General features: G+C 44.5%; 2 protein-coding genes across 3 annotated transcripts; both read left to right on the top strand.

Annotated features, from left to right (window-relative positions):
• The first annotated feature begins 33,849 nt into the window (after positions 1-33,849).
• COL15A1 (collagen type XV alpha 1 chain) lies at positions 33,850-154,685 on the top strand. Of its 2 annotated transcripts, XR_007518617.1 has the most exons (41): positions 33,850-34,303; positions 34,384-34,469; positions 79,803-80,350; positions 81,345-81,419; positions 82,972-83,052; positions 90,302-90,449; positions 94,641-94,753; positions 97,156-97,311; positions 98,816-98,974; positions 99,872-100,021; positions 100,626-100,766; positions 107,189-107,248; positions 108,440-108,538; positions 109,841-109,966; positions 110,722-110,784; positions 115,867-115,902; positions 116,306-116,446; positions 116,735-116,803; positions 117,135-117,170; positions 117,294-117,377; positions 119,476-119,541; positions 126,266-126,328; positions 128,976-129,044; positions 129,154-129,189; positions 129,999-130,052; positions 130,141-130,200; positions 131,686-131,754; positions 131,888-131,929; positions 134,361-134,406; positions 136,611-136,691; positions 137,362-137,411; positions 137,533-137,634; positions 139,546-139,690; positions 142,143-142,207; positions 143,799-143,927; positions 144,046-144,105; positions 144,809-144,874; positions 146,716-146,901; positions 148,341-148,456; positions 149,680-151,767; positions 153,284-154,682. XR_007518617.1 is itself a non-coding variant. In XM_049895496.1 (40 exons), the coding sequence occupies exons 1-40, from the start codon at positions 34,293-34,295 to the stop codon at positions 149,891-149,893; spliced, it is 4,101 nt and encodes a 1,366-aa protein (XP_049751453.1). In that variant the 5' UTR covers positions 33,850-34,292; the 3' UTR covers positions 149,894-154,685. The 2 variants fall into 2 exon arrangements, 1 of the variants encoding a protein (XP_049751453.1); XM_049895496.1 differs by having other exon boundaries at positions 149,680-154,685.
• Positions 154,686-181,738: 27,053 nt separating this feature from the next.
• On the top strand, positions 181,739-244,950 carry TGFBR1 (transforming growth factor beta receptor 1). Its single transcript, XM_049895556.1, has 9 exons — positions 181,739-181,911; positions 216,851-217,096; positions 222,616-222,846; positions 227,344-227,574; positions 231,840-232,007; positions 234,355-234,511; positions 236,035-236,159; positions 237,392-237,522; positions 240,414-244,950. Exons 1-9 carry the CDS (start codon positions 181,827-181,829, stop codon positions 240,537-240,539), a joined length of 1,500 nt encoding a protein of 499 aa, XP_049751513.1. The 5' UTR covers positions 181,739-181,826; the 3' UTR covers positions 240,540-244,950.
• The last annotated feature ends 37,921 nt before the right edge of the window (positions 244,951-282,871 follow it).

Below are 282,871 nucleotides of genomic sequence, written 5' to 3' on the forward strand. Positions count from 1 at the left end.
TTACCCAATGCAATGCTTCATTTGATTTCTTGACTGCTGCTTCCATGGCTGTTGATTGTGGATCCAAGCAAAATGAAACCCTTGACAACCTCAATCTTTTCTACATTTATTATGATGTTGCTTATTGGTCCAGTTGTGAGAATTTTTGTTTTCGTTATGTTGAGGTGCAATCCATACTGAAGACTGTGGTCTCTGATCTTCATTAGTAAGTGCTTCAAGTCATCTTCACTTTCAGCAAGGAAGGTTGTGTCATCTGCATAACGCAGGTTGTTAATGAGTCTTCCTCCAATCCTGATGCCCCGTTCTTCTTCATATAGTACAGGATCATATCATCTGCAAATAGAGATAGTTTTACTTTTCCTTACCAATTTTTATGCCCTTGTTTCCTTTTCTTGCCTTATTGCACTAGCTAGGACTTCAAGTACAATGTTGAATAAGAGTGGTAATAATAGGCATCCTTGTCTTATTCCCATAGTTAAGGGGAATGCTTTCAGTCTCTCTGCATTGAGAATAATTTGGCTGTTTGTTTTGTATAAATGCCCTTTATTATTTTGAGGAATTTCCCTTCTAATTCTATTTTACTGAGAGTTTTTATCAGGAATAAGGTTTGGATCCATAGGGTTTTCCTGGCTGTAATCTTTTTGGAAGGGGATTGTCAGGCTTTTTTGCCATGTCACCGTTGGATGGATTTGAATTGTCAACCTTTAGGTTAATAGTCTAACGCAGATTGTTTGTGCCACCAGGGACCTTTGTATGTAGGATGTACTCTATAAAACTATGTAAATGGCAATGAACATTCTTATTTTGTTAGGAACTCAATATCTTTGTGAGAATGATGATGGGAAATTCAATGGACAGAGTGATGTGGTTGAGTGACTAATTGGGTTTCTTGACCTGACATCTGTTCTGCATCAGAGACTACAAAAGTCATTCCTGGAAGATGTTTAGAGATTGCACAATTCATCCCCTAGCTTTACACAAGGAGAAACCAAGGCCTGCAATGGCCGCACACAGGCAGCATCAGGAGCCGAACTTCCCCCAAAGAGATGTGACACCTCCCCCATCTCAGCAGTCCCAGGCAGGTCGGGGCTCTTTCAGCTGGTTCTTGGTGTTGGCTTTTCTTCCCACAGTTTCCCTGCCCCCAAAGTCAATGGGGCTCTCACTAGCTCTGAGAACCTTCTCACTTGGTGAGAGTTCCCTGCCCTGATTGCCCTCTTCCCGTTTTCCCTCTGGCTTCCCTTCCAGAACCCTCCTTCCCTCAGCTTCCCCACAGAGGTCAGGAGCAGGTCAGGAGCATGCGCAGTCCTGCTACCTGCACTAAGGATTCTTCAGTGTTTGGCAAATGGTAGCATTCCCCTTCCCCCCAAAATCGACCTCACTCTCTCCCTCCCTCCCTCCCTCCCTCCCTCCGTCCCTTCCTCCCTTCCTTCTGTTTCTTCTCCTGCTTTTTAGATGAAACCTCAAAACTACACAGAGCTTGCTGTATTGAAATCCACCCCCCGCCCCCCAACACACACATGTACACTCATTCAACCTTAGTTGCACGGGCAGAATAGATAATGTGATGATTGCACAACATGGTGAATGTAATTAATGCCACAGAATTGTACATTTAAAACAGTAAAATTTGTGTTGTATATATTTTAGCATTAAAAAAAAATGGTTGCAAGAGAAAGCAAATACTGTGTGAAACACCAGGCCTGTTAAAAGCTCATTTGTACGGCACATGTTGGCCAACAAATCCAAGAATTAGAGGCCTGCAAAATGGACACAGGAAAATGCAGATTTGGGATTTACTTGTAGCTACTCAAGAGGAGAGGGGCCTCCAGCTCATGAAGCAGAGTCACATCGATTACTCCATCTGAACCTTACGACTGCCCTGGAGGTGGGTTGGGCCGAGTAACTTTCCCTACTTTTCTGATGAGGAAACTGAAGCTCAGAAAAGTGAAAAGAGTTGTTCAAGGTCACACACTCCTAAAGATCGGCAGATCCAAGGCTCAGTCAAGGGTTTCTGACTCCGCACCCTGGGCTCCCTCCTTTACTAGCTATTCTACACAAAGGAAATCCAGACCCTTTGACATAGGACAAGATTCTGCCTCGAATTTTTAATTTGGGAGTAAAACTAAGCGAGTCATAAGCCACAAGAGGGATGGATTACATACAGTAAAGCTACAAGTGACGATGAAATCAATGAAAAACTGACTCTCTCTGCTCATGTTTGACAATGTCTCCTTCCAAAGGCCTTCCCTGTCCCCTTCCCACTCACTGGGTGGAGAGGCTTACTTCTTCTCAGTAACAAGGTCTCCATGCTTTATGTGTCTCTATGGCAATTTTCACACTACATTGCCATTTACTCATTCACATAACTCTCTTGCCCTGTGTGCAGCAGGCTCTTCAAGGGTGGGGACCTGCCTGGCACAGTAGTCATAGTCATTGAAGTGATGAATGGGTACAGGCCAGCTACATGGCACAGCAGCGGGTCCAGAGACTGTGCTAGGCTTGAAAGTCCCGCTGGGTTCCAAAGCAGACAGAGCAGTGACCAGGAGCTGAGGACTGGGCACTGTGGAACACTCTGGGCTGGTGGTGGCTTCTGGGGAAGCCTGCGAGCCAGGGCTGTAACCACAGGCCTGAGGTTTGGGGTCAGGACTCAAGTCTTCGGGGCAGGGGTATAGGAGCTTACAATGGTCTTTGAGGAAACAGGCTACAAGGTCGGGACTGCTATCAGTAACGGGTCAGAAACTCTTCCCTGGAGGCCCAGCCACCAGGTCTTCCTGGGCTGAGTCCCCTGAAACCCCTGAGGGAGAGGTGGGGCAGCCTCAGCTGTGGGGAGGAGGGCTGGCAGCAGGGAGCCAGGTGGGTCATTGTAAGAATCCCCATTTCTCTCACTTCCAAAAGACAGAAGAACTGAGAAGTTAAAATACAAAGGGGGAAAAATGATTTCGGTGTATAAATTGCCATGACCCAGGTTTTTAGGTAAGGAGTGCCTGACTTTTGTACAGGACCTTCTGGGCTTGCTTTGGTAGAGGAGACAAGCTGCCCTGGCCCATCACCTTAGCCTCAAAGCCAGGCTGGCGTCCAGGATTGAGTAACGTCCAGAAGACAGTTGAGCACGTCTTGCCAAACCATTTGGATTTTACTCTCTGGGTAAGAAGTTACCAGTCCATGGCTGCCACAACTGCTCTGAAGACATGGGCCATTCTCAGTGCCTCTGTTCCCCAGCAGTGAGGAAACCCCAGCCCAGGAATCTGTTCCTCAGGCCCGGAGAGCTGAAGAGCCAATAGATTTATTATATATTTGAAGAAATAGAAGAAGGGAACAAATCATATTTATCGAGAACCTATGTGCAGATAAGGTCTTAGGCCTTGTCTTAGTTATCTAGTGCTGCTGTAACAGAAATGCCACTTAGAGAACAGAAATTTATTCTCTCACAGTTTAGGAGCCTAGAAGTCCAAATTCAGGGTGCCGACCCTAGAGGAAAGCCCTCTGTGCTTGGGGGAAAATCCTTGTCTCTTTAGCTTCTCTTTCTTGGTTCCTTTGTGATCTCCATGTGGCATTGGTCTTTCTCCATTTGTGCTTCCTTGCTTCTGTGCCTAATCTGCTTTTTTATATGTCAGAAATGATTAGGTTTAAGACACACCCTACACTGATATGACCTCATTAACATAACAAACAAAACCCCATTCCCAAATGGGATTACATCCACAGGTATAGGAGTTAGGATTCCAACACATGTTTTTTGGGGGGACACAATTCAATCACATAACAGGCCTTCTGAATACATTATTATGTTTGTATGTTTTCACTTGTATACTTGCAACAGCCCAGGGAGATAAAGTGTTACAATCCACTAATCCCAAAGACGCAAATGGAGGCTGGGGCTGTACAGCAGGCGTCGTGGAAGCTGGATCTGAACCCCATACTCAGTCCTCTTTGAGATCTTTACATCCTGCCTTTTCAGGTTAGGGACCTTCCTTCTGCTCAGGAAAGAGACCCAGGACAGGCTGGGCAAGCCTCTGAAGAGCTGGGATGCAAACACCAAAGATCCCTGGAGCCAGTCTGACCACTGGACCTTTCTGATCTCCCAGATGTCCCTCCTATACCCCATCTCTCTGGTTGGTGTCAGCTAGGACATTTGGGGGACCGGCCAGGTATCCAGAGGTGAGGGCCTGTCCTGGCTTCAGAGTTGCTTGTTGGTTACAGAAGAGCCGATGCTGCTGGTTCCCTGTGAGGGGATCTGTGGACCCAGCCAAGAAGACGCCTTTGTTGCACAGGTTTGCCTGCTAAGGGAGCCAGCACAGTTGGTTGTAGGGAATTTGAGGAAAACAGTCAGCTGAAACTTGTAAAAAACAAACAGACCACGGTCCAGAGGTTTGAATAACAGCCCCCTCAGCCAGATGGCCGCAGGAGCCTTGCCAGGGAGAGAAGATGATCACTTGCCCTGAATTTCCTCTTTGTTCTGGACCCTGCTCTCTTTGGAAGTCATCGACTCCCCACCCTCCTTAGTGACCAGCCACCCAGATAGGGTCTTGTGTTCAGGGAGCTTAAGGCAGCTTTCCCCAGATTAGGATTTGGGGACAGGGAATCCAGGCCAAGAAGCAGCTTTCTTGTCCCAGCATGAGTCACTGTAGGCTTGAAGAAGTGCACAGCTGTCTGCATCTGGGCCTGGAATGCTGCTTCCTCTTCACAGGACTCTCTCATGAAGCATGGGACCCTTGTGGGTGCAAAGCAGGAAGTCAGAAACAGGGCCGCCCTGTGTGGGGCAGGCCCTCTGGACACTGTGGTTCACAGCAGACCTTCATGTCAGAGCTATTGGGAACTGAATGCTGGCCTGTTGCCACATTAAATTGCAACCATGTTTGGACCCAATGGGTGTCAAGCTCATCCTGCCAAGCTCAGCCTCCCTGTGGCTTCACTGAGAGAATCCTTGTAAGAGCCAGGTCAAGATGGACGGGGATTCTCGCTCTGCCACTGTATGATCTCAAATGACTTATTTGACTTCTGCGAGCCTCAGTCTCTAATTCATTGAGTTTTAGTGAGAACAATAAGGAAACTATATTTTCAATGCATGTAGCATAGTACCTGGCACACAGCAGCCACTCAACAAACATTGGTTTCCTCGCTCCCAGCCCTCAGGCCCAGAGTCTCTTGGCCCTAAGAATTTCTTCTATTACCCGCTCATAAATGTTTTCACAGGTCCATGATTTGATATTTCATTCTTGACTTTTGGCAAGGGTTCCAGGTACAATTCTCTCCTGTTTTCCCTGAATGGATTCCCATCTCTTTTCCATCATTATTTTAGCCACTCTGTTTGCCAGTAGGTATTTTGACTTATTAAGCCACCGCAAATTCTGTTTGGAGTAGGCGAGGCAGGGTATAATTACAGCGAAGGTGCATCAGGCTCATTTAACTCACGAGCTTAGTTTAAAACATCACTCCTCCTATAAGAAGTAATACTACCATTTTTAATCCTCCTGACTAGCAAATCAATTAATATGTATTAAGATCAACACCGCCATCTCGACAGGTCAGAGCATTGTGCTCAATGGAAGCCCAGCTTCCACAGGGATCACTCCGGGTACACAACATTCCAGGGGCTGGGCAGCCAGGAATTCCTGTCAATCAGGCATTTATTCACGGAACAAACATTTCCCTAAAGAGCTTCCAGCAGCTGACCAAACTCATGGCCCTGCCCCGGTTTGGCCTCAGGTGGTGAGATGCCCGTTAGTCTTAGAGACCTGACAGCGTGAGGTGCGCATTCACACAGGAAATGTATGTGTGAGTATTGTGTATATATGTGTGTGGGGTCTAGGTTTGTATTAGCCTTTCTCTATATGCAGAGTCTCCAGATAAAATACAGGAAGCCCAGTTGAATTAGTCTGGATAGGCTGGGTTTTGCTGCAGTAATAAACCACCCCTAAAATCTGAATGGCTTAAGATAGCAAAGAGTCATTTCTTGCTCATGCTACACATCCACTATAGAATGCTGGGGTCTCTGCTCCACATTGGTCTCTCTGAGATACCCAGGCTCCAACATCTGGAATACTGTTGGTCACTGCAGCAGGAGACAGAGAAGATAAAGAATTGCTTAGCTGCACTTTAATGCTTCTGCCCAGTAGTCACGCACGTCACATTTCATTGACCAAAGCAAGTCACATGGCCATGTCTAAGGAACTAGGCACGTGCAATCCTACTGTGTGCATAGGTGGAAGATAACCAGAAACACTGATGAACAGCACTGATATTGACCATACAGAAAAAACCTGTTGCCATCGGGTCAGTTCCGACTCATGGTGACTCCTGTGTTACAGAGTAGAACTGAGCTCTATGGGGTTTTCTTGGCCGTAATCTTTACAGAAGCAGATCACCAGACCTTTCTTTCATGATGCCGCTGGACAAGTTTGAACTGTCAAATTTTTGGTTAATAGCTGAGAGCAAACCATTTGCACCAACCAGGGGGACTTGCTGACCACATAGAAGCTTAATATTTTAAAAAGAATGGAGGAAACCCTGCAGGCAAACAGAAACTCAGAAATTTTCCACCCCTGTCATTCACCACTAGGGATTTGCTAATCATTTTAAAAGCAGAATCTATCTAGACGTTTGCATAGAGAAGTTCTTTTTGTCTGCCCCTTTAAGTCTATCTAGTGGTCCTCAATGTCCAGTGTGATAAGAACTATTGTTTGGCATTGCACAACATGTTATACACAATCGTGAAGGATTTTCAAAGTGTTTTGAACATACACACTTTTCCTCTTATGTGCTGAATTTAGAACCTCACTCGCCTCGAATGTGGCCCTACAGTATTTAATTAATACTAATGTCTGACTTGGGGGCAGTGATGGTTCAGTGGTAGAATTCTTGCCTCCCAAGTGGGAGACCCAGGTTGGATTCCCGGCCAATGCACATCGTGTGCAGCCACCACCTGTCTGTCTGTAGGGGCTTGCGTGTTGCTATGATGCTGAACAGATTTCTGTGGCGCCTCCAGACTAAGGCAGACTAGGAAGAACGGCCTGGTTATCTACTTCCGAAAACCCTATGGATCACAGTGGTCTGATCCACAACAGATGATGGGGATGGTGCAGGACCAGGCAGGGTTTTGTTCAGGCTGTATATGGGATCGCCGTAAGTCGGGGGCTGATTCAAAGGCAGCTAACAACAATAAAAAAAGAAAAAACAACAATGCCTGATTTTAATTGTCCCAGCATTTTACCACCTTCTCCTCATCTGTGCTTCATTTATAACCTCAGTGGCCACGCCATCTCTGAATGTGATTGCACTGAACATTTGTTTGATTTTGTGTATGTACTAATAAGTATTAATACAATGATTATTGACAGTAGTAGTTTATGAAAACTTTTATCCTTAACTCTAGAAAGGCTTTCATATACATGATCTCATTTAGTAGTTCTCATCATATCCTTAAAGAGTTGGTTTATTAGCAGAACATTTCCGTTATGCTGATGAGCTAATGTAGGCTCAGAGAGGCTAAGTGACTCGCCCAGGGACACACAGTACAAATGTGTTGAAGTCGGGCTTTTAAACCTAGTTGTCTGGCTTCAAATTCTGTTTTTCCCATTCTCCCAGGCTGTCTTGCGATTTGGACAATGAGATCCTATTTGGAAGATGAATTTATAGGTACTGAACTCTGTTAGGAGCCCTGATGGTGCAGTGGTTAAGTGTTTGGCTGCTAACCGAAAGGTCAGCAGTTCAAGTCCACCAGCTGCTACTTGGAAACCCTATGGGGCAGTTCTATTCTGACTTAAAGTGTCTCTGTGAGTCAGAATCCACTCGATGACAATGGGTCTTGTTTTTTGGTTTGAACTCTGCTCTGGAAGTCTGTGGAAAGCACGAGAGGGAAAGAGAGTCTCAGGTCCCACAGGCCCCTCACCCCACTGCCGTCCCGACAGGTCAGAGCATTGTGCTCAATGGAAGCCCAGCTTCCACAGGGATCACTCTGGGTACACAACGCTTCAGGGGCTGGGCAGCCAGGAATTACTGTCAATCAGGCATTTATTCATGGAACAAACATTTCCCTGAAGAGCTCCCAGCAACTGACCAAAGTCACAGCCCTGCCCCGGTTTGGCCTCAGGTGGTGAGATGCCCATTAGTCTTGGAGACCTGACAGCGTGAGGTGCACATTCACACAGGAAATGTACGTGTGAGCATTGTGTATATATATGTGTGTGGGGTCTAGGTTTGTATTAGACCTTCTCTATATGTAGAGTCTCCAGATAAAGTACAGGACGCCCAGTTCAATTTGAAGTCCAGATGAACAATGAATAGTTTTAGTATAACTATATCCCATACAATATTTGGGACCTACTTATACTAAAAATTTTGTATTTATCTGAAATTTGAATTTAGCTGTGTTTTTATTTGCTAAATCTGTCAACCCTGTCCGTATGCATGTGTGGCAATAGAAGTGGGCTAGCTTATTACGTCTCTGGGTGTACCTGAGGGGATGTGTGTTTGTACCTGTATGTGTCTCTGTGTGTGTATGGGGGTCTGTGTGCATGTGCTTCCAATAAGGAGTCAGCCGGTGATTGGGAACCAATGGCTCCATCACACTCTGCTCATCTCCTGCCAGACCAGCCCTGCTGGAGCAAGAGAGAAGGTCAATATGGGCCTTTAATGGCAGGCCAGGGAACTTGGATCCTGAGGACAATGAGGGGCCATGGAAGGCTCTCAGTTGAGGAGGGGGCTTATTTCGATGTGTGGTAGAGAAGGCCCTCTGGTTGCATTGCAGAGAAAGACTTGGAGAGGGCAATACTGGGGCAGGCTGAAGAGGCTGCACAGCTACCCTGGTGAGCAAGGGTAAGGGTCTGAGCTCAGGTTTTAGTAGTGGAGTTGGAGGGAAATGGCCACATAGCATGAAGTGTTCAACGTTAACATGGGGCGAGGGAGGGAGAGCTGAAGATAGCGCTCAGGTCTCTGGGCTGATGTAACCCTGATGGACTATGAGTTCCTTGAGGGCTCATCTTGCTTCCTGCCTCATTCTCAGTGTCAGGAACAGTGCCTGGCATGTAGTAGATGCTCTGCGGGTATTTATGGCATGCATGCATGAACAAGAGAAATGGGGAACACAGGAGAATGAAGGAGAGCCCTAGGAGGGAGGCTGACCTGAGTTATTTGGGGTGGCAGTTGGTCTTTCTGGGGAGATGTCCAGCAGGCAGTTGGCCATCTGGCCAGGTCAGGAGAGAGGTTCAGGCTGGAGAGACAGATTTTAGGGGTGTGAGTGGGTAGAAAGGGTGAACACCCCAGGAGGGATAAGATCATGACAGGACACAGTGAAGGCAGTGGGCGAGGAAGGAAGTGTGGGGGCAGCAGCATTTAAGGGGCTAGAAGGAAGTGTCTGAGAGGGTCAAGGGTCCCTCCCTCACAGGACTTCTGGGGGCTAAGTGAGTTGTCCACTGGCTCGAGGGTTTCAAGAGGGCAGGCAGGGAGAATCTCCAGACATTTAACTTGCACTGGCCAATTGTGACTGGAGTGCCGGGGTGGTGCAAAAGGTCAATGCTCTTGGCTGCTAACTGCAAAGTTAGAGGTTCTAGTCCACCGAGGGGTACCTCAAAAGAAAGCCCCGGTGATCTACTTCTGAAAAATCAGCTATTGAAAACCCTGTGGAGCACAGTTCTAGTCTGACACACAATGACAGCTAGTTTGGCTTTTGCTTCGACCAACAGGAACAGACTAGGCCATGGTCTGGAGCTGGATCAATTCTTAAGCAGGGAAGGGAGGAAGGGTGGAATTGAAAGAGGGGCTGGGGCAGCTGGGCTGGGCAGGGGCACTTAGGAGACTCGGGGCAGCTGCCAGCTAGAACAGAAATGTGTAAGTATATTAACAAGTGGAACAGGTGCATAGGGACATCCTGGCTGTGTGTCAGCCCTGGGGACTGACAGTGTCTATGTCATTCCTGGCTATAGCCTCACATCTACCACAGCACCCAGCACTGAGTAAACTACAGTCCGTGTCAAGTCCAAGCACAATTCTCAGCATGTAAACCCAAAAACCACTGCCATCGAGTTGATTCTGACCCATAGTGACCCTATAGGACAGAGTAGAACTGCCTCATAGAGTTTCCAAGGAGCGCCTGGTGGATTTGAACTGCTGACCTCTTGGTTAGCAGCTGTAGCACTTAACCACTATACCACCAGGGTTTCCACTTGGCATGTAGTAGGTGCGTAATAAACGTGTACCCCAAACTTCTTTTCAGGGAATAAGGACACCTTCACAGTCCCAAAGAATTTCCTCTCCTGAGCAGTTTGTTTTATTTTTAGGAGTCAAAATTCCTTTTACTTGAGGAGGCCTGCCTTGTCTGGCATAGAATTCCTGGGAATTTCAAAGGCGCTGGGCCAGCAAGCTTGCTGAGGAGCATGGGAGAGTCAGAGCCCAAATGAACAATGGCGCTATCTCAGGGACGGCTCCAGTCAAGGTCACCCTTCTCATAGCCTCCCCTTCCTTCTGACAGAGCCTTGTCATCTGCCGGGAACCTGGGCTTCTCCTGGGCCTGGCACACGGTATGTGATGTGTCACTGTCTGCAGTGATTATTTTTCTTATTACTCTCCCTGAGCCTGATGTTTCCTCAAATTGAATCATTCCTGTGGCTCTCAAGTTTATTTTATTTTATTTTATCCAGGTCTCAGGCTGTCACCTCAGTGGCTTTGGATTCTCAAAGCAGGGTTGTCTTGCAAAGACTAATTCCAACACAATCTCTTTCCGGTGATTTTTAAACACTCACACCACAGAGGAAGGTAGGCTTCCTTTAAGAGCTCACTTAGTTCAGATAAATATTTGGCCTTATAGATATACAAACAGTCCTAAAATGTACCTTTTTTTTTTTGGTGTAGGGTCTCAATGTAGGTTTTCAGGGCTCAATGCATAAACAAATACTCTCATTGATTTGTTCACCTAACGGTTCCATTAGAACAAAAATAAGGGTAGCGCTTTTGCCTGTTTTGGTCGCTGTCAAATACCCTGTGGCTAGAACAGTGCTTGGCACATCATAGGTGTTCAATACTTGTTGAATGAATGAACGAGTATTTTCTCTAGGCCAGGGCGCCTTGCACCAGGGAGCCAAAGCTCTTGGACTCAATCCTTGCAATCAAAGAGCTTGTGGTCTTGTAGAAGAACTTCCCTGCCCCACATCTACCTGAGATACAAAGTAGATCAACACAGTTGCTCATGAGACCTGTAAGCATCCTGCAGTGTTCACAGGAGCCTGGCAGAAGGCGGGACACCTTCTGTTGGAATACCAGAGAAGGCTTCCCAGAAGTGGCATTTGAATTGAGTTTGGTTTCAACATGAGGAGCTAGGAGGAAAGGAAACAGCAGAGCCTGAGCTAAGGTCCAAAGGTGGGATACCTTGGTTTAGCAGAGGGAGTTCCCATAAGCCAGTTGAGTTGTGTGGGTCACTGGAATGTAAGCTTCAGGAGGGCAGGGGCTGTATCTGTCGTGTCCATCATTATATGGCACAGTGTCTGTTAGGGATTGAATTTTGTCCTCCTGAAACATATATTGAGGTCTTAGCCCATGTATCTGCGAATGTGACCCTGTTTGGAAACAGGGTATTTGAAAATGTTTTCAGGTTAACGTGAGGTCCTATTGGAGTAGGCTGGGACCTCATCCTATACTATTGGAGACCTTATAAAAGAAAGAAAAGACGCAGAGACAGAGAAACAGAGGAAGGAGGCCACGTGGGGCTGCAGCTGCAAGGCAAGGAATGCCTAGAGCTACCAGAAGCAGGAAGAGAGGCACAGAACAGATTCTCTCCCAAAGCCTCAGAAAGAATCAACATGGCCGACACCCTGATCTCAAACTCCCAGCCTCCAGAGCTGTTAGATGATAAATTTCTGTTCTTACAAGCCACCCACATGGTGGTATTTTGTTACAGTAGCTCTGGAAAACCAATATATTCTGGCACACAATAGCCTCTCCAATTGTGGATTGAGGGGATGAATAAATGAAATGAGAAAGGAAAGAAAAGATAGAGCCTACAAATGTTTTTGGAGGTTTGTTTAACAACTACAATGCATTTCATGGTCTCCTTTCAATCTGGAACTGTAGATACTCATGCCTGAAAGGGACCGTAGAGTTCAACCTCTGTCGCTTCTGCAACACCCCACTGAGTGATCATCTGGCTTGGGCTGGGAGGTTCCTCAGGATGGGTGCTCATGCCCTTCCATGCAGCTGGTTCCTTTTTTATACAGGTGTGACTGTTAGACTAGTAGTCATCCTTGTGCTGACCACGTAGAAGCAGACGGGTGGCAGAGAAAGAGCCCTAAACTTGAAGTCAGAAGACCCTGGCTTGGCTCCTGGTCCTGCTACTGACCTGCTGTGTATTCGCCAGGCAAGAGTCAGTGTAGCCAGTGATTGAAGGTATGGGCTCTGAAATCAGACAGAACTAAATTTACTTGACATCTCTGAGAATGAATTTTCTCATCTGTAAAAGGGGGAGAGTAATAGTACCTACTTCATGGGATTCTTGTGAGGATTAAATAGTATAATGCATGTGTAGTTCTTACTACCTTGCTTAGTGAACTGGCTCTCAGTTTCTCCCTCTGTATGATGGGAATAAGAATCCCTGCCTTGGATGTCTCTGGAGATTGATGTGAGAAGCCAGAGGGAGAACGGGTGTGAATGCATCCACAGAGGTGAGGGCTTCTGTGATCATTTCCATCAGAGGTGGCATTAGGAAGACCTCACTAGTATGGCTATTCCCATCATACCCAGCCCCTGAGCTTTCTCTCTGCCCCTCGTGGGTAGGTTTCTGCGTCTTGACCTCCTGTATCTTTCCTCTAAGATTATATTTAGAATGGTCTTGCAAAGAAAGGAAAGGGGAAATGAAGAAAAGGAAACAGGCAAAATCCTCTCTTTCAGCAGTTCCTTGGGGACCTCAAGACTCAGACACTCTGACCCCCTTTTCAAAGGGGGCTCGCCCAGTCTTTGAAATACCATTTCCTTCCCTCCTGGCCTTTTCAGATCAGAGAGGCGGGAGGCAGTGTGGAGACTTGGTTCCAAGATGCACTAAACCAGAGGCTGCAGCTTTCCTCTGATGTGTGGCTGTTCTTTGGGGGCCTGGCCCTGGGACATAGGACACAGGACGTGGCAGCTCCTCCTGAGGTCTACCTTGGCTCACCGCAGGTCCAGCTGCTGCTGACCACACCGCTGTCTTTTAAGAGGCTTGGCTGACCCTCAGCACAGCTGAGACATTGCAGAGCTAGAAGAAGCTTTGACAACCTTGAGACCGGTGGTTCCCAAGCTGGGGTTCCTGGACTCTGGAGGTTCTCGAACTATTTCCAGGACTTTCAAAAGCCTAAATGTGAGGCCTCGCAGGCTCTCTCAAACCCCAAAAGCTCACAAATCCTTGCAGCTGCCACTGCTTACGGCCCTTCCCCAGAGCTGGTCAATGAAGCAGGTGTCTCTGCTTTTCCCTGAAATCGATTCAGGGTGGTCCTTCTGTACCCTACTGTTGCTGGTGATGATAATAACAGCTTCCCATTGCATTTATCATTTGCCAGGAGCTGTGTTAAACCGTCTACACAGATCATCTTACTTAATCTCCAACCCTGGAAGGTGGGTACTTTTATGATCCTTATTTTGCAGATGAGGAAACTGAGGGCCAAAGGAGTAAAGCAACTTGCCCATAGCCACACATCCAGCCAGGAATCAAATCCAGGCCGTCTGATTCCTCAGCTCCAACCATCAACCATGAGGAAACAGTCTCCTGAAAGTCATTATTCAGGGAAGGGTATTTGGTAGGGAAGATTTTGGGATCCAAGTAGCGTAGGAGGAGTAATAGAGGGGTGGTGGAAGAGTGGAGAACCAGCACCTGGTTTTGTAGAACTAAGGCTCAGAGAAGCAAGGGTCTTGCCCAGGGTCAGCTTGTGAACTGGTAGCTGAAGCAAGAACTTGTTTCACTTCAAGGACTCCTTGGGCCTGAGTCCAGAGGGCCTTTGGCTGGCCATGAAGGAGGGCAGCAGTGGGTCGCCCCAAGATGATGGCATGTGTCTGTGGGCCTGCTTGGCAGGGTCTCTGACCTACCCCTGCCCCTGCAGGCTGCTCCCTTGCTAGGGTCAGACCACACATCCTAAGTTTCCACCAGTCCCCAACTCCCTCCCACCAGCTGCACACTGCCTTGGCCTTGCCAGACCACAGAGCCAGTCAGTGCTGGTGAGGGCCCGCAGTATTCCTTCAGCAAACTCTTCCTTTACCACCTCTGTGACTACCAACCCCGTATGTGTGCATGCCCTATACAGTTTGCCAAGTGCTTCCACATCTATTATTTCATTTGAGACCCAAGGCTGCTCTGGGAGGAGGCAATGCAGGGCCCATACTCCACTTTACAGAGGAGGGAAAGGAAATTCTGAGAGGTGAGGCCCCTTGTTCAAGGCGACACAGTCAGTTAGAAAGTGGTGAAGCCAGAGGCTGGAGCTAATTCGGCCTGTCCCACCTCATCACACAGCTTCTCCTCTTTTGGAAATGAGGAATTTCAGGGAGCCGTGATGTGTCAAGTGCTAAGCTGCATCCTGCAAAGGACTTTAAATATAACTAACAGCATCATCATCAACCACATCTTTCTTCTTGCAGTGAACAAATAAAAAACAAAAACCAACTAACATGGAGTCAATTCCGACTCCCAGTGACCCCATGGGTATCAGAGTAGAACTTCACTCCAAGGTTTTCAAGACTGTGACCTTTTTGAAGCAGATGGCCAGGCTTTTCTCCCAAGGTTCCTCTGGATGGGTTCACACCGCCAACCTTTCTGTCAGTAACTGAGCTTTTAACCATTTGTGCCGCCCGGGAATTCCTAGTTGACAAAATGCAGGTACCAAAATTAGAACCATTAAACTTGCATCCACTGAGATAGTGGGCCTGTACTCTAGAACTTAGGACGCGAGGGACATCAGACACAGATGTTCAAGCCAGAACATCATGGTCCAGCTCTATCATTTCCTCATGAGGATGCTGGAAAGAACCTTCTCCATCTGGGTCTCAGTGTCTCATGTGTACAACGAAGATGATGACAATACCTACCTTGCTGGTTATGGAAACTAATAGGGCCATAGTATACAAATTTCCTCGTAAAATTTTAACAACTGCTATACAACTATTATACACAAGAATGATGCCTCACAAATAGCTAAGGCAAGGGAAATTCACATGCATAAGCTAAATGATTCTAAGTACTTCCTCAGTAATTTACGTAGATCATTTCATTATTTCAAACTAGAGTCTGGTGAAGCTGGTACCATTGTCATCTCTATTTTATAGAGGAGGAGACTGATATCCTGATATTTTAAGTAATAGGTAGAAAACGACAGAAGCAGGCTATGAAATTTGGGTCATTCAGAACCAGCAATTAGGCTCTTGAGGAGCCCTGGTGATGCAATGGTTAAGCTCCTGGTGGCTAACCAGTCAGAATTTAGAACCCTCCAGCGGCTCCTGGAAAAGACCTGGCGATCTGCACCAGCGAAGATTACAGCCTAGGAAACCCGATGGGGCAGCTCAACAGCAAAGAACACAGTTAAGCTCTTTAACTGCCCAGGGACATAGGTATCATTTGGAGGGCTGGTTAAAACACAGATGCGGGGCCCCAGCCCGGAGTGTCTGACTTAATAGGTCTGGGGAGGGGCCCAAGAACTGGATTTCTAACAAGTTCCCAGGTGATGCCGCTGCTGCTGCCGAACCAGGGACCACACTGTAAGAACCGCTGGCTGGAGTAGAGCTTTTCCAGATACCACCAGCCCTACCAAGGACCAAAGGCAGGCCCACTGAAGCCATTTATGAGGGTTGACTGGGCATCCGTGTGTACCAGACTTTTCACTGATGATATGTAGATACGTGTTATGCTGATGGAGAAGGGTGGACGTGGGTGGTGAAGCTGAGGAGGCCCTTTGCCGTTCAAAAACGAAGAAAGAAAGTTACTTCTTGCATTTGCCGGAGCTTGAGAGCCTTACAGGTGCCCGGACCCTGGTGACTGCAGCTGCTCCAGCCTGTCCCCAGAGCTGGCCAAGGGGAAGGAGGGCCATTTGTCTTGGGGCGGGGGGGGGGGGGAGCGGCACAGAGAACAGATTCACAGGTCATCCGTCAATTTTGCCCTCCAATTTCCTCATGTTCTCAGATTTCAGGGACTAGTCTATGAATGGAGAGATAAGCCACAGCCTGCAAAAAGAGGAACACAGAGCCAGAAGATTTTCATTGAATTAATTAAATTTATGTTTTTGAAAAGAAAGAAAAAAAAAAGTTAGAAGGAACAGAAATGCATCAGAAAAAGGGGGTTGTTCCAAACTCAGTGGCTACAGGTAAGAGAAAGTAAAGCCTCAAGGGCCCATGAATATCCTAGTGTTCCAGCACTATTTGTTGAAAGGACTATCCTTTCTCCACTGAACTGCCTTCACCTCTTTTTCAAAAATCAGGTGTCCACACGTGTCTATTTCTGGACTCTCCATTCAGTTCCACTGATTCTTTGTTGATTTTGACACCAAATACCACACGGTGTTAATTACCATAGCTTTTTATAATAGGTCTTGAAATCAGGTAGTGTTAATCCTCCAACTTGGTTCTTTTTCGAACTTGTTTGGGCTATATTAAGCCTTTTGAAATTTTATGTGAATTTTAGAATCAGTTTGCCAATTTCTACAAAAAAAAAAAAAAACCCTATTGGGAATCTGATTGTGATTGAGTTGGATCTTTAGATCAATTTGGGAACGACTGTCATCTTACCAATATTGATTCTTCTGACCCATGGACACAGTATACCACTATATTTTTTAGGTTTTATTTATTTCTCTCAGCTGTGTTTTGTTGTTTTTAGGGTACAAGTCTTTCACATCTTTTGCCAAATTTATACCTAAGCCTTTTGTATTTTTTATGCTATTGAAAATGGCATTTTTTAAAATTTGGGTTTCCAATTGTTTGCTGCTTGTATGTGGAAACATAACTGATTTTTGTATATGTATTTTGTATCCTGCAGCCTTGCTAAACTCACTAGTTCTAGTAGTTTTAGTGTACAGTCCATGAGATTTTTTCCATAGATGATTATGCTGCCTATGAACAAGGATAGTTTTATTTCTTCTTTTCCAAAATGGATGTCTTTCATTTCTTTTTCTTGCCTTAATGAACCAACTAGAACCTCTGGTACAATGCTGAGTAGAAGTGTGAGAGTGGAAATTCTTATCTTGTTCCTGATCTCAGGCTTAAAGCATTTGGACTTTCACCATTAAGTATGATATTAGCTGATATTCTTTATCACATTGAGAAAGTCCTCTTCTCCTAGTTTGCTGAGTGTTTTTGTCAGGAATGAATGTTGATTTCTACTGACACAGAAATCATAGTGAGTACGGATGAGTCAAAACTCAAGAGCGTCCTCTGCTTTCTATCAAAAAGAAGGAAAGGGGCGGGGGGAACCACTCTTTCCAATGGAAGGAGCCTGTCTCAGAAGCTGAGCTTGCCCCAGCCTCTGTGCCTCTCTCCTTGGCTGGTATTCCTAGCATTTGAACCCTGGCCTGTGGACTCCAATGCCAATGCTTTTTCTTCTACACCAAACTGCCTGAAGACTTTGACTCCAGACCACTGCCTGGTCAAGGCTCTAACATGAATGAAATCTCAGAGCCATCAAAGGTATAAAGTAGTAGCTGTCATTTACTGAGTACTTTTGAAACAATGAGATCCAGAGCTGGGACCCGGGTGTGGTGAGTGAGGCATCTAGGATGCAAAATTTAAGGAGGTACTCGCATGACCCTCGGTGCCTCATTGACTTCACCTTGGTCCTGGCTTTGCAAAGTACTATGCTAAACACTTTACCTGCATTCCTTCCCTTAATCCTCAGAACAATGATATGGCAGTAGCTGCTATGATTATTCCTATTTTACATAAGAGGAAACAAAGGCTCAGAGAGGTGAAGTGACTTGCCCAAGGTCACAAAAGTGGTAGAGCTGGAATTTGAATCGAAGTCTGTTCATGTTTGGTTTATGCTCTTAACCTCTAAATCAGTGGTTCTCAACTCTATTGTGAATCAGAATAATCTCGAAGGCCGGTTAAAACTCAGATTGCTGGGCCACACCCCAGAGTTTCTGACCCAGTAGGTCTGTGGTGCATCTGATGCTGTGCTGTAAGTGATGTTGCTGCCACTGGTCAGGGGAACAAACTTTGAGAACCACTATACCATGCTATACTTCCTCTTCCACAGCCCGTATTCATCAGATCTTGGGAGCATGAAGATTCAAGACTCTGGTAGGCTAAATAATGGTCCCCCAAAGGGCACCCATGTCCTAAAACCTGAAACCTGTGAATGTTACCTTACATGACAAGAGGGACTTTGCAGATGTGATCAAGTTAAGGATCTTGAAATAAGATGATTATCCAGTGGGCCCTAAACACATTCGCATGTATCCTTATGAAAGGGAGGCAGAGAAAGATCTGACACACACAGTAGAAGACAATGTGACCATGAAGGCAAAGTCAGAGTGATACGGCCACAAGCCAAGGACTGCCAACAGCCACTACAGCCTGAAAAACACAAGGAACAGATATTTCCCTACCAGCTTCTGGAGGGAGCGAGACACTGCTAACACCTTGATTTTAGCCCAGTGAAATGGATTTTGAACTTCTGGCCTACAGAATTGTGAGAGAATAAATTTTCCGGAAGTCACCAAGTTTGTGGTTATTTGTTACAGCAGTCGTAGGAAACTAATACAGCAACTAAAGAGAGAATTGGAAGGCTCTGCCAGATCCCTCTGGCTTGTGAAGAGTGTGAAAGCTTCAATCTCCCAGGACCAGATGGAGAGTTTCCAGTGTCACCCCTGCAAATGTTTGCACCACAACCCAATTCTACAACAACTCACGCAGAAATCAATAAGCCCTTATGAGTCCAATTTGGGGATGAAGTGACCAGTGCTAAGCGGACCTCTGTGGGAACTTATTCATCTTAAAAGAATGCCTGACATTTATTCTGAAAGGCATCTTTCTATAGACCCTCGATTCTTGTAGTGCAAAATGGTATTTTTTCTATATATTTTTTATTATCTTTCAAATGTTTTCTAATTTATTCCTAGGCATTGGTATCAGAGGACATGGTACATCAAAATTTTAAAGCTTTTGAATAAAGGCCATTGCAAAATAACACAGAGGAAAGAAAAACCAACTTAGAGCTATTCAACATGGTATGAAAAGCAGACTTAAAGCAACTTAAAGTGTAAAAAAAAAAAAACAACTTAAAGTAGGTTTGGCAAAATCTCCAAGTGTGAAACATGTGGTAACATTTCAGAGTTGAACTCAGTGTCTGAGGGGTTAAATTTTTCTTTAATCTCCTAAATCTTTGGTCCCTGAGACCTCCCCCTCCCCCATTCGTCTGCACTTTGCCCTAAAGTACAAGAAGGAAAAGGCCAATTTAATTCATTCAATTGGTCTTTATCAGGAGGATCCCAAAGCCTCCAGGGCAGCTGTTCTCCGTCCTAGCTGCACACTGGGATTACCAGGCCACACTGAGGCCAGTCATACCAAAATCTCTGGGAGTGGCACCAGGCATCAGTGTTTTCGAAAGCCTCCCAGACAGGGGCAGATTAACCAGTAAACACAGTACGCAGCCGTTTACATCAAGCAAGTGATGCAGGGGCTGATTTGTGTTTATTTACTAATCTGTAGTGAATTTCACAGGGGTTTGGCCTCATCACCACATCTCCACCGCCTTCCAGGCCCTGATTCCCTGCTCTTTCTCCAGGGACTACACCTGAGAACAATGTTTCAGAATCCTGAATATTCCCTCCTGGAGTGAGCTGCTTCCTCAGAATACGGAGACAGCTGCTGCCCAGGCTCTGGTTCTGGCCTGAAGAGGGAGAGCACTCCTGTTTGTTGAAGGCCTTCTAGATGCTAGCCTAGTGTCATCCGTGGTAACCCCGAGACAGGCATCACTGTCTTTTTTGCAGAGGGCGCACTGACATTCAGAAGGGTGAAGTGGAGCGGGACTGTGGGACTCCCAAAGATGAATGATTTTATGAATTCTGCACAGATTGGCAAGATAATTTCTCAGTGTTGTACCAATTTACACGACCACCACCAATACACACACAAGCTCTTTCTTCTTGCCTTTGTCTGTATTGGGTCATGGTGTTCCCACCGCCCTGTATAATGTATATGAAATGGTGCTGTGGTAGATTAAAGATGACCACAGAACCTTTTGCTTCCTCTTTTATTGAGAACCCATTGCCTTGAGTCAATTCTGACTCAAAGCGACCCTATAGGATAGAGTAGAACTGCCTCATAGGGTTTCCAAGGAGTGACTGGTGGATTTCAACTGCCAATCTTTTGGTTAGCAGCCAAGCTCTTAACTACTGCGCCACCAGGGCTCCTGTCTATTGAGAGGTGGAGTCTAATTTCCGTCCTTTTGAATCTGGGCTGGGTAATTCAGTGATTTGCTTGACCAACAGTATGTGGCAGGAGTGATGATCTGGGACTTGGGAGGCTAAGTTGTAAAAACGTTGCAGTTTCTGCCTAAGTCCCTCCAGAACCATTGTTTTGGGGGATATCAGCTACCATGTGAGAAGTCTGACCACTCCAAGGAGACTACCATGCTGGGGAGGCCAGGTGGAAGAGGCCCGCCTGCCAGCCTCCCCACCTAGGTGCCAGACCTGTGGGTGAAGCTACCTTGGGTCCCCTTGGCCCATCTGGCAGCTGAGTACCACTGAGTGCCCTCAGATGCCACAAGGAATGAAGGAGTGACTCAGCCAAGCCCTGCCTAAACCGTGAAATACAGTAAAATGGTGGTTGTTTTCAGCCTCTAAGTTTTAGGATAGTTTGTTATGCAAGAACAGATAATTGGAACAGGTGCCTCTATGTTGCTTTGATTTGCATTTGCATTTTTCCAGGTATTTGGATTTGTGATTTTTTTTTTTTTCCAGTCAACAGCCTTTGCCAGTTGGCCTTCCTTTGTTCCTGGATGAGACTTTGCCTCTGCTTTCTCACCCTTACATAACTTGTCTGGGAGGCTGCAAAGCTAACTCCCACATTACAGGGGAAGGTGCTGGTGCCTAGGCAATTTCTACTTGAACAACGCCGGACTTTCCTTCCAGCTCTCAGAGTTCATGACTTCGATGTCCTGAATGATGGGGTGGGAAAAGGAGATTTGTCTTTTGAACACTACATCCATATCCAACTGATCATGGCTTATTGTTGTGTGCCATCGAGTCGATTCTGGCTCATAGCGACCCTATAGACAGAGTAGAACTGCGCCGTACAGGACAGAGTAGAACTGCCTCATAGGGTTTCCTAGGCTGTAATCTTTGCCAAGGAACCCTGGTGGCACAGTGGTTAAGCTCTCAGCTGTTAACCAAAAGGTCAGTGGCTTGAACCCACCAGCCGCTCCACAGGAGAAAGTTGTGGCAGTCTGCTTCTGTAAAGATTTATAGCCTTGGAAACCCTATAGGGTAGTTTTACCCTGTTCTGTAGGGTCTCTATAAGTCACAACTCACTTGATGGCAATGGGTTTTTGTTTTTTTTTTTTAATTTAATCTTTACTGGAGCAGATTGCCGGGTCTTTTCTCCCTCGGAGCCACTGGTGAGTTCAAATTGCCAACCTTTTGGTTAGCAGCCAAGGGCTTACCCGTTGCACCACCAGGGCTCCTCGATCATGGCTTACTGAGTGCTAAAATTAAAGACATGTAGAAAGCCAACTAAGCATCGTTTCAGTGCTCTTCCACGAGATGTGCCTTTTAAGTGGATCCATAGCAACCAGCGAACACAGAAATAAGAGAATCCTTAAGCCGTGAATGGTTTCTGCAGGGACATAATTTTTTGTCCCTTGAAGAAAAATACACTTTTGTATTTTCTTTTTGCGTGTGCTTTGTATTTGTTTCATAACACATGAAAGCACTCTAAAGACACTTAATAACTGATGGGCAGATTCTCATCTCAACTTACCTTCACCTCCACTAATGGTGTTTCTTCCTGCTAAAAGCATCTATGGTTATTTGTTTTGTTTTGGAGGGATTTGAACTTTTTTAAAAATGTAGAGATACAATAACATTAGAGAACTTAGAAAACAAGGAAAAAATCCACAAGCCTACCACTGTGAGATAGAGACAATACTTTTTATAGTCTCTTCATGTTTTTACAAATAATGTGTGTGCAAATATTCTCCTGAAACCTTTCACTTAATATTTCTATAATAAGCATTTGCCATGATCCTTCATAAACTTCATATCCATAATTTTAAATGACTACAGAATATTTCTTTAATGTCCGTACCGTAATTTACTTAACCACCCCACCCCCTTTTTGAATCTTTGAGCTATTTCCAGTTTTTCAATAAGCAACTCTTTGATGAATATTTTTCTGCATATGGTCTTTTCCATATTTCAGGGTATTTTCTTAGGCGAGTTTCCCAGAAGGGGATTACTGAGTCGAAGTGTATGAACATTTTTATGGCTTCAAAGTATCTTTTGAAGAAGGTAGGTGTTCCATTTCATGAGGTTCCCAAACATAAAAGGAAATTTGGCTTCAAAAAGTCCCTTGTAACACATGTATGTTAAAATTTGAGCAATGAGCCATTCCTATAATTTTCTTAAGTATTTAGAGCTTGCCCTTTTAAATTAAAACATTATAAAAAGTTGCTTATTTTATTTGGGTATTTAATGACAATCTTTAAAAAAATTTTTTTTTTTTACAATTTCTAACTTTTGTAAAAAGAATTCACAAAGCACAGTTAAGCTTGTCTCAATGACACACGTCATCAGGATAACCAGCAATCACTTCACTGTGCTCAGTACCCGCCTGCTTTCAGGAGTTTCTGTGGTGGGGGAGGCTACTGGCTTCCGCAGTAAATTGCCCAGAGTAGGTAAGATTCTAGCCTCTACTGCTTCAAGCAATGGACAATCGTTTGCCTCTCTTTGGGCAGCTGGTTTTGGGAGACAGAGCAGGAATAGTGTAACTTAACAGAAGTAATGAGGGCTTTCACTCTAGCACTGAGATTTTTAAATAAAGTAGTATGAGTGACAGCAGACAAGTGATTCTTACAGTAAGATGAATTTCATGTTTCCTTCCACTGAGGCTGATTCAAAGAGCTTTGAAATTGTCACATTCTAATATGGGGTGTTGTACTTCTTCAGCAACAACCAGAATGCTCCTTAGAAGCCAGGATGGCGAGAATGCGTCTTACATACTTTGGATATGTTGTCAGGAGGGATCAGTCCCTGGAGAAGGACATCATGCTTGGTACAGGAGAAGGTCAGTGAAAAAGATGAAGACCCTCAATGAGATGGATTGACACAGCGGCTGCAACAATGGGCTCAAGCATAACAACGATTACAAGGATGGCACAGGACTGGGCAGTGTTTCTTTCTGTTGTGCATGAGGTGGCTGAGTTGGAACTGACTCCAGGGCACGTAACAACAACAACAAATATGGGTTGTGGCCTATTTGTGGGTCATGAAATCTGTTTAATGGTTCTCCACCAGTATCTCTTTTAATAAATTGGAACGGAATAAAACAGAGTAGAAAATATCTGAATATGTTGCATGTAATATGGATAACATTGCGAAGAATGGGAATTCCAGAACACTTAACTGTGCTCAAGAGGAACCTTTACATAGATCAAGAGGCAGCTGTTCAGACAGAACAAGGGGACGCTGATTGGTTTAAAGTCAGGAAAGGTGTGGGTCAGGGTTGTGTTCTTTCACCATACCTATTTAATCTGTATGCTGAGCAAATAATCTGAGAAGCTGGACTATATGAAGAAGAACGGGGCATCAGGATTGGAGGAAGACTCATTAACAACCTGCGTTATGCAGATGACACAACCTTGCTTGCTGAAAGTGAAGAGGACTTGAAGCACTTACTAATGAAGATCAAAGATCACAGCCTTCAGTATGGATTGAACCTCAACATAAAGAAAACAAAAATCTTCACAAATGGACCAATGAGCAACATCATGATAAACGGAGAAAAGATTAAAGTTGCCAAGGATTTCATTTTACTTGGATCCGCAATCAACAGCCATGGAAGCAGCAGTCAGGAAATTAAAAGACGCATTGCATTGGGTAAATCTGCTGCAAAGGGCCTCTTTAAAGTGTTGAAGAGCAAAGACGTCACCTTGAAGACTAAGGTGTGCCTGACCCAAGCCATGGTATTTTCAATCGCATCATATGCATGTGAAAGCTGGACAATGAATAAGGAAGACTGAAGAAGAATTGATACCTTTGAATTGTGGTGTTGGCAAAGAATATTGAATATACTATGGACTGCCAAAAGAATGAACAAATCTGTCCTAGAAGAAGTACGGCCAGAATGCTCCTTAGAGGCAAGGATGGCGAGACTGCGTCTTACCTACTTTGGACACGTTTTCAGGAGGGATCAGTCTCTGGAGGAGGACATCACGCTTGGCAGAGTACAGGGCCAGTGGAAAAGAGGAAGACTCTCAGTGAGGTGGATTGACACAGTGGCTGCAACAATGAGCTCAAGCATAACAACCATTGTAAGGATGGCGCAGGACCAGGCAGTGTTTTGTTCTGTTGTGCATAGGGTCACTATGAGTCGGAACCGATTCTACGGCACCTAACAACAACAACATCACCATTGTTACATGAAATATTTATGTCAGATGTGTGCGTTCATGGGATTGTGAAACCGAAGGTCTTGGTCCAAAAAGTTTGAAAGCCACAGTCTGCCAGTATTTCTCAGGGGGGTACAATTGTCATTTTTGGCAGAATATTTCTTTGTTATGTAGAACTGCATTGCAGAATTTAGCATCCCTGGCCCCCGTGTGCCAAATGCCAGTAGTATTCCCATTCATTGTGATGAAAGAAACTCCTCACAGCATTTCCCAATGCACCCTAAGGGTGATATTGATCATTTGTGAACCATTGAACCGATTCTTATTCTGTGTCGTGGAGTCCGTTTCAACTCATAGTAACCCCATAGGACAATATAGGACTGCCCCATAGGCTGTGATCTTTACCAGAGAGATCTCTAGGTCTTTTCTGCCACGGAGCAGCTTTTGGGTTCCAGCCACCAACCTTTTGGTTAGCAGCCAAGCATTTAACTGTTGCCACCAGTTAACCTATAGGGCTGAAGAAAGAGGAAGCTACAACCTGTTGCTGGTCTAACCGACTATTCCTGCTGCTTGGTGATGATGTCCAGGATGTGTGGCTCCAGCAAAGCTGGTTTCCAAGAGACAGTGGGCAGGGGACAGTGTGGTAGATAGAAGGGGAGACAGAGGCTGTGCTTTTTGTTACATGGGCCATTCTCAGAGGCAAGGTATGGCCCTGGCCATTTGGGGACATCGGGCCTCAATCAGCGATAAAACTCCTATCACTTTGGCCAGATTTCACATCCTGTCCTCTTTGGCTTATTATCTCAAGGATACATTTATCAACTCTCACCCTCCTTGAGACAAAATAGGTGTTAAATTTAGTGCTTCCCTATTCTTCACACATATCGGGGAAGTGGCAGTGTCAGGCGTACTGATGAGGGGGCTGTGGGAGGATGGAAGGCAGGTGAGCCCACAAGTGTGGAGTTTTGCTCACATCCTCTTCCACAGGTCCCCTTCTCTAGTCAATGGTATCTAGAGGATTCTCAAGTTGTCTTTACCTCAGCAGGCTTCTCATTTTTTTAAACATGAGCAGAGCCTCTGACTGGATTGGGTTTGGGATCAGATGGAAGATTCCGTCTAGTTCTGGGCTGTGTTCACTCCAAAATCTTGAATTCTAGAGGCCTTAACTTAATAGAACACATTTTCTCTTGCTCTTTCAAGAGTGTGGTGAACAGGAAAATCCATCCGAGAGAAGTCTTGGCAGTCTGCCTGAGCTGGAAACTGCAAATATCATCGTAGGTGTTATATTTGAAACGTGAAAGTGTCATAATGCAAGAAATGCCAAGATAGTGTTTGAGAACCAGGTGCCATAGAAATACAGACGTGAAACTTCAGTGTTCAGAAGAAGGACCAGGGAGCTCCTTAAATTCCAATTCCCAGGACCTACCTGAAGAAATTTGGATTTAGTAGGTCTTGGGCAGAGACTGGGAATCTGCACTGTCATACTTTCCTCCCAAAGTGATTCTGATACAGGTTAAGAAACACTGGTCTGAACCATGATTGAACAATGCTATTTGGTAGAGTAACAGATTCTATGGAAGCACTTAGCAAAGCACGTGGAGATTTTGAGACATATTGCAAGAATAAGGCATTCATTTTCAGTTATCTTTCTGATTTATAATGGTCTTGACTCTGGATGTGTGGAACTGGGAGGAGGCAGAGGTTATATCCATTTCAATTCCAAAACACAAAGAGGGCCTCATCTAATGTCTGACATATGAGCAGTATAAAAAACCCCTTGCCGTCAGGTTGATTCCAACTCATAGCCACCCTATAGGACAGGGTAGAACTGCCCCCTAGAGTTTCCAAGGAGCACCTGGTGGATTCGAACTGCTGACCTTTTGGTTAGCAGCTGAACTCTTAACACTACACCACCAGAGTTTCCATGAGCAGTATAGGGTATCCAAAATCAGACTGTATAGGATTAAATCCAGGGCCTGCCCCTTACTGGCTGTGTGACCTTATGTAAATTACCTAATCTCTCTGTGTCTCAAGTTTCCCATGAACTGAAAAAGCAGTCATAATAATATAGAGGTGTTGAATGAATCAAATTATAGTGCAGGCACACAGCACTCACTAAGCATTTTTCTTTTGTGTCATTATTATTTAGCACCTCTGTCTGTGTAGAGGAGCCCTGGTGGCAGTGGGTAAGTGGTTGGCTGCTAACCAAAAGAAGCTGGTTCAAACCCACCAGCTGCTCCACAGGAGAAAGATGTGGCAGTCTGCTTCCATAAAGATTACAGTCTCAGAAACCCTATGGGGCACTTCTATTCCGTCCTGTAGGGTCATCATGAGTCGGAACTGACTCAATGGCGGCGGGTTTTTTTTTTTTTTGGTATCTGTATAACCAAATGAAGCCTGTTGCCGTTGAGTCGATTCCGACTCATAGCAACCCTATATTTATCTGTATAGTACAAACAAAAGGCACAGACTTACAATCATGAATGTCAGAACTAGAAGAGTACTCAGAGATGCTAGAGCCCAGCCTCCACTCTTGCCCAGAGGAAAAAAGGGCCCAGGACCACAGCTAATCTAGGGCAAAGCCAGAGCCAAGTGTCCTTATTCCTAGTCCAGTGCTCTTCTCTCTGCCTTTCGGGACTCCTGCCCAGCTCCTCTGCAAATCCACACTGAGGGGTCAGTGACGGTCTCTGCAGCTGCCATTCAGCAATGTCAGTAGCTAGATCTGCTGTGCAGGGACGGGGCCCATGCTGTTTGCTTAGCATTTATTGCTGCCATCATTGTCAGTCTGTTTAAGGCTGCAGCCTGTCAACCCTGAGGTTGCCAAGGAGAGGGTCTGGCTGACATTCACTCACTGTAAATGTCATCCTGTTCATCTGGTTGTTGAATGTCTTTTCTAGGGTGGAGAACATTGTGAGATATAAAGATCGACCCCTTCCCACAGGTCCATATACATAGCTCTTCCCTAGATCTCCTTGCCCCTGGCCATCCAATCTTATCTTTCAGTCCCTGGCCAACAGCCAAGACATTTGCCACTGCTCAGACATCTGTGTATATCTGTAACTCAGACCACTTCTCCCGCCTTCAACGTGATTGACCAAATATACTGCCCATAGTTCTACCCACTGGAAGGAATTTTCACCGTCGTCGTCCTTCAGAGCCAATCCTGGGCAACAGTCCATTTCCAACTAGCATCAACAGATCATGCTGACTCATCTGGGGAAAAGCCTGAGTTATTTTCTTTTCTGTTTGTTGGTTGTAGGAAACCACCCATGAGGCCATAAGTGTGAGGTAAGGGAGGGGTGTTTGTGCAAAGAGGTTGGTGACATGGGAACCTGGGCTACTTGTGCCTTCCAGACCTGCTTAGGTCTGATCTCAGATATATAATTGGGATGCACACACACACTATACACACATACTTAGCTTCTGTCATAATGCTTACATTAGCCACTTGACCTGAGGGGTCTGGTGGGAAAGGTCAAGTGGAAATCCTTAACACTACCTCTCCTTCCCCACATCAAGATAGCAGATAAGCAGCAATACCATTCCCCAGGAGATATTTCAGAGATTTGAGCCACTATCAAGATTTAGAGAGTATATGGGCGGTTTGCTCCATCATATTCCCATAAATTCGCCTGGATGGCCCCTGCAAGAGCCAAATGGATTGTGGTGGATGATAGTGGATTACCATTAATCTGACCAGATGGTAGCCTCAATTGCAGCTGCCATGCCAGATGTGTTATCTTTACTAGAATATAATCAACACAGCCTTTGGCACTTGGGGTGCAAGAGGATCTGGAAAATGCAATTTCAATCGCCATCAGTAAGGAAGATCAAAAGCAATTCATGTTCACATGGCAAAAACAGTAGTACATGTTTAGTATCTTGCTCCAGGGCTATGTTAACTCTCCTGTTCTCTGTTATAGTGTAGTCCACAGGGACCTCAATCATCCTGACATGACACAGACTATAACGCTTACCTCCACATTGGTGACATCATGCTAATTGGACCTGGTGAGGAAGTGACAAATACCCTAGGTACCCTGTTAAGAAAGGTAAGTGTCAGAACATGAGAGAAACTCCACCACTTGCCTAATCCTGGGTTGCTCAGAGAACAGTGTCTGAGGCAAAGTCTTACGGATCTATGTTTTATTAAGGAGTACAATCCTAGGGAGTGGAAGTGTGGAAATGAAGGAGGAAAAGCCAATAAGAGGCATTAAGCATTAAGCATAAGTGATTGCTCAGCCAGGTGAGACCGTCTTATGAGAGACCAGGACAATCCATCTGGGGGAGAAAGTTGAGAATGATTTCTTTTCTGTTTTTCATTGGTTAAAATTTTGTCCCAAAGTGGGATGCAGACCCCAAATTCTTGTAAAAGGACCAGGCTTAATGGTCCGACTGAGACTAGAAAGACCCCAGAAGTCATGGTCCCCAGACCTTCTGTTAGCCCAAGACAGGAACCATTCCCAAAGCCAACTCTTCAGACAGGGATTGGACTGGACTGTGGGATAGAAAATGATACTGGTGAGGAGTGAGCTTCTTGGATCAAGTAGACACAAGAGACTATGTGAGCAGCTCCTGTCTGGAGGGGAGATGAGAGGGCAGAGGGGGGCAGAAGCTGGCTGAGTAGACATGAAAATAGTGGAGGGAAGGAGTGTGCTGTCTCATTAGAAGGAGAGCAACGAGGAGTATATAGCAAGGCACATATAAGTTTTTGTGTAAGAAACTGACTTGGTTTGCAAACTTGCACTTAGAGTGCAATAAAAAAAAAATTGTCCCAAAGGATGTTATTCCCACTGTACTTCCAGGTTGCTCATGGATGGGTGCTGAGAGGATCACTTAGGGCACCATACCTGAGCATCAAAAGGGAGGCCCTGGGGCAGGAAGCAAGAGATGTTCAGAGAGGGTGTGAGGCAAGGCGCTATAAGCGCGCCTGTTTGAAGTTGGTGAAAGGCCAGGTAGAGTTGGTCATCACCAAGAGGCCTGGGGCTGGAACAAGTGGCCAAAGATGCTGGAGACAGGTGAAGCCAAAAGAATCTGAAGTGGTTATCTTAATTTGGATTCCTCTAGAAGTAGCCCCTGAGGCAAGTGTTCTGGCGCCAGCAGAAATGATAGAAGTGAGACAGAAGCTGGAAGGAAGCCATTAAAGGGTGAATGCACAACACCCTGTGGGCAACTGGATTATCCTGCTGGGGAGCTCTGGGTGCAAATATAGAACACGCTCCTGAGTGTTCCCACTAGATGGGTGAGGGAGCTGAGGTTCTTATCCACCAGCTCCTGTCAGTCAATTGTTGACAGCTCCTTGGGATTGTGGGAGGCAGTGACAGGATTAATTCCTTAGCATTTCTAGCCTGCAGGCTCCAGCAGCCAGAGAAAACCCTCAGATTTTCTCTGTTATATTAGAGTGAGAGCAGCTAGGAGTACATAGAAAGGTGGACATAAATTTTTGTAGGAGAGACTGACTTGATTTGTAAACTTTCATTTAAAGCACACACACACACAAAAAATCCCACCACCTGCCTGTCAGTTTGTCATACTGTGGTGGCTTGCATGTTGCTATGATGCTGGAAGCTATGCCACAGGTATTTCAAATACCAGCAGGGTGGACAGGTTTCAGCAGAGCTTCTACATTCAGACATTAGGAATAAAGACCTGGCGATCTACTTCTGATAACTAGCCAATGAAAACCCTATGGATAAAAGAATGTTGTCCAAGACTTTGACTTGCTTACTTTGGTTGTGTCGTTAGGAGAGACTGATCGCTGGGGAAAGACATCATGTTTGGCAAAGTCGGGGCCACCGAAGGCCAGGGAAACCCTTGATGAGATGGATTGATACGATGGCTACAGTGATGGACTCAAATACACCAATGGTCATGAAGACAGCACAGGGCCAGCCAAGGCTTCATTCTATTACGCATAAAGTCTCCATGAGTTAGAGATGGCTCCTTGACAACTAACACCAATAACTAATGAAGAAACTGAGGTCTGGAATGATATGCCCAATATGCTCGGTAACTTCTTCCCAAACCCAAACTTGGGATGCTTCTGGCCGATTTTTGTGCCCCTTCCAGCTGCTTGAGACAGTCTGGAAAGTTCTTTCGTATACTGAGTTTTCTGGGACACTTGGATGGATTATAGGAAAACGAAACAGCCTATGAATTTAGTCGAGTCCTGGAAGAGCTGAGACATGAGATCCCCCCATCTCCACACTTCCCGACTGTACTGAAGCTGTGGTAAACAATTTAGCCCAGCTTGGGTATGACATGAAGCTTCCTCTTGGCTATTTCTCCAACTTCACATTGAATGGAAGGAAATTGCTTGAGCCCTCAAAACACAGTCTGGCAGGAGGTGAAATGCCTTGCTTGGCTTCCTGCCTTCATCCTCCCACACTCATAGCTGGGACCGTTTGGTCCTGAGGCCTTCCCTGTCCTCTGTCAGTCTGAGTTTACAATTCCACCTCCGGGCCAAACTCCAAAATGAGAGCCCTTATTTCACCTGGTTTCCCAGGTGGAAAAGGTACAAATTTAACAATATTAATGAGCACCTATTTCCAATCATTTTAGGGGAGAAATGTGCTCTGGGGAATTACATCTTCACATTCCAGTGAATCATCAGATACTGATACAGAACCAGCAAAATAAGAACATTGCCACCACCAATAATAGAAGCTAACATTCGATGAGCATTTGCCCTGTACTATTATTGTTGTTGTTGGGTGCCATTGAGTTGATTTTTGACTCATAGTGACTCCATGTGACAGAATAGAACTGCCCTATCAGGTTTTCTTTTTTTTTTTTATCAGGTTTTCTAGGCTGTAATCTTTACAGGAACGGATCACCAGGTCTTTCTTCTGCGGAGAGGCAGGTGGGTTCAAACTGCCAACCTTTCTGTTAGCTGCTGAGCACTTAACCATTGTGCCACCAGGGCTCCTTTGTTCTGTACCAAGAGCTCTGATAAATGCTTTATATTTCAGTAATACCTTGAATCTTCCCAGCAATCCAGGAGGAAAGAGTCTTTGTCATCTCTGTTTTACAGATGAGGTTGAGTAAATTGCTGAAGTTTCATATAAAACCAAAGCCAAACCCAGTGCCGTCGAGTTGATTCCGACCTATAGCGACCCTATAGGACAGAGTAGAACTGCCCCATAGAGTTTCCAAGGAGCGCCTGGCGGATTCGAGCTGCCGACGATTTGGTTAGCAGCTATAGCGCTTAACCACTACACCACCAGGGTTTCCAAGTTTCATATCATTTATAAATAATAGAGCCAGGAGTTAACCCAGGCAGTGTGACCTTAGAGCCCGAACTTGTAATTCCTGCCTTCTCTGCTGCCTCTTATTGAGGTCAGGATCATTACTTTCATTATGTAGATGAAGAATTAAAAAAAAAAAAAAAAAAAGACAAGGGCATGATTTACCTTTGCAAATCACTTTGCAGTCAGGGCCAGAACTGGGACTAGAGCCCAGGCTCCTGATGTTCAGAGCCCCCACTGCCTGAACTGCACACTGTCTTTCATGACCGAGGGTTCAGTGTCTCCAGTGCAATTTTGGTCTTGGGAGTAGGGAGCAAGTCTAAGCCTTTTGTTGACAGACAGGCAGTATTGCTCAGTGGTGAGGAGCATGGGTGTTGGCACTCGTCATGTACTAGCCTGGGCACATTTTTAACCTCAGATTCTTCACCAGTAACATAGGGGTCATTAGTGTTCCAGCCTCACAGGGCTGTTGTGAGAGTAAGTGAGAAGATGAGTGAAGCATTTGGCACAGGGCCTGGGACCAACCAAGCACTCAATAAACGTTAGCTACTTTTTTTTTTTTTTTTTTACTGTATTAGTTTCCCATGGGTGCTATAACAAATTACCATGACTTGGTGGCTTAAAACAACACACATTTATTCTCTTGTAGTTCAGAAGACCAGAAGTCCAAAATCCATTTCATTGGGCTGAAATCAAGGTAGCAGCAGGGCCACACTTCCTCCAGGGGCTCTAGGGGAGAATCCATTCCTTGCCTCTTCCAGGTTCTGGTGGCTGCCAACAGTCCTTGGCGTATGGCTGCATCACTCCAATCTCTACCTCTGTGGTCACATTGCCTTGTTCTCCTGTGTGTGTCAAATCTCCATCTGCCTCCCACTTATAAGGGCCCACCCACCCTGATAATCCAGGATAGTCTCATTTTAAGATCTTTAATTTAATCACATCTGCAAAGTCCTTTTTTTTCTCTGTATAAAGTAACATTCACAGGTTCCAGGGATTGAGGGGTTATTATTCAGCCTGCTTTAGCTACCATCCCCATCCAATCCCATTCTCTCCTGCAGGGCTAACTCAAATTACCTTTTCACCGGCCTTGTGGTTACTTGACATCTAGAGATACTTAACAACAACCAGGAACTGACCAGGGAGCGACAGGCCTCTGCATCTACTTGGTGCCTCAGGAAAAGAGCCCCTGGAGTGGGCCTGGATTCGGAACTGTCCAAGTCTTTTCTGACTGTGGCAGTGTCTCCTCTCACTCAAACATCTTACCACGCTTATGCCTGGTACTAATGACAATGACAGAAAGCCACCATTTGAAGGCTCCCCAGGTGCCAGGCTCTATCCAGGTGGGATAGTCTGCTTATACCTCTCCCCTGCTCTGTAGGGTTTTGGGAGCTGAGACTGGTTCATCTCTCTCCACCCCTCATGGTGCCTGGCCATGTGTCTTACCCAAGAAAGACTGTGTTCTTTCATTCATCAAATATTTCTTCATGACCCTATAGGACAGAGTAGAACTGCCCCAGAGGGTTTCCAAAGCTGTAATCTTAAGGGAAGCAGACTGCCACATCCTTCTTCCCGGGAACAGCTGGTGGGTTTGATCCCGCCCACGTTTCAGCTAGCAGCCCAAGGCTTTAACCACTGCACCACCAGGCCTCTTTTTTCACCTCTTACTAAAAAAAAAAAACCAGGTTTTATTTTAGGCAGAGAACAAAACTCCTGCCCAAGTGGAGCTTACATTTTGGTGAGGTGGGCAGGTATAGGGAGGAGAGCCCTGGAATTAGATTTGTTAAAAAAAAATTTGGGGGGGCTGCATTTAGTTATATATCACTTATGCCCCCCAAAATGGGGCCACTCCTAGGCACTCAAGTGGGTTCGTGGGTCAGTCGTGCTAGGTGGGGCACTGCAGCCAAGAGCTGTCCAGCTGTGTGACCTTGGGACATGCACTGCACCTCTCTGAGCCTCACTTTCCTCATCCATCAAATAGCGGAATCACAGTGATTCCGGCCTCCCAGGGCTGAGAGGGTACGGTGGGACAGTGGGAGGGAGAGAGCTAGGTCCCCAGCAGGGACAGACGGGAGGGCGGAGGGAGCCCGGTGCCGCTAGCCCAAGGCGAGCGCGGGCACGGGGATTTCCTCGAAGGTTACATAAGGCCGCCTAGGGTGGAGGCAGCGGAGAGGGAGCGCGCGCCCATCGAGGGGGAAAGGGGCGTGGGGAGGCGGCCGGCACAGCCGGGATCCCCAGGGCGAGTGCGCTGCCGCTGCCCGACGTGGGGCGCAGCGCGCGGGAGCGCAGGGCGCGGCGGAGTCAGGTTTCAGAGCCCGGGTGACTCAGGGCGCGAGCCGGGAGCCGGCACCCTTCTCGCCGCCGCCGCGGAGTGCCGTCTTTGTTCCCTGCAGAAAGGGCGAGCGCGGCGGCCAGGCTCAGCGCCCCCTCATCCTTCACTGAGCTCGGCGCCTCAGCTGCCGCCTGGCTCCGCTCCCTGCGCGCCTTCAGGGACTCCGCAGACCTGCGAGATGGCGCCAAGGTAGGATCCGCTTCCCCGCACCCCGGGCCACTCCACTCTCCCGTCCGCCTCACCTTCTCTTCCTTGGCCACTTCTTGCAGGAAGAACGGGCAGTGCTGGCGCCTGCTCTTGCTGCTCTTGGTCTCCGCGCTTCTCTCCGCTATCACTCAGACCCGTGCCGCGACAGGTAAGCGACCCGGCTTAGGGGGGTGGCACCGGCTGCTTGTCCTCCCGGGGAAGTTCCTTTTAGCTGCGGGCGCGGCTGCGGTGCGCGCCTCATTCCTGGACATAAAAGGGAGTGCTTGCCACTCCGTGCGCACTGGCGGTTCTGCTGGCCACATCCCCGGGCCAGTACCGGCGTTTGAGCCACGAATGGGGGTCCCAGGGCTACCGGAGCGATGGAACGCTATCCGGGCACCCAGGGTCGGGGTGTCTGAGTTGGCGCGGCCCCGCCAGTCTTGGGCAGAAAGGGAGTTGAGAAGTGCAGTGACAGCGCCGGCTGCTCCGCAGAGACAGCTCCAGCCCACGCAGATTCTGCGCTCATATCGTACGCACTGGCTGGCAGGTTCGGGGTAACAGCAGATCTGCTGCATGTCCCATACACGGGTGCGGAAGCATGGCCACCAGTAGGGACACCTGGCCCCTTTGCCGGGCAAAAAATAACGGGACCGGATTACTCCGAAGCCTTACTTAGCGCAGTTACCTAGGGGATGACATCCGTCGTGAGTAGTGACACCATGGGTGATGGGAAGAGGTGTGGGCTGGGAGGCTGGGTATCCGGGTCCCTTCTGCTCCCCGGGCCTCAGTTTTCCCACCAGGTCCCAGAGGTGGTTGGATAAATAGTGGGGTCTGAGTTAAAATGGGTCTAGGTTAAGATGTAAGGCTGCCTGAGTTCGAATTGTGGGTAAGTTGGGTGACCTTCTCAAGGGATACCACCTCTCTGTGCCTCAGTTTCCTTATCTAAATAGGTGGAATGATCAGATTACACTACCCCCTAGGGGTGCTGTGAAGATTAAAGGAGAGATTAGAAATAAAGTGTTTTCCGTTCTCCTGGCACATGGCACAAAATAAGTGATAGAAATGGCAGCTTGATCCTTGCAACACCTGTGGGTTAGAAAGCAATGCAGGCATTTTTTACAGAAGAGAGCAGTGGCGTAGGAAGTGGCCATCCAAGAGCCAGAGCAGAACTCAGGTCTCTCTGCTCCAGTCCCTGCTTGGAGCCCTCCCCCATGCAGTTTTGCACACAATCCACACAATCACCTCTGACCCCCTTTTGGATTTAGGACATTAGTACACTGACTCAACAGAAGAAGGGTGTGGGGAGACCAGGAACCATGGCGTCTGGTCCCCCGAAGGAAACAGGATAGAGTGGGCAGCCTTGCTTAACTCTTTGTGGGCCTGAGGAAACCTGAACGCTCAGACCATTTTTTTCTCGGAAGAAAGACCAAAAAACGATGACAGCTTTTCCTGCCTGAGCGTGCAGCCTGGCATTTCTTGCAGATCAAAGGGCAGCTGAAATAGTTTTGGCTTCTTAGCACCATGGCCCACGTTGAACATGGCAATCTTGCATGTGATATCAGGCATCACCAACTCAGCGGCAGAGGGCAGCTTTGGGTGTCCCCTCCCTGAAGAGGACCAGGATTCTGGGGAATGAAACTTTGGTGTTTCTTCCCTGTCCCCCTGCTTTTGTGGGCTGGACCCCTCAATGTCAGGTCAGCACTGTTATTGCTAACACAGAGGATGCCCTGTTCTTCATCTATAAAGTAAAACGGGAGGACCAGGAAACCCTCAGGAGCTGAGGAGGGCCCACAGGAGGGCCGTTTGTATCTGACAGGTACTCAGTGCCCCACTGGGAATCTGAAGACAGCCTTCCTAGAAATACGAAATACCCTCCTACAACCCAGATTTTGCATGAGTTTAATGTGGCTAACACTTATCAAAAGCTTCACATGTGCCAGGCAGAGATCTGAACACATTCGGATTTCACTCATCCAGTCCTCACTGTAACCGAGGAACTGGGGTGTGGGGACCGTTATCTCTGTATTTTAGATGAGGAGACTGAGACCCAAATTCACACGCCTTGTAAGTGGCCAGGGTAGGATTTGAACCAGATAGTCTGACTCCGGAGTACTTGCTCTTAACAGTTGTATTACTCAGTTAGAGGAGCTTCACAGACAGAAGGCTTGAGAGAGGCTCAGGGGCCCCACATTCCCCAGTGAGCCGCATAATCGCAGTGTCACAATCATAACACAAGCCCTTTGCATCTGCATGGCATTGTACCGTCTACACAACACAGCACTTGCCCTCCACCCAGACACTGGATCCACCACCCAATAGCGCTGAGAAGTAAGTTGGGCTCCATCTTACAGAAGAGGCTCAGAGAGGGGATATGACTTGCTCGAGGCCACACAAACGTAACTGGGTAGATCCATGACAGCCATGCCCCATCAGCAGACGCTGACACTGGTGCTGTTTTCCCCACAGGGCCACTGCTTGACTGAGTATAAAAAATAATAATAATAGCTAAGACTTTTTGGCACTAATATGAGCCAACAGTGTTTTAAGTGCCCTCTGTTAATGAACTCACTCAGTCTTCACAACAGCCCCATTTATTATCCCTTCTTAGAGATGAGGAAACTGAGGCATAAAGAGGTGAAGTCATTTGCCCGTGAGCAGGCAGCCTTATGTGGCAGAAGCACAATTTGAACCCAGAGTGACTGACTCAGAATCTGTGCTCTCATGCACTGTGCTGTCTGCTCAAGCAGGCTGGCCTCTGAAAGCCTGTTTGTAAGTGGTTTGTTATGAGCTTAGAATGTGCTTTTCCAAAAGCTTGGCAGTTTCTTAAAAAGTTAAACATATGTTTATCCTGTGATCCAGCTATTCCACTCCTAGGTATCTAGTCAAGAGCTAGGAAAGCAAACATCCACACGTGAGTGTGTGTGTGTGTGTGTGTGTGTGAATGTTCGTTGCAGCAGCATTCACAATAGCCAAAAGGTCCATCGGCTGGTGGATGGATAAACAAAATGTGGTCTGTCCATACGATGGACTATTGCTCAGCAAGAAAGAGGAATGAGATACTGATACATGCTACAACATGGATGAATTTTTAAACCATTATGCTAAGAAGTAAAACACAAAAGACTATATATTGTAAGATTCCACTTACATAAAATTTCTGGAAAAGGAAAAACTGCAGAGAGAGAAAACAGATTAGTGGTTGCCTGGGCCAAGGGTAGAAGCCGGGGTTGACTGCACTAGGCAGGAAGGAACTTTTTGGGGAATATTCTAAAATTGGATTGTGGTGGTGGTTGTGTAACTATGTAAATTTACTGAAACTCATCTAACTATATGCTTAAAATGGGTGAATTTGGCGGAATGTAAACTATATCTCAATAATGCTATTAAAAAACAACAAAAGGCTGTGTTTGGCTAGAACATCAGCACTCCAGGTCGGGTGGGGCTCCCTGGTGGAGCCCTTGGCCAGCCTGGTACGGAGCTGGCACACAGTAGCAATGCTGCTCAGAAAGTGCCAGCCTCATAGTGCACTGTTCTGGGAAAACTGGTCTTGGGTTTCAGCTGGAAATGCCAGGCCCACCTCTTCCTCTAGGCCTCCGACCCTACACTTCCTATCACCAGGCTGCCGCTGTGGGCCAAGTGCCAGGATCCTCAGCTAGGGGTGGCACAAGATGTAGGGTAATTTGCTGATAATGGAATGAATCTGTTGAAAAGTGGATCTTTGCAAGCTATGTGGTATCCAAAAAATAGCAAAACCACAGGCATTGAGAGAGACCTGGGTTCCATCATTGACTTCCTCTGTGAACTTAGATGAACCACTTTTCCATTCTGAGCCTCAGTTTTTTGATCCATAAAATGGGGAGGCAAGATTCACTAATCTCAATAGTCCTTCTAGTTTAAAATACTAGAAAACAAAACAAAATAGCATCTATCTAGTTTGAGGTTTAATTAGTCTATATAATTTATTTCAACAAATTCATACCTAGCACTCGCTCCAAGTCAGCCCTTGTGTTGGCTGCTGGGGGTGCAGAGAGGATTGGGGCACATCTCTGCTCTGAGGGGCTCATAGTTCGGGGGCAGAAAGACAGGGTCACAGACAATGGTAATGCAAATTTTCTCGAACTCTTCCGATCTGATATCCAGCATGTCTTAATGTGCAGCCTACCCCACGTTCCCATACCACTCTGCTTGAAAAGACCCTTGACACTGGGGTGTCCCCCGCAAGGCCCCTCATGCCCCTAGTGGGTTGGGACTGAGCTGGATGACAGCATCGCCCCTTTCTTTCCCCGGTGAAGCTTCAGTATCATTGGAATACCTCCAACATATTTGGGTTACAAAGAGCCCACTTACCGCTGTCTGTTTTTTTACATCTTATAGTTAGTAATATATACTGCATGCAGTGTTGCAGTGTGTAGTTTGCTGATGTTATCCTTCTCAGATGCTCACTCGAAGATGTTCAAAGATTGGATTTATAAAGATACCGACGATAATAGGTAATAATAACGAAAACTTAAAAAAAAAAAAAGAGGTATTCAACTTATATCAGAACTGATTTACACCGGAAGTCAGAACAGAACCCTGTCGTAAATCGGAGACTACCTGTACTAAGTTTAATTTTACTTATTTTGAACTTCGTACATGTAGTATGTATTCTTTTGTATGACTTCTTTCTCCAAATGTTAAATTTTGGAGATTCATCCATGCTGTTGCATATGGCTGTCATTAGTTTGTTTTCATTGCTGTATAATGTTCCACTGTATGAACATACCATATGTCATTTATCCTTTTTTCCCTGACAGTGTTTGGGTTGTTTCCATTTTTGTCTAATAGAACAGTGTGGCTCTGAACCGTCTTGCCTGTGTCTCTCCATGCGCATGTGCACGCATTTCTGTAGGTTCTAGCAGTGGAGGGCTGGGCCATAGGGGATGCAGATCTTCCCAGTGAGTAGACAGTGCCAGCGTGTCTTCCACTGTGCCTGGACCAGTGTACCTAGCCTCCAGCCTGATAGGAGAGTCCCATTTCTTCACATGCTTGAAAGCACTGGTTTCGTCACTGGGATTAATTCCACCCTTTCTGATGGGTGCCTGCTTAGAATCTTACTGTTGCCTTCATTTGCATTTCATGATTATTAATTAAGTTGATCGCCTTTTCACGTTTATTGGCCATTCGGTTATCCTAATTTACTTTTTAAAAATATGAATCAAACTAGGAGTACATAGCAAGGTACATATAAATTTTTGTATGAGAGACTGACTTGATTTGTAAACTTTCACCTAAAAAAAAAAAAAATGAACCAAGTTCAGGCTTTCCCTCTAATAATGTCATTCTTGCTCGCTGGCAGTCTGATGTGCTCTCCTGAGCGAGGGAGGAGCAAGTAGAGTCACGTCTGAGATTTTGCATCACTGGCATCCTGCCTTACCTGCGCCCCTGCCTGTAATGAGCTACGGTTGCTCACATACCATTAGGGGCTGTGATGAACAAAAATGATGGTGGTGTTTGAATTCCTGGCTAATGTTTTGGTTTTATCGACAGTTGGGAATGCCTTGGGGCAGCATCATGTCACACTTGTGGGTTTCACAGCGTAGTGAAGGCTGAAGCCTCCTGCCACACTGAACCACTCACAGCTCTCCAAGTAGATTTAGAATTTTACAGCCTTGCACGTAGGTCCCTGGATGGTGAAATGATTTGTACTCATCTATTAGCCTAAAGGTTTGTGGTTTGAACCCACAGAGGCATCACAGAAGAAAGACCTGGCAATATGCTTCCATAAAGATTATGTCCAAGAAAACCCTATGGAGCAGTTCTACTCTGTAACACAAGGGGTTGCCATGAGTCAGAATCGAGTTGATGGCAGCAGGTTTTGGCTTTGCATAAAGTGTGCACTGGAAACTCTGGTGGCATAGTGGTTTAGAGCTATGTCTGCTAACTGAAAGGTTGGCAGTTTGAATCCACCAGGTGTTCCTTGGAAACCCTCTGAGGCAGTTCTACTCTGTCCTATAGGACTTGACAGCAATGGGTTTGGTTTCTGTTTATAAGGTGTGCACTAGTCCCCTGTATAAAGTTCCCTTTCTCATCCTTCCACCTTCTCTGAGCTTAAATGCCACCTCTCCCAGATCTCTCCAGCTGTGCTCTCTTGCTGCTAAACTTCCACAGCTCTTTATCTGTCTCTCCAGGCACCAGCCACTGTCCCCCCTGTACTGTCACTGTTTATGTCTCTGTTTCCCATGGGAGCACCTTGAGGAGGGTATGGTCATGCCTCATTTGTTTCCATCTCCCCCAGGGCAGTTGTCCAGAGCTGGCCACTTGGACTTTTACCATTTTGTTATGATTATAAACAACACTGTCGGGAACATCTTTAGACAAATATCCTCTGTTTTCCTTTTGAGTTACTTCCTTCGGCTATATTCGCCCAATGGATTCTCCCAGTCAAAGAACAGAATGAGTTGGATAACTCTTATCTGCCAACCAGAAGGTCAGCCGTTCAAATCACCAGCTTCTCCTTGGAAACCCTCTGAGGCAGCTCTACTCTGTCCTATAGGGTTGCTATGAGTCAGAATTGCATCGATGGCAACGGGTTTGGCTTTTTTTTTCTTTTTTTTTGGTTTGGTTTGGTTATACATTTAGATGTATCTTTCCTAGAAACAAATTCAATCATGCCACTGCCTAGTTTAATTGCCCTTCCATTGTGCCTGGGATGGAGTCATGCTCCTTGCTGTGGAAGGCACTCTGTGGTCTGACCTTCGCCAGCCTCCCGGCCTTCACTTACACTGAACCCCCTTGACCTGGGCTCACACTGAACCACTGGCAGTTTGCTAAATGAGACATGCAGTGTCACACATCTGTGTCTTTCACAGGTCAGTGCCTTTTTGAGAATGCCTTTCTCTTCACACCCTGGCAAACCCCCACTCATCCTTTAAGATTCCATTCTGGGAAACCCTCTCTGCTGGGCCAGGCACAGTAAAACCTTCAAAAGCTGGAACCTGTAAGGCTGGAACCTGTCAGAGAAGGAAAATTAAAATATTTCGACTAAAACGAGTGGTAGAAAAGTGGTAAGACCGGACCTGTCAAAGGCAGAAAACTTTTGAGACCCAGGAAAACAAGGCAGTCCTGTTGAATTCCGGCTCTTGCAGGTTTCACTGTACATTAGGTGTCTCTCCTCGGGGCCAACACTGTGCATCATCCATCAATCAGCCACAGGGCTCCTCAGCCTATACTACAATCATTGATTACTCATTTGCCACCTGCTTCACAGAAATGTCCACGAGACAGGGACTGGACCTTGTCCAACTTTGAATTCCAGAACCTGGGGCAAAGTGGGCACTCAGCAAACTTTTTCAATGACTCAAAGAAGGTGTGAATGGATAGGTCCAGTCTGTGGTCTCTAGAGAATGGCCAACCTACAAAGTCCTCGGTGGTATGTAGGTCATCCTGTTTCTTCCACAGCCTCGCCAACCTTGGGGATGACCAAGGCAGAGTAAGCAGGGTGCCTTTGGGGCTTTAATTTTCTTTCCTTTAGTAGCTACTTAGGTGGGAATTTACATTAATATTACTCTGCTCTTGTTTCGTTGCATCTAATTCTATAAATGATTTTTTAGCTTATCCCCACCCATCTTATTCCTGATAGCTGCCATTTTTTGTCCAGAGTTGTACATTGATCTTTTCTCTTCAATCTAAATATATGAGCTTATTTTCCAGTTTTCTTTTAATGTCTACAGCTCGATCTATTTAAAATGAACTATAGATTAGAGTATAATATGAAGTCAGTTCTTTTCCAAAGTGCTATCAGTATTCCCCAAAGTACTGATTAAAATGTGAGCTATTTTCCCATCATTGTGTTGCCCTGGTTATCATATAAAGTTTTTTTAATTTAATGATTTAAATTTATTTCTAGGATCTCCATTCTGTTGTGTATGTGTTTTTAAAAATAATGCCATATGATTTTGGTGATTGTAGCTTTGTAATACGTTTTTAAATCTGGTAGGGAATGTCACCCTTGCCTCTGTAGTTAGCCACAAATTCTTCAGTATGGGTTGATTTATCATGTAATTTCCTGGTACCCATGAGATGATTGGGTGCCAGGAGTGTCTGGTGGTGGTGAGTAGGTAGGGTTTATGAAAAGGGAGGCAGTCTTACAATAAGACTCCAAATCAGCAAATTAGGCTTCAAAGTCAGGTCAGCAGATGGAAGGGTCTGAGCTACTGCTCTGGACACAGAGACCAGAGGAGCAGAGATGGGCTGGAGGTGTTGGGAAGAGTCGGGTTTGTTGACTCATCATCTTCCTCTGCTCCTCCTTAACTTGAGAGAGAAAAAATCTAGGGTTGGGGCAGTGCCGGGGAGAAGGTCCAGACCTCTTCCTGAGCAAGATCTGATGAAGACAACATGGGGCCCATGTCACCTAATGTATGCAGCCTACCCTTCATCCACATCAGAACTAAATCAACTCACTCATCCCATCCCATCCCATCTATCCAATCTTGTTGCATGCTATGGGTGACTTAAAGAACTGGTGGGGACATTAAATTGTGCTGAGGCCCCTGGTATCACTCTAAAGTGACCACAGCCCTGATTTCAGGTGTTGGGAGCCTTTTCCTGGGTTTGGGGAGCTTGGCTACATCTGGCTGGCAGGGGGAAGCCCTGCCCAAGGTCTCTGCAGTACTCACTCTTCCCATCACTGAGGGACTCAAATGGGGCTCAGCTGAAAACCCCCCCTCCCACCAGGAGGTCTGTTGTGACCCAAACTGAAGTTTTGTTGAAGCCCTCAAAACTGCTCTGTTCTGTGTTGTGATTGCTTTTATAGATATCTATTTATCTATAAATAGATAGTGGTGTAGTGGTTAGAAGTTAGGCTGCTAACCAAAAGGTCAGCAGTTTGAATCCACCAGATGCTCCTTGGAAGCCCTGTGGGGCAGTTCTGCTCTGTCCATTAGGGTCACTAGGAGTCAGAATTGACTTGACAGCAACACGTTTGTTTGTTTTATGTCCCATATTTACCGGCTTTCTACTCTCTCTGAGACCCTTTGGAGTGGGTGGTGGGGAAGCTGAAGAGCTGCACTGGACTTGCAGCTCACCCTGGAGGAACTCACAGTCCAGTAGTAGAGACAGGTGTGAAGCAGCTGGCTCAAAGGCTAGGGGGCTTGTCCTGGGCATCCTAATACAGGTGCAAGTGAGCCTCTGTGCATACCAAGCGGGGGCACCCGCATCCACCTGGAGATGGGGGAAGTGGAGGCATGCAGCCAGCTTTGAAAGAGGAAATGTATTTTTTCAATGACATTGAAAGTTTGATAATAAAAGCAATACATGTTGTTGTTAAGTGCCATCGAGTATGTTCCAACTCATAACGACCCTGCGTACAACAGAACGAAACACTTCCCCATCCTGTGCCATCCTCACAGTCGTTGCTATGTTTGAGCCCATAATTACGGCCACTGTGTCAATCCACCTCATTAAGGGTCTTCTTTTTTGCTGACCCTTTGCTTTACCAAGCATGATGTCTTTCTCCCAGGACAGGTCCTTCCTGGTAACAAGATCAAAGTAAGTGAGACGAAGTCTCGCCATCCTTGCTTCTAAGGAGCATACTGGCTGTACTTCTTTCAGGACACACTTGTTCGTTCTTCTGGCAGTCCATGGTATATTCAATATTCTTAGCCAACACCACAATTCAAAGGCAACAATAATACACAGTCATTGTAAAAGTTGAGGAAAAAAAAGGAGTTTAAAAAGATCACGTATTAATGCTTCAAAGGTCAGCGGAGCAAGGGCGGGGATTTGGGGACTATGGCTTAAGGGGACTTCTAAGTCAATTGGCAAAATAATTCTGTTATGAAAACATTCTGCATCCCACTTTGAAATGTGGCATCTGGGGTCTTAAATGCTAACAAGCGGCCATCTAAGATGCATCAATTGGTCTCAACCCACCTGGATCAAAGGAGAATGAAGAACACCAAGGTCACACGATAACTATGAGCCCAAGAGACAGAAAAGGCCACATGAACCAGAGACTTACATCATCCTGAGACCACAAGAACTAGATGGTGCCCGGCCACAACCGATGACTGCCCTGACAGGGAGCACAACAGAGAACCCCTGAGGGAGCAGGAGATCAGTGGGATGCAGACCCCAAATTCTCATAAAAAGACCAGACTTAATGGTCTGACTGAGACTAGAGGAATCCCGGCGGTCATGGTCCCCAAACCTTCTGTTGGCCCAGGACAGGAATCATTCCCGAAGACAACTCATCAGACATGGATTGGACTGGACAATGGGTAGGAGAGAGATGATGATGAAGAGTGAGCTACTTGTATCAGGTGGACACTTGAGACTGTGTTGGCATCTCCTGTCTGGAGGGGAGATAGGAGGGTAGAGAGGGTTAGAAACTGGCAAAATTGTCATGAAAGGAGAGACTGGAAGGGCTGACTCATTAGGGGGAGAGTAAGTGGGAGTATGGAGTAAGGTGTATATAAACTTGTATGTGACAGACTGACTTGATTTGTAAAAGTTCACTTAAAGCTCAATAAAAATTATTAAAAAAAAAAAAAAAGATCACATATTATCTCAGGATCCAAAGATAAACCCCAATAACATTTGTCTGGCTATCTTTCAAGTTTATTTTTCCATGTCTAAATATGCAAACATGCATTGATGTCAAGTTGATTTCGACTCATAGCAACCCTAGAGGACAGAGTAGAACTGCCTCGTAGGGTTCCCAAGGCTGGAATCTTTACAGAAGCAGACTGCCACATTTTTTTCCCGTGGAGCAGCTGGTTCGTTCAAACCTCTAACCTTTGGGTTACAATCTGAGCACTTAACCACTGAGCAACCAGGGCAAATACGTTATAATATGAATAGATCATTCTGTACTTTGTATTTTGTTGACTGCTTTGTTCCCTGAACAATCACCTAGACACTTCGTCTGGAACACTGAATATTCTTCTCTAACACCCTTTGTCATTGAAATAGTATTTCATTGTGAGGGCGTCCCACAGTTATTTAACTCGTCCCCTTTTAGGCCTCTAGGCTGTTTCTGATTGTTCACTCTTATAAACACTACTGTGATGACCATATTCTTGTGTTTAACGATACCTGCTCTTATTTCTTAGGCACAGATTCCTAAGACTGAAATTCTGGGTCAAGTGCATGCTCATTTCTAAGGCTTTGATTGCATCCTTTAGAAAGGTAATAGCAATTTATGCTCCCAACAACAACGTATAAGAATGCTTAGCTCACCCTGCCTGTATCCACTTCTGCTATTTCTGTAATCAGGAAGGAGAACATGACAACAGCTAAGAGAACAGTGGAAACCCTGGTGGTGTAGTGGCTAAGAGCTATGGCTGCTAATCAAAAGGTTAGCAGTTTGAATCCACGAGCCGCTCCTTGGAAACCCTGTAGAGCAGTTCTACTCTGTCCTGTAGGGTCCCTATGACTTGGAATTGACTCAATGGCAAAGGGTTTGGTTTTTTGGTTAAGGGAACAGTACCAACTTTACTGCTCCAGGTGTGGCCTTCATCTAATAGAGCCTGGGATTCTTCCCTCTCCCTCTCCCTCCATTAATTCATCCATATGCATATGCCTTGTGGTAAGGGGTACAGGATTCTTCAGGAAATTAGAATGTGAGTCTCAGGTCACAAGGACCTTGGGCATAATGCACTTGGGTGGTTCTCAACCCTGGCTACGCCTTAGAATCACCTGGGGGATTGGAAGGCAACCTGATGCCCAGTCCTTCTGCTCTTCTGGGATTCTTTGTCAATTTGGGGCGAAGTCTAGCCACTGGTGGGTTTTAAAAGCACCTTCTGCAGCCAGGGTTGAAAACAACCAATCCAGTCCAATGGCTTCTTTTCAAGGTGGTGATCCTGAGTCCCAAAGAGGGAAAGTACCTATCCACGGTCACAAAACAGGCGAGTGTCAGAGCTGGCACTGAAACCCAGAGAACATCCCAGGGTGTAGCTCATGGCCGTGAGCTCTGGAACCCAGGATCCTGGATTCAAATCTCAGCTCTGCTACTTCCCGTTGGATGGCCTGAGGCCTTATCTTTTTTATGTATAAAATAGTACAATAATTCTTACTGTAAGAAGTTATGAGATAAGCATTGGGGCTGTGTGTTCCTTGGGGGCAAGAACCCAGCTTTATTTGTCCATGTTTCCCTAGCATCTGACATGGCACCAGAAGGATACAATGAGCGTTTGAATACGTTAATGAATGAATCATTGAAAGCCGAAGGCTGTGGAGATCTGAATGAAAACCCAGCATTATGAACCTGTAACCACAGCAAAGTCTATGTGTCCCTTCAGCCCTCCTGGAAGACCACCCTGCAGCCACCCACTGTCAATGGCTGGTGGAGGGATGGGAGTAGGGGTGAGAGCAGGGACTGGATGTGACAGATACATAGGGGATAGAACACATTTCCTGAGAGAAAAATTAAGGTATGCTTTCTGGTGCTGGAAAGTTATAACCTATTCCACGTAGTGGAGCAGAGGTGCAGAGAGTCTAAAAGCTGATAACAAACTGAACCTAAATTTCAAGAAAGTCACACAGAACTCCATCTGAAATTGGGTAAGCTGCTGTTTCTCCCTTTTTAGCCACACAGTCTTTGTGGCTGGCTAGCCCTATCTTTAATATGGAGCCAAGGGAGGGAAAGAGCCTAGCTCGAAGTCACACTGCAAGTTGGCAGCAGAGCTGGGCCTAGAACTGGGTATTCTGACTCTCGGGCCCGTGCTCTGGTGCTTAGAAAGCTTGACACAGACCGGAGAAAGTACCAAGATATGGTATATGTGCTAAAAATTATATAGTACTCTCTATGTACCAGACACTGTTTTAATTATCCAGGATATCTGTATCTATATCTGGCAGTCTCTGGGTGGTACAAAGAGTTAAGGCACTTGGGCTGCTAACTGAAAGTTTGGGAGGGTTGGGTCCACCTAGAGATGCCTGGAATCTACTTCTGAAAAATCAGCCATTGAAAACCCTATGGAACACAGTTCTACTCTGACACACGTGGGGTTGCCATGAGTTCGAGTCAACTCAGTGGCAACTGGTTATATCTATATTCACATCCACATTCGTATTTATTTCTATTATGTGTGTGTGTTTAGTATATTTAATTCTCACAACAGCCCTATGAAATAAATGAAGAGGCTCCATTACAGTTTGGCAACAGTATACAGATCTGTTTCCTGGCCTCCATTCTCTCCACTCTACAGCCCATCCCCACACTGCAGTCACAGGACTCTTCTAGCTTCTTGCTCCTCAGAGTGTGGTCTGTGGACCAGCCGCATCAGCATCACATGGGAGCTTGGTAGAAATACAGAATCTCTGGCCTCGCCCCAGACCCAATAAACCAGAATCTGCATTTTAACAAGATTAAAGCTAGAGCAGCACTCTCTGATGACATCATCCCCTGCTTGAAACCCACAATAAACACTCGAGTTAGACAGAGTAATTGACCCCCAAAGATGTCCACAACTTAATCCCTGGGACCTATGGGTATGTTATGGTACATGGCGATGGGGAATTAGGTTGCAGATGGAAATACGTTGATAATCAGATGGCCTTAATATAGAGAGATTATTCCGGGTTATCTAGGTGAACCCAATGTAATCACAAGGGTCCTTAAAAGTGGAAGAGGGAGGCAGAAGAGAAGGTTGAGAGATGTGATATGAGAAGAACTTGACCAGCCTTTGCTGGCTTTGAAGATGGAGGAAAGGGGCCCTAAGCCAAGGACTGCAGGCAGCCTCTAGAAACTGGAAAAGGGAAGGATGCATATTTTCCCTAGAGTCTTCAGAAAGGAGCACAGCCTGTTGACCTTGATTTTATCCCAGTAAGACCTGTGTTGGACTTATAACCTTTCTAACTATAAGATAATAGATTGTGTTGCTTTAAACCACTAAGTTTGTGGTAATTTGTTGCAGCAGCAATAGAAAACTAATACAACACCCTACTCCCCAGTGTGGCATTCAAGGCCCTCTGATATCCTACCAATGTGCTATTCTGGCCTTATCTCCCAGACTGTGCCTCCCCACATCCTGACCACAAAACACGCAGAGATTCCAGAGTGGCCGGAATGTGTGCTCCACACATTCCACTGAGGGCCAGGACTTGGACTGTTCCCGTTGGTACCCCCAGCATCTAGTACTGTGCCCGGCCCTTGGCAGGTACCCAGGCAATACTTGTTGAATGAATAACCCAGTGGAATCTGGCTATATTCAGACCGCACCAGCAACAGGGGGGCCTTGATGTGCTAGAGACAAATATGGCAAGAAGGAGGGACACGGTGGAGACTTAACCAGAGTCCCAGCTTTGCATTAACTTGCTCTTCTGCCTTGGGCAAGTTCCTGTCCCTCTCTGGGCCTCAGTTTCCCCATCTGGGAACTGAAGGGGTTGGAGCAGATGAATCCTAAAAGCATAGTTAGCTGAAGCATTCTGGAAGATCTGAGTTCAGTTTAACCAAACGTTGTGGCAGTTGGGGAAGTGATTCAACTCAGCAACGTTCAGCCCTGTTCATCTGAACGTTGAGCAAATCCTCCACTGACATCCCCGTTCCAGGAGACAGGATACAAAACCATGCGCAATGACTGTGTGTATTTGGTACAAAACAGAGACCACAGCTACCGTCTCCCTCTGTCTAGTTAAAATGCCACATTACTCACTCTCCCACAGAAAAGAAACCCGTTGAAAAAAACCTTTTCTCACTGCACAGTCTTTCCATGTGACACATTTTCTAATTTTATTTCAGGTTTAACTGTCTACAGTAGATGTCTCCATTTCAGGGTTCCCCCCACCTTACCCTCCCCTTTTTAGGGTATAAGCTTCCAGTTTAAGAAGCGGAATGGTTTTGTTTGCTTAATGTTTGCAAGTGTGGGCTGATATCACATTATGACTGAATGTCTTCATTTTCTTGGCTGGGGAAAGTTCTCTAGAATCCGCAGCACTGGCCTGGTGATTAGGCTCCTTGGTTCTAGGTCTGGCTGTGGGAGCATGGCCAAATCATTTCCACTCTCTGGGCTCATATGCTTCATCTGCCAAGTGAGGGAAAGGATGGTTTACAACGAAGACGGTGGGACTGGGTTGGAAGTAGTTGCAGGGGCCCCATTTCTAGCAGTAGTTCTGTTTAAGACTTTGTTGGCATTTTATGCATCTCAGTTTATACCTCCCATCAGCTTTTCTAATCTCTGTACTGCATGGAGTGGCTTAGACATTTTTAACACCAGGAAAGAGTACAGTAGCTTTGTTTTAAATAAATTCTCCTTATGTAGTGCTTGGGGCCTTAAATGTTTGTGAGCAGCCATCCAAAAAGCTTGCAAACAGCCATCCAAGTACGATAGTTTGTCTCTGTTTGCCTGGAGCAACAGAAGAAGAAGGAGAGTCACGAATAGGAGGAAGATATGGAACACGTGGCTAATTGCCTCCATGAACAACTCCTTTGCCATGAGACCAGAAGAACTGGATGGCGCCTGGCTACCATTACCAAACATTTTGGTCAAAGATTCTATTAAAAGGATTGGATTGGACAATGGGTTGGAGAGGGATGCTGGTGAGGAGTGAGCTTCTTGGAACAGGTAGACACTTGAGACTATGCTGGCATCTCCTGCCTGGAGGGGAGATGAGAGGGTAGAGGGGGATAGAAGCTGGCGAAATGGACACGAAAAGAGAGAGTGTAGGGAGAGAGTGGGCTGTCTCATTAGGGGGAGAGTAATTGGGAGTATGTAGCAAAGTGTACATAAGTTTTTATGTGAGAGACTGACTTGATTTGTGAACTTTCACTTAAAGCACACACAAAAAAAAAAAACAAAAAGATTCCATTAATGAATCCTGATCCAAGGGGGAAAAAGAAGAACAGAGTTTCAAATTCTCACGAAATCCAGACTTTCTGGAGCCACAGAACTTGGATGAACCCCTGAAACTATTGCCCTGAGTTAATCTTTAAACCTTAAACCAAAAATATCCCCTAAGTCTTCTTAAAACCGAATGATAGTTTAGCTTAACTAGCAAAGAATGTCTGCCTTGAGCATTGTGCTCTTTTAAGATCTATGTATATGGGATCAGAAGCCCTGGTGGCGCAGTGCTCAAGAGTTCAGCCGCTAACCAAAAGGTGAGCAGTTCGAATGCACCAGCCACTCCTTGGAAACTGCATGGGGCAGTTCTGCTCTGTCCTACAGTGTGTGTTATGGGTTGAAACTGAGCCTACAGCAACGGGTTTGGTTTTGTTTTGGGATCAAACTGAGAACAGCAACTTGAAAGATTAGATAGAAAATTTAGGGGGCAATGAATTTATGCTAATGGGGGAGGAACAATTAGGAAAAGGAGGGTGAGAATTGTTGCACACCTTGAAGAATGTAATCAATGTCACTGGATTGTACGTGTAGAAGTTGCTGAATTGGTGCATGTTCTGCTTTGTATATTCTCAACAACAAGAACGATAAAATAGTAAAAATTAATTCTGCCCCTGCAATGCCTGTTGCATCCACTGTCTCCCTCCCATCTCCTTGGCCCACTGAGTTCAGGCCAGCGCCACGTCTCTCCGGTGGATTGTCACCTAGCTCCCTTGCCGGAGGCCCTCCCCTCTGTCCCTGCTATAGCACTGCACTCAGAGTGAAAAAAGCTCTTCTAAAACACAGGTCCCGTCATGCCATGTCTGCACTTAGAACTCTTTGGTGCTTTCCATTGCAGCACAGTATACTCCATACTCCTTGGGCTGGAGCTCAAGGCCCCTTCTCCCGTTACAACCCTCCCTGCCCTGGCTTCAGCCACCCTGAGTTGCTTGCTGGTCTCTGAATTTACCAGGCATGTTCCCTTCTCTAAGCCTTTGCTCGTGCTTCCCCTCAGCCTGAATAGTTGCCCTTCCCTACTGAAATCCTTTCTGTATTTCTCCTTTATGGAGTTCCTGAGTCCCAAACAGTTCACACTTGGCTGCTAACCAAAAGGTTGGAGGTTCAAGTCTACCCATAGGTGCTTTGGAAGAAAGGCCTGGTGATCGTCTACTTTTGAAAAATCAGCCTTTGAAAATCCCATGGAGCACAGTTCTACTCTGATACATATAGAGTTGCCATGAGTCAGAGATGAATCGATGGCAAATGATTTTCTCCTTTGTAGACTTGCTACTGAAAGTGTGGTCCCTGGGCCAACAGCATCAGCATCACTTGGGAGCTTTGTGGAAGCGCAGACTCTCATGCCCACACCCAGACCTAATGAAATCAGAGTGTGCACTTGAACCAGGCCCCCACATAATGTGCGTGTGTACTGAAGAGTGAAAGGCAGTGCTTTGCTGCAGCATGATGGCTAAGTGCCGGGGCTGTGGAGTCACAGCTGACTTGATTTGCACATACTAGCTGGTGACCTTGGAGCCTTCTTCTTGAAGCCTTGGTTTCCTCATCTGTAAAGTGGGGATAACAATAGTACCCATCTCAGAGTTTTTGTGACGAGTAATGAAATAATGTCCCCCAAAGCTTAGCACAGTGCCTGGCACCTAGTAAAGGGTAATGGCCATGCTAACAAGATTCAACCTCGGTGTTGCCTGATGTCGTCCCTAAACCCTCCTGTGGCCTCTCTCAGCATTGCTCGTACCTGGTTCATTCCATCGGGGTAGGAGCCACTGGCAAGTCCATCTCCCCCAGCACAGGGAAGGCTGGGACAAGGCTATTCATCTTTGGAGCTTAGATTGTAACCTTCCAGTGGAGGGAGATGAACAATCCGATGTGGAAAGAGTGAAATATAGCAGACAAATGACTTTGCAAGTGTGGGTGGATGGCATAGAATTAACTCCAAAGTTTCTGGCCTCAGTGGAAATGACTGGTCTACCTGTCATATTCTGGTAGTTTTTTTATTCGTTCATTTGCTCACTCCCTTTTATTCAACAAATATTTGTTGCCTGCCCACTTTTGGAAATCCTGATGGCGTAGTGGTTAAGAGCTATGGCTGCTAACCAAAAGGTCTGCAGTTCGAATCCACCAGGTGCTGCTGTCACTGAGAGGCGACGAAGGACGAGTGAGAAGAGGGTTCTAAGAATGGCCCGGTATGTTTAGACACCAGTCAGACCTGGCTTTAGAAAGCTCCTTCCCATCTGAACAGTGGAGGGGTTAGGCCAGCTCTAAGGCTTATCCAGCTCTGACATTATCTCTTTTTTTATGTTTGTCTCTCTCTGGGTCTCTGTTCAGAACATGCATCCATAAACACAGTGCAGAATTCTCTCGCCAGGGAACAGAAAAAAGGCCTTAGGAGGAATAGATTGTCCTACTTAGGGAAGCAGTCCCTTTGGAAATGGTTGTACAAGTGGGACCAGCTGGATCCATCACCCACTCCTGTCCGAGCCATCCCTTAAACATCTGCTCCCCAAACTGGGGTGTGCTCACGGAACTTGGCCGCGTGACAACGGCACGCACAGCCACCTCGTTCATTTCCTGGGGCATCCACTTTTCATAGAGATTGTTAAGTTGGGGTGGGGAAGTGTGGAGTTCATTAACAACTGGGGAATAAGTCAGAGCGTTTTTATATTATTAAAAGAAATACACACACATGTTAGGTAGCACAGTGCAAAACTGACGTGCATTTAAAAAATAAAACAGGGGACAATAGCCGACATGTGGAAACAACTGAAATGTCCACCAACAGAAGAATGGATAAACAAAACATGGCGCACACACACGATGCAGTATACTCACCATAAAGGAAATGAAGCCCTAATGCCCGCCACAACGTGGACGAACCTTGCAAACGTGCTGTGCAGAATGTTAGTTGTACAAGGACAAATAGTGTACGGTCTCACTTGATATGAAATAAGCAAATGTATACAAACCAAAGATTATTAGCTGTGACCGGGGGTGGAGGGTGGCGGGGGGGAAGGAGGAATGTGTGCTTAGGGGGCATTGACTTTATGGTCATGGTGGTGGAATAATTTGGAAGAGGATAGCAAGAATGGCTGTACAACATGAAGAATGTAACCAATGTCACTGAATTATACATGTAGAAATTGTTGGGAAAAAAAGATAAAGCAGGAGATTTTACTACATGTCCAAGCTTCAGTGGACTCTACGGCTAGACCCAGACCCTCAGGTATAGGGTCCTAGCTCTCTGATGACAGGATGATTAAATGGAGATGATGTTATGTATAGACCTGAGGCCTCCAACTTGTGGGCAAGGCTCAGAGTTATTCGTATGGAAGGGGTTATTAGTGTTTTTTTAATATTGCCAAAGTGGAGATCACTGCTCTCAAATGCTCTGTGGACTCCACGAGGGAAGGAACTTGTCTATTTAAGTTGCTGCTGGATCCTCAGCACCTAGAACAGTGGCTGCATGCAACAAGTGCTCAATAAATGCTTGTTGCATGAATGGACGTGTGTGTGTTGATGGCTACAGAAGCTTTCATTTCCCAGCCTGCATTTACCTTTCCAGGAATCAGTGTGCAGGGCTTCTTTAGCATGGGGAGGTCCGGTGGAATGTGAAAAATCCTGCTCATGCATATTCATGCAGGAGACTGGCCAGTCCAGCTCAAAGTCAAGGTTTCTAAGAATTGCCCTTTGGAGGCAGCTTCCTACCCAGTGTGGTCCATGCTGCATAGTGGTTCCTTGTGGGAGAAGACACAGTTCACCATTTGTGTACCTCAGACATCTGGGGCCCCAGAGCCTCAGTTTTGACAGGGCTCCCAAGTTCCCCAAATGCCTCGTTTCCATCAAACCCACTGGTAATCTTGAAGACTTGGAAGATGCTGGACTTCCGGGGTCATTTATTCTGCTGTTAGCTGCCTGTGAGTTGATTCCGTCTCATGTCGACACCACGCGTGTCAGAGTAGAACTGTGCTCCATGGGGTTTTCGATGGCTGACTTTTTGGAAGTAGATCTCCAGGCCTTTCTTCTGAGGCTCCTCTAGGTAGAACCCCCAACCTCTGAGTTAGCAGCCAAGTGCATTAGCGATTTGTGCCACCCAGGGATGCCTCATCTATTCAGCTCTTCCAAATTACAGATGGGAAGGCAGAGGTTCAGAGAGAACCAGGGACTTACTGAGAGTCACTGTTCAAATGTAGAAGAACTGAGCCTAGAACCCAGGTCTTCTGATGTCCAAGTGGATGACGTTGCACCTTTTGAAATTCCTGAGTCCTTCTTGACCTGCAGCCCTGGTGGCACAGCGGTTAAGAGCTACTGTGAGCTATGGCTGCTGACCAAAAGGTCGGCAGTTCGAATCCACCAGCCTTTCCTTGGAAACCCTGTGGGGAAGTTCTACTCTGTCCTATAGGGTCACTATGAGTCAGAATTGACTCAGTGGCAATGGATTTTGGTTTTTCTTGACTTGGGATGCATCATTAGTCTATGTCACCCTCAGGGGTACGGAAGGAAGAAGAAAAAGAGGAGTTCACATTTGCTCTGGGTCTCTTATGGGCCTGGCCATGTATGGTAGAACTGGGCTTACGATTCATCAGACGGACTTCAAATCCGCCTCCAAAAAACCAAACCCATTGCTGTGGAGTCAATTCCTACTTATAGCGACCCTTTAGAACAGAGTAGAACTTCCCCATACAGTTTCCAAGGAGCACCTGGTGGATTGGAACTGCTGACCTTTTGGTTAGCAGCCGTAGCTCTTAACTACTACGCCACCAGGGTTTCCTCAAATCTGACTCGGGCAGATAGGAAAGAGTGTTGGTTTCATCATCTGGATAAGAGAGGGTAGAAGACATCAGCAGATAATGCCTCAAGACTGCTCAGAGTAGAGAGCGGGGGGTAGCACCTAGACCAGTGGACCTCAACGTGCTGCCCAACAGCACCACTGGGGAGCTTTTAAAAATACTGATGCCTGGGTCTCATCCTCAGATTGTGATTGGGCTGGGGACCAGGCATCAGTATGCTAAAGCTCCCATTGTGCAGTCAGGGTTGAGGAGCTCAGCACTAGACCACACACACCATGAATTAGGGGTCACGTTTGTCTTGGTCACTGCTAACTCTTCAGCACTAACGGTGCCAGATACTTGGTGATGTAAGCTTGGGAATCCTTTCTGAATGCATGAAAAATATGGGCACCTGACACTGATACAGTACCACCACCCTGAGAGCTAGGTATCGTCATCTCTATGTTGAGACTGACGTCTTTGAATTGTGGTATGGGTGAAAAATATTGAATATACCCTGGACTGACAGAAGAACAAGCAAATCTGTCTTGGAGGAAGTACAGTCAGAATGCTCCTTAGAAGCAAGAAAGGCAAGACTTCATTTCATGTACTTTGGACATCTTATCAGGAGAGACCAGTCCCTGGAGAAGGACATCGTGCTTATAAAGTAGAGGGCCGATGAAAAGGAGGAAGAGCCTCAAAGAGATGGTTTGACACAGTGGCTGCAACAATGGGCTCAAAGATAACAATGATTGTGAGGATGGCACAGGACTGGGCAGTATCTCGTTCTGTTGTACATAGGGTTGCTGCAGTCAGAATGCACTCAATTACACTTAACAATAACAAGAACAACAACATGTTGACATAAAAAGGAGCCCTGGTGGTGCAATTGTTAAGTGCTGGGCTGCCAGCTGAAAGGTCAGCAGTTCAAACTCACCAGCAGCTCTGTAAGAGAAATGACGTGGTGATTTGCTCTTGCAAAGATTACAGCCTAGGAAACCTTGTGAGGCAGTTCTACTCTGTCATATAGGGTCACCATGAGTTGGAATCAACTCAAGGGCACACAACAACAACATGTTTAGATAAGAAAGCTAAGGCTCAGAGCAGTTACAGAATTTGTTCAAGGTCACCTGGTTAGTAAGTGGTAGAGCAAGGACTTACACACAGGTCCCCCTGGTGCTGTATTCCCTGTCCTTCCCCTTGCACCATGCTGGGTGAGGCGCACCCTCCTCAGGATCCTTGTGGGTCGAGACTCCAGTCACCCCCACTCAGGTTCTGGTCTCTAGTTAGGAGGAGTCTCCTGGGCTCTCGTCTCGGAAGTCTGATTTGCGCTCACACTATTCCGGAGGTCCACAGGCTCTTCCTCCAGCAAACATTTGGAGACTGTCAAGCTGTACTTTCATCTAAATTAAACAAGAGTCGCCTGTTTCAAAATATGAGTTCAGGGTCACCATCTGTTCTGGGCTGTTCCCTTAAACTGAAATCCCATTTCAGAGCCAAATGGGCCCCAGCATCCTGCAGAGAGCATGTCTCTTTGCACGGTCGGGGAGGACAATCTGCTGAAAGATGCAGTGTCCTTGGGGGTGTGGAAGGAAGGAGGACAAGAGTTCATGTTTGCTCTGGGTCTCTTGTGTCCTCCTGATCACAGCCGTAGGACAAATTGCTTATGGTGTTTGTTTCCCCTACTCAATAGCATCCGAGTCATATATGTGAAATGCATTCATTCATCCATTGGGCACCTACTGTGTACCAAGCACTGTGTGAGACACATTCCCCCATCTAGCCTGACTTAGGTAGTGGCTAAGAGTGGCCTGGGTAGAATAGAGCTGTGGAAGCATGCTGGACTGGGAACATGACACATCTTGGACGCTTGGGCGAGACATATATCACCAGCCTGGTCCTCGGTTTCCCCATGTTGGGGACTCTCTGAGCCCTTTCCAGCTCTGTGGGTCTCCAATTCTCCAGCCTCTGCCCCAACTGTGGTCAGTGTGCGTGAGATTTCACAGTGCCTGCTGAAGCAGTGAGCTCATTCTGCCAGGGTTACAGGGCTGCCTTGCCTGAATCCACACAAGCTCGTCTATTGGGACGCCCCGGGCTGTTCCCAGGGCAGCTTGATTTTGCCCAGGGCATAACATGCCAAGTGTTGAGAGACTGCAGGAAAGTATGTCTACTGCTGGTGCCAAACTACCGCCTTCGCTCCGCATTCCAAATCACCCAATTCCACCCTCTTCCTGGCAAAGACAAGGAAAGGGGGCCCACTGCCAGGGCAGCAGCTCGAGGTGCAGCGAGGGTGATTCCTCCTAAAATGGTCAGTAGGAGCCTTCCTGTGAGACTTGCCGAGGTACCTCATTTCCTGTCAGGGAGATTTTCGTCTCCTGGCCTTGGCATTCAAGACTCTCCACAGTTAGGCTCTAGTCTTGCAAGTGAAAAAATGATTAAGAATAGAAAGAGCTGGGAAGGACCTCAGGCAACCAGCTTGTAATCAACCACCCCAGTCACCAGTTCTGTGACCTCGATCTCCTTCAGCCTCAGTCCCCTCATCTGTAAAATGGGATAGCAATAGTCCCCACTCATCAGATCGTGATGATCTTAAATGAGCTAATGCATGTAAGTGCTTAACTTGGAGTTTGGCCCATTGTTGGCTTCACATTTCTAAATCTGGGTCCATAATTCTCTTCTTCCTACTCTAACGCTGGAGATTCTCTAACGGTCCCATTTCTGCCATCCACTGGAATCTCTCACTTGCCCCCTACGTTTCCTAACTCTCTGAGTTTGCTTATACATTTCTCTCTCTGCCGTGTTTACCTGTGCAAAGCCTGCCAGGCCCATCTCAATTGCCCCCTCTTTCAGGTTACCCTCCCAGACACCCTTAAAAAAAGGGAGCTTTAAGCCCCTTAAGACCTTTGCTTGCTCCTTGATCATGTATCAGGGCTCTGTGTATAAGTGCCTACCAGGCTGAGAACTACTTGGAGACGAATCCCTAGGCCACCTTCCTCTTGACCCCCAGACCCCAGCCCAGGGCCAAGTCCAGGCAAGGTCAGCTACTAGATGTTGGTTGTGGGTGAGGTTAGAACCCTCAACTGGGACCAAGAGAGCAACATTCCCTCAGGGCTGGGATAATATAATTTATGACTGAATTGAGGCATCTAGATGGCAACTCTTAAGAGATTTTTTGACCATGTGGTATCAACCATGCCAAGGAATTCAAGAAATCCCCCAGGACGTGCCTCACTCAGAGAGAGAAAACTCCAGAATTACAATACACTTCCAAGCTCCTCCTACCATCCAATGCCCCTCCAGTGCCCTACCTCCGTGGGGATGGTGGTGGGATGCAGTGAGGAGCAGGAATCTTATCGTTAGAGATGTTCTGCTCCTGGGATCTAGGGGGCTGTCCCATCCCTTTTTGCCCAGTGGCCCCAGTTCATACTCTAACACCCAAGTGAGCTATGAGCAGCCTCCCTGGGGCCTCCAGCCAAACCTCTGAAACCTCAACAGCATGTAACAGAGAAGGGAAGCATACAGTCTTCACGGTCCCTGCCCAGACCCTTGTTTCAGGGAGGGGGAAGGTGGAGGTGGCTGGAATTCAGTCTGAAGTCTAGAGGCCAGTGTGTTTCTCGCAGAGGTGCTCCCAACCCACTTGGTGAGGCATGAGCGCTGAGGGCTGCCACCTTGCAGAAGGCTGGCCATTCAAAGCCCTCTTGCTTCGGGGTCAGCCAGAAAGATGGAAGATCGCAGACCTCAGCAAAGTTCCCATCCAGCCTCTGTGTGGCTATTAATATAAAAAAAAAAAAATTTTTTTTTTATTAATATATATAATATATATTATACCTCAGCAGCGGGTATCAGAGGAGAGCTAGGATTTGAAGGCATATTGGGGTTGCGTAGTGCTGGCGGGATTACTATAACAACTACTGGCACTCGTTAGAATTCTTTATGATTGTCATAATCACAGTGTTCAAAGACAGGCACACACTCACTCTTGTCCAGAAACCACTGGGCTCATTCATTTACTCATGTCTTTATTATCAGTTCTTTCATTCACTAAATGCTCAATTCTTGCTTACCCCAGGCAAGGGCCTGTGCTGGCACCGGGGATGGGGTGAGGGTGGGAGATTTGAAGATGAAACAGCATTATGCCTACCCCCTTGAGGGCCTCCCAGGCCAGTGGGGGACAGAGGCAAGTAAACAGATAATGGCAGAACAGTGAGGGTCTTCTCTGCTCACGGTAAAAATGAAGCTTCCTGGGCAACACCCAGGGAGGACATCCTGGTGAGATGGTGTGAGCCATTTGTAGCAACCTAGGAGTCTCATGGAGAATGGGAGGCCACCAGGCCCAGCTTCACAGTGTGGCTAGAGTGGGCTTCCTTCTGCAGTGTTTTCTGGCTCCTAAGCCCACTGTGAGGCAAGGGAAGTAGCTTCTACCAGCCTTCCTGGAAGGCATGGGTCCCTCCTGCCTAGGGCATACTTCCCCAGGGAAGTGGTTCTCTTGGAGGCCCCAAGCTTCCTCCCAGGTGCGGAACCCTCCCTGACACACCCAGGCCCAGGCTCCAGCCCACCAAAAGCTGACAAGCCTCTCTGCATCCCACTTACCTCCAGGGACTGCCTTGGGCAGGCTTCCTGCTCGCCAGCCTCCTTCTCCCTCAGCTGGGGCCACTTGGTTGGCTCACTCCAGGCCCTAGCACCCTCCTGTTGTCAGTCAGTATGATAGAGTCACTCAGGGGACATCAGCCTGGCTGGGAGGTAGCTCAATTGCTCTGCTGTTGGAAATGGCTGGAGTCCTGCCCCCCAAGTCCTGTGCGTGGGTCTTTGCTCCCTAAGTCAGACTTCTCTGTTGCTGGCTGCCTGCTTGTATCTCTTGCTCTATGATTCTGAATGACTGGCCTCTGTCCAGGTCCTAGGACCCCACCTTAGGTCTCAGCAGCACAGTGTAGGGTGGTGGGTCTTAAACTTGAGCTTGTATCAGGTACCTGAAAGTATCTGAAGGAGTGGTTAAAACACAGGGTACTGGGCCCTACCCTAGAGTTTCTGATTTAGTAGGACTGGGGTGGAGCCTGAGAATTTGCATTTCCATAAGTTCCCAGGTGATACTGATATGGTGGTCCAAGAACCATACTTGGAGAACTACTGTTGGAATTGATAAGCTGGTAGACTCTGGAGCTTGAACCCAGACTGCTTGGGTGCAAATCCTGGCTCTGCCACTTACTAGCGCGTGTCAGCAGGGCTGTGCTCCCTCCAGAGGCTCTCAGAGACAATCTGCTCTTTGCTTCTTCCAGCTTCTGGTGTCTGCCGGCATCCCTTGACTTGTGGCAGCATCACTCCAGCCTCTACCTCCGTGGTCATGTGGCCTCCTCTTATCTGTCAGATCTCCTCTGTGTCTCTCTTTTAAGGACACTTGTCGCTGGATTTAGGGCCCACGTGGATAATCCAGGATACCTCCTCATCTTAAGATCCTTAACTTAATTATAGCTGCAAAGATTCTTTTTCCAAATAAGGTCACATCCAGAGGTTCCAGGGATTAGGGCATGGACATACCTTTTTGGGGGCCACCATTCAGCCAGCCACAGCCAACATGGACTATTACCATCATTGGTTTTTCTCCAGCAGCTGCGGCTGGGCTCTAGCCCTACCAGAGGCATCACCAAGGTATGGCAGGTAGGGGCATGCCTTGGGTGCCACTTGAGGAGGGGCATTAAAGAGCAGTTTCTATTGGCCATAGCAATTTCCATTGCCAGCTGTGAGAGAACATTCAGCAATTTTAAACTAATTGCTGTAGGCGCTATTTTCAGTAGCTAGGCCCCTGTCCCTAGCTTCCTGCCCTGGGGGGTGAGGGTTGAGGTGTGTGGTAAGGCAATTTCAAGGTTCCAGCCCCTCCTGGTCAGCCCCATCTTACTCGATACAACCCATTCCCAGGCTGGGGCCGGAAATTCTGCTTATGAAGCTACACTGGCCACGTTTTTTCAGTGTGTTCAAATTTTACCAGTCTGAGAGAATACCACTCCCGGCCCCTAGCCACTTGTCTGGAACCCTCTGTCAGAGATAATTGTTTCTCATGCCTGGGGAGGCTGCACTTGACAAAGGATTTTCACATTCAGAGCCACGTTTGATCCTCACTGCATCTATGGAGAAAGGTTGTATCTTCTTCATTTTGCAGGTGAGAAACTGAGGCCCGGAGGGAAAATTGCACAAGGTTACTTTTCAGGGCCGTTATAGACAATAGTCAGGGGAGAGAAAAGAAGGCTAATGTCATTGATAATAATAACAGTAACAACCACCACTGTGATTTATTAAAGGTATGCTTTTGGTGGGCCCTCTGCTCGGTGTTTCATCTCAGATAATCCTCAGAAATCTCTCTTGAAGTAGATGGCATTATTTCTACGTTACAGATGTAGAAACCGAGGCTCAGAGAGGCAGAGTTATCTTGTCCAACATCACAGAGCCTTTAAATGCAGGCCCAGGGTTTGAAGCGAGAGCTGGCTAAGCCTTTCTTCCCAGCAACATGATGCTCAGAGTCCCTGGGTGGCGCAAGTGGTTCAGCAATCTACTACTAGCCAAAAGATCGGCAGTTTGAACCCACCCAGAGGTGCCACGGAAGACAGGCCTGGCAACTGCTTTCGAAAGGTCACAGCCTTGACAACCCTATGAGCCGGAACCGACTTGATTGCAGCCACCACCACCAACAACCAGGCTGCTCATAGATCCTCTTGCCACCTCTAAAAATATGCCAGGTCAACATCCACCGTGGGCTCCACCAGACTGAGTCCAGCACATCTATATGGTGCCCGGCTACCACTACAGACTACCCTGACAGGGATCACAATAGAGGGTCCCAGACAGAGCTGGAGGAAAATGTAGAACAAAATTCTAACTCACAAAAAAAGACCAGACTTACTAGTCTGACAGAGACTGGAGAAACCCTGAGTCTGGCCCCCGGACACCCTTTTAGCTCAGTATTGATGTCATTCCCGAGGTTCACCCTTCAGCCTAAGATTAGACAGGCCCGTAAAACAAAATGAGACTAAAGGGGCACACCAGCCCGGGGGCAAGGACTAGAAGGCAGGAGGGGACAGGAAAGCTGGTGATAGGGAACCCAAGGTCGAGAAGGGAGAGTACTGACATTTTGTGGGGCTGTTAACCAATGTCGTAAAACAATATGTATACTAACTGTTTAATGAAAAACTAGTTTGTTCTGTAAATCTTCATCTGAAGTACAATAAGAAAAAGAATAAAAATACTCCAGTTCAGCCAAGGTGAGCAGGGGCTGCCCATCGGCCAGCAGGGCCAGAGCACCCTGCCCTCGTAGTTCAGGTCCGAAGACCAGGCCCGTCAGACTGTCTCACCATCAGCAGATCCCCATTCCTGGTACCTAGCAGGGAGACGCGGAGTACTGAGGCTCAGAGTGATGGGTGGGGTGGCTGGCGTGGCCAGGGCAATGGGAACAGAGAGGCTATGGGTCTGAGGTCACTGAGGCCTGGGACCCTCGGTATGCTTACGGAGTGGGTCAGCCTCTGGTTAAAGTTCCATTCCTGGGGAGGAGCAGAGGGGGACTCAACTCCTTGCCTCACAAAGATAGGGCTTGAAAATCCCCAGTGCTTGACTTGATAGCTGTGCCCTTGAGTAAGTTATTAACCGTCTCTGTGCCTCAGGTCCTGCATCTGTAGATTGGGAACAACTAGAATACACATCAAGTGTGTTTGGAAAGACCTCAGTGACTACAAATTGGCACCATCTCTTCCAAACTCCCCATGGCCAGGCCACAGCTAGACCAAATGAACTGACATCACTGGGGGTGGGGCCCAGGCATTAGCAATTTAAAAAATCTCCCCAGGTGATTCTGCTGTACAGCTGGGGCTGGGAACCACTGCTATGCAGGCAGAGCACTTGCTGCTGGGACGTGGTAAGGGCTCCATACACACGAGCTGTTATTATTCATTCCCTCGTTCATTCATGAAATGTTTGTTGAGCACCTGCCTACCTGTGCCAGGCTCTGGGCCCAGCGCCACGTGTCAGAGGTACATATCAGCTGTTGGTATTTACTTATGGACCACTTCCAGCATTCCCTCCAAGAGAACGGATTAATTGAGTTCGAGGCTTGTGAAGACTTGAGCCTGGGTCCAATATGCTGGGGAGAAGGTTTTACTGCCAAGGGGGAAGGAGGAAAATACAATGTACCCACATGAGAGAAATTGAAACCCTGTGGGTACCCAGTGCAGCCAAAGCTCTCCAGAGCTTTAGAGAGGTGCCCAAAGAGAGTAGAAGGAGTGGGCTGCTGACCTGTCTTGTGTGCCCTTAGGTGAAACCTTCCCCTTTCGATGCCAACATCTGTAACCTGGAAGGGCTTTTTAGCTGCAGAACCCTGTCTTCAAATGAGACTCTAATTGGAACCCAATATACTAAAGAGATGAAGTCCAGTCTGCTCTGGCGTGGAGTATGTGTGTAATGTGAGAGTATCCCCAAAGGAGTATATGAGTGTGTTAATGTGTGACCGTGTATGTGAGTGGAGGTGAAAAAGTATGTGAGTGCAGGTGTGTATGAAATGTGTGTGAGAGTATCTGTGAATGAGTAGGTGTGTGTGTGTAAGACTGTGTGAGTGTTAATGTGTGTGGTGTATGTGAAAGTATGTGCATAAATGCGAATCTGTGTATGAGAGTGTGTATGTTTGAGTATATATGAGTGAGTGAGTGTGTATGTGTGTGTGTTGGGCCACAGGGGCAAGACCTCTCCTCCTCATCCTCCCTGCCTCCCTGGCCCTGGGAATGCAGTTTGAAACCCTCTGGTCCATACGTCTTCTACACTGGCCCTGCCAGCCCTGCCAGCTGCCGTCTCCTCCAAATGCCAGGCCTGCCGGTGTTCAGGAGCCGAAGTTTGTAGGGCACTGACTTCCAGCAGGTCGCTGCACATTCCCATCAGGTGCCCCTCACGTGCCCCCGACCGGCCCCTTATCCTCGAAGAGTCCTCAACTGAGTCCTTCAGAGCTGCCTGCCGGGGTTATGAGTCATTTGGTTGATGTCATCCTAGGATTTAGGCCCTCAGCACACTCACTCAAAGAGTCTTTGTTCCCCAAATGGAAAAGGAAAGCCCAAAAACTGGGAGTTGACTATAAAACGCTTCCCACATGCCCATGGCTGCTCATGCCTGGCCACACCCATCAGCCTTCACCATGCCACCTGGTCCATGTGATGCCTGGGGAGGGGGCGCTCTGAATGGAGGCTTGGGGAAGGAGAAGAGGAAGGGGTTCACTGAGTGGAGGTTTGGGGAAGGGGAAGGAGGAAGGGGTATAAAGACCCTCCCCACAGCAAGACAGCAGACCCCACTGCATGCTTCCTGAGGCTTAGATCTAGCACTTACAGCAGAGCTGATTCCTGCCAGGACTCAAGGGGTTAATGGATGTTTGGGGGTGTGGGAGGGAGGAACGCTGAAAAGACCCAGGTCACAGAATGAGGGCATCATACCAAGCTCTCTCTGGCTGAACTCAGCCGAATGGAGACGGTGGGTGTGCTTGAGGCTTGGGAAGTGCCTGGCCCATAGTCACCATCCGATCAGTGGACTCTCACTGCTTACAGATGCACGCAACCTGCCAGGCCCTGGGCTGCAGCGCAGCCACCTGCTGTGTTATTCCTTCTCACAATGATCTGTGACCTGGTTCTGCTGCTGTCCCACTGTACCGATTAGGAGTTTGCAGCTTAGGGAGGGGAAGTGACTTTCCCAAGGTCACACAACCAGTTAGCAGCTGACCTAGGGCTCAAGCCTGGATTTGTCTGATGCCAAAGCAGGTGGTAAGCCTTTATCCATGGCTGTCAATTGGGGGTGGGCATCAGACTCACCCAGGCCAGGCCCTAGAAGACTCAATTCAGTAGGGCCTGGCAGGAGGGGCAGAACTCTGACTTTTTAAAAAATCCCCAAGGTGACTCTGATGTGTGGTGAGGACTGGGACCTTCACACCATGCTATGCTACCTATTCAGGTTTGAATTCTGAGTCCAATCACATATGAATTGCATGGCCTTGGAGGAGTAATTTAACCTCTCCAAGCCTCGGTTTTCTAACCTGTAAAATGGGGATAATAATATTATATACCTCACAGGGAATCAAATGTGAAGATGAAATGATTTATGGAAAGTGCTTTGAACAGTGCCTGGCATACAGCAAGATTACAGCCAATTTCAGCTGCTGCTATTATTGTTATTTCTTGGCATTCAATCAAAAACATAGGTCACCCTTGCTAGGCTCTCTCCTGGTGCTGGGGACCAAGAGATGAGATGGCGTGGCCCATGCCCAGGTGCCCACAGTCAGTGTTATCAGAGAAGGACCGAGAACTAACCATTAGAGTACAAAAGCATGAGGGTGTCTGGGTGGAGGGATAGACAAGGGCTATGGGAGCTGACCTGGGGAGAGCCACAAGGAAAGCCACAAGGAGGCAGTAACGGGCAGTGCCCACCTTTGGGTCCTCAGTGCTGACTTCTGCACCACGGGCTCTGAGTGAGTTTCATCCCCTCTCTGGAGCTTAATCCCTCCTGTGCAAAATGAGGCGATAATCACGATGGAAGGAACAGGTGAGGGGACGCTTTGGAAACTGGAGAGGGCTCTAGACAGGTAATGACTTCACCTTCCTGCTGGGACCTCAACTGGGCCGAACCCCTTCCAGCTGCCAGAGTGATGCTACAAGGCCCACACCTTGCCAGGGCTCTGTCTCAGGCCTGGACCCCACCTCCAGGTTCCCCCGACCCCATCCTCTCCTCGGCTTAAGCCTGAGCCCAGAGAGAGACAGAGAGAGAGAGGGACAGTGGGAAGGGATAGAGAGAGAGAGAGAGAGAGAAGAGGAAAGCTCACACAGTAACTTCATTGAGCAGGAAAATTCCTATGCTATATATGAAAACCGGAAAAGAGAAGGAGGCGTTCTAAGTTTACATGTAGAAAAATGCTCTTCTGTAATTCAGAAAAATGGGGTCTTTGATTATTGCCAAGCCCAGGTCTCCCTTCTAAGTTGATCCAGGAGTTTTTCCCTGGCGGGGAAACGGTGCTTTTTCTAAGAAATGCATTGGTCAGTAGGTTTTTCCAAGAACCTCTTGCTGATTTGCTGGGTACTGGCGGATCCCCATGCAGCACAAATTCTGTTGTGCTCATTTTCCTAGGGAAGGGAGCCAGGTAGAGCTGAAGCCTCCAGAGACTCCAGCCTGGGTGGGGCAGACTTCACACAGGCAGAGAGCTGTGACATTTTCCTGGGCACAGAGCTCCCTGCCTCTAGCCAGTGTGCTGCCCAAAGACAAAGTCTGTGGGAAGGACTGGGTTTGTCCTGGCCCCTGTTGGAGTCATTCCTTCCAGGCCTGAAGGCTGTGGGTTGAAGGAACTGGCAGTTAAGGGTGGTCAGAGAAAAGAGACTGGAAATTAGGAGGATGCGGAATTTGAGACTCTCAGACTTGGCAAGGGCCTTTGGAAACCTAGTCCGACCTCTCATTTACAGATGAGGAAGCTGAGGCTCAAAGAAGCTAAGATCATACACACTGATCTTGTGGCAGAAACTAGAACCCAGGGCCCTGCCTCCCAGGCCTCAATTCTTCCACCATCTCATTCGTGCAGCATCTGAGAGACCCTCATGTGGAAGCAGAAGCCAATTTATGTGTGGTCCCAAAGGGCAGAGCCAGGCCCAGCTGGGTGGGTGGGGGTTACAGGGAGACACGCCTCAGTTCCATATGAGAACCTACTGCTGGAGCCTAAGAATTTGTCCAGCAGTGGCCAGGGCTGTCTTGAGGGGAGTGAACTCCCCGACAGTGTAGATGTGCAAGCAGAGACCAGCTGGCCTTTGGGTGGGGGTGTAGCACGGGAGATTCCTTCTTCAGACTCTGGGCTGCCCTCTTTCTGCACAACATCTCTGGCTTTCCGAACTCTCTGTTCCTCTGGGGAGGTGAGAAGAACGGAAGCCACAGACCAGGAGGTCTGATATAGATACACAAGAGTCCTCAGGGGCTGCCTCTCTGTGGGGGTGTCCAAAAGGAAGGGAAAGAACAGGCCTGAGAAGGTGCAAGAACTCCTTCCTCCAGCCTGAGAAGGAGAGAGAGGGAGGAACGTTTGGGTTCTCTGAGGCCTCTTGGCTCACACTGTAGGCAGTAGAGGGACTATCAGGGACCTTCCGTCTCCCCAGTGGCACAGTGCAGGGAAGTCCAGGCCAGAGGGGTCCTGCTGGCATCTGAGAGAAGTTGTTCCCCACCTCTGCCCCCTGACTTCTAACCCAGCCCCTGGCCATCATAGGGCTATCTCCACCCCACCCTCCAGCCAACCAACTCAAAGCAGTCAGTGTGTCCCCGTTTAAGCTAACTGGAGTTCCATTAGTCCTCACAACCTCAGGTGGGAATGAGAGAGATGCGGGGCAGGGGCATCTTTTGGCATTCCAGGCAGCAGGTGTGGGAAAGAGCAGAGGATGGGAGCTAGGCATCTGGGTCCTAGTCGTGGCTGGGCCACAGCTCACTGTGTGACCTTGGGTCTGCTCTGGACCTCACATTTGTACAGTAAGATGGTGGAACTGGTTGCTGTCTTGGGTCCTTTCTAGGCCCCTGACTCTGATTCTGTTGCTAGGATCCCAGTGGTCCCAGTTTCCTTCTGTTCAGCTCTGTTTGGTGAAGCACAATTCTACGCGTGTCCACTAGGGGTCGCTGCTGCGCAGGCTCCCTGGGGAGTCCTCGGCCTCCCTGGTCAGGCCTCTATCTGGCCTCTCTCTCCGGAGCCAGAGGAATGCTCCTTGGCCTCTTCAGGCCTTAAATGCTAACAGGAACGAGTGCTGGGCTCGGGTCCCAGATGATCATCTGTGAGGTGGAGCTCCTCACTGCCAGACACAGTTCCCCAGGGAGGCGAGGCTCCAAAATTCAGGCTAGCAGAGGGCACTGCCTCAGAACCAAGCACATAGAAGGGCTAACCTGGCACCCAGTCCTGCCCTGTTGCACAGAAGGGGAAACTGAGGTCAGCCGTTGAGGGGATGTCCCAGAGTCTGTGGCTGAGATGAGGAGAGGGAGGAGTTCCCCTGGCCACGTAGTGGGCAGTGTGGGGCTTCACCTCCTCTGGCCAGGTCGCCACCGTCTCTGTGGAAGGAAAGCCTGAATCCTGCCCTGTTTGTTTCTTCATCGCTAGGATTCTTCCCTGGTTTCCGTGGAAACTGGCTTTGGACCCCTGGGGAGGAAAGTCGCACCCTGCAGTGACTGCTCAGATTTTCCTCTGCCTGCCCATCTCTAAGGCCCTCTCATTTCTCCCTGGGAGGGGACTGCCATAGGGCTGTGCTCAGGAAGCTGAACTGAAGATGTGGGGGGAGCGAGGCCCAGTCACGTCTCCCTGTCGCCTTTCCTTCAGGTCACATTGCCGAGTGCCTGCTGTGTGCCACGCCCTGAATCAGGCCCCGGCCAGCCCCTAGGTGGCTCATGGTCCAGCAGGGGAGAGCTGTTAGTACCCAAGTTGGCACAACTCAGGTAGGCAGTGCACAGGCCCCTGTGAAGGATGTGGGTGTTTAGAGGAGGGGGCGATGTCTTCAGCTCTGTGTATGGGGTGGGGCTTGGTGACCTGGGAGCAGAGTGCAGCTGAGAATCGGCCGTGAAAAGATGAGGAAGGTGTTACCAATAGAAGGAACAATGTGAATGAAGACAGTGACTGGGAAAGGGGAAAATGAGAGATGAAGCAGAAGTGAATTTTGACTTGATCCTGAAGGCACTGGGGAACCATTGAAGGTTCTGGAGCTTGTGGGTAACATGAGCAGATAACTGTTCACCGAGGCACCTAGATCGTGAACTTGTTGGACGCGTGCATTCCACGTTCGGCTCTGTATCCCCAGCACCACACAAGACATGATGTGGGGGCTTTTGAGTTCAAGTCCCAGCTCTGCCATTGACTCTACCTGTGCTCTTGGGCAAGCTGCTTCCCCTCCCTGTCCTCAATTTCCCCATCTGCACATCAGGGCGTTAGACAAGATGAACTCTCAGAATTATATTCACTTCGATATATTCTATGCATCTTCACTGCCTTCACGACATGTCCTGGGGCTGACTCTGACCTCTGTCTTAACCTCTCACTTCATTAATGCACTTAATTCATTAATGCATTTTCAGTGAGGGTTTTTCAACCTCTTCTTCCAAGTCATCAATTTGAGGACACTGATAAAGCCCTTCCTTCCTTGGTCTCTCTTGTTGCCCCATGGCTATGTGCATCCCTGGGGGACTTCCTGGGCCAGTGGACCTAGCATCACTGAGATGGAAGGGAGGGTTGCCCAGACCTCAAGCGATGAATGAGCTTGCAGTGAGGTTATTGTTGGGCGTGGGGCCCAGGCCTGACCTCATTGATCTTCACCGGTGGCGCCTCAGACTCTGAGCCTGGCACTTCCAATTCTGGAATGCTTGGAATTCAGTGCATCCAGCAGGAACTTCCTGACTACCCGCTGGGGCCAGAGCCTGGGTGTTGGGAAGACGGAGAGAGATGGAAGGCAGTCCTACACTCAAGGAGCTCCCAAGATGGTGGGGTCTGCCACATTTTTGACATGACATGATGAATGCTACACAGAGGTCAGGGTCAAGCCCTGGAGCAGGACTGCCCAGATCACCTGGTGGAGCAATCCAGGAAGACTTCATGGAGGTGGTGACAACATTGACGCTGGACCTTGAGCAATAGGGAGCAGTTCCTCAGGTGGAGGGAACAGGATACATAAAGGCCTGGAGGTGTGAAGGGATAGGACCCATTGGGGAAACTTTGAGTGTTCCCGTATGACAAGTGCGTGGAAAAATAACAGGATAATACATTTTATTAAGCACTCTTTTTTTTTTTTTTTATGCTAAGCAGTGTGCTGAGCATTTTAGTTATTTTATTCAAGTCACACAACTGTCCTACAAGATAAAAAAAAAAGGTATTATTAACTATCTATAGAGAAATGCGGCCTCCTCCCAGGAAGGGCCCCAAGATTCCTGAGGCTGGAGAGTTCCATGATCAGCCCTTCTGAGCATGGCCCCCCTCTGCTTCGTCTTTCCCCAACCCAGGACAGTGGGAGTGACTTCCCACCAGCTGTGACCTCCCTTCCCATCCTCTGGCTTGGATCAGCGCAGAGCCATTCAGGGATAAGCCGTGGACCAAGTTGCTGGGCCAGTTTGTCTTGGCCCCTGGCTTCTCCCCTCCCTGGTGACTGCCTAAACAGGTGGCCCTCCTGCTGGAGGCCAAGTGGAAAGGAGCCAACAGCCCCAGGGGCATCCCTGAGCACGGGTCACTCCAGGCCAGGGGTCGCTCCCTGCCAGGGGTCACTGTCTGCCACGCCACCACAGGCCTGCATGGGGAGAGAAGTGAGGGAGCTGAGGGCAGGGCTGGGCTGATGTGGGCTTCCTGGAGAGTTGTGGGCTTGGCTCCTTCTGTGGCCAGACCAGTGGAAACAGGCCTGTTGGCTGGCTGTACGCTTCTCCTCTGCGCATGTCTGAGGCCTGGGCGGCAAGGTGGGAAGGAGAGAAGGGATCTCTTTGCAGACTTTGGTTTTTGCAAAGCTTGTACGTTTGAATCAAATCGAGCACCGATAGCTACCATATGCTGAGCACCTGTGCTTCTCTCCCTCTTATCAATGGAGCCCCACCTTAACCATGTAAGCTGGGTGGGGACACCCCTACATCACCATCACCATTAAGTCACCCGCCCAAAGGCCACACACTTGGTAAATGACCAAGGTTGCACCTGAACCTGGCTCTGTCCAAAGCCGAGAGCATTCTCCTTGGCCGGCTCTTTCTTTTGCTGGCTCTCCAGTTGGCCACCCAATGGCCAGTGCCCCAGTGGAAGGGCTGGGGCAGCCAGGGGGTGTCGGAAGGGCACTAGCTTTGGCAACTTGTGATTCAAAATCAGCCCCACAGCCACCCTCTCTCCAGCTTCACTGCTTATTCTGCCACTTTCCGGTTGTGTCTCTGGTCATGGCACATTCCCCTTGTCTATATAACAAGGAAGTTGGATAGATTTGTGATTATTATTATTAGCAGAATCCCTCTAGGAATACAAATTCCCAGAACTGCCATGTGAAAGCCAGGGCTACACCAGCCAAGGGAAACACTGGGCTGGTCTAAGCAGTCTTCCAGGTGGGAACCTGTCTACCCCTGCACCTCCCCCCCCCCACCCCAGTCCCATGAACCCAGCCCTTGAATCCCCAGGACACCACTTGGACACAAGCCATTGGATGTGAGGCTCTGACCCATTTACCTGCCTTGGAATCTTGAACTCTCCCAAACCTGGAGCATCCCAGCTAGAAGGGAGCTTCCCCATCCCATTCGGTAAGGGAGAGAGAGAGGCAGGAACTAGAGGAAAATCTTGATCACCAGAGTAGATGAATGAAGAAGAATGCAGGACAGTGGGGTGCTCTTCGTTTTTTTTTGTTTTTCCTTTAAACAATGGGAGGAAGAAAGGAGGTCCCAGTGGGTTGTTTACTTTTATTTCTTTTTCGTTTGCTTTCTTTGCTTTTTTTCTTGCTTACATTCCTTCCCTCCCTCTCTCCCTCCCTTCCTCCTTTCCTTTATTTCTTCCTCTGTTTTTGAACAAATATGCGCTGTATCTCAGTGAAGGGCCGCAAGAATAGGTTTTATCATTTCTAAAGGGGAAGTTAATGTCTTTAAAAATATGTAAATGTCTTTATTTTTCATACCATGTACATGGTATAAAATTCAGTAAGTACAAAAGGGCATCCAGAGAAAAACAAGTCTCTTTCATACTCCTGCCCCCAGCCACCCAGCTCCCTTCCCTGGAGACAACCTTTGGTACCACTGTCTTCGATATCTTTCTAGATGTATTCTACTACATATATATATATTTCCAACTGAGGGCAATTCTGTTTTGCACCTTTTTATTTTATTTTCCATAATACATCTTGTTGATTGTTTCGTATTAGTCCCTGTGGAATCACATCTTTTTAAAGGCTGTATCGTCATTCATTGTCTAGGTGTATTATACCCTACTATTAATTTAGCCATTCCCAAAGATGGATATTTAGATGAATTTTAAATAACACTGCAGCGAATATTCTTATAAGTACTTTATATTTGCATATGTAACTTTATGTGCAAAAGAAAAAAAAACCCTAGAAGTATAACTACTGTGTCAAAGAGTCCATGTGCCTTTGTGATTTTGATCAATATTGTCAAATTGCCTCCCACAGACGTTATAGCAGCGCATGCTCCCACCAGTCATATGTGAGAGAGCCTCTTCCCCCACAGCCTTGACAGCATAGCTTCTTAGCCAACGTTCTGATCTTTGCCAATCCGATAGGGGAAGTGGGATCTCTTCGTAGTCTTACCTTGTATTTCTCTCACGATGAGTGAGGTTGAGTTTCTTCTCATAAGTTTAAGAGCCATTTTTATGTCCTTTACTGGAAATACAGGGGCGCTATGAGTCGGAATCGACTTGACAGCAATAGGTTACTAGAAATAAAATGAGTAAAATAAAAATTTAAGCCTATGAAAATTGCTTGTTCCTTTGTAGGAGTGTTTCATGTATTAGGGAAGTTAGCTTTTCGTCTGTGATATATGTAGTGAATATTTTTTCCCCCAGCTTTTGGGTTTTATTTGGCATTGTGGGGATTTTTTTTTTTTTTGCTGTGCAGAGCTTTTTTATTTTTTGTAGTCAAATTCAACCAGATTTATTCATCTTTTCGTCTATACCTTCTGGGATTTGAGTTATACTTAAAGTTAATTTCTGTTTTAAAGTAAGTTGCAAATTAGAGAGCATTAAATTGAGAATCAGATCTGAGTTTGGGGCCAGCAAACACTTCCTCTCTTTCAACCTCAGTTTCAGTTTTTGTAAAGTGAGGGGGTTGGACTTCATTCATTCATTCGTTTGCTCATTCATTCTTTCCCCCATCAGCACTGGGCTGAGCGCTGGGAACAGAGATGAATGTGCAGTCCTTATCTTCATCCTCCAGTGAGGAGAGAGACGTGAGACCCAACAATGACATATGCAGTATTCTGGGGCTATATGATGAAGGACCCCAGTTTGGGGGCCCCCAGGGGAGGGGGGCTGTGGGAGGTGAAACGAGATTTCAGGGGAGGTGAGGCTGGGCCATGCAATGGTTAAGTGCTAAGGTGCCACCTGAAAGGTTGGTGATTTGAACCCACCAGGCGCTTCAAGGGAGAAAGATGTGGCAGTCTGTGTCCGTAAAGGTTACAACCTTGGCAACCTTATGGGGCAGCTCTGCTCTGTCCTATAGGGTTGCTATGAGACACACCAATGGGTTTTTTGTTTTGTTTTGTTTTTTGTTGATTTGGAGGCCGGGCTGAGTCTTGATTGATGAGCAGAAGTTATTCCAGCAAAGTATGTGTGTGCCGGGTGGGGTGCGGTGGGGTGGGGTGAACGGCAGAGGGGAACATGTTCTTTCTGGCTGATGTGTGAAGACCTGGACAGCATGGGCTCCCGGGGGACTGTGTCAGGGCATGTTGTGGAGTAGACAGTGCAGCTGGATCCTGACCGCAAAAGGCCTCTCAAGCCAGGCGGCTGCAGCCCGGCTGACTCTGACAACCTGGGTAGCCACAGAAGGCTTCTAAGTAGAGCAACAACGTGATCAGACTTGCCCTTCTGTTGAGGAGGGGGTCATTTTTTTCGCAAAAAATGTTGTGAAATATTTGCATAAAATGAGTTATGAAAAATAAGTCAGGTAGTAGTTCTTCCGAATGTTGCTAGTTTAAGAAATAAACATTATCACTACAGTTGAAAAGCCCCGAGGACCTCTCCCAAGTCACAAACCCTAAGTGTTGACAAGAATACTTTACTGGTGGGGATGCAAAAGCCACTTCAGAGCACAACTCAGTGACATCCAGCGAAGTTGAACCTGTACCTACCCGTACCCTCCAGTAATTCCACCCCCAGGTGGATTCCCTAGAGGAACATGCACAGGTACGCGCTCAGAGCTATGTATGTTGTTGTTGTTAGTGCCATTGAGTCGGTGCCAACTCATAGCGACCCTATGTACAGCAGAAGGAAAGACTGCCCAGTCCTGTGCCGTCCTCTCAATCACTGTTATGCTTGAGGCCATTGTTGCAGCCACTGTGTCAATCCACCTCGTTGAAGGTCTTCCTTTTTTTCACTGACCCTCTACTTTACCAAGTATGATGTCCTTCTCTAGGGAATGATCCCTCCTGACAACATGTCCAAAGTATGTGAGATGGATTCTCACCATCCTTGCTTCCAAGGAGCATTCTGGTTGTATTTCCAAAACAGATATATTTGTTCATTCTTTTGGCAGTCCACGGTATATTCAATATTCTGCACCAACACCACAATTCGAAGGCATCGATTCTTCTTTGATCTCCTTTATTCATTGTTCAGCTTTTGCGTGCATATGAGGCAATTGAAAATATCATGGCTTGGGTCAGGAGCACCTTAGTCCTTAAAGTGACATCTTTGCTTTTTAACACTTTAAAGAGGTCTTTTGCAGCAGATTTGCCCAATGCAATGTGTCATTTGATTTCCTGACTGAGTATAAAACCAAGAAAAACCATACACATGAAAAAACCAAGCCCGTTGCTGGCAACTTGATTCTGACTCATAGTGACCCAATAGGACAGAATAGAACTGCCCCATAGAGTTTCCAAGGAGCAGCTGGTGGATTCCAACTGCCAGCGCACACAGGCACACACATACACACACCCATGCATGCACACACACAGACACACACACTTGTTGCTGACTTTGGAAAGTCTTCCCTGTGGGTGCTACAGGGTGGGAGTCAGGAATTGGAGCCTCTCTCTCTGAGTGCCTAACCACGATGCCACCAGGGCTCCTGAGTATAAGAAAGCCCAAGATAGCATTGTTTGTAATAGTGATGGAGACCTCACCTTCCATCAACAGAAAAAAGGGCACATTGTGGTTTATTTGTACCACAGGGTACTATTGTGAAGATATATGACCTAGAGCCACATGTACCAACAAGGATAGATCTCAAAAATACAATGCTGAGTGGGGAAGGGGGGAAAGTAAGTGTCAGAAGAATGCATGCAGCGTGCTACTATTTACATGAGGTGTGGAATCATGCACAGGGTTCTGCATTCTGCTAGGAACACATACCCTTATAGTAAACATATAAAGAAATGGGTGGGAATGAGAAACACCAAATTACCCAGAGAGCGGTTCCCTCTGGGGTGAGGGCAGGGGAATGTAATTGGAGAGAGTCAGTAAGAGCTCCAGCTCAGCTGACCTGTTGTTTCTTAAGTGGGGTGGTGGGCACATGCATGTTTCTTATGTGATTCTTTATACCTTTTTTTATATATAATTTTTTATTGTGCTTTAAGTGAAAGTTTACACATCAAGTCAGTCTCTCACACAAAAACTTACGCACACCTTGCTACATACTCCTAATTACTCTCCCCGTAATGAGACAGCCTGGTCCCTCCCTCTACTCTCTCTTTTGGTATCCATTTCGCCAGCTTCTAACCCCCCCCACCCTCTCATCTTCCCTCCAGGCGAGAGATGCCAACATAGTCTCAGGTGTCCACCTGATCCAAGAAGCTCACTCCTCACCAGCATCCCTGTCCAACCCACTGTCCAGCCCAATCCATGTCTGAAGAGTTGGCTTCAGGAATGGTTCCTGTCCTGGGCCAACAGAGGGTCTGGGGGCCATGACCACTGGGGTCCTTCTAGTCTCAGTCAGACCATTAAGTCGGGTCTTTTTAGGAGAATTTGGGGTCTGCATCCCACTGCTCTCCTGCTCCCTCAGGGGTTCTCTGTTGTGTTCCCTGTCAGGGCAGTCATTGGCTGTAGCTGGGCACCATCTAGTTCTTCTGGATGATGTAGTCTCTGGTCCATGTGGCCCTTTCTGTCTCTTGGGCTTGTAATTACCTTGTGTCCTTGGTGTTCTTCATTCTCCTTTGATCCAGGTGGGTTGAGACTCATTGATGCATCTTAGATGGCAGCTTGCTAGCGTTGAAGACCCCAGACGCCACTCTTCAAAGTGGGATGCAGAAAGTTTTCTTAATAGATTTTATTATGCCAATTGACTTAGATGTCCCCTGAAACCGTGGTCCCCAAACCCCTGCCGCTGCTACACTGGCCTTCGAAGCATTCAGTTTATTCAGGAAACTTCTTTGCTTTTCGTTTAGTCCAGTTGTGCTGACCTCCCCTGTATTGTGTGCTGTCTTCCCCTTCACCCAAAGTAGTTCTTATCTACTGTCTAATTAGTGAATACCCCTCTCCCACCGTCCCTCCCTCCCCTTCTCGTAACCACAAAATAATGTTTTCTTCTCAGTTTAAACTATTTCTCAAGTTCTTATAATAGTGGTCTTATACAATATTTGTCCTTTTGCAATGGACTAATTTCACTCAGCATAATGCCTTCCAGGTTCCTCCATGTTATGAAATGTTTCACAGATTCATCACTGTTCTTTATCGATGCGTAGTGTTCCTCTTTATACCTTTTTGAATGTCCTAAGTATTTCGTAATAAATTTTCACACACACACACTTGCACATGCACACATGCATACATGTACATGTACACACACACACGCAGACATGCACATACACACATGCACACAAACCATGCACACGTACACACTAGTTGCTAACTGGGGGCAGTCTTCCCTGTGGGTGCTGCAGGGTGGGGTCGGGTTGGGGCCTGTCTCTCTCCCACACCTCCAGGAACTCACATGACCACCCATGGGAAACTTGAATCCCTGGACCCCCTGGGGTTCTGATTCCATCCTTCCTGCTGTTGAAGGGTCATTGCTATAACGAATGGGTTGAGCCTCAACCGGACCCATGAGAGAGAGCCCCATCTTAGTGAGGCTGCAGCAGTGACCCAACCATAGGTCAGACTGGCCAGGGCTTGAAACCACCTGCCACTCACTAGCTGTGTAACGTCCTCTTCCTAAGTACTTCATCTGTAAAATGGGACAACAGCTGTGAAGACTAAGTAAAATCATGGGTGAAAAACAAAGCTGTTGTTATTCTTTACTGGGAGCTCAGGGGCACAGGGGGCAGGGCACCCAGGCACCCAGCTCTGCTTGTTTTCCTTGTCAGCAGAGTAGAGGTAATAATCTCTGCCCACTGGGATTATTGAGTGAATGTTAGAAAAATAAAGAGTAGCGAATGAATGTTTGTTGCATCACTACTATTATTTACCAGAGTTTACACAAATGGTCACGTTTACGCATCCCCACGGATCACACGCTGTCACCCCATATCATAGAGGAAGACATCAGCCTGGGAGCAGTTATATGACTTGCCCAAGGTCGCACAGCTAGTAAGTTGTGTCCAAGAGGACAGTGGCAAGTTGGGTAAACTGGAAAGCAGGTTTGATTCATCAGGTGGGGCTTTACTCAGAGGTGCCCTGGAGCAGCTAGGGTCCTTCCTGGAGACCAGCCTGCCAAGCCTCCTGTTGTCACTGAGGTTCTCATGAGTCCCTGGCCTTTGGCTGTTGCCCAGGCAGATGCCAGGTGAGCCTGCCTACCCCTGGCCCTGTAAGAAGCCGCTATTTGATTTGATCCCCACTCATTTCAGACCTCCTCATCCACCGAACCCTCAGGACCTGGCACCACTTCCAAGGCCAAAAAGCCTTGCTTGTCCATTGTCTCAGCTGCAGTGGTTCTGTCTACCTCTCCCTGGGTCCTGCTGACACCTTGGCCATCACGGGTGTCTTGGCAGTGGATGTGGGTCCCTGCATGCCAGCCTGCAGTCTTCTCCCAGGGACGGTGGTTGGATGGTCCAAGGCTCTGAGCCTGGGTTCCTTTCCAGGCCACCAAAGGAGCCCTGGGCTGAGAAGGAGCTAATGAAACTCCTAATAACTCTTTAATTTTTCTTTCAGATAAGGGCCAATAGGTGGAAATGGGGGTATGGTGGTGGGGAAGAGACATGGCTAAGTGCTCAGCTGCTAACCAAAGAGTCGGTGGATTGAACACACTCAGCGGCTCGTAGGAGAAAGACCTGGTCATCAGTTCCCGTAAAGATTACAGCCTAGAAAAACCTATGGGGCAGTCCTACTCTATCACATGGGCGCTGTGTGTCAGAATCGACTCAGCGGCACCTAGCGACCCAACCTATAAGGAGGCCTATCATTTCTCCCCCCTGAGGTGTGGTGGTTAAGAGCCCAGACTCCAGGCCACATGCCCTGGATTTGACCCTGGATCAAATTTACCATGGACAAATTTCTTACTTTCTCTAAGGCTTGGTTTCCTCAGAAGTTAAATGGGGATGATGGTACCTAACCTCGTGGGGTTGTTGTGAGGATGAAATGAGCTGATGTCTGTGAAGAGCTTAGAACAGCACCAGGTACGCAGTGAGCACTCAGGGAGTGCTGACGATGAAGACGCCAGCCTACTGCATGGTGGTCATGGAAATTTCAATTCTCCTGGAGTCTTGTGACGTTTCACTTTCTCCCTGCATCCTTTCCCACACCCTGAGGCACTTAAACAGCAGACCACATTCAAAATAAAACAAAACAAAATAAATAAACCTACCCAGTTTTACAGAAAGCAGTGGGGGAAAAAAATCTCATCGTTGATGGGTGCACATTACATATTCTAGGACAGGAAATATTTTTAAAAGTTTTCCATAGCGCCTGTCATGACCCGCTAGCAGGTAGTGAAAAGCCCCAGTGGCTCAGTGTTTAAAGCACTCGGCTGCTAACCAGAAGTCGGCGGTTCGAACCTGTCAGCTGCTTTGTGGGAGAAGGACGTAGCAGTCTGTTTCCATAAAGATTTGCAGCCTTGGAAACCCTATGGGGCGGTTCTACTGTCCTGTAGGGTCGCTATGAGTAGGAATTGACTCAACGGCAGTGGGTTTGGGTTTTTTGTTTGTTTTCAGCATGATTTTTTTTTTTCACCTGATAGTTATTTTATTTATTTTTTTGCAAGAAGAGTTGCTTCTCTATTCTTTTAAATATTTTATTCTATTTTTGGTGAAAGCTTACATAGCACTTTAGGTTCCCATTCGATAATTCTGCATAAAATGTTCAGTGGCATTAGTTACATTTTTCAAATGTGTCACCATTCTGTTTGATTGTGTGCTGGTTGTTCTGTTTCTAGTACTTGAGTTTCCCCGCCCCTTTATCTTCTCATCTTTGCTTTAGAGAAATTGTTGACCTTTTGGGTTCGTGTAGATTTTTTTTTTTAACAGAGCACTGTACTCAAGGGTAATATCCATTATTTTGCGTGCCAATCTGTTATTTCACTAAAAGGTGACCTCAGGGGATAGTTTCAGTTCGAGGTTGACAGAGTATCTCAGAGCTATAGTCTCAGGGAGTCCTCTAGTCTCAACTGGTCCAGTAAGTCTGGACTTTTGAAAAATTTTGGTTCTGTTTTGGGCTTTTCTCAGTTTCTATCAGGGTCCGTCTATTGTGGCCCTGATCCAGCATGGTTTTTAATAAAATAGAATGGAAAATAGTAACTAAATAGGAAAGAAAATGTCAGAGTGCCCAATGAGTATTAAAAGGAAATAATATTTAAGGAAATATTTATTTTAGTATTGCAGATATGTATTTATTTATATATGTATGCGAGGTGTTGGTGGTTCAATGGTAGAATTCCTGGGTTTGATCTCCAGCCAACGCACCGCACGCACAGCCACTGCCCGGCTGTCACTGAGGCTTGAGTGTTACTATGATGCTGAATGGGTTTCAGTGGCGCTTCCAGACTAAGACGGACCAGGAGGAAAGGCCTGGTGATCTACTTCCAAAAGCCAACCAGTGAAAACCCTATGCGTCACAACTGTCTAATCCACACGCATCATGGGGATCACATAGGACTGGGCAGTGTTTTGTTCCCTTGTGTGCGCGACGGCAGCTACCAACGAAAATATATGTGCAGATTGTGTTGCGATGTAAATGCATGTCTTATTGGGGGTCATTCCAAAAACGTTTGAAAAACACGAATTTAGAAAATATAGTGGGACTTTTTCTTTCCTGCTTTCTTCCAGTCATAGTAGAATACATGTGTGACACATGGCCTCTCTCCTTCCCTACAGAACCGGCTTCCCAGGGCCACCTGGATCTCACGGAGCTCGTCGGTGTCCCATTGCCCGCCTCCGTGTCCTTCGTCACAGGCTACGGTGGCTTCCCAGCCTACAGCTTCGGGCCTGGTGCCAACATTGGCCGCCCGGCCAGGACCCTCATCCCATCCACCTTCTTCAGGGACTTCGCCATCAGGGTCACAGTGAAGCCCAGCAGCGCCCAAGGTGGTGTGCTGTTCGCCATCACGGATGCCTTCCAGAAAGTCATCTATCTGGGCCTGCGGCTCTCAGGTGTGGCAGATGGCCACCAGCAGGTCATCCTCTACTACACAGAGCCCGGCTCCCGCGTGTCCCATGAAGCTGCTGTCTTCTCAGTGCCAGTGATGACTCACAGGTGGAACCGCTTTGCCGTGATCGTCCAGGGCGAGGAAGTAGCCCTGCTCGTGGACTGTGAGGAGCACAGCCATATCCCCTTCCAGCGGTCCTCTCAGGCCTTGAATATAGAACCCAGTGCGGGCATCTTCGTAGGCAATGCAGGAGCCACAGGGCTGGAGAGATTCACCGTGAGTATCAAAGTTCTATTCCCGGCAGATGAGAGAGGCTCCGGGGCACAGACTCGCTGTGCAGTAAATACCAGCAAATATCATTATTATAAGGAGCCCTGGGGGCACAGTGGTTAAGTGCCTGGCTGCTAACCATAAGGTCAGCAGTTCGAAACTACCAGCTTTTTTGTGGAAAGATGTGGCAGTCTGCTTCTGTAAAGATTACAGTCTTGGAGGCCCTATAGGGCAGCTCTACTCTGTCCCATAGAGTTACTGTGAGTCGGAATCGACTCCATACCAATGGGTTTATTGTTAATATTATTTTATTCTTATGTCCTCAGAGGGGCATGTATGTTATGATGAGAAGAATGCTAGGCTTGGAACTCAAAAACCTAGTTCCCCATGCTAAGTCTTTAACTTACTAGCCTGATGATTTTAGACAGTACCTGAATCCTCTGAGCTTCTCTGTGTTTCCTCATCTGTAAAGTGGGGAGAATAAAACTTACTTCACAGGTTGGCGAGTTAAATAAGATACCCCATATAGAAGCACTTGGCATATTTTAAGAGGGTGTCCCTGGGTGGTGCAAACGTTTATGTGCTTGGCTGCTAATGGGAAGGTCGGCGGTTCAAGTCCACCTAGAGGCACCTTGGAAGAAAGGCCTGGCAAAAAATCAGCCATTGAAAACCATATGGAGCTCAGTTTTACTCTGACACACTTGGGGTTACCATGAGTTGGAATCAACTTCTTGGCAACTGGTTTGGTGTTTTTGGTTTGTGTTAGTCCAATTGTGAACATAGTGTTCTCCAAGGACCTTTCCAGCTAACGGGGTTTGTTTCATACTGGAGATATAACGAGAAAGACGAAGGGGTGGTTTGGTGGCCTTGTCACAATTCTCACCCTTGTTCTTTCACATGTTCTCCTCTGTTACAAAAAAACATGGTTTCCGCTGGTGGTTACGGCGGTTGTGCTGTAGATGTGCAAACAGCAACTTCTGACCCCTCTGCTTTTCCCCAGGGCTCCATACAGCAGCTCACCATCCATGCTGACCCCAAGGCCCCTGAGGAGCTGTGTGAAGCTGAAGAGTCCTCGGTGAGTGCCCCCAGCCCCCACAGTGGGCCCTGCAACCCTGGCAGCAGCCTGCCAAGGAAGGGTCCGGTGTCCAGGCAATTCCTCATCTCTAACGTCATGGCATCTCTGAAATCTCTTGTCTTGGCAAGCGCTGCTTTAAGTCCTATTTTGGGCTTTTTAAATTTTTTTATTTTACTTTTTTAAGAGCTTCAGCCATCTCTTTGGCGTTTAGGGTTCTGCTTCTTATAAGGTGTTAGGTTCTTCCGTGGCTGTGGCAGGCAATAGTCTGATTTCCAGCCTTCCTGCCAGCTGAGAGTGTCAGGATTCTAAAATCAAAGTTAAAACTCTAAGACATTCTGGGTGTGAAGTCCTATAAAAACTAACCTAAATTTAGCTTTTAAGCTTGGCAAATGAATTAGTTCCTAAAATGGGGGGGGGGGGGGGGACAAGAAAAAAGATAACTCTTCCTTTCCTTCCACCCTTCCTCCCTCCCCTCTTTCCTTCCTCCCTCTCTTCTTCCTTCTCTTCCTTCTTCCTTCCTTCCTTCCCTCTCTCCCTCCCTCCCCTGCCAGGTGATGGCCCTGGGTAGATGCTGGAGATACAGGGATAATCTGGGTACTGTCCCTGTCCTCAAGCTGCTCACATAACCTACACACCCAAATGCAAGGACGGAGCTGAGTGTGATTGAAACACAGGGGAGGTGTGACAGGGAGGGGAAAGAGGAGGAACAGAAAGTAGTCAGAGAGGAGTTGACACCTGGCTAATGACAAGCAGGAGGTAGCCAGATGAAGAGGCTGAAGGGCACCCAGGTAGAAGGGACAGCATGATGCAAAAGTTAGAGGCCGAGCAGAGGTGGCATGTTCCTGGAGTTTCTGTTTGTCTTTGAATGGTGTCAACCCAAAAATAAAACATAAGTTGATTTCATGAATTTAGCAAACACTGCTGTCAGTTTGGTGGGGAAGTCCCCTGGAGTGGAATTTGACTCTGTAAGAAATGACTGTACTCCTTCAGCCCGTGACCCAGCCTGGCACTCCGGTGACGCCGAGCGCAGGAAGACCTTACATATGTTCAGCCATTCATCTCTGTGTTACCGTTAATAATGAAAAAGTAGAAACAACTCGAGCCCAGTGATAAGGGATTGGTTACACAGTCATGGAGCACAGACTCATTGGTTGCCATTTGTAGAAGGCTAGTTATGAAGATTATGTAGCAACACGAAGGGATACTTAGGGTGTAACAGTTCGCAGTGTAGAATTCTGGTTACAACTCTGTGAAGATTGGAGTGCCTTTTGACAGAAGTTGAAGGGAACCTGAAAAAAATGCAAATAGATGTGTTAGAGAGACCGTAAATAAAATTTGTGTGTGTGTGTGTGTTTTTGAGCAATAAAATGTGGAAGGAAACAAAAAGAATATCTAACACGCACACTCATGTACACACCATGTTCTCTCTCATGCGTGTGCATGCACAGACACACACATAGAGTTCTTCCACATTTTTGTTACTTTCCCACTTGTCAGTCTCTGGTGTAAACTGCTGCCTCTCTGATGCGTGGCGTGATTTGTCTCTACGCAGGCCTCAGGAGAGATGAGTGGGCTTCAGGAGACAGATGGAGTGGCTGAGATTCTAGAGGCCGTCACCTACACTCAAGCCCCCGTGAGTACTGGAGTGTTGCACTGTGTAATCTTGGTCTACTTTTAGGGGGCTGAGGGGCATTGGGGATCCCCAGGCTTGATGTCTCTGTCCTTAGATCTGTGACCTCGACCTTTGGCTCACCTGGGGGAAGATTCAGGAAAGTACAGGCTGGTGGGCATTTTGCAGATACCCTGGGTGAACTGGAACGCCTTTTACCTCAGTGCCACCATGTGCCATGGACACAAGAGGACTGTCCAAAGGCAGACATGCTGCTCTGTCATTTCCCAGCTCTGTGCCCTTGGGTCACTTAGCCTCTCTGAGTCTCGGTTCCTCTTTCATAAAATGGTAATCACAGTTATCCTGTCTCATGGGATTGTTGCAAGGTTAGATGAGGCAGTGCAGAGGCAGGTCTCAGCCCAGTGCCTGGCATGAGGGAAATGACCCTGAACAGTGACTGTCGAAACATTTGCTCAGGGCTCAGCTGTGAGGGAGAAGAAAGGGCCCCAACCTCTGAAAGTTGCAAAGTCCTCCCTGAGGGTTCACTTTTGGCCACAGAAAAGGCAGCCTCCTCCCAGGGATGCAAGCCTCCTCCCTCCTGGGAATTCACTGAGGACAAGACGAGGAAGTGGTTTCAGGAGCACTGAGTCAGAATATGGGAACATCAAGCTTCCCATTTTTAATGAAAACAGCAAGCAGTGTCTGAGTCTCTGAAAAGTCCCAGGCAGTCCCTTCGAGTGGTCTAGCTTACTCTGGTTAGAAAAAAGCAGAGATATGGAAATAAGACAGAGGCTAATAAATTATAGACCATGGCTGCGGGATCTGGGTGGGCAGAATAGGACTGTAGAGCTTTGTTTTTGTTAGATGCCATGGAGTCAGTTCCAACTCATAGCAACCCTACGTACGAGAGAACGAAATAGTGCCCAGTCCTGCGCCATCCTCACAATCATTGCTATGTTTGAGCCCATTGTTGCAGCCACTGTGTCAATCCATCTCATTGAGGGTCTTCCTCTTTTCCACTGACCCTCTACTTTGCCAAGCATGATGTCCTTCTCCAAGGACTGGTCCCTCCTGATAACATGTCCAAGGTACATAAGACGAAGAAGTCTCACCATCCTTGCTTGTAAGGAGCATTCTGGCTGTACTTTTTCCAAGAGAGGTTTGTTCGTTCTTTTAGCAGTCCATGGTATGTTCAGTATTCTTCACCAACACCATAATTCAAAGGCATCAATTCTGTTAGGTCTTCCTTATTCATTGTCCAGCTTTCACATGCATATGAGGCAATTGAAAATACCATGGCTTCGGTCAAGTGCACCTTAGTCTTCAAGGTGACACCTTTGCTTTTCAACACTTTAAAGAGGTTTTCTGCAGCATATTCACCCAATGCAATGACTGATGCTTCCATGGTTGCTGACCGTGGATGCAAGTAAAATGAAATCCTTGACAACTGCAATATTTTCTGTATCTATCATAATGTATTGGTCCAGTTGTGAGGATTTTTGTTTTCTTCGTGGTGCAGTGCAGTCCATACTGAAGGCTGTAGTCTTTGATTGTCTTCAGTAAGTGCTTCAAGTCCTCTTCACTTTCAGTGAGCAAGCTTGTGTCATCTGCATATTGCGGGTTGTTTATGAGTCTTCCTCTAATTCTGATGCCACATTCTTCTTCTCATAGTCCAGCTTCTTGGATTATTTGCTCAGCATACAGTTTGATTATGGTGAAAGGAAACAACCCTGACATGCACCTTTCCTGATTTGAATGAGTTGTTCTGTTTGAATGACTCCTTTTGGTCTACAGGCGGAAAGGACTTAAAAGACACCTCTTTCAAACTTCCCCTTGTAGAGATAGGCAAATTGAGGCCACAGAGAGGAAGAGACTTCCCAAGATTGCATGGGCAGAGCTTGAGCTAGCACATGGGCCTCCCAGTGACCTGTCCAGGGTTCAGGCTGTGACCCCGTGCTACTGGCCAGGGACAGTGTTGCAGGGGCCTATCCCCAGGACCACAGCCAATTCTCAGGCAGCTGGGATGGAAGAAGTTAAGAATCAACTGCTTACCCAGGGACTGGTAGGGTGGCTGCTGCTGGGTAGTGTTGCAATCTTCTGTGCCCATCAGCCCTTGGCCACCTCATGGGCATGTCCAGGGCACAGGGCAGCAGAGCACAGAGCAGTGGCCCTTGGGCCTTCTCAGTCTGATGCTGTACCCCCCACCACAGTGCACTAGTTTGCAGTCTCTGAGGCGGGCAGACTTAAGCTGAGATCCCAATAACCCAAGGTGGCCCAAGAGAGGGACAGGAAGAGGATTTAGTTTGAGAGCATGAGATGATCATGGTGAAGAGGTGGTCAGGGATGACTTCCTGGTGGACAGGAAGGCAGCTTTGGACACGGACAGAGGAATGGGAAAGGATGAAGAGAGGGGAGGAAAGAGGACCAGCTTTTCTAGATGCTTACCATGTGCCTGGTGCTTTTGTACGTAATACCTTCATTTCCTCCTTGCAATCCTGCAAGGGAGATGGCATCAGACATACGCTCAGGAGGCAAGGTGGCTTTGCCAAGGTCACTCCAGGGCAGAGTCAGTACTCCAGCCTGAGCCCCCTGGCTCCCGACCTGGGGCCTCTCCCCTGGACCATGGTATTGCACGCACAGAGGCAGATATGGGGGGTTATGAAACAAATCCCCAAAATATGTGGAGAAGTGGCAAAAAAGGTTGTTTGTGATTTGATGGATTTCATAGCCTTTGAGGCACCCAAAACACTTCCTTTTATATTCACCATCTTCACTCATCTCAGTGATTTTTATCAGAACTGGTGCAGATTGGATGGTCCGGGGGTGGCACAAACGGTTTGTGCTCAACTCCTAACCTAAAGCGTTGGCTGTTTGAACCCAGTCATTGGTGCCATGGAAGAAAGACCTGGCATTCTGTTCCTGTAAAGATTACAGCCAAGAAAGCCCTGTGGAGAAGTTGTACTCTGTAGCACATGGGATCACTATGGGGTGGAATTGACTCAACAGCAAGGGTTTTTTTTGTTTTTTGTTTTTTTTGGTGCAGATTAGAATCCCACAGAGAGTGAGTCCCAACTCTGCCAAATACTGGTTGTTGACCTTGAGCCAGTAACTTAACATCTCCGGTCTTAAAACTTCCTCCTCGGTTAAGATGGAAACTCACAGGGTTAGCATGAGGGTTAGAGGAATTGACACATGCTGGAGCCCTGGACCAAGCCTGGCCCATGGTGAGCACTCAGCAAGTGTTGGCTGTTGTTGACATCGCCTGCCTGCTCAGTCTCTTGTGTGGATGAAGGGAGATGAAGCGTTAGGGTGTTCAGTGCAGGGCTGCACACAGTGAGGCTGCCGAGTAGCTCTTGGGCCCTCCCCCAGCGCCTGCTTCCTGATTGCCTGGTGGCAGTTGCTGCTGGGCTTGTCACATCCCTGCAGCTGCCCTTGGTCCTAAGAGAATTCACCCAGCGCTATGGCTTTGAGACCCAGGAGCTGCGCATCCTGATGCTTACTTGTCTGGTTCTGAAGATCAGAATGTCTTCCACGTGCTCCTGGTGTTGATCTTTGCAGAGCAATTCCCCTCCTTCAGTGTCCTCTGCAGGGAGGTGTTTTCCCGTCCATTCAACAGAGTCAGACACCTAGGCACAGACGCTTAACCAGCCTTGCTGAGGGTGCCCAGCCTATAGGTGGCAGAACCAGGTTTTGGTTCTACATCTAGGCCTCTGTCACTTGCACACACACACACACACACACACACACACACACACACACAGACACAGACACAGACACAGACACATACACACAGAGCCCAGCTGGGAACTTCCCCTTTACCATCTCCTGGAAGGGCTCCAGGGTTCTCTTTAGCAGCCACCCCCAAGGACGGGGATTTCCCTTTTCTCCCTCAGACTTTCCCCTCCCTTCTGTCTGGTTTCTCTCTTGGAGTGAATCTCACTTCCTTGTCCTCACTCATTCCAGCCCCCCACCCTTCAAGACACAAGCCACAGCCCTCAAGCTGAATCATGGACCATCTGAGCCGTTAGGAACTTAAAAAGCCAGGCCCTCCTTACCTTCCTCCCCTTTTAGAGTAGTAGTCTCTGCTACCCCATTCATGCCCTGTGCTCAGTCAGCCTCAGCTGAGAGTTTTCCATTTCTGGAAAGTTCTATGTTTTACTGAGTTAGAATTAACATCGACTCGATGCAACCAGTTTCTTTTTTTTGTTTTTTGGTTCTCAGTCCTTGCTGTGCGTCGGTATCACCTGTGGGAGTGGGGTGGCGATCTTCTGAGAAGAGACACTTGCCTGGGCTGCATAGCTGGAAATTCAGATTCAGTAGGTGTGGAGGGGGGTCCATGAATCTGGACATAGACAAAGCTCTGCAGGTGATTCTGAACCACAGCCAAGGTTGAGGGCCTCTCTTGTGACTACACCCGAATGCTCCCAGTTCCCCAAACACACCAAGCAATTTCACCTCCATTCATGCCTTAGCTGAAGGTCCCTGGATGGCACAATAGGTTTGTGCTCGACTGCTAACCTCAAAGTTGTCAGCTTGAACCCACCCAGCTGTGCTGTGGAGCACAGACCTGGTGATCTGCTTCCAAAAAAGATTATAGCCAAGAAAACCCTATGGAGCACAATGCTACTCTGTCACACGTGGGGTCGCCATGAGCTGGAATCGGCTGGGCAGCAGCAGGTTCACGCCTTAGCTCATGCAGTTCTGTTTGCATGAAGTTCCCTTCCCCACCCCTCTCTCTGCAGATTCCTAACTGTCCTTCAGGATCTGGCCCATGCCCCTCCTGGGAGGCCATAATTGCCAGGTCCCCCTCCCCGCACTTGGCTGTCACTTCTGCTGTTCCCTGTGTCACATTACATCACGGTTAGTTGTGTCTGGGTCTGCTTCCTTGTCTCCCCCGTGGTCCGACAGTTTGAGGGCAGACACACTGTCTTATTTATTCCTTCTGTATCCCCAGGGCTAAGCCAAGGACCTGGCACACGGTAGGGTCTCAGGAAATGACTCAACATTCCTGCTATATCATAGGCCTCACGGGCTCCCCATCCATGTGGACCCTTGAAAGCCAACAGCATCCTGCTTGAGGCAGGCCTCTCAGCTCCACACCAAGGGTCAGCTTGCCAGCATGGTATTCTGCCCTTGGACAGGGGCTTGTAGCTGCCTTGCTGGGGGTTTGCCAGAAGAAGTTTGGGGCTGATGAGCTGGAGTCAGTGATTTCATATAAACCCAACCTCTGCACCTCGAGTTACAGAGCTAGCCCAGCATTACCTCATTCTCCTGTGCTTCCCGCCCCTCACCCACCCCACCTGCCTTGTTCCAAAGCCCAAATGCCTTGTAAAGCAGCCTCACTCCAGGGCTTTCTTAGGCTTCCTTGGCATCATCAGGGATCCAAGGCAAAGTGGCTTCTGCCCAGACCCCTCACAAGGAGAGGGGAGGAACTGCTGGGGGCGGGAGTCCTTACGTGCCCTGCTAAATGGTGTCTGCAGCTGGGGAGACATAGGGAAGTCTACTTCTTCACAACCTTTCCTGGAATGGTGCCTGCTCTCTGCTCCCCTACCACTGCCCTAGTTTCTGCCTCACTGGGCCTCTTTATTACACCCTCCCGGTCTTCTGGCCTAAACCTCAACTTCCCTAATCCATGCTCTCACTGCCACTAGAGTGAGCTTTCCAAAGCACACACGTGACCATGCCACTCCCAGCCTAATACCAGACAGCAACTCTCCATTGCCCTCAATCCATGCCTCTTCTTCTCACCGAGGAATCAGCTCCCTCCATCTGCCTGTCTACCCAGGCTCTGCCCCCTCCTTCTCTCCTCAAACCTTTGGCTTTTGTCAAGTCCAAGTTGTCAGGTCCTGGCAATGTCATGTTCTTCCTCACCCCAAATCCTCCCTCCCTCTGTTTTCTGAAACCCTGTTCATTCTTCAAGACCCATGTCCTTGAAGTGTTGTTTCATATATCCACCCTGAAGATATTATAGTACTCTAAACAATAGACTTATTTTTATCACACAAATATTCCATATTTACCATTAAAAATTTTGAGAAGTGCAGATGAACAAAAACATAAGACAATCCCTTTTCATACCAGCACCTAGAGAAAATCACTGTAAAGGGGCTGTTCTTTCTAGAATTTCAGAATTCCAGTGATGTTAATGAGGGCTACCATCTGTGGGACTCTTGCTATAGGTCAGGCACTGTGCCGAGCACCTCCATGCATGTTCTACCCTCCCAATAGTTATTTTATTGTCTCCATTTTACAGAGGAGGAAACTGAGGCTTGGGGAAGTTACATGACTTGAACATAACATAACGTAGCTAATAAATGGAGAGCTAGGATTTGACCAAGATCTGACTGTAGGGAATGAACCATCAAACCCTAAGTTATGGGGCCCCTAAGAATCCTCTTTGTTCTGATGGACCAGAGATTTATTATACCCTAGATTCTGACATTAAAGAAATAACTTTCTGTTATTAGTCAGGATAGGCAGATAATGCTGCAGTAACAAATTAACCTTGAAATCTTAATGTCTTAACAAGACAAAGCTTTATTTCTTGCTGACACCACAAGTTCAACACCGGTCGACAGAATCCTTCCATTCACTGCGCAGCCCCTGAAGCTCAGAAAGTGATGAGACCATCTGAATGTTGACAAGCCCTGGGTCTTGTGAGCTGCCACCTGTATCCTGGGTCTGGGGGTGATGTCACAACCTCCACAGCCCTATGTCAAGATTTCTGTCTGGATTTCTGACATGCTCTGTGTTTCCAGCTGTTGGCTGCCCTTTTTTGCCCCCTAGCTGGTAAAGTTGGTTGACGCTTACTGGCTTTGGAAAAGCTACACAGATGCTAAAGTTTCCTTGGAAGGAAACCACGCCCATTTTTCATTTCATGGGCATCCATGACCAGCACACACCTGGAATGGGATTTATACAGCAGTTACTGAGTGCAGCTTGGCTCATTCATTCATTCGTTCATTCATTCCCTCATTTAACAGCTCTTTATTGAGCTCCTCCCCTGTGCCAGCTGGGATGCAGGGATCACAGACGTGTGGTCTCTGTGCTCAAAGAGCTCAGCTGAGATTAGCAGAATCTTGCTGTAAACTGGACAGAATGTATTAATTACCTTTAGCGGGTACCTCTCTCAGGCCCTGGGAGGTTCCGTGATTGCCCAGGTAAACGACAGGCGGATGTAGGTTTTCCTGTGGGTTTAACCTGCACCGTGGATATATTCTTTTCACTGCCATTTTTTCCTGCTTTACTGTCAAGTCTCGTTTCCTCCTTTCAGCCTACAGAAGCGAAAGTAGAGCCCATAAGCACACCTCCAACTCCATCCCCTCCTTCTGAGGACGTGGAGCTTTCCGGCGAACCTGTGCCTGAGAAGACCCCGGAAGCCACGAACCTGAGCGTCATTGTGCATAGCATCTCCGAGGAAGGCAAGTCCATGATGCACCTTCGTATGGAGTGCCCTTGCACTGCGTGAGCCCTGTGTGCCACCTGAGCCATGTGTGAAACATGCAGGGTTTCATTTAACCTTCCACTCAACCCTTTGAGGAAGGAATTACGGTACTCTTCATTTACCTACAAGACCAGGAAATCAAGTAACAGAGAAGCTAAGTAACTCATGTAAGGCTACGTTGTTGTTGTTAGCTGCCGAGGCATTGGCTTCCAACTCATAGAGACCCCAAGCACAATGGGATGGGACTGATGTGATCCAAAGTGTTTTCATCAGCCGATTTTTGGAAGTAGATTGCTACTTCCTAGTCTATCTTAGTCTGAAAGCTCTGCTGAAACGTGTTCAGTATCATAGCAACACGCAAGCTTCCACTGACAGAGGGGTGGTGGCTGTGCTCAAGGTGCTTTGTCAGTGGTTAAGAGCTTGGCTGCTAACCAAAAGGTCAGCAGTTTGAATCTACCAGCTGCTCCTTGGAAACCCTATGGGGGAGTTCTACTCTGTCCTACAGGGTCGCTGTGAGTCGGAATCAACTCGACAGCAATGGGTTTGGTTTTTTGGTAAGGTAAAAGTTTATAGCACAAGTTCATTTTTCACTCAAAAATTTATACACAAATTGTTTTGTGACATTGGCTGCAATCCCTGCAGTGTGACAGCACTCTCCCCCTTTCCACCCCAGGTTCTCGTGTCTGTTCATCCAGCTTTCCTGTCCCTTCCTGCCTTCTCATCTTGCTTTTGGGCAGGAGGTGCCCATCTGGTCCTGTGTATTTGATTGAACTAAGAAACATGTTCCCCACGTGTGTTATTGTTTGTTTTACAGACTTGTCTAATCTTCATCTGAAAAGTGGGCCTGAACTAGATGGTGCTATCACCACCACGTACCACTCTGACAGGGATCACAATAGAGAGTCCCAGACACAGTGGGAGAAAAATGTAGAACAAAATTCAAATTCACACACAAAAAAAGATCAGACTTACTGGTCTGGCAGAGGCTGGAGGAACTCCTGAGGCTATGGCCCCCTGACACCCTGCTAACTCAGAACTGAAGTCACTAGCCACTATTTTATAGATGGGAGAACCGTCGCTCAGACAGGTTAAGTGACATGCCCACACTTCACACAGCCAGTGAGCTGACACCAGAGTCCCCACTCTTTCCAGCCTCTGCCACAAACTCCCTGATCCAGAGGATCCTGTCATCAAAACTGTGAGGTGTACATGGGAAACCTGGGTAACCGATGGTCCGAGAGGGGCCAGGACTGCTAAGGTCACCCAGCGGGTCAGCAGCAGGCCTGGGTGGGAGTTTGGCCTTCTGGCTACCTGTCCAGTGCTTTCACCCCTACCCCTTGCTCCTCCACCTGTGCAGAAGTAGCTCTGGCAAGAGCCCAAGATCAGACTCTATACCCAGGCTGCAGCTCTACGTGTGCCCATGCCCTGAGACTGGCCTGCACTTTCTGCCCTTTATCAGAGAGGCAGCATTACAGCCAGCACCAGACCACCGAGATTTAGGAACAATGTCACTCCTAACAGCACTGCTCCTAATAGCCAGTGCAACCCAAAGCACCCACAGTAGGGATTGGCTGGGCAAATTATATTTCATTCCTGTGAGCAGCCCTAAAATTGATAATATAAAAGACTACTTAATGACCCAGGGAAATAAATCATGGTATATTCCACAGAAACAGGCAGAATTGAAAACTGTTTGTTTGCTATGATTCTAATTTTGTATACGTTATTTATACCTATATATAGCTATGATTAATTTTTTTTTTTTTTTTTATGATTAAGCGCTTGGCTACTAACCGAAAGTTTGGTGGTTCAAACCTACCCGGTGCTCTGCAGGAGAAAAGACCTGGCAATCTGCTGCATAAATATTATAGCCTAGGAAGCTCTAAGGGGCAATTCTCTTCTGTCCTGTAGGGTCACTATGAGTTGGAATCCACTTGATGGCACACAACAACAACATTGAGAGTGAGAAAGAAAGGCCTGGTGATCTACTTCTGAAAAATGAGTCATTGAAAACTCTGTGGGGCACGGTTCTGCTCTGATACACATGGGGTTGCCATAAGTCAAAATTCACGGCAGCTGTTTTCTGTTTTTTTAGAGAGTGATATGTGTGTGCGTGTCTAAGTGTGTGTTAGAATAATATACACTAAAATGTTATATATCTGTGGATGATAGGGTTATGGGTGGTTTTTATTTTCTTTTTCCTACTTCTGTATTTTATAAGTCTTCCGTAATAATATATATACATATTTTTTATTTCTGCCATCCATAAATGAACGCTTTTTTAAAATCTAAACTTGCGAAGCCCATGGGAGAGACAAGGTATACAGCACTGAATAGAAAAAGACTTATAATAATTTAATAAAGTCATAATAAAACCAAGCAGTCAGGGTGTTGCTGTGGAAAGACTGCTGGGTCGAGAGTCAGACGGTTTGGATGGAGCCCTGCTCAGCCACCTATTGGCTGCCGGGCCTGGGGCAAGCTGCTTGACATTTCCAGATTTCAGATTTCTTAACTGTCCTCTGGGAGTGACACCGATTGCTGCCTCCTAGGTTGATGAGAGGATTGGATGTGGCCTGGATGTGGACCTGGTTTATAAATTGTGAGTGCTGTTCTCAGGGGTGGAATTAGAATCTCTGAATGAGAGTGAGCGGCTGGCAGAGGCTGTGGGGCTCTGGGCTCAGGTCTGTCTTAGGCTGATGGGTGCATATAATATAAAATGGAGGCTGGTACCCGGGTCCCAGCACTGCTTGCCTGTTCCCTGGAATCAGGCAAATGTGTTTATCTGGCAGACAGAAGGCCAAGTGGAAACAATCGAGGTGGCTGAAATGTTCCTTTTCTTCTTGTCGGGTAGACAGCCCAGATGGTGGGGGAAAGGTACCGAGCACTGAGCCCTGCTTCTGGCTAGGGAAAGCCCCTAATATTTTTATCCCGAGCTTCCCTGACACCAACAATATGCCCCTCCACCTCCATGCACCAAAGGGTGTGGACTTAGAGGCTGGGGTCCTGCCAGCTGCTTGCACAGCACCCCCTGGTGGTCAGAGAAGAGAGGATAAGAATGACTGACAAGGGGCTGACCACTCCTGGGCATTCAGTCATTCAAGAGTACATGTGGGTGCAGGGTCCCTCGCAGAGTTCGGCACCCTCCCCTCCATGCTGTTCTTACCGTGGGACATGCCTGAGCACAGCACGCATGGAAAGGGCCCAGAATCGGGGCAGGCTGACTTGGCTTCAGGGCCCCTCCCAGCTACTTACCCTCTGCAGGACCTCATTCCCCCCTCTGCAAAATGGGGTTAACAGTAATAATGTGTTAACATGCAGATCAGGGCAGTACACACATGCTGTGTGGTGATAGTGCGGTGGCTGAAAATGTGGGATTCCCATCCTGGCTCTGCCCCATTGGCAGCAAGGTGGTCAGATGGGTTCTTGTAGGTGGGATGGATGGTCTAGCAGGAGGATTCAACGCGAAAGTGCATGGGATGAGCTTAGCAGGCATGCATTTGTGTTAGTATAATTTTTTTCTTTGCTGTAGGGCTCCATTAGTTTGTGAAGCTGCAAGAGAAACGTGTGCTTGTAGCAAAAATTCAATAATGCAGAGTTGTCTGAGCCAAAAAATAAGTTTACTTCCTCCACTCCTAGCCTCTAGAGGAGGACACTGATGGTTAAGCATTGTTGTAGGGATAATTAATTACATATAATAAATCATATCTACTCATATAGAGAACCACACTGACTATAACAGTTAATTAACATTCATCCATTGCTCACTACACCCCAGGGACTGTACTCCATGCTTTCTGTATATTAACCTGTTTAATCCTTATGGTATCATGCATGATCCTCATAACAACCCTGCAAGGCAGGAGTCATTATTACCGCCTTGTATAGCTGAGGAACCTGAGGCACAGGTTAAGTGACTTGCCACAGGCCATGTTCCTCCTAAGTGGCAAGGTGGGATTCAGGCCCCAAAGCTGGGAACAGAGCCCGTGGTCTGAATCACCAGCAAGACCACCTTTCTACGCTTGTTTTTCTGCAACTTGTCCAGCCCCCCACGCCTGCCTTCTTAATCCTGTGTGATGGCCATGTTTCCAAGTCAATAGGAAGAGATACCTCATTCTTTTTCAAGACTGCAAAATGTAGTTACTAACTACAGAATGCCTGCTTCCTGTAGGGTCTGGGGAGATCCTGAATGGCACTCTGGAGGGGGTCCACACTGTGGACGGTGACCCCATAACAGACAGTGGCTCAGGGAATGGGGCCTTCCTTGGTGTCATGGAAGAAAAGGTGAGTAAAATGGCGAATTTCATTTCCTAAGCTGGTAGTAAATTTGTTTGCTTATTTCCAACTTGATGGTGACTTTTATTGGGTATCCTAGAGAACCACGAGGGTTTAACTGAACGAGATGGAGGCTGCCTCTTTCCTTATGGTACAGAGGAGGTGAGGAGTCCCAGGGCCCCAGAGGCTTCTCAGGGATGTCCAGGACAGGGGGAGGAGATGCAGCTCAGGCTGGTTCTCACACCTGCCCAGGCGCCCTTCTCCCCTCTCCCAGGTTACCACCTGCCTCCTGCTCAATTGTGAAGTTCCCACAGCTTCTTCAGCCCTTTGAGCCCCTTCAGTTCAGAATCAGATTAACTACAGGTGTGTCTGCTCAATTGCTTGCTAATTGGCTTTGTCACCTGCAAAGCCAGTTTTTGAAATGCTGCAAACAGTGGGGTGCAGAATTCAAGCAAATGTATTTTTCTCCCAGTGGCCCTTGCTAACAACCCACAGTGTCAGCTCATTCTTTCCCTGTCCTGTGATGGAAACTCAGTTCTTATAGCTCTCCCCGTCACTTATCAGATAACAGTCTATTTTCACAGGTGTTTTAAAAGTCCAGCCGAATCCAGTATGATACCAGAAATTCAACAGAAATACAAATACGGCTCCTCCCCTTCCATACGCAGGCCTGAGGCAGGCCAGGAACCTACAGCAGGGACAGGAAGCATAGTCAGGAGTTTCCTCTCTAGTTTCCTGCTTCTTTCTTTTCTCCCCATGCCCACCTCCCATAGCAGCAGCTCTTAACATGGGCAGGGTCTTGCCCACCTGGGGAAAGGTCAGGGGGAAAAGGCACAGTTTTACCTGGCTGGTTAAATTGTGATCTGGCGCTTTTGTGTGGAAGATGCCTGATTGCTGGAACTTTCTCTCATGGGAGCTTTTGTGACTCGTTGGAGGTCCTCGTGCAGGGGGTCTGGGATTACAATTCCATTGTTGGGTCTTAACTTCTGCCTGGGTTTCCACCTCACTGTTGGTGGTCCTGAACCTCTAGATGGCTCCATGGTCAATTGGGGCAAAGTCCATTTCAAGATTGTGTTAGCCGCTCTCTTAGGAGGAGCAATGTCTTGTTTATCCCAGTAAAACCACTGCAGAGCAGACTGCTCTCTCTCTTTGCTCTGGGTCTAGGTAGCTCCCTGCTTTCGCCTTTTGTCTTTCCATGGAGAGAGTCAGAGACCAGTCCCTCTGTCTCCCAAATTCCAAAGAATACATATCAAGCTCACCAAATGGCTTGTATTGAAGGGGAGGGAAGGGGAAAAGCCATGGCACAGTGAAAATTTTCCCCAAAGATGTTCTCACTGTCCAGTCACTCAGCCCCCAAATGAATTCTTTACCTTTTCTTATACAGCCTGGTTGTAGGTGATGGACTAATGCTGATAGAACTGGTTTCATTGTTTCTTAGCGTGTCCCACATCAGTGGTCTGGCTCCTTGTTTCAGGATGTATGGGTTACAGGATGCTTATTGAATTGTTCTTGAACTTTGGGACTTTAACTGAAGTTGAGTCAGAAAGAATCTCATTTTAACTCATCTTTTCTCTGTGTTTTGGGAGAATAATCCTTCAAGGACTTAGTATGTTACATGGAGAAAAACGATTCTGTGGTCAAATGAGCTTGAGAAATACTCCACTCTGTAGTCCCCTTATTAAAGGCCCGAAGGAGTCCTGCAGCAAGGAAATCTGTCTGACTATAAGCCTAGTAGCTTTTTAGTATCCAAAGGAACTACTTTTTGCAAACAACAACAACAAACAAACAAGGAAAACACTTTGGGAAACAGATAAAACATAGTTTGTTGACACCAGTAGGCAAAGCTGTTCTGTTTCCATATTCTCATTTGTTACGTAACCTTCAGAGAAATCTGTGCATTTCTCAAAGGAAACTGAGTCACAGGGAAAGAGAGGAAGCCATGGTTTCCTGTCTGGAGAGGGCTGAGGAGGTCGGAGTTGCCGCCTGCCCATCTGAAGCACTGCCATGGGCAAAGTCATTCAACTGGCTCTCACAGCTCTGGATGGGCACTAAGAGGAGGCCAGAGGGAGGCAGACGGAAGCTCAGTGTGGAGAGAGGTTTTCTGGTAGAAGGGTCTAGTCCTGGCACAGGTTAATTCAGGAGACAGCGATATCCCTGCCATTGGGGTGTGCAAACAGAAGCTCGAAGTCAAACAGCAGACATAGGTGCCTTGACAGTCTCCCCTGTCCCTGTGATTCTGTGCTGTTGTGGGGTGAGGGTGAAGTCACAGATGTGAAAGTGCTTTGAGCTAAAGGATCTACGGAAATGCACGTTGCTGGAGGCGCCCCAACAGCCTCTTCTCTCCAGCACAGACACATTGATCAGGGCTGCGGGCTCAATGACATGCTGTCTCATGATGGCTTTGTTTTCAGGATCTACATACTGAAGAAGGTTTAGCAGCAACCGCAGCAGCTGGGGAAGCTGAGGGGGTTGTCAACACTACATGGGAAACAGAGACTGGCAGTGTGCCCACCGAGGGCCAAGCCTTGTCCATGTCCACTGAGAGCCTCGGGGAGTGGGTCACTCTGGTAAGTACACAGTGCCCACCCTGCTTCTCCTGCTTTCCCGGGGCTAGGTTGCTGGGGGGAGGGTTGAGGATGACTCTCAGGCAGAAGCAGTCACTGTATTCCTCATCTCTCTGCACTATGCAGATGATAGCCTCTGTGGTCTTGAGTCCAAGTGGACACCAAGCAGAGAGGCAGAGAAACAGGCTTGACTCACTCTGCTGGGCACTGGCCTGGCTCACATAGGTGCATGGTAAATAGATTAGATGAGGCTCCTGGGTCAGAGTGGCAAGTGGGGCAATAGGAGAAGCACAGGATGCGCTGGGAGCACAGAAAAGGGGCCCATGACCCAGCCTCAGGGGCAAAGAAGTCCTAGGAAAGGATGCCGCAGGTGAGACCTTGAGGAGGAGCTTCAGGATGGGGGTGTGGAGGCAAGTGGACCAGCAAGACCAGCAAGATGACTCTATGAAGACTTATAGGAGTCCAGCATACCTACAGTGCAATATGTGAGCTGGGGAAGGGGAGAGATGAGCCTGGAGAGGCCTCTAAGACCATAATGGGCCTAGGAAGCCATGGCAAGGAGCCTGGGAGTATTCAGCAGAATGGGAACCACTGAACAGCATTGAACAAGGAAAATTTTTAGAAAGATCACCCCGACTATTGAGGGAGAAAGACTGGGGAAACCTGGAGGCAGGTTAAAAGCTATGTCTGTGGTCCATATGAGGGATAGAGTTAGTTCACACTAGGGCCCTGGTGGTACAGTGGTTCAGTGCTCGGCTGCTGACCAGAAGGTTGGTGGTTCGAACCCAGCAAGTGGTTTTGTGGGAGAAAGACCAGCATTCTGCTCCCATAATGATTACAGCCTAGAAAACCCTAGGGGTCATTTCTGCTCTGTTACATGGGGTCGCTATGAGTTGAAATCTACTCAATGGTACCTAATAACAACAACAAAGGGCATGGTCAACAGTGTCAGATTGTGCCAAAGTGCCACTGTGTTAAGGACTGGAAAGTGTCCATTGGATTTATAAACTTGACTCTTGGCGACCTTGGGGAGGGTAATTTTAAGCATGTGGGGGGGTGGAAGACCGATTGCACTGGGCTGAGGAGGGAGTGAGAGGAGCAAGTGGTCAGTGAGTACAGACAACCCCCAACAAGAAAGCTACCAAGTCCAAAGGCCTGGGTGTTGTCCCAGCACAAGGGTTTAGGCACCCAGGAGAAGCCCCACTCTCCAGAGTGTGGACAGAAGTTGGAAGGACCCGCTGGTGAGTGCCGCAGGTTGGAAGTAGGAGCAGGGTGAACCACTCTGGTGGGGTGCTGGAGTGGAACGCACACCCTGGGTGGTGTCTGAGAGTCCCAGTCTCTGTACTGATGCCACACTGGGGCACCAGTGCAAGGTGAGGACTTGGATGTTCAAGTGCTTTGAAGGTGAGGGAGTGACAAGATGCATTCTGCTTCCTCCAGCCACAGGCACACTGAATCGGGGTGGTGGGTCCAGTGACACCGTCCCCCATGATGTCTTTCCTTTCAGGGTTCGGATAATGAAGAAAGTTTAACAGTAGCGGCGGCAGCATCAGGAGAGACTGAGGTGCCTGTCAGCAGTGCTGGGGAAGTAGAGGCTGGCAGTTTGCCCACCCAGGGGCTGGCCCTCTCCATGTCTATCGAGAACCCGGAGGAAGAGGCCACTCTGGTAAGGAGTGTCAAGGGCTGGGAGGTTGAGGTCGTGGCTGAGAGCAGCCACTGGCCTTCATCCCTGGCAAATGGCAGGCACTCAGTGAATATTTTCTGAGCGAACGAATGGAGGGGAATTATCAGGCCATAACAGGTCAGCAACTCTGACCTTTGAGATCGCCCACACGCTTGCTCCCCTGGCCTGGCTTGCACTGGCTAGGCAGCCTTCCACCTCTGGTCCAATGCCCATCTGGGGAGACTTTACAGTGGGGACACCTGACAGTGTCCAGCCCACAGAGCTCTCCAGGCCACTTGGCAGTTACATGGGTGGTTTCAATTAGCAAAATGGTCACTGTCATCGTCTTCATCATTGTGTTCATCATCATTGTCATCATCGTCTTCCTCCTTCCCCTCCTATTCTTCTTCTTCTTCCTCCTCTCCTTCCTCTCCCTTCTTCTTCTCCTCCTCCTCTCCCCCCTGCCCTCCCTGCATCATCCTTCTTTAAAGGCAAAGCACTCCTCACAGGGTGAGAAAACCAGGTCCCATTTCTACCAAGCCTTGGCTTAGTAGAAACCAGACCTTGACTAGCAGCTGTGTGAAAATAGAAGGGCTTCCTGTGGAAGTGCTGAACCCCCAGCTTCTGGAGCTGTGCAAGCTAAGGGCAGATAGGCACTTGGCAGAGATGTGCTAAAGGGGCCTGGGGGGCTGCTGGAAGGGATGACCTGAGAGTTGCATTCTAACCCCAGGCTGCCAGGAGTCTGTGCAGTGGAGGTGTGGTCTTAGGTGAGCAATGGAAGGGAAGCTATGAAGATGCCAGTTACCTGGTGACCCCAGCAGTGCCCTCCCTGCAGCCACACACCCACTGGCCCAGGGACGTGGGTGAAGTGGCACGATCCACACACCAATTTTGTTTCAGGGTCCAAACGGTGAAGAAGGTAGAACAACAGCAGCAGCTACAACGGAAGTGCCACTCAGCACAGCTGAGGAGGAGGAGGCCAGCATGGTCCCCACAGATAGGCTGGCCCTCCTCACACCCACAGTGGCTCTTGGACAAGAGAACACTTCGGTAAGTGTCTGTCACCTAGTGCCGTCTCTGCCTCAGCATGGCTCACGGGGGAGAGAGGTCAGAGTCATGGCACGGAGCAGTGCCGTCTCTGCCTCAGCATGGCTCATGGGGGAGAGAGGTCAGAGTCATGGCACGGAGCAGTTACTGGCCTCCCCAGAGGCAGATGGACACTTGGTTTCACGATGGGTGCCTAACCGGGTAGCCTGCATCGAGGACAGCAGGTGACGGACAGAGCAGAACAGAGGAAGTCAGAGTCTTAACCCTGCTTTCTCCTAACTGTCCAGGAAGAACTTCCCCAGAGGCAGGGCGGCCCAAGGCTGGAAGGGGCTGCTGGGGAGGCCATGAGCTCCCCATCGCTGGGTGTGGGGAGTGCACCTTGGAGGAGATGTGCAAGCCTGTGAGTCTGTGAACATGTTGGGGATAAAGAAGCTGTAGTAAGAAGTGTTTTGAAATTGGGCTAGCATCACAGAAATGGCAATTATTAAAATGCCCTGACCTCTATGAGTCGGAGTCAACTTGATGGCAGTGGGTTTGGGTTTGGCAGCTGTGCACAAGTTGCATAGTGGGTGAGGTGACCGATTCCCCGTGCTGGTCTTGTTTCCAGGGTTCTGGTGACGAGGAAGATTTATCAGCAGGAACAGAGGAGCCTCTTACTATGGCTTGGGGAGAAGAGTCTGGCGGTGCGCCCCCTGGTGGGCCGCCGCTCCCCGCACCCACAGCTGCTCCTGAAAGGGCCGTCACTCCAGTAAGTGGCATGAAGATTTGACTCGGCAAATCTTACGGGGGAAGAAAGAAAGGCCAGAATTGTGGGTGGGGAGTGCCCTGGCTTTCTTGGAAGTGAACTTTCATTTTGGTTTGCCAAGTTCTGAATTTGGGCATTTCGAGGGACTTGGACCAGGAGAAGACTCAAGGAAGTTGCAATTTGTAGAGGAAAAAGCAAGAGGTAGAAATCTAGGAGACCTGGCTTTATGTCCCGAATTTCCACCTCTTTAACTGGAATGAGAACTTTCTAGCAGGAAGATTGTCCAAAGACGCAATGTCCATCTCAAATGTCCTGAGATCCCCATCCTGAAAGTGTGAAAGCAGATAGGACTTGGCAGGGATTGTAGAGGAAATCGGAGTATCAGAGGTGCGTGGGGAGAGGTGGCCACTACACATGAGGTTCTGTGATTCTGGGCTGCAGCTGAATGACCTGAAGCAGATCTTTCCCTTGCTCTGGGCCTCAGCTTCCTCATCTGTAAAAGAGGGCAGCTGTGAAATCCAGTTACAGAATGTGTGGAGGGCAGTTTGGAAAGCTCTGCGCACACACAGCGTTGGTCACCACATTGAGTGCTGTGACTTTGTCTTTCAGAAACAGGAAGCCCAGGGCTAGTCCTCAGCGTGGGCTTGTGTGACTCAGGGAATGAAATTGTTCTTCAAATGTGAATATTTTTAAAGGAAACACTCCACTGGTGACCAGCGTGGCCTCATCAGGTCCCGGAGTAACACTTGGTCGCAGACACTTTGAAAGCCATGACTCAAGCTACTGGCATGTGGTCTGTCAGCCACAGGGCTTCAGGGCTGACCAGTGAGGGGGAGAGGCTGTGGGACAGAAGGTCTGAGAACGAGATTCCTGGATGCTCGTTGCTCAAGGGCCTCTTCTACTGGTCCGTGGTCATCACGTGTTGTGTCTGTTCCATTTTTTACTGTCTCATTATTTGGAGTGGTCCATGCGTTTGTTGATTCGTTCACTGATTCCATGCACATCAGCTCAGGGTCCTCGGTCCAGATACATGGAGATGGAAATGAATGTTACCTAGTTCCCGCCCCCAAGGAATTCACAAACTGGGGCGTCAACTCAGGGTCCTAAGTCCAGACACCTGGAGATAGAAATGAATGTTACGTAGTTCCTGCCCCCAAGGAATTCACAAACTGGGGCGTCGACTCAGGGTCCTCAGTCCAGACACCTGGAGATAGATGAAGATGACCTAGTTCCTGTCCCCAAGGAATTCACGGTCAAAATGGAACAGGAAATAAATTGTTTGTGAGCTGACATTTATGAAGCACTCTGTACTCCAAATTCGTGTAATTTGATCACACCCCCTACTCTCTGGTATAAGGCGAATGATCTCCATTTGACAGGTGAGGGAAGCGAGACAGAGAGGTGAAGTAACCTGCCCACCAGGGCATCCCTCCAAGAGGCAGAGTGGGGATTGGCACCCAGGCAGGCTGGCCGGCAGAGCTCTTGCTCTTGAACCTCACCTACTGATGTTCTCATCCGTGAGAGTGTGGTGTGGCAGAAAGGCCCGGGCCTGGAGCCAAGAGGCTGAGGTTGTGCTTCCCGGGATGCCACTGATTCAGGGTGTTTCCTGAGCCTCAGTGTCACCATCTTTACAAGGAGGGAGAAGAACAAGGGCTCTGCTTTTCACCCTGGCTGCACATTATAGACACCTAGGAAGCTTAAAGCCGTACAAGTGTCTGAGTCCCATCCCAGACCAGTTAGCAAGATACTGGTGCTGGGGCTCAGGCTCCCAGGTGATTCAGTGGGCAGCCAGCTCCGGGACCCACTGGGCTAGCTCTGTGCCTGTGGCCCCCAGTGCACACATTGTGACTCTTAAACTTAAACCCCTTTTCTGCTCCTCTCCCCAAGGTATATCTACGCAAAACACCCTGACCAAGCTTCCCCTAGTGACTGGCAACCGCACCTTTAGATAGTACCAGTTCTCCTTTTTTCCCTTTTTAACTTTGTGTTACGGAAATTCCAAAAAATACACAAAAGGACTTAGAATAGTATAATATACCCCCACATACCCATTACCCACTTTGAACAGCTCTCAACATTTTGCCAATCTTGTTTTATCTGTCCTACCTCCTACCACTGTCTTTTTTAGAGGAGTGGGGAGGCCTGGAATAGATTAAAATAAATCCCAAACATCATATCATTTTTCTCATACATTGCTAATATATTGATCTGGGGCCTCTCCTCCCCCACCATGTCATTATTCATCTAACAAAATTAACAATGTTTCCTTCAAATCAAGGGAGCCCTGGTGGTGAAGTGGTTAAGCACTTAGCTGCTAATCTACGTTTGGCGGTTTCAAACCCACCAGCCACTCTGTGGGAAAAAGATGTGGCAGTCTGCTTCCATAAAGATTTACAGCCTTGGAAAGCCTAGTACTACTCTGTCTTTTAGGGTCTCTATGGATTGGAACCGACTTGACAACAATAAGTTTGGTTTTGGTCTTTCAAATCATCTAATACCCTGGTTGTTTTTTCAAAATGCCTGAAAACCCTGGTGGTGTAGTGGTTAAGAGCTATCTGTGTCTGCTAACCAAAAGGTCGGCAGTTTGAATCCACCAGGTGCTCCTTGGAAACTCTATGGGGCAGCTCTACTCTGTCCTGTAGGGTTGCTATGAGTCGGAATTGACTTGATGACCATGGGTTTGGTTTGGTTTTTTACAGTGAGTTTGAGACTCTGAATGCAAACAAGGTCTACACATTGTATTTGGTTGATATGTCTCTTAAGTCTTTTAATCTGTGATTGTGTCCCACCTTCTTTTTCTCTTTTTGCCACTTGTTGAAGAAGCTGGGCCAGTTGTCCTTTAGATCCTTTGTATTTTCTTCTTTGAGAAATTGGTGCTTGGTGAGGGCCTAGTGAGCCTAGCAGTGCTGGTTGGAGGAGAGATGAGTTTGCTATTTCTGGGAAGCTCTTTGTCAACATATGTTAATAACCTTAAAAACTACATATTGTTGTCCCAGAAATGTCTATTCTAGGAACTGATTCTAAAGGGGATAGTCTGAGATGTAAAAAGTCTTCTTGTACAAGCATGTTGATCTCAGTATTGCCCAATAGAGAAAAATTGGGCATGATTTAACTAATCAACAATAAACCCATTGCCATTGAGTCGATTTCTACTCATAGCAACCCTATAGGACAGAGTGGAACTGCCCCCATAAAGTTTCTAAGGAGCAGCTGGTGGATTCGAACTGCTGAACTTTTGGTTAGCAGCTGAGCTCTTAAGCATGGCACCACCTGGGCTCTGATCAACAATAGAGGGATTAATTGAAGTAAAGTATATTCAAACAATGAAATATTATGCAGCTGTTAAAATTATATTTATTAGAAGTAGATAATGATGGGGGGAAATCCTTACCATATAATGTTAAGTGAAAAAAGTTGGTTATAGACTTGAGTGTCTTCTGTGGTCTTGACTATTTCAAAATACGCACATCCAAAAGGACTAGAAGGAAATATCCTAAATGTTAACAGTTGTTGCCTCAAAGTGTAGAACTGTGGGTGGTTGTTTTCTACCTTGGGGGCTTATGAGATTTTTAAAAATCTCCAGGAAGAGAAAAATAGAAAAAACCCACGCAGCATTCCATCCTGGGACATAACTAATGATGAGATATCTCCACTTCAGTGCCTGAATTTTTCAGGAACCTTTGATAAAACGGATGCCTCGAATCCTGAGCAGATAGTTTAAAAGCACAGTAAAAACAATCATGAAAGAACCCACTGTGGAGTATCCTTAGGATCATTTTGAATGTCAGAGTCAGCCAAGGCAGTACAGTAGAGTGGGTGGGATGAGGGTCCAAGCCTGGATTGGTCAGTGTCTTTGACTAATTTCTTCACTGCTCCCTTTCTCAGTTTACTCATGCAGAAAACCGTTATCAAAATCAGAGTACCTACCTCTTGGGTTGTCGCGAGGATTAACTAAGTTAGTACACAAAAGCTTGACTTAGCATATGGTACATGCTCAGTTGCAGTTGAGGCCCAGATAGGCGTAGGGTTTGCTCAAGGTCACACAGCTCCCAAGGGGTTGGGTAGAGGTGAGAGTCTTGGTCTCTGGACTTTCTGCCCTTGTTCTTTGCACTGTCTGCAACCACCCATCTTCAGACATGAACCAGAAGTTGGGCAGCAAAGCCCACAGTGGTCCAAATGAGGTCATTCCATTTCTAAGGACAGACTATATATTAGAGCTTTTTAGACAACATATAAGGAACATTGTCCTTAAAATGAAATCATATATTTCAAAATCTGTGTTTGTGGAACACTTCTAGTAGAAGATAAAACTGATTGTCAGGTCTGTGTGACTTCAGATACCATGGCCTTCCCACTGGTTGTTTAGCTAACAGTTACCTGGGAGAGTATTATCTGCCAAGTGCAGTGGACACAGCCACTCACCAGACCAGACAGTGTTATCAGAGCTCAGCAGCTCCATGTCCCAAGCACACTTTGACCGACTTTTAACCACATCTTCTTGTCTTAGGCTCAAAGAGGACGTGTGGGAATGAAAGGACAGGCTGGGCCCAAAGGAGAAAAGCTTTGTGTTGTGGCTGTTCTGGAGGACACGTTGGCTCCCAGTCAAGTGCCCTGAGCATTTTATTTGGGGTTAATTTAGTCAGTTCTGATTAAGGTAATTCTAGGAGTTGCAAGGGGACTGAGCCCAACAGAGATGGAATTGAGAGTCTAGGAGAATCGCACAAGCAGCATGGGACTGTGTCCTGGCTAGGTCTCATCTCCTTAGCAACTGGTAACCTTGGCCAAGTCCCTTGACTTCTGAAGGCCTCAGTTTCCCCATATAGAATTGGAGGGTCCTTCTGATTCTGGGGCTCTGTGTCTGAGCTCCAGTCACTGCCTCTGATTTTCTTCCTGGAAAGCGTGGGCCAAACCAGAGCTTCAGAGGCCCACAGACCTGGGTGTATTTGTTAGCTGTAGGACCTCAGGCAAGTTTTTTACCACTTTTTTGCTCCAGTTTCTTCATCTGTAAAGTAGGGGTGGTGATGACTACCCCACAGGACAATAGTCAGGATAAAGGGAGGTGATAGTTTATGAAAAGACTTCATCTGATGTCGGTCACCACAGAAAGATAAGAAATTCCTCTTACTGAGACAACTGCTCTTGTGAAACTATGCAAAGGGGATGTGCCCACAGCCCAAGGATCCCCATATCCTGGGGGCCCTGCCTACGGTCTGCTTTGGCCACAGGCAGCAACTCAGCTGCCTCTGGGGACCCTTCTTCTCTCCACTCTGGCCCTAGCCCTCTGTCCCACCTCACTTCCCCAGGGCTACCCAGGGAGTTGTTTGACTGTGGCACCCCCCACCCAACCCTAGGGCAGACAGGGCTTCCTCTTTGGTGCCTTCTGAGTCTGCCTGCAGCATTTATAGGGAAGAGAGAGGGCTGGGGGCCTGGGGAGGGCGTTCCTCACTCTTCTCTACCTCTGGCTGCCTCAGTGGCTTTTTTTGGGAGAAAATGGACTTCAGATTTCAGCAGGATCTGCTGAGCAGCAGGGGAATGTGAGCGGGGACGTCATACCACACGTTTTGGGGATTTTACACTCCACGTTTCTACTCTTTCTTGGTGGTTTTGTGCATTCTGTCCCCTTATTTATGAAAGCAGCCATCTCTCTGGCTTCTTCCTGACAACCAAATGCCTTCTGGGATGCCACTTTTCCTCATTTTATTCTTTCACTCTCCTTTGCAAATGAGTGCTTCTGCCATTCTAAAAGCTTTTCTTGAGCATCAGCCGTGTGCCAGGCGCTGGGACCTGGAGGCGATTCGTGCACACTGCCTACCCTCCAGGAGCCCATGGTCATGGGCAAGGCAGACCCGTGAATAATTAAGCACCCTTAAAAGTTCCCTGGGTGGTGCAAAAAGTTAACATATTCAGCTGTTAATTGAAAGGTTGGATGCTTAAGGCCACCCAGAGCACCTTGGAAGAAAGACCTGGAGATCTACTTCTGAAAAATCAGCCATTGAAAACCCCATGGAGCACAGTTCTACTCAGACACACATGGGGTCGCCATGAGTTGAAGCCAGCTCAACTGGCAATTTTTTTTTAAGGTTGCAAGGCTGGTGGGAGGAGCTGGGTGAGCAAGACAGGCACCAGAGGGGAACCCATGCTGGGCCTGGCCGGGGAAATCCTAGATGACAAGGGGCATGCGTGTAACACTTTTCCACTGCCCAGCCCTTCCACCTCTCCCCATCCACCCCACCAGTGGGTACGGAAAGTAAGGGCTCCCTAGCCTGAGTGGGCCAAGGCACCCCCATGGCTGTCTCTGTAAAGGACAGTCCCTTTATTCAGTCTTGTGTAACTCCGGTCTTAAATATGAACAGTTTCTATTCAAAAGGAAAAGGGGCAGTGGGAGGGGGTGCCCAGTGCTTCATTGGCCATTTTGTTCTCTTTAGGTTGATGCTGAAGAAGAACTTCTTGGCTTCCCTGAACCTGCTGAGCCTGCTGGACCCACAGTAAGAGTCCCACCCATGCTTGTCACACCCACAGGTTGCAGAAGCCAGGGATGCAGTAAGAATAGCCGCAGGCTGAAGATTCTTTATGGCAGCCATCACAGTACCGCCCAGACAGAGCTCAGGGCTTTCCCCTCTACCTGACCCTATAGTGTACTTAGGAGCAGAATTTGCTTACATCCTGGGCCCTGAATGGCCCACAGGGTCCTCGAACTCAGCGTATCCCAAACCAAGCTTAACGTCTATGTCCTCAGACCTACTCCTCCTCCTGTGGTCCCCAACACTGGGAAAGGCACTAATCTACCTGGTCATCAGGGGAGAAACAAGGAAACCTTCACATGTGGTCCCTCTCCTTCCTTCACATCCACCCAGTGAGTCACCGGGACCCGCCGAGCCTGACTGAGCAGTGTCTCCTCCTCTCTCGGACAATGGCATCAGCCTCCAGCATCAGCATCTTCCTCCTCCCACCCCCCTACACATATCATCATGACCATCCTAAGCCCAGTATAACCCCACAACCCAGCCTTTCAACGGGTGCTCAATACATATGCTTTTAATGATTGAATTAGTCTTAGTCTGGTTCCTGTCTTCATGAATTAAGTACCAGAGAGACATTTTGGCAATTCCCTTTTCTTCTTTGGGAGAATTTGATACCATTCAACAAGTATGCACTGAGTGGCTTCTTGGGGCCAGACCTCCTGCTGGGCACTGGCACCCAGAGTTGTCTCAGGATTGGGCCTCTTCTTGAGATGCCCTAGTCTAGAAGGACCGATAGGCACAAGTAAAACTAAGCTTCAAGTCCAGTGGTTGTGGTGCCCAATAGAGACCTCAACAGAGGTCGGTGGGGACAGAAAGAAGGAGGGATGATTCCACCTGGAAATGGGACGGGGAGGACTTCACAAAGGAAGTGACCATGGAACTGGGCCTTTAGGACGAGAAGGGCTTTGAAAGGCAGGAAAAGAGGCTGAGGAAGTGGGAGAGGGTATATGGTAGAGGACTGGCCGTGTGTCCTCTGCACACCTAGGAGGGGGCGAGAGAGGAGGGTAGCTGTAGAAAGGCGTGGGAGAAAAGTCCGGAAGAAAAGTTGGGAGCAGAAGTCATAGGGCCGCAGAGTATGGGAAAAACTTTTAGTGAACATGGCTGTCCTTGGAAAGTGGCAGTTGAAACCAAGTTGAGATTTTTTTCTCTCTCTAGAAGGAAGCAGAGGCCGAGGGCTCTGGCCTGGCCTGGGGCTCCGACTTGGACTTGGGCTCTGGCTCTGGTGACCTGGTGCACAGTGAGGAGCTGTTAAGAGTGAGTTACATGGGTTAAACGACCTAGTGTCTGGGATTTCCTTCGAAATCATCCAGAAGGGAGAGACGTGGTGGTTGGGTTGTAAATGCAACCAGATTGACCATCACTGATATTGCTGAGGCCAGTGATGGGCTAACTGGCGTTCGTTATAGTTTTCCCTCTACGGTTTCACATGTTTGACATTTTCTACTTTTATGAGCTCCATTTTAAGTGAGCATGAGCTGGACCTCATTTTTAGGGCCTCTTCTTCACTTCCCTCCTTTCCCTGGTAGCCTTCTGGAACAGGCTGTTCCACCACAACCTCTAGCAAAAGGACCACTTGACCGTCACCCCTACAATTTGGCTTTTGCCCCCACTCTCTCCCCTTACTCACTAGAGAGACCTCTTCTCTGGGTAGCATTTCACACTTTGGCTTCCAGATCTTTCTTGAAATCCTACCCTAAGACTACACTCTCTTTACCTCTCCAGGTCACTGTTCCTGTCTGTTTCCCTTTTCCCTCGTTGGCACTTCTTCCCACTCTGGCCTCTACCCAAGGCTGAGGCTCCATTCGTCCCTCTCTGAATTACGCCTGGAAGGACTCCTCCCTTCTCTAGCTGCAGCTATCTAATCTTTCAAGTTGCCGTTGTCAATTTGATCCCATATAGATAGTTCTTAAAAGAGCATAATGCTCAAGGCAGACCTTTTTTTTTTACTAGTTAAGCTAAACTCGTTTGGTTTTAAGGTGATTTCAGCGGATATTTTTGGTTTAAAGTTATCTCAGAGCAATAGTTTCAGGGGTTCATACAGCTTTCATGGCTCCAGAAAGTCTGGAGTCCGTGAGCATTTGAAATTTTGTTCTACATTTTCCCCCTTTTGATCAGGATTCTTCTATGGAATCTCCAATCAGAATGTTCAGTAATGGTAGCTGGGCACCATCCAGTTCTTCTGGTCTTATAGCAGAGAAGGCAGTTGTTCATGGATGCAGTTAGACACTCATTCTATATTCCTCTCCTATTCTTGACTCTCCTTCCTCTGTTGACTAATTAGGTTTTTATTTACGCACATCTAGGGAGAAAACATAAAATAATAGGATCAGGAAGACCTGGATTCAAATGCCAGCTCTTCTATTAATTAGCTATGTGAGTGCGAACCTTTGAGTAAGTCACATCATCTCATAAGCCTCAGTTTCCCCAAGTGCAAAATGGAAATACCAATCCCTGCCTCTGTTATAAGGAATGGAGAGGATGTACAGAACATATGTGCTCAGTGTATATTTATCACTGCCCTCCCCCTAGCCATTTCTAAGAATGTCTGTTTTCCAGGGCCCCCCAGGCCCACCGGGCCCACCTGGCTTGCCCGGGATTCCAGGAACACCAGGAGCTGATGTTTTCATGGGGCCCCCCGGATCTCCTGGCAAGGATGGAGCTGCTGGTGAACCTGGGCCCCCAGTGAGTTTCTGAAGTCAACTCCCATCCCTGTAGCTATGGGGCTTTCTATGGCCAGGGAAGGGTGTCCACATTGCAGACCCTCAGCGCTGGCTAATGCACACAACAGGGAAAGAGCAGCTAGCTAATGTTTGCAAACAGACATCCTCCTCATTGAATCATTACTAAGACTCATGAGAGGTCGCACCAAGAAAAGCATCATCCTACACAGTGTTTTGCTGCTGTATCTTAGTCAGTGTAGGAAACACAGACTATGTAGGATCATAGAATCCTAGGATATCAGCACTGGGCCTGGACTGGGAGACTGTTGGAGACCATCCAGTCCAACTGTGCCAGAACTCCCTGACAGAGGAGAAAACGTGACTCAGAAAGTGAAGGGCACTGGTCCAGAGGTGTACAACTGGCAGTGGCCACACTGTGGCTGAGGACATCCTGGGACCTGGCACAAAGCCCTGGGCTCACTGGCCTCACCCACTGGGTCCCCCCAACCCTGCCCCCCTTTTTCTTTTCCAATAAGAGTTTATTTATTATTCTTATCTCAGATGGAAACCCTGGTGGTGTAGTGGTTAAGGGCTACAGCTACTAACCAAAAGGTCGGCAGTTCAAATCCACCAGGCGCTCCTTGGAAACCCTATGGGACAGTTCTATTCTGTCCTATAGGGTTGCTGTGAGTCAGAATCGACTCGACAGCAATGCGTTTGTTTTTTTGGTTTTATCAGAGATGTTGTGGGCTGATTGCTGTTGTTGATGTTCCCCAGGGCCCAGAAGGACAGCCTGGACTTGATGGAGCCTCCGGACTTCCTGGGATTAAAGGGGAGAAGGTAACAGAAGGTGGGAGGGCTCCAGCACATGGGAGCCCCTGGGGCCATACATCCTCTCTCTGATCTCCGGGCTTGACCCTCCCTCTTATGTGAATGTCACCCCTGCTGATCCTCTCAGCCATCACTGGACTCATTATGCCCAAACCTGAATTCAGCATCTCTATCCATGTGTTCCCAGCTTCGGAGAAGGGCATTACCATCTACCTGGTTACCCAGACTAAAAAACAGTCTTCTCTAACTCCTCCTCTCTCCCCATCTCCTACCACAATTGGTCACTTGCCAAGACTACCCAATCTGACTTCCACATCCCTCATCTTTCTCTGCACGCTGCTCGGACTTCACCCTCTGGCATCTGGCTCCTCACTGGTGCCCCACTCTCTCCACCCACAATCCTTCCTTCACCCAGCTGCCCAGTTTCTCTTCCTGTAGCAGGGTTCTCACCAGGCACTGCCCTCTCCACTGAGGAAACAACACTGGTTCCCCGCTGCCTACGGGACAAAGCCCTAACTATTTGTAATTTGCCATTTGGACGTTCTTCACATGTGCAATTTAGTGGCATTAATTGTATTCATCATGTTTTTCGAACATCACCATTATCTGTTTCCAGCTTTTTCTCTCACCCTTAGCAGAAGTTTGGTGTCTCCTAAGCAGCGAGTCCCCTTTTCCACCCCCTCCCACCTGCCCTTGGTAACCACAAATAACCAGGGCTTCAAACCAGTTCTAAGTGATTCAGTCATGGCCAATGGAAACAAGAGCGGCATGTGCATGGCATAGCAACCAAGTCTCTTGTGCATCAGATTTTGACCTGACTAGGAAACAGACCGGGTCAAAATCCAATGCAAAAGAGATTTGGTTGCTATGAAATGCATATGCTGCCCTTGTTTCTGCATAGGAAGCAGGCAGAAACCCTGCTGACATAGTGGTTAAGTGGTACAGCTGTTAATCAAAAGGCTAGCAGTTCAAATCCACCAGGTGCTCCTTGGAAACTCTATGGGGTAGTTCTACTCTGTCCCAAAGGGTCAGTATGAGTCAGAATCAACTCCACAGCAATGGGTTTGGTTTTTTTTTTTTTTTTTTTTTAAGGATACAGGCAGCAGTGCCCCACTCAAAGATGGCAGCCGAATGCACTGCTTTGAATGTGTGCTGCTCTCCACAGTCCTGCCAATAACCCAGTCTCTAGTATCAGGTTCCTGAAAGTTTCCTGATGTGGGAGGTTGGATTCTTGGCTCTTGAAATTTTTCCAATGCAGTAGGACTGTGGAGAGCAACACACATTCAAAGCAGCACAGTCAGCTGCCCTCTTTGAGCTGGGTGCTGCTGCGTGTTTCCTACACGTTGTCATCGAGTTGATGTCGACTTGTAGCCGCCCTGTAGGACAGACTAGAACTGCCACATAGGGTTTCCAAGGAGCAGCTGGTGGATTAGAACTGCCAGCCTTTTGGTTAGCAGCTGTATCACTTAACCACTGTGCCACCAGGGCTCCACCTGTTTCCTAAAAAAATCCTACTCGGGTCAAAATCCAACGTGCAAGAGATTTGGTTGCTGTGCAACACGTATACTGCCCTTGTTCCCATCGGCAATGACTGAACTGTTTAGAACCCGTTTGAAGCCCTGCAAATAACCTACAAACAGGCCTTCAGGGCCCTTCACCATTTGCACTAACCTGCCTTCCTAGCCCATCTCCACCTCTCCCTCACATGGCCTCCATACCCACAAGCCAGGCCAACCAAAATTCTCTGGGCATGCCCTTCTTTTCAGCCTCCTGGCCTTTGCACGTGGTTTTCTGTCTGTTTGGGATGTCCTTCCCTTTTCCTCATCCTCCACGGCCCAGTTGAGATATAACCTCTGGGAAGCTCTCCCTGACTGCTGACGAGCAGAAAATATTCCTCCTCCTTCTACTCTCCATCAGTACAGCTTTTATTCTGCTGGGACCCCTCTTAGCCAATGACACTAAAGCTGTTAGCTTACCTGCCTGCCCTCCATCCTGGCAAACATGGAGCATGGGGCACTGTCTCTGTATCCTAAGAGTCTGCACAGGCCAATATTAGCGTGTGATGAATGAGGGAAACTTTCTCAGATAATCTACCATTTTAATCTGTCATTCCTGAAGCCTTTCATACTTTCATTCTCTGGGACCCTGTCTGGACGCCCTGAGCTGGTGCTGCGGAAGGATGGGGACAGTGTTCCTATCCATAGGATGCCCCCAATGTGGTTGATGAGATAAGCTATGTCAACAAAAGGGGGCAATAAAGATACAGTGAGCCTCATGCTAGTGGGAGAGTCCTGAGTTTGACTGGAATTCTGTGGAGGAAGGAATTCCATGGAGGGATGGGCCCTCCCAGCTGGATGGGGGTGGGGTTCTTCTGCACACTCCACCTGGATGAAGGCATGGAAAATGCTGACTCAAAAGACACCATCCTCTTCACTGAACTGAATTCCCCATTTCTGTGCGCTCTCAAGTGTGTTTATTTTAATTGAAACAGTACTTGATTTTCCCGGAAGATCATTTCTCAGAAAAAGAGGAAAGAAACAATTGCCAGGCTTTACAGAACTCATTTTACATGTACCATTTCATAAGAGATTAAATTTTGTAGGAAAAATCACAGACCTACACTCATGTTGCCTCTTCTTACCAACTCCCCCTCCCCTCACTCCTCCTACACACTGAGTCTTGAACTTAAAATGTCTCACACCCACATCCACAGCTGCAGCCCCCACACAGGTGCACTCTGTAGCTGCTCAGAGAACCAGCCCTGCGCTGTGCTGCAGGTTTGCCCAGGGCAATTCTGGGAGAGAAAACACATGTGTGTTTGTTGATTTCTGAAATTTGCCAGGTGTCCTAATTTATGTGTGGACGTGATGCTTCCTCAGGAGTCATCACCAAAAAGCCAAACCCTTTGCCGTTGAGTCCGACTTATAGTGACTCTGTAGAGTTCCGAGGAGCGCCTGGTGGATTTGAACTGCTGACCTTTTGGTTAGCAGCTGTAGCTATTAACCACTATGCCACCAGGGTTTCCCGGAAGTCCTTAGGTGGCGCAAATAGTTAAGCACTTGGCTGGTAACCAAATGCTCGGTGGTTCAAATCCACCCAGGGGAGCCTCATGAGAAAGCCCTGGCAGTCTACTTCTGAAAGCTCACAGCTACTGAAAGCCCTGTGAGGTGCAGTCCCACCCCGACACACGTGTCCCCAGGAGTCAGAATGGACTCAACGGCAATGGGTTTGGTTGTTTCTTTTTTTTTTTTTTAAATGATGCTTCAAGTAAGAGCAGACTCTCGAAAGACTCAGAAATTTGCATTTTTCCTTCTGAGGGCTTGAGGGAAACTTGCACGTGACATTGTGAAAAAATAAAAATAAACCAAGGAATATGATTTGGATGTAGAATAAAGAAAACGTGTGTTTCTGTTTATGGCTGAGTAATATTCCCTTACATATATGGGCCACATTTTGTTTACCCATCTGTCCGTTGATGGGAATTGAGATTTTTTTCGTCTTTTGGCTATTGTGAATAGTGCTGCAATGAGCACTGGTGTGCAAGTATCTGAATCCCTGCTTTCAGTTCTTTTTGGGTGTATACCTAGAATGTGGCCCATGTATACAATGTAATATTACATTGAGAAACAAAGTCCTGATACATGTTACAACATGAATGAACCTTGAAAATATCACACTGAGTGAAATAAGTCAGTCACAAAAGGACACACGTTGTATGATTCCACTCATATGAAAGATCTAGAACCAGCAAATGTATACAGACCTCATTTATCAGTGGTCATCAAAGGTGGTGGGAGGGCGGGGGATAAGGAGTCTCACTGCTTAGGAGACACTGAGCTTCCGTTAAGGGTGAAGGAAAAAGCTGGAAACGATAATGGTTTACAACATGATGAAAACAATGTATGTCACTAAATTGCACATGGGAATAATGTTGAAAGAACAAGCGTTTTGTTATAAGTATGTTCACCACAATAAAAAACAAACGAGAGAACACAAAAGGATACACACACACACAAAAGAAAACATATGGGAAAGAAAATACACAACCTCAGGGTTGTTACACAACATCAGATCCAGTGACATGTTAGTCTTTGACTCCCCTCCACAGCTTGCACACCTCCCGTGACGAGGTACTCATTTCCTGCCCAGCAGAGCCTTCCACTGTTGGATGGATACACACACAAGGATGTCTTTCCACATGCCGCTGAGAGAGTGGCCTCCCTTCTCACATGCAGGGCACCTAGCCCAATCTAGGCTGGCATCTAAGTGGGCTCTGAGTACAGAAATTCACTACCACTCTAGCATCCTTTCTGGCAGCCCTCCCCTCTACCTGGGGCTCACAGCTGGCGTCTTTCTGCAGGGTCCACATCCAACCCCCAAGAAATACGAACTGTGGCCCCCACTGAGGGTGCACCTGCAGCCTGCTCCCATGCAAAACCCCACCCCCCATTCTGTCCCGCTAGCTTGTGGTCTTTAGATGTTTCCAGAAGTGTCTCCCAAACTCTAGAGGATACATACAAGTTATTGAAGCCCCTTCCCTTGGCTCAGAGTAGAGGAAGTTCCCCTCCTATCTCTATCACCGGAGGGGTGGAGAAGGGGACCATCCCAGCACACTGACAGCTTGCCAAAGCAATTCTTCCTCTGTGACCTCTCCCTGGTTTTTACACTCGAGCAGGTGATGGGCTAGTACCGTAGTTGAAAAGTGGGTTTCACAGCTTTCAGCATGCCTTGCATAGGGGACTGACCCCTATCGTACCATACTCAGTGGCTTTGAGACATCGGCCAAAACCAGGACAGAAAGAGTCCCGTTTTCATATCCTGTTACTTAAGAGTGCATAGTCTGTGTTTTCTTACCTGTGAGATATATATACATGAGATATATCTGGAGCCCTTACGGTACAGTGGTTAAAAGCTTGGTTGCTAACCAAAAGGTCGGCAGTTCAAATCTACCGGCCGCTCCTTGGAAACCCTGTGGGGCAATTCTACTCTTTCCTATAGGGTTGCTATGAGTCTGAATCCACCTGATGGCAATGGGTTTGGGTTTTGGTTATGAGATATATATTAATTAGCTTTTGATATTTTCTTTTTCAGGGAGCAAGAGGGCCTGATGGCTCAGTTGGTGAAAAGGTAAAAAAAAAAAAAAAAAAAGCTTTTTCCTTCTTCCCCTCCTTCCTATGGTTTACTGTAATTGGACTGTTGGGCTGGAGTATTGAACATATCAGTGTCATGGAGCAGAGAAATTCATCTCAAAGGAGCTTCTCAGGGGAGGAGAACAGCTGGGGGTAAAGTCCCTTTGAGGTGTTCTCCTTCCTCACCCTGTCTCCACAGTGCTTTCAGATGCTGGGAAGCAGCTTATCTCCCAGACAAATGTCAGTTAGCAGGACAGCTGCTCTGCACCGATGAAGCTGCACCGATCAGAGAATTCCTCAGCCTAATTAAGTTCAAAGAATGCCTTTCTGACTCAGGTGTGCGCTGTTCCTTCCCTGAGTGAATGCAGGGCTGGGTAATCAGCCTGTCCTCTTTCTTGCAGGGTGACCCTGGCAGCAGAGGCTTACCAGGACCCCCAGGCAAAAACGGACAAGTTGGCACCCCGGGGCTCATGGGTCCTCCAGGGCCTCCTGGACCACCTGGGCCTCCAGGCCCTGGATGTGCCATCGGACTTGGATTTGAGGTAATTGTCGCTCTTCTTATGGTTAAGGAGCCCTGGTGGTGCAGTGGTTAAGAACTTGGCTGCTAACCAAAAGGTTGTCAGTTCCAATCTACCAGCCACTCCTTGGAAACTCTATGGGGCAGTTCTACTCAGTCCTACAGAGGTTAAAGAACTATGTACACTATCGCTACTGGAAAGGAGGCTATTCTTAGGGTGGGAATTGCTGATTTCCCAACACCACACCCGGCACAGGTAGATGCCCAGGACATGGTGCTTGATCTGAAGTTGTCATTCTTTCTCCTTTCCTAGGATACTGAAGGCTCTGGAAGCATCAGGCTGTTGAGTGAACCCAGAACCTCCTTACCAACAGCTTCAAGTGTAGGTTGATTTTTGAAGCTTTCATTATGAGGGTTGTCATGCTGTCAGGCTGGAGTTAGGGACCCAGGGATGAGAGGCAGACTCCCCTTCCAGAGTCTGGTCCTCTCACTCTCTGTGGGATGTTCTTTCCCTCCAGCTCTGAAAGAGGGATTCGCCTCTCATCGTTCACTCCCATTGCCTGGGACAGAATCAGTGCCAGAGCTTGGGGAGAGATGGAGAAATGGGGCATCAATGGGAGTGAACAAAGTGAGCAGAAGAAAACCAAAGAATTTGTTGTTGTTGTTGTGTTATGTGTGTGTTGTTTGTTTACTTTTTTTTTTTTTTTTTGCAGGGTCTTAAAGGAGAAAAAGGAGACCAGGGACCCAAGGTGAGGTCACAGATCTGAGATGTGTGTGTGTCTCGGGGCGGGGGGCGAGTGTCTTTTCAGCCTGCTTCTAGGACCATTATCCATTTACAGTGAATCTTTCATTTTTTCTCACTCTGGAACCAGGGTGACAGGGGATTGGATGGAGCCAGCATTGTGGGACCCCCGGGGCCCCGGGGGCCACCAGGGCGCATCGAGGTCTTGTCTAGCGTGAGTATCATCCAGATCAGAGCTTGACTCACGTGTTTTTGGCCTTGGTAAAGGGGAGAGGAGGTTGTCCACAAGTTGGCTGCCTTCAGGGCTGCTGTTATGCAGGGAGCATGGAGTGGGTATCTGGTGTCTGGAGCTTCCACCAGCCGGCACACCTGTCTCTTCTTACCCCGTTACCATTGTTCTTTCTCATGGTGCTTCCAGAATGCTCTTTTGGTTGACGGAACATGGGGACCAACTCCAAAAGCAGCCTAGGAATATGAGAGGTATTGGGGTCTTGAGGAAGCCCTGAATAGGCAGCACACAGCCAGGCTCTGAACAAATGGAAAAATAAAATCAAAGACTAAGAGGAAGGCCCAAATACCACCTTTATTACTGATAGAGGTGAAGCTGAAGGACTTAGCCTATGAGAGAGCCAAATGTTCCTGCTAACTGAAGCCCAGATTCGGCAGACTTGCCCACCAGTCCTTGGGCATGCTCCCCGGAGGCAGGCGGATCCCAGGAGGAAGAAGGGTAGGGCTGAACTGAGCATACCCATTTATGCTTCTCCAAACTGCCAATCAGATAGGCCACTCCATCTCCCCAGGGGCAGAGTAACGGGCCAAAGGGAGCTTCTAAATCAGCTGCCTTCATGTCAAAGGCTTGATTTGAAGTGGGGGGAACACATCCCTGCCCCCACCCTCATCAACAGGGAAGTCAGTAAGGTGTCATCATTAAGATCCCTGCGGGGTAGGCCTCCATGTTCTGGACCACCCATCCCTCCTTCAGGTCTTTGTACAGCAATGGCCTGTTCACATGCCTGTCTCCTCCACGTGCTCCTGAGGGTCCTTTTCATCTTTGAATCCCAGTGCGTGGCACATAGTGCATGCTCGGTCACTGTGAGCTGAATGAAATGTTAGATGTTGTGTAATCCTCTTTGGAAATTGAGTAATGGCACACAACAACAGCAAACACCCATCTCCATACCCCCCATATCAGGTCCTGTGCTAGGCCCTGTGGGTACAAAGATAAGTAAGGCACAATCCCTACCTTTGAGGAGTCCCCAGTGCAGGAGGAGAGAATGACTGTAACTGAGAGGCAAAGAAACACAAGTGGGCAAACAAGAGAGGAAAGATGGTTTGGGATAGAGAACTCAAGGAAGGCTTTCTGGAGGAGGTGTCTGTGAGCAGGGACTTGAAAGCCTAGGAGGATTTTACCAGGTTTGCCTGAAGGACAGGGCTTCCAGAGTTTAGGTGGCAGGGCCACCCGGAGCCAGAGCACAGAGGTAGGAACATGTGGGTGTGTCCAAGGCACAGGAGCTGACTGGCGTGGGACAGCCAGCATGGGCTGGGTGGAGAGAGATGGAAATTTGGAGAGAAAGCTGGAATGTGGGCTGGAACCAGATTGCATTCCACTTAATATTAGGACATCACATGTGGGCTCCTAAGAGAAATGATGCCATACTGATAGATGACAGAAAGACAAAAAGCCCCAAATAGTGGGAAGAATGACTAGAACAACAACAACAACAAAAGTATGATTAAAAAATATCAAGTGTGTGGAAGGATGGGGAGACATAGGTACTTTCATATGCTTCTAGTGGAAGCGTAAATTTGCACAGCCCCGTTGGACAGCTTTTTGGCAGTCTGTGAAGACTAAAAATGTCCATAGCCACCAATTTCCCTTGGAAAGATCTCCAAGCTATATACTTGAGTGAAAAAGGCAAGTTGAAGAACAATACAGACAGCCCGATGCAATTTATGTAAAATAACCACACACACACATATACAGGAATACACAGAACAACGCTACATGTTTTCTGTGAGTGTGTGTATGCGTGTATTTAAATTTTTAAAAGGGAGAATACATTCATACATTGTGCCATTAAACATTAATTAAAAGAGGAAAGTGATAAGGCAGCTCAGGGCTGTTCTATAAGAAGTGAGAGGGGTGGGTGGGCTGGCAGTGGGCTTGAGGGTGTTATTTAGGTCTGCCCACGTTCTAACATGCTAAAAAAAAAAAAAAACTAGTGCTGGGTGACTTTAATTAAAGCCTCATTGTCAGGAACAAGGCAGAAAACAAGCCATTGTTTGTCCTCATTGTCTGATTTTTCTTTCAGGCTTTGATCAACATCACCCATGGCTTCGTGAATTTCTCTGACGTTCCTGAACTCATCGGGCCTCCGGTGCGTATCCACAGCTACCCTAGAGTGAGGTTCCTACCCAGATGTCTGTATTGAGACAAATTCCGGTTGGTTTAGAATCCTTTTAGCTCCGGAACCATAGTGCTAGAATATATGAGAGTAAAAAGGAAAGAGAACTTTACGTTCTTGAAAAGTTGCTGTCGCGGCAATCTGGTAGTACAGAGTTTTGTCCAATGCCATGGAACCGTCCACTCCTGTGCATCAGAAATATGTGTACTGGAATTCAGAGAATCGTAAGTAACAAATTGATGTCTGTGCAATGGTTTTTTTTGTGTGTGTGCTTTAGGTGAAAGTTTACAGCTCCAGTTAATTTCTTATACAAAAATTTATACACATATTGTTATGTGACCCTAGTTGCAATCCTTATAATGTGACAGCACGCTTCTCCTTTCCACCCTGGGTTTCCTGTGTCTATTCAGTCAACACTTATCTGCCTTTCTGCCTTCTCATCCCACCTCTGGACAGAAGCTGCCCATTTAATCTCCCGTATCTACTTGCACTAAGAAGCACTCTTTTTTTTTTTTTACTGTGCTTTAGGTAAAAGTTTACAAATCAAGTCAGTCTCTCATACAAAAACTCATATACACCTCGCTCTGTATTCCTAGCCGCTCTCCCCCTAATGAGACAGCACACGCCTCCTCTCTACCCTGTATTCCCCTTGTCCATTCAGCCAGCTTCTGTCCCACTCTGCCTTCTCATCTCGCCTCCAGACAGGAGCTGCCCACATAGCCTCATGTGCCTCCTTGAGCCAAGAAGCTCACTCCTCACCAGTATCATTTTCTGTCTTATAGTCCAGTCCAATCCCTGTCCGAAGAGTTGGCTTCAGGAATGGTTCCAGTCTTGGGCTAACAGAAGGTCTGGGGACCATGACCTTCTGGGTCCCTCCAGTCTCAGTCAGACCATTAAGTCTGGTTTTTTAAGGAGAATTTGAAGTCTGCATCCCACTGTTCTCCTGATCCTTCAGGGATTCTCTGTTGTGTTCCCTGTCATGGCAGTCATCGGTCGTAGCCAGTCACCATCTAGTTCTTCTGCTCTCAGGCTGATGTAGTAGCTGATTTATGTGGCCCTTCCTGTCTCTTGGGCTCATATTTACCTTGTGTCTTCAGTGTTCTTCATTCTCCTTTGCTCCAGGTGGGTTGAGACCAATCGATGCATCTTAGATAGCCACTTGCTAGCTTTTAAGACCCCAAACGCCACTCACCAAAGTGGGAAGAAGTACACTCTTTACAAGTATTATTTTGTTTTATAGTGCAGTCTAATTTTTGTCTGAAGAGTTGGCTTCAGGAATGGTTTTAGTTCTGGGATAACAGAGAGCCCAGGGGCCATGTCTTCTGGGGTTCCTCTAGTCTCAGTCAGACCATTAAGTCTGGTCTTTCTACGTGAATTTGAGTTCTGCACCCCACTTTTCTCCTGCTCATTCAGGGACTCTCTGTTGTGTTCCCTGTCAGGGTGGTCATTGGTGGTAGCCCGGCACCACCTAGTTCTTCTGGTCTCAGGTTTATGTGGTCCTTTTGTCTCTAGGGCTAGTATTTTCCTTGTGTTTTTGGTGTTCTTCATTCTTCTTTGCTCCAGGTGGGTTGGGACCAATTGTTGGATCTTAGATGGCCTTTCAAAAGCTTTTAAGACCCCAGACACCACTCACCAAAGTGGGATGCGGAACGTTTTCTTAATACACATTGTTATGCCAATTGACCAAAATGTCTCCAGAAACCATGGTCCCCAAACCCCTACCCCTGCTACTCTGTCCCTCAAAATATTTGGTTGTGTTCAGGAAACTTCTCAGCTTTTGGTTTAGTCCAGTTGTTCTGACTTCCCCTGTATTATGTGCTGTCCTTCCCTTCACCTAAGATAATTCTTGTCTACTATTTTTTTATCTAGTTAGTGAATGCCCCTCTTCCTCCCTCCCCACCCTCGTAACCATCAAAGAATGTTTTCTTCTATATTTAAACCTTCTTGAGTTCTTATAATAGTGGTCTCATACAATATTTGCCCTTCTCATACAATATTTGCCATTTTGTGACTGTCTAATTTCACTCAGCATAATGCCTTCCAGATTCATCCATGTTGTGAGATGTTTTGCTGATTCACCATTGCTCTTTATCGTTGTGTAGTATTCCATTGTGTAAATATACTGTAATTTGTTTACCATTTGTCCGTTGATGGGCACCTAGGTAGTTTCCATTTTTTGCTATTGTGAACATTGCTGCAATGAACATGGATATGCATATATCTATTCATGTGATGACTCTTATTTCTCTAGTATATATTCCAAGGAGTGGGATTGCTGGATCATATGGTAGTTCTATTTCTAGCTTTTTAAGGAAGCGCCAAATCGATTTCCAAAGTGGTTGCATCATTTTACGTTCCCACCAGCAGTGTATAAGTGTTCCAGTCTCTCCACAACCTCTCCAACATTTATTATTTTGTGTTTTTTGGATTAGTGCTAGCCTGGTTTGGATGAGATGGTATCTCATTGTAGTTTTGATTTGCATTTCTCTAATAGCTAACGGGAAACCCTGGTGGCGTAGTGGTTAAGTGCTACAGCTGCTAACCTAAAGGTCAGCGTTTCAAATCTGCCAAGCGCTCCCTGGAAACTCTATGGGGCAGTTCTACTCTGTCCTATAGCGTCGCTATGAGTCGGAATCGACTCGACGGCAACAGGTACGGGTACAGGTAATAGCTAACGATCATGAGCATTTCGTCATGTATCTATTAGCTGTCTGAATGTCTTCTTTGGTGAAGGGTCTGTTCATCTCCTTTGCCCCTTTTTTAATTGGGTTACTTGTCTTTTTGTTGTTGAAGTTTTGCAGCATCTTGTAGATTTTAGAGATTAGACCCTGATCGAATGAATTTGGCACAATATAGAGAGGGATCTAACTAGATATCACAAGTTTCCCAACATACTGTGCATGCGGTCAGGCAGGGAAGTATAAGAATGCCATTGAGGACTACAGCCCTCTCAGACAGAAAGCTTTTTTCCTGGTCCATAGGTTGTCTTTTTGCTCTTTTGGTGAAGTACTTTGATGAACATAAGTGTTTGATTTTTAGGAGCTCCCATTTGTGAAATGCTTTTGACCTGCTTTTATTTGCATCTCCTCATTTCACAGCTCAGAAATAGCCTTGAAAGATCTATCATTGTCCTAATGGGGAAACTGAGGCCCAGGGAGGGAACTTGACTTGCCTTGGTCTTTTGAGCCCCATTTTAAGAGATCAGGCAACTAACACATAAAGAAGTTCAATAATTTGTTCAAGTCCACAATGTTGGTCCATCGTCAGACAGGACTTAGGAGAAGGAAGCTTCCTCTTCTAGTCTGTGCAATAAAGCCACCCTGCATCTTCCAGCACCTGCTGGGTGGCAGCTGGGGAAAGCGGAAAGAGCTCTGGCTTTGGGATGCTTGGAGTCGAGCCCCAGCTCCACCACGCACCACTATGAGCCTCTGGTTCTGCTCTCTGGCAATATCTCGCCAGACTTTGGGGCAGCTTATAAGAGGTGACAAGTGTGAAACTCCTTTTGTAAACTGAGGCACACGGCACAAGCCAATGAGGCTTATCCTTCCACAACTGTACAATCCGGATGTCTGCTGGGGCCACCCAATCCTGCAGATCACAATAATACTGGCCCAAAGCCCCACCCATGTCTAAGGGGAAGTCCAGCGCCCTCTCCAAGATTTCTGCACATATCTGCGAGGCTCGTCTGGCGCCAAGTTTCTACTTCTGCTGAGTGATCTCTGTTTGTGGTTGTCTTCCTATCTTCAAAACCACCCACTAATCACACTCTAAAATAAACCAACCCACAAATAAAAGTTCACGCACAGAAGGTCTTTGTTTTCACAAAACTGTGTTGGAAGTTTAGGGTGATAGGCAGATTGATACTGAAGCAAAACAGAGACAAGCTTAAAAATGAAGATTGGCATCTCTGATCCAATAGTCCCTGGGCCCTGGTTGCCTGCACTGCCATAGTCACCCTGAGAGCGTCCTTCCTTTCCAGCTCAGAGCAGGTCGACTTACTGTCCTTCAGTTGGGCAAATCCAGGCCCTCAGCATCCCCCTCTATCCCTAGTTGGTTTCTCATGGTTTTTCCTACTCTGGGGCAGTTCCCTGTCGGAGAGGGCTCTAGTCCTGGCTGGCACCCTTATGCTCCCCTGCCTCCCCGCATACATGGTATGTTGGGAAACTTCTGATATCTAGTTAGATCCCTCTCTGTATTGTGCCATATTCTTAAGCCTTTAATAGCTGCAGGTACCTGGGGCTGGCAGGAAGGAATGAACCACAAACTCTGTGTCCCAGTGACTTTCGAATGTATGGAGGGAAACCTTCTGGCTCCTATGAGAAGAAAGAAGAGTCCTACAAACATGTTCCCACTTCCACCCCCAAATACAGCACCTCATCTGTGATTTCACAGAGAATGCTGCCACGTAAAATTGAGAGAGTTCTGGCTGGGGGCAGCCAAGGCTCTAGGTGCCTGAGAAACTTCTGACTCTGGCCCCAACTAGATGTGTGACTCTGCACAGGTTTCTTTCCCTCTCGGGCCTCAAAATCTTCCTCTGCACAATGAGCTAGTGAGCCCTGCTTGTGGGAAAATGCTTAGGACATTTGGAAGGTACCAGGAGGGCGTAGACCAGTGTTCCTGCTGTGGCTCTGGAAAGACTGCCTCTAATCTGGCCTACTTTGCCTTTGGTGTGTCACGGGGCCAGAGGACGTGCCTGAACTGCCAGGATTTCCAGTAAGTACCCGGTAGCTCCCTTCCATCTGTGCCCATGGCTTTGCTACTTCCACATCTTTGCCAATTCTTTTCCTTCCACCTGGAATACTGTTTTCTTCCATCTCTGTGTGCCCAAGGTCTAGCTCCATTTTGTCCATGTAACCTTCCTCATTGCCCCTGCCTTTTTGATCCTTTTTTTTGAATCCCATGAGGCTTTGTTTTCACCTTTCCTGTGGTTCTTTTCTGTCTTGAATTATAGTTATTTGTGTCCTTGTCCTTTGTGATCAGCTTCTGGAGGGTTGGGTCTTTCTCTAACCCGGAGCCAACTGAAGCCTGAGCAGCGGTTGACTTTCTACAAATGCAAGTGGATGAGTCAAGTATTTCAAGTAGATAAAGTCCATCAAAGTCCCCAAAAGGATAGAGTGATGGTGGTAGGGGGCAGGGAAAGGAGGCGGGCCATGGAGTAGAACTCCAATAATTAATAGTCTGTGTCACCACTGTAGGGCTTCCACCATGAAAGGTGAAAATGCCTTTCTTTGTAAAAGTTTTATCTAAAAGTTTGAGCCTTTGCTTAAGCCCACCTACCTGGCCCCTGGGTGGGACCTGCAGTATTTCTCTAAGACACTGAATGAGTAACTCTGGGGCTCCCTCTGAAAGACTGGATGCTAACAAGTGACAGCTTCTGCTTCCAGAAAAAATGAAGGAAATGTGTCAAAAATATAATAGAAGTTAGTTCTTGATCGTGGATTTATAAGTGACTTCCTTTTCTTTATGCTTTTTTGAACTTGGTACATTTTCTAAAGGACTCTGTCCTATGATAATACTAAAAATACACACAAACCAGACATTAAAAGACAGAGAAGAGAGTGGCAGCCACAGAGAAGGCCCTGGTGTTAGGAAGAGAAGCAGTCAGGCCTCTGGGCTCCAGCCCCAACTTGGCTGCTGCATGACCTGGAGCATGTTCCAGAAAACATTTTCCTATAAATGAGTGGTTCTGTGTTCCTGAGGGAGCCCCAGGCTCCTCGGAAGAGCCTCCAAGGCCACTACAGGGAGTAAGGAGGGGGTTGAGCAAGCAGAATCCAGGCCACAGCCTTCCAATAAAGGAATCTCCCTTTTGACATACTTTATATATTGGGCTTCCATTTAAGACTTTATCTGGAAAAAAAAAGAAAAGCAATGAGTTTCACTATTAAAAAAATAGTAATAACAAATATCTGAAAGCTACTGCTCTAATGGGTAACTCACTCTTTAACCCAGGAGACAAGACAGGAACTGTGAAAAGTTAAATGGCAGGGAAGGGTTGAAGTGCCTTTTTTGGGTGGAAGTCATTATTATGTGAGTCACTGTCACAGACATTTAGTGTCTGTTGGGGTTGAGGTCACCTCTGACTGGGAGATCTAAAGGGGATGTGGGGTTTGGGTCTGCAGAGAGGGGTGGATGGGCATTCATGGTTTTGGGGGGGGATGGTGGGGCAGAGGTGCAGAGGCAGTGGGGACTGCAGAGGGTTAAAGGGAAAGGAATCACCCCTGGTGGTGTGAGGCAGCATGGAAGATGAGCTGCTGAGGCCTGGCTGGGGTGGGCTTGGGATGTCAGGCTAGGACACTTGAATCCCATCCCACAGACAGTGGGGAACTGGAGAAGGAGGAGCAGTCAGGGAAGATGAATGAGTTGAGGCTGCAGGATGGCCTGGAAGAGCAGTGTGAGCAGAGGCGGCAAGACCAGTTAAAGGCTGTTTCCACAGAACCCAGATAGAGGAAACTGAAGGTCAAAGAGGTGTGGAGCCTGCAGGCCTCCTAATGCTCTGAGCTGTTTTCTTTCTACCAGACCATAATTTCTGGACCACTTAAAATTAGGAAAATACCATGGCTAATTGTGATTTCCACCTAGCTGGGGAATGGCGCTCTGTATTCTACTTTCCAGGAAAAAAGTATTTCTGATTGATTAAAGCATTTTAATCTTAACAAACAACAACAACAACAAAAAACCCTCCAACAATTCCTTCCAGGGCCCTAGAGGACCAAAAGGTGACACTGGCATACCTGGATTTCCAGGACTCAAGGGAGAGCAGGTAAGAGGGGCCCAGGTATCTGAGTGGGATTGTGCTCCAGAATTTGCTGAACATTTCCAATTGGCTGAAAGTAGCTGTTAACTTTTTTGTGAGTGTTATTATACATTAAGATACAATTTTCATACGTAACTTCATACTTTTGAAGTGTACGATTGAGTGGTTTTCAGTATATTCACAAGGTTGTGCAACCATTGCCACTATCTAATTCCAGGAAATTTTTATTGTCCCCAGAAGAAACCCCATACCCATTAGCAGCCACTTGCCAGATGTTAATTTTTATAATTTCAAAGTTCTTCCATGATGTGGGTGGGCTATGGGTGGTGAAATTGATTTTCGTCATAGTTTGGGAAGAAAACTCAACCCAACATTCCCTTGAAAGTGTTATCACACATGCTATGCTTTGTCTGGAGCCCTCATGGCGCAGTGGTTAAGAGCTCAGCTGCTAACCAAAAAGACTGGCAGTTCGAATCCACTAAGCTACTCTATGGAAACCCTATGGGGCAGTTCTACTCTGTCCTATAAGGTCACTATGAGTCAGAATCAACTTGAAGGCAGTGGGTTAGGTTTTTTTGTTTTTTTTTTTTTTTTTTTTTGGTTTTATGCTTTAACTGACTTTTGGGTACCCCCATTAGAATGTACAGTCTCTGAGGGCAAGCCTCATGCCAGTTTCTCCTGTATAACTCTAGTACTTAATTGGGCCTGGCACACAAATGGCACTCAAAACATTTACTGAATGAGAGGATATATCATTAGTGAATGAAAAGAATGATAATTCTTAGAAATTATAAATTGGGGCATTTTGCAGTTGAATGGCATCTTGGTTCAAAATCCTTGGAATAAGCATTTAGCATGCAGAGTACTCCTTGAGAGCTCTCAAGGACTTTCTTTGTACCTTTCCACATTTGTCTCTTTGAATTGACTTCATGGTTGGTTTTTATAGATAAGGGAAGGGGTGATATCTACAAACAGACATAAAAGACTTGAGGTTATATTCATTTACTCATCTGTCCATCCATTTATTCATCCATCTATTCATCTGTCTGCTGGTTCCCTAAGGTATGCTAGCCAGTTTCCTATACTAGGCTTTAGGGATATAAAAATAAGATATGGGGAGCAGGCATCCAAAGACCCAACAGGGAACATGGTCACTGCTGTGATAGGGGCTTGTACAAAGCCAGTTGGAGCATTTTGCAAGGAGAGTCTGGGGAGTCAAAGAGGGTGGGTGTGCTCTCTGAGAGAAGAGAGCATGAGGCTTCTATCCTTCCTCCCCCCCCCCCCACCATTCCACCACTGTCCCCCAGGGAGGAGGAGAGGGGCTCCAATGCCTGTAGGACCACAATTCCAGAAGGTGGAGGGTTCTTTGTGCCAGGCAAAGGGGCCTCAGTTTGGTGCTGCAAGGGGGTGGTGTCTTGGGGTGCTTTTGTTGCCATGGGCCTGAAAGGTGGGGTTGGGGCCAGGGCAACTCTGGCTTGGGAGGAGGCCCAGTCATGTATCTCTTGTGAAAGCAAGAGTGGCTCTTGCTTTAAATGCCCTATTTCTCATGCGGCTCAGTCAGATGGATCTAGAGGGACCTGTGTGCCGCCCCCACCACTAACCTCCTGCCACCTTGAAAGACTGGGATGGGCGCCCAGACAACTCTGCTCCAGCCGTCACAGCAAACACGCTTTCTCTTGCTCTGCCTCTAATGCTTTTGTGCTTGCTTCTTCTTGCTGCTGGAGTGCTCAGGACTCCTTTCCTCACCAGCGGAGTGGTAAGATCCAAATATCAAGTGTGGGTTTAAGGGGATGGAGCAGAAGAGGCTGCTCTGCCAGCTTTGGTAACACTGCCCTGGCTGCTTCCAGCCCTGTTGAAAGGAGGCTTCATGGTGGTCCAGCCCAGCTTCCCAGGGGCCCACATTGAAGTTTGGGGCCAAAACCTGAGAATGATATGAAAGTTTTCTCTACCTGGCCTTGTTCTTTGGACATATATCTTCTCAGAAGGCTCCTGGGATAGTAGATGGCTTTGCTGAGGACAGCATTCCGGGCAGGGCCCTGTGTCCCTGCCACCAGCCCATTTCCTACCAGTAGGGTAGCTTTGCCTGACCAAGTGAGTGTTTGCACAGAAGCCTGGAGTTTGGGGAACAAAGTTCCACATGGAGATGCAAAGCCACTACATTGAGAGGCCTTAGTGTTTATTCCTTCCTCTCCTTTCCCAATTTCAGCTGTTTTAACAAGAATAAGGATTCTTGATAGGAGCAGACCTCAAGCTGAGTTGTCAGGAAAGCAAGCCATCAAGTATACTGGGAGCAAGAAGTTCCTGGATGGATGCTGTACAAGAAAGGGTGGAAAGGACCACGTTGGGGCTGGATCTGGGAGGGCTGAAGGTGAGAGTGTAGATCTGCCAGCAGTGGGAGCCATGCAGAGGCATGGAAGACCATGGCCTGCGCTTTAGGGCAGTAACTCTGATGGCACATGGAGGGAATAGCTCAAAGGACCTCCAGTCTGTTAGGCAGTTGTCTGCATCCTATAGCGGAATGGAGTGTCTGAACAGTTGGGCTGAATGAAGGCGAGAGAAATCATGGCGATAGACGGTATGAGGCCTTAGTGACCCTCTGGACAAGATAGTGAAGAGGAGACCCAACCTCACTGAAAGGTTCTCTGAATTGCAGGGTGAGAAGGGAGAGCCGGGCGCCATCTTGACTGGGGACATTCCTGTGGAAAGGCTGAGGGGGAGAAAGGTAATTATGTCTTCAGACACTGAGGGCACACATCTGCTTTAGCTTCCCATCTGTTTTCTGCCTCAAACAGTGTTCCTCTGAATGACAAGAATGTGTCTCCCTATTTTAGGGTGAACCTGGAGTGCATGGTGCCCCGGGGCCAATGGTAAGTGGAGTGTCTCTCAGTAAGGTCTAGGCTGGGGGTCGAAGCATTTGGCACACTGTGGCCCTGGTAGATTTCCTTGTCCCAGCTGTGAAAATACAAAGGGTGTAGTGTGATGTGCAGACCCAGCTATAGGAGTAGGCAGGCCCAGGCCCCAGGTAGAACATATTCTGAGAAGAGGGGCAGCCTTGATGGCAGCTTACGCCAAGTAGTGTGCATCCCCAGCCCGGAGGGCACGAGGGTTCCTGTGGGAGACTGGAGGCAGGCAGTGGCTCTAGAAGCCTGTGAATCCAGACAGCCAGTGCTGGAATAGGCTACGCCCATGGGTCAGGGACTCAGCTGGAAGACAGGGGTACCACGACAAGATTCTGGTCCTTAGGGACAGGTGGAAACAAGGCAGGAACCAAATCCTGGAGTAGAGTCTCAGGCAGGGCTGATACGAGGGGTGAGGCAGGGATGTATCATTCAGAATTGAGGACATGTAAGCTCTGGCCCAACATCAGGCTACCTGGGAGTGGAAGCCGTGAGCAACTGACCTCTTGCTTTTTAGTTGGTCTTGATGAGACAGCTCCAAGGTCTGGGAGGGGATAGAATCAACAGGAGGGTGGGGGTGTGGTGAGGGATTGAGCAAGTAGGTTCCAACTGTGAGGAGAGAGGCTGGCAGGTGGTTACATCATCATTTGTCCTTGTCCTCCTTTCTTCTACCCATGGTTCATTATCACCACTGCCCATGAAGGCAGGCTGGGTACCCTCCATCTCCATGGACCTTGAGTTTCTATTCTTCCCTAATCCTGTATTCATTCTGCTGATAGGGGCCCAAAGGACCACCGGGATATAAAGGAGAATTTGGCCTCCCCGGACGACCTGTAAGTATCAGTGTCCTCAGATGGGATGCAAAGGAAGGACACATGGGCCAGGCAGTGGGTTTGCTAAAGTGTCTTGTGTGGGTTTCAGGGTCGCCCAGGACTGAATGGCCTCAAGGGCTCCAAAGGAGATCGAGGGGTCATGATGCCGGTGAGTGCCACAACCATAGCCCCCATCCCACACCATCCTGTGGCAGGGAGCAGGGAGGCCTGTGTGCACAGGAAGGTGGAGAGGGGCGGGTGTGGTGAGGGGCTGGGTTCAGGGAGAGGGCTTGAAGACTAAAAGATCAGGAATGCTTTCCTTCCTCCTCACTGCCACTTCCACAGATCCTCTTGCCCAGCCCTGTCCTCTGCTCACTCTCAGGAGGGTCCTTGCCACCTAAAGCAGCTTAGGGGAGACCCAAGGAAGGGCGGTAGAAAGAGGCCCTGGGTGTACTCAGGAAATCTTGTTTCAAATCCCAGGTCTTCTGACTCTAGTGGTGAAATGCCCCCCTCCCCTCTGCACAATCCCAGGGACTTCATACATCAGTAGGTGCTCAATAAATACTCGTAAGTGAATATCAAAGGCTCAGCAGCTACTTAGGCAGGGCCTCACAAGATGGCAGTACTGTGGGGCATCAGCAGGGTACCGGGGCTAGATGAAGGAAAACAATGTTCACTGAGCACCTACTGCATACCAGACATAGTGCAAAGTGCTTTTAAAGACAGTACGTCACTTAGTCTTGATGATAACTACCCCATGAGACACTCCGTGGGGCCCTTGTTTTACACAAGAGGAAACTGGGGCCTAGAGAAGTTAAGTGCCCACCCTGGCCACCAATGAAGATGCAAACACAGCTCTAGGCCCACTGCTGCTGCTGTTCATACCGCACTGCCTCTGCTTGCTATGTCCAGAAATCAAGAAATAGAATTTTAGTGAAGCACTGGGGACTGACAAACACTCATCAGGCCCACTGGAGCTGTTAGGTAAACCATACACCAATGCCCTAATTTGGGGTGATCAATAGAGCTTCCACAGGGGCTTGAGTCCTCATGCTTGCTAATCAGAGCCTACCCCTCCTGCAGCAAGGGTCTGCTTGGGCTCCAGGTTTGAAGGAGAAGAAGCTGCATGGTATTAAGGCCAGAGTCACCCAGCCTTGGAAATGACTCTAGTATGTAATAAGAGTGGACCTGTCTTGCCTTTATGAGGCACTCTCACATGCATTGTATCACATGAGGGACTCTCACCCCCACCCCATCTCCACACTCGGGATGTGCTGATAGAGACACGTCCGCCTAGTATGGACTGTCCGCTGCTCTGGGAGTCAGAAGCTGGGTTTCAGTCTCGGTTCTGCCTTAAATTGCTGTGTGAACTTGAGCAGGTCGCTTCTCCTTTCTGGGCTTTGTTATCTGCATTTGTAAAGCAGAGGTAATAGTTGCTGGGCTGTTCTCACTGGTGTATGGTTTGTTGTGAAAAGTAAAGTCGTGAATGTAGAAGTGCGCTGCAAGAGGAACTGGCCTACTCATGGAAAAAGTTGGTTGGCTTTGGAAGTCCCTGCGTTCCTTGTTGTGTTCCCAAGCTCTGAGGGAGGCTGAGGCAGTTGCCTCTGCACTGACACTGCCTTGACTGAGGAACCACCTTTCTTCCCTTCCTCAGGGCCCACCTGGCTTACCTGGTCCTCCAGGTCCCCCAGGACCACCTGGAGCTGTGATTAACATCAAAGGAGTAAGTTGGGGGAGCAAGCAGGGACTTCAGCAGGCAAGCATGAAATGGGCGCTGGGCTGGCCTAAGCTAGAGTCTGGTGTCCTGGGGTCGAGTGGGCTGATGGCCTCACCTCTCTTGTTCTCGTTTCCCACAGGCCATTTTCCCAATACCTGCCCGGCCACATTGCAAAATGCCAGTAAGTAGACTGCATTGGAGAGCAACTGAAAGAAAAAGATCAGTCTTTGTCTTGAGCCCCTTCTATCCATGAATGTCCTCTCTGATGTCTTCTAGCACCTTCGTATAGACCCTTAAGTGAACAGAAGCTTTTAGATAATAACCTGTGGCAGCGAAACATTCTGGATCTTCTGAGTGGGCACACACTGCCAGCGTGCTTCTTCTAAAGCACTTGAAAAAGCCTTTTGTTATCGTAACCACATTGGCCTCATGCTTGGAGCAGCACAAAAAAGAGGAAATAGACCCCTTCAAAAATACAGATGAAGAACATTAAAGAAGCACTGCCACCCACTTGGTCTTTGCATTGGGAACTTTGAGCTAAAATCTGTTACTGGCCATGCTCTGTCCTTCCTGTTGTCCTGTTACTGCTCAGCACACAACCCTGCAAGGCAGGGATTACTGGTCCCACTTTATAATGAGGAAACAAACTATGACTCAGAGAAACTAACAGGCTTATCCAAGGTCCTCAGTGGGGACATGACAGCCCAGGTCTCCTACCACCAAGCAGATACAGATACTCTGAGCCTGGGGGTCAAAACATGCCAGGGTCCTGCAACCAGTCAGTGGCACTGTCCCTGTGTTTTCACTCTTGTAAACAGAGTGCTGCTTCTGTGCGAAAACCTAGGGAGGGTGGGCCTCTCTCTGTGTACAGGCATTAGTCATGGAACCATTCATCCAACAAATATGTATTGCACACCTACCGATTGCCAAGTCTTTCTTGGCACTAGGGACACGGGTGAACTAGACAGGTGTGGTTTCTGCTCCCAGGAGCTTGCAAATTACAATTTGCAAGAGAGATTCCTTCAAGTGTGGACAAAATTGGTGCCTGTTGGAGGTGATGATGAGGCTTGGGTTGGAGGGTTTAAGATGATCCAATTCTGCTGAGTGTTTGCCTAGACATCCGCCCATGTCTGACCTTAGAGGCGCCGAGTCTTCACCTTGGGGCCGGGAACTCTGGCCTGGAAGGCAGAGGACAGGACCCACCTGCTGAAAGTGACTAACATGCCCTGGCTTCCAGCTCAACATGAGGGCAACTGCAACCCAGAACGGAGCTTTCACATGTTTACATCGATGGGTTCAAGAGACCATCCTGATAGATGACTGTGTCCCACCTGCTTAACGTGCAGACGGGAACACTGCAGCCCAGAGAGGCAAAGCCCCTCCCAACTAGCCTGATTTCAGGTTGCAAATGGACCAGTCACGTGACAGCACTTGACAAACTTTAGAGTTCTTGAAAAATGTCACCTTAATTACCATGACCTATGCCTGGACCCTCTGCAATAACGGTGGCCTTTAGGGGTCATGGGACACCTTAAGAGAAGCCAAAGACAAGCTCAAAGTATTTTAGGTGAGTTTTTCAGTTCATGTTGCCTGGGTAGACACCATGGCACCTGGGGCACGGACATTTCCTGACCGATTTTCCAAGTGAACATTTTGAAACAGAAATGTGTCCTCTCTCGTCCAGCATTTCACATCACCCTTCTCACGCCAGCCCCTTCCAACCCCATAACAGTGGAGTGGAGGAACTTTATCAACATAGCTGCACGATAACAGCTCGGTGCTGCAACTTTCATCCTTAACCTAGAAAGGTTTTTCCTGGAAAGTTTTCTACTGTGCCCCCCCACCTTCTCTTGTGACCCCTCAGCAGCTTGTGACCCTCCACCCATAAGCACCGAAGAATGCTGGCGCCAGAGGGATCATTTTGATTGTACACATCAACTGGGGAAAAGGTGAAGGTGGGCTACATAAGCAAGGTTACAGGTGGCTCTGTTTTAAAAGATAAGAAAATGCAAGAATGTGAGGAAAAAAGGAGAAGGAATATTATCTACAACAGCTGGGACTCCAGACCCCTGGAACTTTATGGAGAGTCCAGGATGGGGAGTCCCCCAAAGTCTAATGATAACCCCATATTAATTACCACTGCAGTTAGTGTCTGTTCGTTATGCTTATCTTTGACTATATACAATAGCAAAGCTAATGGCTGGGTACATCACTCACTGGGACACTTGACCCCTCACATGAATCAATCTTAACCCATGAGAAAGGAGTCCAAGGATACTCATCGTTGGCCAAACCAGCACTGCCATGATTTGTTGTCTTAAAGCTTTGGGCTTCCCCTATGCTGAGGTTTTGGCCAGTAGGACCCAGTTCTGTCTACTCCAGTCTAGCTACATAATGGGCCTTCCAACTGAAGGCCTGGGATACCTGTGCATCTAGGGCTGTGGGAGGGCAAGGGGTGGGGCACTCTGGCTTCCTGGGCCTCCAGATCCAAAGGAAGGCCTGGCTGCATGACATTGGCCCTCCTGACGCATACCCCGGGGACGGTGGCTGTATAAGCATGGAGACACCGGACAGGATTTGCAATGTATGACTTTGCCTTTCTTTCTCTTCAGGTTGGTACCACATATCCTGGGAATTCAGAGCTCATCACCTTCCATGGTACACCTGCCCTTCTTCATCTATATTTCTCTAGGACATTTGCTGACCCTAGTAGCCCTAGGGAAGGTGGTTTCCATTTGTCCAGTGCTGGGTGCAGAGTAGGTGGTCAGGAAGGTCTGACTGCATGTGGTTGGGGAGGGAGTGGTAGCTGAGTCATGGTGTGGAGTTGGGAAACTGTTTGGTTTTGTCACTCATCTGTCTATCCTACACACTTTGGCTGAGCCCCCTAGTTAGGAGGAAGCAATTCATTTGTTAGTTGGTTCATAAAACTTTCCCTAATGCCTGCACCTTGCTTGTTGGCTGTCCCATGTACTGAGCCGAGACACATGAATCCTGTCCTGTTCCTGCCACCCAGGCCCTTAGGTGAAACCAACTATTTAGAAAACAATTATAATGCAATAGACCAAGAGCTATAATGCAGGGAAGGGCCACAGGAGCTCAGAAAACCCTTGCCTTGGAGGATTCCTGGACCAGCAGCATCAGCATCAGCGTCACCTTGGAGCTTGTTGGAAATGCAGAATCTGCATTTTAACAAGCTCCCGAGGTGATGTGTATGCAGTCAGGGGTGAGAAGCACTGGCTTGGAGTTTTGATTAATAAATGTCAGTATGTCCATGACCTATTGAAGATTATGCCCAACACATCAGAGAGGAATAGGCCATGAGACAGAAACCTATAGGTGAGCAGTCACTCTTAACTTCCCGGTCCCCATATCTTGCCAGGCCATTTGTCCCCCTTTTAGTTAAGGAGTCTGAATACCTGTGCTTTAGACAGGAGATCTTCTTTTTCCAACAACACCCACCTCTGGCTAGTCTCTGCTACCACCAGGCTGTCAGGTAGCAGTCTCCCTAATGACATCTGGTCCTGTGTTTTTGTTTTTGTTTTTTTGGTCACTCTCTGTTACAAACACCCAAGTCTAGGCTATTTTAAAACTCCATGCTTGATCCAATTTAAGTCTCTCCCTTCTCCTCTGGGGCAAGGTGGACCTTGGAAAGGAGGGTATGGAGGTGGTTTTGCTTTCTCAGATGCCCAGTTATTCCCCTTCCCTGTGGGGCCTTTGTGGGAGGAAGGAGAGGGAACAGACCTTTCTGAGTGTGACAGCCCCGGCCAAGCCCATGTCCTCCTACTCACTGTGGGTGGTCACCACTCTTCCCTGAGGTGAGCTGCATCGGCAAGCTCGTTGTCCTTCTCTCTGGTTGTCACCACTGTCTGGGGTCTTACTGTAGGTGGTGGAGGCCCCACCATCAGGTCCTCAGTCTCAAGCAGCTCCCACAACATCGGTGAGGCCTTGCAAGATGCAATTGCATCTTCCTACTGACCCCAGGACAGCAGCACCATACCACATGCCTCTGATGCTCACCTTCCTTCTCCCATATTGAAAATCCTGAGCCTACAAACCTCATCTACCCTGTCTACCCCCATCTCTAGGCTTCAGAGGTTGCTTTTTCACACCTCTTGGGAACCAGGAATTTGAAGAGATGTTCTGTCTGTCTGGGCTAGTATCCATCCCATCCACTGTGGTACAGAAAGGGGGTAGCTTCCCTTGCCAGATGCTGGTCTCCTGAGAGGCTCCCTTCTGTACCCCACTCCCACATAAAGAGCTGGGGGAGAAGGGAGTGGCTGTAGCTTCCGTTCTGTGAAAAAGGAGTTTCTTATAAGCACTGTGGAGAGGTGGGTCACTGTACACTTGGTGTTCTTCCAACATTGTAAGTGGAATACTCAGTTGTCCTTTGCGAGCCCTAGTCACCAACTCAAAAGATTCCTCTTCTCCCCTTACACTACCATGCTGCACAGGCATGGATAAGATGAGGCGGAAAGCCGACCTGGGATTGAGCCTTAGCCTACATTCATGAAGCCCTCCATGTGAGAGTTAATTGTAGCTTCTGCTGGGCTCCCATGATGCACAGTTGGTATCTTAATGATAGCACTTATTTCATCTCGCCTTGCATTATCATTAGCTCTGTCTGGCTCCCCAACGAAACCAAGCTTTTCAAGGTCAGGAACTGTGTCTGACGTATCTGCCTCTGCTCTCCCCATCATTAAGCAAAGGATTTTATACCTAGTGACTCCTCAATAGGCCTTTGTTTGTTTGAGTGGACTTTGCTGAAGAGCTTATCTTGAAAATTGTCTCAGAAAAGTTTTATATGGAATGGTGATTTTCTACAATCTTTTTTTTTTTTTTTAAGTGTGTGTGTTTTTTGGCAGGTGTTAAAGGAGAAAAAGGTTCCTGGGGTCTTCCTGGCTCAAAAGGAGAAAAGGGTGACCAGGGAGCCCAGGGACCACCAGGTAACCCAGCTCTTGTTCCAGATCTTGCCTTTGGGTTTTGTTCCTGAGAAATGTAACAGAGCCAGAGAGTAAGACTGATTACATTTCAACCCTGACCTCAAGCTCCACTGAGTTCTAGAGAGACCCAGTTATGGGCGAGGAGTGTCCAAGGTAGAAGGTTATCAAGAGAGACCAGAAGTCCTGTTCCTTCATGTTTCATATGTGAAATGAGGCCCAAAGTGGGCCAGGGACTTGCTCGAGATCCCACAGTGTCTCAGGTACCAGAAATGCAAAGGGGTATCCTGTCTGTCTGATCTAGTGTCCACCTCACACACCATAGTGGGGAAAGGTGGTAACTCCTCAAATGCTGGTCTCTGAAAGGTTCCTTTCTGTGCCCCATTCCCATATAAAGAGTTCAGGAGAAGGGAGTGATATAGTCCCAGATCTGTGGAAACAGTGCTTCTCACAAGTGCTTGGGGGAGGTGAGTTGCTGCACAGTTGGTGTTCTTCCAACCTTGTAAGTGGAATACTGGGACTAGGGACTCACTTCTGATTCCAAGTCAGTGATCACTCAATTAGACAAACCTAGTTTACTTCCTGTAGCATATAACAGTGGCTGCCAACTGGGAGACTTTTATTTTTAAATTTCTGAAATTATGATTGTGAATTTTATGAAGCATTTCTTTTTTAGGTCCTCCAGTTGATCCAACTTATCTGAGACATTTTCTGAACAGTTTGAAGGTGAGTATTTCTCTACTAAACATTTGGCCAGTGTTTCCAAGTTCTTGGGCTTATGTCGGAAACCAACTTCATCCCTAAAATTACTAAATTACTAAAATAGTCCTATGTTCTCTGCTTCCAGGGAGAGAATGGAGACAGGGGCTTCAAAGGCGAAAAAGGAGACTCTAATGGCAATTTCTTTGTGTCTGGGCCTCCGGGCCTGCCAGGAAGTCCTGGACTGGTTGTGAGTAGTAATCCCTCCCAGCCGTCTTCCTCAAGGAGTTATGGCTTTCCCTGAAAGTTCTCAATAAGATTAGGCAGTTGGAGAGTTAAGGGTCAGTCATAGTACTACAAGCTGAAGGCAGGACTTGGGCATTGACCAGCTCTTCCCCATACTTGTTTATTGATGGTGACCTTGGCTGAGGCCCATGGAAGAAAGGGAGCTGGCCAAGACTTTATATGTTCAGGTAACTCCAGGCCATTAACCGCACTGTCTTATTCATGTAAATGGTGGGAAACCCACTCAACATAAAGGAGTTACATACCAGTGATGGACACATGAGATAACAGAGGCAGAATGGGAAGTGGGGAGGTATTTTTAGAGGAGCTATTTGATCTGAAAGGTTAGAGTTTTGAGTCTGCTTAGAGGTGCCTCAGAAGAAAGACCTGGCTGCCAAATTCTGAAAAATCAGCCATTAAAAACCCTATAGAGCACAGTTCTACTCTGACACACATGAGGCACCATGAGTCGGAATCAACTTGACGGTAACTAAGTTTTTATTTGACCTTTCTGAAATCATATCAAGAAAGTAGCGCCTAGACAGGTTTGGTGTAAGATATGAGGTTTCTCCAGGCCACATGAGAGAAAATCAAGCTGTGTCCCCAAAGAAAATGTAATCCAATTATTGACCCTCAGGGACCAGCACCAAATTCTGGTCCCAGAGCTCACCATAAAGGTAGAATCAGCAAAGCCAGGAGACAGGTGTTGGTGCTATTTCCAGCTCTGCTTTTAATTCACCTTGTGGCCTTAGGCAAGTTCTTTCCTCTTTCTAGGTCTGTTTCTTCATTTGTAAAATGCAAAGGCTAGACTAGATGATCTCCAAGGGGCCTCTGACTCCAGGGCTGTCTGTGTCATTCAACACAATGAGGAGGGCTGCTGCTCTTTAGGTCTTGCACCACCTTGAGTTGATCCCAGTACTGAGAATAATGATAGCAACAGCTGGTTTTTACTGACTTCTTACTGGATATTGGACATTATACTAAGTATGCATTTTATCTCTATACCAAGTATGTAATTATCTCATTTTATCTTCATAATAATCCTGTGAGGTTGTTACCATCATTATTCCCATTTACAGAGGAGGAAACTGAGGCTTACTGAGGATCAGTAGCATGACCAATACCATAGAGTAAGAAAGGATAGGATCAGGATCCACACCTGGGCTATTACCTAGTGCACTATACTGCTCCCTGATGGAGCTTATGTAAGAAAAGCCTGTCCTTCCATCCATTGGTTGAATGGCAGAATGGAACCTTTAGAAAAACCTAGATGTCCAGAGGATTGTTTAATAGAGGTAAAAAAAAAAAAAAAAAAAAAAAAAAGGCATATAATATGCCACTAAAATGCTGATTGTGAAGAGTATTTAATGATTGGGAATACCAGTGATGTTAAAAAGGCAGAATATGAAAATGTGTATACACTATGATCTCAATTGTGTGAAAATTGCACAAATGAAAGCCTTGGAAAAAAAAGACTGGAAGAAACATCAAAATGTTAATAGAAATTTCCTCAGAGTGTTGACTCTAAATCTTTTCACTTTTCCTTATCATTCTTTTTTTGCATTTTCTAAATTTTCTACAAATAGCATGGCATATATATATATGATCAGAGGAAAGAGTAACTCTTAAAGAAAAGCATTTCTGAGGGCCTGATCTTAGGATGGTGGTGTTGTAGTGAAGAGATAAGGCTGGATGTGGGGGAATCTGAACAATCGAGAGACCAACTAGATAGGGTGGAAGATGGTGGGTGGGGTGAGCACAGCCTGGATGACTTAACCAAGAGGTCCAAACAGATGTCTTTATTAAAGGAGTTGAATGGACTTGTAGTGATTTATGTTGCTTTCTCTCTTCTGTGACTGTGTACTTGCCTTAATAGGGCCAGAAAGGAGAAACGATCATCGGGCCTCAAGGACCCCCGGGTGCTCCTGGGCTGCCTGGGCCACCTGGCTTTGGAAGACCTGGCACCCCTGGGCCACCAGGACCCCCGGGGCCACCAGGACCTCCAGCTATCCTGGGAGCAGGTTGGTACTATGAGCTGGCCCCTCACTCATGCTGTCCTTCCTGTGTTCAGGGTCACCACTTCTGGGTGGCTTCTTAGAGCTTTTGGTAAACCGCACTAACAGAGGTCTGTGTCCTGGGTATTTCCTTCTGAGCAGCTTTGTCAATGCCTGGGCCTTAGGGATTTGACAGTCAAGCGTGTGGATTAGGGACCAGCATTGATTCTTGTTATGAAAATTTCATCACCTCTCTGAGCCTCAGTTTCTCAAATGTAATATGGGTGAGATAGAAGGAAATCCCCATTTATTGAATGTTTACCTAGCATTAGGTGCTCAGCTGGTCACTCTACTACATTATTTTATTAAATTGTTACAATAGTCCTTCAAGGAATATATTAGAAACCTCATTTTACAGATGAGGAAAGCGAGACTCAAAAACACCTAAAAACCTTTCGAAGGTCACACAGTTAATAAGTGGCACCCACAAGATTAGGACCCAAATCAGTGTAGCTGGAAAATAATAATACTAGTAGCAATAATAGCACCAGTAAGCATTTTTGATTGTTTGTTTGGATTGGCCTGAGCCTGGTGTGGTGGAAGTTACAGAAAAGGGAGACCTACAGTCCACAGTGTTTGCAGTATTAAGGAGAGTTTTACAGAAGCTGGGGGGCTGGAGCTTTGACTTAGTAATGGATTTTTTGGCTATAAGTGACCAAAACCTAAATCAAACTAGATCAAACCAAAGGAAAATGTACTGGATGGGAAGAAGGGGATGAACAATCAATTTGTGAGAGGGGCAGACCTGCAACTGGTCCTCAGGAACTCACCTGCTGCGAGGACTCTCTCACCATTTCTGATCTTGGCTTTTGTCTGTTTGGCAGCTTTGTATTTCCTCACCAGAGACCACATCTGCTGCATGGTGGGAAATATGGCTACCTACAATTTACAGTTTCTGCCATCAGCTAGAAACCTTGATTGTGTTTCTCAATTTTAGTTGGAAAAGCCCTGAGGTAGGGGAAGTAAGTCTTCTCATTGGCCTGTCTTGGACCAGGTGCCCAACCTTGGGCCAATAATGTGACAGGAGGTAGAGGAGATAGGATCACATAAAAACATGGCAGCTCCTTCTGAAACCAAATGATTGTAGAAAGAGGAAATCCCAAGAGAAGGGAATGAGGATATTGATCCTGCAAAGATGGAAGGTACAGGACAGATAAAACCACAGGTGCCCACATAGCCTTGAAGGATGAGTAGGCATTTCAGGAAGTGGAAGGACATTACAGAAAGTGGAAGGATATTATAGGATGTGGTCAGGATGTAGAAAATTTGTAGTAACACTAGAATAGGGAGACCCAGGACACATCTTTTTACTGAGTAAGGGTTGCCCCTCACATAATATACAGCAATTCACAGTTTACAGAACACTCACTTGTCCATCATCTCGTGTAGCCTTCACGACAACTGTAGTGGGGGAGATGAAATGGATATACTATCAAACTCATTTAATGGATGAAAACACTGAAGTTCAGAGAGGTTAAGTGACTTGGTCAAGGCCACAAACACTAGTAAGTGGCATGACTAGAATCCAAACCTAAGTCATTTAACCCTCTATTCCCCTAGACATTCATCACCTACATGTAGATTTTTCAAGTCCTTCGTAGGAACTGCAGACTTGCATGGAACGACCTGAAAAATTCCATACAGTAATTCTGGGAGTTGTAAAAACATCCTTAACTCTGCCAAGAACTTCACAATTTTGGGGTGAGAATGAGAGGGGTGTGGGGTAGGATGATAGAGTTAGAAAAGTAGAAGAACAAAAACATAACCGCCCCCCAAAACAAAACAAACTCGTTGCTTTTTAACACTTTAAAGAGGTCTCTTGCAACAGATTTGCTCAATGCAATGAGTCTTTTGATTTCTTGACTACTGCTTCCATGGGCATTGATTGTGGACCCAAGTAAAATGAAATCCTTGACAACTTCAATCTTTTCTCCATTTTCACAGCTAGGAATTGACAAACCAGTGACCTGAATCCATGTCTCCTGGCCCCAAGGTCAGGGCTCCTGTCACAGCACTGTCCTGCCCTCCTTCTGAAGCCTAACACCTTCTCCTCTTTCAGAGCCTGCTTCTTCTGTCATATGGTTGTCTTTTGGGTGAAGTATGTTGTATCGGTCAGGACATTTGTGGATGCAAATGACAGAAAACTCCAACTGGCTTATACAAACAACAGTGAAAGGAGTTTATTCACTTATAAAACTGAAAAGTTCTAGGCATGGCTTGATTGATCCAGGGCTTCAGTCAAGAATCCCAGGTGTTCCCCGAATCAATCATTGCAACCTGGGTCACATGCTGGACCCAGAGCATCCAAGATGCAGTTAGAGTGGAATGCTTGGCAGCACTGTGAAAGGGGTTATGAACACTCCTCTCTGCATTTTTCAACAAGTGTGTTTTTTAACTTCCCCTTTCTTCTTTGTCTTAGCTGTGGCCCTCCCAGGCCCGCCAGGTCCTCCAGGACAACCAGGGCTTCCTGGAACCAGAAACCTGGTCAGTATTGGTACCAATGTGTATTTTCCATTCTGCTTTGGATGAAATTACTTAAAACTCTGGCTGTAGTGTTCACAGCTGGCACGTGTTTTATTTTGGAATAAGGCCTCCATGAAAATAGAACTGGTAGATAAAACAAAACTATGTATTACTTTGAGAGACAAATCTAATTATGGCTTACGGGTTAATTAAAACAAGGAAATATTTTATGAGTACGAAGATGTTTAAATACTGCAAGCAGTGTTCATTATTTATTCAGTTGACTTAACAAAGTAATAAGATACAGAAAAAGCAATCATTTATTATTTAAGTTCCATCCTTCTAATCCTTAATTGACTAAGCTATAATAAGAACCAATCATATTACATCAAAAATTATAAACACAAGTGGTCTTGTGCTGGTCCTTGTGCTGGCCAGCCTTCTCTATTCCGTCAAAGCATGTTGCTCGCACATTCGTTACCCTGCAGATCACTGGGCAGGGCAGAAACCCATTGCCATTGAGTGCTAAGAAAATACAATAATGCACAAAAGGTGGACAAATACCTCACAAGGAGATCAGGCGTCCTAGGAACGCTCCTCCGTCTTTGCTGGATTTTAGTCAAAATTTGACTGCCAAAAGAAGAGCTCTCCAGCAGATGGTAGAATTTTGATACTTGGCCACTTTGGGAGAATTTCTCAGCCATTTGGATTCACAAAGTCATTTAAGGCTAATTGAAAATTAATTTTTTTAGAATCTGAGTTGAAATGAAAGAAAAAAATGCCTCTTTTGGCTGCTACATCTTTGAGATTTGATGCTATTTAATAGATTTTTATCAATTGCTAGCCGAAAGGTTTGAAAGCACCAACAGCTCCGTGGGGGAAAGGCGTGGCAGTCTGCTTCAATAGAGATTTATGGCCTAAGAAACACTATGAGGTCGCTTTGAGTTGGAATTGACTCGATGGCAATGGGTTTGGTTTTTTTAGTTTATGTCTTCTTCTAAAATTCCAAGATGACGGTCTAACTTTGGCGGTTTTCTAGACAGAGAAATTGCAGACCACCGTTTTCTATCCTGTATGTAACATTGTAACTACCCAGCTAGGCACAAGATTTCAAGACCCAAGCATAAGTTGCTCACTTGCTTGCATTTCTTATTTTATATTTATTTCATTTCTGTCCAAATGAAAACAAATTGGAAACCATTTAAGAACAGCACAAGATAGCATCATTTAAAAACGTTAGGGTCACTGAGCAGCTGAAAAAATGCCAGTGGTAGCACTTCCCGGTGATTTTGCTAATGCAAAACCCAACAGACAGCTCTGCTTACACTATTTAAGTGTCCTTGTACTCAAGAAATACCCTTTTCTGTTGTAATTTGTTAAATTCTTTATAGTTTAGACTTGTGTTTCAAAGCAATATATGGTTTTGTTTCATCAAAAAGAACACCCTTTGACTATTAATGAAGTCATGTATCTCCACGGGGCACAATAAATAAGCCTTTTGATAGAGTATGAGGGAATGGCTCATTGTTGACTTTACAAAGGGGCCAGCTTTCACACTGTGACACTGCTATAATGATAACTGCAGTGTTTGGAATTTAAAATTATCTGACAGGTCACAGTGTTCAACAGCATGGATGAGATGCTGCAGAAAGCACATTTGGTTATAGAAGGGACGTTCATCTACCTGAGGGACAGCACTGAGTTTTTCATCCGTGTCAGAGAAGGCTGGAAAAAATTACAGGTAATTTTTAAAGTTTCTTTAACAAACGGCCTCGATACCCTCTAAAAATAATAGTCTGCTCCTGGGAATGCCACTTTCCTGTTGGTATTTCATCCTCGCTGTCCTGTTTTCCTTAAAGCTGGGAGAACTGATCCCCATTCCTGCCGACAGCCTTCCACCCCCTGCACTTGCCAGCAATGTGAGTATTTTCCGGCTTTGCAGCTTGTTCCTTCAGTTGTCAGCGTTTACCGAGTCCCCCTGGTATTAAGCATCAAGCTCTCCGAGCTCCAGACAGCCAGGTTTAGTATCTTGTGGAAGTCCAGAAAATACCAGGCGCCAACAGAAGAGTCTCACAATAGAGTCAAGGAAAAACTGGACCCAGAGGCTGGGGACCTGTCTTTCCCATTGTAGTAGCTGAATTCCTACGTGGCCTCAGTTTATTCATCTGTGAAATCATTGCTTGGTGTAAGCAGTCTAGAAGAGCGCTTTAATTTTGATGCCCTGAGACTTCTTGGCTTGATAAGAACATTGTCCATTTTTTAGTCCTACAGTGACTCTGTGAGGCAGGTACTATCATCCTCATTCTGCAGATGAGGAAACTGAGGCTCTGAAGAAGTAACTAGCTCTATTAAGTGACAGAGTGAGCCATAAAACATGGGTCTTCTGCTTCCTTGATTCGGTGCTCCTTCTAAAAGGCTTGAGACCATCTCCTCTCTTTCTGAGGTTAATTGTTTTACTGGAGCAGGAAACTTCACAGTTAAGAGTGGCCCAAAGACAATAACAAACTATTTAAAGTACCTTCTCAAGAAAAACTGCACTAAGACCTCAGTGTACTGAAAAACGAATTCAATGCGTATTCAAGGCATATTCAGAACCATTTGTTTTTCTCATTGATATAACAGCCACATCAGCCTCGTCCTCAGCCTCCACTGACGCCTATTTTAAGTACCAATTATGAGAAGCCTGCGGTAAGTACAATTCACACATTGACTCTGCAAATATTTAATGTGTGTCTGCTATGTGCTACCTCCTGTGCTTGGCACACAGTTGCTACCCTCTAGATGCTTACAGAGTAGTGAGAGAGGCAAACAAAAGATAGGCAGTTACAAACGTTTCGATCAAAAATTCTGTAGAAGAATCCTGATGGAAGGGGATACAGAACAACTTTTAAAAATTTTCAATGGAATCCAGACTTTCTGGAGCTATTGAAGCTGGATGAGACCCCTGAAACTATTGCCCTTAGATAATCTTTAAATCAAAACGATCCCCTGAAGTGTTCTTTGAACAACAACAAAAAAGCTTATTTTAATTAGTAAAGTACATCTTCTTTGAGCAGTGTGTTCTTTTAAAGACTTATCTATGTGAGATCAAATTGACAATAGCCACTCGAAAGGTTGGATGGGAAGCTTAAGGGGCAGTGAGTTTAAGATAATCATGGTAGAATGATGTAGAAAAGGATAATGGGAAGAGTAGCACAACTTGAAGAATGTAACCAATGTCACTGAACTGTACATGTAGAAACTATTGAAACGATGTATCTTTGGCTCTGTATACTTCCACACACACACACAAAAAGATAAGCATTTACAATCTAGTGTGATAAATGGTTTGCGCAAGGCCAGTGCTGGTAAGTCAGAGAAGTCTACGTGAGGAGGTGAGGTCTAATCTAAGACCCAAAGGAGAGTCAGGAGCAGGAGTGAGCCAGGTGTAGGAGGAGGATCGGAATTGACAGAGGGACTGTGGGCTGGTGGGAGGCCAGGGGAAGCACTGTGCATTTCTCTAATGGCAAATATTCCAGTGCGGCTGAGAAAGGAGAAGTTTAGTCTGCAGATATCAGAAAGGGCAAGGGTTAGTCGTCAAGGGCCTTGGGAGCCAGGGTAGGAACTTCGACCTTTTCCGGTGGGCAGTGGGGAGCTACTGAAGGCTTTAGGCACCACAGAAACAGAAGAAAAGCACCACAACCTCCTGCCCCACCATGTGGGCTCATTCCCTGTCCTTTGACTTAAGACATCTGAAAACATTTTTCTTTTCTGACACCTTAGACCCAGGTCTTGCACCATCCTTCCCCAGCTCTGTGCTATGAGATAAAGTAACTCCTGAGATTAGATTACGGAGGAGGGGTGGAGGAGGAGGAATGAGTGGCCCTTGATCATGAAATGTATTCTGAGGGTATGGCAGAAAGGGTTGGGAGAGAGGGCAGTAGAGAGGGCCAGGTTTGGGGAGAGAAACTGTGGGAGAAAGCAAACTATGGAATGGCTTTGATTTTGGCTGTTGGCCTTTACTGAGGGTAGAATTGTTATATGATCCCTAGCTTCCAAAAGACTCTATGCCAGCTACCTTAGTAATAAATGCCATGCCCTTCTTTTTTCAATGTCTTTTCCTCCTGGTCCCAGGCCTGCTAGGGAGATGGAAGAAAGGGGCAGCAGGCAGAGAGCTAAAGGGAGCTTGGGACGTAGAAGCAAAGCCAACTTAAAATCTCTGCTGTGAGCAGGAAACTGGGCTGGGGGAGGACCCAGAGATCTCAGACTAATAGTCCAAAGGCTGATCCAAGGAGCCAGTATAAGGAAGGCATTTCTACGATTTAGCACTGTTTGGAACTGGAACGTGCTGGTTTGGGAGATCATGAGACACTGGAAACACTCAAGCAGGAACTGAAATTCCAACTTCAGGTAGAGGGTGAATAAGATGACCTCGAAAATGCTTCCATCCTAAGAAGTCTATGACCTTATTAGGCGCATTAGAAGGTTATAAGTATTGGTATTTACCCTTAGCTCTTTGACTGCAACATCTTTTCTCTCACTTTTTTCAGTTGCACTTGGTTGCTCTGAACATGCCATTTTCTGGGTACATTCGAGCTGATTTTCAGTGCTTCCAGCAGGCCAGGGCTGCAGGACTGTTGTCCACCTACCGGGCATTCTTATCCTCCCATTTGCAAGATCTTTCCACAATTGTGAGGAAAGCAGAGAGATACAGCCTTCCAATAGTGAACCTCAAGGTAAAAACAAATATTCTTCCCATTGTCTTCCAGATGCACTGGTCACTCCAGGGACCACAGGTTGCTGCCATTCCATGAGATCATCAGAGGACTGCTGGTTCAAAGCCCAGCTCTGTCCCTAACCGGCTGTGTGATTTTAGGCAAATCACTTTCCCTCTCTGGGCCTCAGTTTTCTTATATTTAGACTGACCCTTCCTGCTTTGATGGTCTTGTGATCTTTTTCATTTATATAGTTTCATTTTTCTGTTTATAAAGCACTTTACATTCATTATCCAAGGAGGCCTGGTGGCCCAATGGTTAAGTGCTTGGTGGCTAACAAAAAGATCAGCAGTTTGAACCCACCGGTGGCTCCACAGGAGAAAAGACCTGGCAATCTGCTCCCATAAAGATTTACAGGTTGCTTTTTTTTTATGAGTTAGGATCAACCTGAGGCCACACAACAACATCATTATCCTAATAGATACAGTAAAGATGGAAGTTATTCTTTTCTCAGTTTGTCAGAAGAGGACATGAAGACTCAGTGAGAAAAAACACTTTGCTCAAAGTCACTGAAATCTAGACTTAGTTTCCCCGATTCCCACGTCTGGGCTCTTTGTTCCACCCAAGGATGCCTCTTTCCACAGGGCATTGCCAAGTGGCAGCCAAGAACAGCTGTGAACATGGTCCCAGGGCAGAAGCACTCTGTCCTGCACCCTGGTTTGGTGCTCTCTGTGCATCTAAGCTGTCAAAGCTGGCAGACATTTCTCTGCCCCCACTTGCTGGCCAGCAGGCCCCCGTAGGTTCCTTCACTTATACCGTGGAAGCAGCTGTCTCCTTTAAGACGAAAGAGGGACAATTCTGCCGCTATTGAGACACATTCTCGATTCTGACTACTACCTAGATCTCCAAGGCACTTTGAGACCCTTTGGTCCCTGTAACCGTAGAATTTTGAGTTGGAACCTAAGGCTAACAAGTTCCGTCCTAACCCCACGCAAGCACTTTCTGTCTCTTCTCCCAGGGTTCTTTTCCAACAGTTCGCTTACTTGATCATTTGTACTCATGGGCTTCTCCACAAGAGACTGGGCTCCTTCATGAAAAAGGACAAAGAGATTCGTCTCCACATCACCCACAGTGCAGAGTGGCACTGGCACAAATTTGAAGCACAGCATATATGTATAAAATTTTGAAAATAAAATAAAGACCTAAAATATACATTTGATGGAGAGGAGCCTTGTACCCACATATAGTAAGAGAAATAAAAGATCCAGACCAGCAGGGTTCAAGGATGGATTATAGAGCAATCCACAAACATTTCAGAGTCCCAACTCTGTCCAGGCTCTGGGATTGGGGTTGGGAGCTTAGGTGTGAGGTGGCATCTGAACCTTGAACAATGAGTAGAAATCTAGTCCATTTGCAGTCAGATCATATAATGATTCTAAAGTAGTGTTTTGTTTTCATAGGGCCAAGTACTTTTTAATAATTGGGACTCGATTTTTTCTGGCCACGGAGGTCAGTTCAATACTCATGTTCCGATATACTCCTTTGATGGCCGAGACGTGATGACAGATCCTTCTTGGTAAGTGGTGGTGGAAGACCTTGTGGTGTATGGTATGACAAACAGCTTTAGGAGACGTCCCAACATGGGATGCCATCATCAGCTGCCCCTCTAGGATGTTGCTAGCATTAAGCATCAGTGATGCAGTTGAGGGGTATGGAGAGAGCTCTGGCCTTAGAACCAGGAAACCTAGGTCCAGTAGCTCAACATGAGACCTTGGGCAGGTCTCTTCCACTCTCCGAGCCTCAGCTTCCTCACCTGTAAAATGGGCGAGGTAATTATATGCCATAGGATTGATCTGAGAATAAAATGAATGAATATGTGTGAGGACATCTAGCATGCAGTAGGCACTTAGTAAGTGGTGAGTGATGCTACCCTTGGTGATTCTGTAACCCTAAACTGTGAGTTGCACTCTAATTCTTTGAAAACTATGTATGCTTTTCAGAGTAGAGCAACTTGGCAAACCTTTCCTGAGTGCCTCCTCTATGCAGGACTCAGTGTCAGGCCCAGAGGGCACAATGATGAACCTACATGGCCCCTACTCTTATCCTTACAGGGAAAGACACACACAGACAAACTATGGTTCTAGGCAGAATAATGTAATTATAAATTGGAAACAGAGATAACATGATAAGAGCATGGAGGAAATATTCGTTCTTATTTGAGGGCAAAGTAGCCCTGGTGGTGTAGTGGTAAGCACTTGGCTGCTCACTGAAAGTTGGCACTTCAAACCCACCAGCTCCTCCAAGGGAGAGGGGACCAGGCAATCTGCTCCTGTAAAGATTACAGCCTAGAAAACCCTATGGGGCAGTTCTACTCTGTCCTATAGGGTGACTATGAGTTGGAATCGACTCGCCAGCACGCAACAGCAATAGCTTGGGGGCAAGAATCAGAGAAGGCTTCATGCAACAGGAGGCATTTATTGGGCTTTGAAAGATGAGGAGGACTCCCTGGACTGAAAATGAAAGAGAGGCCGCTCCAGATGAAGGGACCTCATGAGCAAAGGTTCAAATTCACAGCAGCAAGGTATGATGTGAAAACAGCTACAACCTGGCTGTGGTTGGAATATATAGTGTGTTCAAAAAGATGGAAAGAGCAATGAGGGCAGGAGATCATTTGAAGTCAATCCATGGAGGGTTAAGGAGCTTGACCCTTGATTCCCTAGGCTTATGCCAATTCACTCACCAAGATATATCACAAAGAAGTGTCATTTCCAAAAGTAATACAACAAAATTACTTTTTAGGCCAGAGAAGATCGTTTGGCATGGCTCCAACGCCCATGGCATCCGTCTGGTGGATAACTACTGTGAAGCATGGCGAACCGAGGACATGGCAGTCACAGGACTCGCCTCCCCACTGAGCACAGGGAAGATTCTGGACCAGAAAGCATATAACTGTGCTAGTAGGCTCATTGTTCTGTGTATCGAAAACAGCTTCATGACAGATGCTAGAAAGTAATGAATGACCTTCCAATGATTCCTAAACATCGTCCAGTTTTCTTACATGAAAAGTTGACACTGAAATTTAAAATGTTTAAATGTTGTAAATATTACTGTTTTTTAATTACACATTCACCACAACAGCAACCAAAGAAAACATACCTCAATACAATACGCTCAAAACTGAAGACATAAAGGACTCAGATCAAAGACAAAATCTGGTTCATATATTGGTGCTAGATTCTGCAGGAAACCCCATGCAGTAGGAAGCGAACACATCCCAACACAGGTTAAGAGCAAGTTGGAAATAAAAGTCATGGCCTTCTGCCCATGCATCCTTCAGAAAGTGATTTCCTCCTTTTAACCATTGCTGTTGAGTGTAAGATGTCCTTCATGTTTTCTTTCAAAGTCAGTGTTTAGAAATGTGACCCCTATCTAAGTTATGTGCAGACCGAATGCTTTATTCCTGAGCCTACATCCAATGCTTGCTGACTGCTATTCAGAGAAACACAACTGCTCAAATGATCCTATTTGTATTTTCAGATATTACCAGAGTTTAATTTTTTTTTTCCTCTAAAATATTATTGCCATCATGCTTTAGGAGTTTTATATTTTTACACAACCATATTTTAGTATGGCATCTGTTTATATAACTCTGACTTGCTGGAAAAGTTGAGACTCTAAATTATCTGAAACAAGAAAAGAAATGGCACATAATTACTACTTTTCCCTTGCCTCTGCCTCCCTCCCAACCCCCCCCCCCCCCCATTTTATGACTTTCGTTTGGCAACTCTTGAATTATAACTGCAACATTTACTGAAACCAAAAAGGTCCATAGGGATGAATTTTCTGAGAAATGTATATCTCCATGCTGTATACTTCGATCTTTTTTTCCATGACAGTGGCCATAAAGACATCTTTTCCAGGTGCTTTCTTCTGGTTGACTTTTTTTTTCCACCCCAGTCCCTTTATTCTTCACCGTTGATGTGGAAGCCGACCTGGGTTGTCCCCTGCCACTTGAGCTAACCAGTACTGACTTATGGCGACCCCGTGTGTTGCAGAGTAGGGTTTTCATGGCTGTTACTTTTTGAAAGCAGATTGCCAGCCCTTCTTTGGAGGCACCTTTGGCTGGGTTCGAACTTCCAACCTTTCAGTTAGGAGCTGCGTGGTTAACCGCTTGCACCACCCAGGGACTCCTTGCCACTTGTAATACCCCTGAAGAAATGATCAGACAATGAGAAGATTTTTCCATCATGCTCATCTGCTCCTGCCTGTCGTCTTCCACCTGGTGGGAGCCAACTGGGTTGGGCAGAAGAGCCCAAGACTGGGAAGCTGGATGAACAGTGGCTCTGCCACTATCTCAATGCATGACTTTGGACAAGTCTGCTTCTTTCTTTCAAACGGGTGGGGATAAGAGAATCATAATATCAGCTCTCAGTTATTAAACATCAAACTTATTATATGTCCCATTTACTTTTCATGATAATGCTGCAAGGTAGGTATTTTTATCTCCATTTTGCAGATGAAAAAAAAATAAAAAAAGTTGAGGCTTGGGAAGTTACTTGTTCTAGGTCACAGGGCTGGTTTCAGACTCAGGTGCTCTCCCACTCTAGTACCCAAGATCTTTTCAGGGAAACACTGTTGAAGGCTGCCTCTCTGCTCCCTCCTAGCTCCAAGTCTGTGAATCTCTGGCCCTTGGTTTGACCCTGGAGGAGAAGCATAATCATCAGGCATGTGGCCTGCTGGGATATTTCCTCCCATTCTGCTGGGCTGGCCCAGAAACTCAGCAAAGTGAATTCACCCTAAAAGTCCTTGGAATAGGAAGGAAATTGAAGAGAAAAAAACAGCAGACAGCCGAAAACCTCCACTTTGGGGCTTCCTAATAGAAGAGTGGTAAGTCTTCCTAATGCGTCATGGAATGACGTTGGTTGTAGGTTGGAAAGCCCCAGAGGTAGATTGTTCGGGACTAGCCCACACACTCAGCAAATCGAGTTGGGGGGTGCCTGGTATTGGATAGGAACTATGGGGGGGGGCAGGCTAGGAGACTCGTGGGGTCACGAAGTGAAGATGCAGTCCAGTTAAGTTAGAGCTCACTATGGCCCTGGGTCACAGACAGGATAGTGTCGGTGGAGAAGAGGTAGGGAAGGTGACCTCCTCTTACTAGTGTGTCAGGTAGCAGGGCACTCTGGGTCCTTCTTGCAAATGAGGGTCCTGGGCAAGCTTAGGTAGGGGGACACTCTGACTATTTAACAATCACAGGACGTGTGCTTCTGCCAGTCAGAAGGGATCCTGCCTGTTATAGATTGAATTGTGGTTCCTTTCTCAGTGAATGGCACCACCAACTATTTTTCCATTCATTCATTTAATGAATGCCTCCTTAATAATAATAATGTTGTTGTTAATTGCCATTGAGCTGACCCTGACTCATGGTGACTCCATATGCAACAAAACGAAACTTTGCCTGGTCCTGTGCCATCTCCATGATTCTTAGTACGCTCATGTCCATTGTTTCAGCCACTATGTATGTATTTTGAGTGCCTTCCAACCTAGGGGGCACATGGGACAATATTCTGTTGTGATCCATGAAATTTTCGTTGGCTAACAGACCTTTCTTCCTAATAATAATAATAAACAACCATAAAACAAGTGCTAGGAAATTCAGCAAAGTCTGCATATTTCCATGGTGACTAATTTGATTTTTTTCAATGTCAAAGTCTTTTTAAAATATCTTGGGTCACTCTCGCTTTGTTGCATGTGTTGGTCTTCCATGCTGATCTCCCACTCTCTAGCTTCTCTTCTCTAGCTCATGCTCCACACCAAGAGAGAAAACTGCACTCAGTCATTGTTTTGGTTTGAGTTTCCCCTGAGACAAGGATTCATTTGCAAGTAGCTTGTTTGGGAGGTGATCCCAGGAAACACTAGTAGAGGAATGGGAAGACAGACAATTAAGGAAAAGTAGGCTTTCCCACTATGGGTAACTAGATTGTACTCTCTGCTTAGCCACTCTGGAAGCCAGTGTACAACAGGCATCTCTGAGTTTCCAACCTAAAGGACAAGGGATCTGGGGTATTTATACGCCAACCCCATCGGTCATTGAAAGGGGTAGAGTATTACATTCCAGTACATCTGGCTTACTGTGTACAGACAGAGGGGGCTCAGGATGCCTGAGAAAGCTCTCAGGCAGAGAGATACAGCAACTGGAAATTGGAAATTGGAGGGGTGCATTGCACATGGGGCCGCCATGAGTCTGAATCGACTGGATGGCAACTAACCACACAACATTGCAATGGTTAGGCCCAAGGGCAGGTGGGCAGGGCATGGCAGAGCCAACTATATCAGGCTTACATTTTATTTCAAGATAACAATTTCAGCTTACATTAATTTCCCTTCCTTTTCAAAAAAATAAAAGAATCTGCAATACCACCGTTAAGTAAGAAAGAACAACATCGACTGAACAGAAACCTTGAGGGCTTTCTGGAAGATATAAAGCTGGTGTGATTGGATATATTACAACCCCAGCAAAGGCAGGGCCTGCCTGCAATTCTCTCCTGATGCTGATATCCACAAGGCTGTGCCAGCAGGGGCTGGAGGCAAAGATAAGCTGGGAACAGCTGGGTGAAAGCTCATAGAGATGTACCCACTTGGTGACAACACCCAAAACAGCTATCCTTTTCAATATAGACTTTCATATTTATAAATATCAATAAATAGCAAGCCCCACCTAGTCATCTGAGGAGATTCAGCAGCCTCAAAAAGGGAACCAGCATATCAATCAGAGCAAATGGCTTCAATAAAAAAGACTTTATTACAGAAGCTAGGAGATAAGATTTAAAAAAAAAAACAAAAACGAATTTGTATTTCCAGTGAAATTTCAGGGGGTAAGAGAAACATGACATGGAATTCTAGGAGAACAAGAGTCCTTGAAAATAAAGTCCATGTTCCATGCTTTCCAAAATTGAATAGAGCTACAATATGTATACAACTCAAAGCTGACTTAGTGAATTATCAGATAAACTCATAAGAATTAATATGATCTCAGAACAAAAGGATAAATTTTCAGATAAAATATAAGACAGGGAGAACAGACAAAATGTTCCACATTTATATAATGGAAGTTATGGAATAAGAAAGAAGAATGTATGGAAGAGAAATATCAATTTAAAAAACAAAGGAAAGAAAATTTCCTGAGCTGAAGAAAGACCTGTATCTACAGATTGAAATGGTTCACTAATGCTGGACAGAATCGTTGCAAAAGACCCACCCCAGCCTACATGAACGACGTATAGCCTCGTCTACTCCGAGACCAGAAAAGCTAGATGGTGTCCAGCTACCACTACTGACAATTCTAATCAGGGCCACAATAGATGGATTCTGATAGAATGGGAGAAAATGTGGAACAGAACCTCAAATTCCTTAAAAAAAAAACCTACTGGACTGGTTGAGACTGGAGGACTCCTTGAGACTTTTGCCCTGAGATACTCTTCAAACCTTGAACTGAAACTAACCCCCGAGGTTACCTTGTAGCTAAATAACATATTGGCTACAAAATAATATCACCTGTGAGTCCTGTGCTACTTTAAAAATCACCTAAATTAGATCAAACGGTCAACAATTACATTAAAACAAAGATATGAATATAAAAAAAAAGGGGATGGGAAAATAGATAAACAGAAACGAAACAACCAGAACAGAAATGAGAATGCTTACACATTGTGAAGAACGTAACCAATGTCACTGAACAATTTACATAGAACTTGTTGAACAGGAACCTAAACTTCTGTGTAAACCTTCACCAAAAACACAATAAAATATTATTTAAAAAAAACTCTCTCCGGATACTGTTGGTAAAATTTCAAGGATAAGGTAAAACTCTATAAACTTCCATAAAGAAAGAGATTCAGATTGGCAGTGAAGTTGTCACTGGCAACGGTGAAAATTAAAAGACAATAGAGCAATGTATAAATGATGCTGTGGATTAAGAATTATGATCTCAAAATACCACAGCCAGCCAGACTTTCATGCATGAGAACAAATGAGAGGCAGTTTCAGAAATGTCAAAGCTCAAAACTTTTCCAGCTTATACACTTTCCGGGAAACCCTGGTGGCGTAGTGGTTAACTGCTTTAACTGCTACAGCTACTAACCAAGAGGTCGGCAGTTCAAATCCACCAGGCACTCCTTGGAAACTCTATGGTGCAGTTCTACTCTGTCCTATAGGGTCACTATGAGTCAGAATCGACTTGACAGCCGTGGGTTTGGCTTGTTTTTGGGTTATACACTTTCCGAGGAACAAACTTTGTGGAAGACTTACAACCAAATAAAAATTGACAGAAAATTAAGACCACACAAAGTAGAGGATATTATAATATAGAAGAAATATTATGAGACACAAAGTCAGGAAAATTTGTCGTTTTATCTAAATCTATATTTCCCAATACAGAGGGAAGAAATGGGTTTTTAGGTGGTTTTTATTTTATCTGGCATTTTAGCTGGTTTTTATTTTAAGAGTTACGTATTTATTTTAACATGTGTTTTTTTTTTTAGAAAAATATAAATCAGTACCACACCCATAATTTCACATTTTTTAATATGCTGAAGAAGATATGTAAATTTTAAAAAGTGTATTGGTGTAAAGAAAAATATTAAATAACCAATTGTACAGATGATGGAATTTTGGGAAATGCTGGTCTAAATAATTGTTGATAATGTAGTCGTAAAATATGTCTCAGATCTTCCCAACTTGTTATGACAAAATAGATTTGTGTTTCTTTTAAAACATAAATTAACAAGTCTCAGCCCTTAGATGTGAAATTAGGACAAAGTCCAGTCTTTTCCTTCCTCAAAAAGTCTTCAAAATTTCTTCCTTCAAATATTCCAGAGTTGCTTATATTTGCCCAGAAATTAGTTCTATTCATTGTTTACCTGTGGGTGCTTGGTGGGGAGTGGAAGTCAGGCATGTCCCTTGTGGCCAGACTCACTTCCCTGGCGTCACCGCTCCACTGGCAGTGAAGAGCTGGTGTTGCTGAGAACTGTGCAGAAGTCGTGGCAGTCTTGAGATGGTCCGTGCCGTGATCACTCTGTCCTGGTATCCTCCCACCTCAACCCCATCTGCCACCGATACAGGTCTCTATCAAATCTTGCCGTGGTACTTTTTCAGCATCAGGTCCCCAGCCAGAATATGGAACAGGGTTGGATGGGTGAGAAATATATCTTGAGAGCAAACAGGCCCAGGACAGACACAAGAAGATTCCATGACTTTCTGGTTATGAAAAATCCAGTTTACTTTAAGACGTCAATCTCAAAAAAAAAAAAAAAACTTTTTTTTTTTTTTTGGCTGGTAGAGCAGCCTTGAGCTAGGTTCCTGACTTTTGGAAACGGAGGTTGGGAAAGAGTGTGACGTTTGGAGAAACTTCCCCTCCTTCTTCAAGGTTCCTCCAGTGTATTGGGGTGGGCAGGAGAGGAAAGGGGACGAGAGCCTCTTTACTTATCTGGCCACAGCAGTAGACCTTTCTAGGTTGTTACTGCTTTTCTAGCTGACAGTGGTCATTAATACCCTGTCTGTGGCAGGCTTTAAATGATGATGGGTCCTCTGGAGGGCTTGTGAGGCCCAAGCCCAACTACCTTCTGCAATGTCCACTTAGCCCAACTGGAAATGTTTCCATTCTTGCCAGGCCAACAGTAGGAGTATAGGCAGCTCCTCTTCTGCCCCTATTCCCACCCTGAAATATCGCCAGTTCTCTCCTATTTTACTCAGTCCAAGAGCAAATTAGAAAATGGATATCCAACTTGGGGATAGCATGCTAATCCCCCTTTTTTTCAGAGACCCCCCTCTATGTCTGATTCTCTTGGAATCTCTCCCAATACTTGGCTTCGGGTGGGTATTGTTCTTTACCACAATCATTGCACTTCCCACAAGGCTGATGAATCTGACTCTAGCTTCTTTCTTTCTCTCATGCCCAATCATCTCATGAAAATTGGGGAGGAGGGATAAAGCACAGCTGGTAGGGGCAGTTCTGACACCTCTTAGTAAGCCCTGGGAGGAGAGTCTGGTGTCAGTGTGGGCAGTTCTCTAGAGAAGATGATGTCCTTAGCTCCTCTTTATCCTCACCAAGGGCTTTAGCTGGAATTCCCAGACAACAGGAAAAATCCCATTCAACATCCTGTCACATCTGAACAATAGAAAGGAGGTAGGCTTGCAAAGATCTGGAAAGAACATTCCAAAAAGGAGGAACACTAAATTTAAAGGGCTTGAGATTCAAACTAGTTTGGAGCATCTAAAGAGCACAAACAAGGCTGATAGGAGCTGGAAAAAGTAAATGCAGAAGACAGAGGGAGATAAGGGAGGGTAAATGGGTTTTTTTGTTTTTTTTTTAGGTAAGCAGCTACAGATCATGTAGGTTCTTGTAGACCAAGGTAAGGAATTTAGACTTTATGTCTGCTTGCCCTGAGAAGCTACTAGAGGGTTTTAAGCAGGACAGGGACATGAACTCTTTTTTTGGGGGGGGGCAGAAAATTGTATAATTGGGTGTATCATTATGACATTTTCCATCATCAGAAAAAGGAAAACCAACATTTACCCTTTATATACACAAAGACAGTTTCACAACCACGTAGTCATATCCTATGGCTAACAATCCATTTTATTACTGAGATAGATAAGATTGCCTAGATTTTTGCTTTCAACAGATCCATTAGGCTTAAAAGCATGTGAACAGATTTTTGCTTTGGAAAGATCATTGTGACTTCTGGGTACTGAATGGACTGTAGGGGCAGCACTGAAGGCAAATGGACCATTAATAAACTCTTCCAGTGATTTAGCTGAGAGATGATGATGTCCTGGGCTGTGGCTGAAGCAGTGGGGATGGTGAGAAGTGGTGTGGTTTGGAATTAATTTAGGAGGAAGAGCCTTGCTTATAGGTCTCAGTTATGAGAGAATGAGAAGAATAAAGCACAATTCCTGGGATTTTGACATGCCATTTCTTGGTGTGGGAATGATTCCATAAGGGCAAGATTCACTTGCTGTCATTTGTTTTCTTCATTATTGTATCCCCAGGTCTAGAAGAGGATCTGCCACTTAGTAGGTGCTCAATAAATGTGTTGAATAAATGAAAAGGAATAGTTTGGACAAGATATAGTTAAAAAGCCTACTGGATATACTCATGCTCTTGCCACCTATAACTCAATGATACTCTGTGCACACTCACACAATATCTATTTTAAAAAAGAGGGAAGTAGAAGCAGTTTCAGTTGTCATTGTCAAACATATATTCCATCCTTCTGGATGGAGACAGCAAAGACTTCTCTGGCAGAGAAGAAATTTCTTTCTGCCCTCCTATTCTCGGGGGGACTGGAGAGAGTTTGACCAATCAGTGGCAAATGTGGACCCCATACATCTTAGTTTCTTAGTGCTGCTATAACAAACACTATAAGCATGTGGCTTTAACGAAAAGAAATCTATTTTCCCACAGTTTAGGAAGATAGAAGCCCAAACTCAGGGTACTGACTCTCAGGAAAGGTTTTCTCTCTCTGTTTGCTCTGGAGGAATGTTCTTGTCTTTTTCTAGTTTTCTGTTCCTTGGTTCCTTGGCAATCTTCATGTGGCATGTGTCTTCCCCTCCATCTGTGCTTCCTTCTCTGTGCCTGATCTGCCCTTTTTGTATCTCAAAGGTGAATTGTTTAGGATACATCTTACACTGGTACAGTCTTATTAACATCACAAAAGCCCTATTCCCTAATGGGAGTACATCCACAAGTATAGGGGTTTAGGATTTACAACACACATATTTTGGGGGACACAATTCAATTCATATACGATACTCGAAGAATTTCTGCTCTTCACCATAGGCCTGGGGACTTGCCCATTCTTGGGGCCTCAGCCTCCTGGCCTCAGCTGCCTTGATGCTCCAGGTAGTGAGGAAGGCCTATACAGGCCCTAGGCTGTGTCCTAGTCCGTGTTGCTCCAAGATAAGATGTTCCTTTTTCTCAGCTCCCTCAGGGTATCCCCCTTCTCAGCCACAGAATTCTGTTTGTGCAGTTGTTTAAAGCAAAAAAAAAAAAAAAAAATCCAACTCTTTGCACACTTAGAATCTTGCTGCAAATAGAAGGAGCCTCTCTTCTATTTGTCTACTGTTCCCTTCTGCTTTCAAACAGCTGGCTTCTGTGGAAGCATATTTTTTGGTTATCTCCTCACTAAAGGGCACGTGAAATAGCCATCCCATTCCAACATCCAGATGTTTTTTGACCTAAACCTCTTGAAACAACTGGCAAAGGTTTGCCTGCTCTTTGACCATCACATGGGTTGGACTGCAGCTTCTCAAGTACCCAGGAAAGAGGAATCCTTGTGACTTCTCACTGCCATGCCTTGGCCAGTTCCACATTTTAGTCCCCATTTGCAGGCACCAACTTCCATATTATTCAAAACTTTCTGGTTATAAGTGATAGAAATCCAGGTAAAATTAGCTAACCAAAAATAGGGTGCTATTGGCTCTTATAACAAGAGTGGGTGTGGCATCGGGGGCACCATGTTCAGAAAAAATAATACTGTTAAGTCTTTCTCACCTCTACTGCTATTTCTTTCCACCCAAGACTTAGCTTGATTTTTGTTTGTGCTCAGGCCTCATTTTCTCTTGCTTCAAATGTCTACATTTTGGCAGGGGCAGGGCTCAGGAGGCAGGGCTGCAAGAAGCACCTGGCTGATATCAGTTAGCTCAGCTACACCAAAGCAGTGAGAGAGTTCTTAAATCCCAGCTAATTGGTCCTGCTTTTATCAGTCTTGTCATGCAGCCTTGGTGGCCAGGGCATGGGGTCTTGTGATCAGTCATGCCTCAGTTATGTCATCATCTTTGCGGCCAAGGGTCAGGAATCTGTGATTGGCACCAGAATCGATGGCATGTTTGGAGTAATGGAGAAGCACGTCTCCAAAGGAAGGGAGTGAGGACGGCTGTCCCTGTTAAGAAAGGGAAAAGAGAAGGTGGGCAGACAAACACAAGAGATCCCTCCTACTGTCAGTAGACTTAATTCCAGGAACCAAAGAAAGAGTGAGCATTCAGAGACTTGCTTTTGTTTTCTTTTCTAATTTAAACAAGAAATGAAGTTTGTGGACAGAAATGGTAATGAGGAAGTGAGTGCAAATGTCTTCCTCTCTGGAGAAACGTACTGAGGAAGAAGCTTGTGAGAACAAGCCCTACCTTCCCTGGCTTGAAGGAAGCCCTTGAATAAAGAAGCCATTTCAGGTGATGACTCATTGCAGTGTGTCACTCCTTCCTCAATTCTGCCCGGCCCAGTCCAATCCTCCAAAGCCAAATAAATAGGAAGTGTGGCAGACTGGATTCTTTTTGGTGGTGGTACACTTGGGTTTGTTTTTGTATGCTTGAGTCCACTGGAAAGCAATTCTTTTCTCATGCCTCTGTGACGCACTAAGAAAAGGAGCAATTTTAAAGAGAGATTTCAAAGAAACTATTTTATAGTTTACCAATATGGAATCCCATCGTGCCTGCCAAGCTGGCCACGCTAAAATCTCATGACTTGTACTGATCACATCGTCTCTATTAGAGTCTTAGAATGCCAGAACCAGAAGGGTCCATAGAAATAGATCATAGCCCTCCCTCTCACACCACGGAGAAGGAAACCTAGGCCCAGTGAGAGGAAGGAAGTGACTTAAAGGACACAATGAGTTAGAGGCAGAGTTAAGTCTCACATGAAGCTCTTCTGAATCTTTGCCCAGTGATCTTTCCATTAAGTCACACAAGGATGCTTAACAAGTAATGGAGTGTCTGCTACAAATTTGCTTCTAAATGTGCTTGAAAGCAGTTGATAGGAAATTTCAATCTGGTGCTACAAGGGAGAGTACTAAAAGAGTTCAATTCTTGCATGCCAAAAATATTTCTACAAAGATGTGACTTGGTCCTGGTTTAAACACACGACACTTGAATGCAGCCATCAAGGATGTGCTCTTGCACATAAGTAGTCCTTGAAGTGCCCCTGCCTCCCAGTGGCCTTTTCTGTCTCTGAATTCCTGTGGTCCTAAGTTGGTCTTACCAAATCTACTGCTTGTTGGTGTTTTTGTCATCTCTGGTGTCCTCTGGGTCACCTCATCTGGACTGTTGGACATGCTGCTCATGTCTGGCCCCTCTAGATCTTTCTTGTTTCCCAACGAGGCTGCATGGGTCACTTGCTCTTACTCTGTGTCCTGCAGCATGACTGGTCTGGAATACAGTGGTGGATTCCATTGCCCTTTGGCTTCCAGTTGGGTTTGGCCAACTGGCTGGAAATGGGAGGAGGGAGAGTGAGGTTGGGGTAATTATATGCTTGCTTCCCTCCCTATGGAATCTTCATGGGCTGGCTGCACCCCTCCATTAACATCTCAGCTCCTATCAAGCAGCCCTCCTCACATGACTCTCTCTAGGTACTAGTAGCTCTCTTTTACCTCACCGTTTCAGGCAGCACCCTGCTGTTACTAGTGCCAAGACAAGCCCTTTAGGGTTCTGCATTCTCCCTTATGGTTTCTCCATGCCCTGCCATCCTTTTCGGAATTAATCCCTTTATTAAACTCATCTCAAATTACCCAGTTTGAGTCTGCCACCTGTTCAGCTAAGACTACCTGACTCCACTCTGGTGTCTCAGTCTCCCCCAGGCACTGGGAGATATTCTACCCCCAAAAAGAGAATCTTAGGATCCTACATTCTAGAGTCAATGTGTCAGCAGAGTCCTTGAACCTGGGCTTCCATGGCTTAGTGACTACTTCCACCCTGACTTCTGAGAAAAAGCTTCCACTTTAAGGTAGAGCCCCTCATATGGAGATGACCAGGGTTTGGTAAATCAAGACCTTGAGCAAGAAGCCTGCAAAGCTGTGCTGGCTGCCTCGGCTGGCATTAGATGTCTCACAGCAGAGGGGGCAAGAACGGGGTCTGGTTATCCTGAAAGAGAGCTACTCTAACAGCACCAGAACCAGAGTCTTCCTTTGCTTCTTACATGTAGGCTGATGGGAGCCAGGAAAGGGATTTGAATCCATGAGTAGGCAAAGCACTAAGGAGGAGCTGCACCTGCCAGGGCCCAATGTGAGAGTGGTGGCAAGGGTCTGCTAATTGGACTGAAAGAGCCCTTAGGAAGGTAAAGCCTAGTGCTCTCCTCCCAGCACTAACCCCTGGGATGATGGGCTGTCCCCAAGTTCCCATTCCAGGATGGCCTGGCTGGACCAGCTTGACTGCTGTCTCAGGCTGCCTGCTGGCAAAAGCCTCCCCCCCTCAAAAAAAAAAGAAAAGAAAAAAATAGCCCACTAGTTCAAAGTCTTAGTCCCCCTAGACTAGCCATCCCATGGGTCACTTAAGCTCCAAGTCTCTGTTCTGACAATCTCAAGCTGTTTAGCAATTGCCCGTACCTCCTTTATTCCTAGCCCTCTTTGTGCTAGACGCAAAATATGTTACATTGAGAATAATTTACAATCACAACTTGCTTGCCTCAGACTACCACTTGAGCACAAAACTGTGTGGGATAGCAGTTTTCATAGAAGAAATAGACAGTTGCAAAGATGCCCAGAGTGATAATATTACCTCACATTTTTAACAGTGTTTCACAGCTTGTCAAACGTTTTCTCATGCATTATATATCAGTTGATTCTCACTAGAAACCTATTAGATATATATTATTATCTGTACCTGAAGAACTTAAGGCTTCAAGAAATAAAATGACTTGCCCAAGGTCATGTAACTAGCACGTACATAGCAAAACCTACACTTCACATCTCCCAAATCTACATCCTGTGGCTTCAGCTCACCCTGTCGTATGTCGTTCCTTCCTGCCCAGGTCACACAAGGAGAGAATGATGCACATGAGCCATGTATAGTGTCCACTTTTCGGCCCTCACAGTGTTGCTCTTAGAAACTGTCCCTCTTGTCTCTTTAGAATGATGGTTGCTTTTGGAAATCTCTGTTTGTGCCCCAAAGGATGGTATGACAAGCTTTGGTACCCAGCCCTATCCCTGCCCTTCCAAGCTCTTCTCTGTATCATGGCGGGCTAGACACCTGAAGACTACATTTTCCAGTCTTCCTTGCCAGCTGATTTCTAATTAGGTTCCACCAATGAGAAGCACTTGTGAAGACTGGAAGGTGGGAGGAAGGAAAGTGGAAACTATTCTCTGGAGTTGGCAGCAACAGGTAACTGTAGGTACCAGCAGCATTAGCATTTCTGGTGGTGGTAAAATTGGGTAACTGTGGGCAATGGCAGGCGAATGCTGGCTTCAGAAGTCTTGACGGCAGTTTTAGCGGCATCAGAGGAAGTGCGCGCTTCTGATGCCTGCTTGGGAGCAGCAGGCTCTAGCTGCAGCAGCAAAGGCAGTACGGGCACTCCAGTTGCCTTGGTGGCCGGCATGCATTTGTGAGCTCTGAATGTCACCATCTCACCCCTTTTGTTCTATCAGCCATTTTCTGCACTTTTGTAACCAGTTCCTCATATCCAAGCCCCTTTTGTTTGACATTCCTAGCATAGTTTCTACTTTCCTGACTGGTCATTTACCACCACAGATAGTAAATCGGTTTTCTGGAGCGTGACCTGGCATTTTTGCGCATTTCCTGGTCAAGTGGCTTACACCGTGTTTCTGTAGTTTCTTTGTTTACACAATGAAGTTGATAATGCCAGTCTTGCAAGATGGTTGCAAAGATAAAATAAGAAAATCAGAGCAAAGAAGTGTGCATTCATTCATGTTATCCTCATCTCCAGCCTCCTGCTACATGCCACCCCATGCTCCAGCTCCACCGAACTACCTGACATTCCCTGATCTCTTTGGTTTTCTCACCTCTGGGTCTTTGCATTTGCCATTCCCTTAGCCTGGAATACCTTCTCTTGTTTACCTGAAAAAGTCCTATTCATTCTCTAAGGCCTGATTCAAATAGCATTTTCTTATGAACCCTTTCCTGACTCTTTTCCCACCACCAGTCAGAATTAATTGCCTCTTTATATTCCTTATAATATCATTGTTAATGTATTAGTTGTAATCATATATGTCTTCCCCCTTGAGTCTGTGAGCTCATTAAGCATACAGTCCATGGCTTACTATATTTTTGTCATACATACCAAATAAGTATGTGTATGTGTGTGTACAATTCATCTTTAATACTTAATGAACAATAAAACAGCCACCTATGTACCCACCACTTAGGAAGTAAAGTGTAACCGTTACTGTCTGTGTCCCTTCCCTGTATCTTTTCCTCTCTAAACCCCGACCACTATTCTAAACTTTGTCTTTGTCAGATGAGTGTATGCCTACAAACGTATTATTGTATATGTCATTTAACTTTATATGAATGGGTACGATGCTTATTTATCCTCACCACCTTCTCCACTCCGCTCGCAACCCCTCCACGCATACAGTGTCCTGCATAATGTAGGAGCCTGGCTCTTACATGGCCAAAGAAGGTCTGCCTGCTCACCATCATCTCCAAAAGGCTGAAGAAGCCTAATCGGAGTTTGGAGTTAGGTTCTGGGCAACGAAAATCATGGAAACAAAACATCTTTGCATACCCAGCTGCCTTACTACTTGAAGCTGGTGTCCCCGTTTTGAAGCACAAAAATCTCTTCTCTTAAAACCTTCCTTCTAGATATAAGCCCAAGAGACAGAAAGGGCCACATAAACCAGAGACTCCATCAGCCTGAAACCAGAAGAACTAGATGGTGCCCGGCTACCACCAATGACCGCCCTGACAGGGAACACAACAGAGAGTCCCTGATGGAGCAGGAGAAAAGGGGGGTGCAGAACTCAAATTCTAGTAAAAAGACCAGACTTAATGGTCTGACTGAGACTGTAGGGACCCTGAAAGACATGGCCCCTGGACTCTCTGTTAACCCAGAACTGAAACCATTCCTGAGGCCAACTCTTCAGACAAAGATAAGACTGGACTATAAGATATAAAATGATACTTGTGAAGAGAGTGCTTCTTAGCTCAAGTAGATACATGAGACTAAATGGGGAGCTCCTGTCCGGAGGTGAGATAAGAAGGCAAAAAAGAAGAGGAGATGGTGGAACAGACACTGGAAATCCTAGGGTAGAAAGGAGAAGGGCACTGTCACGTTATAGGGAGAGCAACTAGGGTCACATAACGATGTGTGTATAAATTTTTATATGAGAAACTAACTTGAACTGTAAACTTTCACTTAAAACACAATTTAAAAAAAAAAAAAAACTTCCTTCTGTACCATTAATGATTTTGTATTCTCCAGTAACCCAGGTTCCATTTTCTTACACACTTTTCTCTTTAATTACTGAAGAATACTTTTGGCAAGACTTAAAATGTCACATCTTAACAACCATTTAAATTATGCAGGCATTTTAGGCAAACCAATGACCTTAAGAGTGTGGTTTTTCGGACTGGGGGCCATGGCAGTGAGTTGTGAAGTCAATTTAGTGGGTTCAGATCACCATTTTTTTTAAAGTTTTTTTATTTATTGTGCTTTAAGTGAAAGTTTACAAATCAAGTCAGTCTCTCGTACAAAAACTTATACACACCTAGCTATGTACTCCTAGCTGCTCTCTCCCTAATGAGACAGCACACTCCTCCTCTCTACCCTGTATTTCCCGTGTCCATTCAGCAAGCTGCTGTCCCCTGCTGCCTTCTCATCTCACCTCCGTACAGGAGCTGCCCACATAGTCTCATGTGTCTACTTGAGCCAAAAAGCTCACCCTTCACCAGTATCATTTTCTGTCTTACAGTCCGGTCCAATCCCTGTCTGAAGAGTTGGCTTCAGGAATGGTTCCAGTCTTGGACTAACAGAGGGTCAGGGGATCATGGCCTCCGGAGTCCTTCCTAGTCTCAGTCAGACCATTAAGTTTGGTCTTTTTATCTCTGTTATGTTCCCTGTCAGGGCAGTCATCAGTGGTGGCAGGTACCATCTAGTTCTTCTGGTCTCAAGCCGATGTAGTCTCTGGTTTATGTGGCCCTTTCTGTCTCTTGGGCTCATATTTACCTTATGTCTTTAGTGTTCTTCATTCTCCTTTGCTCCAGGTGGGTTGAGACCAATTGATTAGATGGCCACTGGCTAGTGTTTAAGACCCCAGATGCCACTCACCAAAGTGGGAGGCAGAATGTTTTCTTAATACATTTTGTTATGCCAATTGACCTAGATGTCCCCTGAAACCACAGTCAGACCAGCATTTTTAAAAATTGAAGTGCAATTGGGTATTTCCTGGCCATGCAACCGGGATTACAAAGTATCAGAGAGTGTTCCCAAAAGCAAGGGGGCAAATATTATTTCGTGACAGTTTTGTTCCAATTTAGTACATGTGTGAATTTGTGTGTATTGGGCCACAATGTAAAGTGTATTTCTTACTATGGATTATGTTAAAAAAAAAAAAAAAGCTTGCAAGCCATTAATCAAGAGGCCCTGTGTAGGAGGCACTTAGCCTCATAGTCACCTTCCATCTCTCCCTTGCAATGGGCAGCCTGGAGGCTCAGATGCGCTCTAGGAGGGGACCAGTCTGGCCTAAACCAATTACCATGATTCCAACTCAGTTGCCACCATGTTCTGAGATGGGGAGTAATCCTGGCCTAGACCAATCAGGACATACCATTTCGTGGCTACAGTGGGGGGGACATATGACCCGGTTGACCCAGGCGTCTGTCTCTCAGGGAATCCAACCAAATCCTTTGATAAGCCTGGAAATCTTACAAATAAATGCTTTGGACAGTCTCAACCTGGTCTGAAACACAAAAAGCCTATTCACTGCCCACCTTATCCCCAGCCAGAACTTGTTGGGGAGGGAGAAAAAGGAATCCAAAAAAAAAAAAAAAAACCAGACACAGGGTAATTTCTAAGTTAAATTATTGATAATATACCAGTCATGGCTTTGCTAGCCTAAAAACAACTTTGTAGGTCACCACGAGCCCCTCTTAAGCTCTGGGTTGCCCCGAGGAACACTTTACACAGTGGAAAAACTTGAGAACTTAGGAGGCTGAATTTCTGGTGAAACTGAAGTTGGGAATTATTAGCACGTCTGTGCCAGGGAAAGTCAGGAGAAAACCAGGTGAAGCCAGGGAAGCATTTGAGAATGTTCAGGGAGAGGAGTAAATTGAGCCAAAGTGAGAAGACCTGGGACAGACCCTGGGAAGCAGTAATGCTTGGGGGAGGGCAGAAGAAAGATCAGTCAGAGAGAACACCAGTACTACTCACTTGTCATACTGCATCATGGTGGAGACACCAGCAGAAACAATCTCGCCTCCTAGCCCTTCTCTGGTAGCCTGCCAAGACCTGGACTCCCAGGCTTTTGTGACAGCTGTCTGGGTAGTGGGAGATGTGGAGGTAGAAATCTAAGTAGATATACTTTAGAACAGCCAAAGGACTTCTCTGAAGGAAGTGATAGATCCAGGAAAGTGAATGGGGTGGCGCAGACCACATTTTTTTTTTTTTCAGTTCCAAGTGAGTTTTCTTCTTCTTCTTCTTTTTTTTTTTTTTTTGAGAAAAATTTCCACGTATGTATTTATTGCCTAATAATAGTTATATTAAACGCCATTTTCTGGACCATAGATTTTTAGTTGGGGCTAACTGCATAAATTCAACTTTAATTTTTTTTTTAGTTAGAGCACATGATTTTAACGTAAACTTGGTAAGACTTGGTTTTTGTTTGAAGTTTAATTTTTGTCAAGTTTTATGATGATCTTTATCTGTAGTTATGTTTGTCTGACTGACTGAGCTAATCCTAGCTGTCATCATATGCCCATGGGCTACCTGAGTGGTCTTGGTAAAAAGCCTTGGCCCATGGCCGTTTCCTTTCCCTGCTTACAACTCTTTCTTAACTGATTGCTTGTAGGATGAAGGCCAAACTTCTTGGCATGGAATCTATTGTTCCTTACCACATGACCCCAACTGGCCTTTCCAGCTTCATATCCTGCCACAAATCCCCCTCTCCGCCTCCACACACATACATTTTTAGCAACATAGAGCACAGACCCAAGTGAATTTTACTGTGTCAGAAATTCTGCCTGGAATGCTATTCCTCTTCTCTACTTGTTAAACTCACACTTCTATTCCCAGCTCAAATGTCATCTCTTCTGCGAAGCCTTCTTGACTTCTTTAGGACAATTTAGTTGGTCTTTTTTTACCTGCACACTTACTATTTTGTTTTTTGCCTGTCCAGCTAGATAGCATGCTCCAGTACCTACCTGAGGCCATAAAAATTGTAAAGGTTGTTGAGAGAGTGAGTGAATAACTATCCAAAGGAAACCTAAAGAAAGCAAAGCCTACTATCATTTGATTGACACGTCATTTTTTTGTTTCTTTGTAAATTGTGTGTTCCTCATTTTCACTGTAGTTGCATTTATTTTTGCTGAGTCGTTACGTTTATCTTGGTTTTTATTTTGAAGTATGGAATTGTTAGTCCTCTTTGTGGTTACCTTAATATTTACCCCAATTTTTCTAAGTGAAAACCTAACTTGTATCTCCCATATCGCCTTGATTTCCTCTCCATGTGGAGGATCTATGCCTCCTGTATTTAGTCCCCTCTCTATTGATTATTGTAATCTTTTACATAATGACATCAATGATTCCTTGTTTTTGGCTTTTTTTTTTTAATTAATCTTATTTTGTTTTTGTGATTTCCCTATCTGAGTTGATATCAGGCTGTTCTGTTCTGTGTCCTTGTGTTGTGTTGATACCCGATATTATTGATTTTCTGACAAAAGAACATCCTTTAGTAATTCTTGTAGCTTTGGTTTGGTTTTTGCAAATTCTCTAAGCTTACGTTTATCTGTAAATGACTTAATTTCACCTTCTTATTTTTTTTTTAATATTTGAGAGAGAGTTTTGCTGGATATATGATTCTTGGCTGGCAATTTCTCTCCTTCACTGCTCTCTATATGTCATCCCATTGCCTTCTTGCCTGCATGGTTTCTGCCAAGTAGCCCGAACTTACTCTTATTGTTTCTCCTTTGTAGGTGACTTTTCAATTATCCCTGGCTGCTCTTAAAATTTTCTCTTTATCTTTGGTTTTGGCAAGTTTGATGATAATATGTCTTGGTGATTTTCTTTTGGGATCTATCTTGTATGGGGTTCAATGATCATCTTGGATAGATATCCTTTCTTCTTTCACGATGCCAGGGAAGTTTTCTGCCAACAACTGTTCTCTATTCTCTCTGTATTTTCTGTTATCCCTCCCTGTTCTGGAACTCCAATCACACACAAGTTATTCTTTTTGATAAAGTCCCACATGATTCTTAGGGTTTCTTTATTTTTTTTTTAATTCTTTTATCTGATTTTTCTTCAAATATATTGGTGCCAATTGCCTTATCCTCCATCTCCCCAATTCTGCATTCCAATTCCTCAATTCTGCTCCTCTGACTTCCTGTTGAGTTGTCTAATTCTGTAATTTTATTGCTAATCTTTTTTGAATTTCTGAATGCTGTCTCTCTATGGATTCTTGCAGCTTATTAAGTTTTTCACTATGTTCTTGAATAATCTTTTTGATTTCTTCAACAGCTTTGTCTGTGTGTTCCTTGGCTTTTTCTGTAAATTGCCTTATTTCATTCCTAAGGTCATCTCTGATGTCTTGAAGCATTCTGTATACTAGCTTTTTATATTCTACATCTGGCAATTCCAGGAATATATCTTCATCTGGGAAAGGTCTTGATTCTTTGATTTGGGGGGTTTTAGAAGCAATTGCAGACCACATTTTGAGAAAAGATTTAAAGGTAATCCCTTCTGGTACCACTAATATTTTTCAGTTCAATTAAAAACTTAACAGACTTTTTGGTGCTTTCTGGGGAGTCAGGCTGTTGCCTCTTTTGATGAAACATTATAATAAGAGGGCTAGGAGGTGGTCCAGCTGTATTGGAATTACATTACTACAATAAGTAGTTAGTTATATGCAGCCATTTACCTCACTAAACTGTAAGCTCCCAGAAGGAAAAAAAAAAAAGCTGGGCTGAGAGGAGGCGAACTATGAATATTTGAGGAGGGTAGAAGAAAGGATCAGTGGAAAGCCCTTGTGCTTTACTCCAGCTCCTCCAGGAGCACATGTCCTTGCCCACCCAACCCTGTTTATCTGTGAAGGCTGGGAGAGAGAAAGCAGCTCAGTCAGGAAGCCTGACCCCCCACTGTCTTTGTGTTGGACTTGGGAGAAAGGAACCTACCTCAGAAATAATATGGAGTTCTCCATAAAGGGAACTCTCACACAGGGTGTGGAGCAGAATGTTCCAGAAGCTCAGACACCCAGATTCTGTAAGCTGGTAGGCTTCTTTGTTTAATTTCCCTTAGCTTCACAGCTAAATTCCTTTGGAAAGTACCTGATTGTCTCAACCATCTTACTAGAAATGAGGAAGGGGTTTGGGTACATTCTGGGGCCTGAGGGAGGAGTTAAGAACTGTACTTTGGCAGGCTGGGCATGGTGTTTGCTGCAGAAGAAGGCAGACTGTGGGTTACAGAGAAGTCTCAGGGGCACAGGTGGCAATGCTGGCGTGGCCAGCTCCTACCCAAGCAGTGCTCATGCACTGCTCAGGGTCTCTGATATCAGTCCTGAAAATGTGTCCGAGCCTTTACTTTTGAGTTATGTGACGTGCTTCTGAGATCCCAGCTCCTGCAGCCAGGTGCCTCATCAGCTCAGCTGGGGAGCCAGGAAGACAACGAGGCTCTTCAAGAAACGGCTCCACCTTCCGTTTTTCTCAGAATTATGAAGATGGCTGGGGCTCTGGGCCTCTCTGCTCTTTCCTGGAAGTGCCACATGGCCTTGTACTGATGGGCTTACCCTAAGAAAAACAGTGTTTGCCTTGGTTACGATTCATCCACAGAATCTCCCTTCTGGCTCCAGTTCCATCCAGCAAGTTTCTGAGTTGGCTCTGCTCCTGGTGTAGCACTGGGGACATAAGAATCTTTGGCCCTCTTGAGGATCACAGTCCAGGGAGTATGCATGTGTGTGAGGTTTCAAAGCAAAAGAGATCAGGACAGTCTCTATTGCCAGGTGAGGGGGGTGGTTTTGAGCTGGCATCCTGGGACTTAGGAAGCAGAGAAGCTAAGGGATGGAGAGTTGGTTGGTAGGAGGGCTGTAATCCTTTCCCTTGAAAGCACTCATTTTTCCCCTCAGGGATGGTGGCAAAGATCTGCTATCAACAACTGTTGGTCCTTGTCTGCATAGCATCCCTTCTGGTAATGGGAACCTAGTAGTAGATCCTTTGGGGAACTATTCCTTCCCAACCATCAGTGCCGTATGGTTCTGGTGGGGCTGCCAAACACAGTACCCTATCAATCTTGACCTCCACCACAGGAGAGAGCAGATGGCCAAAGTTGAGCCAATCACACTGTCCCAAGACCCTGGCTTCAGAGATTGATATAAGGCAGCGGTTCTCAATGTAGGGTGGGACTGTGCCCCACATGCCCAGCAGTGTTGAGAAAATGGGGAGAGGAAGGCAATTTAATTGTTGTTGCTGTTGTCAAAATGATTGGACATTTAGTTGTCCAGATTATCAAACATCTGCAATGCCCAGGACATTGCTTGTAACAAAGAGCTGTTCTATCCCAAAGGTTAATAGTTTTTCTGTTGAGAAACCCTGACCCAAAAGATGGGCAGCTGGCCCCAGTTGGGCCAGTCAGAATCTGTCCCTGGGATTTTGTTTAAGAATGTCTGACAAAAGAAGGTCTCTTTCTCTAGGTTCCCAAGATGGCTTGTGGAATGCCTGAAGCCACCATGGCCATGTTCCCTACCCCATAATGCATGCAAGAAGATGTCTGAAGGAGAGAATGAGGCCAACCCAGAGGAAAGCCTGAGAAAGAGAAACAGAAAGAGACAGAGACCAAGAGAGCTAATGACATCTGCCCTTGTCCCTTTCTGTCATGAGAGCTTTTTTATTTTTTGCTTAAGCTTTTTCAAGATGAGTTCTTTACTCATACAGCCCATAGAATCCCCACAACTAGTCACTGGTGAAGGCAATCTGGATTTTAGACAGCAGGTTTTACTTTCTCCACATTCTTCCCGGATTCCCTCCATACTTTCTACAAATGGGGAAACTGGTCCATAGAACAGTCACACAGCAAAATAGTGACAGAAACCAGGTTAGCACTTAGGTCTCCTGCCTCAGAGCTCAGATCGATTTCTCTACAATACAGCCTACTTTAATAAAATCAGATTCAAGCTCCTATACTTGGGGGTGGATGAAGAGGAGTTGACTATGTCCTTAGTACCCCATGTGGCACTCAGGGGAATGCTGAGATGCAAAAAGGGTGAGGCTTGGGTCCACTGGCAACTTTCAAGATGGTTGGGGCCACAACCATTGCTGCCTAGTTCCTCTAGGATTACCTTAAAAAGTGGGATATTCAGATGGAGCTGGGAGCACAGGACAGTCAAACTAAAGGGGAGAGACTTTTCAACCTGCTCAGGCTCACCCTCCTTCCTGAGTTTTCCAGGTTAAGCAGTGTAGCCACTCTCTGTTATTGTTGTCATGTGCTTTGAGTCAGTTCCAACTCATAGCGACCTTGTAGGACAGAGTAGAATTGCCCCCATAGGGTTTCTAAGGCTGTTATCTTTACAGAAGCAGACTGTCACATCTTTCTCCAGCAGAGCAGCTGCTGAGTTTGAATCACAAACCTTTTGGTTAGCAGCTGAGGGCTTAACCACTGTGCCTCAAGGGCTCACTAACCACTCTATAGGATCCCCCATTTCTTCTGCAGAAGACCATCAGCAGACAGTTGGCATTCTGCTTTGGCCAAGAACATTTTTAGAGGCTCAGGCTCCTCCTTGTGTCTAAAAAAAAAAACCCATTGCCATCGAGTCGATTCCGACTTATAGCAACCCTATAGGACAGAGTAGAGCTGCTCCATAGAGTTTCCAAGTAGCACCTGGCGGATGTGAACTACCAACCCTTTGGTTAGCAGCCATAGCACTTAGCCACTACGCTACCAGGGTTTCCTCCTTGTGTCTAGGACACTGTAATTAGATGAAGATGGGCTCCTTTGCCTTTCTTTATTAGGGAGGGAGGATTGCCTAACTTAGATGGGTGGAGGCTACACATGGTGATGGTGGTAGAGGAGGCTGCTCACCTTTAGGTGGTGTCCTTGATACTGAGCTATTGGGAGCAGCTGGGTCCTCTGGAACTCCACTATCCCCTGCCCCTCCCCACACCCTACTCTGCCCCCACTCATTACATAGACAAACTTAATAATCACTCACAATTTTTGCTGCTGTAGAATACAGTCTTAATTGTTACAGGCATTGAAGGGGATTCAAACCAAAGTTATTTTGCCAAAACGGTACAAGAGAAATTCAGCTTCTGGCATTGTCTCCACTTTCCCTAACTTCAAGAATATGCTCACAGGCTGTCTCGCCTTCTCCTGCTTTCAAGCTGATTTTTCCAAATGCTTGGATTGCTTTAGGAAATTTTGTGTGTGTGCTTTTGAGTATTTTGTTTTGTTTTCGCATAAACTTTTGTTATGAATGTCTAACTCTAAACACACTATGGACAAGCTATTTGTCCTCTCCTGCTTCTGCTTTGGGAAACTTGACAAGGATTCTTCATTTATAATCAATTTGGGGGCATTTATCGAAGTTCTTTAACTTATGGTCAATTTTATAAGTGTCACATGGATAACAGGACAGAAATGGACTCTGTTTCTTGTGCACATGAAGTTGTGTGTGAGTGTGTGTATGTATGTGTATAATTAATCTTGATAGTTATCCTTGCTCATTTTTTGACTATTTGATCTGCCAAACACAGGTTGTCCCTGACTTAAGACGGGGCTCTGTTCCAATGATTCTGTCGTAAGTCAGTTCTGATATAAGTCAAATACCTCATTTTTTTCCTGTCGTTATTATTGCCTTTTATTATCAGTATCTTTATAAATCTGAGATTTACTTATCTGTGGAAGTTGGAAACATTACATATAAACTTACAGATGTATTTTAATACATACATAAAAATACACAAATCTTTTAAAAAAAAGGATGGTCATAAGTGTGGTTCATCATAACCTGAATATATCATAAGTCAGGGACTGCCTGTGTAAGAGTCATATTAAGCTCTCCCCATTCCTGCTGTATTTCTGTTGAATCCTTTCATCAGATTTGAACGCTGTTGTTTTTTATGTATGGTTCTAAACATGTGTGTGAATTTGTATCAGAGTGTGTGACATGGGCATGCATCCCATAGTTTTGAGCCTTGTGTGTGTGTGTGTGTGTGTGTGTTTTCTTTGTTCTTTTTCAGAACATATGATTAAAGGAAAATGTTGGCCAAGAGGAAGAAGGGGTAGTGGCAACCTACTGAAAACCCTCAATTTTGTCTTGACCACGGTGGAATTTTCCTGAATGATGAGGAGCAAAGTCAGGCTCCCTCTGAGAAAATTCAAGTCAACAGGGCAGGATGGGAGGAAGAGAGTGGGACTGTGGTGAGGCAGTGAGTCTAGTCAGGCAAGCAGCAAGGGTGACAGATGACATGCAGACAGTCAGCTCTGGAGAATCTAACAAGGCAGCACAAGGCTTCAACAGACAAAGAGAGAGCAGCAATGGGTACTTGGAAAACAGAGAGACAACCACATTAGGGTAGTCCGTCTGTAGGAAGAAAAAACTCATCCGCTGGGCTCCGTGTGGGCCTCAGATTCCAGACCGTGCAAGAGGGAATGCTGAAAGAGGGCTGGGCCAGCCTTGGAGGAATTATGAACAGCACAGGGGAACAGAACAGCACCACAGATATGGGCACAAGTCAGAAAGCTGGTTGTCAGCCCATTAGAAGCTGAGTGCCAGAGAAGGAGGCTGGGGCTTCTTCATGCTTAGCTGTCTGAGGACAGGATCCGGTGCTGGAGACTACTGCAGAGTCCGCAGGCAGGGGTCAACAGACTGCAGCTGTGGGATCACCTTCTAGGGTGCAGAGAAGGCAGGTCATGCCTGCTGGCCCCCAGCTCTAACTCAGAAAAAAAAAAAAAAAAAACTCAGAAGGGCCTGGAAATCGGCCTCATTTTTTAGCTCTGTGATGAGGTTGAAAGGATGGTGAAGGCCTGGATATGTGTCTCCAGGCAAACAGGGAAAGCAGTGGGGAGAGTTTAATGCACCCCTATCTGATCAAACAGACAAAAATAAAGATTAACTTCCAACATTAGATATACATACACATATGCCCACTCACATACAAATTCACACACACACATGCACATGCACAAATTGAGTCCACTCTGTTTTCCAGTATCCATGGGACATTTAAAAATTGATCAGAAGTTCAGGAGCCTTAATAAATGTCCCAAAGCAGAAAAAGTACAGGACAAATTCTTTATCCATAGTGTGTTTAAAAGTAGGCTTTCATAACAAAAGTCTAAATGTAAACAAAACAATACAAAACACAAAAAAATACAGCTTCATAAAGTAACCCAAGCATTTGGGGAAACCAGCTTGAAAGAGGGAGGTGGGGAGAGAGACAGCCTGTGAGCATATTTGCAATGTTAAAGAAGCAGTGGAGACAATGCCAAAGCTAAATTTCCCTTGTTTGTACTGTACTGGCCAAGGAAACCCTGGTGGCGTGATGATTAAGAGTTTGGCTACTAACTAAAAGGTTGGGAGTTCGAATCTACCAGGTGTTCCTTGGAAACCCTATGGGGCAATTCTACTCTGTCCTATAGGGTAACTATAGGTCAGAATTGACTCAGGGGCAATGGATTTTTCAATGGGTATTGGTAAAATGTTTTTTGTTTGAATCGCCTTCAATACCTGGAACAGTTAAGACTATCCTGCTGAAACAGAAAACCTGATGGTGATTTTTAAGTTTGTCTGTATAATGGGGGGTAGGGAGAGGGGAAGGAAGGTAGTGAAAGTTGTTTTTGATAATTGATAGATTAACCCTCCCATGGGAAAAAACCAAACTAAACTAAAAATGCAGGGAAATATATCTTCCTAAATGCATTTACGATCTGTCAAGAAAATAAGGTATTTTCAGGGCAAAATATGAAGTGAAAGAAGGAAGTTAGCAGGATAACTGGAGCACTGCAGCTGGCTGTTGCTCTGAAGGCATTTTTTAACCAGGTGAACTTGAACTTCCATTGTCATGGTCTTGGAAAAGAGGAGACAAAGATCAAGGGTTATCCAAGGTCCCTTGACACAACCTCCACAGCAATGGGACCCAAAGACCTATACCCCCAGTGAAAGGGTGAACTAGAAATAACTACTATTCCCATCACCACCAAGGTATTGCAAAGAAAATCGATTGTCTAGAACCTAGGTGTTGAGCAAGGGAAAAAAGTGTCATCACTGAGAATTTGGAACCACAAGCTGTCCCTCATGTAGTTTGAAGCCCAAATTCATATTACCTGTGCATTCCAAACGACAAACAAACCAAACACTCAAGTCAACAATTTAGAGTAATCTGGGGCTGGCAGTGAACCAGGTGGCAAAAACAAATGCAAATGCTTAGTAGAGGAACCTACCGTTATATTAAATCTCAAAAAATCTCCACAAATAAAATCCCGATAAAAATGAACAGCTTGCAGTAAAAAGTAACTCTACTTACTCAGAGTCACCATGGATGAGAAACAATAGATGGCAGAAACAGGCCCACAAAAATTCAAATACTGGAATTTTTATACAAAAACTGTAAAATAACTATAATTGCTAAAATTGAAAAGTATAGGCTGGAAACAAGGAACTATAAAGGAAGTCTAAGAGAATTTGAAAAAGATCTAGGTATAAACTTCTATGAATGAAATGTTTGAAATTAAAATGTAAAATGGAAACAACAAAAAATTGAAAGAGAAAATTTAAAAATTAATCCCGTTTACAATAACATAAAAATTTACCTCGTGATAAATTTAGCAAATGTTTAAAAGACTTCTACCAATAAAAACTAAAAAGCATTGTTGGGAGAAATTCAAGGCCTGAATAAATGAGAGATAGACCATGCTCATAGATTAGAAGACTCATATTTTTAAGATGTTAATTTTTCCAAAATTGATTAATAGATTCAATGCAATTCCAATAAAAATCCCAGTGGGCTTTCTTTTTTTTTTGTAGATATTGGCAACTGTCACTAAAATTTACTTGAAACTATGAAGGTATTAGAATAGCCAAAAGAATGTTGAAGAGGAACAAAGCTAGATGTTTGTTCTAATCAAGATTGTGGGATAGTGGCACTAAGATAGACGAATAGACCAGTGGAAAAGAATAGAGAGTCAGAAATAGATCCAAGAATGCACCGTCATATGATTTTTGACAAAGACACCAATGTAATTCAATGAGGAAAAGAAACTCTCTTCAAGAAATCATGTTGGCTCAACTGGATATCAGCATGGGAGAAAAACTCAATCTTAGTTCATCTCTCACATTTTACACAAGAGATGATTCAAGATGGTTTAATGACCTAAATGTAAACGTTAAACCTATAGGAATTAGAAGAAAATGTAGGAGAGTATCTTTGCAATTGAGGGGAGGGAACAATTTTCTAGGCAGGACACAAAAAGAACTATAAAACAAAAAAATTTAAAACTTTTTTTTTAAATTGTACTTTAGACAAAGGTTTGCAGAGCAAGTTAGTTTCTCATGAAACAATTAATATACAAATTGTTTTGTGACATTGTTTGCCAACCCCCGAGACATGTTAACGTTCTATCCTTCTCCACCTTGGGTTTCCTATTACCAGCTTTCTGTCCCCTCCTGCCTTCTTGTCCTTGCCCCTGGGCTGGTGTGCCCATTTGGTCTCGTTTTGTTTTATGGGCCTGTATAATCTTTGGCTGAAGAGTGAGCCTCAGGAGTGACTTCAGTACTGAGTTGAAAGGGTGTCCGAGGACCATCCTCTTGGGGTTTCTCCAGTCTCTGTCAGACCAGTAAGTCTGGTCCTTTTTTGTGAGTTAGAATTTTGTTCTACATTTTTCTGCAGCTCTGTTCAGGACCCTCTACTGTGATCCCTGTCAGAGCAGTCAATGGTGGTAGCCAGGCACCATCTAGTTGGGCTGGACTCAGTCTGGTGGAGGCAGTGGTAGTTGTGGTCCATTAGTCCTTTGGACTAATCTTTCTCTTGCGTCCTTGGTTTTCTTCATTCTCCCTTGCTCCAGATGGGGAGGGACCAGTGCAGTTATCTTAGATGGCCACTCACAAGCTTTTAAGACCCCAAATGCTACTCGCTGAAGTAGGATGTAGAACATTTTCTTTATAAACTGCATTATGCCAATTGAGCTAGATGTCCCCTGAGACCACGGTCCCCAGCCCTCAGCCCAGTAATTCAGTCCCTCAGGGATAAAACTCCTGTTCTTGGGAAAACAATGTTAAGAAAATAACAGACTGAGCAAAAACATTTGCAATACATATATCCAGCAAAAGACTCATATACGGGTTATATAGATATATATTAGGAAATCCTGGTGGCATAGTGGTTAAGTGCTATGGCTGATAACCAAAGGGTCGGCATTTCGAATCCACCAGGTGCTCCTTGGAAACTCTATGGGGCAGTTCTACTCTGTCCTATAGGGTCGCTATGAGTTGGAATCGACTTGACGGTACTGGGGTGGGTTTGGGTTATAGATATATATTACAAATCGTTAATAAAAAGACTTGGGCAAAAGACTTGGACAGATACTTAAAAAAAAGTTGATGTCCACAAGGACCCATTATCTCTCCATCTTTCTTTTCTACCTTCCATCTCCATTTATGGCCATCATCCTTATGTTCACAAGATGGCTACTGTAACTCCAGGCATTAAAACTGTGTCGCAGGCAGAAATAGGAAGGAAAGAATGTGATGAATCTGTCTCTTTATGAGAAAAACCACATCTTTCCCACAAGCTCCACTTGACAGATTTTGTTTATATTTCTCTGACTACAACTCAGTCACATGGCCATACCTAGCTGCAAGGAAGCCTGGAAAATTGAGGTTTTTTTTTTTTTTTTTTTTTAGCTAGGTGGATTTCTTTAGCAAAGTAAATCAGGGTTCTGTTATAAAGCATATGGGGAAATGGACGTAAGTTAGGCAACTAGGAGTCTCCGTGCTCTATACGGGGGTAAATATGAAAACAGAAGGAAAAGCAAACACAATGTACTCAGCATAAAGAATGAGAAGTAGTATTGTGCAGGGAACAAAGCACTGCAGTGAGTCTCCTAGTCCTGGCTCTGCACCAGACTTGCTGGGGAACTGGTTTTCGGGTTCTTCCCCTGTAAGTTAGACATTGGAGTAGATAACCTACAAGCCTATAGAACCTATTATGGGAATTAGGTTTTATGATAAATTGCTTATGTTCAAGAGCTCATTTAGATATCATAACAAATATATGAGTAGGAACAATATGTGAATATTATTCCATTTTGCACTGGAGCTTGCTAAATCTCAGAGCATCTACATTGGTGCACAGATCTAGTAAGTGGCAGAGCCAGAATTCCAACTAAAGTCTGCAGGCCCCCAAAGTCAAAGGCTTCTTTCCACTGTTCATCTTTTCTCCAAAGGTGGAACAAGCTCATTCATTTTAATTTACTGAATTTTAAGGTTATACTTTCTAAACCACTTTCAAAATGTAGCATGGCAGCCACCTGCAGCAGAATTACCTGGGGTGCTTTTTGCAAATGCAAATTTATGGGCCCCCTCTAAGTCAACTGAAGCCAGACTCTGGGGGCTAGACCCCTGGGATCTTCATTTTTAAAAGCTTCCCAGGTAATCTGGAGACACTTTAAGGTCTCACAACCACCATTTTAAAGTTACAATTTATTGGTCTATTCCAATGTAGTTTATTTGTGGATCCGTGGCTCATGGAAATTTCCTCCAAATATCAGGAAAATAAAATTTAAAAATACTCTGTTCCTCCTTCCTCTTCCTCAGTTTTCTATTGAACGCAGTCAGTTCCATGGAAAATGTTAAGGAACTGGAGGTGTGTCATGGAAGATATCTTAACATGGATTGACTGAGGCTCTGTAAAGCAAAGGCACAGATTAATATGAACATAAATGTTGGATAGAATCATACAGAGCTGGAAGGGGGATATGCAAAGGAAATGGCATTAACTAAATATTTACTATGTTCCAGACACTGTTCCAGACACAGCGCATCATTTAGGGAATCCAAGACATATGATTCAATCCCTTTTTATTTACAAATGGGGTAGGCATTACAGCACGGTTATCTCTACTTTACAGAGGAGGAACCTAAAGTTCAGAGAACAGTCACTTTTCAAAGGCGAATCGTTCGTTCGTTTGTACAATAAATATCTCTTGAGAGCTCTTATTTTATGCAAGACATTGAGAATAAAGCATCGAAAAGACAGTCCAGAGACCTTGTGTGTCACGGGGCCCTGGTTTACCCAAGTTTCCATTGAGGACTGAGAGAGCAGACTGGGGCTGGAGCCTGCCAACAGCAGCATCTCTGCCTGCCAGCAGCCAGGAGGAGTAGAGCTTGTGGCTGGTGGTCCAGAGCTCCACCGGGAAGTTTCCACGGCTCAGTGAATACCATGCCTTTACCTTTCTGGGCGGTGGGGAGTAGGCAGGGGCCTGAAGGGAGTACTTTGAAATGGAACTTAAAAGGGGCTAAGGGAACCCCAAAATCTCATCATAGTCTTTCAGTAACCTTGGGAGGCAGATATTATTTCCGATTTATAGAAGAAGAAGCTGAGGCTCAGAAAGGCTAAGTGTTCTCATCAGGAGTGACTAGAGCAGGTCTCAGATTCTAGTCCAATGCCCCCAGCCCTCGCACTTGACAGCTCACTGAAAAAAAAAGTCTAAATAGGTGGGTAAAAGGCTCAGCCAATAGCGCTAAAGTAGTTTACTTGAGGTTGGGTATGAGTCTTTCAACCAACATTTATTTAATTCCAAGTTCAAATCACACAGAAAATAGAACTGTTTTCTCCTTAAAAGGTTCTGCGGAAGAATGTTCTCTGTTCTATGTAACAGCCTCCTTGGCTGTGTTTGTGTCTGAAGAAAGGATCAGTCTGACAGGAAGAATTATAAATCTGGAGCTCATTTCGGTGTCCCAGCGGGAAGGTGGGTGGAGCGCCTCACAGTAAATTAGGAATTCAGAATGAAAACGTAGTTGAGTTTATCTGGGTTTTCAGTGACACCTCAGAATTATTGTATGGGCGTGTCAGACAGCTCAAGGTAATGCCTGCTTCTCCTACGCCCCGTGGGAGCGGGTGCTGAGAAGGGGAATCCTCCTCCTTTGGTGGGGTGGGGGCTTCCCTTTCCAACCTGGATCAGGAAGGGAGAACGGGGAAGACGAATAGTTTGAAGGCCTGAGTCTTCTCTGAGTTCTGGAGGGAGGCTATTGGGGGGTGTGTCTGAGCTCAGGATCTGGGTCCGAGGCTGGGCTCTGAGACTAGGATTTGGGAATTTTCTGAGCCTGGAACTTGGGCTAGAGCAGGAGTAAACAGGAGACTGAGTCGTAAAGGAAGGGCACCGAGAAAGGGTTTTGAGGGGGCAGATGTTGAAAGTTGAAGCGCGGACCTGGGGACGGAGAGTTGAAGCCTGAGGACACTGCGGATCTGGGCAGAATGTGTTGGGGTTGGGGTGGAGGTCAGTGCCAGGTCGTTGGTGTCTAGAGGAAGCTAAAAGACAGTCGAGGGGCCACAGCCTTTTTCCGACGACTCACAGACAGACCCGTCTCTCAGCCTTCGCCCATCCGGGACAAGAGACGCCCTCGCACCGGGGCTGGCGAGACCCTGCCCCCACCCGGCCGCCTCCGAGCCCGGAGCAGCGCGGGCTGGGCTTGGGGTCTGGGCGCCCTGCGCAGGGGGAGTGCTGGGGGCGTGGTCGGCGGCCGTGCCCCGCAGCTCGGGATTGGCTGCCACTTGGGCCCGTGGGCGGGGCTCCCGGCTGGGTTTCGCTGGGCGGTTCGCAGACGGCGGAGAGGCGGGGCCGGCGGGAGCCTGGCAGCCAATGGACTCGCGGCTCCGGAGCAGTTACAAAGGGCTGAAGCGAGGCCGCGGCGGTGGCGGCGGCGGCGGCAGCGGCGGCGGCGGCAGGGGAGGTGGGGCGAGGCGAGGCTTGCTGAGGCGAGGCGGCGGCCGGGCCGGGCCGGGCCACAGGCGGCGGCGGCGGCGGGACCATGGAGGCAGCGGCTGCTGCTCCGCGTCCCGGGCTGCTCCTCCTCGTGCTAGCTGCGGCGGCGACGCTGGTCCCAGGGACGACGGGTGAGTGGCGGCGCGGCCGGGTTGGCGGGCGGCTGGCGGGCGCGCAGGCAGGGCCCGGCCTCTGGCTCGCTCCTTCTCTTTCTCAAACATGGCGCGGGCCGGGGGCGCAGGTGGCGGCGCCGGGGCCGGGACTTGGGCGCGTGTTGGGCTCCCTGGCCCGGCGCGGCCAGGCCCCCGCCACGGAACCGCAGGCGCGGTGGGGAGGCTGGACGGGGGCGTGTGTCCGAGCGCGGGTGGACGCCCGGCAGCCCGAGGCCGCCCCACTTGGCGCTCCCCCGGAGAGGTGGCGTCGGGCGGAGCCGTCCGAGGCCGGGGGCTGCGCTCTGGGGTGTGAGTGAGTGAGGGCCCAGGACTGAGGGTGCGAGGGTGGCCCGGGCGAGCAGAGCAGGGCCTTCCGCTGACCTCCGCCGAGGGAACTGTGAAGCCTTGTCCCTGGTATCCCCACCCCAAGCGAGTCGGTGCCTGAGGCCCCAGGGGTCCGGGGCGGGGTTGGGGTCCAAAGAAGCTTCCCAGGCAGAGTGTGAGCTCTGAGCCTTCAGGCTTCCCCGGGCGGTGAGAGGGGGCTACCTGTGGCTGAGACCCCCGGGTCATTAGGGTTGCCCCCAGCTTTGGCCCCGGCCCGGTCCTGCTCAGAGAGGCTGCTTCCACAGCCTGGGGTGCCTTTGGCGAGGGAGCTGCGAAGCTTTGTGTGGAAGGAGGCGGACGAAGATGTGCGGAATGTTTCTTCTTTCGTGCGTCTGGAAAGTGTTGAAGCGAATCCAGTAACCAGACGGCTACGGATTGTTTTCATAGTAAAAAATGGAACGTTTGCTCACTCTGCGGGGTTTGGAATGTTTGAATGAGAATTACTCTGTGAATTTATCAAAAGCTTTTATTTCCTCGAAGAAGAATGCTAGTGATCTTTCTTTTCCCCAGTGACAGTAGTTTGAATCAGTCATCTGCATAGCTGGTTTTCAAGGGAAAATGCTTGCTTGGTTTTCCAAAATACTCAATCAGGATGGGGTAGGTGGTTATCTACCCAAATGGAGTACAGGGTGAAAAACTTCGTGTTACAAACCAAATGACAATACTAGAAGCTAAAATATGGACCTAGTTTTAGCAACTGAAATATAGTAAAAGTACATTCCTATTTCTGAAATCGGACACCCTGTATAAAAAACAAAAGACTCAACCCAAGGCTGAGGGTGTCAATTATTAGTCTGAATAGCTACTGTGTTTTAAGAGCTTACTATGATGTAGGTGCATAAAGTACACTAAAGTACTTCAGCTAATCCTCACAACTAAATCTTCAAGGCTAGTGGCATTTGCCCCCGTTTTATAGATGAGAAAACTGAGGCGAGAGGTTAAGTACTCATTTACTAAGTGCTACAGTTAGGATTTGCATCTTTGCATCCAGGGCTCTGTTTCCAAAGCCTGTACACCTTATATATGCCAGACTGTCTTACCCGGCCCATTTTTCTTGTTCAGTCATCTGATAGTGATTGATCTTTATTATTCACTTTTAGATTTTGGCTTCAAAATTTGAATACCAGGTTGCCTTCTTTCTAACTGCCAGCACATTCCTGAGTCCCTTCACACTGAAACTACAAGAAAAAACAATGGATTTTTGATACTGGCCTCGGGGAGAGGAGATAATTGTGTGGACCTGTGGTAGAATCAGCATAGTTATACATCAAACAGAAATGACATTTCCACATCACTATTAACTTGAATAACGTAATTCACTCTTTTCCAGTTATTGTAGGACAGAATATTCATGTATTCAGGTAACAGTATTAGACTTAATTGGCTGTACAGAACATTGCTCAACCCAAGCCCTGAAGGAGTTTACAGAATACATTGGCATGCATACGATAGAAAGCTGATCCAGATGCTTATTACTCCAAGCCCAGACTACGTCAACTAGTCTGCCTGCCCTGATTGCTCATATTGATGTTTCAGTTCATCCTTTTTGTACATACGGAAGAAGCTAAGCTCAGAAGCTTTTTTTTCTTTATAATTGCCTTCCTTATTCAAGAACTTGTAGTTCTTTATCGGCTGGCTGTTAATTTTATATTTCTCTGCCTGGCTTCTGCTTTCTACAGCATAGATTTCTCTAGGGAAAATGGTTTCCTATCCCTAGTGCAGAGTTTCATACCACTATGTTTACATATATATCCCATTTGAGAATGCAGGTTCTTTTCTGCCATTTCATAACTTTTTTTTCTTTGAAAACATGCCTAAAACCCAACTCTTTTTTTTTATTAATGCCTCTTAAGTATGCCTCTTTGTATGCAGCCAGCTGCCCGTTATCCCTCGAATCTAGTTGCTTTCCATTGTTTCTCTCATCTGGTCTTTTCTACAGGCTGCTGCCAAACTAATCTTCCTCAGTGATCCCCAGGAAGGGTTTACAAGACTTCCTATTTGTATTCAGCCATTAGAGCATATACTTGAGACCCATGATTAGAACCATCTCTGAGTATCAGACCAGAGAATCTCACCCTTTCACTAGTGCAAACCCTCAGTTCCAGCGATTTCTCTTTTCCCCCTGACTCCTGACTGCTCAGTCTTTCCACTGCATAATTAATTTTGTCCCCTTTTGGGGGTGGAGCCCTGGTGGGCAGTGGTTAAAAGCTCAGCTGCTCACCAGAAAGGTTGGCAGTTCTGATTGGTTGGTACCCTAGCGATGCCAGTTGTTACATATTTTTACTGTCACCCATAGAGGCTTCAGTATTCAAAGAGGAAAATGATTAGTACAGACTGAAGTGATTGCGGAAGGCTTCCTGGACACTTTAGGACTTAAGCTGTTTTTGAAGGGTGGCTAGAATTCAGATGGGCAGAGACAGGGATTTGATGAGTGTTAGGTTTTTTTTCCTGTATAACCTGTGTCTCCAGCCTCTACAGGGCAGCAGGAAACTTTTATTGACTAACTGGCAACTTACTCTTTAGAGTTAGGTACTTTATTCTGTAATGTGGGTTTTGGATGTATTGACCACTATTATTTTTATTAATTCTAAGAATTCTATGCTGTGTGACTAGAAACAAAATAGGAAGGTAATCTTAAGTGGCATGAGTGAAGGAGAATAACATTATGGGGTACCCACCAGGGCTAGGCATTCTAAAAGTAAAAGTGGTAGTATCCCTTCAGTTTACAGATGGGAAAACAGACATGGAGAGATCAGAAGAATTTCTCAGGCTTGTACAACAAATGAGTGGCAGAACTGAAACAGGGACTTTGATTTTCTGATTCCAAATATTGTGCCCTGTAAGGCACTTGAAAGCGTAAAGGACTTGGAGGTGAGGGAGGAACAAGGTTAGTGGAGTGAGTTCCCTAAGTGAAGTTGGTCTTAAACCTCACATAACTTATGAAGGAAGAGTGAGTTTTTGAAGGTAGCGGAGGGGAAGTAATTATTGGTTATAAGTCCTCAAGGGAAAGGTTATTATCTTTTTCTGTTGCTAATAAAAAAAACCTGGTATTGCTTATTGATTGAGAAAAGTAGACTTATAGTAGTTTGGAAGATGGTGAGGCGGTATTGAATAAGTAGAGTTTAATTGAACTGGGGTATAGTTATAATTGAAAAGCCTTGAGGTACATGGTTAAGTTTAGAATTTAAGATGATTTATTTTGTTGTTGAAATTAAATGAGGAATTGACATGAAGAAAATAATCATGGGGGAGATAAATCTTGTTCCTGTGGGGATGCCAGCTCCTGTAGGTGGGAGAAACCTGTTGAAAGGTTCTAGGCCTAGTTGAAAACAGTTATCCAGATTCAGCGGCATTCTTAGAGTACCATTGTATTGCATAAGATATGTTCATGTCTAATGAGGTGAGTTTTGAAAATATCATTAACTTATGGATGGCCCTTTTGATGTGAGACCATTTCTCTTCAAACCACAAGTTGCCTGCAGATGTTGATAAACTGCAGGCCTTTTGCTGTTCTGTCTTGGTCAGGGCTTACATAATAGCAGCCTTCTTTGAACAGATGGACTGTGGTTTGGTGTCATGTGATTGGATCACATCTTTGCTTCCTGTTTCTGGAGTTGAGGGCAGGTGCTAGCATGTTTCTTGGGAATTTTTATGCATTATCCTATTGCTGGGTCTAGGAAACTTTTAGTCTTTTAAAAATTGATGATCTGTCTTGACCCGGTTAAAGTCCAGTACTTAGAATAATTTTTAGTGCCTCTCTCAACTGAATTTTCTCACTATCAAATCCAAGCAGCCTCCATAAACATTAAAATTTGCTGCTACTCTGAATTAGATCCAGTTTTAGCTGTGTAGTTTGGTTTGGCCTAGATAATGCAGGTAGGTTTCTTGTGGTTACCCTTTTTTCGGTATGAATTTGTGATTGGTTGACTTGTAGGTTTTTTGCCTGTCTTGCTTTCCCCAAGTGTTAGAGGGGTAAGACTGGTTTTATGAGTCCAATTTTATAGATTAGATCTGGCCCTTTTGGCAATCTGAGAGCAGTACATATTATGAAGAATGATTTCTAACTTATTAAAAAGTTATGACTTGCAGAGTATATATACACACAGGTTGCTTTGGCGTTTCTCGATGGTTCAGTGGCCCTTGCACCATTTTATTAATCTGAAGAGAATATAAGACTGTACCAGGCATTCTGCTTGCTTTGCCTCGTTAAATTGTCTTAACAACCCTAGATAATAGTTGTATACCAGACAGTACAAAAGCTTCTTTCTTATGTACAGGTTAATTTCCGAAAGATTCTTTTTAAGTCCTTTTATCCTCAGGTTTAGACCTGGGTGACCAATGCTTATGTATCTAAGTAAAGTTAAACTAAGGAGAGAACTGTAAAAGTTTTGGAGGGGGGGTGGTAAGTAAACTTCTTTTATTTTTTTTTTAATTTTTATTGTGCATTAAGTGAAAGCCCACAAACCAAGTCAGTCTCTCATACAAAAACTTATATACACCTTACTATATATACTCCTAGTTGTTCTCCCTCTAATGAGATAGCACACTCCTTCCCTCCACTCTCTATTTTCGTGTCCATTCAGCCAGCTTCTGACCCCCTCTGCCTTCTCTTCTTCAGACAGGAGCTCCCCACATAGTCTCATGCATCTACTTGATCCAAGAAACTCACTCTTCCCCACTATCATTTTCTATCCCATAGTCCAGTCCAATCCCTCTCTGAAGAGTTGGCTCTGGGAGTGGTTCCTGGCTTGGGCTAACAGAAGGTTTGGGGACCATGACCTCTGGGGCCCTTCTACTTTCAGTCAGACCAAAGTCTGGTCTTTTTATGAGAATTTGAGGTCTGCATACCACAGCTCTCCTGCTCCCTCAGGGGTTCTCTGTTGTGTTCCCTGTTAGGGCAGTCATCGGTTGTAGCTGGGTGCCATCTAGTTCTTTTGGTCTCAGGCTGATGTAGTCTCGGATTTATGTGGCCGTTTCCGTCTCTTGGGCTCATAACTACCTTGTGTGTTTGGTGTTCTTCATTCTCCTTTGCTCCAGGTGGGTTGAGACCAATCAATGCATCTTAGATGGCTGCTTGCTAGCATTTAAGACCCTAGATGCCACTCTCCAAAGTGGGATGCAGAATGTTTTCTTAATAGATTTTATTATGCCGATTGACTTAGATGTCCCCTGAAACCATGGTCCCCAAAGCCCGCCCCTCCTATGCTGGTCTTCAAAGTGTTCAGTTTATTCAGGAAACTTCTTTGCTTTTGGTTTAGTCCAGTTGTGCTGACCTCTCCTGTATTGTGTGTTGTCTTTCCCTTCACCTAAAATAGTTCTTATCTACCATGTAATTGGAAACCCTGGTGGTGTAGTGGTTAAGTGCTTCGGCTGCTAACCAAAGGGTTGGCAGTTCAAATCTGCCAGGGGGCTCCTTGGAAACTCTATGGAGCAGTTCTACTCTGTCCTTTAGGGTCACTATGAGTTGAAATTGACTTGATGGCACTGGGTTTGGTTTTTTGGTTTTTACTGTGTAATTGGTGAAAACCCCTCTCCTTCCCTACCTCCCTGCTCTTGTAACCATCAAAGAATATTTTTTTTCTCTGTTTAAACTGTTTTTCGAGTTCTTATGATAGTGGTCTATACACCATTTATCCTCTTGCAGCTGACTAATTTCACTCAGCATAATGCCTTCCAGATTTCTCCATGTTATGAAATGTTTCACGGATTCGTCATTGTTCTTTATTGATACGTAGTATTGCATTGTGTGAATATACCATAATTTATTTATCCATTCATCCATTGATGGGCACCTTAGAGTTGCTTCCATCTTTTTGCTGTTGTAAACAATGCTGGAATGAACATGGGCGTGCCTATATCTGTTCATGTAAAGGCTCTTATTTCTCTAGGATATATTCCAAGGAGTGGGATTGCTGGATCGTATGGTAGTTCTAATTTCTAGCTTTTTAAAGAAGCACCAAATCGATTTCCAAAGTGGTTGTACCATTTTACATTCCCACCAGCATATGTAAGTGTTCCAGTCTCTCCACATCCTCTCCAACATTTATTATTTTGTGGTTTTTGGATTAATGCCCGCCTTGTTGGAATGAGATGGAATCTCATTGTAGTTTTGATTTGCATGTCTCTGATAATGATCGTGAGCATTTCTTCATGTATCTGCTAGCTACCTGAATGTCTTCTTTAGTGACATGTCTGTTCATATCCTTTGCCCATTTTTAATTCGGTTATTTGTCTTATTGTAGTTGAGTTTTTGCAGTATCATGTCGATTTTAGAGATCAGACGCTGATTGGAAATGTCATAGCTAAAAACTTTTTCCCATTCTGTAGGTAATCTTTTTACTCTTTTGCTGAAGTCTTTGGATGAGCATAGGTGTTTGATTTTTAGGAGCTCCCAGTTATCTAGTTTCTCTTCTGTATTGTTAGTAATGTTTTCTATACTGTTTATGCCATGTATTAGGGCTGTTTTTTCTTCCATGATCTTTATCGTTTTGGGTTTTGTATTTAGGTCTTTGATTCATTTTGAGTTAGTTTTTGTGCATGGAGTGAGGTATCAGTCTTGTTTCATTTTTTTACAGATGGATATCCAGCTATGCCAGCACCATTTGTTAAAGAGACTGTCTTTTCTCCATTTAAGTGACTTTGGGCCTTTGTCAAATATCAACTGTTCATATGTGCATGGATTTATGTCTGGATTCTCAATTCTGTTCCATTGGTCTATGTGTCTGTTGTACCAGTACTAGGCTGTTTGGACTACTGTGGCAGTATAATAGGTTCTATAATCAGGTAGAGTGAGGCCTCCCACTTTCTTCTTCTTTTTCAGTAATGCTTTACTTATCCGGGGTCTCTTTTCTTTCCATATGAAGCTGGTGATTTGTTTCTCCATCTCGTTAAAAAATGTCGTTGGAATTTGGATTGGAATTGCGTTGCCTATGGCTTTTGGTAGAGTAGACATTTTTACAATGTTAAGTCTGCCTATCCCTGAGCAAGGTAAGGTTTTCCCCTTATGTAGGTCTCTCTTGGTTTCTTGCAGCAGTGTCTTGGAGTTTTCTTCGTATAGGTCTTTTACATCTATGGTAAGATTTATTTCTAAGTATTTTATCTTCTTAGGGACTACTGTAAATGGTATTGGTTTGGTGATTTCCTCTTCAATGTTCTTTTTGTTAGTGTAGAGGAATCCAACTGATTTTTGTATGTTTATCTTGTATCCTGATACCCTGCTGAAGCTTCTATTAGTTTCAGTAGTTTTCTGGAGGATTCTTTAGGGTTTTCTGTGTATGAGATCATGTCATCTACAAATAGAGATACTTCTACTTCTTCCTTACCAATCTGGATGCCCTTTATTTCTTTATCTCGCCTAATTGCTCTGGCTAGGACCTCCAGCACAATGTCGAATAAGAGTGGTGATAAAGGGCATCCTTGTCTGGTTCCCGATCTCAAAGGGAATGGTGTCAGGCTTTCTCCATTTAGGACGACGTTGGCTTTGTATAAATGCCCTTTATTATGTTGAGGTATTTCCCTTCTATTCCTGTTTTGCTGAGAGTTTTTAGCATGAATGGGTGTTGGACTTTGTCAAATGCCTTGTCCGCATCAGTTCATAAGATCCTGTGGTTCTTGTCTTTTGTTTTATTTCTATGATGGATTACATTAATTGCTTTTGTAATGTTGAACTGTCCCTGCATACCTAGTATGAATCCCACTTGGTCATGGTGAGTTATTTTTTTGATGTGTTGTTGAATTCTATTGGCTAGAATTTTGTTGAGGATGTTTGCATCTAAGTTCATGAGGGATATAGATCTGTAATTTTCTTTTTTTGTGATACCTCTACCTGGTTTTGGTATCAGGATTATGCTGGGTTCATAGAATGAGTTTGGGGATTATTCCATCCTTTTCTGTGCTCTGAAATACCTTTGGTAGCAGTGGTGGTAACTCTTCTCTGAAAGTTTGGTAGAATTCTTCAGTGAAGCCATCAGGGCTAGGGCTTTTTTGTTGTTGTTGGGGGCTTTTTAATTACCTTTTCAATCTCTTGTTATAGGTTTATTTAGTTATTCTACCTCTGCTTGTGTTAGTTTAGGTAGGTAGTGCATTTCTAGAAATTTGTCCATTTTCTCCAGGTTTTCAAATTTGTTAGAGTACAGTTTTTCATGGTATACTTTTATGATTCTTTTAATTTCAGTTGGGTCTGTTGTGATATCGCCCATCTCATTTCTTATTCGGGTTATTTGCTTCTTCTGTTTTACTTTTGTCTGTTTGGACAATGATTTATTGATTTTGTTGGTCTTTTCAAGTAACCAACTTTTGGTCTTATTAACTCTTTCAGTTGTTTTTCTGTTCTTTATTTTATTTAATTCTGCTCTAGTTTTTATTATTTGCTTTCTTCTGCTGCCTGAGGTCTTCTTTTGCTGCTCGCTTTCTGTTTGAGTCATAGGGTTAATGCTTTGATTTTGTCCATTTCTTTTTGGATTGTGCATTTATTGCTATAAACTGACCTCTCAGGACTGCTTTTGCTGTGTCCCAAAGGTTCTGGTAGGATGTGTTTTCATTCTCATTTGATTCTGTGAAGTTCTTTATTCCATTCTTAATTTCTTCTGTAACCCAGTAGTTTCTGAGTAAGGTGTTGTTCAGTGTCCATGTGTTTGATTTTTTTTTTTTTCTCCTTGCTTTTTCTGTTACTGATTTCTACTTTTATGGCTTTATGGTCAGAAAAGATGCTTTGTAATATTTCAGTGCTTTGGATTCTGTTAAAGCTTGTTTTATGGCCTAATATGTTGTCTATTCTGAAGAATGTTCCATCTATGTTGGAAAAGAAAATATACTTGGCCGCTGTTGGGTGGAGTGCTCTGTATATATCTATGAGGTCAAGCTGGTTGATTGTGACATTTAGATCTTCTGAGTCTGTATTGAGCTTCTTTCTCGGTGTTCTGTCCTTGACCAAAAGTGCTGTGTTGAAGTTTCCTACTATCACTGTGGAGCTGTCTGTCTCTCTTTTCAGCGCTGTTAGAGTTTGTTTTATGTATTTTGGAGCCCTGTCAGTGGGTGTGTAACTATTTATTATGGTTATGTCCTTCTGGCATATTGACCCTTTGATCATTGTATAGTGTCTTTTATCCTTTGTGGTGGATTTAAATTTAAAGTCTATTTTGTCAGAAATTAATATTGCCACTTGTCATAGATTGAATTATGTCCCCCCAAAAATGTTTATTAACTTGGTTAGGCAATTATTCCCAGTATTCTGTGGTTGTCCTCCATTTTGTGATTGTAATTTCATGTTAAAGAGGATTAAGGTGGGATTGTAACACCCTTATCAGGTCCCATTGGTCATCCAGTATAAAGGGCGTTTCCCTGGGGTGTGACCTGCACCACCTTTTAACTCTCAAGAGATAAAAGGAATGGGAAGATACCAGAGAGTGGGCACCTCATACCACCAAGAAAGCAGCACCAGGAGCAGAACACATCCTTTCCCTGCACCTGAGAAGCTCCTCAACCAGAGGAAGATTGAGGACAAGGACCTTCCTCCAGAGCTGACAAAGAGAGAAAGCCTTCCACTGGAGCTGACACCCTGAATTTGGACTTTTAACCTACTAGATTGTGAGACAATAAACTTCTCTTTGTTAAAAACATCCACTTGTGGTATTTTTGTTATAGCAGTACTAGATGACTAAAACACGACTCCTGCTCTTTTTTGATTGTTTGCTTGATATGTTTTTTCCCTACCCTTTGAATTTTAGTTTATGTCTTTAAGATGTGTCCCTTGTAGGCAGCATATAGACGGATAGTGTTTTTATAATCCATTCTGTCACTGTCTGTTTGTTGGTACATTTAGTCCATTTACATGCAGCATAATTATCGATAGGTATGAGTTTAGTGCTGTCAGTTTGATGTCTCTTTTTTCGTGTGTGTTGTTGACAGTTTCTTTGTTCCACTTAATTTTCTGTGCTGAGTCATTTTTCTTTATGTATTTTGTTTTCACCTTTTTCGTTGTTGTTGGTTTTGTATTTGCTGAGCCTTTATGTTTTTGTTGTTTTTTATTTTGATGTGTAGGACTGTTAGTTTCATTTTTGGTTACCTTAATATTTACCCCTATTTTTCTAAGTTTAAGTCAATTTTTTATTATATTGCTTTCACTTCCTCTCCATATGAAAGATCTATGACTACATTTTTTAGTCCCTCTTTTTTATTTTAATGTCGTCATCTTTTACGTAATGAGGTCTCTGTTTCCCTGTTTTGAGCATTTTAGCTTTGATTTATTTTTGTGATTTCCCTATCTGGGTTGACATCTGGTTGCTCTGTCCTGTGTTCTAGTCTTGGGTTGTTGTCTGATGTTACTGATTTTCTAACTGGATGACTCCCTTTAGTATTTCCTGTAATTTTGGTTTGGTTTTTTACAAATTCTCTAGACTTCTGCTTATCTGGAAATGCCCTAATTTTGCCATCATATTTGACAAACAGTTTTGCTGGATATATAATCCTTGGCTGGCAATTTTTTTCCTTCAAAGCTTTATATACGTCATCCCATTGCCTTCTTGCCTGCATGGTTTCTACTGAGTCATCCGAGCCTAGTCTTATTGACTGTCCTTTGTAGATGACTTTTCGTTTATCCCTAGCTGGTGTTAAAATTCTCTATCTCTCTGTCTTTGGTTTTGGCAAGTTTGATTATAATATGTCTTGGTGACTTTCTTTGAGATCTACCTTGTGAGAGGTTTGAGGAACATCTTGGATAGATACCTGCTCATTTTTCATGATATCAGGGAAGTTTTCTGGCAACAAATCTTCAACAATTCTCTCTGTATTTTCCATTATCTGCCCCCTCCCCTTTCTGGTACTCCAGTCACTTATAGGTTATTCCTCTTGATAGAGACCCACGTAATTCTTAGGGTTAATTCATTTTTTTAAATTCTTCTATCTGATTTTTCCTCAAATATGTTGGTGTCAAGTGCTTTATCTTCAGTCTCACTAATTCTGACTTCCATTGCCTCAGTTTTGCTCCCATGACTTTCTGTTGAGTTGTCTAATTCTGAAATATTATAGTTCATATTCTGGATTTCTGTTTGCTGTCTCTCTGTGGATTCTTGCAGCCTGTTAAATTTGTCATTATGCTCTTCTCTAATCTTCTGAAGTTCCTTAAATTTGTCTGTGTGCTACTTGGCTTGTTCTTTGTTTTGCCTGATCTCCTTCCTCCTGATCTCTTGAAGAGTTCTGTGTATTAATCTTTGGTGTTCTATCTCTGGTAATTCCAGGAAGTTCTCTTCATTAGGAAGATTTCTTGAATCTTTGTTTTGGGAGCTTGCCGAAGCCATCGTGGTCTGCCTGTTTATGTGATTTGATACTGGCTCTTGTCTCTGAGTCATCAATAAGTTGTTGTATGTATTTATTTTATGTTCGCTTACTGTGTCCTAGCTTCTTGTTTTGTTTTGATATGCTCAAATGGGCTGCTTGTGTGAGCTAGTTTGATTATCGGTGCCTTTGAAGCTCTAACATCTTGTCACTAGATGGTTAGAGCTGTTAATAGGTATGTGAGCGCAGGAGTCCATTTACTTTTCTTGTATGGATTTAGCTCATATGTCCAGGTAGTTGGTCACCAAGTGTGTGGTGCAGGCTTTCACCTACAGTCTTAGACGGGCAGGGGTGATTGGTATAGGCACCGGTATCTGGCTGCAGTAGGGAGTCGTGCACGAGAAGGCAGGGGGCTGATAGCCTCCCCTGAGGGTCTGTGAGGAAAGTGTGTCCCTGTTCCCCAGAGTGCGTAGGTAGATGGGTTTTGTAGCCAGAGTATGGGCACCCAATGCTGTTGGCTGTAAGGACTGGAAGGCACCACTTATTCTTGGACCTCTCTCATGGTTGGCTAGGTGGCATGAGTGCAGCCACCAGTCCTCAGGCCCCTGATGTGGGTAGGTGAGGACTGTGCTTAATAGGCAGGGTGGTGTCAAATGTCACAAACCTGCCTCTCCACCATATAGCTGATACAATGAAGTTAGGCTTCAGGTATATACCCTGTTGCACTGTGCTAGCGAGGGCCTACCGTGTTGAAGTGGGGCCCACACAGGCCTGTGCAGGGGCAAAAGGCATTCTAAGTCCATGGACCTCTTACACCTGTGCCTAGGCAGAGGAGCTGTGCCTGCCCTGAGTTCCTAGTTCAGGGGAGCTGGCAGGTTATTTTTTCCTGTTCATTAATTTGTTCCCTCTCCCAGGCCGAGAGTGGCTCAGGGCACATAATGGGCCCTACTTCAAGCCCAGGGGAAGTATCAGTCCCTGAAGCAGGCCGGACCAGACTGGTGCAGAGCAGGGAGAGAACAGGGAGAGAAGTTTTTCCCAGAGGGGTGTTTTTTGATCCACACAGTAGGTTAGATGCAAGTACTTAACTTTTGCCATTTGAGGGCTGCTTCTCACTGGTTCTGAAGGGATGAGCAGACTTTCCGGTCGCTCCGTCTCTCCCGATGTGTAAAACGTGTCCCAAGCGCCACTGCTTGCCTCACTGTGCACAGCTGATCCGGCCTGCAAGGTGTCAGTTCCCGCCTGCAGGGTTCCAGTTCCCGCCGGGTCACATCTGGCAACTCCTTGCTGCTTCTGAACCATCACTCTCTCCCCTTCTGCTCAGTCCGATTCCTCAACTTTGTGTTTGATGTTCAGGGCTCCTAGAATGTCATATATAATCAATTCACTTGTTTTTTTGGGTCTTTATTGTAAGAGGAACCACAGGAAGCATCTGACCACTCTACTATCTTGGCCCCGCCTTGCCCTTTACCTTTTGTTTTCCAGTCCTCTAGAAAGCCACCTAAGGTCGACTATTTATTTTGACCCTGTAACCCTAGCTTGGATCTAGAGCCCTTCCCACTTTACTGGAATATTTGTCCCTCCTGGGTTACTGGTTCATAATTTGTCTTTTTTTCCCACCTCACTGATGCCGAAGAAGTATATATTTAAAATTATACTTGATCTTCTGGTTGCACTGAAATTAGCCTTCAGGCTGTCCTGCTTTCCCTGCAGTAATATGTTTGACCTCTTGGAAACCTGCTCTGGTTGCTGGCTTGGGGAGAAGAGAAGTTTCCTCTTTGGGTCCTGGGTGTGTACACTCTTGGCTTTGGTCATGGTAGCTGATAATACAGATGTCACCTTTACTGTCTCTTGTAGTTCCCTGATAGCTGTCTTGTTAAATGCTTCTGCTGCTGCTTTTTCCTCCGTGGATCAAACATTGGTGCAGTTGTATCTCTAGGCCATCTTTATTTTTCTGTTTAGACAGATCTAACATAAGCCTGCTTTGCTTCCAGTTTTGAGGGCAGATTCAGTTCATGTGACTTGGTTGCCAAAAATTTAATACAATCTTTGTTTATAGGAGGTAGGTATAAGAGCCCCACATTATTTGTGTGTAATTAGATTATAATCAGTGTATCTCTCTGGGACTCACTTTGAAAGGAGGATAGCACCTAACTTACGTGATGGTTATGAAGATAATATGAAATGGTCTTTATAAAGTACCTAGCACATAGCCTGACACCAATGGGTATTCAATAAATGGGAGTTACATACTTAAGTAAGCAAAGGAATGTCTTTTGGAATAGGAATTACATGCCTATCTAATGAAGAATTAGGATTAATTGGTAGCCTGAGAGGTAGATTTCAACTCGGTATAAGGAGGGACTTTCTATCAGTGAGAGTTGTCATAGAATAGACCATTGTAAGGTAATAATTCCCTGTAACTGAATGAAAATATTCAGCAGAGGCTGAATAACCTTCTGTTGGAGAAGCTGTAGAAGGAGTTTCCCACGTTAGGTAGCAGGTTGTACCTGATTATCTCCAAGCTCTTGTTTCGACTCTAGGACTCTGTACTTTCAGCGTAGCCCATACTTCTTTGCATATTGTTTTTAGCCAGCATGTAGGTTTAACCTCCCTAGCATTCATGGCTTCAAGATGAGCACTACTTGTAACTTTCTTATATGGGAGAAATTTATTCGTTGATAGGCTTTCATTCTGGCCGTTCTCCAAAAAAGGATTTAGGTAGTTTGAAATAAAAACAAATGCAGTTTAAGAACAAAACTAATGACCAGAAAGGATAAGAACCAGTAAATAAAAGAGGAAGAGTACAATTATCCATAACTTTTAGTTGAAGAAAGCATTAGCAATTGGGCACATACTTAGCTCTGCATTTTCTAGCAGCAAAGGCAAATAAGGCAATCAGATTGTTTGCAAAGATCTCATTGCCCAGTTCTTGAGAGTTCATGAGAAGGCTGCCACTTTCCTTAATAAAATGGAGCCCCAAACACCAATGCAATGCAGAGAGAATCTCTTAAGTGGGGAGTGGTTGGTGGACCTGGCGCCCTTGATTCTTCTAATCGGGATTCATCTTTAACATGTATTGAGGGTTCATTTAATACTGCTGGTACTCCATTCAGAGGTTATGATCCAAGGTTGGACACATTAGTCTTTCTTAGAAAACAGCTGATGAAAGGCTGAAACATTTAAATCAAGCTTTGCTAAAAGCTAGGGAGTAATGAATAGAGAGCCACATGAACCTATTCAACCTGGCTTACAAGGCATTTTCCTCAGGTCCTTATCTTTTGGCCTGTCTTCATTTGGCAGGCATCATCTTTGTACTGCCACCAAAGGTGAACAGAGCCAAAATTTACCTTTCTTCAAACAGGTCCAAGACAGCATGGTCTGGAGAGCATCTTTGCTTGAGTTTCTGGTCTCATTTCTGGGTGATGGATATTGGTAATGATGACCCTTTAGGAGAGACCACACTTACCCATAAAGTGTACCCTACTGCACTGGTCTCCTAATAAGCTCAATAGTCATATAAAAGATATCCACGTACATTAGCGTGAGGAGAATTCTTTGATTAGAGACACAGTGGTTTCCTTGGGAAAAATAAGTTTCTAGAAACAAGTTTCTAGAAAATAAAGTGAATAGTTTATCACTCTCCCTGACTTGTATGGATTTGTTTTCCTTTGTTATTCTGCTGTTGCTGAGCTATGTCAGGTCTGTCCTGGTGTTTCCCTGTTCTAACTAACAGGACTGAACTTCCTTATTTTTGCTCACTTCAGGATAAACCATTCCATCTAGATTTCCTAGGTGTGAGCCTCACTGATTACATAATAGTGTTTATTTATAGTTCCAGGACACCTTGTGCAGGCATCCTGTTACATTTCTACAATATAAGGTCTTTAAATATGCATTGAAATACAAATAGCTCCTATGGGTAAGAGCAGAAACAGATGGCACTTTCTACTAGAATTTAGGTTTGATATAAGGAGCCCTGGTGACACAATGGTTAAGCACTTGACTGCTAACTGAAAGGTCATAGGTTTGAACCCACCAGCAGCTCTGCTGAATAAAAGATGTGGCAATCTGCTCCTGTAAAAATTTACAGCCTAGGAGCCACTATGGGGCCATTGTCCCCTGTCCTGTAGGGTTGCCATGAGTTGAATGGGGAATGGATTCCATGGCACACAGCAACATACATATTTGGGAGTGCTGAACATGGAGGAGATAGATGGTTAAACTTAAGGAGAAATGTAGAAACAGAAAAGCAGGAACTGTGGCTTTTCATATACGGTTTTTTTTTTTGTAGCTTGATGTATTCATTCCCAGATCCAACCATAATGTGTTCTAATTGAGTCTCTTTGTTTAGCACATGGCAGTTGATTTGAGTACTTTCTCCAGTTGAAAAACTGACATTTTAATTTTGTTATTCAATGCGCAACAGATTTAAATGATTTAAATACGCTAAGATTTAAATACACTAAAATTGTGTATTATAGATTTCCTCAACAATAATTATATATAATTATTTTACCAAAACAAACACGTTAAAGTCGTTGTAGCTATTTTATCTCATTACACATTTGGAAAAAAATGACAAGTAAGGGACCAGAGTTTGTTTATGTTTCTGAAGGAAGAATGATAAATTCTGGTTGCCTGATCCACCAAAGCAATGCGAAATTGGCCTTGATAAAGAATATGGAAATGTAGGGAAGCAGGGGAACTAGAAATAGTTCCTGCCTATGTGGTATTAAAATATTTGATGGTTTTCATGAATGTGGTATCTCAAAAATATTAAGGGACCTGTAAAGATTAAATGAGATTGTGCAAGTAAAACTTTAGCATGAATCTTTGCATGTAGAGAACAGCAATAAGTGATGGTTATTAAGGAGATCGTTTTTCAGAGAATTTTTAGACTGGAAGGAACCATGACTAAAGGATCATGATCATCGTCTCATCTAACTTGTTTATTTTAATAGGTGGGGAAACCGGGCCTCAGAAATTATGTGGTATTTCAACAGAATATAGTCAGCTAAGGAAAAAGACCTGGTGATCTGTTCCCTTAAAGATTACAGTCTGGAAAACCCTGTGGGACAGCCCTGCTCTGTAATGTGGGGTCACTAGGAATTGAAATTGACGGCACTTAGCAACAATGATAGAATATAGGAATCAGGCTTCTCCTTGCTTAGAACTGCATCTAATATCCCTTTCCTAACTCAAGCCTCCGTTAAGGAGACTGATTTTTTTTAACTGACTAAATTTATGAAAGATCTAAATACTCTCAAATGAGATCCCTAAGAGATGGATGCATAGATAGATAGAAACAAGATAAAATCAATATAGCAACATAGTAAGTTACAGAATTTTGGTGGTCGCATATAGGTGTTCACTTCACAGTTCTGTCAATTTTTCTGAATGTTTAAAAGTTTCATAATAAAATGTTGGGAGAAATTGAAAAAAATCCATAGTATTTCCCTACTCCAGATGTGTTTTTATTACTGATCTCTCTCAGCACAGATAAGCTAGCAGTGCTTGCCACAGCTAAATGAAATAACATGGGGTCAGAGCCCTCTGGATGTGTATTCTAGGCCTTGACATTTGCCAGAGATTGAGAACAGCAGGTCTTTTTCCTTTCCTTTCCTTTCCCTCCCCCCTCTTCTTTTTTTTCAAATTACAAATGATAGTTGTGCATTAAAAAACCAAACCCGGTGCCGTTGAGTCGATTTCGACTCATAGCGACCCTATATAGGACAGAGTAGAACTGCCCCATAGAGTTTCCAAGGAGCGCATGGCAGATTCGAACTGCTGACCCTTGGGTTAGCAGCTGTAGCACTTAACCACTACACCACCAGGGCATGCAGATTTATAATTCCCTAACCACCACCTGACAAGCCAGTTCATACAGTTACTGTATATAACTTTTCTCCACCACCCGTCTTACCAGTTCACCTTACTGTGCTGACTTGTGTTGTTATGATGCTGGAAGCTATGCCACTGGTATCTCAAATACCAGTAGGGACCCATGGTTGACAGTTTTCAGTTGAGTTTCCAGACTAAGACAGACTAGGAAAAAAGACCTAGTGATCTACTTCTAAAAACTACCTAATGAAACCTTATGGATCACAGCAGAACATTGTCTGATTCGCTTGCTTGGCACGTTATCAGGAGGAATCAGTCACTAGAGAAGGACTTCATGTTTGCTAAAGTAGAAGACCTGTGAGGGCATGGAAGCCCTTCAGTGAGATGGATTGGCATAGTAGCCACAACAATGGACTCAAACATGCTGGAGATTATGAGGATGATGCATCGTACATACGGTCACCATGAGTCGGAGTTCACTTGATGGCAGCAAGCAACAACATTGTAATTTTCCTATGAACAAATGCTTTCCAGTGTTTCATTTTCCTCCATGGTGGATTTTACTTCTGTTCTCCTCCTTATTATGAATTTATAAGCTCCAGCCTCTCTGTTCTCACATAGTCTTTCTTCCCATGATCACAATTGTTCCTTCCGCTTCATCCTTTTTTAAAAAAAGCCACATGAATATTCTTTATAGCTAGAGCCTCTCCACCCTTTCTCATCTATTAAGTTTTGTCAGATCTATCCTGCCTTTGCCTTATGATAAGAGAAGGGAAAGAAGGGAGGAGCTTTAAATGAATTGAATTTAAGCATCAGGCAGAAAAACCTAAGGAGATACTTTGCAAGGCCCAGCAGGCTCAGGATTAGCTGTACATGGCAAACAGATGGTGTACGTAAGGCAGAGGGTAACAGCGCCCAGGGGCAGTCTCTTAAACTGAGCCCCCCCTCATGGGGGGAGGTGGGAGGTGTGTGCGATTCGCTGGCCAGCCTCATCTGGTGCCCCCTTGAACTCGCGCCTGGGGGTAAATACCCGTTCTAACCTCCACTTGTTACACCTCTGCCCTAAGGAAATATTTGCTATAAGCAAATGGGTGCTTGCATCTAATTTAGCTTAGAGTCCTTGGATCTGGGAAAAGTCTTCTGGAGCAAATGGGTACACAGTAATCACCTCTGAACCATTCTAAACCATAGCTAGGATCTAGTAAGTACTGTATCTAGGCTTCATAATTCTGCAAGATAGTCTTCTGTGCTCTATTTTCTGTTACCAAGAGCATCAAGCCCTGGCATACCCTTATATTTTAACTAACACCCTGCTGGAGGCCTTTTTCAGTAACCATCAATGCTACCAACAATTTGAAATCCATATTCCTAATGCCAGGTCTCCAGACATCTAGATTTTGACCTCTGAAAACTTGATTGGGCTGGTTACAGTGTGTCCCAAGCTTCAGTTTTCATATATACATAGTTTAGTCTTAAAGGGCAAGTGTTCCCTTGACAGGAATTCAGTTAACACTAGATGCTTGCATCCTCATGGGACAATGGAGCCATGAATTCAGTGATTAGAAATATTGGCCATTTTGGCTAGGCTTTTTTAGTTTACCCATGTTCCTGTAGGAGACTGCAACCAGGATTGTACTGCTCGCTTTGGCATTTTCTTTGACAGGGAGATGAACATTTCAGATAAGGAAGGCAAGAAAATTAAAGCCTGTATAACTGTATGTGTCATCTTCCAAAAAAGTCTCCATTTTCTGTGCTCTCCCTGTACTTTGTCTGCATACCATTTATCAAAACCACTGCCGTCGAGTAGATTTCGACTCACAGTGACCCCATAGGGTTTCCGAGGCTGTAAATCTCTGTAGAAGCAGACTGCCACATCTTTCTCCTGCAGAGCCTCTGGTGGTTTCAAACCGCTGACCTTTCGGTTAGCAATCCATCGCTTTAACCACTGTGCCACCAGGGCTTCTTACTGTTTATCAGAGGCATGTATATTCTCTACATTGTGAACTCCTTGAGAGCAGGAGTCTCATCCTAATCATCTTGTCCTCCTAAGGTGCCTAAAACATAAGTGGTCATTCAGGGTCTGTTTAGGTGTATGTTTATTTCCTACACAGGCTACCAGTGCTGTCTTTTTCTGGTAGAAGGTACTCAGGCCTTAGTCTGTTTCTAAAATTACTGACTGCACAGCACTGTCAGCTCATTTCCTCAACTGTGGCTTCAGTAGGTCTTTGACTGTTTGCTGGCCCAGGTGTAACTCGACTCTGCCCTTAATTCAAAGGCAGCTGGTAGGTGGTTGCCATTTCCGTCTCTTACCACAATTCTGTTTTATGCCTCATTCCCCTAGCCCAGAATTATTTGCCACTTCCGTTTAGGATCATCCGTCATTACCTCTCAGTGTCTGTACAACCAAGTTACAGTTGCCTCCTATGGCCTGGCTTGCTTTCCAAAGGGAAGGGATTGAGTTCTTTGTCTTATTTTACTTGGGAGAGATCGCCATAGATTATCTAATAACCCCCTTTATTTTCCTTTCTGTGCTTTTAGAATAAATGTGGATTATGTCTGTACCACTTAGGGCAATTTTGTTTCCTCATTTGTAAAATAAGGTGCTAGCATTAGATTATTACCAGGTTTCTTGCAGCATGAACATTTTAGGGTCAGTGAGTTATGATTCTTTATTAGAGGTATTATATATAAAGCTACAATCTGGATGTGTTTAAATAATTGGTTAATATGGGTTGGAATTTAAAATATACTTCTCTGTAGGTACCTCCCGTTGCTGCTACAGTGAAGTGCTTGAGCTAGTCCTGTTCAAACAGTCATGTTGCTGAAACACTCTGTGTATGGGTATCTAGGCGTGGAGAAAGATAATAGCTACCATGAATGTTTACTGTTTTATCTGCAGTGGTTTACTTTGTACTGTATGAATTTTGCCTCTTAGAACTGTATAGCAAGGACTGGCACGTAACAGGTGTTAAATAACTATTTGTTGAGTGAATGCATAATTGAATTTTTAAGCATTTTATTTTGTTCCAGGCACTATGCTAAGTATTCTATGTATATTATCTCATTTAATTTGCAAGCCTTCCAAGATTGGAACTGTTATCTCAAATTAACAAATTTAAGAAACAGATGCAAGTAAGTTAAATGATGACTCAGTTGTTGACTGACAGAGATAGGATTCCAATGTAAGTGGTTTTTTTTTTTAACATCTGCTATATGTCATCCTCTGGGATGGGCAGTTTCTTTTTCACAGATCCCTTCTTGTGTTACTACAGTGAAACCTGTGAGCCATAACGTGCTGGCACTGCCTTGCTTTTCCAGGTCTTGCGAGTTTTCCGCCTTTGACAGTCTTCCCACTTTTCTCTTGCTCTTTATTAATAGAAAATATATGAGTTTCCCATCTTGCACAGGTTTCCGCTTTATACGGATTCCAACTTTTGCAGTATTTCCATTTTGTTGTTGTAGAATGGTATACTTGTCGAGTCGATTCTGACTCACGGCAACCCCAGGTGTGCAGAGTAGAACTTGCTCCACAGGGTTTTTAAAGGCTGTGACCTTTCAGAAGAAGGTCACCAGGCCTGTCTTCCTTATGATTTGACTGAGTATTGGTATAGCATAAATTGACCCAGTTGCTATAGCTGTAAAATGTGTGTTCCAAATATCAACTTTTCATCCAGTAACCAAGAGCTTAACTGTTCATGCCACCTAGGGACTCCTTGGACTTAAGTCTTTTTTGTCTAAATTCCATGAACTTAACTACCATACTCCATAGTACCTACTAGTCAGAATAAAATCTAATGAGACACGTGAATAAAACTATATTTAGATTGAGGAAAAGTAAGAAATTCTGTTATTGCTTTAGCACTCACTGTTAGAAATAGACGTTTCTTTATTTCTTTTCAGGGTCTGGGGTAAAGGCTAAGGAAGAGTGTACACATTTGCTCTGTATGTTAACGTGTCCCCTCAACTCATTGAGGTGGAACTAAAACAAGGTCACTTGACAGGAACTTAATCGTAACCATGATGTATACAGCTTTATTTCCTGCCCTTTCTTAAGTTAATAGCGTGACCATTTCCCTGAGCTTAAACTTTCTTCTAAAATATCAGTTTTAATGAAGATATAATGTTGCATTTATGATTGTATCATTGCTTTATTGTCACGCGTAAGTTGTCTTTTCAATCAGAATGATGTAGTGAACATCCATATGCGTATATCTTTGTTTTCGTCTATTGTTTCCTTAGACTGAATTCCTTACTGAATTAAAAGGTATATGCTTTTTAAAGGTTTTCACTGTATTTTATCAAATTATTTTCCAGAAAGAATATAAAGTTTGGAAATGAGCACAGAGTGGCCGTACTCCTTAGGGTATTTGCTGAGTTGGAGTTTGGAAGGGAGTGTAGGGAAGGGGAATGGAGCATAGAGAAGCATTAATTTTTTTTTTTTTGGTAACTTTGAATAGGTGTAATACACTCACATTGTTGAAAATTCAAAAATTACAATTGGCTGTATAGTGAAATGTCTCCTCGCATCACTATCCTCTAGGCAGCCTCGTTCCCTTTCTCCCTTGGAAGCCAGTGCTGCCTGTTTCTTTGTATACTTGCAGGGACATTCTTGGCCGACCCGGATGTGTTACAGAATAGAATGTGTGTACGCGTTTCTTTTATTACTCAGACGTTACCATATCAAATATACTGTTCTGTACTATGCATTTTTCCCTTAGTGTGTCTTAGGAATCAGTCTACCCAGTACATAAAGAAAACTATGTTCTTCTCTTTTTGGCCGCATGATCTTCCATTTTATAGCAGAACCATCATTTTATTTTACCATTCTTTTGATAGATGCATAGCAAAAGATTAGAAACAATCTAATATAAGCAATTAGGAAACTAATAACCTCATATATAAGCCAATTTGCACTTGTGCAGGTATTTCTGTAGGACACATTCCTACTGGCTCAGAGGGTATGTTCATTTGTAATTTTGAAAGTGTCACCTTGCCCTTTATTTATATTGAGGGAGAGATTATTTTGGGCAATGGGATATTTGAAGTGAAATGGGCTTGAGGGAGGCACCTAAGTGAGGATTTTGGACAGCTGAAAGGAGAGCTCCAAGAAATGGGAAGGGGACTTCAGAAAGGAAGGTACTGAAGGATAAAATTTTGTTTGCTCAACAGTTGTGTTGAGGACCCTGGTGGTAGCAACCACTCCACATGCTAATGAAATGCTCCTTGAGTTTTAAGCCAAGAAACATTTACTGGATCTCCTGAGTGCCAGGTACCGATCTAGGGATAAAGAGATACATAAAGCATTAATCCAGTTCCTGGCCTGAAGTTCACAGTTGAATGGAGGAAATAGATAAATAAGCCATTATAAAAAGAGGCACACTGCTGTAATTTTTGTACCTTGAAGATGAGAACCTGAGTTGAGGTAGTCATAAAATGAGAACATGGATGCATCACTTGATGTAACTTGTTAAATAATAGAATCTTACTATTATGAGGATAGTAGAGTTGTAGATCAAGCTTTCATTTAGTGTAGGAGATCCCTACGCCACTCCTGATTGTTGATACTTAAGCCTCTGTTTTAATATCTAATGACAGGGAAGTCATGACCTTTTGAAGTAGCCATTTCCATTGTAGGAAGGAGTTGTAGTTGTTAGGAAAAGATTTTTTTTTTTTTTGAACAATTTGTTGCATCCTAACCATACGATTTGACTTAGTATTGGAGTAGGATAAATTGACTTAATTGGTACAGCTATAAAATATGGGTTGTTGTCTCTGTGAATGAAGCCCTGGTGGCGCAGTGGTTAAGCACTTGCCTGCTAACCGAAAGGTGGGCGGTTGGAACTCACCAGCTGCTCCATGGGAGAAAGATGTGCCAGTCTGCTTCTGTAAAGATTACAGACTTGGAAACCCTATGGGGCAGTTCTACTCTGTACTGTAGGGGCGCTATGAGTTAGAATTGACTTGATGGCAATAAGTTTTCTTGTGTTTCCATGTCTAGGTTACCTTTCATTTTCAACTTTAATTCTCTTGACTCATGTACCTGGCAGATTTATATTCAAGTGATACTTGCTGATTACTTACAATATTGCACATATGTGGGATTTTGTACCCAGTTTTCTCTCACTCACCCCTAACCACCATGGTTACAGTTAAGAGCAGCTATTGACTTAAAAAAAAAAATCTGTTGTTAAATAAATCCCCCAGATCTGCTAAGCAGATCTTTATCCTGTACTTGCGGTATTTATTTTATTTGGAACCTAAATGAAGGCCTTTGTATTAACCACCCCTGTTATATCTCATTTTACCATTTAGGCAGCCTCTTCCTAGTGTGCTTTTCTCAGATATCAGTTAATATCTCAGCTAATTCCATTGTGCCTAGACTGAAATCAGAGGTTATGTGGGAAATCAAGAGATTGGGAATTTAGGAGTGAACTCATATTTTCAAAATGAGGTGTGTGTTAAATTATAAATGATGCCTAAATGTTTTGAAGATACCATAAATGGAATTTATCTGGGAATAAAGTCTAGAAAAATTAGACTTTTATTTGTAAGCTTGAAGTTTGGGGATGATATGTAGACTAGAATAAAATTTACATTGTATGGTGCCCTGTATTTTAACAGGCTCTTTGTTGTTGTTAGGTGCCATTGAGTCATTTCCAACTCAGAGCGACCTGTGTACCACAGAATGAAACACCGCCTGGTCTTGCACCATGCTCACAATCGTTGTTATGCTTGAGCCCATTGACACAGCCACTGTGTCAATCCATCTTTTTGAGGGTCTTCCTCTCTGACTGGAACTCTGTATTATGAAGCATGATGTCCTTTTCCAGGCACTGATCCTTCCGGACAACATGTCCAAAGCATGTAAGACACGATCTCGCCATCCTTGCTTCTAAGGAGCATTCTGGTTGTACTTCTTTCAAGATAGATTTGTTCTTTTGGCAGTCCATGGTATATTCAGTATTCTTTGCCAACACCAGAATTCAAAGGTGGCAGTTCTTCAGTCTTCCTTATTCATTGTTCAGTTTTCGTTTACATATGATGCAATTGAAAATACCATGCCTTGGGTCAGGTGCACCTTAGACTTCAAGTTGACATCTTTACTTTTCACATTTTAAAGAGGTCTTTTGCAACACATTTACCCAGCACAATGGGCCTTTTAATTTCCTGACTGCCGCTTCCATGGGTGTTGATTGTGGATCCAAGTAAAATGAAACCCTTGACAACTTCAGTCTTCTCCCCATTTATCATGATGTTGCTTATTGGTCCATTTGTGAGATTTTTGTTTTCTTTATGTTGAGGTGTAATCCATACTGAAGGCTGTGGTCTTGGATCTTCATCAGTAAGTGCTTCAAGGCCTCTTCACTTTCAGCAAGCAAGGTTGTGTCACCTGCATAACGCACGTTGTTAATGAGTCTTCCTCCAATCCTGATGCCCCGTTCTTCTTCTCAAATTATTTGCTCAGCGTACAGATTAAATAGGTATAGCGAAAGGATGCAACAAGTTAATGTGACTATTACTTAAATTTACGCACCTACCACTAAGGCCAAGGATGAAAAAACTGAAGATTTTTACCAGCTTCTGAAGTCCGAAATTGATCAAACATGCGATTGGGATGCATTGATAATTACTGGTGATTGGAATGAGAAAGTTCAAACAAAGAAGAAGGACTGGTAGTTGGAATATATGGCCTTGGTGATAGAAACGATGCCAGAGATTGCATGATAGAATTTTGCACGACCAATGACTTCATTGCAAATACGTTTTTTTCACCAACATAAACGGTGACTGTACACATGGACGTCACCAGATGGAATACACAGGAATCAAATCAACTGCATCTTGTGGAAAGAAAAGCTCGAATATCATCAGTAAGAACAAGGCCAGGGGCTGACTGCGGAACAGACCATCAGTTGATCGTATGCAAGTTTAGGTTGAAACTGAAGAAAATTTGAACAAGCCCAGGAGAACCAAAGTATGACATTCCATCGCTGCATCCGTTTGTTGAAACATCTCAATTGGTGTTCCCTCAATTCCTGGAGCCTTGTTCTTAGCCAGTGCCTTCAATGCAGCTTGGACTTCTTCCTTCAGTACCATCAGTTCCTGATCATATGCTACCTTTTGAAATGGTTGAACACCCACCAGTTCTTTTTGGTATAATGACTCTGTGTAGTCCTTCCATCTTCTTTTGATGCTTCCTGATTCATTTAATATTTTCCCCATAGACTCCTTCAATGTTACAATTCAAGGCTTGAATTTTTTCTTCAGTTCTTTCAGCTTGAGAAATGCTGAGTGTGTTCTTCCCCTTTTGGTTTTCTATCTCGAGGTCTTTGCACATGTCGTTATAATACTTTACTTTGTCTTCTCGAGCCACCCTTTGACATCTGTTCAGTTCTTGTACTTCATCATTTCTTCCTTTTGCTGTAGCTGCTTGATGTTTAAGAGCAAGTTTCACAGTCCCTTCTGACATCCATTTTGGTCTTTTTTTCTTTCCTGTCTTTTTAATGACCTCTTGCTTTCTTCATGTATGATGTCCCTGATGTTATTCCACAACTCGTCTGGTCTTTGGTTGTTAGTGTTCAACACTTCATATCTATTCTTGAGATGGTCTCTAAATTCAGGCTGGATTCAGAAAAGGATGTGGATCCAGGGATATCATTGCTGATGTCATATAGATCCTGGCTGAAAGCAGAAAATACCAGAAAGTTGTTTACCTGTGTTTTATTGACTATGCAAAGGCATTCGACTGTGTGGATCATAACAAATTATAGATAACATTGTGAAGAATGGGAATTCCAGAACACTTAATTGTGCTCCTGAGGAACTTGTACGTTGTGTGCTTTGACAAACTCATTTTGACATTATTGCTGCAGAGTAACCCCAAGGGGGTGGGTTGAGAAGAACCACTGAGTGCTTTGGGGAACAAAACCGAGGGCAGTAGACTGGAGGGTGTTTTGGTGGTCAGGACTCTACTCTTGTCAAAGAAATACTAAGCATAAAAAGGAAGATAAACTTTGTGGTATGCTTTATACTCCAGAGGTGAAAAAGGGCGAAGAGGCCAGTGGGGCATGGCATTGGGAATGGAGATGTCTTAGGCAGGGTTCTCTAGAGAAGCACAACCAGTAAACCATATAAATATATATAGAGAAAGATTTATATCAAAGAAACGGTTCACACGACTATAGAGGCTGGAACATCCCAAGTCCGTGGATTGGGATAGAGACTTCTCCCGATTCACGTAGCCGCAGGGGCTGGTGAACCCAGGATCAGCAGGTCGGAAAGCAGGGCTTTCACTCACAGGCTGTGAAGATCATCGAATCCCAATATCAGCAGATAAGCTGACCGCTCAGGTCCCAGGAACCGGAGGTCAGATGAACAGGAGGCAGCTGCAGGATCCAGAGCGAGCACAAAGTCAGATGTCTGCTTATATTCAGATGGAGGCCACACCCTGAAGGAAACTCCCTTTTAGCTGTTTGGTTATTTACAGCAGATCCCAGCCTGGGAGTGATCACATATAAATGCTGAGAATCATGGCCCAGCCAAGTTGACACACAATCTTAACCATCACAGGAGAGAAGAGAGGAAGGTTGATTACTCAGAGGAACTGGAGTGGACAAATAGGTTGGATGGTAAGAGATTGGCATTCGTACCTGGAATAACTTCTAAGTTTTTGCCTTCACCTTTGCCAACATTGGTGTAATCTGCTTTTAATTGTAGCCAAGTTGACTGAATAAAGGGCATTGTGCATGTTAGGTCCTCCACTTGCCTTTTGTGCATATTCGTAGTACTTGGAAATATTCTCACTGTGTAGTAAAGTATAATTGTGCTGTAGCAAGCAGGGAAGGAGAAAGAAAAGAATCATTACCAGAAAAGTCAAGAGTGGTGAAAAGATTGTTTAGTCTTTGGTGAGACAAATTGTACCCTCCTTTTCATCCCTCTTTCTGTCTCAGCAAGGAGGAAACTAGGAGTCTTTCCAGGGGCCTTTTCATCACAGGTATTAGTAAGTGTAATACAAGTATCAGGAAAGGAAGTCTGTGTTAGAAGAATAATGCTGTAGTGTATATGGTTTTGAATATGTTGACTTTGCACTAATAGGTATATGCAGTGTTTCCTGGAGGGAGTTAGAAATACAAGTTTGGAATATAGGTAAAAGGCTAGGACTAGTTTGGAGATAAAGATCTGAGATGTAGCAAAGGGCTGAGTGCTGAAATGTTATTCTAGGGAAGTGTAGCTAGTGTCCTGTAAACTAATAAAGGTGTGTCATTGTGTCTCCTATCTTAAAAAATTTATAAAAGAACACTGAATTCAACCAGAAGGACAGTACTGTGAACTTCGGAGGTGTTCCAGTAGAGTTCGGGATTGGAGGAAGATGGGAGATGGAAGGAGAGAGAGGCTAAATAATAAGGGTCGAAAAAGGAAAGGCAGTATTCAAATATATGTTAAGTTTTGTAAACACTCAACTCTGGGCCTGGGAAGATAAGATTTTTGGGACCAATTTTGATAACTTCAGCAGAGTCATAGAAATGTACAAATAATCTTTTCCATATACTATTTGCAAGCTGTCCACCTCCCCATTTTCTAGCCAGAAAAATGGGCTTGTAAGTGAACCCCTGGTAGCCCTGGCTTTAGGCAGAAGTAATAAGAGCTTCCATGTGTGACCTCCAAACACACTGAAATGAGGCAATGATGGAAATGTCCTTTATAGTTGTGGCCAAGAGCTAGGATTTCAATTTGGGATTTATCACTCTAATACCATAAGATACTGAATATGATTAGATAAGCGATGATACAATGACCTTAGCCTCATTTTGTCCTGCTGACTTTTTTTTTTAATGTTGTCACTTCCTTTGACAACTAGATGTTTGGGTTTTGACAGTCCTTCATTTCACACCAACATCTTCAAACATTGAAAGTACTGTAATTTATTGTGTAAGATTTGGAAATTTCTTCTGCTAGTAATTGCATTTCTTGGTGTGAGACTTACAGTTTTCTTTGAACCAAGTAGCTTTTCATTTCAGTGCTGAATCATAGTGAAATCTTTGTGAATTCATTTTTTAGTTGACGTAAAATATAAGAAACATTTGTCATTGCAACCATCACCAATATCTGTTTCCAAATTTTTTCACCCCATTTAAAAGAAAATCAGTGCCCCAAAAGCAGTAATTTCCCCTTTCCATCTCCCACTAGCCCCTGGTAACCAGTAGTAAGTTTTGGTCTCTATACATTTGCCTAACAGAGATTTTTTTTTTTAAGTGGAGTCATACAGCATATGTCCATTTGTGTCTGACTTATTTCACTCAACATAGTGTTTTCAGGATTCATCCATGTTGTAGCATGTATCAAAACTTCATTCCTCATTATGACTAAGTAATATTCTGTTGTATTTACATACTACATTTTGTTGATTCATTTGAGTTGTTTCTGCCTTTTGGCTATTATGAATAGTGCTGCAGTAAACAAGGGTGTATAAGTATCTGTTTGTATCCCTGCTTTCAAGTCCTTTGGGTATATATCTAGAAATGGAATTGCTGGCTCATATTTTTATGGTAATTCCTAGTTTAACTTTTTGACAACTGCCACAAGAGCTGCACCATTTTATAATCCAACCAGTAATGGAGGAAGGTTCCAATTTCTCCACATCCTTGCGGAAACTTGGTTTCCATTTTTCTGATAATAGCCATTCTGATTTTTATCAGATTGTGGTTTTGAGTTGCATTTGCCATTCCTGTGTGGTGCAAATGGTTAAAGATAACTGAAAAGGTTAGAAATTCTGAAAGGTTGAAGTTTCAGTGCCTCAGAAGAAAGACCTCGAGATGTACTTCTGAAAACTCAGCCCCTGAAAACTATGGAACATAGTTCTACTCTGACACATGGGGTTGTCATGAGTTGGCATTGACTGGATGGCAACTGGTGTTTTGGCTAATAACTAATGACCTTGAGTGTCTTTTCATGTGCTTATTGACCATTTATATATATGTTCTTTGGTGAAGTGTCTATTCAAATCCTTTGCCCATTTTTTGATTGGGTTGTCTTTTTGTTGTCCCATGGGTATTTTTGAATCGCTGTTTTAGTTTTTCCCTGAACGATTTTACTGTATCATATATATAAAATTACAATTGTGTATTCAGTCACGAAAAAAAAAAATTTTTTTATTATTATTCAGTCAAGACTCTGATTTAGGTGGTGAGAAAGAATTTTAAAAATCCCCTCAAGAAAGAAATCCTTACCTTGTTAAGCTTTTGTGTTTTATGATGTTTATGTTTGTCTTGTGACCTGCTCTTCTCACTGAAAAAGTGGTTAGGAGAAGCTCTTTAGCACTGACTTTTTCAAGTTTTCCATAACATAATAGCCTCTTTGAAAGTTAAAAAAAAGTACGTAATGTGTATTTCATAATGTTACTTAAATCGTATAAGCATGAGTCTAGATATAAAACCCTATGTTTTTGGCAGACTACTACTATAACCCAAATCTGCAAATTAAATAGAAAGAGAATTACAAAAGCCAGTAAAATTCAAATTAATACAATTATTCAGTGTGACACATGATGTTTAGGTTTCACAGAAGGAAAAAAATAGCCTTTGGTCTGATTCCATATTAAATATGTTTCTGTACTTTTAACTTCAGTGATAGTAAAAGCTGTGAGGGCCACTTCTCATCAGTAACATGGTGCGAGATGGTATTAATGACTTTAAGGCCTTGTTGATAAGTTCACAATAATCAGGCCTCATACCTAACTAAACACTTGCCAGCAAGCATTCCTCATATACCAATTTTAATGAGATGTCAGCTGTCTTGTTCACTCCGGGATGAGGTTAACGTAATGACAGTATCAAAATCTTCGTTAAATGGTTCTCTAAACCAATTATTGCTGAAAGTGAGAATGGAAAAAGGCATTGATTGTTTACAACCACATTTACTGCTACTGAACTTTCACAGATTGTACAACAAAGATCTCCCATTGCCGATGAGCTGATTTTGACTCATACAAACCCTATAGGACAGAGTAGAACTGTCTCTTAGGGTTTCCAAGGATCGGCTGGTGAATTCGAACTGCTGACCTTTTGGCTAGCAGCTGAAAGCTTAACCACTGTGCCTCCAGGGCTCCACAATGAAGATAGGATCCATATAATGCTTGTAGTGCAAGTATGGTTTTGGCTTTTAGGCTATTACTGGTTTTAGAATATGCTATGTCTGTATTGTCATAGGAGCCCCTGGATGATGCAGATGGTTAATGTACTTGGCTGCTAACTGAAAGGTTGGAGATTTGAATCCACCCAGAGGCACCTCAGAAGAAAGGCTTGGCAATCTACTTCTAAAAAATGAGCCACTGAAATCTTAAGGAGCACAGTTCTACTCTGACAGTCATGATTCTGTGAGTCAGAATTGACCTGAAAGCACCAGGTTTACATTGCCATATGCTCTGATGGTTCAACTTCCCTGTTTTTGTTTTTTTTTTTCACCCGTTCAGTTACTTACTATGAAACCTTTGCTTGTACATTCGGCTTAAAGGAGATCATAACACAACTGAAGGAGCATCAGTAAAAGCCAAGTGACAGTACTTACATAGATGGTGGTTACTTATGGTCCAGAATGTTTATCATTGTTTTTAGATTATCTTCTAAGTGAAAATATTTTTAAAATTCTTGTAAACAACTCTTAGAATCCCCTTCCTCTCCCTTTATGTTTGTGACCTCCTGTTTGGGAAACGTCGCTTTAGCAAATATTTTTCTCATCACTACGTAGAGGTCCAGGATTCAAAAATGGGAAGAACAACGCAAAACAAAACTTGGCCCTTCATAATCTGAGAGACACTTTAACAGTAAACTTCAAATAGATTGATTTGTGCTTATGCTAAATGTATGAACAGAGGGCCATGCACACATGTCGAAGGGTACTGCCAGTTGTCTTAGGGTAGAGGAAAGGTTTGGAGAGGATTGTGTTTGAATTAGGTCTTCTTAAAGGATGTGAGACAGACAACAGAGGGTGGGTTTAAATGAAGGCAGACCAAGCAGAGAGATGGTATGAAGGACATGATTATGAGAATGGTGAGAAGCTTGTAGCACTACAGTAGCATTTGTAATGTGAGAAGTAAATTGGAACCCAATATTAAAGTCCTAAGTGTTAGGGCTAGTATTTAGCCTTTATTGCATATACTCTAGGGGAGCTGTGAAGGCCTTAGAACTAGGAGAGTATATTCATACAGCATTTTTTATATGTAACAGTTACTACATAGTATTGTAATGCTCTCCTTCACTTGTCATCAGAGTTCATCAAGGACCATGATCATGTGTCATTGATCTTTGAATCCTCAGCTTTTGGTAGAGTAACTGATAAAGGCTTAGAAAACATTTGCTGAATGACTGAGTAATCAAGTACAGAGGAATCAGGAGAGAATGAAGACAATCACCCATTGGTGGTTTTACTCTTGTGTGGTCACAGACCCCATTGTAGTTTTGTGGAAAGCTACAGACCTTCTCCCTGAAAGTGCATATACGTAAAACATTTGTTCTACAGTTCCATGGAATTCATGTACTCCCGAAGCCACTTTTATGGATTCCTGGTTCAGAATTTCTTCTTAGGAAATTCTATGCAGGGAATGCATAATCATCACAAGACCTCACTTTGAACAACTGTCTTTTTAATTGGGTCTTTAAATGTTAGATTATGATCGAGTCTCTTTCTTGTACTTTCCTTGAGTTTTCGTCATGCTTGGGAAGGGTCAAGTCAAGTAGTTGAACTATATATGAAGAGAAAAAAATTTTATAGTGATCCGTGGTAAAACTTTGCTGGTCTATAAAGATAATAGACAGGTGTGCTAACCCTTTATTGGTCTGTAAAGATAATAGACAAGCCTGCTAATTAAACCAGCAACCAAGAAGCAGCTATAGTTGGCCCTTGGTATACACAGGGGATCGGTTCCAGGATACCCGACGGATACCACTGCTCAAGTCCGTAATATAAAATGGCGTGGTATTTGCATATAACCTATGTGGTATACTTTAAATCATCTCTATAATACTTAATACAATGTAAATGCTATATAAGTAGTTGTTAATGCTTACACTTAACAATGCTTTCTCAGTCTTTGCAAGCACTTTATCACAAACCATTTTGCTGACCCATTTTGCCGTTGTAGGGCCAGCGCTAATAGTTCCACAAATTTCAGCTTCTTTTTGCTTCATTGTGAATGCTGGATTCCTTCTTACCGACCGTACGACCCACTTAGGCAGGTCACATGCCGCTTTTCAAAAGATCTAAGATTTTTATTTTCTCCTTGAGACATAGTACTTTATGTTCCTTCTCAGCCTTTGAGAGATTGCTTTGACCACTTAATTGCTTTTTAGGAGCCATTTTTTCACAGAAACAAAGGGTGCACACAGTACAAGTAGTGAATGAGCAGGGCAAACAATGCTCAAACAACAATCGCTGGAGAGAGACTGAGGATCTGTGAAATGGCAGGAGGCTACAGCAGGGTATGCCTGCACATCACTTCATTCTCATGTTTGGGCCACGGCAAATTCAAACTTTGCTTTTTGGAACTTTTTTTTCCCAAATATTTTTAATCCGTGGTTGGTTGAATCCACGGAATGTGGAACCCACGGATACGGAGTGCGGCCGACTGTACTCAAGGAGAATTTGGGATTTCTGAGTTTGAATTTATTAAGTGAGCCACAGTCCACCCACAGGTTTGATGATTTGCTAGAAGGATGCACAGGACTCAGAAAAGCTGTTTTGCTCATGGTTTACAGTTAAATACAGTGAAGGGTACAGATTTAAAATCAAAGGGAAGAGGTATATAAGGTAAAGTCCAGGAAAAACCAGATGCAGGCTTCCAGGTATCCCCTACCAGTGAAGTTGCATGGACCTGCTTAATAATTCTCACAGCAACAATGTATGACAACATGTGCAGAGTGTTGCCAACCAGGGAAGCTCATCTGGACATTGGTGTCCAAGGTTTTTATTGGGGGTCAGTCATGTAGGCATGTAGTACCTGTACAAATGACCTCAGCTACTTAGACTTTAGTCCCCCCAAGAGCAAAAACAATTACCATCAATCACACTGTAACCATAATCTGTCTGAACAAACTGGTATCAAGTGACCCAAGGTTTCAGGCATACAAAACCCTCTTATCTGGAAGATATTTCAAGGACTCAAAGCTCACCAAGGGTGAAGGTGGGCCTTTCTTGGGAACATGCAGGGTTTAAGCAGCCCAGGCCTGCTGAATTAGGCCTTTCCTTCACAACAAGTAGCTGTTCAGAGAGTTAGCTTTCTTCTGGCCTCTGCCTAGCTGCTCTTTTTCTAGATACGGTGGACCATGCTGGTCTCATCATAGAAGTTTTTGAATGCTGCTATATACCAGACATAGTGCTAGGTGGATTTACGTGGATGATTGGTACAGATCTCTTGCGTCAAGGAGTTTATGATTTCATAGGGAGAGAAAAACAGAAACCACACTGCTTGTGATGTTGGTAAACAGTGTGTGCTTTGCAAATGGTTTAACATGCTCGTCTGCAGACTGAAAGGTTGGAGATTCATTTTCACAGTAGGAAAAAAATAGCCTTAGATCTGATTGCACATTAAATCTGTTTCTGTATTTTAACTTCAGTAATACTAAAGGCTACCAATACCTGTCCTTAACTATAAACAACTGACCTCATCAGCACCTGGTTGAGGGTGTGCATGTCTGTGTGTATGTGTATGGGAAAGTGTTGGTGATAATTAGGGCAAGATTTACCAAAGAGGAAGGGGGATTGGTTCACTATAAGTAAATTTCCATTACTATACCAAAAACCAAAACCACTGTTGTCGAGTCGATTCCAACTCATAGGCACCCTATAGGACAGAGTAGAACTGCCCCATAGAGTTTCCAAGGAACGCCTGGCGGATTTGAACTGTTGACCCCTTGGTTAGCAGCCATAGCACGTAACCACTACGCCACCAGGGTTTCCTCATTGCTATAAATCCATCCAAATGACATTTCCTAAGTACAGTGAGTTTGCAGTAGTGTTTTCACACTGTTATTCTTCGAAGGGGGAGTGTGGGAATACATAGTTTGGGCTGATAAGAACAAGTACGACCATTAAAAATTTAAATGCACTTCGTCTAAAATGGGAGGGCAAATCCTTTCCTTGCCTTGGTGATTACGCATGTAACAGACACAAAATTTTTTATATTTGGAAACAAAAAAATTTTAGAAAAAAGTCTGGCACCAAACTTTGTCATATTTCTTTGGGCTCCTATGTGCAGTTTTCAACAGAATTTAGAATTTCTAAGATGAATGAAGAGTTTTGTGCTTGGAGCAGTGCATAGAGATTGTGATTCTAATAGAATTAAGAATGTATTATTGTAATGAATATTGGATAATTTCGAACTCTTAACCTTGAAATCTTTTTCTAACAGAATCTTGTTCTCATCTTCTAGCATTACAGTGTTTCTGCCACCTCTGTACGAAAGACAATTTTACATGTGTGACAGATGGCCTCTGCTTTGTCTCTGTCACAGAGACCACAGACAAAGTTATACACAACAGCATGTGTATAGCGGAAAACGACTTAATTCCTCGAGACAGGCCATTTGTATGTGCGCCCTCTTCAAAAACTGGGTCTGCTACTACAACATATTGCTGCAAGCAGGATCATTGCAATAAAATAGAACTCCCAACTCCTGGTAAGTGGTAAGAGTTTTTTCGTGATACTATAGAAAAACTCTGAGACTTGGACTATAATTTCAGGACTAGAAGAGATCTTAAAAATCATCTAGCCCATTCTGTTCGGTTTAGAGGCAAGAAGCGGCTTGTCCATAGTTGCAGAGTTATGAGAGTGACAAGATACTGACTCTTGGGTGTGTATTGTTTGAGAGGGTGGTTCCAGAATAGACTTTCTCTGAGGTCTGCTGTACCTAAAAAAGTCACCCTCTTAAAAGAGAATTATGACAAAGCCCAACAGCAGTATGTCCTCAGAGTGCCCTCACTTTGTCCTCAAAGTAAATTTTCTTCTTCATGGACCTTTTGAAACAATCAACAGCTTTTCATTGGTGGAGATTAAGAACAACACTAAATAGTTCAAATGACTTCATTTTGTAAATTCACCTTGCCTTATGACCTGTATGTGTAAATTACTGTACATGATTTTTAGATTTTTGGTCCTTTACACGTAGTTTAGGAGCCCCAGTGGTGTAGTCAAGAGCTCGGCTGCTAACTGAAAGGTTGGCAGTTCGAACCCACCAGCCCCATCACTGGAGAAAGTTGTGGTAGTCTGCTTCCATGAAGATTACAGTCTTGGAAACCCCATGAGGCAGATCTACCCTGTTCTATAGGGTTGCTTTGAGTCAGAATTGACTCTACAGCCATGGCTTTTAACAGGTATCCATAGTTTACTTTAAAATGTCCCGGCAGAACCAGGAATTTGAAGACTTCAAAAACTCAGGATTAGATTAATTTTAAGGTTCTGATTTAAGATGTCATTCTGAGCCTATGTGTTGAACTCTTCTACCATTTCCCACAACCCCCCCCCCCCACCCAGTTCTTAATGTAATAATCAAGGGAATATAAAATGGGGAATACTTATATTAATCCTAGGAGAATAAGTGGAAGAATGCTAGCCACATGCCAGTGCTTTTGAGGAACTTCTGTAGTCTGTACTATAGAAGACACCATGTGAGAAGTGAAAAGACCTCTTGCAAAATCCTAACAATACCTTAAGCTGAGAGGCTATGGGAGAGGTTAGACCATAGGGATAAACTCTTGGTTTTCCTTTAGAAAGCACCTGGTTTCACTCCTCAGAGGGGCAGATCACAGTGTTCACTTTCCACACAGAGTTGGGCCAGGTATCATGCTAATTAAAAGAGGAAACACTGTTGTAGTTCAGAGGAAGATGGCCAGTCTTGCCACTTACAGAAGGGAGGTAGTCCTCACCCAGTTCAAGTGATAACAATGTAGTAAAGCTAAATCTTCAGCATGATGAGTAAGCTCCTTGTGGCCAGGCTCTCTCAGGCCATAATTTCTTCCTTACTTTTATGTAGGCATCTACAATTCTTATATGGCCAAGAAAGTGATAATTCCAGAATTTCCCATTTCCATCTTTTGGATTTGAAAGATCTGAATGGAAATTCACAAAGCCTTTTGAAGAACACCTCATTTCTCGTGCTAAACAAACACCTCATTCTCAGCTCCAAGATAAGCGAACAGCAAAAGAAGAAAAAAAAACCAAATGAAAAGATTCAGTGGTTCAGAAAAAGTGGATCAACTGGATAAATCTGAGTAGATGCCATCTCATGAAATACACTTTTACTATACGACAGGGAAAAGCTTTCAGATGGTCCAAGGCCTGTTTTCAGTAGTTCGCTGTGAAATGAGAACATCCCACAGTTGTTAAAGATCGCTTTCAGATGAAAAATCCAACTGATGAATATTCTAAAAAAATGTAATATTGATAGTGAAGAGCAGACTAGACACTAATTTCACAGTCAGACTTGAGACAAGCTTGAGGAATTGCTTGGCAATTCAGAGAAAAAGACAGCAAATTGAGAGAGATAAAGGACAGAGCAAGGTGATTCAATATGCTCATTATGAGAATTCGAGAAAATTCGTAAGAGCTGACAGAAGAGAGAAGAAAGGCAAAATTAACAAACAAGACAACATAATATATATTCTGAAGAAATTCATCCATTTCAAGAATACAGGAAAAAAGTCTTTTACATATTTAAGCCCAAGAAAATAGTAGTTATCTATAGAAACTAAAAAGAAGTTCAGATTTTCTGCCTTGTTAAATGCCAGAAGACATGAAACATCTATTGTCACCCAAAATTCTTCGAGTAAGCCATGCTATTTTTCGTATATAAAGTCAGTGGACATATTTTTAGACATTAACTATTCAGTATACATGGACCTATGTACTCTTTCTGAAAGAAAGTACTAGAAATAGAATTTTATATAATAAGAAATCAATCCAGATAAAGAGCTTAAGAGTGGGAAGGATATGACATGAAAGAAATGGTGGTGAGCAGTGAACTAGCAAGGCTCAGGATGAATGCCAAAATAATTATAATTAATGTGTTTCTGAAACAATGCAAAATTTTAATTATTTAAAGAGATTATTTAGGTCTGTTCTGGTTAAATAAAAGAGACTTACATAAGTGGAAAAACATACCATGTTCATGGATAGGAAGACTTAACATTGTGAAAATGTCAGTCTACCCAAAGCGATCTACACATACAATACAATCCTGATCCAAACTCCAACATTTTTCAGTGAGACGGAGAAACAAATCACCAACTTCATATGGAAATGGAAGAGGCCCCCAGATAAGTAAAGCATTACTGAAGAAGAACAAAGTGGGAGGCCTCACACTACCTGATTTTAGAACTTATTTTACCACCACAGTAGTCAAAACAGCCTGGTACTGGTATGACAACAGATGTAGACCTATAGGACCAATGGAACAGAATTGAGAATCCACACGTAAATTCATCTGCCTCTGAGCAGCTGGTATTTGACAAAGACCCAAAGTCCATTAAATGAGGAAAAGATAGTCTCTTTAACAAATGGTGCTGCCATAACTGGACATCCATCTGCAAAAAAAAAAAACAAAACAAGACCCATACCTCACACCATGTACAAGAACTAACTCAGAATGGATTGAAGAGCTAAATATAAAATCTAAAACAATAAAGATCATGGAAGAAAAAATAGGGACAATGCTAGGAGCCCTAATACATGGCATAAACCAAAAACAAAACATAACTAACAATGTGCAAACACCAGAAGAGAAACTTGATAACTGGGAACTCCTAAAAATCAAACACTTACGCTTATCCAAAGACTTCACCAAAAGAGTAAAAAGACAGCCTACAGACCAGGAAAAAATTTTTGGCTACAACATATTCAATAAGGGTCTAATCTCTGAAATCTACAAGATACTGCAAAACCACAACAACAGAAAGACCAATAACTCAATTAAAAAATGGGCAAAGGATATGAATAGGCACTTGACCAAAGAAGACGTTCAGGCGGCTAACAGATACATGAGGAAATGCTCACGAACATTAGCCATTAGAGAAATGCAAATCAAAACTATAATGAGACGCCATCTCACTGCAACAAAGCTACCATTAATCCAAAAAACACAAAATACTAAATGTTGGAGAGGTTGTAGAGAGACTATAACACTTATGCACTGCTGATGGGAATGTAAAATGGTACATACAACCACTTTGGAAATTGATTTGGCACTTCCTTAAAAAACTAGAAATAGAAGTACCGTAAACCCAAACCCATATGGAATATGTCCTGCAGAAATAAGAGCCGTCACATGGAATAGATATATGCCCACCCATGTTCATTGCAGCACTGTTCACAATAGCAAAAAGGTGGAAATAACCTAGGTGCCCATCAACAGACGAATAAACAAATTATGGTACATACACACAATGAAATACTACACGATGGTAAAGAACAATGATGAATCTGGAAGGCATTATGCTGAGTGAAATTAGCCAGTTGTAAAACGACAAGTATTGTATGAGACCATTATTATAAGAACTCAAGAAAAGGCTTAAATACAGAAGAAAGCATTCTTTGATGATTACAAGGGTGGGGAGGGAGGGAGAGGGGTATTCACTAGATAGTAGACAAAAATTATCTTAGGTGAAGGAAAGAACAACACACAATACAGGGGAAGTCAGCTCAATTGGACTAAACCAAAAGCTAAGAAGTTTCCCAAATATAACCCAAACAGTTTGAGGGACAGAGCAGCAGGGGCAGGGGTCTGAAGACCATGGTTTAGGGGGACATCTAGTTCAGCTGGCTAACAAAGTTTATTAAGAAAATGTTGTGCATCCCACTTCGGTGAGCAGTGTCTGGGGTCTTAAAAGCTTGTGAGCGGCCATCTAAGATGCATCAATCGGTCCCAGCCCATTTGGAGCAAAGGAAAATGAAGAACAGCAAAGACACAAAGAAAGGGCCACATAAACCAGAGACTCTCATCGACCTGAGACCAGAAGAAATAGATGGTGCCCGACTGCCACCACAGGGAACACAGTAGAGAGTCCCTGACATAGCAGAACTCAAATTCTAGTAAAAAGACCAGACTTAATGGTCTGACTGAGACTGGAGGAACCTCCAGAGCCATGGCCCCTGGACACTCTGTTAACCCAGAACTAAAACCATTCCCGAAATCCACTCTTCAGATAAAGATTAAACTGGACTATAAAACATAAAATAATACTTGTGAAAAGTGTGCTTCATAGTTCAAGCAGATACATGAGACCAAATGGGTGGCATCTGTCCTGGTGGCAGGATGAGAAGGCAGGAAGGGACAGGAGCTGGTTGGAGGGACACGGGAAACTCAGGGTGGGAAGGGGGAGTGTACAATACATTATAGGGATTGCAACTAGTGTCACATAACAATATGTATATAAATTTTTGTGTAAGAAACTAACTTGAGCTGTAAACTTTTACCTAAAGCTCAAGTTAAAAAAAAAAAAAGCAAGAGAATGAAGTATAGTTTGAGCAGAAAACTGGACAACAAAGTGGGGTGGCAGAAGATGCCCCCCGGAATTCAACCATAAAGAAAAGAAAGGGGAAAAAAAAGATTTATAAGAAAATAGAAGAAAAAGTTGGTTAAATAGACTAGAAATACGTACATGCAAACACTAATAAAAAAAAAAAGATTAAAAAAAAAGTGGTAGAGATATATACTGTGTTTTTGGATGGTGAGGCTGTAGGTAGTTTTTGTTTTTACTTTTTGCTCACTTCTGAGTGTGTGTGTGTGTGTGTGTGTGTATGTCTACATATTTCCTGTTTGGAGCATGTACTAACCTTGGGATAGCAGGACAAGCCAAAAGTTCTGTTATTAAAAAAGAAGGCTTTTAAGGGGTTTTTAATGGGAGTTTCTATTATTGCTTACTTTATTAGTGACCCGAGGGTGATAAGTAGGGAGGTCCTAGAATGACTGCAGCAGCTGGATTTAGATGATGGCTGAAGAATACAGAAAGAGTAAACAGGTAGTGTCAGAGTTGGTGAGAAGAAAAAGAAGGCCAATGAGAGAAGACTGAATGAATCTGGCTTCGAGCTCTGTGAGCTTCTGTATGACTAAGTGGTGGCAGTCAATACTGCAGGAAATGTGGAGGATCAAGAAAATGTAGATGCCACCTGTTTATGCTTATTTTACTTTTGCCCCGTTTTCAGTAAAGCCGACATCCGGCCTTGGTCCTGTTGAACTGGCAGCTGTCATCGCTGGACCAGTGTGCTTCGTCTGCATCTCGCTCATGTTGATGGTCTATATCTGCCATAACCGCACTGTCATTCACCATCGAGTGCCCAACGAAGAGGATCCTTCATTAGATCGCCCTTTTATTTCAGAGGGTACCACATTGAAAGATTTAATTTATGATATGACAACATCAGGTTCTGGATCAGGTAATGTAATGTTTTTCCTTTTTTCTAAGAAAAAAATTAACTGGTTTTTGCCTCATTGGAGCCCCAGGGGGTGTAAATGGCAGTGCCGGGCTATTAACTGAAAGGTTGGTGGTTCAAACGCACCCAGAGACACCTCAGAAGAAAGGCCTGGCGATTTGCTTGCGAAAGATCACAGCCATGAAAACCCTATGGGGTGCGGTTCTACTCTGTAGCACATGGGGTCACCATGAGTCAGAATCGACTCAACGGCACTGGTTTGGTTTTTTTTTGCGGGGCAGGGGAGTGGTTATTTCTTTTATTAGTTGGCATGGTTTGTTAAAACTTGGAGTAGTGTGACCTGTATTCCAGGTATGAGCCTAATAAAGGCCTTTAAGCTTGGTCTGTATCTAAATGTGGCTAGTTTAGTGTAGATGGATTGGAACTTACTTTTATTGTTGAAACAAGTCAGTAAGTCAGCTTCATGTTTGTATAAATTTCAAAAGCGTTCTCACCTATATAATCTCATTTGCCTCTTCGGACAATGCGAGATAGAAAGGATAGGGACAGTTACAATCAAGTAGGTGAGACTGAGGCTCAAAGCTGTTAAATGATCTGTCTGAGATGTAGCTGCCCCTTCTACTCAGGATTGTTTAGCAGCATTATTTTTGTATTTAAAAGTAGGCATGACAGAAAATGTGTTTGGAATTGTCAAGGTTATTTGCTTTTTTAACATTGTACAAAATTGGTGTTTTCAGCTCAGGCTTTTTTTTTTTTTTTTTTTTTTAATCTAATGAATTCTTAGTCATTTTTTTTGCTTAAGAAAGTAACCTAACCACCTTGTTATTTAACCACCTTGTTATTTAAAATAGCTTTGTGGACGCATAGCCTCTATGATGTTTTCTTTTCTCAGTTGTGTTTGTTGATTTTTGTGGGATAGTAAATAGATGGGCTAAATGTCAAAATCATCCGAAGTGAATTTTGGCAAAGCAGTGGTTTGTATTTAAGCCAAACGGTAATTAACTTTTATTTTTTCTTGCATGTTGTTTGGAAGGATACCAGGAGAGGAACACTTCTATCTCCTAGAATATTGGAATTTGATACTGGTTTGGAGTCAGAGATCTAGATTCTAATCCAAGCTTTGTCATTGGTTTGCTCTATGACCTTGGTTAAACCATGTTTCCTCTTCAGGCTTTTGTTTCTTCTTCAGTAAAATGAAACAGACATTGTTGGTAATAATACCGGAAGGTTTATTGACTCTTAAATAATATATGCTATCCTTTGAAAGGAGACCTTGGTGGAGTAGTGGTTAAGTGCTATGGCTGCTAACCAAAGGGTTCTGCAGTTCAAATCCACCAGGTGCTCCTTGGAAACTCTGTGGGGCAGTTCTACTCTGTCCTTTAGGGTCGCTATGAGTTGGAATCGACTCAGTGGCACTGGGTTTGGATTTTCGGTTATCCTTTGAAAAGTATAAATCAGCTTCAAATAAAGGCTAAATTCATGAGTAAAATGAAGATTTGAAAATATATATAATGAAAACTCCACTCATTTTATAATCAGGTAACATTAAAGGATCTGGCTTATTCTGGACCAAAATGATGATAACCAAGTACAAAAGTCACAGAGTTAAGGTGGCTGCAGATCATTTGGAATGAATCCCTTAGACCAGTTCTCTTGTTGCCAAATTTACACCCGGGGAAATTAAAAGCAGCTCATGCCACTTAGCACAGTGGCATTTGTCGAGCCTCAAGGGGAACAAATCCATCTTAATGATTAAAGAAACTGCTGTGTAATGGCAGTTGATTTCTGAATAAGAATACAGTTGTTTACCGTTTAAGATATAAACATGAAATACAGAAGTGGAATTCATTATTTTTCTACTGTATATGTATTTCTAGATCCATCAGGGACCTGTTGTCTGTTGTCTATTATCTGACAACTTCTCTCCCTCCTTTTAAGCCTTACCCCTCAAAAACCACTACCCTGTTTGCTAGCTTTGTGGCTTTGGGCAGTTAGCTGGTGTCTCAAGCCTGATTGACTTCATCTTTAAAATGAAAGTGATGAACCCTGCCCTATATGTGTCATTGAAATGTGAGGTTCAGGTGAGATAAGATGTTTATGTGAAAGCACTTGGTAAAGTTTTGTCCAAATGGCAGGTGTTACTCTTAGTGAAAAGCTATTTGGAAGAAAAACCTGAGACATACAGTTATCAATTTACTTCATTGTTCAGAAAGCTTAGTGTAAAGTCCTCCTTTAAACTGTCAGAGTTCATTGTGTACTAAATGTCCCCCGAACTTACCCACGCAGAAGTCTGTTGAGTGGTAATAAAAAATGCCATCTGTTTCCCTTCTAGTCATTAGAAAGCCTTAATGCCACCTTGTGCATGGGACTGGTGCCAGTGAATAAGTAAAATATCTATTCTTAATACCCTTTTTAGTCCTTTCATTCATTGAGGAGATGGTAAAACAAAACATTTTATGTTAGGAATTCGCATGTTTATTATTGTGTACCGTGGCTATAATTGAGGAAAGGCCCTACCTACTTCTGTCTCTCAGAGGCTGTACTTTTAACTTGGAAACTTCAAGCTAGGCAGTGGAGAGCCTGATTCTGGCAGCACTAACCTCAAAGCTAACCTATTCCTTGACGTATTAATTTGAATCACCGCCTGTGCATGTGTCCAAGTTTCAGCTGTAATTAGACTGAAAAGCATGTCTATGAGTGTGCCCATGTGTGCCAGTTTTTAAAAGTCTCTTAGACCGTTGTTTATGTCTTATGAATGTTTATGATCTCTTGTAATACATGCATGTTGTTCAGGAATTATTTCTGTTGTTCACTGCATATGAAGCTGCTCATACGCTGGTCCCCTACTGAAGTTTTCTCTCAAGCAGTTCTGAAGGGACAGAAGAGAAAAGCAGAGATTATAGAGGGCTGTTTTTGTCTTTAGAAGAAAATTACTGCTTTTTGAAATGCTCACGTATTTATGTGGGTTATGCTAACCAAATACAGATAATGTGAATCTAGATTTGTTTTTAATTTTCTACATCTAGAATTCAGTGGTGTTGGAGAAGACAAAACTTTCTTTATCCTGTTAGACTTTCTTGACTATGCCATTTGCACAACTCTTGAATGAGTCACACATTTTTCAGACTTCCCATTTGCGATTCCCCTTTTTCCTTTATTTGCCTTTGTTACTTCCAGTTTAGTCTTCTGAAGTTTAACTCCTAAGTTTAGTTGTACTTAAATGTACACTTAGGTATGGCCCTGTGTAAGGCTTTTAAGAAAATTTAGTAGATTAGCATTTACACTAAACAGCATAATTAGGAATTAATTATTCATAGGACAAAGGAGTTCTGTGATTTAAATAAGGATTTCACACAGCAATTTTAGCTAGCAGTCTCTTTATAAAAACAAGCGTTCATAATTAGACTGTTAACTACCTTGGAGGAGGTAGGGAGGGTCATGTGCATTGCTATTTTATTTGTTAGTGTCAGTATAATTTAAGATGACAGTCCCTGAGTGGATAGAAACCCGTTGCTGTCGAGTCAATTCCAACTCATAGCGAACCTAAAGGGAACAGAGTAGAACTGTCCCACAGGGTTTCCAAGCTGCAGCTGGCGAATTCTAACTGCCCACCTTTTGGGTAGCAGCTATAGCTCTTAACCACTGCCATAGACCATATGATTTTAAGTGAATTAAAGTAGTCCCTAATAAAGTATCACTTAAATATTCTAAGTAGTTAGTAAATGCTTTTCTGTAAATGAAATAAGTGTTGGCAGTATTTAAAAATATGTATTTTAGAGTAAGGCAAGTTCAGTTAATGAAAAAAGGCAAATACACCATTACCAAAGGCAAGTTATTTGACATTGTTCCTTAAGATACTGGTGTTGCTTAGGTAGCCGGTTTCTAACAAGTAAATTGCTTGCCTTGAAATGATTTTTGTAGTATTTTTTACTGATTTCTTAAGTTAGACCAGGACTTCTGATTCTTTTATTTTTTTCCTCCCATTCAAAGCCCTTTCCCAGAAAGCTTTAGTAGTTCCTCTTTCACTTACGGTTCTCATTGGCCATCTTGAGCTTAGCATTCTGGACTTTTCATGTTCTGGTGAATACACTTTGCCACACACTTTCTCTCTCTGCTTATACAAGCTGGGCCGCTGAACATGTGTCGTTAATTTCCTTCTTCCTTTGCCCGCAACTTTCTCCTATCTAAACACTTTATCTTCTCCTCTGCTCTTTTGGTCCTGTCCCTTCTGTAAAGGACAGTTTACATTCCACTTTATCAAGCCTACTTGGACCCCCTAGGCAGGACTTTCTGGATTCTTTTATTTTGTTTATTAGCTTAGTTTCATTTTATCATTAATTATTTTGGTGCAAATGTAGTTTATATCTCCTCAGTTAAAAAATTCCTTAGAAGTAGAGCTTAGAAAGTTATACCTTTCTGGATCACTCTTTAGTGCCTATCGATGGTGTTAGGAGCACAATATCGTTGATTATATTGAATACGGTTTTTCTTTATCTTTAGGTTTACCATTGCTTGTTCAGAGAACAATCGCAAGAACTATTGTATTACAAGAAAGCATTGGCAAAGGTCGATTTGGAGAAGTTTGGCGAGGAAAGTGGCGGGGAGAAGAAGTCGCTGTTAAAATATTTTCCTCTAGAGAAGAACGCTCATGGTTTCGCGAGGCAGAGATTTATCAAACTGTAATGTTACGTCATGAAAACATCCTGGGATTTATAGCAGCAGACAATAAAGGTCGGTGTTACGAATTGAATTATGTCCCGCAAAAGCTATTCCCAGTATTGTGTGATTGTCCAGCATTTTGTCATCTGATGTGATTTTCCTGTGTGTTGTAAATCTTACCTCTGTGATGTTAATGAGGCAAGACTCCATGTATCTTGAGTCAGTCTCTTTTGAGATATAAAGAAAGCAAGCAGAGAGTCAGGGGGACCTCGTACCACCAAGAAAATAGTGCCAGGAGCAGAGCCCGTCCTTTGGACCCAGGGTTCCTGCGCTGAGAAGCTCTTAGACCAGGGGAAGATTGATGACAGAGACCTTCCGCCAGAGTCGACAGAGAGTAAGCCTTCCTCTGGAGCTGGCACCCTGAGTTTGGTCTTGTAGCCTCCTAAACTGTGAGAGAATAGATTTCTTTGTTAAAGCCATCCACTCGTGGGTGTTTCTGTTACAGTGGCACTAGATAACTAAGACGATTGGTAACCTTCATCTTTTCCTTATATTGGGTATAACAAAATCTGCTTAAGCCTATATGTGGATATGGCTACTAAACATTGTCAGTTTTGGTGAGAAATAGATGTTTGTCATATAGATTAAACTCATTAATCAAACAGAATGTATTAGAAACCTTTAAAAACAGGAACTTCCTAAATCTGAATTTTTTAAATAAAATGTAAATAACTGGGGGGAAAAAAAAAACTGCCTGTTTTTATTTTAGTTCAAGGCAGCTATTGAGTATAGTCATAATATAGAAAAAATTTATAAGCTCTCGTTGCTCAAAATTTTGAGGTAGTTTTAGGGCTCAAATGTCTGTTTCCTTTTAACTCTTACTGACCAGTAGGGCTTTTCAGTGTATTCTGTGTTCTGAGTTGTCAGGGGTAAATGGATCAATCTTTTATGTAAACTCAGGTAGGTAGGTAGGAAAAATGGTTTATTCAAAACACCTTTACCTTTAGTAACCATGTGTTACGTGGATACCTTCTTGCTTGTAGCAAAGGTGGCTGAGGTCCAGGGTCAGATCAGATGCTGAAGGAAACTGTGTTAGTGGAGAGTCAGTGAGTGGTGACTTCAGACTTCATCTACTTACTATGCTTCATCTACTTTCTTGGCTTCAGTTAATCCCTTCATGCCCACAACTTCTGCTTCGACAGTGTCAGTCACCGACATGTGCCTGGTCTGCAGCCTTCACCCCTGCCCCAAATGCCTAATGACCCACAAGACACCTCAGTTGGATATTGTGTTACATTACTTCAGATCTACGTTCAGAACTCAACTTTCATCATTCCCACCTGAATTGTGTTTCCCAGCTTTCCTGTTTCTTTAAAAGTGCTGTGATCTTTTACTTGTCTAGAAATGTAGTCATCATCTTTTCCCCTTTCTCCCCTCCCATTCATTTCTTCAATAATATTTTTTCAAAATACTAACAATGTTTATCTCTAGTTGGTGATTATGGATGATTTTTGTGGCTTTTTTTGATGCTTCTCTGTTATTTTCAAATTTATTTACAGCAAGTATGTGTTACTTATTTAAACATTTATTTATTTAAAAAAGATTCAAATGTAGAGAATAGTATGATGAGCTCCTATCACCCAGTTTCAGCAGTTATCAGCTCACTGTTGATTGTATTTGATCTTTATCTCCATCTACTTTTAACCCCCAACTGAATTATTTTGAAGCTAATCCCAGATAATGTATCATTTCATTCATGAATATTTTTAATTTGTGTCTCTGAATGATGAAGAATCTTTTTTGTGAAACATAATCACACTATCATTTCCAGTTTTTTAGATGTCATCAAATATCTAACTTAGATTCATATTTCTTTAAATGTCTCTTTCTTTTTTTTTAACAATTGGTTGTTCAAATTAGGATCTTAAGTCCACACATTGCATTTGGTTGATAGTTCTCTTAAGTCTTTTTAATCTCTAGGTTCCCCCTTTCATCTTTTTTTCCATCTTAATGGTTTATTTGTTGAAGAAACTACATTGTTTGTCCTTGTAGAGGTTACCATATTCTGGATTTTGCTGACTGAATTTTCATAGTATCTCTTAACTTGCGCATCAGTATTTTCTGAAAACTGGTAGTTCGATATAGAGGCGGGATCTGTTTCAGGCTTTATTGGTTTCCCCAAAATACGTAATAGGTATGTTGTATGCTTCCTATTACATCACATCGTGAAGCATATAATGTTTTACTATTTTTTTGTGTGATACTAGGGCCAATGATGAATGTAACTGATGTAGACAGTGATTATCATTGGCCACTAAAAATTCAGTGTTACTTAATTAAATCACAAAACAAACAAAAGCAGTGATCACAGTCTAACCAAATCCTTAGTTCTCATTTTCTTTTCCATTTGACACCATTTCGCTTCTCCCTACTTTTCTTTATTAAATAATATGACCCTTGGCTTTTCTTTGTTTATTCTTATTTCTTTTTTGTTGTTGTTTAGAATATACAAAGAAAAACATACACCAATCCACCAATTACTACATGTACAATTTAGTGACATTGCTTGGATATTTATTCTTATTTCTTCATAGTTATCTTTGTTTCCTTGAACTCTTACTCTTTTTCTGATTTGTATGCGGGTGCTAATTCTACAAATAGTAATTACTCCTTTAAGTAACTTACCCTGGTTACTTTCAAATCTGTATTTCGAGGCTTAAACCTCACCCAGGCTGTTTTAAGAGCACATCCCAAGTTGCAAACATACACCATTGGCACAAAGACCTGGTGCTGCTGTAACCTGAACTTTCCCTTCCCCTTCATGCAAGCAGCAGTCTAGCTGGTGCTGTCATCTGGTGGTCACCATGGGAACTAGCTGACCCTGCTGGCACTTCCCCAGCTCCTCTTTTCTTCTTTCACAGGGGTTAATGAAACTTTGCTCAGAACCCAGTCCTTCCACTCTATTTCCCCTTTCCTTTGTTTTCATTCATCATGATTTAGTTCATTCTCCCTCAGGCAATCCTTTACATGTGCACAGCCTCTTAAGTATCTTCTTCCTTCTGCCTGTCTTGTCAGTTACCTCAAGAAAATATCCCTTTCTTCCATCTGCCTCTGTTCCTGTTTTTTTCTTGTGTTTGTGAGCCTTTCAAAATTGCATCAGGGTTAATAAGCATGCAAATAACTCTGCTGAGGCACTTGTATCAAGGAAAAGAAAAGGTACAAGTTGGACAGAATCAGTTTTTAGAATTTATGAAGAACAAGTTTATAAAGAACCATATCATGAATCTAAATCCTTTTGAAAGGATCCAGATATTTCCTTTGAGTCTTCTAAAAAGGTCTCATCTCCTTCCTTAATCTATTCCAATCAGAATTGCTTTTCTTCAAGTAACCGCCTTCAAAATATAAGTCATTTTATATCAATTTGGGTTTTGTTTGTTTTGCCATTGACTGGAAAGGAAACAGCACATACTAAGTTTTTGTGTGCTAGGCGCTGTACTAAATCGATTTAAAGATCTACTGTTTTTTAGGTTTAATAAGATTTTATGGACCAGCCTAGGAGCCTGGCCAGAACCTTTACCATTTTTCCTATGGGAAAACACATTTCAAATTCATATATCAGCTTACAAATGAGCTTCCAGAATCTACATTTAGAATTACCTTGTCTAAAATTTGGTTCAATCCCCATTCCTTTTGCTCCCTTCTGACATTTCAGTTCCCGTCTCAGCTTCCCTGTGTGTCAGCAGTACTGCTATTTTTGAAGTTTTTTAAATCTGGAAACGTTAGAATCATAGTCATCTTATCTGGCACCTTATCTATCCATTGTCTGTCCCTGAAGCTCACCATTTCTTCACTTAAATATGCTTTCAGTTTTGTCCCATGATATTCCATTCCCACGTGACCACAGTAGGCTCTAGATAAGTTCCATTTCCCATCCTTTCTCCCTCTTTTCTTTGTTTCTTCTCTCCTAAAAACAATCCTTGAGCACCAACCTAAGCCAGGCATTTTTCTAGGCACTGAAGGGTCCCGGCTCTGCTACTGTGTTGGCTCGAGAAAGTAGCCATGTTTGAACTATAATTTCTTACCTGTAGAATGGGGTTAATAATCCATGACTCATCTCAAGAATAGGAGGCTTATGGTGAGGGTCTAAAGGATGTGTATGTAAAAGTATTTTGAAAAGTATAAGACCAACTGAAAATATGAAGGAAATACATACACACATAAGGTGCCAAAGTATTGCAGTGGCATGATTCAGGATCGATAATAAAAAGTGAACCTTTGAATAAATCAATCATAAATGTTCTGCAGTCCAGCTGAAACATTCTTACTCTGTTTTGCAGACAATGGCACATGGACCCAGCTCTGGTTGGTCTCAGATTATCATGAGCATGGATCTCTTTTTGATTACTTGAATAGGTACACAGTTACCGTGGAAGGAATGATAAAACTCGCTCTGTCCACAGCAAGTGGGCTTGCGCATCTTCACATGGAGATTGTTGGTACCCAAGGTAATTCTTCAGGCAGTTCTATTATTTAAGCATTAAATTCTCAGGAATATAATGTCTTACCAAGAAAATGTTTTTGAGACATACCATTCTTGTAGCAAGGGAAAGAAAAAGAAGTAGTTCTTGAAGCTTCTGCTCAATGTGATACAGGTAGCATCCACTCAGATGCCGTGGACCAAAGTAAGTCATGTGGCCCTGCTTAATGTTATTACCAAAAGCAAACCTGTTTACTCATAGCGACCCTATAGGACAAAGTAGAACTGCCCCATAGAGTTTCCAAGGAGCAGCTGTAGGAGTTTTCAGGGTGACAAGATGGGGGAGATATTCTAAGTAGAGGGTAAAGGTGTACAATTGCAAAGACATAAAGGAATATCCCATCTTGTTCAGGAAATGACGTTCACCATGGTTGTGACATTGGATTGTTTGTTGTCATGGTGGTCAGAAATTAAATGCAATCTAAGAAAACTTGACTTTATCATTTAAGAAATAGGTTGCCCATGGATGTTGCTTTTTAGCAGGGGAGTGACTGTATAAACCTAATTTGGGGCAAGTCAATAATTGATGTTCTAGGCTCTCAGATTCTCAATCTGTAATGTGGAGTTTTTGGACCAAATTACATGTCATGTTCTCTCCAGGCTTTAAGCTTAGTGATTCTATATTGTTTTAAATATCACTCAGTTAAGATGATATAGAGTTAATAAAAACATTTCAAGATTTCATTTTTTTTTTAAAAAAAGTAATTTTTGCAAAAAATCTGCCTAATTGGAAATGTTTTAAAATGAGTTTTTAGACAAGAACATTTTATCTTTGTTAAAAATCTCAGCTGAAGTTAGGAATCTGGGACTGTTAACAAATTCTGTAGTCATTGTAACAACACTGATATTTTTGTGAGTTCTTAAAAGTAGCATCCACGCTTGTGATTTTTGGAGTATCTGAGTTTTATTTAGAGCTCAAGGTGAAAAGAATGTATCAAAGGCAATGTTAAAGTGGTTTGTAAATGACAGTTTGCTATATAAATGGTACCTGGCCATCAATTAATAATTCTACTTGTACTCGGAGATAAGGAGACCATATGATACAGTTTTACAGTTGAAAATTAAATAACTTTTAGTTATATTTTTATGGTGTGGTTTAGTGACACGTATGATACCAGATGCCACTGTACCTCTTTGCTCTGCTGATTATCCTCTTCTACCTGATGACTCCTGACTCTCCACTTTACTACATATGTGCTATATTCTTTTCATATCTTAGCCAGCCTCATATTTGTAATTATTATCATTATTTTTAACGACAGCTTTATTGAGATATAATTCAGGTACCATATAATTCGCTCATTTCAAGTATACAATTCAGTGGTTTTTAATATATTCACAGAGTTGTGCAGCTATTGGCACAATCAAGTTTAGAAAGCTTTAATCACATCAGAAAGAAATCCCATACCTATTAGCAGTCACTCCCCATTTCCCCCCAAACCCTCAGCCCTAGGCAACCACTAATCTGCTTTCTGTCTCTATAGATCTCCCTACTCTGGACATTTCATATAAATGGAGTCATACAATATGTGATATTTAATGCCTGGCTTCTTTGACTTTTAATGTGTTACTAGTTCATCATTCCGTTTTATGGATGCTATCTGTTTCATTGTATGGATAAAATAAATTTCGTTGATTCATTGATGGATATTTAGGTTGTTTCCTTTTTTTTTTTTTAGCTATTATAGATACTGTATGAACAGTGGCATACAAATTTTTGTGTAAACATATGTTTTTAATTCTTTTGAGTACATACCTAGGGGTGGAATTGCTTGATCATATGAAAACTCTATGTTTAACCATTTGAGAAACTGCCAGACTGTTTTCCAAAGTGACTGCACCGTTTTACATTTCTACCAGTAGTACATATATGAAGGTTCTAATTTTTCCACGTGGTTAATTATTATTTTTTAACAGTACTTTTCCTTATGGTTAGTATTAAAGGTAGTATATTTAAATACTGAGCACATTCCAGCTGATAGAAAAGGGAAGTGATCCAGATACTTGAGTTCCTGGGCTGGAAACATGAGTCTGTGAGTAGGGTTCCCAAGTCTTTGACTCGTTAGTCTTAAGGTTTTTGAACATTATCTTTTGGAGCATCTTATATCTCCATTTCCTTCAAAGAAATGTAATTTCAATGACTTTGGTTATAATGTTTCACTTGAGGTTGAGTTTGGTAATTCCCTGGGTGCTGCAGGTGATGTGGGCTGAAGTGCTTTGATACTGGCATGGGAAGAGAGGCTTTTGAACTTGAAGGTGAGAGTTGTGCTTGGTATTAACTTTTAACCAATCACGTTTCGTATTTGGTTCTTTAGGAAAACCAGCCATTGCTCATAGAGATTTGAAATCAAAGAATATCTTGGTAAAGAAGAATGGAACTTGCTGTATTGCAGACTTGGGACTGGCAGTAAGACACGATTCAGCCACTGATACAATTGATATTGCTCCAAATCACAGAGTGGGAACAAAAAGGTGAACTTGTTAATAAATAGTTTTTAATACCTTCGAAAATCAATTTCTTTTCTTTCTCGTTTGCATATTCATATTTTTCTGAGACTCAAATGTGTACCTTATTAGATTGCCCACGGGTAGATCTCATGGTCTTGCCTGCTCTGAAGCCAGTTACCTGACTTACAGATGCCTCCTGATGAAAGGTGTCCCTTCCAGAAAATATTACTGTTAGTTATATTAATTATAAGAGCAATTGTATTTAATGCTTATAGGTACCTACTATGTGCCAAGCATTTTAATAGGTCTTTTACGTATATTATCTCCTTTAATGCCCCCCTCAAATGCTGTGTTGTAGTTAGCCCAACTTTTTTCAGTTCTTAGAAATATGCCATTCTCTCTTTCTTAGCGTCTTTTGCATGTGCTGTACCCTAGAGCGTATTTTCCCCTACTGTATCCCTAACTTGTACTCACCCTTCCTTTCATTACAGTGCCTATTACATGGTAGGCCCTCAGTAAATATTTGTCGAGTCCATGAATCCTCAAAAGAACCTAACTAGGTAGGTTTCATTACCACTTATGCACAGATGATGAAACTGCCTCGTGGAAGTTTAGTAATGGGGCCAATTTCACATGGATGGGAAAACTGATGAGCTAAGATTTGAACCTGGGCGTTTCCAACTTAAAAGCTCTTGCCGCGTGCATAACAGCATGCTGCCACAACATTTCTTCAAAATTTGCTGCTTGGAATAAGCCTTGGATAAGGCTATTCATAGTGAACTCGTGGTTTCTGGATTCAACTGGGACTCTCAGAACTATTGATTAGCTCATGGGTCTAGGACACACCTTTGTGGTCCCTGACCTGTAATCTTAGCGAGGGTCTTTGAAACTTCAGAAGCCTAATGAGGTTTGAAAACCTTATCTACAGAAACCCTACAATGTGGCATCAATATGAGGACTGACATTCATTTTTACCTAGTATTTTGTTCCCTGGAGTATGTCCCTGTCCTTCCTTTCATCTTATGGTGAGAAGACTTCTAGATTAAAATATATAATCCCTGCATCATACATGACAAGGCAGGTGGTGTACGTTAAGATATTTGTAATAGTCACAAGTGTCTCTGTGTGTCTTTTATTGGAAACTAAGATCATAAGGCTTGAAACTGCTGTTTTAGCTTTTCATGGGATTTAGTTGACATAATTAATTGGCAAACCAGCGTGAATATTTAATATTTTTCTTGAGTCTAATGTAATCTCAGTTATGTAATATTGTGTGTATATCTATATATGTATAGAGATGTCTAAAACAATTCTCATCAAAATGTTAATATGTTGTAGTAATGGGATGATTTTTTTCACTTTGTACTTTAGGACTTTTTTTGTAATAAGCAAGAATCATCTTTTAAAAATACTAGAACCGTGCTCAAAGAGGAAAAAAATCAGTTAATTTTGATTTTTTTGATTCTCAGGAGAAAAAGAAAATTATGAAACAGTTAAAAAAAAATTGGCCACCATTCCATAAAATAAAATGTTGACTTCTTTTTTAGGTACATGGCCCCTGAAGTTCTAGATGATTCCATAAATATGAAACACTTTGAATCCTTCAAACGTGCTGACATCTATGCAATGGGCTTAGTATTCTGGGAAATTGCTCGACGATGTTCCATTGGTGGTAAATTGCTTCCCCCTCCCCAACAATTTGTCTCAAAAAGAAGTTGTTCGAGAATTGCCTTCTTTTTCATTGAATGAAATTACACACAGTCAGCAGTCTGAAATTATGTTCTACAGGTGATCACTGACAGTACCAGAGAAAATAAAGGAGATAAAACCTATAGTGAGGGAAAATGACAAGCAAATGCACAGCTTTATCCTAGCATACTCTTTTTCTTCCACTTGAATCTTGGGAAGCATCTGATCCCAGCCACTTCTATCTTGGAATATAGTTATTTAGAATGAACTGTTGTTTGCTAGGCTACCTAGGAAGCTGTTTCTAGCGTGTATCTAGGTCAAACTGGTATTTTTCCCTTGAGACTGGGACTCTTTGCGCCAAGTTTGTACTCTTATCTCAGGGACCCTTGTTAATTACTTGAGAGACTGTCTTTGGTTTATACCCAATGAGATATGGTGTCAGAGGTGGACATCTTGTCTGTTTCTTTTTTACTTGTAGTGATTGGTAGGTGTCACACAAATCATTTTAAATGAGTCCCTGTTTCTTGTTTTTTGGGAGGGGTATTTTCTATCTTGATAATAGCCATTACATCTGACTTTTTAAAATAAGTTTGTTTTAACTTTTAGGTTTGGTTTTAGACTGAACACTTTCAGATGTTGACTCAAGAGAGACTTGTAGGCTTGGGTGCCCACGTTTGGCAGAGAGACCCAGGACCTCAGGTTTTTGAGACAGTGAGAGGCAGTGTATCTCTCTGCTTTGCAACAAATATGACATGTTATTGATAGATGCAAGTAGAGAAAGAAATTCATACCTCAGATTTGCCTTGTAGAATTCACATCTCAGCGTATATATATATCCCCATACTGAGTGAGAAGCTCACACCCACAGAATAAAATCACTCAGTTGCTGCACAGTGGAGTTCCAGGAGGAAACGTCAGTCTTGTCATCACAGCTCACAGTTAATCATCACCGAAATAGTCTTTGCTGATCCCCTGGCAACAGTTAGTTTTAGGGTATGGACCCAGTACCTACTCAGGAGGGTGCATTGTTGGTACAGTTATGGATGAAGAAGGGGAGGAAGGTGTAAGCCCAGTTCTGCTTTCCGGATTTAGCAATGGGACACTATAATAGGATTCTCAGAAAGTGCTCTTCTCTGACTCGTCAGAGAATGGTTTGGCTTTATCTAAATAAATTTTTCAAAATAGAACTTAATTTTTTTTTTTTAACCCTTACAGGAATTCACGAAGATTACCAGCTGCCTTATTATGATCTTGTACCTTCTGATCCATCAGTTGAAGAAATGAGAAAAGTTGTTTGTGAACAGAAGTTAAGGCCGAATATTCCAAACAGATGGCAAAGCTGTGAAGTGAGTGCTTCTTTCGGATATTAACACAATTTTTGAAACGGCTTCTGCTTAGTAAACAGAAACTTTACGACTTTTCTCTAAGGAAAACAGCCACAAGGTTTCCCCTTTCTTCCTTTCTCATGGCAATTAAGCCAATGAATAAAAACTGAATAATCTGGTTTTCATGTTGACCAATTTTAAGCATGTTGCAAGGGGCATGGAACATTGTTGTTAATATATTGGAACAGTGTTTAAATCTGCCAAATGAACCATGGCACCTGCTTTTTTAAGTGAATGCCCCCTCTCCAACCAGGGTGGCCCAGAGTAGCAGGATAAGCACCGGATGGGAATTAGGAGGCTCACGTTCTAGCAAGCGCGGCTGCCATTTAGATCAGTTCTGTTCTCTAGGGTCTTAACGTCCCGTCTGTAAAATGAGGGACTTAGGTGATGGTGAAGGGGCTTCAGATGATTTTGTACGTTATTCACCTGATTGTCTGCATGGCCACTTACCAGGGATTTGGGGAAGATACCTCCCAGCAGCACACAAACCTCTCCGCTAACCTCAGCTCTGATGACAGTTTTTAGAAATGTTTACTTAGTTCTAAATTGACAGAATTCATTAGACAAATTTTATTTAACTTGCCCTTAATTGCTAGCTGTTACCATTATGTTGGTGAGGCAAGGTGTTTCCCTACAGCTTTGTAGCTCAGGGGGAATGGAAAATCGGTCACTTCACTAGTTGATTTTGCATCTTAGAATAATGTAGAACTCCTCAGAGAGCTCCTAGCTACTTCAAACAAGATCAGATATCCAGGCCCAGGTAAGGTACATATCAGAATGCTCAAAGAATTTGCACATGACATAGTTTAACAAGGGAGGGTGGGACCAGATTTTGTCTTTTTAAAATTTGATCTGGATACTACGGAATACAGACTAGAAGTATCCATACACTCTTTCAATAATTATTGAAACAAATTATTATTAAACAGATGGCTTTTAAGAACTAAAAGGTTAACAGTGAACATTAACAGCACACATGCGATTTGCAGTTCCTGTCATGCCTTGCTGAATTCATGTTATCACTGTCATTTTTGTTTGTGTCTCAGTTTGCTTCATTTTCTATGTATTTATTACAAATTCAATCTTTCATTTTCTTTGGTTGTAGAAATCTCTCAATAGTCGAAACATATCAAGAATAGAATACCTTAAAAAAATCTCTTCCCGAGCCTTCAGACCTGTTCCAGTCTCAGCTGGTTGCTCTGTAGGCCCACTGTACCATTGTCATTTGGGGGCATCTCTCACCTTACATCCTGAGATTCCCTTTGCCTCTTTCTTATGTTGAATCCCCTTCCTGAATTCTGTGTCTTCCTTTTCCTTGGTTTACTCAGTTGCTGACCTGTTTCAGGTCTCTGCTCAAATGTTTCCTTGTCAGTGAGTCATTCCCTTTCTCCCCATTTAAGATAGCACTCTCCTTCCCTACCATACTTTATCTCCTTCCCTAGCATCCATCCAACAATCTATTTATTTTACTGCTTATTTATTATATGACCTACCCCAAGAGAAAGTAGGCTTTCTGAGGGCAGGGATTTTTGTCTGTTTTGCTTACTGCTATACCCGTAGCACCTAGCTAGAAAGTATCTGGCACATGGTAGGGATGGAATAAATATTGGTTGAGTGAGTATATGTGCTGGGTACTTGGTTCTTTTGATCTGGAAACAAATTTTCATTTCTAGGAGATGTTCTTGAAGTATTTCTTTGATTTCTTCCCTGTCATTTCTTTATTCTCTTTCCTCCGGGTATTTGAATGTTAGAGCACCCAAACAAATCCTCTAATTTTCGTTAGCTTGTTTGTAGCCTCCTGTTCGTTGTCAGATACCTAATATGAAATACGGAGACTGAAATAAACATCAGGGGACAAAAGCAACTTTGAGGAAAAAGTTCTTGGAGAAAAGAAAATGGAAAAAAATGTAGAGTTATCAACGATAGGCACAGTATCAGTATCTTCTCTCTGAGGATATTAGTGATAGATTTTTGACATTTTCTTCTCTCTGTAAGCTTCTGTTTTCTCCAAGTTGTTTTTTCCTGTTTGTTTCAGTTTCTGCATTTCATATTACTGTCCTCAGATGTCTGATCAACCTCACTGTCTTCAAACTCTAAAAAAAAAAAAAAGGCACTGAAAGCTGATCGGAAGCTTTGTGAATGGAGCTTATTGACTGATCTTTAGGATGAGCTATCCGAGCTGCTTCCTTAAGAAACCACTGATGTCACTCTTTCAGGTCTTTCCCCTTGGCTTGGTCCAATTCTCCCAAGGAGCCTCTTCTAATCTCCTGCCTGGAGAGTATGTCTGAGTTGCTGCCCATGTTTAGACAGAAAGCATTTAGCATGTTTTTAACACAGAACTTCTGCCCTCATGTTCCCCAGGCCAGAAATCTGTTTTACCCTCTCTGAGAAAAGAACCTGTAGCCTTCTGCTGGGGTTGAGGTAGTGGGGAGCCATGTGAAGTTGAAGAGGGGCAGGTAGCTAGGATTCCAGCTACTTCACAAGCATACTTTGAGCGAATCCTTCTATTTTGAGCCGGAGCTTCATCCCCACAACCTGAGGTACTTGATGCAGCAAATTCCTCCGTTTGGAGGGAGTTTCAGTTTCCTTCTTTGCCTTGCCCAGGGCTGGTTTAGGATTTAGCTTTTTTAGGTCTGCTAAATAAGTTATCTCTGAGCCATCTGCTTTTCAGCTGCTGGCACCAGTACTCTGTTGATAGAAATCTCGGTCATTTCTACTCTTTTGCTGTTACAAATACTGCTGAAACAAAAAATCTCATACATACTTTATTTAAAAAAGAAAATGTAGTGTTCTTATCCAAATCAATGGAAAGTGGTCCATGCGTTCATCATTTTTCTTTTATTTTGTTACAGGCCTTGAGAGTAATGGCTAAAATCATGAGAGAATGTTGGTATGCCAACGGAGCAGCCAGACTTACAGCTTTGCGGATTAAGAAAACGTTATCACAACTCAGTCAACAGGAAGGCATCAAAATGTAACTCTGCAGCTTTGCCTGAACTCTGCTTTTTCTTCAGATCCACTCCTGGGCTTTCGTTTGGGGGGTCAGTTGTTATACCTCACTGAGAGGGAGCAGAAGGATATTGCTTCCTTTGGCACCAGTGTAATAAGGCCAATTAAGAAACCTCCCGGGATTTCTTTGGATCCAGGAAACAGCCATGTGGGTCCTTCCTGTGCACTATGAATGCTTTCCCAGGACACTTACAAAATGTTGTGTAGTCTACCTTTATTTTTTATTAACACAAAACTTGTTTTTTTAAAAAGATGATTGCTGGTCTTAACTTAAGTAACTCCTTTGTGCTGAAGATCATCTTTAATGGTAAAGGAGCCGAATTGCTGAGTTACATGAAATATTTCTTATTTTTTAAAGAAAGTGATTTACTCCTGGTTAGTACATTCTCAGGATGCTGAACCACTGAAGGGTTTCCTTGAATCAGACTTTGAATGTACTGTTCTATAATTTTCAGGATCTTAAAACTAACACATAAAACTCTTTATCTTGAGTCTAAAAATGACCTCATATAGCAGTGAGGAACATAATTTATGCAATCATGTTTTGTATACGATTATTGTTCTTTCACGTATTCAGAACATTACATGCCTTCAAAATGGGATTGTACTATACCAGTAAGTGCCACTTCTGTGTCTTTCTAATGGAAATCAGTGAAATAACTTAAAGTCTGTGTGTTTTAAAACCCCAGTGTCTGAATTCAAAAAGTTTATCTGGGTAATCCATACTTTCTTGTGTTTTGGAAGGGTTTTTGTGGTGTGTCGTTTGGTATTCCATTTTTAAAATGCCTTTCTCCTACCAAAATGTGCTTAAAGCACTAAAGAAATGAAGTGGATTAATTGGTAAATTGTTATGGTCGTGTTGAATATTCTCACATCAAGCTTTCCCATTTTAATTGCTCTATCTTAAGAATACTTTATAAAAAAAAAAATCAAGTGGCACTCTCTAACTCTGTAGATGCTTATAGTACTTTAATAATTTAAAATTCGTAGCATACAGACTAATTTTCCTAAAAGGGAAAGTTTGTCTGGCTACTTGTGAAAAGTTGTATGGCATTCAGTAAGCCATTTTTTTCTTTATCTGATCAAAGGCAGTGTTATTTTTTTAAGACATGAATTACACTTAAAATTAGAATATGGTTAATATTAAATAATAGACATCTTTCTAGGAAGGTAAAAATAATTAATAATTTGACTAGATAACAGGTGTGCAAGAGTCACGTCGTTCTGTAGGAGCAAACATTTGGTGGATTCTCTGTCTTTGTAACTAAGGTTGGAGGTGGTGTGGTTTTGAGGTCTCAATGCACTTTTAGAAAGGCAGCTTTTAATTTAGTCTTTCCTTCTTCAGTGTGCAGATATTGCAGCTGCTTAATTTGCATAGTTACGTAATGAATTCAATGCATCCTCGATATTTAGGAGAGGTGGTAGCTAAAGAATATTCTGAATATAGGTTTTCCATTTACAGATGCTTTCAATCAAATGTTTTAAAGCAAACTTATTGTGGTCTTCTCACATTAAGTTGAACCCAGCTTGTAATAACTGGTTTTTACTTCCAGTGCTATAAAGTCTTTGTAGGGTTTTCACAGTTTTCAAAGTCCTTTTTATCACTGTGATCTTGTTCTGGGGAAAATAAAAGTATCATAGCTGTGAGGCAAGACTTTGATTTTTATAGTGCTATCAATGTCCGGATAAAAGGGTCAGAATAACCTTTACAGTGTTTCGGTCAGTAAGAGATGGTGACCTGAGTTCCATTCTGATAATGTCTTATCTCTTACGCATAGTAAGGATGAGTTTGAAAGACTTATTTGGTCTTAAAACCAAAGTAATCTTAGAATAAATGACTTTACATAGGAATTTAATGTCAATTTCATGTGTTAAAAAAACATCATGGGGAAAATGTGCTTAGAGGTTATTTAATATTTTGACTACAAATTTGAGTTTTTTCTGTAGTTACCATTATTTCATTGAAGCAAATGAATGAGTTTGAGAGGTTTGTTTTTATAGTTGTGTTACATTTCCTGTTTAATAATCTCTAGCTCTGTGATCAGGTACTTTTTTTTTTTTTTTGGACATTTCCAAGCCTGCCATATCTGCTTTATGAAATCCAGGGGACCAATGCATTTTATCACATTTTATCACTAGAACTATTTTTATATAATTTTAAGAACATACCAAAAGTTCTCGTCTGGTTTAAAATTGTGATACATGATTTCTCACTTTCATATAAGGTAATCAACTTTTGCTGAAGATATTCTTTATTAAATTAAAGATTAAGTTACCATTATACTGTTCTTGCCTAGGTGGATAAAATGTACTTTTGATGAAATCAGGGAATTTTTTAAAAGTTGGAATTTTGTTCTAAATTCGGTTTACATATTAACTGCAGCTAATTCCTTTTCTGGCTAGCGATAAAGCCCCAGCTGGCTAAAACTGAAAATGAAAGTGACTTACAAGAGATGAATCATGATTACTGTGGCCATAACTGCAGTTAAATTTGACTAGAATGTTAGTTTTGTCATTTAGAAACACAAGCCTTTGTTTCTACTGCCTATCCTAAGATGCTTACCCTCCAAGATTCAGTTGGGCTAAAACATATCTTCTGGCAGGTTGCCTATTCACATCCATTCTGTCAGTACCCCAGGGGAATAGAGGTGGGGAAGGTATGAGTAAGTGGGGCCTAGACATTTCTGATCCTTTTTTTTATATGCAGCTCTGTTTTTCCCAACCTGCCCCCTGCCAATCCCTGACTCAGAGGCCATAGCCTTGCCACTCCCCCATCCCATCACAACCCCTCTCCCTTGCCCTTCCCGGCCCCCACAGCCTTTTGACTGAAGAGCTGCTTTTGAGACCTAGAATAAAATAGTTAGTGGGAGTTGTGTGACTCACGTTCAATTCCTAGATGCTGTCAGGAGGGGTCTCCGAGTTTGGAGTGGGTGAGGCTTGGGAAGCCTGTGCTGGCTGCCCTGCTTTGACTGTAGCCATGGATGAGGAGTGGGGTGGCGGTGAGGTGTGGTAGCTGTGGCAATGGAGGCTGCACAAGAAGGAGTGGCCACTTGTATTCCGTATAGGACAGGGTAGGGCCTGAAGAGCTGCTGAGCCTGTGATTCTGCTGTGATGATAGTGCTCAGGAAGTGCCTTGAGTCAGTGTACAATGCCACGGCCATTAAGAATTCCAGATTTCAGTTCTTACTATGAAGTCTAAGTGGGTCACTTGGCCATTTTGCAGCCCACACATGAATTACCTTTTTCTCTGTCTGAGAACTGTCAGATACAAACATTTTTGTAAAAACAGGGCAGCAAAGTGCTAATAAAAATGCACGACAAAATCTGTATCCCATTAGATGTGTTATATCAAGAGTTTATTTTCATCCTTGCATTGAAAGTGATCATAAATCAACTTGTTAATTTTGTTTCTTGACCATGGCTGTGTTCTGACTCCAGATGGTAGAGATTCCAAATGATGGTTCTGTTACAACTCAGCAGAAAAGGCCAGTGCAGATATTTTGAGATCTTATAGAATAACTCTAAACATGTACTGAAGCTTCTTGTGTCTGTTTTGGAATGCGGAATACCCATGGGTCCTCTCTCGATGAATGCTGGACTTCTGGACATCCTGAGGACTGTCAGTACATTTAACTTTTCAAACCCATTATGCAATCTTACTTGTAAATTTTTTAAAATGTGGTTAATAACATTCAGCCTGTTTCTTAGAGCTTAAAAAGAACTTCAATGAATTTGTTTTTATTTTTTAACATGATTTGTGAATTGAATATCATGAAACCGTGTTTTGATATCCCTTTTTCACATTGTGCCAATGGAATGATTACAGAGGTGTTTGATATTTCTTTATATGTCAAGGAGATGCTTCAAAATGCCAATTGCTTTAAACTTAAATTACCTCTCAAGAGACCAAGGTACATTTACCTCATTGTGTATATATATAATGTTTAATATTTGTCAAAGCATTCTCCAGGTTTTCAGTTTTGTTCCTATAAAATATGGGTATTATGTTGCTAAATTACTCAAATGGTACTGTATTGTTTATATTTGTACCCCAAATAACATCATCTTTACTTTCTGTTTTCTGTATTTTATTGTATTTGTGCAAAATTCTTTTGGCTTTATTAGTGTATTATCTACCCTTTCAGATATGTACAGAAAATGTCCATATAAATTTTCATTTAAGTTGAATGATTTTGAGAAACCTGTAAAAAGGAGAGAAAAACATAAACTGCATTTCTCCATAAGTTTTTTAAAATTATATATATTGTATTTGTAGTAATACTCGGAATGAGCTGTAAATAGAAGTAGATGAGTGATGCTTATGTTAAGTCCTAACACTACAATAGAGAAATTGAAGCAATGCAAATAAATTACTTTTTATCCCAATGTGCTAGTGGCATAATTTAAACTAAAGTGTGTGTATTGGAGTGAGCCATGTTTTTATGAAAGGTAGTCACTGTAGGTAGAGACTGGGGTCTTTGGTTTTGGAGAGCGTTTAGTGGTTGTATTTGAGAAGGACCCACCTGCCAAAAGTACATCCGTGGTGGGGGGGGGAAGGGCAGCTTCTTACTGCATCCTCTTGGTTGTCACTGGCAGTGGGCAGAGTGGACCTGTGAACTCCTTTGCTTTTGGCTCAGCAAATTTGCTAAGTTTTTGTTAAGGTGGTATTACAATTTGAGGTCTTTGATTTTTAAAGTTTTTCAATGATTTTCAAAGGAAAAATATTTTCATATTAATTCCTAACTTAGGAATGGGCATAATTTGTAGAAATGGGCTTTTTTTTTTTTTAAAGTAGATTTAAACAGGTAAGTCTCCTGGGGGTGAGAACTGGGGAAATGATGCTGAAAAGTGGCCCCAAAACACTCGACTGGTTCCGGGAGGGGTTTTGTTCGGTCCACCCTAGATATTCTGAATCAGAATCTACTGTTTAACAAGACCCTCAGGTAATTCTTATGTACAACTACCTGGGAACTTGTTAGAAATGTAAGTTCTCAGCAGGGGTACAAATGGGTTCGAAGCCCTGTTAAAAACTAATCCCTTCAATTTGAAGATTGGACTTAGGGATTTTTTTCTTTCTTCATGATAAAGACATGACGGGGGTGTGGAGCTTTTGTTGGAAGCTGGGGGAAAAATGAGATTATTTCTAAAACATCATTTCAAAGAAACAGCAGAATTAGGTTTTTAAACACCCCTTCTGCCTTTGGTGTTTCCTAATTATCAAGTCACGTGGAAGTGAAAGATGCTTTGAGTTAGGGAGATGAAGAAGGGAAGAAACTCGACAATTTGTGTTTTTGCTTATTATGAAAGAACAGAGTTAGAGAAAAGGGGACGGACATCTTAAATATCGCAGAGAGGGGAAGGCAAAAGAAACAGTCAAGGAGAGGATAAGAAAAGTAGGAGATATAGGATGTAGGGGAGTCAGCCAGTAATAGAAGAAGAATGTATCGTGATAAACCGAAAAACCCAAACCTCTTGCCATTGAGTCAATTCTGACTCATGGCTACCCTCTAGGACAGAGTAGAACTGTCCTATATGGTTTCCAAGGCTGTAAATCTTTATGGAAGCAAATTGCCACATCTTTCTCCCACAGAGCTGCTGGTGGGTTTGAACCATTGACCTTTTGGTTAGCAGCTGAGCACTAACCACTGCACGACTAGGGCTCAGGTGTTCTGTGGGGAGCACTGAAACATTCAGAATTTTAATACTGTAATAGATGGTGTACAGGGAGATGTGAGTTGGTAGACTACTTGGTAATAGACGTTTCGGAAGTAAAAACTAGGAAATGTTACCAGCATCAACACTAAAAATTGGAACTGCTGCTTGGACCTTCTCATACCTTCAGGAAGAATCAGGTGATCTTTGGATTGACAGACTGGAATAGATTTGGGCACTCAAGTGAGTAACGGATTAAATGCATTTTTGGGATTTAGTTCCACGTGTGAGTTAATTTTGCTTTCTGATACCTAATGTGTTTTCTCCAAGTCCTTTCAAATGCACGATCTCACCAACTGGTGACCAACTGGAGATATCCTAAGAAGGGGCGTGGGACTAAGAGGATCCTGGGAATCATGTCCTTTAGGGAGTAGCTGAAGGTGAGCTGGAAGTGGCTGTCATACAGGAGTGAGGCCAGAGAGGGCAGATATTATATGAAAAGCTCAGGAATAGTCTCTCTCGCCAGCTCTTCTACCTGTGAGCTGCTTTTACCCACAAGGTGAATCTCAACATGACCCCTAGGGGTTCCAGTGGCAGCTGGCCAAGTCTCAGGGTCAGAAAATTAAAGTTAGCTTATCTCATTATAGAGAAAAGAGCTAATGCTATACATCTACAAGAAAATTTTTGTGAACTTGGGTTAGGCAAAGAGTTATTCAACATATGGCACAAGCCATTAAGAAAACAAATTGTTAATTGGACTTCATCAAAATAAAAAATTATGGACCTAAAAAAGAAGAAAAACACTTGAGAGTGAAAAGCCACAGAATAGGAGAAAGTATTTGCAAATCTGTATCTGGTAAAGGACTTGTATTCAGAGTACTGTATAAAACTTTACTACTCAAAAAACAACCCAATTAAAAAATCTTAATATTTGAATAGACATTTTTTGAAGATGATGTATGAATGGCTAATAAACACAATTCCCCTAAAAACTATTGATGAAATTAAAACCACGGTGAGAAATCACTACACACAGAACGGCTATAATCAAGGACAGTACCAAGTGTTGGTGAGGATGACAAGAAACGAATCTTCATACGTTGCTGAAATGTGAAATGGTTCAGCCCCTTTGGAGAACTTTGGTGGTTTGTTTAAAAATTAAATATGAATTTACCGCATAACCCAGCAATTCGATTTCTAGGTACTTATACACAATGAGGCTGCCAGATAAAATACAGGACACTAGTTAAACTTGAATTCTAGATTATTGCATGGGATACATTTACAGTAAAAAATGATGTGTTGTTTATCTGAAATTCAAATTGGCATCTTGTATTTTAACTTGCTAAATCTGGCAACCGTAACCCAAGAAAAATGAAAACACGTATCCGTACAAAGACTCGTAGGTGAATGTTTGGAGCAGCATTATTCATAACCCAAACTGAGACAATTTCAATGCCCATCAGCTGCTGAATTGGTTCTTTAAAAAAGGTAGTATATTCATGCAAAGGATTACTATTCAGCAATAAAAAGCAATGGACTCCTGCGCAATGGATGAACCTCAAAACCGTTAAGGCAAGTGAAAGAAGCCACAGGAAGAAGACTGCAAATACATGAGGAAATTTCGAGATGGTGGAAATGCTCTACAGCTATATTTTGGTGATGGATGCAGAACTATAAATTTAATAGGTGAATCTCAACATGAATTATTCATCGTACATACGCGATGGGTGAATTTTATGGTGTGTGAATTATACCTCGATAAAGCCATTAGAGGGAAAAAAAAAAAAAGACGCTCTGCCATTCTTCCCACCCAGCATACTTTGTGTCAGCATACCAAATAACCTTGAGTTCCCCCGGTCACACTCTGCTGCTTGTCTCAGCCCAGCCACTTCTTGCTGCGAAAACTGCTTTTTCTTGTCTTGCTAACTTGAATCATCCCAAGGGCTCAGCTCAAATATCATTCCCTTCCCCAACATGCACTCATCCTGCCCCTCAAGTAGGTCATTGATCCTCTGCAGCATTTGCAGTTACTTGGCTCAACCTCAAGTTGGACGTCCTTTCCATCCTCCCCAACCCCCTTCAGAGGGCAGGGGGCGTTCAGTGGTAGAATTCTCACCTTCCATATGGGAGACTCAGGTTTCATTCCTGGCCAAAGCACGTCCTGCACAGCTACCACCCCTCCCTCACTGAGGGTGTATGTGTGGCCATGAGGCCGAACAGGTTTCAGCAGAGCTTCCAGACCAAGACAGACTAGGAAGAAGGGCCTGGAGATGTACGTCTGAAAACTAGCCAGTGAAAACCCTGTGGATCACAATGGTCCCATCTACAATGGTGCGGGACCTGGCAGCGTTGTGCACAGAGTCGCCATGAGTCGGGCCAGCTGGTGGTAGCTAACACCACCACAGCGGGGATTTTTAGGACTCCCCTATTTCTCTTTAAGGAAGCTGGTGGTTTTCACATCTTTCCCTTTCAAAGCACCTACCACAAGAACTAACAAAACGGTGACTATTCGGGTGCTAACTCTGCTGGACCCTTAGATTCTCAGGGAACATGGAGTGCCCCGTCAGAAATACGATGCCACATTTTAGGGGAGTCTTTTCTGAATATTCCTCACATTCTGTTTCTGACACTGCATCATTGCCCACATCCTTCCCTCTGAATACCTGTATAATTTTGTGACTGCATGGTTTGGAGGCAGTCTCTGCAGCTAGATATGAACCCAGAGAACAGGGACCATATGTGATTCATCTCCGAACCTCTTACCTAGCCCAGGGCTTGACTTAAAGCAGGCCCCAAGAAAAGTTAGCTGAATGAATGAACATGAACTGACCTGACAGACTGCAGCTCCGGAGCTTCATACTTAATTTACTTTGTAGAAGCCGAGTCCTTCACTCTGGAGCTTCCCAAATGCAGGATCTGCACCCTTTTCTTTTTAAGGGCATCCACCAAAAACCAAACCAAACCTGCTGTGGTTGAGTCAATTCTGACTCGTAGCAACCCTATAGGACAGAGTAAAACTGCCCCACAGGGTTCCTGAAGGAGCGGCTGGTGGATTTGAACTGCCGACCTTTTGATTAGCAGCCGAGCTCTTAACCACAGCACCATCACTGCTCCTTAAGACATTCAAGATCCCAGCTTTCCCTCAGGTCTTTTTGTCCTTACAGCCCCACCAATCTCTGGCTTCCCTCTTGTTAGGCACTGCCCGGTCCATCCTGACTCATAGTGATCCTATGTACAATGCAACGAGACACTGCCAGGCCGTGTGCCATCCTCATAATCATTGCTACGCCTGATTGCCGCCACTGTGTCAGTCCATCTCACTGAGGGTCCTTCTCTACTATTCGCTTTATTTATTTTATCAACTACTTTCATTGTCCTTTTATTGGTTTGTATTTCTCACATTCTTGGTTCCATTTTAAAAAAATCGTTTAGTAAGATGGAAGCTTGGCACCTTTTGATTTAAATGATTTAAAGTGAAGGAATATTTTTATGTTCCCCATAAACATTGAGCATTGACTATATACCAAATCTTGTGCCTATTATCCACCTTTTTTAAGTTTCTTCCACTGTCTCCAAGATTAAAAACAAACAACGAAGTTCTGATTTACAGCATTCTGGAGCTCAATACAACTAATGAGCTTAATAAACCACATGATTTTGAAAGTCCCTTTCAATTCCAATATTTTGTGATTCTAATATATTTTTTACTTTTTTAAAACTAATACGTGAATGAGGTCTGCTTTGATCTTATTGGGAAGTTATTTTCAACCTTTACTTTAAAAAGAAATGAATTGAGCTTATCGGACCCCAGGGCCTGAGTTTTTAAGGAAGGCATCCTAAGCACGGTTAAGTGTATGTGGGATTACAGTACTTGCCAGCCCCCTGTAGGTTGGGTTTGCCTGGATGGCTCATCAGACACAGTTTGAGTCCTTCTGAACTCTTTGCCTATAGTAGTTTAAGTGGCTACCACTTGGGTGCCTTGGCTGTGTTTAACCCCGTTGCTGATGAGTCGAATCCTATTCCTGGTGACCCCATGTGTTTCAGAATAGAACTATGCTTCCAAAGGGTTTTCAATGGCTGTAAGCGTACAGAAGTAGATCGCCAGGAATGGTAGGTCTTTCTTCGTGGTGCCGCTGAGTGGATTTGAATGACTAAGAGTACAAACCATTTGTACCACCAAGGGGCCTCCGCTATATTTGAATCACTCCAAAAGCCAGCCTACTGGGAGCTGTGATTCTGGGTTGTATGGGGACCTGCACAGTACCTGGCAAATAGTAGGCACTCAATAAGTATTTGTTGAATGAATGCAGGGAGCATCTAACCTGACTTCCCTCGGAAGTACACAAATCCTTTCTGTAACTTCCCAGTGGAGGGTCACACTGCCTCTGTTTACACATTTTCAGTGACCAGGGCTGCACTCACTATTTCATGGAACAATATAAGTTATTTTTGGAAAGCAACACCCAGGAAAATTTCTTTCCAGTAGAGCAAAATGTTACCCTATCACTTCTTCCCCCATTTGTCTTCTGGGGTCCCACACACCAGGGCTTTGCTCTAGCACAGCTGCTTCAGAATTTGAGACCCTGTGCCCTTGGGTCTGCTCTTTGTTAAAGTGAGGAAACTCTGTTTCTTCACCTGCTGCCCATGACTCCCTGACACACCTCTCTGTATGATCCTGATTTCTTACTTACATTGCTAGGAATCCATGCTCCTCGTGGAAGAGAAACCAGATTTCGGGTCAGTGTAGATCTCAAAAGGTAATGCTATTTAAAAAACAGAACAAAAGGCCCCTGAGGTCACCTTGTATCTAAATAACACATTGGCTCAAAAAATAATATCATCTGTAAATACTGTACTCCTTTAAAAAAAAATCACCCATATGAGACCAAAAGGTCTACAATGACTTTAAAACAAAGATGTAAGGGGGCAGGAAACCTAGATGAATGGAAATGGAACAACCAGAACGAAAATAATGAGAATGTTCATGAATTGTGAAGAATGTAACCAATGTCACTGAATGGCTTGTGTAGAAATTGGTGAAAGGGAACCTAATATGCTGTATAATCCTTCACTGAAAACACAATAAAATATTATTATTTAAAAAAAAAAAAAAGTCTTTCCCAACTCATCTAAGAAATCCTCAGTAGATGGCAGTGTTGGTCTGCCAGTGATTCATGGTGCGTGTGTTTCAGATTCTCTAGCTTTAGATTTGCAGGTTTCACAGAAGCACCAGGAATGAGACAGTCTCTTCTCTGAACTTTCTCAAAAAGAGGGAGAAGTCAGGAACCCACCCTTATTGAGAAAAATGTGTGTGGGGCTGATGGGGGGGTGGGAATGGAATCAATCTCAAAAGCGACAAACTTGAGGGCATATCTACTTCCTAGATGGCCTCGACCACCTTGGTACTGCCAACTTTGTGTCTTCCCGATTTTCCTCACTCCTGCCTGTCTGAATCCTAGGAAGCTCAAAACTCACATCCTCCAGGAAGGCCTCCGCCTCCAAAGTCACAATGTTTCTTTCTCTCCTCCGGTCTCTCCCTCTCCCTCTCTCTCACGCGCACACACACAGAGTTTCTAATTCCTTTCTCTGCTCTCAGACTCCATTGCAGAGGTGCTCGGGAACTTACTGTGGAAAATCTTTTTTTTTTTTTTCAATTTATTTCATTTTTTGAATAACCCAACCCACTGCCGTTGAGTTGATTGTGACTCATAGCGACCCTATAGGTCAGAGGAGAACTCCCCTATATGGTTTCCAAGGGTGTAAATCCTTATGGAAGCAAACTGCCACATCTTTCTCTCACAGAGTAGCTGGTGGGTTCGAACCGCTGACCTTTTGGTTAGCAGCTGAGTGCTTAAACCGCTGTGCCACCGGGGCTCCATTTTTTTGAATAGGTAGTATATTTAAACAATTTAAAATTCAAAACTTCTCTCACTGAGAAAGAAGTCTTTCGTCCTCGTCCAATTCACCCCACCCCACCATCCCCATTGATAACCTCGTTGATTCATTTCTTATTTATCCCTCCACTGTTTCTTTATGTAAATATGACTATATATTCTAATTCTTCCTCCTTTCTTACAAAAAAAGATACATAATATTTTCTCCTTTTTTCTTATTATAACCTGGAGATTTTTTAATTAATAAATTTACAAGAGTTTATATATTTTCTTTTTCACAATAAAGCATTTATACCCTCATCCCATGCATGTTACAATAGTTTATCTTTCTTTAAAGGAAAAGTTTGTACATCTACTGCCCCTTCCTCAAAAGGAAGGTCTCAGGAAGAAATTGTCCAGGGACAGGTGAGCCTGGGAGGTTCCAGGACCCCAGGTGGGAGCAGGAAGTTTCTCTGAAGACTGGGAGGCAGCCCTAATTTTCATTTCCAGGGCATGCAGTTGGGGGAGATGAGCAGGGCTCTGAGCACTGTCCCCCAGTTCTGTGTATCAGTCAGGGTTCCACAGAGAAACAGAACCAGTAGGCGATGTCTTTTAAGAGATTTATAGCTAGGAATTGGTTTAAGTAATTGTGGGAGCTCGCTAAAAAAAAAAAAAACTCAAACGTGTTGCCATCAAGTCGATTCCAACTCATAGTGACCCTGAAGGACACAGTAGAACTGACACAGCAGTCTACAGACAGAATTTCTCCTTCTGCAGGGAAGCCTCACCTCATAAACACTTTGAACTGATCGAATCAGGCCCTTCTAGATTATCTGGGACAATCTCCTCTACTTAAAGTCAATGGATGATGGATTTTAATCGTATCTACACAATACCTTTCCAGCAGCACCTGATTCATGTTTGTTGGAATGACTGGGACAAGGACAGAAGGTAGCCTAACCAGTTGGGCACATCAAGCTGACCATCACGGGTTGACTTGGTTGGAAGTGATTGAGAGCAGGGGCTACAGGGCTGGGGTGGGGGGGGGGTGCTGTTGGAGCTTTGTTGGAAATCCACTTGATTTCTCCAGATATAAAATGAGGACTAACTCAGGGTAATCACTGGTTCAGTTAGTTACTCCTTCTATGAGTAAGACAAAGCATTTTTGCTGCTGTTTCCCGGGGGATACTTGACTTTTGTAGCATGCCAGTGGGGAGGCGGTCTGTTAGCCTGTTTCACAGGTGAGGACACAGGTGAAGCCAGGTGGGAACTCAGGCTCCTGACTTCCCAGCCACCACAAGGTCTCCTGCTCATAAGCCAAGATCCACTGGGATTTTTCTCTGCTCTCATCTCGGTCACTGAGGGGTTAAGCCTGCCACAGCCTCTGCTGACCCTCCTGGGTTCCACAGCCAGCACTCCAAAGCCATTAATCATCCAGGACCTGGGCTTCCAGAACAGCACTTACTAGCAATTAACCTACAGTCGAGGGAGCATTGTTTTCCCCGCCTGCCCTACTCTCATCTGCACGCCCAATTACTCTAAATTAACATTTACCAAGCAAGCGCCTCTTAATTGGAAGGGCAGTAGAAAGAAAGGCCACACACCTACCCAGTCTAACTTAATAACCTCAAAGGAAGCCATTAATTAACAAGGAACTGGTTCAGATCTTGTTTAGACTGCTCACTGCTAACTACGTGTTTGTGTTTCTGAGCTAAGCTCTACGCTCCTCTTGCCAGCATCTCAGGTTATAAAAAAGCACACTCATAAACAAAACTTCACTTTGGAAAATGTCATCACTGGCCAGAGTCCCTTAGAGATTCTTGGATACAACCTTCTTGTTCACTAGACGGGGAAACCGAGGCCAAGAAAAAGGAAGAGAACTACTGAAACGCCACGGCAGTGTCTTCTCTGGTCCCAGGTTTTCCAACTTCATGAAGCTGAAGGTTGGTTGAAGAGCAAGAGGCGTCTAAGAGGGTTGGGAAAGGGTGGAGGGGATAGGGACATGGCTCACTAATGGAGGGAGGGCTCAGGGTCTCCGGGCAGCCCATTCTACAGTGCCCTTCTAGGCTTGCCCCCGTCCTCTGCATGCACGTATGCTGCGGGTTGAATGGCACTGCATTCCACGGTCTTTTAGACACCTCCCTCTCCCTCACCTCCATCTGCCATCAGTCCCTGAGTCCTGCCCATTTTCATTCTTGACATCACTCAAACAGAGCTCTTCCTTTCCAGTACACATGCCTGGTCTCCAGTCCCAGCTGGGCCTCCACATGGCCTGGCAGGCCTTTTACGTGCCCCTGGTCTGTTCTTCTCTTCCATTTCCCACAGTGACTGTTTCATAACTTCCTGACTTCCCCAAGCCCCTAATCCATGGTGCCACGTCCTCCCCGGACACCCTCGCCTCCTTCCTGGTGAAGATAGAGACCATCAGGCGGCACCAACTTGGCTTCCTTCCCCCTCCCTAGTGCTCAGCCTGCCTGTTTACAGCCTGCCCCTTAGCTGTAGAAAAACCAGTTGCCACAGAGTCAGTTCTGACTCATGGCGATCCCATGTGTGTCAGAGTAGAACTGCCCTGCATAGGGTTTTCATGGCTGTGACTTTTCAGAAACAGATCTCCAGGAATTTCTTCCAAGGAACCTCTGGATGGGTTCAAACCACCAACCTTTCAGTTAATAGCTGATCATATCTCCCACCTGGCCTCTGAATCCTGCGCCTCCTCAGGGACCTTGCTCCACTCCTTTCTTTATGTCTTGACCTTCCTACTGTCTCCTGGATCCTTCTCAGAAACACTGGAATACTCTCAAGTGACCCCCATCTGAAAATAGCCCTGCTTTCCCCTTACTCTTCCAGTGACAGCCCTACCTTGCTTCTCTCCTTTGGTGGTGAGCTTCTCCAGAGGACATCTATGGTCATTGCAGGTTCTCACCTCCCACCTTCTCTCAGATTACCATAGTGACCTTCTGCCTCCAATTGTTCCACTGAAACTGCCTTTCCCAAGTTCAAAATTACCTTCTTGTTACTAAATTTCAGGAGACACATTTCAGTTTTTTTTTTTTTTAATGACCTTTTTGTAGCATTTTCTACTGTCGACCACTCCCTCCCTCCTAAAACTCTCCTTCTCCTGACTTCCATGACTCTTGGTTTTACAGGCATCTCTTTTTTGTCTGTCTCTTTATGGTCTTCTGGGCTAGGCCCCTTCTCTTCTTGTCACACATTCTCCATGGGCAGCCTCATATCTACTCTTGTGACTTCCATTACCAACTATATAAAGATGAAGGAGATGATGATGATGACGACGAAGATGAAGAAGATGATGATGACGACGGCTCTCGAATCTCTATATTGAGCCCAGACCTGCCTCCTGAGCATCAGGCTCGTATATCCAATTGGCTCTGAGACATCTCACTTGAACGTCTCATAGGCATCTCACACTTACCATGTTCAAAGTGAACTCATTGTCTTCTCCTTGAACTGCTTCTCCTCCATGGCTTCCCATCTCATTGAAGAGTGCCCCCATGCTCGTGGGAGTCATCCTTCCTCCCCATTCCTCATGTCCAGTCAATTAATCAATTAATCAGTCATCATACCCTACATTCAGTCTCCAATGAGCCTCTAGAATCCATTCTGTCCTCTGTATTCCCATTGCCACTACCTTAACTATGACAAATCCCAGTCTTACTTCCCTACAGCCAGAGTGATCCTGCTAAACCCATGTTTTATCAAGGTCCATCCCTCACTGGCTCACTATTGCCCTCAGGTCAAGAGTCAAGCTCCTTAGAACATCCTATAAGTCGGACTCAGGATCATCAACTGATGTTAAACATTGGAAAAGTTCTGGATTAGGACAGTCTTTCTACTTTCGGCCTTAATTTTCTCATTTGTACACATCAAACATCCCCTCAACAATGCTGGCCTTGGGAACTTCGATATCCATCTCTTAATTTCAGTCTAGTGACACTTCTATGAGGTGGGTATTATCACCCCCAGTTTATATGAGAAGAATTGAGTCTCAGAGTCTAAGGTCACAAAATAATGATGGCAGGATTTGAACTCAAGTCTAGCTTTTCCTATATGCTCTTTCCATGACCTCATGGCTGAACAATCCAAGGGGGCAGAGGTAAGGGCTGACCATGCCACAGAACTAAGAGACTTTCTCAGCTTGCAAACATCTTTTCCTGTGTGCTACTGCGGAGAAGTAGGTCACCTGGCTCTGTACCTAGGGCCTGAGCCCCTACCCTGAGCTTTGGGTCAGAGAGAATCTGCTCTCACACCTTCTCTCAGATGGGATAGAGATGATAGACGAACAGAGGGTCAATAGCCATCTGTCCAGGCTCCACTGACAAGCTAATCTTTTCAGTAAACATTTCATTAGCTCCTGCCAGGCTGCTCGTACCTGCTGACAGGAGAGGCTGACGCTGTGGGGGTGGGGGCTTTCTGCTTTCTAATATGGCTCAGATGTCAGCAGGGGACTCCTGGCCCCTAGGATTTAGTTAAGTATCTAAGCTCAGTTTTGAATACCTGTGCCACACACTGGAGAAATCCAAATCATTTCCAAGATTTTTGTAAATTCATGGAGGCTTGTGCTCTTCCCGTTTCCTCTAGCTCTTCCCCAGAGAAGCTTTCATGGTTCCCCAGCCCGGCCCGGTTATATGCACTTACAGCAACTTTTGCTTTGCCTTCATCATACTATTATTTTTATTACTACTTGTTGCTGCTGCTACTACCACTAATAAGGAGCCCTGGTGACAAAGTCGTTAAGAGCTCAGGCTGCTAACTGAAAGGTCAGCAGTTCGAATCTACCAGCCGCTCCTTGGAAATTCTATGAGGCAGTTATACTTTGTCCTATAGGGCCACTATGAGTCAGAATCGACTCCACAGCACACAACAACAACATCAAATAATGATAATAGCAATTGTATTGATTATAACAAAAGCAAGACTCTATTGAGCACCTACCATGTGTTGGCACTGAGCTAAGTGTCTTACATGTATGATCTTTCTGAAACTACACAACAGTCCTATGAGATACTGTACTTCCCCATTGTACAGATGAGCAAAGTAGAGTCTCTGAGGTTAAGTACTGAGTAGGGGTTCGATCTTGGATCTTAACCATTGTATTGCATTTGCAGTTTAATTATTTGACCAAGGTCTGCTTCCCCCAACCAGATTTTGAGCTCCACAAAGGTAGGAATTATGTCTGGTTGTTTCACCACTATATCCTGACCATGAGTTTCTTTTTTCCCCCAGGTGAAGAAGCTGATTGTTTCGGCCACGCACATTCTCTGTTCTCAGCTGCTTCCCGCAAACATGGCTACTTCATATGATTCTCGTTTAGCCCCACCTCCTCTTCTTAGAATCAAACCAAGTCCAGAAAATGTCCTTATGCTAGTTAATAACCTCTACATTCCCGCTGTTGCAAACATGTGATTCCAGCTCTGTGTATTGGGGATGGCCCTCGTTTTCCAGAAGTATGTTTTGCTGGCTCATTCTGAGATCCACAATGTTTTCACTTCCTCGTATGAGTCCCCCGTTCCATCTCCTGCTGGTTCTACAGCTTTGGGCAGTGGTTTCAAATAATTTTGATTCTGGAGTTTTAGTTATCTTCACGTTTCAGGAAAAATTGTTGCTTTTGGATGATTTCCAGGAAGAGAAAAGACAAATATTGACATCATGCCATGGGATGATTTTATGGGAACTGGGTGAACCGAAGGATGTACATCCCATCTAAGGGGACAGCCCTAGCTGATGGTAGCCATGTGGAAATGCAGGCTCACTGCGACCAGCTCTTCCAGTTTTTCCTGCTGCCAGGAAAGCAACCAGCCAGAGCTCTGGTGCCTGACTCCAAACACCCTTGCTCCTAAACACCACATTATAAGGTGTCCGCTAGCCGTGCTATTGGAAGAAAAATCAAACACACTGATAAGCAAAAACAATCAAAACACCTTTTCATAAACAAGCAAAACAACCATTGTTAAATATTTCTTATATATCCTTTCAGACTTTTTTTTCTAAACATATATATGGACACAAAAATTTTATCATACTGAGCATCTCTTTCTGAAACCAGTTATTCTCACTTAGCCCATAGGATGACCATATTTCCATGTCAGTAAACAGGAATTTATTCAACTCATAATGGCTATGGGGTATTCTAGCGTATGTATGCAGTAGAATTTATTTAACTAGTCCTCTATTGAAGTCCTTGGGTGGTGTAAGTGGTTAGTGCACTCTGCCACCAACTGAAAGGGGGGACGTTCCAGTGCCACCTGGTGACTTGCTCTAAAAAACTCAGCCTTTGAAAACTCTGAGCACAGCTCTATTCTGACACACATGGGGTCGCCATGAGTTTGAACAGACTTGACAGCAACTGTACTGGAAGTCCCCCATCAATAGCCACTGTTTCTAATTTTTTAACTTTAGAAACAATGTTGCATTGAAAAAAACCAAAACCAAACCTGTTGCTGTCAAGTCGATTCTAACTCATAGTGACCCTATAGGACAGAGCAGAGCTGCCCCATAGGGTTTCCAAGGAGCGCCTGGTGGATTCAAACTGCTGACGTTTTGGTTAGCAGCCATAGCTCTTAACCACTAGGCCCGCAAGGGTTTCCTGCTGCACTGAGTGTACTTGTATATACATCCCGGTATATCTACCTGCATTTTCCCCTTAAGGCAGTGTTTCTCAGCTGTGACACTATTGACATTAGACCAATAATTCTTTGCTGTATGGTGCTGTCCTGTCCATCATATGATGGTTAGCAGTATCCCTGGTCTCTACCCACTAAATGTCAATAGCAATCCCTCCCCCCAACATCATGACAATCAAAACCTCCAGATTGTTAAATGTTCCCTGGATGGTGAAATTACCCGTGGCTGAGAAGCATTGGTTGAGAAGGATACATTTCTTAGGCCAAAGGGTCAAAGGATATACATATTTTAGATTTTTGTTATCTATTGACAACCCTGGTGGCATAGTGGTTAAGTGCTACAGCTGCTCACCAAGAGGTCAGCAGTTCGAATCCGCCAGGCGCTCCTTGGAAACTCTATGGGGGCAGTTCTACCCTGTCCTATAGGGTTGCTATGAGTCGGAATTGACTCGATCGGCAGTGGGTTTGTTTTTTTGTTGGGGGGGGGTATCGACAAATTGCCTTCTAAGTTTTGCACCAATTTTTCACTTTATACTCTTTTATTAACACAAGCATTACAATTAAAAATACATTTATTTACCAACCTCATAAGAGGAAAACATTTTCTCATTGCTTTTGCCTTTTTTTTTTTTTTTCTTACTAGTGAGGTTGAACATAAAAGAAAATGTTATTCTGTTGTGTTGATTGGCTATTGTTTCTGTGGTGAACTTGTTAGGTGCTGTCGAGTCGATTCCGACTCATAGCGACCCTATGTACGACAGAACAAAGCACTGTCCAGTCCTGCACCATCCTCATCATCATTGCTGTGTTTGAGCCCATTGTTGCAGGCACTGTGTCAATCCGTCTCATTGAGGGTCTTCCTCTTTTTCGATGACCCTCTAACTTACTGAGCATAGTGTCCTTCTTCGGGGACTGGCCCCTCCTGATAATATGTCTAAAGTACGTGAGACAAAGTCTTACCATCCTTGCTCCCAAGGAGCATTCTAGCTGTACTTCTTTTCCTTATAGTTTACTATTTTTTCTTTTGGAATATCTTCTTTTTTTCCTTATTTTTTTCAAGTCAGCTTTCAATAAATAAAATTTATGTATCTTTCCTAGCTTGCTGTTTGTCTTTGCGTGTGAGTGTTTGTGGTGGTATTTACTTAAAAATCCCTCAGGGGAGATTCTAAACTGCTGTGAGTGAACCTGTGACCAACCGGCTCAGTCTCAGCCTTGGAGAATATCCTGTGTGGGCCATGCTCCTTTATATTAAAATCTGCCGAATGTTCCTTTTGTATCTGAGTGAAAAGTTCTTCTTCTGAAAACCCGGTTGTCAGGAGAGAGGCTTTATCTGGGAATACTGACCTGGGGCTTGACAATAAAAAAAAAAAAAAAAAAATTAGTTCAGGTTAATTATTGCCAACCTGTAGTTTTGCTGTGTAGGATCCTCTCTTCCCCTAAGCGGGGGCCTCTGGAGGCTTCTTTTATGAGCTCTGCACCTGGGGGGAGGACTTAAAGTAATGAGTTTCCCTGTAATCAGATTCGTGGGTTTGTTCCCTGAGCCATCCAGTCAATTGGAGAATCAAGCATTGACTGACTGGCTTATTTGACCACCGGATAAGGAAGATGACAGGATTCAGCAAGTAAGGCATCCAGTGAGCAGCCCTGTGATTATATTGAAAAAAATGACAAGCTATTTTAGAGGCAGGTGGTTAAGAGCTCAGCTATTAACCTAAAGGTCGGCAGTTCGAATCCACCAGCTGTTCCTTGGAAACACTATGGGGTAGTTGTACTCTGTCCTAGAGGATTGCTATGAGTCAGAATCGACTCGACAGCAACAGGTTTGGTGTTTGGTTTGGTTTATCTTTGTTTTTAGAGGGAAAACTTTTATCTACAAAGGGGAACTATCTTCTGGGGCTATTAGGAAAGAATACGGTAGATTTGTTTTGAGTATCAGGGAGTCAGAGTCTTGCTTGTGCTTGAGTGGAACCTTCTGAGTTTCATCTTAAGCTTCTTCTGTATGGGAGCAGCACAGTTTATACGTGTTTGCAAATATTTACTTTACTCAATAGTTATTCAACGTTCATTCATTTGTTCCTTCATTCAATCAGTAGGAGGCCCTGGGATGTAGGAAACCATGCCATATGACTCCTGCCTGTTTTAAGGCATATTCATGCCCTTATATTATTGGGAGAGAACAGGCGTTGTTATGGATTAAATTGTGTCTCCCCCAAAAAGATATGTCAAAATCCTGTCTCCTGTACCTGTGAATGTGGTCTTGTTTGAACATAGAGTTTTTGAAGTTGTTATCAGTTAAGAGGAGCCCCTGGATGGTGGAAACATGAACGCGCCGGGCTGCTAACCAAAAGGTTGGTGGCTTGGCTCCACACAGAGATGCCTCGGAAGAAAGACCTGATGATCTACTTCCGAAAAATCAGCTGTTGAAAGCCCTGTGGAGCACAGTCAGAATTGGCGACTGATTTTTTTTTTTTTTTTGGTGGCAACAGAGACCTGATAAAACAGTGGTTCGAGCAAAGCAGGTGCCTTTTTCTCTTAGGTAGTGCAGTACGATGGCTTCACAATGCCATCAAAATCTGGGGCGCCTTTTATCTGCTCTGCCAACCTTAGTGAGCAGCTTCCATCCTCAAGTTTGCTTGCAGTGCAGGGTGTTGTCTGCCTGTGCTTCTGCCGTATCTGTGTTCCAGGTGGGAACAAGAAGGAAGTGGAAAAGAGAAAAAAAGGTGCCTTCCAAATGAGTCAGCCTCCTTTAAAACAATTCTCCAGAAATGCCACCCAGTGATTTCTGCTTGTATCTGACTGACCACCCCTATCTGCAAAGGAGACTGGGGAATGTGATTTTGTAGCTGAGCACATTGTCACACTCAACAATATGGGGATTTTTGTTACTAAGGGAGAGAATAAACAATGGAGAGGCAACCAATAATTGTTGGCATATGCTGAAGACATTGGACAAAGAAGGAAAATGCCTCCCCTTTTCCTCCAGTCTTGGGTATATGGCGCACTATTAATAGGCAACAAAACAAAAACAAAAACAAAAAAAACCTAAAACAAACCAGTTGCCATCGAGTTGCTCCTGACTTATGGAGACCCCATGTGTGCAGAGGAGGACCCCATTCCTTGGATTTTCAAGGCTGTGATCTTTTGGAAGCAGGTTGCCAGGCCTTTCTTCTGAGGCACCTCTGGGAGGGTTTGAACTGCCAACCTTTTGGTTAGCAGCCAAGTGTGTTAACAATTTGCACCACCCAGAGGGCTATTGATAAGCAGTAGAAAGTCTAAAATGCAAACTTTTAGCTAATTTGCTTCTATCCTCTCTTGTAAATGTTAGAGCAAAGTTCAGATCCAGGCTAATCGAAGAGACAGAGAAGTATTTTAAATGATTGTACATTCCCAGCCCTCTGGATAAGTTTCAACACTGGGCACTGAAAGGCCCAGGACTGAGAAATCCTGGAGAACTTGATGAGAGAGGCTCATGAACCCAAACAATATTTTTTGAAGTGTGTCCCATAAGATGTGGATTGATGTTACCTGAAAAACAGTTCCCTGGTCAGAAAGTTTGGGAAACTCTGACTTAAACCAAGTTAAGATTCGATTGCAGAAAATTTTGGAGTCATTAATATGCTCATTTATCTTTTTTTTTTTTTTCTTTTCTAAAAGGGACCGCTCTCCAGCCTATTTGACCATGGAACTCACTTCTTACAGAGAATCCCATGGGATATGTTCCGCAGAGGGAACATCTGGAAAATAATGGCATGGTCAGAGCCTCCTTCCTTGCTAGGCCCCAGCTCTGCTTCTCAAAGTGCAGTTGTAGACGGGACTGTCTGCATCAGAACCACCTTACCCCTGTTCCAGGTAATTCGTATGGTCTTTGAAGCTTGAGATCCACTAGGTGGTAGAGCTGGGCCTCCACTTCAAAAGTACTGTGCCTTGATCTTCAGTTTACATCCAGGTACTTCCTCCCAGCCCCTTCAAAACTCATTTCTCTCATCAACATTTGGTACCTGGATAATTTTCTCAGCTCTGTTCAAAGCCGCTTGCATTTATCTTTATTGCTGCTCTCTTTATTGATTTAGGTCCACCTCTGCAATTCGTCAAGCTTGGATTGCATTTTAATCTTGTCCTCCCAAAGTAGCTTAGATCCCTTCCAGCTTTGTATCATCCAGAAATCTGATTAGCTGAGCCCCGATTCCATTCTTCAAGTCATTAATGAAAATATTAAATGCTTCTAGTTTGTCACGAAGGGCTTCAGGGTTCTCAGTAGATATATGGCTCCCATATCTGCCACCAGCCTCTGCTTGGTTGTAGCCATAGGTTGGAGATCACAGCCCAATATTTCTGTTGTCCTTTATTGATTCCTCATTTACAAATCCATACAGGTAAGGGAAATCTGTGTAGGAAAAATAAAACCTGGTCATTCAATCATTCAATAAACATTAAAGCAACAAATGTATTTAAGACATGCTAAGTTTTTCCTCTCACATCAGTCACACGCTCACCGCAGAGCGAGGAAGCTCATACCAGGTGTGTGCATCAGAAAGACCCAACTTTGTGTAAAACGAAGCTTAGCTTCATCTTTGAGAGGCACCATTCCAGCTGAGCCATCCTCATGGCAAGCGGCTAGACTCCACAATGCTTCTATACAATAATGCAATAAAAAGATTTTTTTTTTTGAGCATTTCTTAACTGCCAGTCTCTGTTCTAATCTCTTTATATATGTCAGCTCATTTAATGCTCAGGATAATCCTATGAGGTAGTGCTGTTATCATCTCCCTTTTCTAGATGGAATTTCTGAGGCACAGACATTAGGTAACATGCAGACGGTTCCAGAGTTGATAAGTGGCAGAGCAAGAATCCCAATTCAAGCAGTCCGGTTCCAGTGCCCAGGCTCTGGACCATGGTTCTATGTCACTGCAGCAGTGGCTGAATGAATTCTTCAGTGGGAAATGCCACACAGAGCTCAGAACCCAGAAATTATTGAAAACGCTTACCTACTGGGCTTGGTGTTAATCGTTTTTCATCATTTGTCTCATTTAATGTTCTTAAACTCTTGTCAGGTTAATAGTGTTTGCTCCTATTGTATAGAAGAAGAAATTGAGGCTTGAAGATAAATCCCCCCGAGTCAAGCCCAGGCCCAGCTGACTGTTTCTTCCACAGAGGAGGACGTGCTGAACAGGCCCAGTTTCTGAGGTAACCCTTGGAGAAGTGGAGGCTGTCAATGGGTGAAGAAGCGAGCACTAGAGGTTGGATGTTCAGTCTACACCACTCCATCCAGAAATTTTTTCTGTGGCCTCATCCTCAACCCTGTGGCAAAGCACTGGTAAGTATGACACCCACAAAACCCACCCTTCTCCAGAGGTGCCTGATCCACCTGTTGGGCTGAGTGTCGGCTTGGGAAAAGGAGGGCCGGACTGAAATTTTTGCTCTCATTCAACAAGCTCGCTCGCTGGCTCACTCACTCGCTCTCTCGCTCTAGACTGGGTCTGGCCTTATCCCAGGGACATGGAGCTGAGCAGGATACAGCCTCTTCTCTCAAAAATTAGAAAGGGGGGCAGACCTAAGCTACAGACCCAGCTGTCTCTGAGACATGGCAGAGGTGGTACCAGGGGTGTGGGCCACAAGCCAGGACAAGAGCTGTTCATCTACTCAGGGGAGGTGGAGAGAGCAGGCAAGGCTTCATGAAGGAGGGGGTGTGAGAGTTGGGCCCTGTAGTTGGATTTCGGTGCCAGCGGAGGGGCTGGGATGGGGTAGGTTGGGAGGGGGCACTTAGTTCTTATGAACAATGGAGCAGCTCTAGTGAAGGTGATTTCTCAGCACAAATGCCTGCCACAACAGCAGACACACAGTTATATTTTCACCTCAGTCCTTCAGACTCAGCCTCTCAACTGCTGTTTCCTGGGCTGATGTATACTCATTAGTCAATCCAGCCATGGCAGCGAAGGGCCAGGGCCCCCAGAATAAAAAACTATTGTGCCCATCCCTTCCTTTGCCAGTGAGGGGCAGGAGGGAGACTGACAGGTCTTTGTTCTCTGAATTATGACTATAAAGCACTTTGTCCATCAGCCACGAGAGGGCAATGGTTGTCTACACTTCGGATATTCCCAAGGAGACAAGCAGGGGCATTTGACTGGGAAATCTGGGGAGTTGTGAAAAGATGAATTTGTTAAGGAAAGATGATAAGAATTCCCGTTCTCCACCCCCAGAGCTTTTTAAAGCCTTTAAAGTGGCATATTGCCATCCTAAGGAGCAGTGTGGTTTAGGAATGACTTCTTAGGTAGTACAAGCATACAGAGAAGTCAAGAGAACTTAGGTACAGGCCCCAGCTCTGATGCTCAGGGGGGCTGTATTTACACTGTTAGTTGCCTCATTTGTAAAATGGGTTAATAATATTTCCCAAACCCATCTCACTAGGTGGTTTAAATGAGAAAAACCCGTTGCCATTGAGTCAATTCCGACTCATAGTGACCCTATAGGACAGAGTAGAACTGCAGGAGCAGTTGGTGGATTTGAACTGCTGACCTTTATTTTAGCAGCTGAACTCTTATTCACTGTGCCGCCAGGGCTCCAAAGGAAGCAAAGGAGCTGCTTAAATTGCATGGTATATGAAGAGAAGAGTCTCTGGGTGGTGCAAAAGGTTAACATGCTTGGCTGCTAACCAAAAGGTTGAAGGTTGGAGTCCACCCAGAGACGGCTCGGAAGAAAGGCCCAGCGATCTACTTCCAACAAATGAGCCATTGAAAACCCTATGGAGCACGGTCCTACTCTGACACACGTGCATTGCCATGAGCAGGAATCGATGGCCACTTTTTTTTTTTAATAATTTATTTTATTTTTGTTGTTGTTTTTGAGAATATACCCAGCAAAACATACACCAATTTGACAGTTTCTATATACACAATTGATTGCATTCTTTGAGTTGTGCAACCATTCTCCTCTCCTTTTCTGAGTTGTCTTCTCTATTAATGTCAACTAACTGCCCCCTAATGTTTCTGTCAAATTGCTGTTTGTTAGTTTGATCCCAAATGGATAGATTTTAAAAGAGCTCAAGGCAGGCATTCTTTATTAGTTAAGCTAACCTATTGTTTAGTTTTATGCAGATTTCAGGGGCTATTTTTGGTTTAAGTTTCAAAGATTATCTCAGGGCAATAGTTCAGGGGTTCATCCAGCCTCCATGGCTCCAGAGAGTCTAAAGTCCTTGAGAATTTGAAATTCTGTTCTGCATCCCCCACACCCACCCCCTCTTTGGTCAGGATTCTTCTGTAGAATCTTTGATCAAAATGTTCAGTAATGGTAGCTGGGCACCATCCAGTTCTTCTGGTCTCATGGCAAAAAAGGCAGTTGCTCATGGAGGCAATAAGCCATACATACCTTCATTTCCCCCTCCTATGAGTTGAAATCTACTGGATGGCAATGGGTCTGTTTTTTTGTTCCTGGCTCTCTTTCCTCTGTTGCTCCAGGTGAGTAGAGATCAGTTGTTGTGCCTTGGATGGCTGCTTGCAAGCTTTTAAAACCCCAGGCACTACAAAACCAACTAGGAAGCACTAAACAAGTTATTAGGCCAATTAACTAGGATGTCCCATGAAACAATGACCCTAAACCTCCAAACCAAGGAACCAAATTCCATGAGGTTTTTGACTGTACGTAAGCAGCCTCAGTAGCTACTCGTTTATTGTTGTTGTAAATCTACCTAACACACAACTTTTGCCAGTTCAATTTTTTAGATGTATACAACTTGTTGTTCTTGTTAGGTGCCGTCGAGTCAGTTCCAATTCATAGCAACCCTATGTACAACAGAAAGAAATGCTGCCCAGTCCTGCGCCATCCTCATAATCGTTGTTATGCTTGAGCCCATTGTTGCAGCCACTGTGTCAGTCCATCTCCTTGAGGGTCTTCCTCTTTTTCTTTTCTTTTTTATTTATTTTATTGTACTTTAGATGAAGATTTACAGAACAAACTAGTTTCTCATTAAACAGTTAGTACACATATTGTTTTATGACATTGGTTAACAGCCCCATGACATGTCCACACTCTCCCTTCTCAACCTCAGGTTCCCTATTACCAGTTTTCCTGTCCCCTCCTGCCTTTTTGTCCTTGCCCCAGGGCTGGTGTGCCCCTTTAGTCCCATTTTGTTTTATGGGCCTGTCCAATCTTTGGCTAAAGCGTGAGCCTCAAGAGTGGCTTCATTTCTGAGCTGAAAGAGTGTCTGGGAGCCATACTCTCAGGGTTTCTCCAGCCTCTATCAATCAGGCCAGCAAGTCTGGTCTTTCTTTTTGAGTTAGAATGTTCTACATTTTTCTTCAGCTCTGTCCAGAGCCCTTTATTGTGATCTCTGTCAGAGCAGTCAGTGATGGTAGCTGGGCACCATCTAGTTGTGCTAGACTCAGTCTGGTGGAGGCTGTGGTTGACGTGGTCCATTAGTCCTTTGGACGAATCTTTCCCTTGAATCTTTAGTTTTCTTCCTTCTCCCTTTCTCCCAAAGCGGTGATACCAGTAGAGTATCCTAGATGGCTGCTCACAGGCTTTTAGAGGGTCTTCCTCTTTTTCCCTGACCCTCTGATTTACCAAGCATGATGTCCTTTTCCAGGGACTGTCCCTCCTGATAACATGTCCAGAGCATGTGAGATGAAGTCTTGCCATCCTTGCTTCTAAGAAGCATTTCTGGCTGTACTTCTTCCAGGACAAATTTGTTTGTTCTTCAGGCAGTTCATGGTATATTCAACATCTTTCGCCAACAACATAATTCAAAATCATCAATTCTTCTTCGGTCTTTCTTATTCATTGTCCAGCTGTCACATGTATATGAAGTGATTGAAAACACCGTGGCTTGGGTCACACGCACCTTAGTCCTTAAAGTAACATCTTTGCTTTATTAACAATCAAAGAGGTCTTTTGCAGCAGATCTGTCCAATGCAATGCGTCTTTTGATTTCTTGACTGCTGCTTCTATGGACGTTGATTGTGGATCCAAGTAAAATTATATCCTTGACAACTTCATTCTTTTCCCTGTTTATTATGATGTTGCTTATTGGTCCATTTGTGAGGATTTTTGTTTCCTTTATGTTGAGGTGTAATCCATTCTGAAGGTTGTAGTCTTTGATCTTCATCAGTAAGTGCTTCAAGTCCTCTTCACTTTTGGCAAGCAAGGTTGTGTCATCTGTGTATCTCAGGTTGTTAATGAGTCTTCCTTCCATCTTAATGCTCTGTTTTTCATATAGTCCAGCTTCTCAGATTATTTTCTCAGCATACAGATTGAATAAGTATGGTGAAAGGATACAACCCTGACACACACCTTACCTGACTTTAAACCATGTGGTATCCCCTTGTTCTGTTCAAATGACGTATACAACTTTTTGACAGCAATTGCAATAATTGGCCATGCAGCAACTTTTTTTTTTTCTTTTTTGAAGACAAGAGATTTTGGTCACTGCAGCTCCTTCTGCTTGAGTCTATTGACACCGACCCTCCTACCATGGAGATGAAAGCAGAGTCACTGGGTATATTAGCTTCCTACAGCTGCTGTGGTGGCACAACGGTTAAGTGCTCAGCTGCTAACCAAAAGGGTGAAGGTCCAAACCCATCCAGAGGCTCTGGTGAAGATAAGGCCTGACGATCTGCTCCTGTAGATATTACAGCCTAGAAAACCCTATGGGGGAAGTTCTGGTCTGTCACATGGGGTCACTATGAGCCGGAATGCACTTGACGGCACCTAACAACAACACAGGGCTGCCATAACAAATGATCATAAATTCAGTGTTTTAAAACAACAGAAATGTATTCTCTTATAGTTCTGAAGTGTAGAAGGCTAATATGAAAGTATTGGCAGGCCACTCTGTTTCTGAAGGCTTTTGGGGAGGATGCTTCCTTGCTTCTCCCTAGCATTTGGTGGTTTACAGAAACTCTTGCCATTACTTGGCTTATAAATGTGTCACTCCACCCTCTGCCTCCACTGCCACATGGTGTTCTCCCTGTGTGTCTCTTCTCTTAAGGACACCAGTCATATGGGATTAGGTCCCATCCTAATCCAGCGAGACCTCACTTTAACCTTATATATCTGCAAGGACGCTATTTACAAATAATTTCATATTCACAGGGGTTAGGACTTCAACACATCTCTTTGGGGGACACAGTTCAACCCGTAACACTGAGTACCTGCTTTTGCGATTTTGAGGGAAAGTCCAAATTGCCTACAGAAACTATACCAATATATATTTCTGTCAGTAATGTAGAAAGTGCCCAGCACAGGTGACTTGCCCATAAGACCTACTGATTTGCTTTGAGTAGGGGTGAAAATGACTTCCCTGCATCACATGCCTCTTTCTCCTCACTCCTTCCTCAACCTCTCTGAGAGCATCCGGGTTCTGCACGTGGCTTTGCCCCATCCCAGCCAAGTCTCCAGGAACAGACAAACTTGTGGCCACATACAGTGTCAGCTCTGGACCCTGCAGACTGCCCCTTCTCTTTGCCAAAACCCTCTCCTCTCCTGGCCTCCAGGACAGTGCCCAGAACTGGTCAGTTTGCCTCTGACAGCGTCTTCCTTCCTGTCTGCGTCCATCATGCTTTTCCTCTTCTCCCTAAGTCCAGGAGCTATCCACAGTTTTGTCCTCACTAAGGCCCCACCCATGAGCTACTCCCATTCTGGGGAAGTAGAAGCTGCTCTGTAGGCAGGAACTGGATGAATATTTAGAGGGCAGTAGTATATAACAACTTACGCAGAGGTTGTAATGATCCGCAGTGAAATATTCCCTCACCTCTTGGTGAAATTATCATTCCAAACCACGGAATACATTAGGTTTTATGATCTCCTTGCTTCTTTGGGGAAATATAAATCTTGAAACATCATCTTCATATGACAGGGCAAAGAGTCCCCTGGGGCACAAGATGTTTAAGAACATTAACCTAGAATCAGAAATAGTTTGCGGTTAATATCGGAGTTTTGTTTATGGGCACAAATAAATCCCAGGTCTAGGACTGACCTGTAAAAATCTGTCTGTGATGAAAATTCTGATTGCAAGTGATGGAAGAGGAGAACAATCTGAATTTAAAGAAGTGATGGGGGCGGGGGGGGGGCAGCCTTGCAGTGTTTCCAAAAAAGGAAAAACCAAACCCCTTTGCCATCGAATTCATTCCGACTCCTAGCGACCCTATAGGACAGAGTAGAACTGCCTCATAGAGTTTCCAAGGAGTGGCTGGTGGATTCGAACCACTGACCTTTTGGTTAGCAGCTCTTAACCACTATGCCACCATAGTCTTGCTAATATTTTCTGACCATAAATTTGTATGCTGTTCAAACATTCTTAGTCACCAACTAAAATAAATATGATAGAGACCAGGAACTTATATTCATGGTGTACAGCCACCCACATTTTGTTAAGTCGGTCCTGTGAAATGGAGCAGGGTCTTCTCCCAGGACCATTGAAAGAGGCCTCCTCACTCTTCTCCTTTCACCATCAGTGTGAGGAACTGGTGGGAATGCTGGATGCTGGGTGGGCAGAGGAAAGATGGGTTGTGATTTGGAGACTTGCCTGACTGCAGTTAGAATGGAGGAGAGTCCTAGTGGAAAGAGCACTGATTTGGGAGTAAGAAGACCTGTGCATGTTTGCCCCACTACCTGATGGCCCTTGTTAGCCAAATTGTCAGACCTCTTCTTTGCATAAAACCCACCAGAGGCTCCCCATAGCTTCTAGAACATAGTCTGACCCTCAGGATTCTTCTCACATTTATCAGTTGCCCTTCAGTTGATTCCAACTCACGGTGACCCGTGTGCATCAGAGTAGAACTGTGCTCCACAGAGTTCTCAGTGGCTGATTTTTTGTAAGTAGATCACCAGGCCTTTCTTCCTCTAGCCTCTGGGTAGACTGGAACCTCCAATCTTTTAGTTAGCAGCCAAGCACTTAAATGTTTGTACCACCCAGGTACTCCTCCGGATTGTTGTTGTTGTTGTATGCCGTTGAGTTGATTCTGACTCATAGTGATCCCATGTGGCAGAGTAGAACATCCCCACAGAGGCATAGTGAGGGGGGTTGCAGAGGGGAGCACTTGCCCCTGGGCACAGGTCTAAGGGGGTACCAAACGAGGCATGGAATGACAATCCGAGGTGCCACAAATATGAAAGGCAAGTATGAGGCAGCCAGACAAGAGGGGAGAAGGTGTTTCTGCTGATGCGTTGCCTCTATCAACATCTATTCATCTTGAAATTGGGGGAAGGGGGTGCAACTTAGAGATTGTTTCTGGATATTCTTACCCTTGCTATGTCCCTTCTTCGCCATAGGGTTTCCCAGGCTGTAATCTTTATGGAAGCAGATTACCAGGTCTTTTCTCCCACAGAGCCACTGGTGGGCTTGAACCACCGACCTTTTGGTTAGTAGCTGAGTCTTAGCCATTACACCACCAGGGCTCCCTCCTCAGGCTTCTTAGCCTGGCTTATAAAAACCTCTGTGATTTGGCTCTGCCCCTCTCTCCAGGCTCATTTCCTATCATACTGGGCTTTGCTGACTCAATATATGGTCTCTTGCTTCTTGGTGGCTTTCCATAGAGCAGTTCCTGCCCAAAATACCCTTCCTCCTTAAGCCATTTGGTAAACAGCTGCTCTTCTTGTAAATCAGCTCCAAGGTCATCTCCTCTGTGAAGCCTTCTCAGAGCTCCCGGAAAGAGGTCATTTCTTCCTCCTCTTGATTTTCTAGTAAGCCCCGTCAAATAGAAAACAAATACAGACTTTGATAAGGAAAAGTTTTATTCAGAATGAAAAGGGTGGAAGGGACTATCCCAACAGGAGCAGGCGTCTATTGTAATTGGGAGAACACTCCCACCATAAAATTTGCAAGCTTCTGAAGTGTTAGGGAAAAAGTATTTTTATTTTACGGAGACTGAGTAGACAAGGCTATAAAAAACCCAAGTGGGATGAAAGGATGATGTCGTTAGGTAGCAAATCAGAATGTTTTACCCTGAGATCAGCCTATTCTACCAGAAAGGCCCTTAAAGAGGGGTAGCATATTGGCTTGCGTGTCCCTGGGTGGTGCAAATATTAACGCGCTTGGCCGCTAACTGAAAGGTTGGAGGTTGGAGTCCATCCAGAGGGGCCTCAGAAGAAAGGCCTAGTGATCTATTTCTGAAGACTCAGTCATTGAAAACCCTGTGGGGGGCAGTTCTACTCCGACAGGCATGGAGTCGCCATGAGTTGAGACTGACTCCTCAGCAGCTGGTATGTTCACTCAGGCTGAGGGCGGGCCAAAGTTGAGGGATGTGGGGGAAGAAGAGAAGCTTAACCAACGTTTGGTTACCAAGTATTTTGTTCCTGATCAGTGCGGACAAGCAGTTCAGTTACTCATGTATGACGCAGGGAATGGGAGTTTGGGGAATCTGTGTCTGGCCATGTCAGAGGTAAACAAGGAGGCATCACGAATCTTAGTTAAGTTCTATGGGAAAAAAAAAAAATTTTTTTTTTTGGGAGGGTTGGTTATTTACAGTAAGCTGTTTTCCTGAACACAAAGGGTAGGAGGGCTTCTTTAACCACCGCTGTTTTCCAGGTTCACAGGGCTCAGGTAAAAGTCCACATTATCAGCCCTGAACATCACTCCCTTCCCTCTGCCTTGTGACCACACGGTACACGCAGTGGGTGGGATATATTTCCCTGCCTCACTGATGCTGGACTCTGACAAGCAACTAATTTGGCAAGTGAGATGTGGGCAGATAGGATTGAGACAGTTGTGAGCTCAGGCCTTGAGAAGCAATATGTGTTTCATGTTCTCTTATGCTTTTCTACTATTTTCCATGAGAAGAATGTGTCCCTGGGAGCTGCTATTCCAAGGAGAATATGGAATTACATGGAACAAATCTGAACTCAACCCAAACCTGGAGCCAATCCCAGCTGACCTGCTGCTTGAAGCTTGAAGCTTGAAGCCTAGCTAAGCCCCAGACGTGTAAGTAAGGAAAATAAACACTTGATGTCAACCACTGAGTTTTGAGGTGATTTCTTATGCAGAATTAGTGTGGCAATTGATGACTAATATACCACCCACCTTGGGACTGAACTTCAGAGAGGAAGTGTAAGTAAAAGAAATCCCCTTAATTTAAAAAAAAGGCGGGGAGGCCTTTCAGAGAGTTCCTCTTTTGACAAGGCATCATGTCTGACATGGCATGGAAGTCGTAAAGCAGCATTAGAAGGGTAAGGGGTCTTGAGAGATGGGGCAGAAGTAGTGTTCCTGGGTAGATATCTTATCCTTGGATAGAGATCCAGGAATTCCCACATGCCCTTTTGGGGGATGAGGAACCTCCAGGAGAACTAGTTGGCCTGTAGAGTATAGGGGCCAGCACAGGAGAGCTATAAAGTGTAAGCCCTTGGGATCCCAGGCTATGGAAGGACTTAAGTTACTGTCTGTCACCCCCAAAAGACCAGACCAGACCAGCCACCCCCCATAAAACCCCTGCACAGGATGCCCAGAGACCCACAGGATGAAGACATTGTAGTGGCAACCAGTGAGGACCTAGAGAGGAGTATAAGAACCAAAGTTTGCTCTTCCCATCACCCTGCTTCTCCTTGAATCCAGATACCATATTGGGAATGAGGAGGTAGGGCGAAGCTGTGAGTGAAAAAAACATGCCTTTATGGATTTTAACTTTAAAGACGTGCCCAAAAGATACTATTCTAAATGAGAAGAGATTGTATTACCTTTAACTGACAAATTTAAGTGCCTCTGACCTATGTTAAGTTTCCTCATCAGAGGGAATAGAGGCTTAAGTACAAGATGGGGTCCGTTATAGATAAAACAAGTTGTTATTATTTTGATATCTAAGTTGTAGCAAGTAATTGTTGACATACATGTGCTCTGATTACATTGATGGTGTATTGGATGTTCAAATCGGTTGAATTGTTGTGGGAGAAGGGCAAACCCCAAACCAAACCTGTTGCCATCAAGTCAATGTCAACTCCTGGCGACCCCATATGTTGCAGCATAGAGCTACTTCATAGGGTTTTTGAGTCTGTGACCTTTTGGAAGAAGATTTCCAGACATTTCTTCCAAGGAACCTCTGGGTGAGTTCAAACTGCCAACCTTTATGGTTAGTAGTTGAGCACTTAACCGTTTGTGCTGGCCAGGGACTCCAGGAGAAGAGCAGCTGCTACATATTACTGGAGTTGAAAAGTAGAAAACTGGAAGCTGAGGTGACTAAGAAAAATTTAAGTTCTTTACCCCTGAAACTCTTCTGAGATATTGGGGAGAGCATCTGTTTCCCAGTGTGTATGGATTGAGGGTCAAAGTCATTCTACTTGAATGTCGAGGCAAAGTATGGCCCCAGAGGGCTGGAGGATCTAAGGACCTCCAGGCTGATGACTCTTTAATTTCATGGGATTGACAGGCTGGGTGGGATTAATTCCAACACCTCCCTCCTGGACAGGAATGAAAGGAGGTGGGAACTGGCGGGGAAGGGTAGTGATCCAGATACACTGAAAGCAGTCAGCCTGGGACCCCACTGATTGAAATCATGCTTGCAGAAAATTAGTGGGCAATGGGATTGGTTAGCTCCAGGATGGTTGATAAGTGTCAGAATGGACGGGAGGCTGATGGTGGCCTGAGCACGGGGGTGGGAATGACTCTATGGGTTGAAAAGCTGTGTGGCAGGCTGAGTAATGGTCCTCCAGATATGTTCATGTCCTAATCCCTGGAACCGGTGAATACATTACCTTACAGGGCAAAAGAAACTTTGCAGATATTAAAGATATTGAGATGGGGAGTTGGCTTTGGATGATTTGGTGGGCCTGATGTCATCACAGGGTCCTTATAAGAGACAAGAGTTCAGAGTCAGGTAGAAGTGATGTGACAGGAAGCAGAGACTGGTGTGATCCAGTCTCAAGCTGAGGAATGCTGGGCAGCCTCTAGAAGCTGGAAAGGCATGGAATGGATTGTACCCTGGAAGCTCCCGAAGGAACCAGCCCTGCCGATACGGTGATTTTAGCCCTGTAAGACTCATTTTGGACTTCTGATCTCCAGAACCGTGAGAGAATAGATTTATGTTGCTTTAAGCCACTAAATTTATGATGGTTTGTTACAGTGGCATTAAGAAGCTAATACAAACTGGAAGCATATAATATAATGATCCAGCAATAAAGGCTTGTGTGATAGAATCCTGCTTTTGTAAAGAAAGTAATAGAAACCTATGGGAGACAGTGTTCCAAGTTAGGACTAGCTGTGTAATCCTGGGCAAATGACTTAACCTCTCTAAGCCTCATTTTTTTCATCTGTAAAATGGGAGATCCACCTCATAGTCTTTGTTGTGCCTGGCACATAGTACACCCTCACTAAATACTAATTTCTATTATCATAGAAAAGGAATCTGCAAGGACCTGTGGCAAAGTTACAGTCATTCAGGGCGAGGATGACTTATTTTTCTTGTCTGCATTTTCTGATTTTTCTATACGAACATAAGTTCCTTTGAAATAAGAAAAAAAGCAGTAAAGAATGCAGTAAAACACTAATAGAAAAGAATCCGAAAATGTTTAGGGCTTTTAAAATGACTAATTCATGCTCTGACACTGAATTAGAGTTCATCGCTCTGCTTCTTTGGTGATGTTTTCGTGACTTCAATTTTTACAGTTTAGTTGCAACACACACACCCACACACATACACAAAACCCCCAACACAAAGTCAAACTCATTGCTCTTAAGTTGATTCTGACTCAAGGTGATCCCATGTGTTACAGGGTAGAACTGAGCTCCACAGGGTTTTCTTGACTGTAATCTTTACAGAAGCAGATTGTCAGGCCTTTCCTCCCTGGCACCATTGGGGGGGTTCGAACTGCCAACCTTTCAGTCAGTAGATGAGCACAGTTTGTGCCACTCACCAGTTCCTTAAAATCATTCCTTTTTTTTTTTTTGGTGTGGGATATATGTACTGCTTTCCAACAGCTTGCTTTTGTCTGGATGGTTTGCCCCCAAGGTCTTCCTGTAGGAGGGACCCTGAGTGAGGGCAGCAGGCACACAGAACTGGGTATGTTGTGGGTGGGGAGCTAGGCCCTCTGGAGGTTGGGGAACAGGCTAGAGCATCCTGGGACAGAGGACAGGGAATTAGAGTTCCCTTCTGGGAAAGCAGGCTCTTCTTTGATACTTGACTCTGGGAGGGAAAAAATTAATGTTGAAGTGTGATTTTAAGCAAATTACATTTACTTAAGAAAGTGACTAGCTGTGTTTCTTTGCAAATGGCTTAAAATCATGTCTTTATTTAGTTATGCAGACATTAACAGGTAAAGAGAGTTTTATTTTTAATATTCCACAAACGTGTTGCCAGGCAGACTGGAAGGTGGATTTGGGAGAGGGGTGATGGGCAGGTGAAGAGGAATACAAAAATGAGTGAGTCATGGTCACCGATTTCAATGAGCTTCTCTACTTTGAAGGTTTTTCATATTTGTTTTATCTCTCTCTGATTCCTTTTAAAATATTTTTTTTGTGAAACCATACCATTTAAAACTAATTTCTGGATATCATTACTCTTAATCCCTATGTATTTTGGCATAAGTCTCCTGAGAATAAGAACATACTCCCACATCACCACAATACCATTATCACTAAGGAAACAATAATCCTATAGTATAATTTAAAATAAAGTCTCTATTCAAAAGTCTCCAAAATGGATTTTATAGCTCTGTGTGTGTGTGTGTTATAATCCATTCTGTTTGTTTTTTAATTACCTGGGGTAAAACTGACATTATGGGGCATTTCTATTCTGACCTATAGGGTAGCTATGAGTTGAAATTGACAGCAACAGATTTGGTTTGAGGAGCCCTGGTGGCACAGTGGTTAAGTGTTCAGCTGCTAACTGATTCGAACTCATAAGCTGCTCTGTGAGAGAAAGATGTGGCAGTCTGCTTCAATGAAGATTTACAGCCTTGGAAACCCTGTGGGTGGGTTAAAACTGACCTTTGATCTGTGTAGCCAAGGGCATTTCTGTTCACCACATGACATTAGCTTGTATTGTAGAGTCCTGCACCCTCTTATTTAGTGACATTGAGTACCAGGTGTTGTAAGAAAAGCTGGACCCTGTCCAACTCCCCTTTCTAACTGCAGCTAGGAGGAGCTCAGTGTCGCATCTCAGGGGGCATCTAATACCCATGCAGGTGGTATGAAGTGGGGTGCAATAACTTGGGTTCTTTGGTCCCTTCTGCAGCTGGCAATCTTGAGCTGCTACCATTCCATTCAGCAAACATTTATTAAGTGTCTGTCATGCACCGGGGCCCTTTCATATGTGCTGTCTTATTAGATGCTCACAGACACTTTCCAGAGCAGTGGATTGGGTCTCAGACCAGAAACCCAGGTGTACAACAATTAATATTCTTTATTTCCTTTAAATCAACTTCGGACTCTGAACTCTTATTATTGGGTCTCCTTTCCCTTAAAAAAAAAAAAAAAGAATTTTTTTTCCCTACCATCTTTCCTCTCTCCCTCTTTCCTCCCTCTAACTCCTTCCTTTACTCTCCCCTCCCCCCTTTCCTCTCCCCTTCTGCTCTTTTCCACCTCCCCACCTCATCCCTTCTGCCCTCCCTCTCCCCTCTGCTCTCCGCTCCCTCACACCTTCCCCCTCCTCTCTCCTCCCTCTGTCTTCTCAACTAGACTGAGCTCCCTGAGGTTCAGACTATGGTCAATAGTAATAACAATAAACTCCCATTTATCAAGTGTTCACAGCATGCCAGGCACAAGGGAGATTCTAATTAGTTCCCACAACAACCCCTTGAGGCAAGTATATTGGTTAGGATGCTTTTCGCTGCATGTCAGAGAAAATCCAACCAACAGTGGTGTGAACCATGAGAACCTTTATCCCTTACCTAACAGGATGTCTATAGGAGAATGCTGCTGGCCTGAATGCAACCGTCCAATGGTGACATCAGGGACTCCAGCCTTCTGTTCTGCCATCCTTCCTAGGCCTGTCCGTCTTAGGTTTTTCTTTCATGATTGCAAGATGGTTATTGGGTCCCCATTTGCATTCAAAGGCAGGAAGCAAGGCAAAGGTTATGACTGTGAGAACCTTTTTTCCCTATGCTCATTTCCCTTTAGAGAAAGAGTGGCTTTTCCAGGAGCTCACCTGCAAGCTTATCCCTCTCAACTCATTGATATAAAATGAGTTATGTGGCCACTATTGGCTGCAAAGGGACTGGAAAACTGGATGTTTAGCTACTTTATCCTCTGAAGTCTTGCTGCTAGCTTACTGCTGAGCACAAATGATGCTGCAAACTTCCTTTTAAAAAGTAATACACTTTATTATTTAGAACAGTTTTAGATTTACAGAAAAACACAGCAGAGTTCCCATATTCCCTGCCACCCACCCTGCATAGAGTTCCCCCATTATTAACATTTTATATGGTTGGGACAGTGGTGGTTCGGTGGTAGGATTCTCACCTTCCAGGTGGGAGACCCAGGTTTTATTTCTGGCCAATGTACCTTCTGCACAGCTACCACCCCAATCTGTCGGTGGAAGATTTCATGTTACTGTGATGCTGAACAGGGTTCAGCGGAGCTTCCAGATTAAGGTGGACTAGGAACAAAGGCCTACAATCTACTCCAAAAGTCAACCAATGAAAACCCTATGGATCACAATGGTCTAATCCCCAAGTGATCATGAGGAGAGTGGCAGGACCAGACAGCATTTTGTTTGGTTGTACATGGGGTAGCCATGAATCGGGGTGGAGGGGGAGGGCTCCCCAGCAACATATTAATATGGTACAGTTGTTACAATTAATGAGCCAATACTGATAAACTTATTATTGACTAACTTTATTCAGATTTCCTTAGTTTTTACCTAATGTCTTTTCTCTGTCCCAAGATCCTATCCGTTAATACCATGTTACATTTAAGCATCGCGGCTCCTAGGCTCTTCTTGGCTGTGGGAGTTTCTCAGACTTTCCTTGTTTTTTATGATCTTGGCAGTTTTGAGGACTATTGATCAGGTATATTGTAGAACATGTCTCTATTGAGATTTCTCTAATTTTTTTCTTATGATAAGATTGGGGTTATGGGCTTTGGGGAGGAAGGTCACAGAGATAAATTGCCATTTTCATCACATTATATTAAAGGTATATACTATCTACATGATTTATGACTGTTGATGTTGGCCTTGATCATCTGGCTGAAGTAGTGTTCATCAGGTTTCTCCCTTGTGAAGTTACTATTCCTCCCTCCCTGTTTCCATACTGTGTCCTTTGGAAGCAAATCACTATGTGCAGCCCACACTTGAGTAGGGAGTCATGCTTTACCTTCTTTAGGTGGAGTATCTAAAGAATTTATTTGGAATTCTTACTTAGCATGGGAGATTTGTCTATTCTCCCTGATAATATTAATTTATCTGTTTATTGATATTAGTATGAGCTCATGGGCGTTTATCTTATAACTTAGGTTATAACCCAAAAACACTTTATTTATTTTCTTGCTCAAATTGTTCCAGGTTTGGCCTTTAGAGCTCTTTTAGTTGGTTCTGGGTCTCTTTGACATAGCCCCATCATTGTGGTTTTCTTTGAGCACTTCCTCTCTTTCCAGCACTATAAAATGCTTCAGGCTCTTATTGATTATTTCCTGCCCTAGTCCTAGAATCAGCCATTTCTCCAAGGAGCCCTGGTTCCTTTTGCTGGCAAATGATATTAGAAGCCAAGATCTGGATGCTAGGAGTGCTTGTTGTTACTGGCGTGTTGTTGCTAATGGAATGCTATTACTTCTAGGCCCTATCAGCTGAGAGATCAAGGAAATACAAGTGTGTATACTGATGTCTCCAGCTATAATCCATTACCACATGAATATTCTAGCTTCCTCCCTTTGCTTTTCCATAATCTCCCACTCTAACAGTGAGAAGTGTTGGTCCCAGTATCTGCCATCCTTTCACTTAATTAATTCCAGTATACATGTATAGTGGTCTCCGAATTATTAATCATTATCCGCCATGGAAGGAGCCCTGGTTGCACAGTGGTTAAGCACTCAGCTGCTAACCAAAACTCACAGTTTAACCCATCAGCTGCTCTTCAGGAGAAAAGTGGCAATTGGCTTCTGTAAAGATTACAGCATCGGAAACCCTTCGGGGCAGTTCTACTCTGTTCCATAGGGTCGCCTTGAGTTGGAATCAACTGTATGGCAACAGAATGGGGACCTCCCTCCATGGGAAACGACTTTATCAACTAGAATGTAGTGCTTATGTGCAGTTCCTATTGCTTATAGTCTTACAGCCTGCATTAACTTTCAGAGTCACTTAGGTCAGTCCCTTTTCATCCACCCCTTTCGGTGAGGCTGTTTCATACGTTTGCATGACTCTCCCGCACGCACGCCGGTGGGTTTTCAATCCGCTTAGAGTCAGCCTCAGCCCGTCCCCTGGGACCCTTTCTTTCTCCTCACTGCCGTCCCTCTTTTTTATACTGCTGCCTCCTTCCCGAAACCCTGGGTTCATCCTGCTAGCTCTTCAGTCGCTGTGTCGTTGTCGTTAGTTGCTGTGGAGCCGATTTTGCCTCATGGGGACCCCAGGTGTATCAGAGTAGGACCGCTCTGTGGGTTTTCAAAACTGTGAACTTTGGAAGCAGATTGCCAGGCCTGTCTTCTGGGGACCTCTGAGTGGGTTTGAATCGTAAGACTTTCAGCCAGTAGTTGAACACTCAACTGTTTGTGCCACCCAGGGACTTCTTCACTTGGTGTAGGCCAAGCAATATAGCCTTTGGTCTCGATCCTGGAGAAGCAATGATGAGTTCTTACCATCGGGGGGTGATATCCCATAGACCTCAGGAAAGGAGGTCTAGGATCCCAGGCTCTCCGGAGGAGAGACCTTATCTCAGAGGCTTTCGTAGCATGATCTCGATATGCTATTATGCTAAATTAAGCCACATCCACAGACATGAGGATGGGAAGGAAGAAAAGGGCTGAATGGGGACAGAGGACACCAGCCTGCCACAAAGAAGACTGTGAGGATTGGCTGCAGGACTGGGTGAAACCTTCGTCATGCCACAGCCATGCTACAGCCCTAAGAATACAGATGTTCCCAAATCAAATCTTCACACGTTATGTTCTTTAAATTTCTGTTTATTAAAAAAACAATCAGAGTATATGAACACTTTGGAAAATCACCACCCTCCCTGGAAGGTGATCTAAATAACATTCTCATAGTTATAATAACCCCTGTGGCTCTAGGTGGGGAGTTTGAAGTGACATCCCTCATCAACTCTGTCCCTGGGGATGGAGAGGGGGCCTGACAGCTGATCACTTCTTGCCTTCGATAAGCACCTTTCTTATTCTAATAACACCTTCCCCTAAAGTAACTTTCTCAGCTGTCCCCTCACCCCACCCCTTCCATCTCCATTTTAAAGGAGCTTATTCCGACAGCTTGTGAACAATGATGATTTTGGGTGGTTTAATCGGGACAGGAAACCTGTAGAGAGTCTTATTTGGGGTGAACGTCTCAAGCTTCCAAGATTATCTCCCTCTCACCTTGTGACCCATCTCCTTCATGCCACCTTTTAATTTTGGTAGCAATTACAGTGTATATGGATAATGTCCATTAGCATATTCATGGTCATTTCTTCATATTTATTGTCTGCACAACTCATTAATCTTCATCTACTTTGTGTGCTTGACAGCTCAATCTATTTTGCAATCTCTGGGAAGCAGCCATAGCGCCCCAAAGTCTTTGTTTTCCTGTAAATAAACTGTGTTGGGGACCAGAGGACAATGATACATCCTGTGGTGATTGACACCAGCCACGGCTACTAATCAGGAGGGGACTTCATTGCCAGCTGAGTCGAGTGTGTTATGGGGCCATTGTTCCAACGATGCCAGGGCAAGAACACACACAGCCAGTCACCTTCGCAAGATGGGTTGATTGTTCTTCAAGATTAGACCGAGTTGCCTTATTATCTGTCCCAAACAACAAGGCAGCTCACCCAAACAGACGCATTTGCAGGGACGGCCAGTACACCAGCCAGATTTGAATTGCTAATGTCTAATCTGCCTGGCACAGATGTGCAATGAATATTTGGATGTTGTTTTGCCCGTCAGTCGAGGAGGATGAATTGATGAGGTGATGAGTATTCAATGACGGGTCCTGGATGTTGGCCAACAGTGGAGTTGGAGCACTTGTGCTGATGATAATCAGATTATCCCCAAAAGTGCCTTTGCTGTAATTCAGCGGCAAATTCTATTACAGACTAGTGGGGTGTATTTCTGGTTGGTGGAAAGTTTTCTTTCTTTTTCAGTACAATTAAATGTTTTGCTATGTTTCTCAGTCTTGGGAAAGATATAGAAGCTGCCTTTATTTTGCTCTTACCTGCCAACTTTTAAGGCTCTGAGTAATGCCATTGGAGCTGAGTGCTGGGATTTGAATCCTGCTCCACCATTTTCTAGCTCACTTAACTCTTTGTGCTTCGGTTTCCTTACCTATTTATAATAATCCTACCTACCGTATACAGTTGCTGTGAGGATTAGAGTTGATATAGAGTGAGTACTAGAGAAGTACCTGCTGTACAGTAAATGCTAACAAATGTTATCTCTCACCCTATTACTGGTCATTTGCTTTCTCTCTGCACTACTGTGGTCACCTAGCTTGGCTATCCTGGAACAAACTGACACTGGCTTCGTTAGCTCACTCGTTACTACACTGATGTTCCTGGTGTACGCGCGGTGGTCTGGAACATTCCCCATATTTTACGACCATGGAAACCTTCGCCCTGAAGCATGTTGTACATTTATTTTCCCTGGAACCTGCTTTAGGAAAAGCTGCCTGAGAAAATGACGACAAAGCATTTACAAAGCTTTGAAAGAAAAGCACGCAACTCAAGAATTTTTTATACAATCAATCAATTTATATGCGAAAGCTTGGGACCTAATTATGGAAACACATATATTCTCTCTGAAAAAAATAGTACTTAAAGATGTGCTCTACATGAAGAGAACAATGAACCTAAATTAGAAACTCAAGAATAGCAGATAAGAACTTATTGGAAGCAGTGAGACCAGTTGATTGTATTGAAGTAAATCTAAACAATAGAAGCAAGTATGTTGTCAACATTGAAATTAAAAGATTAAAATATTTTGAAATAAATTATTTGTATTAAAATAAGTGGACAACAGCATACATCAGTGCAGATACAAAATGAGGATGAGGGAAAGGGAAAGCAAGCTTCTTTTTAAAGAAT

This window comes from Elephas maximus, chromosome 9 (genome assembly GCF_024166365.1).
Source record: "Elephas maximus indicus isolate mEleMax1 chromosome 9, mEleMax1 primary haplotype, whole genome shotgun sequence".
Taxonomy (NCBI): domain Eukaryota; kingdom Metazoa; phylum Chordata; class Mammalia; order Proboscidea; family Elephantidae; genus Elephas; species Elephas maximus.

What these genes read in the sequence shown, in the direction of transcription:
- COL15A1 (XM_049895496.1), top strand. An exon ending in GGGAGCCCAGGGACCACCAG is followed by an intron (nt 136,692 to 137,361) that starts GTAACCCAGCTC and finishes TTTCTTTTTTAG; the next exon opens with GTCCTCCAGTTGATCCAACT. An exon ending in TTCCAATAGTGAACCTCAAG is followed by an intron (nt 146,902 to 148,340) that starts GTAAAAACAAAT and finishes TTGTTTTCATAG; the next exon opens with GGCCAAGTACTTTTTAATAA.
- TGFBR1 (XM_049895556.1), top strand. Translation starts at nt 181,827, where the DNA reads ATGGAGGCAGCGGCTGCTGCTCCGCGTCCCGGGCTGCTCCTCCTCGTG. An exon ending in GGAGATTGTTGGTACCCAAG is followed by an intron (nt 232,008 to 234,354) that starts GTAATTCTTCAG and finishes TTGGTTCTTTAG; the next exon opens with GAAAACCAGCCATTGCTCAT. An exon ending in CACAGAGTGGGAACAAAAAG is followed by an intron (nt 234,512 to 236,034) that starts GTGAACTTGTTA and finishes CTTCTTTTTTAG; the next exon opens with GTACATGGCCCCTGAAGTTC.